Here is a 280,000-nt window from a genome sequence, read left to right on the forward strand (position 1 = left end):
ACATCAAGACAAAACAGACAGACTGTCCTGTCCCACCAATAGTACACACACACACACACACCGTGAGTAGCTGGTCAGGTGCTCCCTAACTGCTCAAACACACACACACACACATTCCACTGTGCCTCCCCTCCTCCCTTGAAAAATTAGTTAAGTCACTTGACTCAAAAGCCTCAAACACTCAACCTGTTACTTATGTCGGTGCTGGCGTGAACACTTTTGTATTGGTGTGGTGCAAACTTCCTGTTGTTTTTTTTTTGTGGTGGGGCTTATTTGCGACTGAAGGTAAGCGCCACTCTGTTTTGCGAAGGTGTCTCTCTTTTACCATCTGGTGTACTCCTCAGCTGATTGTTATGTTTACCCGTCCGTGTCTAGTGCCTCTCAGGAACGCTCTTCCAGGCCACAGAGCATCATTCGTGCACCTGCGTCTTGCCACTGCGATCCCTCTGCTGCTCCTTTTGATTCCATACACAGCATCTTCGGATGACGACGTTGTCTCAGCGACTCCGTGGCCTCGTGCTTTTAAAAAGCTGAATCTGATGCAGTGCGACGGAGGCTGCTCAGTGAGAAGTTCAGGGAGGTTGTGGCCCGTTTGCAGTAGGCTTCTATTTGAACCTGCAGTGTGCCATGGTGGCCCCACAGCCAAATTCCATATTGTCATCAATCTTTCTTCAAATTCAGGTGATGAAAAGCACACCTAAACATGTGTCTTCACCTACCACCCGTGAGAAGTGCTATTACCGGGCTGGCTGTTGAAAAAGGGTTTTTTTTTCTACGTGTGCCGGACACTTTGAGTCAGGAGATTTGCAGGTGACCTACCGCATGACAAATTCCACAGAATAGCTAGTCTCGATCAAAGGATTGCTGGTTTGACGTGTCAAAATGACTACCTTCGTCATTGTTTTCTCTTCTTTTTTTGCAGCAGCGACAAAAGTGCTACGTCTGTAAACATGTGTACTTGCTTGAGCTGCTTGGGAGCGGTTGAGCTAAGCTGTAATAAAGTCACGTTCTGTCTGCCAGCGCTGGTAACGTCTCACTATGCAGCTTCACCGCTGTGGAGCGAATGCTAAGGAAACGCTGATGGGTAAAGCTGAAAACAGCAGACTATGGTCCTCTTAAGGAACATAACATAGTGTTAGGGGTCCTCTAATGGTCCTTTTGGAATATTCGGTTTCATCCAAGCCACACTTTCAGGCGTGAAACATCTCCCCGCGGACCAAACGGCAACGATCAAGAGGTCGTCTTGATCCGAGTGAAATTGAACCAATGGTACGGTTTCACAGGAAGTTCAGGCTGGTTTAAGGAGAAGCGTATTTCCTTTTTAAAGTTCCAGTGAAACTGAAGTCAGAGCCTCTTTAGCTTCTGTACTGTGACGTATTTCAGAGTGAAACGGAATATTGCAGTGCAGTTCGTCACCAGAGGGATTTAAATCGAGTCCTTTCCATTTGATTGGGTCGCTGAAAAATGTGCGCGATACTGAGCTACAGAGGAGCGTTCATCTGCATGTGTCGCCCGCGCTGAAGTAACATGGAGCCGGTTAAAAATCTCCAAGTTGAATGGATGATTTATTTTTGTAAACGCTGAGTCATCTAACATTTGAATCTGCTTTACAGAAGACAAAGGAGAGGGGTTTCTACCAAAATGTGATTTATTTAGTTGTTTCTTTAGACACATTTGGCACATAACAATCGATGAATGTACAATTAACACAGAGACAGAAATCCACTGGGACTTTAGAGGAGCTGTTTTTGACCTTTTAAGGAAGTATGGGGAGAGATAGAGAGACAGTTGAAGGGCTGAAAGCAGATGGGCGTGTCTCGATCTCTGACATTACACATGAGGCATCCTTGGTATCGTGTCCGGCTTGATATACTGGATCTACATCATGTGGATGGCATGCGCCTCATTACAATGAAGCGTGTTCAGAGGTAGAAAATAACCCTGCTGTGAAGCAACAAAACCAACTGGATCAAATGCACACAAATGGAGGCTGACAAAACCACCACCCTTTGGTTCAGACGTTTAGGTGAGGCAAAAGACCTACGATTTCCCACTAACCATCGGCTTTGGGTTGGGTCCAGGTTTCAGTTATCGTCCGCCCTCTTTGCAAACTCTCCACTCTTGTCATGTTTGTATTTGTCCTCTGACTCACTTAGTGCAAGATTTGGTTGTACAGTTGGTTTTTCTGGCTCTCGCGGTATGCAGATCCACAATGACGCCTATATCTCTCTCTCACACGCCACAATTGGTCAACAAATATTGTAGATATGTTCATGGTTTATTTATTTGAATGCAGATCTACGGCCGAGCTCAGACTGCATTTAGTGAGAAGCACACAAAAATAAAGAAATCCACTTATTCATCTTTGACTTGTTTTGCAACAAAAGCCATTTGGTGCCATTTCTTGAATACCGGAGGAGATTTGTATCCCTCTTTCCTTTCCCGTCCCTCCAGACAGCGGCTTTATACTGAGATGGGAAGGATGTGTGCGGTCGCGTGAGAATCATATGAAACAGCTTAGGGGCCAAAGCTGTTTTTCTGAGGCGAGTTTCTGAAAGAAAAACAGGGCTCCTATTGTCATTAACAACCTGGAAAAGGACATGGGAAAATGCTTTTGCGGCATGAAGAAATCATGAAAAAGAAATAAATACGTTTTATGAAATCAGGTTTGGCAGCTGCCCAGCTTCCTTATTGCCACATTGTTTTGCCATAACACATTTCATGCCTGTGGTAGTTGTCGTCTGCAAAACTTAACTGGAGACATTCAGATCAGACAATAGTATTATTTTTATAGAGGATTTCTGTAAAAGTATACACTGCTTGACGTATCTTTATGTATTATTATGTACGTTAAGGTGTAGTCGTCACTTGCTTTTTATTAAAAAACAATTAAGTTGTTCTTTTACTACTCTAATTCATCTATAATGTTTTAGTTTGCTGCAGGGAACAACAGAGGTCATAGTCCAAGTTTATCTTTAACTATTTAACAGCTGGGTTTGTAATTTCTTTACAGCACTAATTCAGAATGAGATTTTATTCAATTCCTGTTCTTCCAATTCTGTCTCGTCGTCTGTGGAACTGTGAAGGCATTTTTAATGTGCCGGACACAGGGAGGGTTTTTTCTTCCCTGTTTTGCTGTGAGCCAATGAGAAGTAATTGTTACATTAATTTGTTATTTAATGCCCCTGTTCGCCCACATACTGGTTTTGATTTACTCCTCAACCTGTCTTGTAGTTCCCAGTGTGCCAGCCTCACAAGTCTCCCTGACATATTTCATATATTTTCAAAACGTTGTGGTTTTGTGGTCTTTTTTAGCAGCGGACATTTTGACTTGTCATAGTGGGAAAGGCCCAGCTGTTACTGTCAACATTAGCGATGGGTCTGTTCTTGTCAGTGTGAGCAACACCAGGACCCTGAGACTGAAGCAGCATCATGGAGTTCAGCCGTTATACATTTTTTGCTGTCTTTTTCTACTGTAACTTCTCAAACTGTGTTCAATGAAAACAGGGCCAGAGTTTCATTATATTGAGCCACACTGTTGCTCAAATCAACACAAAAATCCCCTCGTGATCAATTTCATTCTCACGTCAACTTTCATGGCCTAAACCTTTTCAAGATATGTGTCTGTTTTTTTCTGTCAGTATCGCAGCTTACGGACTTTTTTAAATGCCATACGGTGGGGCATCACCATAGACTGTATTTAAGAAGTGGACGTCTCCCATTGGTTTGTGGGCCACCGCTTGAAGCCTCGAGTTCGGCCTTCTGGTCGAAGCCATCTTGGCTTTTTGGCTGTCATCGTCTTTTTTTTTTGCGACACAAGAGGGCGGAGTTACACATCCAAACGATTCAAAGGAGACCAATTATTTACAAAAGCAAACAACCTAAAAATGTCCGTAAACCTGCCTTAAACACAAGCCTTTCTTATAACATTGCTAAAAGCTGCTCATAATCATTCTGAGTCATGGTTGTGTTCTACACGTCGAGTCCTCTCTTTTAAATGAGTGTTCAGGAGGAGCCCTTGAAGGCACACGAGGCTGGTCCCACTACAATGCTGCTGGTTGTAAAGAAGAAATGATGTATGAAGTGTAGGCCGCACTAATACATACATTACAGTTGCCACAGTTCCCTTGTGAGGGAGAACTTTTACAAGTGTATCCCGTAAGAAAGAGATTGTCACATTATTCACCTCTTGTGAATTTCTGCCGTGCGTAAATTGTACCGGTTCGAGGTAACGAATGTGTCTGGCTGATTCCCCAATTTCACCTGTCTGTCCTCTTTGATTTGTTTCCAGAGTGCACATTTTAGGACAAGTTGGAAAACCCCAACAGCAGCAGCATCAGGAGGGCCAAGTAAGAGGAGAAGTATTACGGTGAGTTACCGTGTTATACAACATATAAATGTTGTACAACGATGAGATTTCTTTTTTTTTACAGTTTAGAGAGTTCATACAGTCATGTAAAACGTGGAAAAGTCACGGAATTTTAAAATGGTTATTTCCAGGCCTGGAAAAGTCCCAAAACTTTTGGAAAAGTCATGTAAATGTGTTATATTCATGTGTTCATGACGTTCGTTTACGCTGAGTTTGAAATAATGAATATGCTTTTAAGAAGAAAGATGCTCAAAATATAAGCAGGCATACATACAGGCATCTATATAAATGTTTATTCTCTTAATCAAACTATTGTCTCTCATTCATTTGTGTCATTTAAGGTTTACTGTATGTTTTGGAATTCTCATTGTTAGTTTAAATACTACATTTACTCACTTTTTCATGTTTACACCGAGATTTCACAAAATGTTTGGTCATGGAAATTTGGTTTTAAGTCATGGAAAAGTCATGGAAATCTATTTGTCAAAATGTGTATGAACCCTGAGTTTAGGTAATGCGTAGTTTTCTGCATTAAGATCCATTTTAATAGAACAAACAAGTGGTACTGTGCTGCGTATTGCAATGCAGCTCACTCTGTATTTTCTTCTTCATTTATTAGAATATGAAGTTTTAAATGTTTACAGTAAAATAAGGTGATATTCAATCTCAATTTAGAGAAACAAACAAACATTTGCTGCAAAATGAATTTGTGTTGCGTACTAAAATAGGTTGTGGTCGCTGTAACACACGGTTGAACTCTTAGTCTAAATAGTCTTAGACTAAATAGTCATTCTCCTGTTCACTTCTAAACAACAAGCACAAACAAAGACTCCAATCAGGAACACACAGCCGGCTCTGTTGCTGCTCAGAGGGTGTGCTCTTAGAAAAAGGTCCTGGGTTTTGCCCCCCCCCACCATGTGCTGTAAAGGTTCATAGGTCACTGCTGCCTCATGTTTATAAACACTGTCTTGTAGACAACCGTGAAGGAGACTTGTAGCCACACTTATCTGTCTGCAGCCTTGAGTCAGAGCGGCGTCATTCACTCCGTGGCCAAACTTAATTTCACACGTTCAAGGGCACAGAGTGGTAAGTAGCCTCGCTAAATCTTTTATTCGCCGCGGTCTTTGATTCGTTTTGCGGCCTTTTTGGAAGTTTTTAATCATGTGGTTTGCACAGAAATGACAGTGACGGCTATAATCCTTGTCTCCATTTTGACATTGTGAAAACATTACCCATGATATGACATTACCTGAAGCGCCTACACACTTTAAAAATGCTGATAACCAAGACTGCTTTTGCACATTGATCTTGTTATAGAAGGAAGTCTGTGACGAGCGAATGGTCATTAGCTGATAAGGGGTTGACGTTGTCAACACCTTGATCAAGGCTCTAGAGAATTAACAGGGGCTTTGTTTGAGCCAAGCTGAGTCTGTGTGTGTGTTCTGTACATTTGTTTAGTGGGCTGAATACAAACACTGTATTGTTAGGGATTCAATTATTTCTTTCGGATTGAGCATTTTAAATCGATAGATTATTTACGCTTCACCCAAAAACAGCCAATCGTAAGTCGATCACGTTGTGTTTTTAACACAACGCTCTTGTGTAGTGTATTTTGTGTGTGTGTGTGTGTGTGTGTGTGTGTGTGTGTGGCCTCTGCTGTGCACCATTTTCCCATTTTCCTCCTCCCTCACCCCTCAACCCCCACAGGCTTCGCAAGAGACCTTATGAGGATCATTTGACTGGGATGATATTGCTGCTTCAGGCACTTTTTTTTTTTTTTTTAGACTCAGTGGGGGGAAAACAAGCTATTTGTTACACAATTCACAGTAGAGAGTCTCCTCCGGAGGGCTCCCTGATTCAGTTATTATAATCTGTTATGGTAAGCTAAAGGTAGCAGCTTTCGGGGGTTGTCGGCAGTATTTATGTGTGGTGTGCAGGCTTATTATCCTAAATCTTTTTATGTGTGTAATTTATGATTAAGTGGGAACTAACGTAGGCCCTGTTGCACTGTGCTATGGAAGCTCTTATGGGGCTTTTCTAAACTGGCATCATAAGGATTCATCTAAACAAACAGTAATATACTGTAACATTCAGCAGCGGTGCCTTTTTCTTCTTTCTTTTACAGTTTTGGCCGGTGTATATATTAATTTCAGGAAAATATGAATATTGTAATATTTCAGTATATTTAGGCAGGTCCAGGCAGCCGAGCATTTTGAGCAATGGGATGATAAAGACATTTGACCCGTCTCACTCGGCTGATAAACATGACAAACAGGAAAGAAAGTGACAGTGGCCGTTGTCATTAATCGGTCCAATTGATGGTCCTTTGCCACTGAGGTCTTGAAACTAAGCTAGGACATATGGAGCCAGATGCAGCTGCCCAGAATGTGGCTGTTACTCGAAAGACATACAAACAAATGCTCGATTTAAAAATAAAAAACTTTGAAAAACGTGCTTTCATTTAGGAAATAGTTTTGAAATTCTAGTTTAGTGGAGCACTGGGTACGAAACCCAGCAGTAAAATGATGAATACTGTTAGTTTCTGAAGCTGAAGTTTTTGTAATTATTTTAATATGTGTTCCGCTTCTGTTACTTTCCTGTTTCGGCAGGGGACCAGAAGTCAGAGGACCATGCGAGTACACGTGCACACCAGGTTTTGTGTCCTGTGCGTGCTCACCCTGCTCTTCCATCAGTGCAACCACTGCCATGGAGACGGGCACAACCACCAGCACGGCGGACATCCCCATGCCGACCACACCCACAGCGACCTGCAGATTTCCGAGGCCCCGTACGTGAGAGGATCCACTTTGTTCCCAGACTCCAAAAGTCCTCAAGGGCAGGGTCTAGAGGAGGAGCAGCGCTTCTACATCCAGCAGCTGTTCCAGCGCTACGGACAGAAAGACCGACTGGATTTCCAGGGATTTCAGAGCATGCTGGTCAGCTTGGGTCTGGGCGAAGTGAAGGTGTTGGATGGGGATCACGAGCAGCTGGGCCACGACCACGTGAGCCACCTCGACCTGGTGGATATGAAGGAGGGGCTTCACTCGCACTCCGCCAATGAAGAGCATAGCAAGGGTCACAAGCACGGCCACCCGCACCACAAGCCCGGCTCCCACCATCCACACATGGAGCAAGTTCCCTCAAGTTACCCCGAGCACACCAGTCCAGCCGCCGGCGCCGCAGCGGGGCTCGACCATAAACACGACGCAGAACACAATCATGATCTCGCCAAGGCAGAGGACAGTGACCAGAGACAATCTGACGGACATGTGCAGGACACACACGATCACGATCATGATCACGACCATGATCACGCACATGACAAAGAGCACAAACAGGAGCAGGAACCGGTGCACTCAAACCAAAAAGATCTCTCTTCTCCACCTCCCAGCGCTCACGATCACAGCGCTCACGATCACAACGATCACGATCACAGCGCTCACGATCACAGCGCTCACGATCACAGCGCTCACGATCACAGCGATCACGATCACAGCGCTCACGATCACAGCGCTCACGATCACAGCGATCACGATCACAGCGATCACGATCACAGCGCTCACGATCACAGCGCTCATGATCACGATCACAACGATCACGATCACAGCGCTCACGATCACAGCGCTCACGATCACAGCGCTCATGATCACGATCACAACGATCACAGCACTCACGATCACAGCGCTGATGATCACAGCGCTCATGATCACGATCACAACGATCATGATCACAGCGCTCACGATCATGATCACAGCACTCACGATCACAGCGCTCACGATCACAGCGCTCACGATCACAGCGCTCACGATCACGCCCACGGCAACCTCAACGACAGCGACCACGGCCACAGCGATCACCACAATAAGGTCCCCGAAGTGCAGACGGTCACAGACATTCCTGCCTCTCCCCAGTTGGAGCCGTCCCCAGTCCCTCAGGTGGCTCAGTCCTCTAACGCCACCACAGAAAGTCAGCCCAAGAAGCCGAGAAAGCCCGCCAGGGTCAGAGGGCAGCGAGGGCGAAACAGAACCCCTTCGCCTCTCGTACCGCAGTCCGATGACCACGACCATCAATCCGAACACGGTCACGATCACGATCACAGTCGCAGCCTCGTGTCTCATAAAGACAAGAGAGAAGCAACCGGAGGGCCTGCCAGCCACCCAACTTTGGCCGTCCCGGTCTTGTCTGGCCACCTAGGAGGATTGTCTCATCAGCATGAGGAGGTAGGACTTGGCTAGAGAAGGTTTCATTACTAGAAATGGCACAGTTAGTCTGATAGAGGAGAAAACATCTGCATATGAGTGTGGAACATTAACATAACATAGAAATTGTAGTGTTGAGTCTTTCTGTTCCTCCAAGTTCTTTTTTAATGCGTTTGATTTTATAGTCAATAACTTAGTTTAGTTTGTTCCAAACAGTCATTAGGTCACATTGCTTTTACAGCCACCTTTCAAGTTTACAGAGGTGAGTATTTATCGTATGCAAAGGATGCGTCTTGGGTGGACATTGTTATCGTTCGTCATTATTTCATGTGTTCATTGGCCAGTGGTTTCTCCCCCCCGTCTAATGTTAATACTGTTCTGTCTCCTCCTTCCAGTGTTTGAACCTGACTCAGCTCCTCGCCTACTACGGCCTGAATCCCAACTCGCTCATCTCCCCCAGCCAGTTCACCTACCTGTGTCCTGCCCTGCTCTACCAGATAGATAGTCGCGTCTGCATCCGCCATTACCACCAGGTCGATGTGCAGAAGGAAGTCTTGGAGGCCGTCAGTTCCGGTAATTGATCTCGTCCACTTTGACTGAAAAGACTTCTAAGAGCCCTGTCGAAAGCAAATGAGACCTCACTCAGGGTTTTCTTATGTTTTACTGTGAGAATATGAGGGGACATTTGAAGGTTTTTTGCATGTTTGGGCTTTGCAGTTGCAGTTCTTGACCTAAACATTGTTCTGCATGTAAATAAATTGCATGCCAGCATCAGTCCACACACATGTTTCCTGTGATGTGTGTCCAATATGTTCACGCTTTTTTTGACTGTAGCAAAAAAAGAATCTGTTGCTGAGCTGCCATACGTTTAAATTGCAAAGCACTGCTGAACGTTATCCTTTCAGCTATTTTTCTTCTTCTCTTCACATGGCTTATAAAGATCAATAGCCCTCTAAACAGCGAAGCAACACAATTGCAATGATTAGCTTTTCCCAGTGTTCAGTCTTGGAAGATGGTGTGATCTCCTCACCAAACGGAGTCACAATGAACTTTGTTTGCACAATGGATCAAGTAGCAGTTCCTTTAAACGCATCAATACGTAATCACATTTGGAACACAATCCACCCAGCATGTTTGTTCACTGTAGGTCATTGTTTCCTCGTCAGAAGCCAATAACACAGTGATATCATCATGACTGAGTTCCTCAGATAGTATCTCTAGCCAGAAGCAGGAAGAGTGAGATATTATTCAAACATATTATATTCAGTTCAAGTAAGGGTTTTGTTTACAGAACAACACGTGTGTGTATCACTATACAGGGGTTACGATACCATGTATTTCCATTTTTTTTTCATCTAGTTTTAGGAAATCTTATAGTATAAAGGACACACCAAGATATGCATTGAATCTGAGTGAAGTGAAGTGCAGTCCAAACATCACAGTCCCTCTAATGCCGTGTTCACACCAAAACAGTTGCGAATTTTCGCAACGCCACTTCGCCTATATCGCGCCGCAGGTGAAAAATTCGCTCTATGTGGTTAATCCGTTTTTTCGCAACCATCGCTGGGGAAAGGGGGCGGGGCTTATCTCTGTGTCTTGAAAACATTTACTATTTCCTTCATCCACCATGTAAATAACCTGTAGTTCTGCTTTATACTTGTTGAGGAAGTCCCACACACGTCGGAACATCAACCGCCCCGTGTCTGGGTTCATAACATTATCCGTAGTCACACACAGCTCCGACTCCTCCAGGACGAGTGTCTGAATGAAGCCGTTTCCAGCGCTCCTTCAGCGGACCAGCAGCAGTTTGATTCAGTAACGGCGGTGATGCCGGGCGGAGCTTCTCAACGCTGATTGGCTTTGAATTATTCGCTGGAGTTGAAATATTTGAACGCCGGCGAAAAAGCGGAAAAGCGGAGTTGCGAATATTCGCAACCCCGTTTCGCCTTTATCGCAAAAATCCGCTTTTTCGCAACCTAACGCGGCTGTGCATTGATTTAACATGTAATCTGGACGCGCGAATATTTCGCAACTGTTTTGGTGTGAACACGGCATAACACCCGACATCATTGCACTACTTTTTGTGCAATCTTCGCATCTTCGTTTGCCACAAATCTCCGCATGCAAACTATGAATTAAAAAGCGATATCCGCACAGTACCGCAAAAGGTTTCATCACGATACTCGAGCATAGTTTCTCACAGCCCTGTAGAGCAACTTCTCACAGCCCTGTAGAGCAACAATAACGGTCTTATCTGGTGACTATCGCAATAAATCGTTGGGTTTATAATGTGATGCTATCAGGATCTATGACCTGCAGCTAGTCTCAATGGGGAGGAGTGGCAGACCGGCATAATAGAACGTTTATTGAAATAATCAAGCCATATTTTATAGTGATAATAACTGAAGTGAAGCAGGTCTTGTAACCATAATCCCATGAGTATGTTTTTTCTTTTTTTCTTCTTCCTATTATCATAAGTGCATTGATAGAGCTTTTTCTCTCCCTTTCTGCCATCCAGAGCAGCAGTGAACACTCACCAGAGCGTAACATGCACACTGGTATTTTGTTCAAAGTACAAGCAAACAAGATATTGACAGTCAGTAAAAGCTTATTTAAGTCATGTGAGAGCGCAGTCGGCCGTCGAGCTTCTTGCATTTCTGCAACACCGACGCTTATTTGACTTTTATTTACAGATGAAGACAGCTCACTGTCTAATGACTTTTGGATGCGAGACAGCCGGATTAGCTCTCGAGCTTTGCAGTCGTGCAAAAAAATACTGGCACGGCCTCATCATGAAAAGAGGTATTTCCTCCTGTTTGCCGTTAGCCGTGCTCTTTGATCTCGATAGTGCGAGTCTGAAACCGCACATCTCGACTCAGTCGCCTTTGTTTAACATTTGTTTACACTCAGAAAGGTTTTCTCGAAAATTGTCAGGAAATCGTGTTTCTTGGCCACATTTGTACACAAACGGCTGGAGCAGTCTGTGACTAAATGGTTTACTCTTGGGCTCATAGATGCAGAGGGAGAACAGAGTCCCTCTTCACCCACTCATTTCTTAGGCTGGCACTCAAGCTGGTGGCCATTACGTGGAACACCCACATCTCTATTTTTTTTCCTGACCTGGTCAACTGCAATTAAATGCATCCAGATCCAGATGAAAACTATGAATGGCACTGGGGGGAAAAACCAGCAGCATCTCTCTCGGTTCTAACAACCAGGACCGTGGATGACCTTCTATGGCCTTCACCGTTTCTTTGTTGCTGGAAGTATTGTTACTGTATCAACCGTATAATGAGTGGAGTAAAGATGTTGGCTATATTTAGATGTGATTGCGGTTGCAGGAAGTATTTAGCATGATTATGAATTGATTGATTCTGTCGGTCACTCACAAGTCCCAGTGAGCGTAATGAATAGCTAATGGCCATCAGAGGGGGCTGATTGGCAAGTGGACGTATTACCGCAGCTGTGGAAAAGTCCACAAGCCATGTCACCTTGTCACCGTGGGCCATATTCACTGGGAATAAAGTTCACGTTCCAATGAATGGGCGGCCAATTTGCCATAACCTCAGGCTCTCAATAGAGCAGTCCACACTACGGGATTGACACTCTGAATCAGGATCATTCACTCAGCCAATTGGGGCTCTTGTCGATGACAACGTGTGCCCTTTGTCATTGGATAATTGCAGCAGCCATGGCAGCAAATGAGTGGCCCCATCATCTGCATGAAACTACAATAGGGACTTTTTTTTTTCTTCTCACTTCTGTGGAAAAAAAAAGAGACTTTCTCGCAGCGATCTCTTTTCTTTCAGTTTGTGTTCTGAATCCCTGAACTAATGCAGTTTAAAAAAGAAAACTCCGAAAGAGACTGAGAGACGCGCTGTAAAGAATGAAGGTCAGTGTGAAGCCCTGCTCTGGGACCTCAGTGTTAAAGCAGTTTATGAGGATGTAAAATATAAAATCGCGGTGTTTTTTTAAAGTGAATGAGTTACAGGTTGTGAAATACAGGTCATAGAGCCCTAAAAGCGGGCTGTAAATCGAACCAGGGCCAGTGATCTTGGTTTCTGCTTCTTGGTGTGTAGCAGCAGCAGATAACATGTGGCCACCTGGAAGGGATCTACACCGTGGATTGAGACAATGAATCTGACCATGCTGCATTTCCACCTGGCACATTTGTTCATCGTGTTCTGCCTGCAGTGTAATTGGGTTTTAGTTTTCCTTTACGTTATGCAAAGTAGGTAGGAAGTTTGTCACCATAAACAACATGGCAAGTTTGGGGTCATAAGATGTTCTGCACAACCTGATTTATTTTTAATTAGAGGTAGAAAGTGACATTTTAATGGCCAGAAAAAAATAATAAATATATGCGTGTAGCTGCAACAGTGTTTTTGTGAACACTTTAGGACTGAATTAAACTGTCAAAATAGCAGGTGCTTAAGTTCAACCGTGAGATTGGAGGAAATCCCAAACCATTCGCCCTCTTAAAGCTTTAATTATTAAACACACACTCCCCCCGAGACACCTGTATCACATGTGCCTCAGGCAGCAGTGTGGCCGCTGACAACAGTCATAAAAACGGTAATGACGAACGAGTGACGCAGCGCGAACGAGTCACAAGGGCAGGAACGGCTCCTCATTAGCGGCAAACTAGTGCCGCTCCATTGTCTTCAATTGCGCGCCATGAGTCAACCATCGGCATCGCCACACGCCGCGGAAGCTACCTCTCGTTTACCTCCCGCCGGCATCCACGGGGGTAGCTCGAAAAATTTGCAGCCGGGTTTCTCCTCCGGTCCCCACTCCCCTCTCTTCTTCTTTTTTTTGCGCTGTGCCAATTAGGAGAGCCTTAGCGACACCCTGGGCCTTTTTTTTCTGAGCCACGGCTCATAGGAGATGCGTAATTGGAGAGAAGACACAGACCAGTGGGTCTCCTTCTCTCCTTTCCTCTCTCTTCTCATCACGCCTTCCTTTGCCTACCTCCACGTCAACACACAGAACCAGGCCTGCGTGAGTGTAATGAGATAGAGAAGTAGATGAGCTGTGCGAGTGTGAAGGACCTGCGGGGTCCGGCTGATGTACAGTTTGCCTCTCAGGGTCCCGCGTCGTTCCGCTCGATTCGACAAATAAGAAAGCAGTCAACCGCGGCGCCTTTTACTTTTGTGAGGCGCGCCGAGAACGCTGGCCACAATAGAACGAGGAAGCGAGGGTCCTTAACGACATTTTCATCTGTGATGAGGAAATGGATTCAGCCGGTCCAGGTTGTCCCTTCTAACGATGCACACCCTGTACCGTGGGTAAACTGGTGCTCCATGCTTCAGCTGCTGCAGATGTCACATTATTGTTCACAATATGTGGTCTGAAATATTGAACCAGTTACAGTATATTAACTGTCTCTATGACTATAGAGACTATGCACTATGGGTCACTTTAACACGCTGAAACGTAGCGGGGACACATTTTACTCCGTGTTTCCAACGCCTATCAGGGGGTTTATCTGTATTAGATATAAATACGACGGACTTGTACTGAATGCAAAACAGTAATATAGCAGTAGTGCCCCAAATAAATGTACAAAACCTACATGGTGATTTATAAAGAAGAAGGTAAAGACCACAAATGCTTTTGCTTTAAAAATACAAAGATATCACCCAATATAGATAAATGTCATAAATACTGCAAATATAATCTACAAATTGCAAACCTAGCATGGCTATATATTTACTTGATATGATAAGTTTTTTGTTCATGTCAACAATACATTATTTATTCTGCATGTTGTCAAAACACACGCGTGTTGCATGCGTGTTACATTTACATGCGGTGCAGTGTTTGTTTTTTTCTCGCTCTTCTCCCAACTGGCTTCGGCAAGAGTTTGATTGACAGATTCCTCATCAAATCACCTGCCAAGTATTTTTTTGAAAGTGCCAGCCCTTTTCCAAACAGTTCCTAATGAAGGCTTCTCAGATGGTTCTGCGAAGCAAACCATCTGGCGAGTTCGGTTCATGAGTTCCCCAAGTACAAAAAAAAAGAGTTTAAGAAAGCTGTTGGCAATATACAAAATGTAAATATACCTTATGGTTTAAATTAAAAGAGCTCAAAGAGTCCTGAATGAGTATGGTGCACAGTTGTGGTTTACACACTGCATCGGCAATTTGGGCCTTAAAGGGACAGTTCACCCCCTCAAAAATACAAAAGAATCCTTGTATTCTTACCTGTAGTGCTATTTATCCATCTTGATTGTTTTTGTAGTTGAGTGTTGGCCATATCAGCCTTCTCTCCAATATAAATATGGAATATAATATATATATATATATATGTGTGTATATATATATATAGAACTTTATAGCCCTCGGCTTGTGGTGCACCCAAAATAAAATGCATTTGAATGCTGCCTTCCAGAAAACATGACTCAAGATAATCTGCAGACCTTGTAATGAGCAGAAACATAACTAATGTAGACGCTTCCGATCAGGACTGAAAGGTGTGAGGAGTGTGAGCTAGGCCTCCAGTCACCACATCGCCACCCAATTTAACACTCAAAACACCAAATGCTAGCAGATCTTCTGTCACGGCTTCAGAGGACATGCGTAAACCTGCAGTGAGGGTCAGGGTTTGAGTAGCAAGCTTCCTAGAAGCTAATGAGGAAGTGGCTATAATCAACACTCGAGCATCGGGACCTTCCTCTTCAGTTAAAATATTTCCCCTGGAGGAACTTCAGCCTCCTGTTTGGAGTGAGGAGACTGCTGCCATTTTTTTGCAATGTTTTTTAATCCTACAGCTGGGTAATGGGACAGTAACAGCTTGATTCAGTCTCTCTAAAGAGCACTCTGTCAGGCATAAGACATGTTTCAGATCATCTCTTCACAAGCGACACCACCTGGGGCCGATTAAATGAGAGGAAGTGTGTCTGCCAGTGTGATTTGACTGTTATGAGTCATTTCCCCCTCTGGCTAGATGGCAGCTTTGGCTCTTTTGTTTAGATTAATTAAGCAATATCAGGGCTCAATAGTTAATAGTTTAAAAGCCTTGAATAGTCAACTATTCGATAACTCCATGCAAGGAGCCTGATTGGCCCGTTACCCGTAACACATTCATTGTATCAATAACAACAACTTAGATTAAGGCTGCTGTTTCAAAATGAATGAATAAACATATTAATCAGAGCACTCACACGAGAACGTAGCACTATCTGAGCGCTAGTTATTTATTTAATTTAGGAACGATTCTCTCAAAGGAGGCGCGTAGAAACGATCGCTTCTCCAACACAACAACAAGCAGGCCGTCAGAAACAAACAGCAGGAATTTTATTTTGTTGTTTTAATTATTTTTTCTATAAATATATAAAACCTAAACAGAAGGCAATCCACCAGCAAGAAAAACGAAACCAAAAAAAACTTCAAGGATCGCAACAGGACTTGACCAATCGGATTCGACTATATTAATTCTTAGTCAGGGACACCCTTAGTGTGTACTGTGTTCATAAAATATATAAGGAATGGTTAAATATTTCCCAAGGTCAAACCCTTTGACCATAACAAACCGAGCAATTAAGTTTCATTGTTTCAATCCGAAATAACCAGCGGGTGTGGGTCGTAGCTTTCCTTCACCTTTTCACTTCTAAATGTAGTTTGTTGTGACTTTCCCCCTGAAAAGCCTCGCAGAAGTCACTCGTCTGTAAGATGTGCATTACATGCACACTGGGCTCCAGTCCGATAAACCGACGTCGGCCGCGAGGGACCCGGCGTCGCTTTAGCAAACGTGACGTGACATTGAATTTCATACGACATTAAACATTTCGTCCTCTGTGACCAAAGCATCGCGACGTTTTGTCTCACTCCGTCTCGCGCCGCTTTGAGACGCGTCCTCGGCTGACAGTTTAAATGATAGTGTACCTTTCTGGCTTTTTTTCTCTCTTCCTCGTCCGCTTCACGTCGGGCGGCCTTGAATGAATAACGAGGCCGAGCTCTGCTGGAATGTCACTTCACATTTCTTGCTTTAGGTATCGTGTGTCATCACAAGGACGCGAGGGTTTGAGAAAAACTCAGAAGGATAGTTTCCTTCACAAGGGAAGTGGATGGGAGACGATAGCTTCAGCCAGCAGGTCGTTTCTATGGACAGACACATCTCCAAAACAGTGGGTGTGGCTAATGAGCCTCGGGGGCTCCTGACCCCTCGCCGTGAAGGAAATGTGGAGTAACTTTGTCTTTGTCTGTCTCCTCCTCCTCTTTCTCCAGGGTGGGTGTGGCTGTGGGGCTTTGTGTCCATCACCATCATCAGCCTGCTGTCTCTGCTGGGCGTGGTGCTCGTGCCCATCCTCAAACAGTCCTGCTTCAAGTTCCTGCTCACCTTCCTGGTGGCGCTGGCAGTGGGCACGCTCAGCGGCGACGCCCTCCTTCATCTGCTGCCTCACGTGAGTACGCCACACCGAGCCAACACACATAAGGTATGCCAACAAAAATGAGTGTTGGTTTTTCATATAGTGCCAGAGAAATTGTCTTAAAATTATTATTTTTTAGAAAAAAAAGTAGGTAAAAAGGTTTATATAAATAGGCTAAAAGTGACTTTTAACAACGTCTTCGTCTGATTCTTCAGTGCTGACTGCAATCATCATCTCAGGCACTTAAATCAGCCGATAGCAGGGCCGCCTCACATCACTCGCCACAGCTTCATGATTAGCTGAATTGCTGTGTGCTGTGTTATTCATACAAATCTAACGAGGTTTTAAAGGGACAATATATTGCCCTATGAAGTGATCGCATGGAAATCAAACAGGGGTCGACCTAAAAACAACACTCGTCCGTCAAAGTTTATAAAATTCAGCTCTGTTTCCGTTTCATTGTCCGTTTCAACTTGCATTGTATTTGTAGCTCGACTAATATAATTATTGGATGTTTTTTACGACAAACGTGCCAACATTTAATTGAATCCCTGATGAACCCATCATGTCGTGAACTTTTTTACTCTATGGCTTGCGTGTGGGAAAGGCTTTATTAATCTTTTGTTAACTTACCGTCAGACATATCTCTCTTCCTCTCTTGATTTGTTAGCTGAGCTCTATCCTTGTCTGTCAGTGTCAGAGCAAAAAGATGTTATTAAACATCCTTCAGACATTTGTCCCACTTCATTTAGAAGTCATCTACTCCTCTGATGGGCAGTGGTGTTCTGGATATCTCCACTCTTTCCTCTGACCTTGTGCCGGTACATTTCTATCTCACCGATTCCACCTGTGTGCAGTCAGTCACGCGATATGTTTTTCACTGATCATCAACCATCCTTGTTCTATTCTCGTCCCGGTACGAGTCTTCAGGGACTGGATCCGCGTGACTCGAGGAAATGAAATCTACGTGCTGACAAATGTGTGATCCTCACTCCCATCCCTCTCTGTTCCTCTCCTTGTCCACAGTCTCAAGGGCCGCACGTGCACGGCGAGCATGGCGACCATGGCGAGCACGGGACTGAGGAAGTGGATCTGCTCACAAAATTTGACGGGGTGTGGAAGGGCCTGACGGCGCTGGCCGGCATCTACTTCCTCTTCATCATCGAACACTGCATCGGCATGTTCAAGCACTACAAAGACCACCGGGTAAGGGAAGCGGCGGCTGGGCGGTGGACTCGGCCCGAGCCTAATGTCTGATATGTGTAGAGTTCCCGTGGACAGAGCAGAGAATGACGTGTCTCTGCCGCTCACAGCGCATGAAGAAGGCGAAGGAGGAGGGCAAGATCGGCAGGAAGTTGTCCGACCACAAGCTGAACCGGCGCTCGGATGCGGAGTGGCTGCACCTGAAGCCGCTCAGCGAAGGTAAGAAAGCGCTCGACAACCTTTGCCAGCTTCTCCGCCGGTTTCTCCGCGGGGCCTTTTGTTATCCGTGACGCCTCTCCCTCCGCCCCTCCAGACCCCGACGGCACCGGCGTCTCCTGCGAGAACGGTCACAACGACACGCAGCTCTCGGAGCTGCGGCCGCCCGACTCTCCCACCACCAACAAGACGCCGCTGGCGCCGACGAACGGCCGGCAGTCGCCCACCAAGGAGAACGCGGGCAAGGCCAAGCATCACGGACACTCGCGCGGCCACGGACACTCCCACGGCGGGAACTGCCACTCCGACCAGGAGATGAAGGACGCCGGCATAGCCAGCATCGCCTGGATGGTCATCATGGGCGACGGCATGCATAACTTCAGTGACGGCCTGGCGATAGGTAAGAGGTTCTGGTTGGTTATTGGTTATTTTCACTTGTCGTGTCTTTATGCTAAGCTAGTTGGCGCTAGCTTCACAATTCTTATTTTCCTGACCTCGTTGTCTCCACAGGCGCGGCATTCAGTGCGAACCTGACGGGAGGCATCAGCACGTCGGTGGCTGTTTTCTGCCACGAATTACCTCACGAACTTGGTAAGAGGAGAGCGACAGCATGGAAGTGTCACACCCAACCAAACAAGCCGTTTTCTCATTCACCCAACAAGTAGCGCCAAGGCGTTTGGCGGAGGCGTCGCAACTTGGCTCACTCTTTCTTACTCGCGCAGAGAACTTTAATCCGAGGAAGTCTCGCACTCTCTCCGGTCCCTCGGAACTTGTTAAAAAAAAACGGCGATGTCAAGAACCATCACTCTTCTCCTTACTTTTTTTTACTTTTCCCTCCTGATTAATGTTTTTTTTTTTTTTTTTTCTGACTGCGGCGAAATGGCCTGTCAACGTGTCGGTCAGTGAGGATGATGTACCGAGCCTGGCACACGTTGTTCAATACAGCCGGGCTCTAAAGCGGTCGAATCTGAACCGGAGGACCCGTTTGACTCAGTTTGACTCGGCAGCGGTGAACATTTTAGTTTCGAGTAGTTTCTGTTGTTGTTGTTGTTTTTTCCCACTCTACAGTGCTTCTCATGTGTCCGGTCGTGGAGCCGCCTCCGTGCCTCGTTTGTGTGCTTGATGAATAGATGTCTGCCTCTGTTAACAGCATCTACGTGAGGAAGGGGAGAGTTTAACTAAAGCTGCAAACCGCCCGCTTAAAGTCAGTGATGTTTTTGCGTTTTGCTGTTTTTAACTGCCAAAGAGAAATCTGCAGTCGCTGTCTGTCAGGAGGCTGGTGAGGATCGCACAGAGGAGCTGTGTGAGCTTTAGTATTTTTTTTTTTGGTCTCCGTTTCGACTCAGTCGCACTTGAGTTTCCAGATGGTTGACTGCGCCCGTCTCAAGCGGCACGTGGAGATTTGAGATCACTCTCTCTCTCTCTCTCTCTCTCTCATTTTTCACAGTTCATGTTGATTCGGCGCACCGCCCTTCAGCAGCACCCTCCTGTAGGGGCCGACTCGTCACACAAACCCAGCAGTTTGACAAGTGCACATCTCGGCTCCTCCTCGACACAAAAAGCTCCCCTCCACCCCACTGAATGGCAAAGATGATGATTATGAGGGTTCTTTAACCACCTAGAGTGAAGCTAATTGGCAGTGATGGGTGCGTTAATTGCAGTAGATGAGGTGGCGGCAGGCGTGTCTGACTGTCGGACGGATTGGAACTGGGGAGGCAGGAAACGCCGGAGTAAAAAAAAGAAAAGAAAAAAAAAGTCCATTGAAGTGAGGCGGGTGTGTGGACTGTCTCTCTTTAATTCCCCCCCCCCTTCTGCCACCCTTCTTACTCTGGGTTTGATTGATGGATGAGAGCAGAGTGGTAATATATTCATTGAGGTAATTAGCCAGGAAAAGAGGCCGCTTGTTACACGGTGCAGGGAATGTAGGCCACCCCCTTCTCAGTATTCATATCTCTCTCTCTCTCTGTCTCTCTCTCTGTCTCTCTCTCTCTCTCTCCCTCCCTCTCTCTCTCTCTCTCTCTCTCTCTCCCTCTCCAAATCCAGGGCGTTTCCGCTGAGACTTGGGCCTCTTCCCGCATTTGGCCCCGGCAATGATTGAAGAGGGTAGCGAGGCTCCGGCATGCATGCGTAATCGTTAGCATATCAGAAGGGAGTTAAAGGACATATTTCCTCTTCTTCTTCTGGTCTGTTTTCCCACCTGCTCGACGACAGACATCGGAGGCTGACGCTTTAAGAGGCAGAATAGGCCGGGGGGGGGGTGAGGGAATATGATGAAAAAACAAACGCGGCGTGAGAAGCGCCGAGCTATTCACGCGCCGCAAAGTGACGCGCACTTTAAACAAGAATCGGACACACGGCTGTCACCCGCTTCACACTTCCTGTAGCTTTTAACCTTTTCATAAACAACTTGCGAGCAAACAGAATCACTCAAGACACAGAGGCTGGGTACCCGCATGTCAGAATAAGAGACGGGCACTTTAATGGTGTTTAAATGAGCGTGTGTGCGTGTGTGTGTGACAGGTGACTTTGCGGTGTTGCTGAAAGCCGGAATGTCAGTGAAGCAAGCCATCTTCTACAATCTGCTGTCCGCCCTCATGGCCTACGTCGGCATGGTGATTGGCACCGCCGTGGGCCAGTACACACACAATGTCACCAGCTGGATCTTCGCCATCACGGCTGGCATGTTCCTCTACGTGGCTCTGGTGGACATGGTAAGTTTGCCGCGCTCCAGCCGACGGCCCGAGAGGGATAATTGTGGTGTGTCGTCCTCGTCCCGCCGGTCTCTGATCCCGACTGGTCACTTTGTCTCTTTCACAGCTACCAGAAATGCTTCACGGGGACAGCGAGGAGCACAAGCGCTGCCAGCTGGGACACTTCGCCCTGCAGAACCTGGGCATGCTGACCGGGTTCGCCATCATGCTGCTCATCGCCATCTTCGAGGAACGCATCGTTATCAATTTTGGCTTTTAGTCGTGGAGAGCGGGGGAGGTGAAGGAGGGGAGAGCGGGACACATCACCAGCGGTCCTCCTTGGCCTTAACGCGCTTCATTCGCAGCATAGCGGCCCAGTCTTGCATGCGGTGTGGGTCTCGTTCACGGCTTGTGCCTCCATTCCAAACATGTGCGGCGGTAGCTTCTGCCTCTATCTCGTGACTCTGCCAGTGATGTTTTGCGCTCTGCCCCTCCAGCGCCTCGCCCTCCGACCCGAGAACGCCGCCTCCCCTGCTCTGAACCACGAAGCTTCATCTTATATAAAAGAAAGGAGAGAAAAAAAGAAAAAAAAAGTCTGTTTCCTGTCACAGCCCGGCAGCTCACCGCCTATGCATCATCATCATCATCATCATCATCATCATCATCACCTGTTGTTAGCGTGCTGTCGCCTATCCCTCCTGCTCATCTCGTACCCGTCATCCTGTGCCGTCTCCCGCCATCCATGACTCGTACATCTGCGGCGTGCGGCGCTCCATCCGTCATGGAGTCCCGGTGTCGTGCCGCTGTGAGTGAAACATCGTCTCTCTCTGTGCCAAGCCCCGGCCACTGGAGCAGCACCGGCGGAGCGCTCGCTTTAAGCTAGCTCCATCCGGAAGGAGCCATTTAGCTTCACATTCAAAATGTATCGACAGCTTTCGGTGTCAAAGCAGAAGTGTCCCCCCTTGACTTTTAAATGACTTTGTTCATTTTCTTTTTTTCATAGTGATGGCTCACACAGCTGCCAAAGCCTTTCATGTTTTTGTTTAGAAACTAGACGTCGCAGATGTCGGACCAACTTTTTTTTTCTTCAGGGTTTGACAATCCGTAGCCGTTCGATCTCGTGTCGTTAGGCCTTTACTTGTGTATCTTTTCTTTAGAATCAGCAGCTTCAAAATGTGATTTGAGAGAAAGTAGAGAAGTGTTGTAGTTTTCCTAGATTCATTTAGAGTGCCTAGTCCCAACGGGACCATCCTGCAGTGGACATTTCATTCACAAAGAGGTTGTGTTGTTGCACGAATGCAGATTTTTTTTTTTCTTCTATTATGACGAACTGTAAATACTCAAGGTCTTTATAGGTTCAGTAGTCGAGCAGCAAAAAAATCAGTTTGGTTACTGCTTCAAAAAAAATAGATTTGAAAGTACTTCTGTCAATGAATGACAATCTTGCGACGGCCCAAACGGAAGGCGGTTCTCTTGTATGGCGTCAGAACGGTTGTGCGACGGCATTCCCTGCACTTGTAACGGACGTCAACCCGAGCTGTTAAGCCAGAAGACCTAGTTCATTGTTATACGATGAGATAAGAAGGCGTCCACGATCGATACTCTGCCGACTGTGCCAAAAATCTGGCCCGAGTGTGGACTCTCAGTGGCTGCCGCTTGACCCCTCCCCCCTCCCTACATTCCATTGGCTGCCCTGTGGCTCACCTGCTAAGCTAGTTAGCCTAGTTTTCAGCTGCTCGAGCAAACAGATAATGTGTGTGGCTTCATTTATCCTGTCACTGTGTGACATCCATCATCTTACGTCTCAAATATGCGTTATTGATCCGTATTGTTCTCGCAGTCATGCATGAAGCATGAGGGAAAACGATGCGGACGTCGTGTTGAGTGTACATTTGATTTCATTCTTTGTACTGCAAAGTTAAACTATTAGCAGCCTTTGTTACTTTTTTGAAAAATGAACCACGTAAAGATCACGAGAATCCTTTGGGGCGCAGTGCAACTGAGCCTTTTTATTTTTATTTGTTGGTGACTCATCACTTTATTGAGCATTTGTATTATTTAATCTGACGTTCAAGAAGCTCTGAATGTACTTTCATTCTGTTCCGACACCAAGTAAAGTTCATAATTTGAAACTTTACTATTTGATATTTATCTGGTATTTTCCTACAATATTGTTTTGTATTTTTTAAGAGGGGTCCATTGTTTGTGAGTTTTTCTATGAGCTTCTGTATTTCTTGTGTCATTCAAATCAAACCGTACTGTCGAGCGAACGATTAGCTGGTGACGCTACGCCCCAAAGTTTCTTTGCTGTTTATCGGGAAAAATATTGTCTGTAAAATGAAGTTCGATGATTGTTTTCATTTTTGCTTTCTTGTATGTTTGTTAAGTCCTCTGGATATAAAAAGCAAAGTGTGACATTCTTGCTGTTTGCCTGACTGTGCATTCTCCCCATTACGGAAGGAAAATAAACTCTGAAAAGATCACCGTGGTTTCTGGCATGATGTTACACGAGTTACGCTGTTGCAGCCGCAGGCACACGCGCACGCCGTCTCCATCGGTAACATTTCCTCTGCATGTGCCTCCTGCTTCAGCTTCTGTCTCTGCCAAACAAATGGCAACAAAAGCTATTTTACTGGAATCGTACCTCTGAAGGTCTCTTTGACATAAAACAAACCTCTTATTGAATAATCTAAAAAGGGAAAATTCAAAATGTCCGTCATCCACCTTAAAGAGACAATAACTTTTTCATATTTGGAAAGGTTACAATCAGATGGGCAGTATCTCTGTTACTTGTGTTTTACATAGAATTACTTTTGAGCATTTTGTAATTGGCATTTGCCGGTAGTAAAAAAATACTACTTTCTCCATGATTTATAAAACCTAAAAAAATAATAGTAAATGCACATACATCTGTAAATGAAGGTCCCTCAAGGAAACATTTGATCTGAACTCTGGGCAGAATAAGACCAGACCACTGACGTGACCATAAGTTATTAACTACACTGTACATGATGGTCACCTAAAACATGAACAATGTCGGCTCACAGAAATAAAGCAAAATGACGTTTGTGTTGAGATTTTCAAAACATTTTTGTATCTCTTCAATACAAGTTTTATTTATTTCAAAACGGTACTCTGTTACCTAATTCTAAATATCCATCAGTTATATTCATGTAGATCTGTAGGTACTGTGTGAAAGAGAGGGTGTCTCTCATGACACGTCAGTGCTTGTGTGCGAGACATACAGCGACTAGAAGCTGAGCTGGCAGAGCAGCGCCACCCCTCTCCTGATCCAGTGTTCGTCGGGCACGTTGGAGTTGAGCGTCATGGCGATGACATAATTGGTGGAGTGGCCGCTGGTGGACAGGGTGCCCCGCCGCTCGCTGGTCTTGTAGACGGGCACCAGGTAGCACATCCTCTGTGGGACGTCCTGGCGCTTGAGAGGCTTCAGCCACATCTGGAAGGAGGGAGAGGCACAGTGAGGATTGTGAAGTTTAAACTGGCTCGCGTGCTCTACCTCCGTTAGCTACTTCAGCAAATAGTCGCTGTCATTTAGGGACTGCTTTCCATCCCAAACATTTGACTAGTGGAATAATTAAACTATCAAATTAACTTCTGTGTCCCTCTTCTACAAGTTGAACAGTCTTGATTATACAACAGAAGCAAACAGATCAGATTGTAATTTGGGTTCAAAAGTCAGGACATGAAACCCAGCGGAAACTAACCGGGGTCCAAACGTTAACTTACAAATGTGAAACTCCAGGGACTTAGACTTAGAACAATAATAGCATTCATGAGAAAGAGTCCCCTTGGGCTATTAAGAAGTCGTGGTTATGCAAAAGGGATAAACTGGGCCGCTCAAAAAAACATCTAAACCAAAACAAAACAAAAACAAAAACAGTTTGTTGAGTTGCAGCCAGAAAAGTACTCATCTGGTTCCATAAGCAGCGCTTCTGTGAAGATTTGCATTTCAAAGCCAGCCTGTGTTATGATCCCCCACACACACACATATATAATAAGCACATTTTTAATTAAGTTCAGCTCTTAAAAAAACTCAAAAACTGATTCTGTTAATAACTTGCCCTGAAATGTCTGAATATGAAGAAAAAAAAAAGAAGAAAAAAAACTCAGTCTTGTGCATTATTCCTAATCACTGAATGCATTGTGAAGAAGAGAGAATAGAGGAGAAGAAGAAAAAAACGTAAAACTTGATCAGTCCTCGCTCTCCGCCACCGGCGCTCTGTTCCATCACTCTGTCAGTCTGCTTTCATAAACAATATCAAGCTCTGTTAATTAACAAAAGGATGCGCAAAGGAGCGAGGCTTCCTGCAGGCGCAACGCATGAAAGAAAGTGCTGAAGCGGCTTCTCGGTATTGCAACCAGAGAACATCCTCCTGCAGCTACAGCAGCGTGGTTGTTGTTCACAACACTGGTCTCTGACTTTAAAAAAAGAAACAGTCGGCTCGTAGGAGTTTACGAGCTAAATAATGACGGGATCGGCCCCATTTTCATAATTTGATACGTAAACAGATATTATCTTTCCTCTTGTGAAGCCCGGAGAGATTCACGAAGCAGAATCAATAAACCCCCTTAAACTTTATGTAAGACTGTGTAATGCCACAAGATTTTATTTTCTCTGTCTTTTGTCTCGGTGCTTGTGGTGTTTTTCACAGGATGGAAACCTTCGTGTCTGAAAAGTGAAGCCAAGGCCTGAAGCATTTTTTCGAACAGCCATCAGGGGGCGGAACCTCTGGTTGTAAAAAGAAAAAAAGTCTATGAGAAAATGACTCTACTTTCTACTTTTAGTACATTGTTTGTTGCTTGTTTATAAACATGAGTTCATAGTCTCAATCTCTAGTTTCTTTAGCGCCATGTTTTTAGAACAATTGCAATGGCAAAGTGTTTAGATATCGCCATTTTTTCCCGCTTAACGGACACCCCGCCCCTCGGCCCAGTCAGTGTGTGAGCGGGCTCCTCACTCACCACCGGCAAGGGGTCATGCAGCACTTTGGGGTAGGACTCTGCAAGAAGTTTGGTCTTCCTGTCCCAGCGGGCGCCATCCAGAAACAGACCTCTAATGTACACACCTGGATGTCACACACAAACGAAGACAATTCAGAAGGACAAGAGGAGTGGTTAGTGTTGCTATGATATTAAAACTTTCCATAACCTCCAGTTATGGAGGAACCCTGTGACGATGATGCATGTCGGCTCTTCTGGCAACCGTAAAGCTCCGTGAACCGAGCTGCACTGACCTCTGTGCTGCAACACTGTCTTTCTAGAAAGCTTATGAGCTCTCCTCATAGGCGTGTGTGTGTGGGAACATTTAAAGATAACCGACTGTCGGCAACCTGTCAGTGTTACACGCCCAAATGCACAAACACACTGTCGGATTTGCAGCTCGGCAGCGTAGGCTGTGTTGGCGTGATGGGGCCCCAGCTGGGGCCTGATCGAGGGTGAGGCTTTATGTGACTTAGAATCTCACAGCAGAGCTGGAGGCACAGCGAGGGGCTGACGCAAGGCTGCATGTTTACGGGAGAGGCGTTGACTTACTTTTGCACTTTACACTCTGCCTCTTTATGTACAGTCAGGTTCCATCTGTTTGTGTCTTCTCTTTCATCCTCTTGTGTTCCTCGTACTTCACTCTCTGCTTTGAAACCTCACCTTTCATCCGCTTCCACCCTCTTTAAGCTCTTCTTTTTTTCGATCTTTCTGCCCTCTTTTCTCTACCTTCATTAAACTGTTAGATGGTGTGTTAATTGGAGGCATTTTATCCTATCAAAAGCCGTTCTAATATCATCCTTCCTTCTCTCATCTCATTAACCCCGTTAGTATCCTACCGTCCTCTGGAGGCCGCTTGTATTGCATCTCATCCAGGACCTCGAAGTCGAAGCCGAGCAAGTCAATAGGGACGGTGTGTTTCCTGGCATAGTTCTGCTGGCTGCCTGTGAGGAAGGCCTGGGTGAAGAAGAATCCTGATACCCAGAATACAGCAGGCATGCCGTGTTCATACCAGTCCTGAGAACACAGCAGGCCAGAGAAGAGAGGGACATTTACAAAGGAATCCAGCCAGAACACAGAAGCCCCTCAGGACGGGAGGAGATGCTTGACTTTCGGTTCGGTTTACATGACAATACTGGTTTTTCTTTCTTTTTCTTCACTTGATCACAACACATGTCTTAATCATTATTAATATCTGCTGCTCTTTATATCCCAAGAGGGTTTTTAAATGTTTTCGTGTTTAAGTGACTTGTGGGGACAACAATATTCGGAAATTGGGTTGAGTATTGAGGGAGAACCCTGCAGCCGCCGGGCTGCAACGGAAATTGCACGGCGTCAGTGGACTGTGGGTCTACTAAAAGTGCCTGTTTTAGTTTTTTTGCCACCGCCGGGTTCAGATTGTTATTATTAGTGTCTGAAAGCACCATGGAAAGAACAGGAGGACTGTGAGAGGGGACTTGTTTTGGGGAAGACAACAGCAGAAATGCGAGTAAGTTGGAGACAGGAGAAGTGAATGGTCGCCCTTATTTATTTGCGGCGGAGTATACAGATGAGAAGCGCAGCGAGTGAGGGGGAACAACTCCTCTCCTTCTCCGTGGGGTCCTTTCCATTATGTTGTCAGGCACCAATGACAACAATCTGAGCCTGTCAGTGGCAAAACCAAGCACTCTTTGAGGACCTGCAGTTAACGAAATGCTACATTCATTCATTCTGCGCAGTGGCCCTTGCAGCTCAACCAGACAATTTCCCAAATTGGTGGACGCATTAGTCAGACACAAAACGCGGGAAAGGAGAGTTCAGGTTGGAAAAATACCAAAGCTCCCCTATAAATCATCAGTCATTCTGCCTAAATGCATTTTCTTGGTCTTATTTATAAAGTATTCAACATGAGCACGATTTCCATAGCACATGCATGACACAAAGTTGTGATTTATCAAATAATATAATGGCTGGTTTACCTATTCAAGGTCATATTTTTTTTATGTACAGATTTGCTCTTCTCGCAAGAATGAGCCGTATCGTGTATTGGGCCGCGATGGTTTGTCTTTTTTTGTGTAAATGGATCACTAGAAAAACAGTTTGGGAAACAATGGATTAAAGCACCCACTTGCCCACAGCTATGCCTTTTTTTAAGTTTGGAGGGAGCAACGTAATGTTGATTATAGTTCACTTCAGTCTTCGTGCGACTGTAAGCTCGGCTACAATGTCTTGGAATCATCAGCTGATCCAACTGAGCGGAAACTGATGTCTTTCTGCTTCACTCCCTTAAAAACAGCAAACAATCATAATATTCCCTGAAATGTCAAGATATTCTCTTTCTGAAAGCATGCTGTCTCAAATGAGAATCCCGTGACTTTTCCAGTTCACCCTGTGGGGAGTCATGGGCGGACATCGCTGTTGGATAACATGGTACATTCTTTCCCCTCCACTGAGTCATGATGATCAGGAGGAAAACAGTATTTCTCCTGCGAAAATAGGGAAAACATGTGAACTCATTGTTGAGGAGGAGGAGAAGGAGGAGGAGGATGAAGAAGTTCACTTTGCGGACTCACATAGTTGGGTGCGTGCGTTTCCTGTGTGAAACTTGCCCATGAAGGAAAAGCATGACTAAATCCCCCTACCTCCTACTCTAAGTGTACACAAGTGGAATGAAGAGGTCTTGTGCAACTCAAGTGTGACACAGCTTAAAACGGCAGGGTTACGGTTCACTGTGGAGGCCGCAGTAAGGACTGGCATGGCTCTTCCATGTGGATCTGCAGGACTTGTGGTGGCCCAACACCTTACGACAATCTACATGTGTAGCTTTAACCTTTAACCACGTAGATAAAGTCTCACTACCCTAAACAAACCAAGCCTGACTGTGCAGTCGATTACGCAATAGCAATTAGTTCTTATGTCACCATGTACTGTATGTATGGATGCACTAAACTCATTAAGAGATTATGGTCTTTACTTTTTATGGTTAAATGAAAAAAAGTAATCTCATACACACATTTATTTGTTCTTTCATTCAGCCACGTTTAGATTCTTTCTAATTATTCATTTTATTCATTATTTTTCTTACACCTCATTGCCTCCTTCTTAGAGTATATTTTTTGCAATTTACTTTGTATTCATCATTAACCCCAAATATATCTTTCCTTTTGTCGACACCTGATTCTGAACACGGCAGCAGGTCAACTGTACCTGTAAGAACTTGAGTCGCTCCAGGAAGTCGGTGACGTAGCTTCCCAGCGGTTTGAGGCTGGGGTAGGACTTCTTCATCCACATGCCGGGGATACGACCCGTCAGGATGCTGCTGACCACCTCCTCCAGCTCCGCAGACATCACCACCAGTCCCTGCACACACACACACACACACACACACACACACACACACACGCACACGCAAAAAAACACATAATTAACTTCTGCACTACTTGAAAGATGTGAAGCTGCTCTGGCTCTTTTCTGACACAGAATCAAATACGAGAGAAACTCATACTTGTCACTTAAAAACCTCTCAGTGGAGATAGGTGACAGACAGCCACATAATGAGAACTCTTATTTGCTCCTTTGATACAAGGATGAAAGATGACATGCTCATTGGCTCAGTGGAACGAGCATAAAGAGTCCTGACTCGTTATGCTCTTTCCACTTCAATCCAATGAGACTGGTGCATCTCAGGAGGAGAGGAAATGTGTGTTTCTCAAATGATATAAAAAGACACGCGTTCGCTCAGGTGTGTTTTTTGTTTGTATTTATTTGAATGTGGTCTAATCAGGACACATTCATGCACATAAGTTCAGATGACGCATTGTCGTGGTCTTTAGTTCTCGACGCTATGAACTAAATAATTACGGTCCTCTTAGTCTAACGCGGCCCAATTAGAGGCTATGTCTTGGCATGTGCAACATCTCCAACCCTCTGGAAGTATCTAATGTCAGTCATTATTTTTGCCCGGGGATGTTAGGGCCTAAGTAGATACTTTCACTGCTTCAAGTGTGTCTCTCGGTGGCAATTTGAAGAAAAAAAAGAAGAAACCATGATTAAAATTATATTAGGAAAGATGATAGCTGTAAGATAGCTATATTTGGGAGTCCGCTAATTGTCTAATCGTCGAGAGTCTTAGCTCATCAACACAGCGGTGGTGTTACTGCCAACTACTCAGGCGCCCTCCCACGTGGTTTGTTTTTTTATGGTTCCAGTGAAAACTACAACACAACTATTCTATTCATGCTGCAGAGACGATGAATAGTCATAACCTTAGCGATCCCCTGACATTTCTATCGGCCTTAGCTGCACATTGTAGACACATTGTTGACGCCGACATTGTGAGCATGTTTGCGTTTAGCAGTACAGCCTTTGAGCTAGCTAGCAGTCAGGTAGAATGCACAGTCTGTGGCCTTGGCAAAAGGAAAACGGTATGAATACATAAAGGCGCTGCAGGAACGGAGATACTGCCGCTAGCGGGGCGGACTCATTTCCTCTTTATGCAACAGAGGATGAGAGTACTTTCTGAGAGAAGAGCACTAGTTGATGATTCTGAGATTTCGGCGGCTGCTTCATCCCTGTCATTCCCACGGAGTCAACAACATGTCCATCATGTATCCTTTTTCTCTTTTTGCATACTCCAACAATGGGGCTCGTGAGCTACGAAACAGAGCAACATACTGTACACATAGGTTTTCAAGAGGAGGCAGTTCTCCTGTACGGTGGTTCATTCCCACTAATTGCCCTGAACTTTCATTGTGCGAGTGTGTCCTCATCATGGAAAATGACGGTGTTAGATTAGCGGATCTGGAGTGTTGTGCCGACTGCCTACATTATCTGTTTTCCGAGGATGCATTACCAGAGCCTCCCCTGTAATCATTCAGCAGAGGTGTGCTTCCTCTGATGAAATATTGCTTTCACTGCACAAAAATGTGAAATCAATGATGATTCATCAGTTGGCCCCACTGTTATCTGAAACAAACACATTTATTGTAATTACAGTGCATTTGGCAATGCATCATCCTATAAGTATCCAAACAATATGGGGATCCCTGAGAATGAGACCAGGTTTGACAAGGAACAATTCCTGGCCTTTCCTGCTCGCGTGAATTTAAAAAGGGGATTCGGACTACGCACCTCACGTGCGGACAATAATCTACCGGCCCCTCCCGCGTACCTTTATGGCCTTCTGGATGTTGACGCAGGATTCCCGGATGGTGCAGAGCAGGTTGTTGAAGCGGCCCATCTCCTGCACCAGCACCGTGTTCATGCTCTGATTGTAGCTGGTGGGGAATCGCCTCAACACCGCCTCCAAGTCAAAGTCGGCAGGCAGCTTGCTCAGGATGTCAGCTGCCACATCAAAGACCATGTCATCTGAGGATTTGGCGTCTCCGCCTGAAGAGCGGGACTGATCACAGACACAGAGCGACAGAGGACGGATGAGAAGGGGAGGCAGGACTTGTGGCTCGGATTGGTTTGACAGTTCATCATTTTTCGGAGGACATTATCCTTTGCTGTCAAATTATGCATTCCCTTTTTTTTTAGGACTCTTTTGCATCCATGCTATTTCGATCCTGAAAAGATCCTGATGTTAAGAGGTTCCGACTTCTGACTTGGCCTTGCTTGTATTTCATCATCTTTCTGCTGAATTGATTTAGATTTATGCTTTCAAAAAGGACACAACCTGACACAGAATATCATAGTCATTTGATATATGACTCCTAATTTCACCTTCCCTTTCTTTATTTGGAGACATTTCTCCGGCTAGCTGACAGCTACCAATGTAACACCATTGATGATGAGATCCTAGGCATATATTCACTGGAGTCCCACTGTGAACGAACACACAGCTTCACCCACACACAAAAGAGCCTCAGAAGATGGAAGGCGTTGCTACATTTCTCCCAATTTCTCCCACACAGTCTTTTGACACAATCTTATCAACAATTCCAATGATTATTCATGCTGATAATTATTCACTCTAATCTGTGATTCTTCCGCTTTCCCTTCTCCAACTTGCATCATTTACCTATTCGATGCTCAGTCACTAGCCAGCGGTAATGGATAATCATTGGCTAATGGCATTGAGGTTACAGTAGGGGAATGACAAATAGCTGTTTCATTCCATTGGAAGCGTCTCCCCGTTTATTGGTCATTAAGACTGATGGGATCGTATTAGATGCTAATAAAGTCCACACGTGACTGAAGCCATTATTAATCTTGTTGAAAGGAGTCTATATGAATAAATGCCAGACTCCATTGAGCTCTAATTTTAACTTGAGGCGGAAATGCCCGTGGAAGTAATTTTCTATTTGTCTGTGGCAAGCCAGGTCTGCGTACCCATGCATATGTACACTGAATACTATTGTCTTAACGAGATTAAAAAGATTAAACCAGAGGGGTTGGAATGCATAGGATGCAAATAGAGTATGTGTTCACGTATGGCACTCTGTGCTTGTTGTATATGGAAATCACTCGCAGTTGTTTAATATCAAGTTTAATTCCCACAGGAATGTAGGCTCCTGCGCTAAGTGAGAGGCACTGCTCTGTGTCTTAAAATAAATAAATGGATACATGGAGGGCTAAATAAACATCCTTTGCAGGAGAAGCAGTGCTTCTGCCGTTTTTAAGTAGGTCTTTTTGCAAAATCTCTTCGATTTGATTTGCAGCAAACGTTGACTGGAGCCAGGAAGTGGTACGATATAATCCTGAATAAGCTAGCCTAGTCCAGGTTGGAAAAAACTCCACAGAGCTGAGATATAATGATGTGGGATCACACAGCTCCGCCAACACCACTGTGACTCATACTGTGTCAAAGGAAGACAAGGGATCTTTTTCTGGTTCTTTGACAAGCCTCTCTACAAACAACTGAAATATTTATTTAGATTTTTTCTCTTGAATTAAATCTGCATAGTACATTTTAATGTAGGGCGATGAAATATTTAATGCTGGCAAGGACACTTATAAAAGACGGTGGAAACTCAAGGGAAGCATATTGATGCCGTTTGTGTTCATGTGAGACTGTATTTCAGTGTGTAGGTACACGTGTTTTAATGGGTGTACTCTAGTCAGGTTGTTTTGTGTGCATGTGCGTGTGGTGCATTTGCTGGGTGAGAGTGTTTGGATGCTGTCGACAACTTGAAAATGCACCAGCTAAGCAGTGACATTCCAACTGAGCATCTGGGATGTTAGCCAAGAGGGGGCGCATCGGTTTCGGTAAGCGACCCAGAGCTGCTGGCGCTTGAAGATCAGTGCACTTCTCTTCTTTTTTTGTATTTCACCTGTACCCATGCCAGGCCACAGTGCTGTTTTTTTCTGGCCCAATTTTATAGTCACAATCCTCCAGGTCATTTAATGACATAATAATGAATTCAGCATCGCATTGCTGTGTGGAATTCTGGCCCTCCAGCTTTGTCATTCTAATAATAGCATTAAAAATAAATCTTTTTATGTTCAGATGTTGCAATGGCTCAAAGAAGCTGCTTTACAAGAGATAGTACACAATCTAGGAAGTAATACTCTTCTACTTTGTGTTGCACGTGTCCAGGTGGATTTACCTGTGTGAGCAAGATGCTGTTGAACAGTAGTTGCGTCTCCGCCTGATCCTTGGTGATATCTGCGTTGGCATTCATGCCAAAAATCTCCGGCGACGGGTTGAGTGGCAGCGACTTGGTGTATTCTATGTAGCTGTTGTACTGGAACCCGGGAAGCAGGAAGCAGAGGGAGAGGAGTGGAGTGAAGAGAGACGACCATTTTTAACACAACATCAGGAAACATCTCGAGTAATAACACTCATTGAAAAACAAGTCGGCTCCTTAGATCGCTGACATTTATTATAATGACTATGTAAATGTGACTTCATGAATAAAAGATGTAGTTGCGGGGGGGCTGCAGCACTGGAGAACAAAATGCCAAATAAAATGGAGCGCGCCAAAGATTGCACTTGTGTTAACAAATATATCAACCCTCACTGATGGTGGCTGCCTGCTGTGCCTTGTTACACACATTTTATCTCCTAATGACTTTTTAAAGGTAGCTCAACAAAAGCGCTAAGCAACTGAGTCCTGTAATATGCTTAGTTTAAAAACAAACACATTAAAGTGAGTTTAACTTTTCTGGAGTTTTTCCAAGAGAGATACACTAGGACTTTAGGGTGTTTAGTTAGGGTGCTGGTTCAGCTCTGCTCTTCTAACAGAGTGAAAGCCATGCTGTTGGAGTATATATATATACTCCAACAGCATGTTAAAAATATCTATTAAACAGTTAACAACCGCCCCTTGTGGTGAAGTGAGTGAGTGAGTGAGTGAGTGATTTAACAGTCAGTTTAGCAAGTTGCCCTCCATCTAAAATTTCCATCTTTGCCCAACTCTATGTGGAATATAGTACTGATTTCCCCTGGTAAAAAGGTATCGCATTACCTAATTACTGTAAATCTCATATGCAATTTTTGTGATTACAGCCAAATCCAAGCTGAAATTGTGTTTTATTTATATATATATATATATATATATATATATATATATATATATATATATATATATATATATATATATATAAACTTCTTGATGCTTTGCAATCAAACGTTATCTCAATTTTTTGTGATTTTCTGTTTCTTACATCTTCCTCAGCCGGTGCATAGTAGAGCCCACTGGGATCAAACTTGTAGTCGGGGTCCTTGATGACCTGTGAAGTGTAGAAGATGGAGAGGATAGTGCGCAGGGTCCGTCTGTCCCAGTCATCTGTTACGCGACCTCCGTAGTTACACTCCCCAGTCATGTAGCGGATGGCATCAAACGGCACTTCCTGCAGCAAACAAGAAATCACGCATTTTACACAGGAACCTAAGAATAACCATGCTTAGAGTTTCATGTTTTAAAAGAAGGTAAGCATTAAAAATCGGATGATATCAGTGCGTGCGTGCGTGTATTCTTAGTTTTGTTATAATAATAATAATAATAATAATGAATTTCATTTTTAAACGCACTTTTCTTTCAGAAGAAACTCAGAGTGCGATCTTCTAAAACAGAAAACCTGGCTGAAATTCACTTCACGACCTGGACTTGAAATAGAAACTGACGTAACAGGAGGTGCAAGGTGGGGTTGTGGCCGTGCATTCAGGAAGCGGCACTTGGCTGCAAGATGAAAATGTCACTCCATTGAAAAACAAGATACCCTCTAGCTTATTTCTGCCATCTTTTTTTTCTCACCTACAGGGGAGGGATTGGGAATGGTGGAGGGAGTGCTATCGGTTTGTGGAAAAATGTCAAGAGGGTTTTTGAACATGGCTGATGAAAGAGAAAACTTGAGTGAAGAGGGACCCACTAAGAGACAGAATCTTTATTATGGGCATAGATGTGGAAAATATACGTAGGAGTGGATGGTGTATGTGCATCTCCATGCGAGAGTCAGAGTTTTCCTTTGTGCCAAAGATATATAGTCCATTCATTGGAGTACATGTTAGACAGAGCAATACTGTGCTCGTACGCAGTGTGCGCTAGTCTGCATCCCACACTGTATGAAATATATCTTAAGAAAGATAAAAGTAATTTGTGAAGCAGAGACATAAAAAACAAACACCAACTACCTGGTACTGTTCAAGGAACATGTGTAGCTGCTGTACGGAGATCCGGAGGTCGGTCTCATTGAACTCATATGGAATGTTCCAGCCCAAAGGTCCAAACTTCCTCCTCTCCTGGGTCAGGGCGTGGAAGAAACACAAGCTGTACAGTAGTTTCTTGAAAACAACCTGAGAGGTGGAAAAGCACAAATGGAATGCCTTGTAATCGATCAATAAGTAGATGAATAGTGGTGGTCGTTTAGTATTTCCACAGCTAAAATAAACACACTCTGAAATACACAGCGGGGGTGGTAACAGACAAAATGGAGCACAGGACACCCACTGATGTCGGTATGATGGATATGCACAGCATGCCACCGAGACATACACAGAGACGTGCACGCACACACTGACCGGCTTGCCGCTGCTGCCAAAAAACTCCGGGTCAGAGATGGGGTCCATTAAGAAGCAGCGTGCAATGTTGGCGCGGAGGCCCTTCGGAGCCTCATTGGTCATCTTCACCCCATTCTGAAGCACAGCCACGGGGAAGGTGGGAGACGGGTAGCTGGTCAGCCAGAGCCTGAAGTCTGGGTGGGTCGTGTCTGGGTTCAGCTCCTGCTCACAGCCACAAAGACCATGTCAAGAAAAGTATGTATTGGAAGACGGGTGTAATGTACACTGTTCCCATCTGGTGTATAGAAAGTGTGTGCTTGTGTAGGTGTGTGTGTGTTCGGACCTCACAGACTCTCTCAAGCCTCGGCATCCACGATGTGGCCAAGTGGCAGTTCTGAAGAACCACCCAGGTGCCCTCTTTGATGCCCGTCTCAATTATACGCATAGCAATAGGACCCTGGCCTTGGCCCAGAGAGAGAGAAGTCAGCTTGTTACCGGTATAGCCCTGAGGGATGAGAACAGCAGTGCACACACACACACACACACACACACACACACACACACACATACACGCGCAAACACACACACACATACACACCCTTATGTAGCTGCTTTCTGTCCGGGAAGGAGCCACAATAATTTTCAGTGCTTTTAAGACCAGTCTTGGGAAGCCTGGGAAATCTAGAGGATTCAATTTCCTCTTTCATTTTGCGTTTGTACACACAGCAGGCTTCAAAGCTGCTGAATTTCCCAGGTGTCTCCGTACCTTTTCATCTCCAAACTTAAGCAAGGCAGCCATGGGGTCGGAGCCGGGGGAGAGGATGAAGATGAGCGGGGCACAGCAGTGGCTATCAACGAAGGCCTTACTCAGATTGAAGGGCGGCGCTTCGATGAAGGGACGACCCAAACTGTCGGAAACGAATTCCTGCACCATGGGAATAACCTGGGGGACACATGAATGGAATGAGTTTATCGGTACCGTTTACTGATGTATTTCCAGAGGAAATGTTGTAGATAAAAGCGACGTTTTGAGAAATCAAGTTAAAATTCAATTTCCAAATGACATCCGACTGTCTTTTGGAAAACAGCGTATGAACTGACCTTGTCTGGTCTGAGGCAACGGATAACCAGCATCCTCTGGAACTGGCTCAGCTTGTCCTGCCAGCCTTCAGGGAAGGGAGTCTGATGGGGGTCCTGCAGATATGCAAAACATATTGAATTCAGACTGTACATGAATATCTTACTTCAAAATCTTTGAGAGAAAAAGGTGTAATAATTCTGTTTGTCAACTTTTCTTGGAGAGTTATGCGGTTGCATTGTATTGCTGTTGTGATTGTAATTCAGACGGGCAATCTGTGATGTAAATGGGGAGGGGAGCAATGCGGGGAGATAAATGCATATGTTTGAAAAAGAAAAGAAAGAGGAAAAAGAGAGGTCAAAAGCAACAACAAAAAAGCCACTGGGTACTGGGTCACAGAAATATTTTTGATTAATTCCCGGAACAAGTGTGCCAGAGGATGTGAGCAATGGTAGCGGGAACTTTTGGAATTTTTTTCCCCAAGCTGCTTGTGGAGAGACTTCTGGCTATGTGTGTTGGCAGGTGCTTTGAGACAGATACACCTATTTAGAATCTCCTGGGGATGCTCTGTGTGTACAGGGGTGTGTAGGCCCGTGTGCTTGATTGAACAGCTGTTCTTGCATCAAGATTAAATAAATGTGAATTCTACAACTGGAACAAACTAGATTTAATTGGATAGAAGTGCTGTGCCTGATTCTGTTGATTATAAATCAAAAGATGGTGTGTGTGTCAGACAGCAAAGAGACAAGCATGTGTGGTGCACACATGTTTATGTGCACCGCACGTTGATTAAACAGCTGTTCTTGCGTCTAGATTGCATAGATGTGACTGGCACAACAGGAACAGAAAAGATTTAATTAGATAAAACTTCAATTTCAGATACTATATAATTGAAAGATGGAGCGAGAGTGTGAGTGTGTGCATCATCCACACCTGGCAAATTACTTTCCTCCTACATTCTCTCTTCCCTGTCCCTTTTGTCTGTACAACATTTAAACTAATACAACTCTGCTATTTGACCGGAAATTAAATAACTTGAAAGGGGATTTTTGTATCATCGAATTAGCGAATGGTTTAAGATGAAGTAAAGAGATATAGAATGTGCATTTAAGTAGGATTTTAACAACCATACCAAAGATTAGGACACCATGATACCACTGCAGAAAATAAACAATAAGACCTGTTTGACAGCTATCCTAGACATGTGCTATTTGAAGACGTGCAAAATGGAGGCAATAGCAGAAGCAGAACCTCTTGGGAAAGTGATAATGAAGGGGAAAAAAAGATAAGCAATAATGACATGTATGTCGTTGACATTATCGAACACAAAAGAGCCAACAGTATGTGAAATATGAACGTATAGAATGTGCAAAAAGGTGATGTATTCAGCCACAACCGTTAGTTGTGCAGAGCGGGGGGGGAGCTAGCATGCTGAGCTGCAAGGAAGGCGAGGTTGGCCTGTGGTTCATGTGACAAACCCACTGGAAGATAGCTTTGACCTCTTCCCTCTGCCCTTATTCCTGTTCTCATCCCATCCCACAGCTGCTCACACTGTTGAGCTGAGGGTTGCCTGTAAATTCCAGTCAAAAGACTTCTTTCCCTCCGTCTACTTAACTTCTTCTCTTCTCCACAGTCCATCACTGCCCCCTCTCTTTGATATTGATGAGAAGCTTGATTTTTGTTTGTTGTCTTTGCTTCCTGGAATCTGAGCCTGAACGGCAAGCAGTCACGACTAAGTTGCGGGCAAATAGCTCAGCTCAACACCAACACGTCATCATAGGATGTACCTGTTGTATTTAAAGTAATGCGGAAGAAGACAAAAACTAAACAATAAGCAGTTATATAAACCCAGAGATGTGTTCTCCATGTATAGACCTACTTGGTTGGCTGTAATCTGATCAGGCACACTTTGAAAGAACGACTGCAAATAGCGTTACATTATATATTTTTTACTTTGAGCCAAGTAAATCAAAGCCGTGCCCAATACGATGTTACTGATGCAAGGTTTGGTCACCGCTTACAGACTAACAAAAAGGAAGTTGTTGCCAAGCAGTTTTGCCGAAGAGTGTGTGTGTTAGACCTTTGTATCCACAGACACTGTCTGTTGGCAAAATGCTGATAACCCTACATATCTTTAACATGATTTTATACACGGTAGACCCCTTGTCAAGTGGCACCTTCAGAATATAAATGTTCAGGCGGTAGCTGCAGCTAGATGTGTCCTGATTGTGGTGCTGAATGTGACCCACTTTTAACAGCTAACCTCTGGAACTGCTAATCACGACCACGTCAACACTTTTACAGTTTCTACAACAAGACACCAGCAGTGCCTGCCATATTAATATGCATATGCCGACAACATTTGCATTTTGGGGGGGGATTTACAGATTGTCTCCTCCTAGTTCTCTCGGATATAGTTGATGTAATGGTGCCCTCAGCTCCTTTAAATCCACATTGAAGACTTTTCTGTTTGCTGTTGCCTTTAATTGAACCAGATTCAATTGCTGCATCTCACTACTGCAACTTGTATTACATTTTTATTTTGCTTTTTGACTGTTTTAATGTTTTCTTAAATGTTTTTAAGTCCTGTTTTCTCTGCATTATGTTTTGATGCTTTTAATGGTTTTAAGTAAAGCACTTTGAATCGCCCTGTTATTGAAATGTGCTATACAAATAAACTTGCCTTGCCTTTCTGCACATGCTGATTTTGTCTTTACCATCACAGAAACATATGTAACACCTTGAGGCAGAGCCCCTCCCAGACCGGCCAGGCAGCTTGATGACACTCACTGGGCTGTCGTAGACCGCCTTCCACTCTTTCCTCAGGCGAGCCATGTCTTGACGCAGACTTTTGAAATGCTCCATTTCATTTAAGCGGCAAATCTCGTCCCAAGACTTCTTTGGGAGCCAGGTGCAGGGATTCGAGTGAGGGTTGTCCAGACCCACGCCTCCCATCAGAAGGAAGCGCCACTCCCCCTCATCCACCTACGACATTCGTCGGTAAAAAATGGTAACACAGCGGGGGATTAACCGGAATTTGTGATTTAAAGTGATTTCGTGGGTTGACCATTTTGGGAATTATAGTTGGAAAAAAATAATATGCATGCAAATTAAAAATACAAGATACAGATAATCTACAGCAATCAGAGAGGGGTCTGATTGAGGAAAAACGTGGCTAATCAGCTCGTTTGATTAGCTAACCACTTAAAAACAAACTAATCAAACAACATCTATGGTTTTTAAGTGAAGTGTTATAGATCTGTACACGTGTGTAGTTCCTACCAGTTTGCTGTGCATGAGCAGATTGACACTGAGGCAGAAGGAAAAGAGCAGCTTGTCCTTCTCAAACAGTGAGCGACACACATTGACGTATAGCGTGTAGGTGAAGTAGTCTCTCAGGATCTGCAGTCTGAAGAAGACACAAGTGTATAACCAAACCAGAACTCACAAACTCACCCACATTCATGCACTATTAACGGTCTTCCATTCTTTTCTCTTTTTTTTAATCAGTTTACAAGTCAAATCTGATCTTTTGAGAGGATAAGAAGCTCCAGTATTTACTTAGAGTGGCTTGTGGCAAGAGCATTTGTCAGCCCTGCTTACCTCTGCGCCAAGTCGTCACTCGCGTCTGAGTTGTCGATGGAGCTGATGAAGAGGTTCATGAACCAGGTGAGGGAGTACTGGTACATGGGCTCAATGTTAGCCAGGTCAGCAATGGAGAAAAACAAGATGGCTGAGTGCATGGCAATCGGTGTGTAGCCCATGCGAGTCTCATCAATCTTCTGCTCCGTCACCTCAGCCACGGCCTGCTTTTCCGTGATCTCGTTGGCCAACACTTTGGAGCAGGAGAGGATCTTGACGGCCGTCTCGTCCTCCAGGATGTTGCCCTCGGAGGAGGAGAGCACCTCTAAGATTTTATCCTCAATCTCCTTCAGTTGTCTGACAAAAGTGCGAGAGCAATTTAACGTGTCTACCGTTTCCACTTTGAAGGGAGACATTCAATTTGATTAGTTGATTTAATTTGCCCCTTGACTGGTGTGTGCTATTTTCTGTACCGTTTGTTCTCTGCTCCCTGCAGAATGAGAGCCTGTTTCTCTTCCTCCAGGTCGGGCCTTTCTCGGGCCACCACAATACCCAGCAGTTGGTCCTGGATGCCCTCTGGGGTGATCATGAAGTTCAGAAGGGTCACCTACGGCACAGAGGAAGAACTACATGAACCTACTGTACAGTATACAGTATTGTGTGTGTGTGTGTGTGTGTGTGTGTGTGTGTGTGTGTGTGTGTGTGTGTGTGTGTGTGTGTGTGCGTGCGTGTGTGTGTGTGTTTAGGGGTGTCTTGCCCCACCCTTGCTCTTGGTACTTTGCAGTGCAGCTTTGATCATCTTGGCTTCAGTGCAGTTCTCCCAATGAACCTCCTATCCAATCAATTCCAATAACCACTGCAGCTTTGGCAAAGTGCAGGTAGGTTGCATTTACTTTTTTTCTTCTTTTCTGTGAAAAGTGTGGAAGTGTGTCTTTTACCACACAGCCTTAGTCATTCTGCTCCGCACTTACCCGGAGGTTAAAAGCCTATATCTGCTATCTACTCCCTGCCCTAATAAACGAGTGCACTTCTCCAGGGCCTAATTCCATTTCTATTGATGCTGCGGACCCACTCAGCTGGTGGTAAAGACTCGGAGCCCATATAAATCTCTCGTTTGTCCTTTTCACACATACCCCCTCCTTCTTTGCTTCCCTTCCTCCCTTGAGGTCTTTAAGGGCTGCTTTACTAGATACTTGCCTCTTGTATTTGAAAGTATGCATTTCAAATAGGGCGTTAAGGATATAATGGATGCCCTGTAGTATACTGTACTGTAGGCAAAAAAAAAAGATTTTGCCAGTTTTGAAAAATGACTTGAATCTATCTAATGGCTGCCCATAAAGAGCGGGGTCCTGCAAATAGATGGTTGAAATGTGATCTTCAGTAATGCTTTCCAAACCCTTGCCTCTCTGTAATGCAGTTTCCTTTAATGCTCCTTTTCTTTGACTTTTTTTTGGTGAGGGGGAGTGTGTGCTCCATTGGAAAGGTGTCATCAGTGAATGATGATTAATTTTGTTGCCGGGGTAAAAACGTGCTGCCATTTGAGTAGTATGATGCAATAGGTGGGAACCAACCAGGAAAAGTAGGGCTCATCTATCGGTAGAGGGAAATCAAAGGTTGAAACTAACTATTCAGTCCAACAAACAATATGTTGTTAAACTAAAATTAAAAAACACAAAACTAGGAGTCGACAGCCATGCTAGCAGCTTTGTTCAGAACAGAAGTTCTTTGAATTAAACCCTAAAAGCATTTTTGCTTACAAGCTCAATAGGAAAATGCTAACATGCTAATATTTTGAAGGTATAATGTTTATCATGTTAACCACCTTAGTTTAGCGTGGTAAGCATGCTAATCTTTGCTAATTAGCTACTATCACAATGCACAGCTGAGGCCAATGGGAATGTTTTTAGTTTTGCAGGAATTTGGTTATAAACCAAAGTTCTGGTGAAATATCGTATGAATTTGTGCAGTTTTTACTTGATGATGGCTCTGGATAAAAAGTCTATAAATCACCAATATTACTAGGAGTCATCCTCAGGGGAACCTGATTGTGTCGCAAATGTCATGGCAATCTATCTCATAGTTGAGACCAAAAAAATTCTGGGGTCACCAAAGCCGTAGGTATACATCGATTGGGAATCATGATGTCTTTACAATATTTTGTGCCAATCTGTCGAGTAGATATTGAGCTATTTCACTAAATAACTGAAAACGTTCAGCTGCTAATGGTAGTAAAAGAAGTCATAGGATCACCAAAGCCTTCACGAATTCATCCTCTGGAGACCATCAGTAAAAATATTTGATCAATCCATCAAATAGTTGACATAATTAAGTCTGCACCAAAGTGGTGGACCGACCAATTGTCCAGGCAATGTTGCTATCCATAGCGCGGCAAAAAACTCCTTCCACATTATAGAAAGCCCCACATTTTGAGAAGCCAGACTTGTCACATCAATTGACGTCTCCCTCACAAAAAAAATGAATGTTTCAGCTTGCAGAAAATACAGTGCCCCACATAGCAGTTACACTTCAGTGACAATGAACTGTATTATGGAAAGTCAGTTCTACCATTTGGCGTAATAAAAATCCCACGGGACAACAAAACAAACTAGGTTGACTATTGCTATTAGGTGTGATGAAAATAATACTTAAAAGGCAGAGGAATACAGATTCCTGTGACAACCTGTAGTCTAGTAACTCTTTCTATTATCTTCTGTTTTGGCAGCAGCTTTGTTGTGGGAGATACATCTACAGAGGGATTGACGGGTAGCAGCTCAATCTGCATGAAAAGGGTTGGTAGAGGGCGCATGGCGGATTGCAGGAAGCTCATTGCAACAACACTGACATCTGCTGCAAACATGCTATGGCGTGTGACTACTGCCAGGAAATGCTCTGATTACTGTTGTCATGAGTAAAGGAGTGTGTAAGCTCAAGTCTGTCTTTCTGGAGTATGTTTTGAGACTGTGTGTGAGACTATGGATGGAGGTTGCAGTGGCGGCGGTAACGGGACAATCCCTAACTCGCAAATACATATTGAGGACCAGGTCTGTCTGTGTGTCTCAACATGGTGGGATGAATACAACAACGTTTAACAACAGGGGCTGCAGCATTGATGTGTGTTTAGGTGTTAGAGTCACTGTCTTGTCCATGTTAATAATAAAATGAGTTTTTGCAATGTGGAACGATGGATACTAAAAGACATAACGGCGCCTGAGGCTGTTTCTCACTATACAGTACCTTGACGGAGGTCTCAGGCAGGTAGTGTGGGTTGCGTAGCTTGGTTGTGATGTAGAAGCGAAAGTCGGGAGCATATTCGATGGTGGAGTCTCCGAGGCGGATACACACGGCACCAGCCAGTTTAAAGGTCTGTCTCAGCAGCAGAGGCTCCAGGATAGGGTCCAGCTCTTCTCCGACATTCTCCAGCAGCACTGAAACAAAATGTGCAATCTCTTATTGGAGCTGTCATGTTCTAGTACGGTCTTCTGCTGTTGACCGAATCTACTGCCTTGCCAGTTGAACCGTTTCCCACATCACCAAAATCTATGCATCATGGAACTGGTTCCAGATCTCTTTTAGAAAACAGTTTATATGATATTATATTGTCTTGCAGAAAATGAAACGTCTCTACCCTGACATCACATCAAAGACTAATCTTTGAGCTGCTGTAGAGTCCAGGTTAATGACTATTTGCTGTGAAGGCTCCTATAGATCGATGGCAGCCTTCCGTTTCGCATCAAGTCAGAAAATAATCTCAGATAATAATTTTCTCAGGAAATAACATCATTATATTTTTTGTTTGGCTGATCTCTTTACAGGACCGACTTCACGTCATTGTGTGAGTCCTCCTGCCTGTGGGAAGCACTCAGCGGTGAACACTGCTAAACCTGTGCAGCACATGCGCAATACCCAAAACATCAGCGAGGTAAGTATTACATTATCAAGTGCCTTATTCCCATGGCATAATTATTCATGTGATTTCACATTAAGTATGATAATGCTGTTCTGATGTTAAAAACAGTAGCCCATCTATAATTGACGTGAGCCTGAGGTAATAACAAAAGTTGTACAGCATTCAGAGCCAGTGACAGCTGATGAACTTTCTCTCCCACAAACTTCTTCTCCAATTGCTTTGGAGTATTATTTTATCAGGGCACATCACATCAATATTGCTGATATTTCAACAGATTAAACAGTACTGTATGCATTTATTGTAAATCTCTTTGGATTAAAAACGTCAGCTAAATGAAATGTAATGTAATAATTTACTAAACATGAGTCCAGCCTTTTAAGACATTGGGCAAGGGCTTCTTTTTTTTCAACCATGCTAAAATAAAGAATACTAGCACATAATCGGGATTACCGTAAAACTGTGAAGTATGAGGGTGAAACTGTAGCCCCTGGGGACTATTTTGCACCCTGCAAGGACAGGCTACTCTCTTGCAATCTGCCAGTAAGCAAAGACCCAGTGGCTGGCTGAGTTGGGTCATTATTTAGATTGTAATGTCTATAGAGTTGTTTCTGTCTGTTTTAAGCTCTAATTATTCCCTTGCTGTTGCTCCCTTACTAAAACAAGAAGACGAAAGTATGAGCAAACACGCACTGCTAAAAAACAGCACAAAATAATCGTCACACGACGTCTGCCTACAATAGTGAATTTGATCCTGATACTCTGCAAGAACTTTTTTTCGTGCCGAAAACATGATTGATTTCTTCACCACATTTGTGTGATTTACAGTAGTTTATATACTGATGGTGCAGTCGGTCTGAATAAAGGTCCATTGGAACATCTCACTCAGAAATATTGCTAGTGAATGAATGCTTCCTCTGTAGAACAGAGAACAAAGGAGAAACACATTCTCTGCACAGCAATAATTAGTCCCTGTGGTAAAGAGAGACCTCAGCAGGCGGGAAGAGGAAATGCAACAATCTGGGTGAGGCAGGCACACACACACACACACACACACACATTGAGAGAAAGACTTCTGCTCACCTGGCGTGCCAAACTGGATGCAGTTCTCCAGAGTGCGTACAAAGTCAGCATCACTCAATTTAATGATATGCAGAGTATTGGCCTTCTCCATGTTTTTCACCCACTTGTTGGCCTGGCCCTGGGGATCAATCATCAGAGGCCACCGCCTGGCGTTCCTACAAGCACACACACACACACGCACACGCACACACACACACACACACACACACACACACACACACACACACACACAGGTGATCAATTGGTGCTGCCTCGTGTCGGAGTGAGAGATCCTGTCTCAACCGTGAGACATCACAACAGTAGGGGGGATGTTGGAGGACAAGAATTGAGATGTAGAGAGAAGCTTAGGGGTGAACATTCCCTTTGAGCACAGTTAGAAGGCTCACAGTTGGGTAGCACACCAGGGGCCATGGTATTGTGATTAAAAAGCAATGTTGCTGCTTCATTTACACAAACAAGCAGATGCTTCGTGTCTTTATTTCGCTGCACCTTAAGGTTGACTCAGACAATGTAACTTGAGCTTTCAGGAAAGGTTACAAAGTTCCGTTGAACAATGGTCTTTTAAAAAAATGTATTAGGTAGACTGATTTATAGTGAGCAATCTAATATTGATCCTTTAATGACTTGTAACCTTTTGTGCTGTCAAAAGCACACAACTGCACTCCGTTAAAACACTGGAACCTATTCCTTATGAACAGTGAGTGAGTAAGTGGCATGAAAAAATATATAGCAGCCAGAAGGTTCCATAAAGATATTCACGCTCAGAGCTACAGAGGCCCTTTGGGTTTAAAAAAAAGAGCAACAATTTACAGGCTCTAAAATGTTGCTTTCACTTTTTTTAAATAGCCAAACATTGATGCGTTTTTCCTCTCGAGAATTCCATGTAAAATCTGAAGATTGTCTTTATTACTCACGAGATTACGATACCGTTGTCTATGGAGAAGCTGTCTGATGGTAGGCCAGCGATGGTCCATGCACGAATCTTTACTGGATCGCCCAGAGAGTTCATCAGAGACATGTTGGGAGAGCACGGTATCTCTCTGCTCTTGCAAAGATTCATCCACTCCTCTGTCTGATCCTGGAGCGGAGTACATTTATTGTTTACGACTTTTCACTTCACGCTGAATAAATGAAAGACAATGCTGAGCTGCAAACAAACAAGAGCATACTAGCTAGTGAACATTTCAGCTGTGTACAGAAATGATAACTAATCCTCCTTTCTGTCCAGCATCACAATGGCCCTCTGGGTGACACAGTGTAAAAGATGACCTTTAAACACAGCAGGCTTACTCTTGGAGACATGTGAGACTCAGCAAAAGGAAAAAAGGAAAAATGCCTTGGTGTTCACTTTTCATCTCCATGCATTTGGATTGTATTAGTCGGAAAGTCCGAGTATGTTAAAGAGACCTACATTAACTATATTAACTATGTATTCAGTCATATTCACTAACGGTGATACCAAAATCAAAAACATAAAACAATCTATGTTCGGTGCAGGGTTTTAAGTAACGCAATTAATTAACTTCCAAGTATGCACCGCCTACTCCCTCTGCCTACCTGTCTGTAGCTGGAGGTGAAGGCTCCCAGGTAAGCCACTATGCCAGCTGAGATAAGGATGTCCCCAGTCAGGTTGTTGTAGATCTCTCCAAGATTGACGGCCATTTCGCTCCAGCGCGTCTTTTCTCCACCAAGGCCTCCAATGAGCTGCTCAGCTCGGTCCAGCTTCTTACTGCACAGATCCACCTGGAGGACAACAGAGGCATTCTCAAAGGCATCAAGCCAGATCGCGTGCCTGACCCGTCAGGGTCCGGTAAAAAATCCTTGTCGCACTGTGGCTGTTTCCCCAGGTCAAGGAGCAGAAGGAAGGTCATGCCAGCCAGAGCAAATTTGGGTAATTAAGTAAGTCATTGACTTGGGTTTGCTGTTTGGTCAACCGGTGGCTGCTTTAAGTCCCACAAACAGATATAAAAACCACAAACCTGGCTTTCCAGGTCAGCTTTCTTGTGTTTATTAGCTTCCAAAGTGTCCTGAAGCTTTGTTAATTTATCTTGGACTTCTTTGAGGGCAGCCTGCTTTATCTGGAGGCTCCCCATGGCCACCTTCAGCTCTCCCTCAGCCTGTGCCAGCTTCTCCTTCTTGGGAGCCACCACCTTGGCCACTCTGAAGGAGGATGTAATAAATTAGTACACGTTTACAAGATATGGAACTTCATAAGTAGTGCAGAATCATGAATGAGTTGGACGTGCTAAATATAATACTGGGATAGTCTCCAAAACAGTATCAAAACAGAAAACATAAATCTTTATATGAACTCAACTGTAAGCAGAAAAGGGAAATTGTGAGGATATATTGAGTATAAATGACAACCATTAGCTTCTATGAATATGGGTAACATTTAAGATTGTCAGAGCAATAATGATCAAGATTTCCCTTTAAATGATCTGCAGCTTGATTTGGCTTTTTATATTAATCACTTGGCATATGCAGGGTTATTATTCTTGTGAAGTTACAAACAACCAAGCTCCATGTTCCGCACATAGACGGATGAAAAGCTCTTTCAAGCTTTGTGAATATGCATCAATTTTCAGAACCGAGAACACAGCAAGAGGCGAACATTACTTACTTGTCATACTTTTCCATGGCGCAAACCCACTTACACATGCCTTCAGCTGCATTGGATGCAGTTCGAATCTTCTCTGGTTCAAAGTCTGGGTTGGTGATATACTTGTTGCGGATGATGGCGATTAAATTTGGTGGGATGTTGTCCTTGTCATAGTCATGGAGGCTTTGGAGAAACTTCATGTCGCCCAGAAGCTTTTTGGCCGGGCCCCAAAAGTCCTCCATTTTTTTACCGGATCCTGACGGGTCAGGCACGCGATCTGGCTTGATGCCTTTGAGAATGCAGATGGCCTCCATCACCAGCTTAACAGCTGTGGGTGGGCTTTTCATGGACTTCACCATTGTGATATCCTGTGTATAAAAATAACCACATCTTTAGGCCTGCCCTCTTTACTACTCTACTCCAGTATACCCGGCCTTTGAGTCAATAAAAGGGCACTATCCCACAACATATCTTTTACCTGAGTGGTCAGAGTATTCAAAGCAGCAAGGGCTGATGTCAGGATAGGCTGGGCTTCAGACAGGTCAGCATCACACTCATCCTTGATGGCCTTGGCAGCCATGGCTTGTTCGTTGGCCACGGCTTCGTCCACTTTCACCACCTTCTCTGTCTTGGCCACCTCCACAGATTCATGCTCAATTACCACCATCATCTCATCCACCTCCTTACTGGCCACACGCAGCTGTGGCTGTAGAGCCTCCAGCTGAACTTGCATAGTGGCCACCTGGTCTGCTGCTGACTTTAGCTTCTCGAGGCCCACCTCGTAACGATGTTTCAGCTTCACCACATTACTGGGCAGAAGATGGAGAGAGAGAGAGAGAGAGAGAGAGAGATAAGGAATATCTTTTTTTATTTCCTCATGGATACTGGAATTTGGCTTTTGTGTTAAGAATCGTGCATCTGAAGCAACAAAAACATCTCGAAATCACAATGTACACAGACAGTACATCTTAAATCTTACGCTCTTTTTGTCTTCAGAAGGGCCTTGAAGGTGGAAATGAGTTCCAAGTATGAGGTTGGGGTGACGTAGTTGTGGCGCTGCAACTCAGTCATAAAGCGAGATGATAGTTCTATGGTTGAGGTGTGGAAGCTCTTGCACATGTTGATGCATCCTTCTCGGGACTCATCCGTCATCTTAACGTCCTCCAGGAAGCGACAGGCTACTGCCTGTAGAGCATCCTCTGGCCAGGTCTGAGAAGAAAGGAAATATGCCGTACCGCCATTGAATGTTTTTAAAATATCTGAAGATGATTTTCTGGTAATATCATCAGTGACAACCAAAAGGGAGCCTGTGTAAAGACTTGGACTGAGATCCATCATCCAATTTGTTATGGGTCGAAGTAAAAAAACAAACACAATTGGTATATTCAACCACCTGTGATGATGCACTAACATTCACCTCCTGCACACTGCCTTTGTCTTTAGATTAACTACCTGAAGCATTTTTTGTTGCAACCAACAGCGCACTGGAACGCAACATATACACACACACACACCTGGAACCAGTTAATGGTGCAGCAGTTAATGAGGGCGGGGAAACGTCTCAAGCGGTTCCTAAAGGCATCTCCGATGGGACTCATGGCCAACACCACATGCAGCTGTGTGCGGCAGCGCTCTATGAACATGTTGAAGAGGGACAGCGGGCTGCCGTCCGTCTGCTTGTCGCGGTCACGTTGCCGGTCCAACAGACGCATTAGCTCGCATATTTCCTGCTTCTCGTCAACTGCAAACAGGTTAGGCACCTGGAAACAACCAAAAGATAACAGAATGGTCTGTGTTTGGATGCTGGCTTTGTAAAATAGAACACCCTATCTCTCTGTTTCCCCATTCTATCAATCCACATCTACTTGTATTAATCCATCCCTAAAACTATCCACAAATCTACTTTTCTGGTCTTCATCCAAACAGTCATTCACTGATCAATCAGTTAGTACATGTTATCTTTCCCTCAACTCATCCGCCAATCCACCTATGCCCCCTCCCATTCACTTTACCTCACCAGTGTTGAGCAGGTTGCCAACGTCCTCCAGGAATGACTCCATTTTGATTTGAGTGTCCGTGAAGAGGAAAATGCCGTGAGCATCCCCCTGTGTGGACTTCCTCATGATAAGCTTCAGGTCATCGTGCCATTCAGTGGTTCCGTAGGTCTTGGAGATCTCTACCTGGAAAAGTTCTGATTCCGCCATGTGGGCAGCCAACCGGGTGAGGGACTGTCGCCCGCTCCCGCCCACGCCGACCAGCAGGGCGTGGCCACTCGGCTGCTTGAGGATGCGGGAAATGCGGCACACGTGTTCGATGGCAAAACGGAAGAGCACCAGGTTCATTGGCGCTTTGCTGATGTTGTTGTACTCCTCCAGGTGCGACTCCACCACCTGTCGGAGAAGGTCGAGGTTGTGCACCTCGCGGTAGTTGCGGTCTTCACCCTTGGGGTCATGGAAGTCGCAGAACATGAGGCTGCGCAGGTCATCTTCAGTGACCTCCCCGTCGCAGTCCTGGTCCAGATGCTCGAAGAGCTGATGGAAGTTTTCCTTCATGTGACTCTGAGACACGGCTTGTAAATGTTTCACAAGCCAGGACCGATCTGTGTCGTGAACCAGTCGGTCATAGTATACCCTCAGAACCTGAGCATCAATAAGAAAAAGAAACAGTGAAAGTGAGAGACAGATAAAGAGAGAGCAAGCTATGGAGAGATGGCAACACGGGAAGGTCCAAAGGAATACTATGTTAAACACGTGGTGTATAGCTATATAGTGTACAGCTATTAACTATAGTAAAGAAGATAGATATCTTCAGGTATGCTGTGTACAACATTACCTCATGCATCCACAGCCGTTTGATGACAGTTGGTTCATCTGCAGTCTCTGGCCGCGACAGGCAGATGCCCTGGATGACTCGGGAGACATCGCGCAGATTGAACAAGTAATGGGACTTTGCGGGGGTGGGAAGCAGGTTCTTGGTGGCCTCTCGGTACACTGACATGGTACTATTAACGATCTGAGGGGTCAGAGCTGCAAACTGGTTGGTGAAAGAAAACCTGTAGATGGAATTGAAAATGGAAAAGAAATCAAGGGCCAAGGTAAAAACAATTGTTTCTTTGTGGCCATCCACTACACTGTGTTTTTAAAGGACTCAGAAGTTCATTCAGTGAGCGATTCAGGATGCCAAAGTGTTCTACTGAATGACTCAGAAGGTCGTTTGTACCAGATGCAGTTAGATTTTTTAATGTACACCTTAATTGTGGTTTTTAGATTTAGTATATTTTCTGATGTCGGTCACGTGTCTTGTTTCTTATGGCATTTTTCCATTTTTTCTTCTTTGTAATTTGTCTCTTGTCTGCTGTGCACTGTGAACTTTGTCTGTTGTTGTCTGTATGAGTCTGACTTTTGGTGACAAATGAGTTTCCCCACTGGGGATTAATCAAGTTTTTCTAATCTAATCTAATTGTTGTTTCATTGTTGAGATCCTGTTTAAATTATTTCCCATAGTTTATCGAGGAAAATGTGTAATTTATTGTATTAAAAACATATTTAGTTGTGTTCATGAAACACTTAAAAATGAAATATATATATATTCATTAGCATTAACAAAGTATTTCCAAAAAGCCCAACAAAGTTAAAGTAGGAAACCACTATCTTGTTCAAATGCAAGTGATACTTCTGTTTGCAGTGGTTGGGTAGATTTAAATGCTTTCAGACAGATTTGATCACTTTAGGATTTGAGGTCTCTAAGGTAAACACTACCTTCTGATCTTTGGTTTGTCATATTTTTTCAATTCATTTGGTTGCTAAAAGTGGCAGGACACCATCCCAGGACTTGAAAAGTAGTGGGTCAAATGCCCTCAAGGCGCTGGTGTAGCTACATGTCGAGGTCATATGTGTTCCTTCTTTGTCAATATTGGAAAAAGCACCTGACCAATTACACATGCTACGCACTTACCGGAGGGTGAAATGCCAGTCAGAGATCCTGGAGAAGATTGTGTACATGGTCTTCTCATCAAAATCGTTAATGGTAATCATGTTGAAGTGGCGCAGGTACCGAGGTGTGATGGGGTTCCTCCCTCCACCTAAACAAGTAAGACAAAAAAGGAAACACTATAACCTCCGATAAACAGTTCTGATAGTTATTCTACAACTGAGTGTTTCTACTACACTAACTCCCAATTTTTTACAATGCACAGTTACTATTGGTTTCAGACCATTTTCACACCCTGGTAAGATGGCCAAGCTCTTTCTATTCTACTTTGTCTCCCATAAAATTATAATTTCAGTGCATAAATATGCTAAAACAGTGCCTCACAACCATGGCATTTGTCAGAGATGATATACATTATGCCACAAAATTGCTCTCATACTTCCAGTTATGTAATATTATTTACATTCACCATTTGTGCATGTTTTCCTAGACCTACAGTGTGCATCTCCCTGATGACATAGCACACAGGGACAGAACAAAAAAACAGTTACATTATGTCTGAGGGTGTAATCAAGTTGCACAACTCATCATGGCTTGCAAGGCAATCTGGGTCAATTAGTGAAGTGCTTACAGTCAACAGCTACTACTCGCTCTATAGTTCAGTGATGTGTGTTACCAATTTTGACAACAGGACATAGATAGCACTGGAATCAATTTGAGACACAAGTTTCCATTGGCACATTTAGATTGCTAGCTTATTTGTGCCAATATCATAAAAAGGAACATTGTTTCCCTGGTGTGGGTCCAGTGTTTTGCCAGAGCCATACTGGGCTGAAGTTTAGAAAATGGAAACAACTGTCAGCACAGGTAGCAGGAGCAACGTTAGCTGTGAGTGTGCCCATCCTCTCTGTCTTGCAGCTGTCGCAGCCAGCTGCCTCAGTGAACAGCCGTGCTTTTGTGTTTACACTGGTAGTTGTAGTGGAGGTGGAAGTGGTCAACACTTGCTATTTGTAAGCACCTTAAGGCAGGTGCTCTGCTGAACAGCAGCTAGTGGTTTGTGAAATTAACTCAACAGCACTTTTTTTGCAGCAGTTAGGAGAGGGAGGAAAACCCATCTAGAACTTTGGTATCATTGCTGTAATGATACACTTTTTATACACTTTAGGCGACCACAGCTGCTACTCACCAGGTGGTCCCATAGCACATATGACCTGGATATCCACCAGGTTGATCATGGAGCAGTCCTTCAAGTCGTACCAGTTCCAGTGGTCCAGCCACTGGCGCAGCAGCTCCACGGGGGGCTGGGCGCCGTAAACCTCCCGGGCTGGCATGTTCACATCGTCCACAAATATCACCTAATGGGATGGGACATTTGTATTGTTGGATTAAATATCGATGATAACACAATGTATTTGTGTCACCGTTTTTTTGTTTGTTTAGGTGCACATTATTCACAGATGCATATCAAAATAAAATGTTATAAAAGGACTACACATCTTTACAGCTGCCAACATGTTTGTGATTCACTTCACAGACAAAAAGCACACAAGAAACTCACCCAAATAAAACATAATTTGAACATTTAAAGAAGCTGTACCATTTTCTTCCCCAATGGGGGGCCAAATACTCCTTTGCGCCGTTTGTCTAGCTTGGACATTATAATGTTTTGGGTCTGTGCAGCTGTGGTCTGGGCTGAAAAGTTGATAAATAATGGGCTGTAGTCATCCTTCTGCAGCTGATTCAACAGGAAGTCCTGGGCAAGAGAAAATGGAAATATGAACACAGATTATTGTCAAAACCCAAATAGTATGGAGGTTTATCATCACCATGAATATCTATATTTATCCAAATAATGCAAAATGGCAACAAACTGCACAAACAATAAGAGATAGTATCAGGAAAAGTGACACTTTGAAAAAAATGAATGTCATGGACTTGATTCAACAAATAAATGTAATCAAGGTAAAGATTGATAATTGCATACTTGAAAAAAAGGAAATGATCATTTGGTTGAAAAAGTTGTTAAGTATTTCAACTCTATTGTGAATTAGCATGCCAAAGAACCTGTGCAGGTAGAGTACACACAAAATGATCATTTCCAGTTTGAACCTGGCAAATGCTTGTGATAAGCTTTGTAATCTAATTAAATGTGCCATTTAGCGAGTATTTTATTAGATAATAACTGGATCACAGTTAATCCCTGAAAAGGACTTTGAAATGAAGTAGAGAATTAGTTGTCCTCTGAGGGCACAATGTACAATAATGTTCTGCAGGTCAAAAAAAGATAATAGATGATTTTTATGTTTTATATTTTGCGTGAGGGTTTACAAAAGGGCCTTTTACTAAAAACTTAAAAATACTTTTTGAAATTACCTTTTGAACAAAAGGCCTTCACTGTTCATATGAACAGAGAACACAGAACAGTGAACAGAGAACGTGGTTGTTGGAGATCTGATGTCTTTTACCATGATTTGATCTATTTTCATGTTACTTTTATGATGTACCATTTGTGCCCAGAGCACATGCTCCAACTTCCGCTGTGCACAAATGCGAGTGAAATCATGTGAGTAACGACCTGCGTAATTAAAGGGGACTGCTGATGTGAATGATCACAGAGTGCAGCCAAGGTGCATCGTCATCCTCTTGTCTACATGTAAATTATAAATCGGTGGCACGGCTTCTCTCAGTCTCACTCAAGAGCAGAATGGGGCAGGCGAAGGAGGCTTGTGCACAGCTGCCTGCCAGCACCGTGCTGGGCATATTCTTATGGTCTGAGTGCTGGAGCTTGATTATCACTCCAGGCGGATTTGGGATGCGGCCACGGTCTGCTGGTTGCGGCATGGGACAGAGCTGCTCCTCCATGCAGGCGGGCAGGAAGTGGAGAACAAGGCAGGCTCCCTGGTGAGATGATCTCTATTCACCCCAGAGTCTCAAATTTGAGCACACTAATGGATGAACTAATGACGTGTAGGGAAGGAGGGGGTGATTAGTCCTTGATATAAATAGCTGAAGGTCTGCTGAGAGATACTCAGTATTTCTCAAAGGTGGCCGTTTCACACCTAGTGTGCGTATAGCTGTGTTGCCTTCAAATTGTATGTTCAAAGCACTTAGTCCAGTTTCACAAGGCTGTGACTACGCTGCGTAGAAATGAATGGTCACTCATCCTTCAAAATGCTGTTATTGGTAGCATAGCCAGGTGTTTTTTTTTCTGCATGGGATTACAATCATTTGTGCTAAAAAAAAAAAAATGGCTTAAAGTCCAATCCCAAATTCCCTTGGAGAGCAGACGGAAATAGAAACAAGCAGAGCCAAAAAGAAAATTCACACAGTGTATGCACATAAATGCAGCTCAACAACGTGATCATGCTGAATCCCCATGTGTTGAATAAGGTAAAAATTTGTGTACTACTTTTTAAGACTTCTTTAGTGCCAATTTAACATACATTTAAGGTCATTTTTAAACTAGTCAGCTAGACTAAGAAGCCAGTGTACTACTTGTATTTCACTGTAAACAAAGTAAACTAAAGCAAACCAAATTTAGAACATACTTATTATATGTATCCTGTGGATTTTTGACAATATGTAGCACAATGGGGTAATGTCTTGACCAATAGGTCCCAGTTTTGTTTGTGCCTTGTGCACATACACAACGAGCGTGCAGGCAGGCCGATTCCCTTTCCTGCCGATGGTTTCCTGCTATTACACCGATGAACAGTTGGTGGCAGTAAAGGTTATAACAGCTAGCTTGCAAAAATATTATACATGTACACAAATAATAAATAAAAAAGTCATCTGAAGAAAGAAAATGCATTTTAGTGAGAAACACTGATCATGAACATCAGCAATTGTTATCCACTTGAGATAATAATGTCAAAGAACTGGTAAATCTAGTCTGACAATATTAAAACCTAACTCCTTAAATGGATTGAGCACATAACCAGGCAACAGCCAAGAGATGTATTTTTGTGTGGGTCGCTTCAAAAAATGAGTGTTAATTCAAATCTGCGTCCTTCTTACCCCACATCGCTCTCTGCTCAACGTATCGTACCGTAGTGCTTTCCAAGCGTTACGTTCATAAAGTAAGACATAGCAGACGACTCACTTTAATGTAGACAGTCTTGCCGGTACCAGTGGGGCCGATGAAAATAGTGGGCTTCCCGTGGGTGACGAGGAGCTCCATCAGTGCCATGTAGCGCACCGTGTTTTCAGTGGGCACAATTATCTCATTGAACTGCATGTCTTTGGCGATGGGGGGAGCGGCCTTCAGCTCATCCGTCCACAGCTCCCACCTGCCCGGGCCCTGGAGAGGAATTTGCAGAAGAAGGGAAAAAGGTTGATCGGTGTATTTGAGATATTAATCAGATATATCATAATAGTCATATTGATTTGTGTATATTACGTGATGTAAACCATACGGATGTTTGTACATACAAGGTCTCCAATCAGATGAAGCAAATATTTCCTTGTGTTCAGAAAGGAATCATAATCAATAGCCTACAAAATATTAATGAACAAATCCATAGCAGTCTCGTGTTGACAAACTTATTTGTTATTGTAAAACCATACCAACTCTTTTCCTCTAATCAAGCTGTAAAATTGGCAACTGCTTAACTATGTGCCAATATGACATTTTCATTTCATAACTATCTTTGCCAAAATGATCTTGTATGCAATATGACCATGATAACTACTAAAATATATTCTAAAACAATGACAGAAACGTGTCACAGTTCAGATGTAATATACATTGTTTTCCTCTTAAAACGTTTTACAGGAACAACTAGTTTTCTATCGAGATTTAAAAGAAGAATATCTTAAATCCATCTATATGAGTGAACTGGACTTCATGGGTTTGTTTTTTCTTTGCTGTGAAAACAGTGCTTTGTTGACCATCCTGAAGTGATAAAATAAGAATTCCCTGGGATTACGTTCAAGGCAGGTGGAGCCATGTGAAGAGTCTGAAGCGTGACACTTTATTAAGGTCACACAAAGACAAAGAAATGAGCATCCCTCTTCACCAACCGTCTGAGGAAAAGAGAAATTAAATACAGGTATGTCACTCTTCCAGTCCCCAAGTGCTTGATATAGAAGAAGGGCTCTCTCCTGTGTTTGATGTCAGTTATTGAAGTAATGATGACGCAAACAATACTACAGTATAATTTCCCCATTTGCATTCTTTATTGTGACGGAGAGATTTTTGTGTTATTTTTCACTCGTAATATGTCAATAAGAACGACAATTTCTCTCCGTATGTCACACATTTCCAGTATTTTTTAAACATCCCTCTCAGCTGCCTAATTGTCAGCCCTACCTCTTTAATGAAGCGGTACTGGTAGACGGTTCCGTCACAGGGCAGAGGCACTGTGAGCTGTTTAGGTGGAGCTTCGACGGTGGCCAGAATGCCATGGCAGGCGCGGGTCTCCTTACTTAAAGGACCGACCAGGATCTCCCTGACCACAGCATCAAATTTGACCCGGCCCGAATTGTCACAGCTGGCTCCCACTGACCACACCAGGCAGAACACAAAGATGCCCTGTATAAAAGGAAAGGACAACCGTCACTGCTGTTTTGATTTGTGTATGTATGTAATGTGTGTCAGTTTGTCCATGATGGATATGATGGTCCCTAAAGTTCCTCAATTCTGACAGTTAAAGTAGAATTTAAAAATGTTACTGAAGTAAATACTGGAACTCATTTTAGGTAGTGTAACAAGGACTTGAAAGAAAAAAGTACCTACCACACACTATTGTCAGATGAATGCAGTATAAAACCTTTTGTCCCTATTAAATGTAATAAAATGAATGTATACTTAAGCTACGTGTCATAAAATATTTAGTAAAGTGCCAGTCCTTTAAAATTGTATCTCAAAATCATCCATACCACCATACTGGAACAAAAGCCAAAAATACCTGTGCAAGGTTACGGTTAACAGTCAAAAATGACATTGCGCGTACATGTTTGTAATTATTATATTGATCAAAATATACAGTGGTCATGTTAATGCCTCAACCAATGTAAAGATTACTTGAAGAGACAAACACCAGACTCCAAAGAGGAGAGATGCCTTTGTTGGGAAAACAGCAGGAATACTGTAGGAATTAGAAATAGCTTAACAGCCTCATGATAACTCCTGCTGTTAAAAGGCTGATTAATTCAACACTTTGATAATGACTCGCTGAGAAACATGGGAGAGAGGGTTGAAAGGCATTCATCAGAGCAGCGTGCCACAGGGGGATAATAGCAGTGCTGTCAAAAGAGGGGATTCAGAGGTAAGGAAAGAAATCAACTGGAACTCGGGCAGGGGGCAGAGGAAAGTGCTCATCTGCTAAAACTTGCTTGTATGGAAGCAGTATGTTTAAAAGTAAAAAATGAATAAAAAAGGCAGACTCTTTGGTGTCTATCTGTGTTTGTGAAAATAAATAAATAAATAAATATATATATATATTTCTGATGTGTGTTTAAGGAGCAATGCAATGCCTACCTCAAGGCCAATGTCAAAGTTCATTGAAGAATTCAGTGGAAACTGACGGACGGTAAATGTAACTAAAACTAACACATACCAGCTACACAGAAAAGGGCTGTGCCCCATATTAGTATTTCAGACCATAGTTTGAAATTGTCGTTTTTTCCAATTTCATTTTACAGCTACAGAATGTTTTTTATCTCGCCATATGACAATATCATGAAATTTGAAACAGCATCTGGCTAGGGTATTATTCTTATTGCTATTGGCACGATTTGGGAACTGGTGAGTATGAAAAATAGAAGTTAGTACCCTTCCTAACATCTGTATTAGTGATCTATGGTTCATGCAGTGTAGTTTTAGTATCTGGTACCATTGGCTTGTCAGTCCCTATCACGATAAAGCTGTCTTATTTCCCTGGCTGCTTATTTTCTCTTGCTATGCGTCGTAGCATACCAGTGATTTTACTCAAATGCTGTTTGTGCAGAAGTGTGGAGCGGCACATCAGTTAGTCTTGGAGGTCTTGGATGTCAACTTGGTGTTTCACAGTTTTTTTGGTACTGTATCAAATCGACAATTTTTGCAATAGAGCAGAATGTTGCATCATGCAAGTAGACGTTTCACACTCAGATCTTATGAAAATGTATGTGTCGGACTGCTTCCAGGACGCTGGGCCGCACTGTGAAACCCTGTTGGCCCACAGTAACTTAATGATGCCGTCTATTAACCCACCATAGTCGTTTTATGATGCTGTAGACACTTTACATTTTCAATTAATATCAGATTATGAATTATTAATAATACTATAATAATAATAATTAGTAGCATACACAAACCTCCAACCAGGAGATAATATCGTTTTCATTCATGCTCTTCATCTTTGCCTCATCATGAAACTCATCCATCATACAGTCCATCAGATTCATCAGGGACTTGACTAGATTGGTGTCAGAGGTGGGTGACAGCTCCTGAAAGCAAAAAAGAAAGAACACAAATGAAAACTCAGACAGAAGCGATGTCTGAATATACTACTGCACTCAGATGAGAATATAAAGTTAGAATCTTTGAGCTTGGCAACCCAGAAGCATTGCTGTATGAAACTGATAAGTAAAAGTACTTGTATTTCAAAACCCCAAAGGTTTGCTTCTTAAACGAAGAAATACACATAAATCAAAGTAATATCTAAACATGTTGACTTTGTAGCTGTATAGATGAAGAGTGGAAAATTCCCCTCTGAGTAAAAAGCAGAAAATACATTTCCTGAAGATGGCACGGTACCTTGGTGGCCTTTTGAATGAGCTGTAGGCAGGCTGGTATCGTACGGTCAAAAAAGGCAGCAATGAGGTCTTTGTGCGCTGCGTTGACTGTGACGGGACTGATGTTGAGCCAGGACAGCATGAGGGGCCGCCAGCCAAGCATATGAGGCTCCATGTAGATCATACCACAGCGAGACACCTGCCACAAAAACATATCACATCTGAAAACACACATCTCAACCAAGGACAATCAATTCATGAGAATATTATCCTTAATGCAGAATATATCTTAATGAGCAATATTAAGACAAAGTATCTGACCGGTGCCCAGAATTAGGTGAGCATTCGAGAGGTGTTCCCAATTTCACCAAACATCGTTAGTTTACCCAAATAGTTACATCATATTATTTATACTGATCAATACTGAAAATTAGTGTGCGTTGCATATGGGATAGCGTGTCTAATTCACACCGGACGATGACCACATTACATCCTTTTTTTCTACAGAGGAACATTTTAAATGAGATCCCCTCAACTCAAGGAATAGCTTCAGGAAGGAGTGCGGGTAAAGTTAGAACAAAGAAGAAAGACGAGCAGAGATGGGTGAAGACATAATGTATGAGCTGCAGATATAAGAGGAGAGGGGAAAGAAAGGCGAAGAGTGAGGTTTTAAGGAAAAAAAACTTCCTTAGACAAAGAAAGAACGATATGAAAAATGAAGGGAAAGAGAGATCAACAGTGTGTGTGTGTGTGTGTGGGGCGGTGATGCCTCTGCATTCAGCATGAAAGAAACAGATGCCAGGCTATAGAGAATCCAAAATAGATGTCTGTTCAATAAAAAAATAGAGCCAGGGAGATGCAAAGGTATTCTCTCAAGGCATCTATGTATCACAATCAAGAGCCTTTGTTACTGCCTTACAAAGAAAGAACCATAACGACAGGCACAATTAGAAGAAAAAAACATTTGTATGTAGTGCCAGAGGTCTTTAGATGGATTGCAGTTTATTTCAAAAGGAGGCGTGTAACCCGTGGGATCTCTTTGTTAGCAAAGTTTGACAATTGACTGCATATATTATGGAGTCTATGTTGGATATCTCCTTTGAAACACCTGCAAAAAATGTCTGCACAACTGGAGGAGGGCGTTACATGTGTTATTTCCTCCTGGTGAATGAATCATTGGTGAGTAAAATTAAGTAGCTGCTGACACTACATGTTTATCACGTTGCACCCTTGAAGGGATGGTGTAAATTTAAGTGGGTTTGAGATACTTGTCACAGTTGGCAAGACCTCAGTTTCGAGAAACTGGAAGGAGTGCGGGCAAAGCTGTGAAAAGAAAGGCCCACCGAAAACAATCAATATCAGTTTAGGGGTACGCTATATTTAGAATGTTTAGAATCTCCGCTCAACCTTGCTGACAGACAGCCCTTTCTGATGGGGAACTGAAGCCGTTATCTATGTTTCCCTCAAAAGTCAATGGACACCTTTGACAAAAACAGTAGTTATACTTCGCAGAACACGGGAGTTGTTGGTCGACCGCCTCCTTGATTGTAGTTGGTGAATCCAAATTGAACCCTTTAAAACACCAAAATCACACAATAACACAAAATAACTGAGGGGTCGAGGTAGCAGTAGCGCAGCAAGGTGCTAGGAGCAAGGTAAAAATCTCGTGACTTTGAAGATTTGCATCGGTGTTTGCAACATACATTTCAACTGAAATAGATTTTTGAAGTTGGCTGAAATACATTTGGATGTGACCACAGTGCTTAGCTTCAGTGCCGGTACTGCTGCCTGCTTCTCCAAACGGGGCCTTCTGCAGACAACACACTGACTACGGATAAGTACCCAAACGATTCCTTTAATCAAAGTAAAGGTGGTGCTTCTCACCGTGGCTGGCGATGCCACCTCCAGGTCCATGGGCTCAAAGATGAGGCTCATTTGCGGTGACATCTGGATGATCTCGCCGCTCATCAGACAAAGCTTCTTGTTGTCGTCGAGTACTGTGTTCATATTCTCGATCCACACGGCATCCACTGGGCCGTCAAAGATAAGCCATTTTCTGTCAGGACTCTGAGAGAGGGAAGTAATAGGATTCCTTACACCTTGAGGGAACATTTTCATTTAAAGCACAATTACATGTGCATACATCGAAAGAAAGGTAATGTATGGTAATATGGACCACACTGTTGACCTGTTGGTTTGTCTTCCTTATTTATTGTAACTTATCGAAACATAAATACATAACCACATCATATAAATAAAACTAAAATAGCCATGTGAAATTATGTAATTCTTGATGTTGAGGTAGCTTGACAGATGGAGGGAGGGAAGCATGGATGGAAGCAGGCACAAACAGACAGACAGTCAGACAGATACATAAACACCTTTAAACCCTTGGGAGGCGTTTCACTTCAAGGAAAAGACAAGCTGCATTTACCAGAGCCGCTGCAGTGCTAAAGTATGCAGAATGTCTTAAGTATTCATGGAGCTTTAAGGTTTAGAAGTGCACAAAAAAACAACAACTGTTCTACCACCTGGTTTATAAAGATCGTCCCTTCCTATTGTAGTGTTTTTTAAGCTTGGTTTGTCACATTTAGACTCGCACATCTATGTAAGGTGAATTGTTTATGTGTAAATTACAATGCATAAAACATGATAATTAATAAGGGATATTATTATGAGGGATTTGTAATTGTATGCATATGAAGGTCACTTTATTACTGTGTAATGATGTTCATGTGTACATTGCAATGCTTAAGATAGATTATTGTTCATCAGGTCACAGAGTCAGTAGTTTGCTGAGGTCACATGAACTCTGTGCTGCAGAGTGCAGAGGTCATTTACACACAGACAGTGGTTGAGGGTTTTACAAAGGAGCATTTGGTCTTAAGGAACAAAGAGAATGGACCACCTGTGGTTCGTCCTGTGGTTTATGACACGAGATAAGGAACTGGAGGGGGATTCGAGCCAGCCGAGATGAAAGGTTTCTGGGGAAGGATGACTGTAGGCTGAAGTAAGATTCTCATAAATTGTAACGTATAGAACTGAATAACAATTCCTTCTAGGTCAAATATTGCGTTAGCAAACACAGGAGGGCAGAGTGAGGACTTCAGGTACCGGAAAACATGAATGTTATGGAGCCATTTTCAAAACCCGTGCCAAAGAGAGACTCCGCCCCTGTGGGACTTTTAGCCAATTGCATGCCGTAGATTTGAACCAATGAGGCGAATGAGCTGGGATGTTAAAACCAGATTGTAGATTCCTGTTCGAGGTCTTTTGAGCTGAAGCGAGACAGGAACGGTCTGTGGAGCGGAAGCTCGGAGACCCTCAGCTGAGTATATGTACACTGTATCACCATTTGAACTTTAATCAAACCGTTAATCATAACTCTTTGATTTTGATTGTATTTCTTCTCTGCCATGAGCACACGAGGTTCTACGAATACTTTTCACTATGCAAACACAAACAGACCTCCTTTTTTCAGAATCCTTCCAGAAAGGTCACAAACAAACCCCTGTGCATTATAATCTAAGCATATAATGGTTGTGCAATGAATTAAATTAACACCTACACACTGTCATAATGGAGGTTGACAACAAGCGTCAATTCTCCAGTTAAATGGGCTGGTAAGAGCTGTGCTTTAAATTGATTTGTTGTAATATAAACAAATGGAGGATGCCTGGGCTGGGGCCATCTGGTGCTTGTGAGGGAAGAGAGTTCTGTAATGTAATGATCTGACAGAGAGCGTTGGCACTTTAAAAAAAAAACAGTTGAAAATTGTATGCAGGGAGTTTAATACACTACACTGCTGCTGACTCCAGATTAGCACACACACACACACACACACACACACACACACACACGCACACACACACGCACACACCCAGACACACACACACACACAAAATGTGTTTAGTTAAATGTGATGCAGAAAAAAAGAGCAAAACAAAGACAGGCTTTTGCCCAGAGAGGAAAATGACTTTTTTGAAACTGAATTACAACCAGCCTTGTTCTCATTTTCTATTTCCATTGCATCAGTATGTACTGCCATGGCTGTCAGAACCACTCCTCGCACTCCTTATTCATTGACACGCAAAAAAATAACAATTTTGTAGAACGACAACTTTATATACCGAGCCAATTTTTTAAATGACAAGTTCATTTGGAAACAATTTGAGAACAGGGCGAACAAATGATTTCCCATTATGACATGGCCCCACTGCCATCTGTAAGTCGTCTGCCCATGTGTGTCTCGTGTGTGTACATGAATGGAAAAGCGTTATTAAAGATCTAAATTTAACAAGACAGCAGTATGTTTCTTTTTGTTTACCCTGACACCGCAGCTTGAAATGAACTATTAACTATTGCCTACTGTGCATTTATCCTTCCTAAACCCCTCCTTCTCATTGCACAGGTTTTAAACCACAGGAAGACGTTATGGAGCAATAGCTTCATTCTACATCTCTACTGTTGTCATCTTAACTGTGCATTACTGGTCATTAGCGTGGATGTCTATTTTGAGCAGACAGTCCCAGCCACTATGAAGCTGCCCAGAATAGGTGAGACAGAGAATAACTCAATTACAATTTGCTTTGACTGGTGGCACAAAGTTGCTTCAAATGCCTGTTTCCATAGAGACAGCAGCCTTTATAAAATCTGTCATCTACGCTGATGTTGTAAGACACCATTGCTTTGACATTCTTGGACTAATCACGGTTATTTTAGTGCAAGTTGCAAAGATTTGAGCAGGACGTAGGAATTGAGCATTGATGAGGTCGTAATGAGCAACTACTACCTCTGTACAAGTGATCACATGGTAACAAGTGAACTGAGCATTCAGAGCGACGCTGTTAGAAACAGAAACACACAGAGAAATGATGAAAAATAGAATAAAATCCCCCAACCCCCAGAAGTTGACACGTCAGCTCTTTTCATGACCCTAAAATCCCAGTGGAATAGTTAAAGAAAGGGTCAGATCAACCTAATTCAGTATCGAAGAATTTGCAGAAGAATTGTCTGAACAGTACTGCTTGTTTTGATAGTTGACACAATGGGCACATAACATGGCATGGTGTAAACAGTTGTGAAGACTCGGCTTGGTTGGTACTCGCTGTGACGACCCTTCCACTCTGCACCTGGGACCCTGGGTAAAGCTCGGCTTCCTGGTGGGAGGAGCTGGGACAGCCCGCCTGCGGGAGGGCTTAAAAGGCGGCACAAATGGGAGTGTCGTCCTCTCTTCTCTCTCTCTCACCCAGCAGGAGCTGCTGCACCAGCAGGTCGCGTTTTGGTTGAATGTTTTGTTTGCATTAAATGTTTGGACCGACAATGAAGTAGGGTTTTGTTTGGAGATCAAGTTGTGGTCTCCCTTTTTGTTACCAGCCTCGAGCCAGGCGGTAACATCGCATAGTAGACTCTTCAATAGTGTTGAACTCAGTAAAACCGAAACACAATTTTGGGGTAGGGCACTGGGTCTCTTGCGTTGTTTAGTCGCCGTTTTTTATTCCTAATCGACAAGAAATCCCGTTCCTTCCTTTGGAGCGGATTAAACAACTTCACAACAACCCTCCCAACAGCATTTGGGCACAAAGAGATGGTAGGATGGAAAGCTGTGGGGGCAACAGGGAGGTGTTACATCCTTTGTTAAATAGTGTCTATATCAGGGTTTGTGCAGCGTAAAATATTATATGATTATGTATATTTCACCACATTTTGCGATTACACTGCATTACAAGTGCTCTGTATCCAAATGGGGAACAGGTGGTGCGCGGCTAAGTACGCACAACTCCCGAGTGTGAGTATGTTCATCTGTACGAGGGCGTAAAGGGGCCATGCCGCTGGTTTGACGTGCTGCTTCACAAGTTTGACAATACTGTGGGTTTGTTTGATTTGTGCCTGAACCTAAATCGGTTTGAACAGACATACTCTGGGCCGTCTCCTTACCTGGGAGGAGGCGAAGGCTCTGTAGCTGACGGCGAGGATGCCATCGGACCACTCGTGAGAGACGGGGTCAAACTGGCCATACAGCTGTCCCATGGTGATGGATTTGGGATTGATAACTGTGATCAGCACTTTGTTCTCATCCATCAAACCCTGGAGTAACAACCACATGCATACGAACAAACAGGAGATAACAAAGCAATACACACATAAGAATTTTTACTTCACAGCTAAAGAAGTAGCAAAACAGAGCATGATTTCCCCAACTTATCTCAGCCAAGGCTCATAAATTGCTTGGAAGATCACTGTCTATATAACTGGATTTCTGCTCGCTGAAGAAGAGAAAAAGTGCAACAAACAGCTTTTCAGTCAATGTGTCACTCTGAGTTAAAAACAATGAGAAAAGGAGGCTGCTGGGAAAAAAAAGACTAACAAAAAAGGAGAACAAGGGGAGGTGGCGGGGGGGTTGGACATGATCAGTGGACGTGCAGCAACAAGGGTGACGATGATAAATGTGGCATTCCCAGGCGTTCCATCAGCAGGCCTTCATCTGTCTCCTTGGTGGGATGCCTCTCAGCTCTCTCAGCCATGTAAATACAACCAGCCAGCTCTGCTCTTCTCTGTGAGATCGATAACTGCTAAACAAAGACTACAGCTCTGACAAACTGGATGGATGTGTTTACTTGGGAAAAACATGTAGCTCAGATAAGCCTTGGATATTAAGTGTAACACATATTTTTTACTTGACGTGAACGTTTTTATGATTCGTTTTTTTACTGATTGAGCAAGTTCGTGTCTCAAGGACTCCGGAAAACCCTTCAAAATCTGTGATACAGTACAATTAAAGAATGCATGGCTAACCATCTGAATATAAGGGACTTTTTTCCAAAATGTCTGACAAATTGACCAGGTTAATACCTGACAAGAACATAATGAATAAATTGGACCTCAAGGACATTTTTGGGAAATGCAACCAGGAAAATGAAGTGGTTTGAAGTAGCTATTGATCAAGACTTAGTGCCACGTAAGGAATCATGTTATATAGCAAGCTGACACGCAACTTGCGGCCTAACGTACAACTTTCATCCACTTCTGTTACCATTACCATAATTCACAATTCCTTCCCAGTTTCTCCAATTATCACAGTAAGCATATCCATCTGTTATTTCCTTAACTCGTATTGTCAACAGATAAAGAGCACAACATCCACCAGAGATTCAAACAGGACATCATACCTTTTCAAAGACGTCATGAAGGGCTGCTGCCAGCACACGATAGGCGCTGGTTTTGCCTCCAAATGGTTCACCCACCAGCATGAAACCATGCCTCACAATCATCATCTCAAAGATCTGCAGGATTTTCTCAGTGAAGAATTCGGTGACTTGCAGGTTCATCCTCTGGCAGTTTTCCTCGATGGCCTCCAGTAGGATGCAGTAGTCTCGTTCTGGAAGCTTGACCCCCGGGAAGAGGTCAGAGGTGATACCCTGAGATGGAAGGGCAAAGTAGTTGGGGAACAGTGAGAGCAGTGGAATGAGGGAACACACATAATTAAAGCTACTACGAGGAACTATTATTTTGTGTTTCCGAGCACCAAATTCCCTTCAGAAAACCTCTCATTTTAGGGTCTGACCGTCTGCCCACACAGTTCTAGTTCCCTCTTCCCTCTAGCGGGCTCTGACAATACGGTCTGGGTCTCTAGCATCGTTGTGTTGTTGGTGGCTCCCAGCGGGGACCGGCGAAGCAGCGAAGCAAATCTGCTGCTGGCCAGAGGAGGAGACGCTGCTGACGGGTGCTGAGCTCTCCTCCTCCCATCAGAGCTCTGTCTGCAAGTTGAAGGTGACAGCTACTCCAAATCTGGGTCTGTCCGCAGTTGGTTGGTCCGAGTGGCCCCGCTCTAGTCTGAGCTGAAGGTTTCAGCTGAACCTTTGGGCCATAAGTTGCCTGATTTAACAAGGGAATTGGACACGATGGCATGAAGGCATTAAGAATAACTATATAGAAATAGCTAATATTCTCAATGATGGTTTCGTTCTCTTATGTAGGTCATATAGGCATCAGTGTTAAATTGAGCCTGTTTCATAACCAGTTAAAAGTTCCATGTAGTAACTTTAAACACAGTTTTAAACAACATGCAATGGAAAAGACACAAGCCTACACACACACACACACACACACACACACACACACACACACACACACACACACACACACACACACACACACACACGTTCACCTTGGGATGCGTTGGGTGAAGACAGTTGATGGACACAAACACACATACTCCAGTGAACTGTTCTGACTCAAACAGACTTAAATTGTCTTTGTGCATCACGGCTGTCAATGAACTGACTGGAATTAACATGGGCTGACATCACTTGATGTGTATCGCTCCATTAATCAAGACAGGAGGAGCCCCATTCTATCGCACCTCAAATAGCTTCAGATCATGGGACAGAAACTTGGGCAGATTGACATCAATAATGGATCTCAGCAGCAAGGTGTCTTCATTCTCCTCTGGAAAAGTGAGCTACAGTGCAGCAAAGCCAGAAGAGAGGTGGGGAGAGAAGAATGACACATAATCAAAAGCAGTTGTAAAGTCTCTCTGAGCAACATTGGAATCACAACCAAGTCAAAGAGCTTCATCAGTTCGCAGGTGTATGGGTCTACATGACACCTCTGTTTCCCAAAAGCTCAATTTAAAAAAAGGCAGCAGGTTAGGTGTCCCTGGTAAGTCTACATAGAACCCGATGAAAGAAATCATATGTATGCAGCATCAGGTCACCCCTGTGTGAATAAAAAATGCAGATGCCTGTTGATAACGGTCTGTTTGAAAGCCAAACTGACGGCTCTTTTCTTCCTCTCTCACACATCACTGCTCTCTGTTGTGTTTGGAAAATAAAGGAGGTTTGGGACAATTCTTTAGATTATTCAGTGTCTAAAAAATTACTGCTGCGTCAAGTAGATTTAAATTGTGCACGCAATCCAAATGGTATCACAGAACTACCAATGTTAAATCCAGCCCTACTTCAAATAAACTTGCTTCCTTTGCATAAAAACTGGAACTCAATTTATTTCTAAGATGAGGCAAGACATTACACACAGCAATGTGCATGTTTGCCTTTGAACTTGATCGGCACTACTTTTATCAACACAGACTGAGCAAGAGTTGGGTTATCGTTGCAGCCCAATTAGGCATTCGCTTTTTCTCTTCTTTTTTTTATTGTCTTTTAGTTAAACAATTAAAGATTGTTGTTGTTAATTAAAATGTGTTTCCTGAAAGGAAACAACCATTTAAATCTCTCAAGAGTATGAGGAATAAAAACAAAAAACAGACATGCTGGCAGTGGCACTGTGGGTGTGCGTAAGGGACACTGAAATATATTGTTGGAAAGTATTCAGGTAAATGAACAAAAAATTGCATCATATCAACAGGAATCTGGTGTTAAGATACCTTGAGGTTTCCAGCTGCAGTGAGCACAGACTTGACAGCCCTCATCCCATAGTCGTAGTGATGCTGAGAGGACAGCTGCTCTGAACAGAGCCGATAAGTGGCCACAATTTTCACAGACAGGGGCCGCGCAGTCACAAAGCCGCACGAGTAGAGCACAATCTCTGCAATCATTGCATAGTCCGGTACCATCATAGCCACAGTCCTGAACAGAGCCTGGTGAGAAGATACATTATTGCTGAATAGAAGGTTTGTAATTTAAGGGTCAGTAACATAACTTCATTCATTATTTCATAGGCCTGAAGTTTAGTTCTGTTTCCTTCGTCAAGTTTATAAACGGTCTACAGTTTTCAGATTCGCTGCCTAAATGTCCAACGATAGCTCCTGCAGTGACATTTCTGCACGCATGGGAACGTTATGATTACTGAAAGAAGTCTCACTAATTATTAAAGTTAAACACTCATAGTGTAGGCATACATCAATAGCCTACAATACATTATTTAAAGAGCATAAATAGACATGGACAGGACACAGGCATAAAATAAGCCTTTATTTTGAGCTACTTTTGTCAAGAAAAACTGAATGCAGATTTTTCCAAATGGGATTCAAACTCCTCAAGTTATGTGAACGTGAATATGCCTCAAACTTGAAACTAAACTGATGAAACTGATACTGTACCTTGAGATTGTCCGGTAGCTCAGAGCGTCCAGCGTAGCCGGGATTCATAGTAATGAACACGGCGCAGGAGGGGTCCAGTCTGAGCTCCGTTCCTTCAAACATCAGCAGCTCAGCATGGGAAGTGATTCCTGTATACGCACAGATGCAGTGAGATACACTTCAGTATTTACTTGTTCTTTGTGTCTTTTGACTCTGATAGAACAGTTGAAAAGAAGAGCGCTGTGTCAAAACATTTGCACTATAAAGTCTGCGAATAGATCAGCGTGCTTTGGTGTATGGTCTCTTTGAAATGAGCACACCCTGAGAAGCATATGCCTGGACACCATGTACGAGCCTGTGTACATCTCGAGGGACACTAAGACACAAATGCACACCTTTAACCTGTGTGGCCATAGGCTTGGATGCTTTAGAAATGTGTCTACACAAGTCTTACTACACAACCCGTACTACATCCTCTATCCACGGTTCAGATAAGGAAAACCTGCAGCTCTAAAAACTATTGTGAAAAATAGTTTCAGCAGCAGTTAAGCAACAGAGACCTATTTGCATTTTCAAACTTTACTTTTGAGCGAAGAAAGATCAGTCTACTCCATTGGTTCTTGAATCTTATGACACATAGAGCACACTGCTGTGAAGTTCTGCTGGCCAGCCTACACAAATTGCCTCAGCTCTGTGTTGATTCTCTTTATAGTCGAAAATCTGTTGTTTTTACTTTACCGGTGAGAATACGCCATACAATAAGCTTTTCTGGAATACTGCCAGCTTAATGTAAAAAAGTAAACAAACCTCTCTGTATGGTGAGAATCTGTTGAGCCACCACAGACAGCACCTCCAAGTCAATGCGGTTAAACTCATCAAAGCAGGCCCAAGCTCCGCAGGACAAAAGGCCCTGGTCTCACACAAACACACACACACACACACACACACACACACACACACACACACACACACACACACACACACACACACACACACACACACCATTAATACATATTTAAATAGTATGCACGAGCAAGTTTTGCCTGGGTATGTGAGAGCTATTTCAGTATGGCAAGTGGGAAGACATTTCAGCAGGGTGTAAGCAGTTTCAGTGTAAACAAAAATAATACATTTGCAATAATGTATTAGGGCTCTTGTGGTTTCCCACATTCATACTGATCTGCTGCAGCAGAATCAGGAGGGTGAGGGGAGGGTGGGTACACAACCTAGGAATATCTTCAGACTAACCATCACAACTTCTTTCACTAGTTTAGTGTGTTCAATTCATGGTGAGAGAGAATTGCACTCACTTTGAAGAACTTGCCCAACGCAATGTAGTCCAGTCCGTCAGAGCAGTTGAAGACCACGCACTGCTTGGCCACAGCTTTGGCCAAGTCTTTGGTTGTCTCCGTTTTTCCCGTGCCAGCCGGGCCCTCAGGGGCCCCTCCAAGATGGAGGCTGAGGGCGCCAAACAAAGTGCTGAAGAATGAGGACCAGACAGGAGAAAGTTAGCTTATGTAACACCTTCTGGCCTGTCAGTGATTCATGCGATCAAGTGATTCCTCACAGCACTCTGGATATATAAACACTGTATATATATTTTCATCGACAGACACACGTCAAAATAGGTCCGCTCCAGCCTGCTGACAAAACATTTAATAAAATATTGAAGCGCTTGAGAGCCTCTCTGCAGGTAAGCTGTATTGTGGAAGGTGGCAGCTTTTGAGTGCTCGGCTTTAAGACACACTGGAAAAAGCATTTTCCCAAATACTGTAGTGTTTGTTATTAGGTATTCACATAACCCGTCTTTATACATGTTCTCTCATGCTATTTGGACGACAGTCTTTCAGAGTAATCTATTGGTGCAATCAATGTGTTTTTATTACAGTACGCACTCTTATTTCTCTTCAAAATGTTATAATCAAAATGATTTAATATTAATCCAAAGCAAAGTACAACTGCCATTCACAGCCAAAGCAGATAAAGTTACCCCTGCCTCATAGAGACAGTAGTAGGCCAAGCTCTGGCAGTAATAACTAACTTGGGAGCATTGTGCACTAACAGAGAGGTTTGATGAAGATGAATTATTTTCAGAAACCCAGTAAGGAAGAACTCCCAGCAGCTCAGCGACAGTATGCTGTCTCTTTAAGATTAGACTAATTAGAGGATGGACAAGAAAAGAACTCTTGTTGACAGGCTAAGAGGTGATTGGTTATAATAGTGGAGCAGTAAATGTAGCTACCTACAACTTTGGTTTTGTGAACAAGACTTTTATCTACGAGAATCTCAAACACTTAAGCGCTAGAAAGAGACAAACAGTGAACGCTTGAGGAGGAGCTTTACCGGTAGCAGCGGTCGGTGAGTGGGGTAATGACCAGACGTGGAGTGTTGCCCAGGTATTCATAACCGTACGGCAAACCGGCATTGATCATCTTGGTCTGGAGGTTGTTCTCCTGCACAGAGTGTGAGTTCAGAGGTCAGACCCCAAGTATGTTTTATGGGTTGAAATTAATCCCAAAATTCTCGCTTTTACATACCACCCAGTAGTAGCGCAGTTGGCTAAGCCACTCAAAGTCATTCTCGTCACTTATCCCCTTCTGCACCAGCGTAGCGAGCACGTCCCTGCCGTGGACGTCCAGCACAACCAGGGCCCCGAGGGTCACTCGGTTCTGTTTGGACAGCTTGCCGCGTACAAGTGCCACAATGTCGTCAATCTGCCTGTTGTTCAGCTCCAGGTAGGCATCTAACGCCTGAGGGGAGAGAGGCGTGATTAAACAGAAAGTCAGAGCATGCTGGAGAGGACTTTATCAAGACCCCATCTATAGACAGAAAGGTCACAAGTTTTGATCTCTGCAACAACTCCAAAGCCCATCACTGTCAAGATAAAACAAACGCCACACTTTTCCCTCTTTTATCAGCGCGTCGCTGGCTGTGCGCGATACAAAAGGCTGTTTTCCAGTCAAACCTCACAAAACAGCATTAACCCGCAGACCTCTGATGGCTACATGTACAAAATAAAATGGGACAGCTTATCAGATATAGGTGCTCTTCATTTGATGTGACAGATTTAATACACTTCAGTCTCTGTTTAACCGCTGGACCGTTTTGAATTAGACGGTAGCTTGGAGCCACGAGGAAAGGTTCATTGAAAGGTAATCCGTTTGTAACACAACTTATCCAAGACTAATCACTATTGTTGATCTCATCCTGAGAACTTTGTACATATTTTTGTTATGCTATTGCTCATGCTTCATAGTGAATGTTCCCATGGTTACAGACATGGAACTTCAGAGCATATTGTGGATGATGTGTTCCAGGAAAACATGCTGGTTTGCTTGCTTTTTAACAGAATTTTGAATGTGGGTTAAGTAAAAAAAGAAAAGAAAAGAAGAAAGAATACTAAGATGAATCATGATTTGGATGACTTGAACCAAAATATTTAGAAAAAAATTCTAAAATAAATGCGTGCCATGAACAAATTATTTTCTATCCAGATGGTTCCAAGTCTCTTTGAGGATTCTTGAAATACCTTCCAAATTGCAGCACGTCTTTTTAAAGACATTTCAAAGGGATGTATCTTTTAGAAAAATCGATGTTCAGTTCTGGGACTTAATGTAACGACAACACTGTACATGAGAGGCACAAACTTGATCGAACTGGAAGTGAGCGTCTGAATGAAAGGCCCCTGACACTGCATACGAAAAACTGTAATTCAGAATACGTAAGCAGGTACAAAGAGAAATACAATAAACTGTCGATCACCTTCTGTCCTGAAATAATGGCTTCATGGATATCCTTCGTCCAGTAGACCTGTGAGACGCAGAGCACAGTCTGGCCTGGCCAAGCACGCACCCAATCGATCCTTAACTCATTGGGGTACGCCTTGATTGCCTCCCCAATTACCTGCAATAGACCACAAGGGGGACAGAGGTCTTAACTACCTGGTACCTGTATCATGGACCACATTAGAAATCATATGTGGAGAAGCCTTGAAGGTCCAACAGTCTAGTCTGGTGTGTTTAAATCTCGTTAGAACATTACAAGAAACAAAACATGTCTTGGTGTATATAAGTGAAGCTCAAACAGTGGCGTAATAACAGTCCACAACAACACCTTATGCAGGGAGGCGGCCATGCCATTCTGGAGTTCCAGGAGCCACTTCTCCACCTGGCCCCTGGCTTTGGACGTGGAAATGATGTCCAGCAGCTGCACCACTTCACACTCACTGCTCTTCATGTGGGTGATGTCCAGCACGTCAGTGAACACCACACTGTTGATGCCTTCAAAGCACTTCTTCAGATGGGGCTGCACTCTGGAGGAAAGTAAGGCCAGAATAGTGAATCACTTTCAATAGTTATAGGTAACCCCGAGTGAGGGGGGTTTAGTAGTCCACATTAATACAGAGTGCCCCTGCAGATGAAGATGTTAACAGTTGTTACATAAAACAGTATCGACGGACCCAATTTAACCAAAAGAAAATTACTGAAAGATTGTAGGCATGAAGTGTGTCTTAAAGCTACTACTTATTTTTTACTGTCCCTGATCCCGGTCTTATGTTATTGCAAATTAGTTTCCATGTTATAGGACAATTGCCCTTGAGCATGGCTGCATCTCCACCTAAACACCAACTGCTGACTGTCATCCACTAAAGGTCAAACATAGTCTGGTTTTGTAAGAGAACTACAGCACTGGCGTTGTTGTGCTCAGATGTTAATGATGGCTTCTTCTGCATTAGTTTACAACCAAAAGGAGGCCACAACAACAACAACAAAAGCTACAAAGAGTCTTAAGTCAAACTACTATTTCCAACAGTTACTCTTCGAAAGGTCAATGAACCAAATAGGGTTGCTAACTGAGTTTTTTAGATGATCTATATTACTTTTTGTAATATTTATGGACTTAAATTACTAGAATATGTGTCAGAATTGAATTGTGGAATTGTGATTCAATCCAGCTGCACCCCTAAAAAAAACTTCAGAAGATAACATTCATTCACCAATTTTTTCCATTCACATTCACACCATGTCCTGTGACCTTTGCTGTTGCGAAACCGGTTGTTGCCCTTGGTCACTGAAACTAAAAGTGCAATGTTTGCTGAAGTCCTACTTATTGTTAGTAACTTTTCTTGAATGTCACACAGTAAACAAAGAATGTCCTCGTTTCCATACTGCTGTATATCTTCTATGTTTCTGTTGCTTGTTCTCGCTGTGCAAAAAAATCATTCAGTGTTACAATGCCAGAGCATTCAAACTTTGGCATTTGGGTACCTCGCTTTCTCTACATCCCCGAAAATCAAAGCGAGCTCTTTTGTCAGTCCAGCACTGCATTTATGGGCCGATGACTGAAATTTCTCAGCAGATCTATCATGCGCTCTCCCAACATTACACTGCCCTGTCTTCCCTTCTTTACATAAGAGGTTGTGACTGCGCGCATCTCTACTGATGTTTTGACAATTCCCAGAAGCCAAAGAGAGAATAAAGAGGATGGTAGAGTGAAAAAGAAAAGAGAATATCGTCCATTTGGAATCGCATTCATTATTAACCAAACGCCCTGGGTGAAATTAGACACGGATAGGTTATCAGTAAGGACTGTGGGGGCTGAGTATGCATGGTAGTTAGCGGAATATTTTGTATCTCAAAGGCAACAACTATTTTACGGTGTTTTCTATTTCCTTTTTCTGGATTTGCTCCTTTCACATGCTGAATCTCATTTTTTGTTCAGCTGCGTTTATTGATACATAAACTGATTTGGCTTAAGTTTATTCATCATTTGACTAGGTAGGCTACTGATTGATACTAGCTGCTTATCACAGGGGTAGACCAACTTTACACAACCATTGTCTTAGTATAATGATAAATACCATTATGACTGGGTGCACAACGATGCCGACATGTTTGAACTTACTTAGAAGGGTCCTTTGTCTCAGAGAGGATTTCCAGCAGCTCATCATTAGACAGGAAGAAGAACCGCGGAAAATAGAGACGCTTCTTCTCCAGGTAGTTGTTAAGACCTTTGAGGATCATTTCCAGGAGCTCATTGGACGTTTTCAGCTTCTCCAGCATCTTGTCGATGGATGTCACTGCCAGCACGTGCTTGTCCTAACACAGGCAGGAGAGAATAGTTTAGTGGAAAGCAAACATTTCACGTATCCTCAATTTACTTACAATATAATTTCTGTGGTATTAATATGGGCATTTTACTTTGAGCACAACAGGTAGTCAGGTTTAACATGTATTCAAAACACATAAACAGATATGTTTTAGTCATTTCAGGTCCACTCAGACTCATTTCAAGCTCATAGTTTCACATAGGTGCTAATTAGGACTGTATAGCTTTTTCTAATGGATCCCTCACTAGAAAGCAGCAATTGTATCACATTCGGTCCCTAGACAGGTACTGTACACCCTCGACTATAGGACCATGACTATTGCCCCCTCTGCAAAGCGGCCGATAGCATTGGTGATGCACTGCATCGTTTTGTTCATCAAGGAAACACGTGAGAGAAAAGTGGTTTGTTGCGTTCATTAGTTTTTCAGCAGTGCAGTGTTGCCTTGAAGGTAACACTAAAACACTTCCTTATGCAAAACATCCAATCCATGTTCCACACTGAGGCCCACTTGTCACACAGCGACCTGAAAAAAATAAAAAAGTAAAAGGAGATTTCACCTGAGGCCTGTCTCGCACCTATTACATATTTCCGCTCTGACATCATCTCATGTGTACACTAACTCAACCGTGAAGGTTGGACAATGGATGCCTGGACCTGCTCACAGGAAAACGTCTGGGGGGATTCTGAAATAAGAGCTCCGATCATCCTCTGAATGGAGTCAAATAAAATACAGGAAGGAGCAAAATGAAGAGCTAAAGTGTGGAGCCAAATTGAAAAACATGGAGGAGCATGAGATGCCATCTCTGCTTTACCTTACTCTTCAACAGAAAACTATTTTATTCTGTTGCTCTGCAGTGTTTTAATCCCCATTAACCCACACTAACACCACGCTTCTGAACAACGTAATGGAAACAATATAAACTACAAGGGAAACAGCTGCTGGAGTTCATATAGCTAGCCTACAAAAAGGTGTGCTTTCATCTTTGTTTGATGTGTTCAATTTGCCTTGAGCCCGTTTTTGCAGGATGTGAGAGTTTTCACATCTCCTCGCAACATGCAGACAAAATCGTCTACAAATCAATAATATGTCTTAACAAAACACACGTGTGGCTGAAAAATTACATTGCAATGATGCTATGATGTTGCTATATGTACAACAGCTGTTATTTGGTGGCCAGTATGCGTAAGGCAAATCTTTTCGCAGGTACATGCGCTCTGGAAAAGAAGAGGGCGGACACCATTGCATTGCTTTGACGTGGCACAACCTTCTGGTTTGTATCAAGTAACGGTCACTGTCCATTAAAAAGAGGGGCAGCCACTGAAAGATGCTTTTAATCAAGTTCTGTTCCAGACCACAACCACAAAGAGTATCTCGAATGAGATATAAATTCCTTTTTGATCTCTCATTATTTGCTTTTGATTCCTCATGATGACTTAGTTAAGCGGAAGCAGCGGCTGTTCACTCATGCCAAAGTGACTTTTTCCCCTCTAGGCTCGCCATATGATACAAGTAATAAACAAATGGTACGAATGAGGGATCGAAACCATTTCTCTTTAGGCAATAGTCCGTAGAAAAGACTTAAGCTACAGTGACTGCAACTCACTTCAAAGGTTAAATCAAATGATCAAGCTTTGACTGTGTTTCAGTGGGATGTACAATTACACTGGCTAAGGGGGTCTGATTGATGAACAGTGATTCTAGCTTTTCATAGATTTCATCAGGAGAAAGTAATAACCGGGCTATTTTTATATTGAACCTGCCAGCGGGAAGCTATTCGTGAGCACAGTGAAGGGATAACAATGCACTAATGCATGTATTATGCGTGATAATGTGGGTTTTATGCACCAAACAGATGGCTTCAATGAGGGACAGCAACTGTACCCAGCTGATATGGCAGGTCTGCAATCTGTGTGGAAAAAAACATAATCTAAAGAGAGTATTTTGTCCTTGTTCCAATCTGACACACACAACACATCCAGTACAAAATAATGTCCTGTTCAAGGCACATCCTGCAGAGCATTCTATCTGCACGAGCATGATTATAACAGTAAGAGAGCTACTCTTTTGCAGACTACTGTGGTGTACTAGGTGAATAATAGTCTACTAGTAAACAATATGTCAGTCATCTTCTTCATGAGCTCAGATGGCCAACTGTTTCTCCGATCCTCAGCTCATTAGAAAGGGGGCAAAGGTTTGGTGTTCTGCAACGTTGAATGACAGCAGGTTCACAGAAATAAGTCTTTTAAATTGATTTTTTTGTTTTTTTTCTGCAAGTGTGTACGCAGTAGTAGATAAATGACACATTAAAGCAGGCAGCAGATAAAAAAGAAAGAAGTGGAAGCTGATCAGTGGATCTTGAGCAGCTCCTAGTGGTTGATCTGATGACAACAGCCTGGGCGAACACCCTCAAGAGATTTGTGGATATAGGAGAGCTGCACTCCAGCCTGCCTTTTTGCTCACACTGGTAGTATGGAGTTGAGATGATTCCAATTTCATGCGCTGCTGATCAATGCCATAGACGAGATGAAGGGATGTGTTCTTTGTCAAGATTTTGATGCAGTACACGCCTATGAGGAGGGATGTTTCTCCGAGAATGGTAGCATTCAGTGTGTATGGATTACAAAATCCAACTCCTGACACTTCCAGTTAAGAGTAGTCACTTGGACACATTTCCCACAAACGGGAAAAACAATTCTTGTAAACCTATTTTTTTATTTAGTGCTATCCCATTTACTGAGATAACCTAAAATGCATTATTATTGCACCCTTTCAAGAAAGAGATTGCCTCTCTTGTCCTGGGAGATGAGATGTCTTGTCTCACAACAAAGACAGAGAAAAAAAAAAATCTAATTAAAGTCTCATTTTTATCACTGAGGATTTGCAAATTGTCAGAAGGAAGTTAAGTAAGGTTGGTAGTGGCTTTTCCAAATGACCACTGAGGATATTTTGGGAGAATAGCAACCTTCTGTTGGTGAAAATAAAATAATATTGTGCTTTTACTTCAAGCGGTTCCTGGGTTCACTGATAAGTCAGATGGCAAAGACAAGGTAGATGAGCCGCACCGCTATGACTACGACGTGTTAATAGTGTCTCAGATATGTTTTATGGTCGTCTCAGGATGGTGGAAACAAGTTTGTTTTGAGTCTTCATTTTGATGATAGATTTTTTTATCAACAACAAACGTATTTTTCATGTTAATATGTCGTGCGACATATTGTGATCACATCTCTTACACAATCTAAGCAAAATTCAATCAAATGTGATGGATATACTAAAGCATAATGATATGTTTCCCGCTTGTCTCGCTCCATCCCCTCACTTTGCAAAAAACAAATAATTCTGTCACCCTGATGAATTTTACCCTTGCACACTGCCTTTACCTGTGGTTCTGATCAGTGGTCTAAAACAGTAGGCAATAGTTATATAATTTGGGGGAAAAAAGTTTGACAATCTCCAGTGCCCTGGCACTACACAATAATCTTACTAGGAAAGAAGATGCCAGCATCAGATAGCATATTTACTTCCTCATTAAATCACACAGCTGGTAACGGTGTAAAATCCTACCTGTGAGTCTAAACCCATTAAGCTAACGGAGCCATTGTGTGGATTCTCACCAGTTTACATCATACACATTAGGAAAACGTCTTGTGACAAAGCCACTTTTTAGCTGGAATGCTAAATCACATACAAGCACATCAATGTTAACTAAACTATATGTACTGTAAATGTGTTCTTAGTGCGTTTGTCCACCAAACACTTATATTACTTTGAATAAATAAAATAAGTATGATGCAATCAACCATTACATTATATAGTATAGTTGCTGTTTATCAGTAGATTTAAGTATCTTATCTAACATTGGCATAAATTACAAGAAGGATTTCCCAGTATCCATACAGTACTGACTGAGTTAATCACACTGACCTAAAAGGGACATAGATCAACGATATATATTTTTCCTCTAACCTATTCTGCCATTTATCAATCTAGATTGCTTCGGTGTGAGTTGCCTAGTTTCGGAGATATCGGTCGTGGAGACGTCTGCCTTCTCTCCAATATAATGGACTGTATGGCTCCTGGCTTGTTTCATGTGATCTACGGTTGAAGGAAAAGAGTTCCTCCACGAAAGGCAAAGTACACCAACACTCTAGTCTAGACTGATGAATAACACCACAGGTAGGAAGATAAATATGTATTTTGGATTTGAAGGCGAACTGTCTCTTTGAACTGATGAACTAAAGATAATAAAGGAAATATTTCCCGCAGCTGGATAAGTGCAAAAGCAAGTGTAAAACATGCTCCGTAACCTGTGTGTTCACAACTCCCAGTGGAACGGACCGTACGCATGCACATCTGCATGTGTAGGCTGCCTGTCCCCTGGTGACCCCATTTTCTTTGTGGCTCAGTGCGGCCTGCCCCCTCCAGACAAAATCCATAATTCCTATTTGATGGTGCAGTCAGGCTGGGCTTTCTAGAGGACACTGTCTGAAATTGATGTGTCTCATTTCAGGTCCACTGAGGACGCCAATTACCCTTTGGAAACTCTTTGAGGATGCTGGTGCAACACTCTCTATCCTCACTCTGTTGTTTGTGTCTTGCTCTCCATCCCTTTATATACCGATTCCCTCGCTCTCTCTGCACGGCCTTTCTCCTTTCTGCTTCTACTGCGTACTTCTGAGCCTCTCATTTTCCTCTGTATTTCATTCTCCCCCTCTGCTGTCGGAGCTGTGTTGATTTTGGTCTAGTTAATTGACCAGTAAACTTTCTGATCAGGTGTGCAGCATGTGACTATTTCCAACGATTCGTTCTTCTTTCTTCGCATGTGTGGCACAGTTACAGAGGATCATTATCATTCCAGTTGTGCAGAAATAATTCAAAAACAGCAACCCTTCTGAAGGGAATGGCTCTGTACCGTCAATACACCAATTTGATGGTTGAATGTGTTCCTATTCGACCACAATTTAATTATTATGCTTTTTCTTTTTCTTGGAAAGAATGTCATTGTGTGCTTGCTCCTCAAACTATCCATTCTGTTACTGTTGAAACCTTTCATTTTTAGATGGTGATGAAAATGTTTAAAAGATGGATGATATCCTAAATATTAAGATTTAGACCTTTTCGCTGGGGTTTATTTAATAAGGGTATTTATTTTCTTAACGGGTGACAAGCCCTCTCTATAATGGTAGGGACATGTCGATACAATCACACCGTATAGTACTGATGCATCGGCCATAGCAACAATCCTCAATATCATTTTTTTTGGGGACCATAACCGTTTAGTCAAACAACATTTTCCCTGTTAAAGGGCAGTTTTATGGTTCCAGCCACCGCCTATTGGATTATTTTTGGTGCAAAGGGATTTTACTACCTGTTGCATTTAGCAAGGTCAGCCAGTACGAGAGGACCAGCAGATGTCTGGCTACACAGAAAGTATGGGTTGAGTTTTTGTTTGTTGTTGAGTTTTGATGTGTTACTGGAAGGTGCCCATTTGTCAACCTTTTCCAAATGATGCACTAACATACTTTAATACAAACCTAAATCCATTCATGGTCATTTTTGACATTTCTGGTTAATATGCTGCAGTTCCCCTTTACAGTTATGATTGCGGTCCAGTGTTCTATAATAAGATGCAACGCTCTTATCTTGGAATTATCTGCCGTGGAAGATCCCCATGTGGATTCCACCTTTTTTTTAATGGTGATAGTCTTCTGATCCAACCTAACTATCATGCCCCTCCGCAAAAAGTCCCTCATGTTAAAACCAAATTTAAAAAACGTACCAGTAAAACTTGTTTCATGGTGTCCCTCCAGGATTTGTCAACAGTTGTGAAACGGCGTCCCTCCTCAGGCATCTGAGTCAAGATGTCCGGGGAGCTGAATATGGGCTCCAGGTAGAGCCAAGTGGACTGCACCTTCAGCCATTCATCAAGGATCTCTTGGAGGAGCAGCAATTTGGCCTCCCATTCCCTGCAGAAGAAGATGAGTAAATGCGAGTGGGAATATACTACTACAATAAATATCACTCAACTGGGAAAAACAAAATCACTCTCCTCTTTTTGTGGAAGGAGAAGAATGGAACAGTAATAACGATCGCAACACAACGTTTTTAAAGGAGGTTTGGGAATCCTGGATGTTTCTTTATATTATCTTGCATTTAATGCCAGATATCCTCTGTTCTGTGCTGAGTTCACTCAATGGAAAATTACTAACAGGATTGCATGGCTTTTGCAGCCGCTAGACCTGCACAAATAAGACAAAAATAAACCCTGCAAAAGGTGAAATGCACTCCTAACTTTGCTGCCAAGCAAATAGCTTCTCAGTGCTCTTGAGCTATTTGCAAATGTTTAAATTAATATTTGGTAATTAGCATACATTTGACACAAAATTTGCTCTTTTAAAGGCAAAACAGTCATATTCAGCGCTAATAGCCACATGCAGTTCCAGTGAAATTATTTGCAGAGAGTTGGTGGTAACTGAAGTGCAAACGTTCCAGTGATGATGGCAGCAGTGCTTGTAGCCAGGCAAAGGCATCGTCGTGCTTTGTAATGCAGCGACAGGATGCGATGACAGTTGTGTCACGAAAAATACATTAATATAGCTCCCTTTATTGGAATACATTCGAGAGAGAAAAACAATGAAAAATAAGGTTATTGTATGAACAAATTAGCAAATCATTTCCTTCCTCTCCCTGCACAAAGAAAAGGCAAATTGCATTCAGCTGCAAAACTTTATAGGAGAGTTTGCGCTGTAATATCATTAGCGCAATATCTTTTGTGAATCGGACCTTGAGAGGAGGCAGATAGCGGTTGCAAATGATGCGTAATTCATGATGCTATCAGCGGCCGCAATCTATACTTGGTGAATGTACCCCTCAGTATAAAATGTAGCTGGGATTGTCTCCCGGAGTAACTTGTGCAATCTACTGACAAACAGATTTTTTTATCCTCACTGTGGTATCATCCTCTCCCACCCACAAAGCTAGATAATGGCATTATAAAGGTCTCATGTGATATTACAAAAATAATTCATAAAAGAAACTTCAGTAGCTGCTTTAGCTTCCTGCCAAATATTGCACATTTCTAAAAGCTGCAGGGAATCCTGTGTCAAACTGTGCCTGGAAGCAACATAATATTGCAATAATAATATCCAAATGACAGAAGATGGGTAAATTACATCGTTGGCTGAACTCAGAGGCAGATACAAACTTGAATGAATTGCACAGTAAGCTCAATTGAAGCCGTTGTTTTTCAAGTTTTCACAACGAATATCGATAACTACAATCCTGAGACAGACAAACCATTATGGTCTTTAGCCCCAGATAGCTTGTCATGTGATATTTCAGTCTGTGTGTTCTGCCCTGTCAGGAGTGGTTCACCAAACACAGCAAACTCAGCCAGCGCAAACAGAAGATAGCATAACTGCCAGGGTGAAAACATAATGCTGGGGCAATATTAGTCAATTGCACCACTTTACAACCAAAGTAAAAGCTGTTGATTATAAACAGTACAACTTGAAGTAACCTGTGTTGTACTTTCAACGAGGCCTAACCATGTGTACTGCTTTTTCAAACAAGCAAAATCATTCTCAAGAAAATCTTCTCGTCTCTTACCGTATCTCCACCTCAAATGGCTTAATGAAGGGTGAGCCCCTCATGGTTTGTGTCTTCACAATGTGATCGTCCAACAGCATCTGCACTTCATCCACAGATGACAGGATGGAGGTGCCCGTCTCTCTGTAGGCCAGGAGGCTGAACTCCATGTTGCCCCACTCACTGGACATTTTTTCCATGGCCTTCTCTAGGGAGTACTCCTTGCTGGCCGCCTCACTGATGCCCTCAAAGCTGCTCAGATGCTGCTCCAGGTGCATGGACAGGAACTGAGACACGCAGGCCTGGTCATCGGCTGGCTGCAGGGAGATGCCAGCCACCTCCGACATGGTATCCCAGTGGCGCTCACGCAAGCCTGGGTTGCACAGTATCTGTGAAGGAGGAGGAGTAAAAAAAAAAAGACTTAAACTTGTAGAAGACACAAGTCATTGAGATCAAAGTTATTTTTGACTTCGACAGATATTAAATGTTTCTGTTTGGGTCGTACCTGCACTAAAGGAATGTGTTTCTTGAAGTCTTCCACCTTAGTCTTCATAGTGGTGGCGATGCTCAGAGCTTTGGGTACATCACTTAAGCCTTTCTCCAGCTTGTACAGTGTGCGCCAGTAGTTGCCAACGTCCATCTCTAACTAAAAGGGTGGGGTTACAAAGACACCAGAAAAAAATAGAAACGACTACGAATAAATAATTGCCAACTGAATTAATAGAATAAAACATTACATTGTACCATAACATTATACATATAAAGTTTAAGTTAAGTCCTATCACACTATGGTCAATGAAGTCCTGAATGCACTTACATGCTTCAGTGATTCAGAGGGGTTGCTAGAGTGAGACGTAAAGGCATTAAGAAGCAGCAGCACTGTTAGTGGCAGCGGTCACTGAGGTAACGCTGACAGTTATAGCTGAGTAATAAGAGCTGGGTATGAAGTTGATGAAGGAAGTGCTTTGGCTTTAATGCAGCTAACACCGTCAGCAAAAGGGCATTGAGGAGGGGACCTCTCCTCTCCCTCCAGTGGGCTTGTGTCCAATTAGTCAAGTGAAAACACCTGTGTGTTTGTGCTATAGCAGTTTTGTATAGGCTGCAGTCTGTGGGAGAATGAGCATCAACAAAAAGGGGAGGGGCCGTAGGTTAGGCAAAGATGAGTACTAAGACTAGAATGAGTACCAAATTTTTTATATATATATATATATATGTATATGTATATATATATCTTGTCGTAATGGCCCTTTATGTCTAGTATACAGTTCTTTGAATTGCCTTGTTGTTGAAAGATGCTATCCAAAAAAAGTTGCTTTGCCTAGTGCTTGCTATACCAAGAGCCAATTAGAGGCATGCTTTACAACACTAGTACAGACAGAAAAACAGAGATGTCAATCAAACAGTGACAGGACATTGGGGCAAATGAGTGTGTTGGTGAACTTTTATTCCCACCCGCACGTCTCCGTCTCTAACAGGCTATATCACATCAATCATATGTAGACACAGCCAATCAAAGAAAAACAACTGATGTGCCACATGATTGATTAATGACATACAGTATGTTTGAAGACTGAAATCCATAGATGCCTGTGTAGGTGTGTGTGTGTGTGTGTGTGTGTGTGTGTGTGTGTGTGTGTGTGTGTGTGTGTGTGTGTGTGTGTGTGTGTGTGTGTGTGTGTGTGTGTGTAATAGTCTGCAAGAGAGGCAGCTTTTTAAATCATGTTATTGTGAATGAAACCTGAAAAGTTGGATAGGTTTAAAGGAAAACAGAGAGAGAGAGCATTTCAAACAAAGCGTTATACTCAGATCCATCTGTTAGTGGTGGCAATCACAATTTGACGTTTTTATAGTGTGACACAAATACATTCTGCAACATCCCAGTTTTAAAGCATCTTAAGCAGCAGCTGAAGCTGTAATGATGATAAAAGATGTCTCTCTTCATTGCAAAGTGCTTAATAAAAAGTGCTTAAACAAACTTAATAACAAACTCTAGTACCTTGTCTGGGTTCACACCCGAGAGCGGTCCATGGAGCCACTGCTTGTCCTGGTTTAGGAAAGCTGTGGCTGTCTCATAGAGGCGCAGGAAGGGTGTGAGCTTGTCCTGGATCTTCTTACGCTCTGGGTACTGGGACACAGGCCAGCCGTAGGCCTCTTCCTCTAGATTGAAATCATTCATCTTTCCAGAGTGGCAGAAAGGTTGAAAGAGAAGTACGGATGGAAGCATAGAAGGAAGGAAGAAACAAACAAAGACAGAAAAAGAAAAGACAGAAGGATAATTAGATGAGTGTCAATGTATGGATGACAAAACCCCTCACAAAGCCGCTTACAAGAGTTCTTTTTTTACAGCGAATGCTGCCCTCTGCAGGTCATATATTTGAAAGCACTTACTGCATTTGAACTTCAAATCAATGCAATAATCCACTGTGCAAATGAATGTGTATTTTTCAATCAGAAGCATGTCTTAATTTTAATTTGTTGAGTGAAGTACTTCAAAAATCAAAGATTATACTCAGTCTTAAATCAAAACGCAAGCAGACTGGATCTTATGCACAAGCGTAGGGTGGCTTGTACTGACACTAAATGGTTTATTAATGTTTGGGTACCAGTACAACTAAACTCTTTTTGTATAATTTACAACAATATTGGCCTAATGTCAGTCTCCATAGCTTTCATTTGACACCGATGCCGTAAATAATCATTTTTCCAGTAGAGAAATCCCTTGTTTACCTTTTCTATGGCTAACTCCAGTTTAGCATTGAGGGCCTGGGATTTCTTCAAGTACTTGCTAAGATCCGTCAGCTCACCAAAGGTGGAATACTCCTCCACCTGTATGCTGTAGCTCTCCAGTTCTTCCTCAAAGCGGTCGCGGCACAACTGGAATTCACAAACAGAAATGCCCTCTTTGTTTTCTAGCAATAACATTTTCCGTTCACATTAACAATGTAGTTGTTCTGATGCAGTTCTGATGCAAAAACATCCATATTCCAGTCAGCAAATCAATGGTTGGACAGATAGTGTAGGAACACAGACCTTAAGGCCACTCTGATATTGCTCTGTCTTTTCAGCAATGATCTGCTGGTGGTCCTTAAAGATTGATGGCATGCGCTTGAGCCACAGGAAGGACTGTGCGTTGAGCTCTATCTCCAGTGGTGAGAGGGTGACGAAGTCCATCAGGAAACACAACTGTGTGGTGGAGTCTGCCAAGCGTCGCTCCAACAGAGGCATCTCTGTGGTCTCCACCTTACGAATGTAGTCCTGGATGGGAGTACAGGGCAATAACGCACACTGGTATAGTACTTCACCTATATGTCTGCCATTGCCACAGTCCAGTTAGTCGGTGTGAACAAAAACATGCCAAGTTGTCATTGTTTATTACTGACTGCGGGATGTCATGCCTGACGGGATGTCTTGCCTGACTGCTTTGTGGACAGAATTGCGAGAGACATTTGTTTCTACTGTACACACTGCACTAAGCTTGTGTCTGAGACAATCGTTTGGGTTAGGTACCTGAAGCTCCATCAGTGTCTGCGTGTTAGTTGGTGTGCTCAGTGCCTTCTCTGCAATCTTCTCAAATTCCTCACAGAGCCTGTGGGAGGAACAGCATTAACTCGGTGGCATATACAAAATAATTCACAGACTTACAATCTCATTATGGCCTGGAGCCAAAGGGCACCATTGGGATGGAGGCCAAAACAGCAGCTAACACAGGGACTAAAACCAATAAGGGTGCTACTGTACATTCCCTTTGACCGGCCCAATGTTTATTTAGCGGTCAAACAGAAATGTATTGTTAAACTTTATTTGCATTTTAAATTTCTGCGTGTTTGTTGAGAGGAAAAGTGAAAACAGCGAACCAACGGACTTCTTGTTGATTTCCTGATGGTCGTGCAGCATCCGAGAAACCAGTTTCTGCTGTAGCTCCAGAGCCCGCTTGACGAGAGCGTGGATGAGCTTATGGGACTGAACCTCAAACATGCCAAGACGTACCACCTGAAGCCCAAATTGATCAGTCACACAATCAACGTCAATTAAGAGATGACTTTCATATAAGGGTAGACGGGCGTAATCACGGAAAACCTCAAGAATGAAAGACTGGTGCTTTGGAGGTTTTTAAAATGTTTAGGTATCAGGATTTATTAGATAGTGTTCCATGCAGAGTGATAGTTATTTATGATTTTAGAAAGTAAAGAAACATTGGCAATCTAATTTCAGTCACTCAAAATAATAATTTTAGGTTTCTTTAGACATCACCAACAGCTGATGGTCTCAAATATCAAAGTAATACACAACGTTTACAGCCATCACATTGTCATTTTGAGAGACTTCCACCTTGCTGACCAAGTACCTGGCATGATGTGTACTGGATCTGGTCAGCAAGCTGCTGGTAGTGTACCACCTCCGCCATGAATTCCTGGAAGGAGTGCTGTTTACTGAGGAACTGCTCCACATCCTCCTCTCTCTGCCTGGATACCAGCGTGGCATATTTATCGTACTCATGGACATACTTCTTGGGCTTGACACTTTCAGCCCAGAACACTCTGCGCACCTCCATCTGCTGGGCCTGAAGAATCTCGGGCAGGATAATGGGCTTTAGGGTGCTTCCGGTTTGGGAGCTTGACTAGGAAGACACGGAGAAGGGTATATACATAATAACTAATAATCGCAATGCAATGATGAGCTATTGCGATTTTAAGATACAGAATAGGGCATCCGAACAACAAGACAGCAGGAAAAAAAACAGTGCTTAGATCATTCTCAATGTTCTACACAATCACTGAGGCACATGTGATACTGAGTTTTTATTGTTTTAGAGGTGTTGATTCAACTTGGTGCATACTACTACAGACAAACACACTTTCCCGCTTACCTCTTCCAGGTACAGTTTGATTTCAAAGCGAGGTACCATGCTGACAGAGCTGAGCATCAGCTCATAGACGTGAAGGAGGGCCTCCTCGTACAATTTGAGTTCAGGCTCAAACTTGATCTCCCTGTCCTCCAGTATCAGATGCAGCACAAAGCCCGGGTGCTCATAGGCTCGTTCTGACTGCTACGGTGGTGGAGAGCAAACCCCCCCAAAAAGGCAGAGAAAGAATACAACTGTTAGTGTCCACCTGTTCATGTTGGTCAAAATGTAAACATTTATTTTATGATAATTATATGATAATTTCCTCCAGTCGAGGAGGTTCGACTCTTCTGAAATATATTATTATATCACGTTTTTAAGCATTCTCCTACCGGGTCTTGGGATAATAGGTGTGTGTAGTCCCTCATTGAGTTTAATGCAAGGCTCTGAAGCTGGGAGGTCATGAGTGCAGCAGCACAGTTGGTTAAAGACAGCAGTTTGGCTTTGTGTTTTGAGGCAGGCCACAGCTCGCACCTCCACCCCTGGTTGTAAATGGTGTGCACTTTGGGGACCCACCTGGTGCAGAAAACAGCACATGAAAGATTATATTCAGAGAATGGTCAAATAATGAAATCGTCACTTGGAACTTTAATGATACCAATGGGGAAAACGGAGCAAAGGAGACCACTGTGATAAATGGTCTGTTGGTTCGGAGGTGGAATAAGAAGCGCTACGCCGTCTCTTTGCACAAATCCTGATCTGTCCTCTTTTACCTTAACGAAAGCAGAGTCAGCCCACACTGTCCCAGGCCCCCTGAACTACCCACAGTGCAATATGCACTGTATTATGCTAAAACCATAGTGAACTTTTAAAAGGTGAAGGGAGCTTCGATTCATTTACGAATGGCAAATTAAAGATGTATTTAACTGAGCACAAGTATCTTGGCGTTAAGTTATGTGGACTCACTCTTTGAGGAGGATTCCTTTGGCATTCTCAACATGTCTGGTGACGATTTGCTGAAACACAGAGAGCTCCACGGACTCTTTTCTGCTGTGGAACTCCTCCACCTCTATCAGACGGAGATCTCTGCAAACAGATCAGCCAGGAGGGTGAGATGATGGGCAAACATAGATCAACCACAGCAGTCATATTGACATGGGTGTGTGACATGGGATAATAGAGGTGTTTTTGGAAAAGCACAGAAACATTTTAGATGGTCCATCTAAGACCATTTTCTATTATTCAACACTTTGTCATGGTTCTTTAAAAAAGGTGATTGTGTCCATGCCGTTAAAGCAGCCGCACTTTTGTGCAAAATCTTGTAAATACTGTAGATGGAAATTGTAAAAACCAGAAACACAATTTCTCATGAAAACAAGAAATTATTTATACAAGGTTTTAACTTATTTTTTCATTTACATTTTAAACGTAGAAGTATAATTTAGAATCGTGCACATCTGTTTGATTAGCTGCTATACATTTTCAGCTGGAAATGGTGCTTCCAACTGCCATATGTTACACATTAGCATGATAATAATTTAGAATAACCTTCAATAATGCATAACTGCCTGCTGACAAGTACTGTACAGTACTGTGTCACGTATGTTTAATTAAGTACTTTAATGAAAGATCTAAAAATTATTGAACACAGTTTGTTGTTTTCCCTTTTATATTAATTAATGAAATACATTTTTAAATACTAATTTGACTAAAATTCATCAAACTCACTCAACACCTACATTTAGATTTCAGTGTAATTCTAAATAGTTCATACAATGAACCCAGAAAGATATAATTGCATACTTACTTGAAAGAGACATGCCACATCTGCAGCACCTGCAGCATCGAGGGGTCAATAGAGTGAAGCTTATCTCTCATCCTATTTCGTGCATGGACAAAGGCTTTGTTCCACGGTTTTGGAAAAATATCCATTCTGACAGTGACAGATAACAGAGGGACAGTGAAGAACAGCCTTTTCATTTCCTCCAGTAAAATATATGATTCACAATGCTCATGGCTTCCAGTCACTGCTGAGAAAAGACAGAATCTCAACGTAGCTCCACGGCATGTATAAAGTAGAGACACTTTCTACTTCTCCCAACACTTACTCAAGCCTGTGAGGCAGCTTTTTCAGTTCGTCCTCGTCTTTTTCTGAATCTCTGAATGTATATTTCACTGCAATCACAAACAAAAGGTATTAAAAACAAACAATATTTTATTCCCACAGTCTTGTGTATTACAAGATATCCACTCATCACGTTAATACAATATTACTAGTTCATAAGGGTTTAAATGTAATTAAATACAGATTGCTGCCTTGACGCTGAGCAGGTAGTCCTCCTTAGTCGCATCAACCAGTCCCTCAAATGATGTTCTCAGGCTCCTCAGGTGGCAGGGTATCAGTTCCTGAATGTTCTCCAGCCAAGAGTCCTCCAGAGGAGCCACATGCTCCAGGTCTATCCCTTTCTGGATGTAGTAGTTATATCTCTGACAAGATAAAATATTATTAACCATTCTCAGTTGCGACATTTTGATCAAACAATGCCTTGAACATTATATCCACATTTGATGGGCTCATTGAGAGAAAGCTTCAATTGTTGTGAAGCATATGATAAATATTAAGTGTTCAACAATCAGGTGTGCAGTAAATATTCATTTTCCACTGGCCAATGTCGACTTCTTTTTTAATGTTGTGTTTGCTTATTTATGTGTAAACTAGATCACTTCACATAAAAATGCTAAAATAAGAGCCTGAGCCTGAGTACAAGCAATAATAGAATTCCAACTATACCGAAAATGTTGTTTCTTATACAAAACAAAGACTGCACTAAAAAGTATCACACATAGCAATAAGGTAATAGCAATATAATATATGGTATCAAGTGTGTTTTGCTTTTCACCATTTCACGATTATTCTTTGCCGTAAAGTTAGAAGCGCCGCATGCTGGAGAGTCCCCGTCGTGCTGATCCTCCTCCTCCTCCTGGTGGCTAAAATGAATGGAGTCACAACAATTGCCTCTAAATTATATACAGTGGTTGGATAGTTTACAGTACAAAGTTGCCTTCAAAAAGGTTTTGCCTTGATACTTCATCATACCAAACTAAATTCAACATTTAAAGAGGACAAACTAACATAGAGATGGATAAATACATAAAAGGAAATGTCAGGAAAGACGGATAGTCAAGCTTTATTAAAGAAAATACACCAACTCACCATATGAATTTAACCATAGTTTCACGGAGATTCTTGCGCTTTTTACCGATTTGTGAGAGGCTGCTGCTGCTGCCACGCTTGGACGTCCTGTGGATCTGCACTGCATTTCTGCTCAGGAGCAGGTTCTGGCCTCTGCCATAACTTTGAGTTGGTCTACTGTCCGCCCCCTCAATCAGGGCATCTCCTACGGCACACACATGTAGAACAGCTCAACAGAAAATAACATTGTCCTTAAAACAATAGCAGTAGCTAGAATTGCCTCATGTCATCATAACTTTGATGCTCAAATATCTTTGATCTGACTGAAAGGTATCACCAACTTCAAAACTTGTAACATTACACTCACTATTCACAGTTGCTTGGGCTCCCTCAGGTCTTTGCTGGAGAGGGGGACACAGCGAAAATGAAGGTTTTGCATCCATCCACGGCTGCTTCTTGGGGACCTGGGCAATGAAATAAAGACTAGGTTTGTGTTTGACACAAACAATTTGAGACAACAAAAAAAGTGTTCCGAACAACTTGGACAAAGTAAAAGCAATATTCGAGAAATAACTTCTTCTTTTTTTTACTATTATTATTATATTGTCAAGTGTCTACATTTGACTAACAGCTATACAATAGGTTTACTGTTATAACATGTTAGCTCAGTGTTATAGTCAGTTAACTAACCTAAGTTAGCTAAGTTAGCTCAGTAGCAGGTGAAGTTTATTCAGCGTTAAAAGACTGATTTAACTTACAACCTAACGTTAGGTCACACACGTAATGTTCTCTCAACTCAACTTACTGGTGGTGGAAAGAATGCGAAACTATCAGTTATATTTGTTTTCTTCCTTGCTGAACTCATGTTGGTACTTGTGCAAAGTTATCATAAGCTAACGATAGCTCTATACTAACACTAACTAACTAAACCTGTCTGCCGTTGCGAGGGCCGTGCACTCGCGTGAAACTTAAAGCACCGGATACACCCACCGGGACACACACCTATAACACATTTATATATATACATATATATATATATACATATATATATATATATATATATATGTATATATATATATATATATATATATATATATATATATATATATATACGTATATATACGTATATATACATTATATACGTATATATATATATATATATATATATATATATATATATATACACGTATATATATATATATATATACGTGTATATATATATATATATAAAAAAAAAAAAAATATATATATATATATATATATTTTTTTTTTTTTTTAATATATATTATATTATACGAATAGTTAATCTGTGCTGGTTTATCAATTGTAGCGCAACGAAAACATTTAAACAACTTTAACAGTGATTAAATAGTTATTTAGTAACGTTACCGTTTACGTTACCAGTTAGGTTATCAGCTACTAATACTGACCTAAACCGACTTGAGTTTAGCTCGTTTACTCTACTTCTCCTCGTGTGTTTCGTCCTATAAGCCCTCTGTGATGGCTCAGCTTCAGTAACGGGTCTTGAAGACGTGTAGAATACCTCAATTTAGTCTCAATTTAGAAGTTTCAGCACCCCAAGAAACAGGAGCCGCGTACAGCGAACCTAGTGATGGAAGAGTCCATTCATGTGCCGTGTGGAGGGGTGGGGGGCTGAGGAGAATCATCATAATAATAAAATAAGCGAAGGGAATTTTGTAAAATATGTTAGAAATAAAAACACGTTTATCTGATTATTCTACAAAATTGTAGCCGGTTTGGCTTGTAGGCCCACGTAACCCGTTATAGACCTGGGTGAAGTTGAACCGTGCCTACTCTCGGGATAGAACCACCCTTTCATATACAGGTACATGCAGGTAACCCATATAGTGTGTACTGGTATGTAATGAGGCAGCTTGTCACAATCACATTCACACTTATGGAGAGCTGCTGGAATGAGCCCTAAAACCTGTAAATGAGTAACCATTTTAAGTTAGGAAAAAAAGAAAAGAAAAAAAAACACAAAAAAGTTTCTTGTAGATGTTTATTTATCATCAAAATGCTGGCTAAAAACAAATGGCACAGTCACAGTGTCAATTCAAAAACACCAGACCCTGAACACTTTCCATAAACTCTCCAGCTACTGAATAATTTAAAATGGACAACAGATAATAAGCAGCTCACCACTCCGAGACCAAATTCTTGGTTCAATTTTGTGCAATTAGCAGTCAACAAAATGTATAGCATAGATGACTACCGCAAATATGACAAATCTAGATATAGGCCTACACAATATATTGTGTTGGTAGTTGTAACTGATTCAGGTGAAATTTGACCGTCTTAATGAATTGGCAGTGTAACAGTACTTTTAAATATGTTGAAGAACACTAAAATACCAGGTGGTATTATCTTTGGGTTAGGTGTAAAATACATACTCCATCAGTAACGATGGGCATGGTGCCCTCGAGCAAAGAACTTTCTTTCTCATGTGCCTTGCTTGGAGGCCATTTCCCTTCTAATGAACCGACTGCTTCAGTAGCACTGCGAAGCTGTCTCACGTTGTATTTGGCTTCTTCCAGCTGTGATGTACAGTATATGCAAAGCCTGTAACCCTTCCTCAATATGCAACGACTCTCCAGAATTGCTGCAGCAAAACACACTTGTTTTTTCATTTGATTCCCCTACTATAAAATATTGCATAAAACAATCAATACAGGTATTTACACTAAAACACAAAAGGATAACTTTGGCTCAGATCGAAAAAAAAACAACCCTCTCGCACAAAAAAAGAACAAGATTAAAGAAATTATCTTGTTTCTTGATAAGAGTATAAATAGCAACATGTTCAGGTGAATTACATAATATATACAATGAAAAGGAAATGTTTAATAACAAATAGCCTCATTATTCAGGACCATTGGTTTCTCCTCGTCAACCCAAATAAGCTACTAAACTGGTGGAAAATTGGAACCCTGCTAATGCTCAAATTATATGGGATACCAAAGCATGTTTAAAAGTCTTGCATGCAGTTCTAAGCCTGCTCTGTTCCAGATCATTCAGAACAGAGCAGACGTAGAACTGCATGCAATTGTTTTATTTATTTTTATATCATAGTGGATATCTGGAAGTTCCACTCTGGGTGGACATATGGCAGGCCTACTTTTGGCCTTGCAGTGGCGGAGGAGCTGCTATTAGAACTGCAAACAGGAGTTGTACGGCTCTACCCGCTAGATGGATTTCTTCAGGCCAGGCAGTGTGAGCTCATACCTGAAAAAGAAAGAGAAATTAAATATGCATGTACATTTTAGTTGAATCAAAGAAGCCATTTGTTTCCCCACATGCAATTCTATAAATTATTACTATTGACGGTAGGAAGATTTGGTGCTTCAATTCAGAATATTAAAATAGGCCCCGTACCATTCTGTGATGCCTTTGACGATATCCAACTGTGAAAGATCGACCATCACCTGTGGAAAGAAGCACAACATGAAAAGTTAGCAAAAGTGTGACAAGTAGCAAATACATCGTTTTTGCAATACACTGTACGTATCAAATAAAAAAAATATAAAACACAAGAGAAAAAAAAATAAATAAATAAATAAAATCGATGATCTATTTTCTCAGTCTGATCTAAATTGTTTTCCCGCTGTGTTTGTTATTCAACCACACGTTTCTTTTTTTTTAATTTGTGAAAACAGGTGAGAAAAAGTTTTGGCAGGTATTTTTGATTATACTAAAGATAATGTTCTAGTGTATTTGTTGTAATACTCATTTTGGCCACAGGAGGCTCAAGTGCACCACGAACAATGTATGAATAATGTTGCACTTCAGCTTTTTGTGGCCCAAAAAGTAAATTAGAAAAAAATGATCTGCAAAAATGTTTCCCCAGATTTAATAATAAATTAGAAATATATACAACACTTATAAAAGGTGATCTTGTCTAAACCTTTATTTCCAAATATTCTTAAGTCATAAATACAAGAGAGAAAACTATTTAGATCAGGTTTCTTTACCATACCCTTTGAAAGGAATAAAAAGATGTGGTCTATCACAAGTAGCACTACCCACCATGCCAATGTCCTTTCTATCCCGCGAATGGAACATTTTTCCATTTTTCACCGACACATCCAACTTCCTGGTTTGTGCTTCTTGAAGTGACACATCAAATTCAAACCTGTGACAAAAGATGGTTTGGCAGTAAGAAACAAGTTCCAGACACCGTCTCAAACTCTGAGCCTTGAACATACAATAACTACTTCACCTTGTTAAAAAATAAAGAAAATGCTTGTAGGAAGAATGCAGTCGGCTTACTTGTGATCGAAGACAGGGTTGATCGTCCTCTTCTTGACAGGTGTCCTCTTGCGATGTATCCAGGATTGTTCAGGGAGAAAATACAGGCGGACATAAGAGTCTGTGCCATTGTCGCTGAAGCGGAATATGTTCCTGCAGGCAATAAGTACACACAACGGGTTACCACAGCTGGTTAGCCACACTCATTAGAAGAGAACGCTATTTGTTTGTTCAATTTCAGCAATTAAGTCTTTTGCTAGTTGGATTCAGTCACAGCATTGTGGTTGATGCGCCACTGAGGACTGAAATAGAAATGATTCATTTTAAAGTTGTTTTTGTACGTTATCACACAGAAACTAAAATGTGATCAGAGCTGAGCAAATGGGTAGACACTCCTGATGAGTAGTGGTGCTGCTGGGTTACACTAGTGAGGCTGGATTATTTTTATTTTTTGACTGTACCTGCAGGAGTTAACCAGGACGATGAGTTTTTTCCTCAGGGTGGCATAGCGTACAGTCAGCTGGATCTCCCCAAAGGAACCCTGATGTTTCCTAATGATCCTGTGGGGATAGAAAATATTTGCATCATCACTTGTATGACTTCACTCTTGCTTAATACCATGTGGATTAGTTCATCACTCCTGTAGAAATGTTAGAGGTGAGCGCCCTAAACATCTAAAAAAAGACAAAAGAACAAAGCTATAGACCCACTCTGGAAACGAGGCTCCGTCTGAAAGGTCGAAGCGGGACGACGCGATGGAGTTCTCCGACAGCAGGCTCTGGGAGTCATACCGACGCATAGGTGACAGGGAGGAAGGAGACTGCCAGTTTTCGTAGGGGCCATTCTGGTTATCGGTAAGCCACGGCGCGGACGCGGCGCGGGCCCCGGGGCCGGCGGAAGGCGCTGGAGAGGAGGCCGTGTTGGCGGAGGCATTGGATGCAGGGGCGTGGCCTCCTTGGTTAGTCTGCAGTCCTTGTTGTTTGTCTTCTGGAGGAGGTTTGAGGATAATCTTGGGTGGAGGTTTTTCAAGAGAGAGAACCTTGTGTGGGATTGAGGACATGGCTAATGTCAGTGAAATAATATTGAAACATCAGTGTGTGTGTGTGTCTGTCTGTGTGTGTCTGTGTGTGTGTGTCTCCTTGCCAACGTTGTGTACCCACCCGGAGAGTGGCTTTCAGCTTGATCTGGCTGTTCACTCCGGAGCGCTCCAGCTGGAAGCGCTGGTCGATGGTCATGTCGGAGGTGTTGAGGAGGCGACTCAGGGGTATGTTGAGAACACCGAGCTGAGTCTTCTTCTCGTTCACTTTGACCTGGACCAAGGGAACACAAATAGAAACTATTATCCAAGCAGCCAATGGAAAAAGTTTCAGACCTCCAGAATTTAATCAACTGAAAAAGGTCTAGTTTAACAACATCATCAGCATCTGATGTCCCGGTTTGAGGGGGAAAACCCTGTGTGTGTGTGTGTGTGTGTGCACCATTAAATGACACACCTGAACCAGGAGCTGCTGCGTTTTGACATTATGCACAAAGAAGGTGAAGCCCTGCTCCCACACCGGGTCTTTGGATGCAAAGGCAACCTGCGGCAAGAGAAGACAGTGAATGGCTTCATTGCAAATGGCGGACAAGGCAATTAGGAATGAAACTTTTTCTAAACGGTTAAGTGTCCGCCTTCTTGTACAATACATCAAGACATGTCATTGGAGATTTTTGGACCGAAAGAGAAAACGGTGCGTTCCTGTGATGAAGAACAAGCCGTACCTTGCTTTTCTGAACATCTTTATCAACGGCAAACTCCACAAAGCAGTCTGGGCAGGCAGTTCTCCTTTTAGTGAGCTGAAAACAAAGTAAATCAGTGATACATCGCATAAGTTATATTTTTTGGGACAAAATATTTTCATACACGGTGCGGCCATAACACAGACATAGAAACCCGTGAGGATAAATTGTTAGCGATGGGCTTGGTGACCATTATCAACATTTTATTTGCGACCACTTGATACTCGATATCTGGAATGCTTTTAGTGATTGTTTCCCATATTTGTCGTCATTCACTCATTACAATAGGCCACCAGCAACAAGCTGACATTGGGAGTCTGTCTACAAGCAGCCTGTTGCATTCCAGGTTCGGTATGTTATGCATTCCACTCCCTAATTAACATTGCAGACATACCATACCACCTTGGACATGTACCACTGATGTCTACACTGGCAAACAACAGAGAAGTAAACTATGATGATCACTGGGGAAGACTGTGAATGCTACCGGTGGCAGTGTGAGCATGACTGACAACATTCCAAGGGAGAATAAAAATGGAGGGTGATGCAGACACATGTGAGGCTCCAACAATAACCTTCAATAAACTCAACATATTGGAGGAGATTGTCTACTTTAAAAGAAATGCATTTGCTGAGTAGATTTTACAACCACGACAGGTGGAATGATTTGAGGGGAGAAAAGAAACACACTTCACTTCCCTGTATTTCCCCACAATGACCAGCAGAGGGCGTTCAGAGGCAATTGCTGCTCATGACAGTTCAAGTTAAGAAAGCCTGTATTAACATGTCCTTAAATAATCCTTACAGTTTCATTATGATTGCCTTGGTTACCAGACAGGGATGGAATATAACATGGGCACAAGTTTGAGAGGTTTAAAAGTCTGTCTCAGAAACTGTGAAGTAATCTCAATGGAATATATTGATTTTTCCAACATGGAAATATTAAAATCCTTAAAAAAATAAAAATAAAATCATCCTATAAATGCATTACAAAGAGGGCAAATGATCAACAAAATTCTCTGCTCAAAAAAATAAAAGTTTCACTTTTATGCTGGGAAACTCACCCTGAACAGGCCTTGCTCGCGTTAAAGGAAGCAATCAAAGCAACAGGAACACCAGCTGGTAATAACGCACCCACATGAAATGGAAGGCATGCGCCAGACAAACGTGAAATACCAGCTACGCACAGGGCCAAGTACACGGAGGCCTTTGTCTGACACTAAGATACAAGGACAATCAAACTGTAAGGCAGTAAGGTGAATGAGAAGCTAGATTACTACATGATTACTGCATTATGTAACCGTTAAAGAATAAAGATTGGCTTTTTATATAAACAAGCCAAAAGAAAACCTTTCTTCCCACTTGTCGGGATATTTATCATCAATTTAGTTTTGGAGATATCAGCCGAAGTAACCTCTGCCTAATAGGACTGTATGGCTCTCGGCTCGGTTAAAAGAAAATAACCCCTGACATAGAAGGCTTCAAGCATTGCCATTCAGTATATTAAATAGCTGTGAGATCAGAAAAAAAGAAGAAGAAGAAGAAAAGGTTTAACTGAAGAAGGTGTGTGCTGGAGATGGAATTACAAGTGCCTCTCTTTCCCATCCTATGGGGAATGTGCAGCGATAAAACCTTTTGTAAGAACAGGTTCTGTTTCATGAGGGGTCGGGCCTCTGCATACCAAACACCCCTGGATTAATATCCATATGCCAAATCAAGTACGCAAGTACAAGCTAATGATTTAAGACAGCATGGGTCTCCTGGCTATGATATAGCTGGTGTTCGAGAAGTAATAAATTAAAAATCAACACCCTCTAAAAACTGATTCACCAGTAATGCCATTGTGAGCAGTCGTAGACTGGTAAGAAAGTTATATGTGCATTCATAATGATTATGCATATGTAACTATTCTTACATTCTTATGACGGAGAGGAGATAAATAAGATTTAAGATGAAGTTTTAAGTATGATGTGTATTTTTATTTCTTTGGTACAGTTGTAACAGCATTTAACCTCCTTCTCAAGGGCAAAAATGACCTACTTTACTGAAAAGATTAAAATAAATCAAACTCGAACAGAGCCCCTAAGGCCAGCCTGGATCAGCTTACCCGAGCTTCCTTTGAGGCCTTCCCGTGTTTCTGATGCTCGGCGATCTCGCTGTGGTCTTTCTGGAGACAGATCACAAGAACACACATCAGCACATCTGTCTGTCCGTGTTGCATCATCGGTTCAGCAACAACAACAACAACAACAACAACAACCCCCATTAGAAGCTACTTACTGGTAGGTTTGAGGCATTGTCCAGATAGACTGCAAGCATAGCACAAGCAAGGCCGTCGGTAGACTGGAAAAGAGCAATACACGATTTACACAGAGAAATATCTATTTTTTATTTTGAGGGGGTGGGGGGGGGGACTGTCCCTTTAAGTAGAACAACAACAAATAGAATACAAATGTATATTCAAATGTGGATGGGAGAAACAGAAGCAACAATGATAAGCAACAATGATATGATGCTACCTCTCTCAGCAGGCTGGGGTCGGTCTTGAGGGAAAACCACTGGAGCTTGAAATGGACCTCTCCATTCTGGACTCCTTCCAGAGGAAACCACTACAGCAGCAACGGAGATTCATTAATCAACATGTCATGTATATGAACGCCTGCATTTAAACAGAGAAAAATGCCCATGCTTAGAAAGGCATTAGTTTAAACATTTCTTTACACTCTTGAAAATGCTGCTTCAGCAGATTCAAGATATTATTTTATAAATTTTGTTTACCTATTGCAAAGAAAAGAAATGTACCCGTTAGGCACAGACTACAGTATTCCGTGTATCCACAATATTAATTCAAAGCTCACCTGATCCATTTCAACTTCCCTCTTCACTTCTCCCAAATCAAGGTTGTACCTAAAATGATACAAAATAAAAAATAAACACGTTTGTGCGACTACATTGTACAATTTCAACCAAACGACCATATGTAGTGTTGAGTGCCGTGTCTGGCAGGATTAAAAGTCCCTTATAAGTTTCCATATTCGAGCAGCTCTGTGTACAGAATGAATGAAACGCATGCGACTCAAACTGCACTAATTAGAACGTTTCTTACGTTCCGAGTAAGTCGTCTTTATCCGTGTCCTCGTCGTAGACTTCCACCTCCAACTCTTGCCCCGGGGCTTCATGGACCACGAACTGCACACGGATGAAAGATGGACGTGGAAAGTCAGCGCTTGGATCCGCTTATTAGATTTCTACTACAGTGACAGAAAGGCTTGCAGCCGACCACGCAGAGAGACGGGGCATAAGGCGACACACCTGGACGCGCAAACGTTTGTACTGAAAGAAAATAATAATTGAATAAAAAAAATAATAATTGGAGGAAATCACATGCTGGAAGACTTCCAAACAATGGACCTCATGCGAGAACATTTTAGTTTTCTCATCTCAACTGTCTCTTTTTTTCTTGGTAAAGTGTCCCACGTCAGGATGGTTACCAGCGATGAGAGCAGGTCAAATCATTTAAGATGTTCATATTAATATTGTAGTGTTAAACATTAGCATCAATAGCCAATTTTAATCAATGGCGATATTGTTGTGTTATTGTCAGTGTCAAACAGGATAATGTCAACATAAAACTATACTATTTTCAAACTTAAAAAAAAAAAGTGTCAAATTTATTATAATATGCAATCCAGTTGTAAAAACCTAAAGCTTAGAGAACAGCAGACTCATTGCACACGACTCCAACGACCCGTCTAGGCCACTCCTAAATAGTTTTCGTACCCAAGAGGAAATTCCTAAGAAAATGTTGGTGAATGTGTAAAGTTCTCCTTAATCACAAGCCACTTAAGAAGAAACATCTGTTGCATGAGGCCCAACGAGTTGCCAACAGTGATTTGAGTATCTCTTTCGATGTTTGCTCATTTTGCATACCAGGATGCGCGCAGGATTACAGGGCGAGAAAAGACCCATGCATTCTTTTAAGCTTATTCAGGTTCCCGTTACTCTACCTCATACACTTCGTTCCACTTGGGGTGCAAGTTCTCTTTGACGACCTTGCTTTTGAAATGTCGGTTGCCCACTCGCAGTGTTGCATAGGGGTCCGATTTGCCCTTCACTAAACCCAGCATGAACGTGTCCTTCGCCAACAGGTCTCTGGCCTCCAGCAGGTGGACCCTCACCACACCCTGAGGAGCAGACAAGGAGGGATTCAAACCAGCAACACTGTCTCACATGAGGGGAAAAAAAAAACACACAAAATGTAGGAAGGGTGACTTTTATCTTGAAATGTGCAATGGTTAAGTATACAAAAAGTGACTGCAGGTGATCAGATGAAGATCAACCTGTAAATAAAGTACTATCTTACATACTCGAGGTAGTGGGAATCTCATCTGGTCCACTTTGACCTGGTCTATGAGGGGCACACACATGCGGTTGGGCAACACCATGAGCGAGGCAATGATGTCCATGATGGTCCCCTCAGACAGCGAGCTGGATGAGGGGGTGAAAAGAGAGCGCTTACTAAACTAAACAGCAAAATGTCGGTGTCACCGTTAGAACTCCAACAAGAAAAAGACGCGCATCATAAGTCGGGAGGTGGTCTTACCTGAAGGCAGGGCTGTCCAAGAGGTTGGTCATGCCAGTCCAGTTGATCTCTAGGGTCTGGGAAATAATAATAATAATAATTTAAGAGTTTTAAACTTGTCTAAATCACACTTGGCTCAGTTGATGACATCATTAAAAACGTCACTCACAGGGCGGCGGATGAAAAAGAAGGTCACTCCTCCCACTAGTGGTGCTTGACCAATAAGAGGCTCCAGAATGACCCGTATCATCCCCTTGAGCTGGGAGGGTCGAGAGAGAGAGAGAGAGAGAGAGAGAGAGAGTTTACACAAGACTAGTAAACACACGCGATGATGGTGACGACGATACGAAGTCATGCAGAGGATACACAATAATAAGACTGTCACCTGAAGTCCCTTGACGCCAGCTGTGATTGGCGGCTTCACATCAGCGTCGATGTCCACGTCACCTTCGTAACTGCAAGAGTGAACAAGTGTTGGGGAGGCGTAAATGACTGCGAGGTTGGGGAATAAAACACGCCCACTAGCCCAAGAGGCTACTTTAGGCTTGGTACAGAGGGGGCAGAAGAAGAAAAAAAAACACACATTCAACAGCAAATGATAAGCTCTGACGGGACCAACCATATGTTCAGGTCCAGAACCACCTCCCTGTGATCCACTTCATGCGTGTATGCTTTCATCCCGGTGATCCGGAGAGGCTGGAATTAAGGGGAGCACGTTAGAAGGAACCTGCGCTTCGCTTTTAGAAAACACGTCGCCGTTATCAGATTTATTTACTGATTGGGGGCAAACTCACTATGTGCCCGAAGTGGACCTTGGTGAAAGTGAACATCTTGAGCGCGGGGCTGGAGAGCCTGATGGCCGGCTGGATGTTTTCCTTGAGGAGCTTCTCCATGTACATCCCAAAGAAAGGCCAGGCCTGCTCCAACACCTGCACATGCACAGCCAAATCACATCCCTCACCTCAACTGAACTGCACAGACAAGTTCACTCAAAGCGTGGCGACGAGGGGTTCCACACACCAACGTGATTTGGCAGGTAAAAGATAACTTGATTTTGACACTGTACCTTGTTAACCCAGTCAACTTTCTCAACATCAGGAAAGTGGACCTTTGGGAGAAAAACAAAATGACAGTGAAGTTAGAAGTGGGTTTGTAAGTATTACTTTCAACTGGTGCAATATAAATACATGTAAATACTTGTTATACTTTTATTCCGTCTGTATATATAATATTGCTATTGTGGATTAATTTTTATTTACTATGAGTCTCTTGTGTGCACTGCTGCTGTAATCCTGCAATTTCCCCACTGCGGGACAAATAAAGGATCATCTTATCTTATGATGTGATGGAAGGCATAATCGTGTCAGTAATTATTAATTATCCATCATGCCAAGATGGGTTGAGAGGAAAAATGTGTCGACATTAAATCCTTCAAACAAAAGATAAGATGAGATAAATGGCCCAGAAACATTCAGCACATTGTTCCCCACCCATTTCTGAAAATTGGCAGCATTCCTTAGTTAAAAAAGAAAAGAAAGAAAAAGTGGACATGGGCCAGCACAGTTGCATTTTGTTATTTTACGGCTTACAGACACTCGTGACTCCTCACACCTGTGGACTGTAAAAACAGCGGTTGGGAATAGTCATGCTCTAGTATAGAGCGTCTGAGCATCCAAAAAGTTACATCAGCGAGTGCTACCCAAGATGCTACTGGGGAAAGAGTACCCAAGACTCCAAGTACCAAACACCCCCCGCCCTAAGACCAAAGAAAAGGGCATGAAATAAGATGCTTTTATGTCACAGTTCTACATTGGTTTTACACACGGACATCTTCATGTTTAAAGATTAAATACAAGTGAACTGATGTAGTGCGCATGTCACATTTCTCTGACATTAGAAGAACCCCTCTCCCTTCAGTTCCCATGAGTCACTGTTTAGTAGTGGGTGTGGCGTAACCAAACCTCCCAGCGCGCGCACGCACACGCACACGCGCGCACACACACACAGCTGGTTTCACCCAATTCTGAGGATCCAGTATCCAGCCCCAAGCCGGGCATGTCATGCAAATAAAGTGCAGTGTTGTCAAAGCAACGGAGCGCGTCCTACAGTGTGGGGCTCGCTTCAGGGCGTTTCGCAGGACAACAAAATGAATGAATAAATAAAAAAGCAGGGACTCTGGAAACACAGGTTTGACCTCTCTCCAGGCACTGTAAAGTTGCCCACGAGCAAGGCAGCTCACCCACCCCAAACATCTGCGAGTACCGGCCCATACATACCCACGTTGCCATTTGCAGGGCGCTCTGCAGCTCCTGGTTCACCACGCGGGTCTCGTTGTCCACGAAGTCGATGGCGGTCCCGATGCTGGCGTCTTTCCTCTGGCGGTTCTTCTTCCACCAGGTGGCCATCACCATGCAGAGCAGCACCCAGCTGACGCTGAGGCCCAGGTAGCCGGTCAGGTACACCGGGTAGAGGACGAAGATGGCCCTGCCGAAGTACGCCAGGAACTCCATCAGGATGCGGTTGACGGCGGAGGAGTTGAGCTTCTCCGTGCTGTCGTGCAGCGACAGGCTCTCCCCGAGCCCGAGCCCGGCTCCCATCCGCGGGTACGTCGGCCCGTCGGCGGTCGCCATCAGAGGGGGGTCGGTCGGTTCCCCGAGGTTCCTGAACCCAGTCCGGGTGTATTCGCGCGTGTTTCTTGGGCTCACTTTGGCACAGCTCTCTGGGGGGACGCGAAACGGACCGCGCAGTCCATAGGGGCAGTGGCCGAGCGAGTTGTGACGCTCCTGAAAAACTTCCGCGTTTGAAACTTCTAAAAAGCAGGTAGACACACCTGCGCTTATGGGTGGGGAACGCGCGCGCCAACAACAAAATAAAATTCCACCCCAAAAATTAAAAGCCACCTTATATTATAGCAGCGTATTTATTATTATAATAATATTATTAGAATTATTAGTATTTTACTTCTAGAGCTTTATTTTATTTGTATAAGGTAAATGTACTCTTCATAATTATTCTTTTTATTTTATTTTGTGTTTTTTAATATATTTGTGTTACAGTAAATGTTTTTGTGCCAGTTTACAAAATAAAAGTCACATTTCCAGTGTTCTGTTTCTGTTTAAGTATGTAAAGCACCTCCCGAAGTCTCGGCATCAGGAGAAAATAAATCCTAGTCAGGGGGAAATGTATCTGCACTGAGGAAGTCCCACCTGCAGAGGGAGCCAGAGAGCGCAGCAGAGGAGCTCAAACAGGTCTGTGATTGTCCAAGACCTAATTCTTACGGAGTAATAATGTGCTCGCACTTGAAGGCAAGGACTTAAAAAAAAAAAGGTCACGACTTTGATAGGTGACCACATCAGATTTTTTTTGTATATTCCGTTTTCATTTTAAATAGACCTTCTGACCTTTATTTTTTTTAGAGCAAACTGGTTCATAGCTATGTTCATTACAAGGAAAAGGTACTGATTGCAAGGAAAGGTACTTATTGCACTGGATTTGGAAAAACAAGTGATGAATCAAACATTGGTGTCGGTGTTATGTTATTGTATTATGTTTGGAATAAATAACATTGAGAGGTAAACTGAAGGGTTTATGAGGGCATGTGGAAACTGTAAATCCTTATTTAACATTGAGTGACATCGGAAATCTTCTCCAAATGAATAACCGAGTCCTGTTTGTGTATCAATGTAAGTAACCGTGCGTCAGGCAAGACGTGACATATTCTGCCTTCTTCTGTTTGTTAGAGGAAAACCAAACAAAAAGTCTGAAAACTAATCATTTCACTTTGTTTAATAGGCAAAAGCTGGATACAAATATTGAAGTGGAACAATTCACTTTGCATTAAACACACAAAGAGCAATCGACACATCAGTATGCTTGTATTAACTTGTATTTGTGCAGGCCGGTTTACTGGAACAGTAGTTAACTTTTACTTTTCCTTTCAAAACCAAAAGTGATCGGCGACCTGATAGTGCCTAGACGAGCTGACGCCATCCCATAATTTTCTGGAGCCGCTCCAGGGGCTTTCCGTTCTCCTCCCACAGGCCACAAATGGTGAAATCACAAAGCAACAACACATTGGCAAACATATGTGAACCCTCTCATTTTATTTCCATTCTTTTTGCATAATTATTCCTTGGCACGATAAGTGATTATTTTAAAGGCACCACATGGATCTGAGTTTTAACACCTCCATAACTGACCCTTAGTGATTATACAGGTTGCTTGTAAACCAGGAAAATACTATTGTATTATTGCACTAATCGGAAGTTTAAACCAAATATCTCAAGAAAAACATGAATCAGCTTGTGATTCATGGCAAACAGTGATTTAATGTTAATGTTTAATGTAAGGCAGTGTCAAGCCGAAGGCATTGTTTTTTGGGGGGTGGGTAGGTGGGGGGCTGCATGGCTGTGTCACTTGAATGTAATCAAATATTCGGGATACGCCTGGCTGTCGTGGAAGATGACGAACATGTTGGGTTTGGCCATGTTGTCCACGACGCTGTCGTACAGCTGAATGGAGGCGGAGCCCTTGGCCGGCGGCGCGATCATGCCCCTCTTCCCGGTTGTGAAATCGCCCGTCAGCACCCGACAGAGGTACATGCACTTCTCCCCGTTTGCCGTGGGCTTGGAGTAGGTGTCCTGGGCCGAATAATTGGCGTTGACGGCAAAGTATGTGCCGTTGCCGTAACACGCAGCTGAAAAGCGCAGAAAGATATTGAGTTAATCTGCAATGGCACTTTGCTCTACTTGTGTTTTTTTTGCATTTTCAAAAGTAGATATTCAGAAATAACTGCAGACAAGAAAGCTACAACTGTAGCGTCTAAAACGTCTACTGGAATTACACCGAGGTACAGTAAACCGATTATTAAAAAAACATACGCAGGATGTAAAAACTAGTCATCGGCATCAAAGCATTCTCATTGTCTTTGTGTTTTCAGTAAGGTTCGAGGGAAGCCTCTGACGAGACGACGTCCCATATCTTTAAAATCTCCTCACCGTTCTTTCCCGCGTAGCTCCTGTTGAAGCCGTACTCGTTGATGTGGGCCACCGTGTCGGGACAGGTGCCGTGGAAGAGGCGTTTCTCGTTGTCGCTGCGACTGTTTCTCTGCTCCATGTCGCTCTTCTTGACCTGTAAGCTCCTACATAGTACAGGGTTCTGGATCCTCTCAATCTTAAAAAGGAGGAAGGGAGAAAAGTGCATTGTTTGAGGGTTTCAGTCTTCTTTTCCTGATAATGCATTTTCAATAAATGTGATGTGATTAATCAAAAAAGCGGATATGCGATTGGTGTATTATGTCACCTGATAACAAGAGTGAATAGGAGTGCACGCTAGATGCAGTCTACCTTAAGAACGGTTTGTTTGCACGTGGCCTGGAAGAGATTGAGGACTTCGGTGTGCTCGGCTGTCCCAGCCTTGAGGAGGACGACATGACTCGAGTTGTTGGCTGGCATCGCATCCCAGTGTTCAGGCGTGTCTACGTCTAGCGGCGTAATAAACAATTTACATTTGTGTTATTCCTGGGGTCAACAATGCATTGATAACTTTTATTCTTTGCAATTTTGGCACAACAAAACAAAAAGCTGTGACCATGAGCAGATAACATATATTAGACAACGTTGAGAAAGTTGCCCAAAAAAAGAAAAAGAAGCATGCTAACACCTGAGAGTTACAGCTGAAGTGGCAACAGCTACCATGTTTCTACTGATCAGAGGACTCGGGTCAGATACCTTTCAGTTTGTCAATGCGCTTTATCTGGAGGATGCGTCCCTGGTTGTCAGTGGCAGGTCCCTTTGGCATGGTGACAGTGTAGTCTTGACCCTGGACTCGAACCGTTACCCTTGCTTGCTTGTTTTTCAAAGCTTGCTCAAGCTGGAAGTTGGCCATTAAATCAAACTTCTGGAACTGAAACCCCTGCTGCTGGTAGTGCCAGTCTACTTTCTTCTGCAGCTCCTCCTTTTCTCTCGCCGACTTCAGCATCTCATAGATCTCGTTGTTGGCTTTGAGCACGTCGTTGCTGAGCCCGTCGATGGTCAATGAGGCTTGGAAATTCTTGCTCTCGATCCTGATCGTCAAGTCAAGTCCCTTCTGGAGGTCTACAATGCGCCGGTGGTCCGCATCGGAGAAACCGAGGATGGAGTTGTCCTTGATGCAGTGGCTGTTATGTTCTTTGCTCATCATGTCGCTGAGCCGCTGTTTGGCGGTGTCCGCTCGGGCCTGCGACTCGCCGCAGATGTGGAAGGCAGCGGGGTCCACTTTCAGAGCCTCGATGACAAAATCCCCTTGCCTCTGTGGCGTGCCACCACTCTGTGTCGTGTCACCACTCGTAAACAACGCTGAAAGGACAAATTCAGAGATCTGCGTTAGGATTGAACATTTAAAAAGTGATCATGGATGAAAGAATACGAAAAAGTATTCTCCTGCACGTACATTTGATTTTGGAGCTGATGTTTGCCCAGGACCAACCCTTGTCTTTGGGGTCGGTGACTTCCCTTTGGTGCATACTGTTGTAGAAGTCTTTCAGCATGGGCGGCTGGAAAATAACTATCCGAACTGTCTGCAGGGAGCCGGCAGGGTTCTGGCTCAACACATCGATCACGGCATCCAACATGGCGTCCGCCACCGGCTTCGCCTGTGCCTTGCCTTCACCTAAAGTGGTATACCATAGATTGCAGAATTTTTACTACGAAGTGTGCAGCGGGAGAAGCTGTAGTGTCAAGAGATTCATACATGTACACAAACACCTCAACCGGGATGAGTCCTGCTCATGAATCTCACCTGTGCCAATGGCAGGAAATGAGACCGACGTGTATGATTTGGTCACACACATTTGCAGTGCTTCTTTCACAACCTTCTGGATTTTTACAGGGTCCGTCTGTCCAAGTATGTGGAGGATGTTCTTGCACTTGAGGTTGCCTGGCTGGGTTATTATCATGCCTGGGTTGGCCTGGGCACCTATAAGGTGTTGACATTGGACTTGAATGACAACCATGCAATCAAAGCAATGATTCCTTTCAGAGCAATCTTAAGATATGAATAGATAATTGGCTTAATGATTGACTCTTTTATCCATGTCATTACAGTACCAAGCAAGATAAATGTGGCACTGTGCTTGGAGTCAAATCTTTGTGTAAATGTTTCCTTACTAAGGTCTGCGCATTCTGTTTCCACAGCCTGACCCGCTGCATCCAGAATGGCCTTGGATACTCCTAGAGGAATATTAGAACAAACATTATGTACAAAATCAATATATATACATACATAGGAGGATTTGACTGTATGGGATTCACATGTCAAACAGGTTGCCTTGTAGTTAAAAGTAGCGTCCACCACATGTAAATTAAATCTAATTTACACTTATTTTGCGTTGTTGAAACATTCCTGTTCTATTCCTGTTCTGGCTATCATTTACCTGTCTTAAGAGAAAATTTTTCATTGGAGGAGTTGACAATGACGTCCGAGGTCTCCTTGGTTATGTCTCCCGTGAGCACCTGCACGGTCACGCTTCCCATTTTGCTCTCATGTATTCCTGAGCCCGAGACGACTTTAGAGAAGTGACCTTGAGGCACGGAACAGAAATAAAGAATCAACAGCGCTGAAAAAGCCCCCAAAAGTAGTAAAGCTCTTTGTTAAAATGAAGGAGAAAAAAAAATTGCTTCACAATTAGATCGTCAACTAATTTAATTATAATTTGATCAATACTAAACCATTTAAGTAATTTACATCTAATACATTATTTTTCTGTTTCACCTTTACATATGTCGTTACAAAAAAAAATAGTTGGGTGTATAAATAACTTTTTAAGTGCTTCACCTTAAAATTACGTTTGTTGAGAGAGCTGTTATTTTAATCCTTACACATTACTGTATTTTTTGCCTACCTTGACTTTGTGGGGAACTCATGGCCACTGAGACGTTTGGGAACTTCTTTGTGAATACATCACTGAAACTCTGGAGACCAATCACAAAGATACCAGATATCACAATAAAACAGAAGAAATACACACTAAACAGAACCCCTCTTTGTTGAGCCGTGCTGTGGTAGTGAGTTGTTACAGGTCAATATTGCTGATTTGTCATGAAAATTATAATTATTAGGATTCATCAAACATCAAACTATAACTATGTATGGGTTTTTCAATGATTTTAGGCAAATTATTTTCATGATTAGTGGTGGGGTCTGTCATTCCCACCCGGGGTTCACAGGAAATGATGCATGCTTGTCATCCAGTGTTGCTGTTTTTAGACACGACTTTCTCACTGTTCAATTTGAGTTTAGCACATAGGGGAAGGGAAGTACTGAAGCTTGTTTTTCTTACCTGGATAGTCTGTGCATCTTTTGGGTAAAGGATGATCACGACCGTCTTCAAGTGCTTAGGTTGTTTGGTACTGCTAAACGCCAAGATTTCATCCAACATCAGCGATGCTACAAGATCTTTAGGGAAACCCAGGTTTCCAGTGCCGATGGCGGGGAAGCACATGGAGGTCAGACCGCTATCCTCTGCCTTGGCCAAGCAGTTCTTTAAAATGCCACTCAATAGCTGGAAGGCAAAGCATGCAAACCATCAATATCGAGGTGCAAGATCAGCAGAAATCTACCACATAATGGTTTACATGACATGCAGGGAAATTTAAGAGGAAATATAAAGTGTATATTCCTCAGTACTCAGACCTTTCGCCATGTTACACTTCACCTTTTCAGCTGTGCCTTGTCCATTGTCCCATTGAGGCGTAATTGCATGAAATACGCGTTTGCTGTTCAGACTGCAGCCGTCGGTAACAATGACGTCGCCGGTCTTCGCGCTAGTTTGATCTGCAGTTACCAACTGCTGGAGTTTGGATCCAGCCCTACTCAAGATGGCGACTGAAACTGCCCCTCTGTCCAGTGCAAGATCTTCAGACACGGTATTGACGATCACGTCCGTCTGAAAGTGTTATAGACAGTCGAGGATCAGTGGTGTAAGAATCGGTCAAGCCCTATGGGACCACAATCAATCATAAGGATACTCTAGAGCGACAGGTAGGCTTTCTAGTTACTGCTACATACTCTAGGATAGTGTGTTAAAAAATTCAATGAAATTACCGTTGCATTCTCGATATTTCCTTTAGTGAGAGTGATGGCCAAGCCCTCTTTGGTGTTCACTTGACCCAAGCAGTTCGGGTCAGAAGCAGCAGGTGTCACAAGGGTAGGCTTGATGGCACCGGTAAGGAGAGTTGGTGGTGAAAGACTGACGCCACCATTTCCAAACTCCTGTCTGACCGCCGCCTCCATCGCCTGAACAGCACCGTCGTCGTTGTTCACCAAATGGATACTCCTCAGGGTGTTGCCGCCGTTCATGTCATCGCAGTGTTCCTTCACTGCCTCGACCATGGTGTCGGCACACAAATTTAGAGGGAAGCCTTGGTTTCTGCTGACGGCGGGCAGAGCCACAGAGTCGCAGCCGTTCTTTTCAGCAAGCTCCAAGCTTCCTTTAAGTGCTTGTTTCAACTGCGCCAGAGACTTCTGGGGATTGGCTGAATCAAACCGGGGCCCCACTGCATGGATGACCTTTTCGCAGCAAAGCTGACCCCCCGCGCCAGTTATGACACAGTCCCCGGGCTTGAGCTGCCCTTTTAAGGCAATTAGTTGGTCACACTCAACCTGAAACTGGGGTCCGGCAGCATTTAGAAGTGCTCCTGCAAGACCTCCAGAATGTTTCAAGATCGAATTAGCGGCATTAACAACTGCATCCACTGGGTAGCTGCACATGTCCGCCTTGCAAACAGCTATTTCCACTCCATTGCGTGTCTGAAGCCGATACACAGGCTTTGGCGCTCGAGACACAGGCCCTGGCACTTGAGACACAGGCTGTGGCGCTTGAGACACAGGCTGTGGCGAAAACGCCTGTCCACCACTAGTCCCATCAACCAGCTGGACCAGGCAGCCGGTTTCATTCCAGAGTGAGGAAACATACAGATCTGCATTATTTTTGAATAACTTCTTCGCTCCAGGCATGGAGATTTTTAAAATGTCAAAGACCACAGAAGAGACCTGGTCGTCAACCAAGTCCTTGCACTCTGCGACATCCCCTCTGGAGCCACTGAGACAGATGGCATCCTTTCTGTAAGACACCTCCACCCTGTCTTTCACCGCCTCCAACCAAGATGAGTCAAGCTTTTCAATGTATTCCACTATGGTGTTGGACTTGACCACAACAGTTTCTTCAACTTGAGCATTCTGAGTTAAGAAGTCATCAAGTTTAACGCTAACTGTTTTGACACCGTCCTTGTGACCACACACCACGACTTGTTGGCCAGTGGTGTGGATTTGAATTCTCCTGCATGACTTATTGTCGGCATTCTCAAACTGTCTGACCAGGTCCTGCCACTCTGGCTTCGCCAGTACATTGCTGTCTTCAACATCAATGTTTTGAGATATTAGCACCCTCTTCAGGTGGTCTTCAGCATCATTCAGCGCTCCTTCGGAAGCAGCGACGAGCTGCACCCTGTGAGCATTGATCTCAAATGCTGCATTTATTCCTTCGGATGTGAGGAGAGCGTTTGTCAGCTCCTCTTGTTGATCACCCTTCAACCAGCCAAGCACGTACTTATTCATTTCTAAATTCTGCCGTTTTAGTGAAAGCATGGCACCATATATGAAGCTGATTGCTGCAGAATTCTCATGCATGAAGCCAGTTACTTTCAGATCCCCTATATCTTTCCTAAACAATATTTTGAGATCTGGGCACACCTGCAGCAGCTTGTCATGAAGACCGTCTTGACTTAGGATGTGGTAAATTGATGGCAACACTTTGATCTCTTGGGTCACGCTCGATTTCTTCCTCAGCACACTTTTGGCAATCTTGTTAATGACTTCGTAAAGCGTTGGCTCTAGTCTGTTGACGTCGGCCTCGAGACCGGCCACTGATAAGACACCGCTGGCTTTTTCGGGCACTACAACCACATCCTCAGTCAGTAGCATCTCTCTGATCTTCTCCTCAGACTCCTCCCATGCCTCGGACTCAGGCTGAAGCTTCAGGGACTTGATATTGGACAGAGCTTGTGCAAAGGCCAACTTCACAGTATCTCTCCATTTTTTTATGATGACTTTGGCCTCTTTCTGCTGTAGTAGTGAAGATAGCGGGCTCAAGCGCACGGAGGATTGCTCGAGGTTTAAGCTGCAGAAGTCTTTTGCCATTTGGCTTTGAATGGTCTCTGCAGCCGACTGATTGTGATTTAGGTATCTCCAGACAGCGTCGTCAATGGACTCAGAGACAGCTGCTGGGAGTTTTAGCGGGGGCGCATCTTTGCCGTAGAGGGCTGTTCCCAAAGATTTATAAAAAGGATAAACTCTGATCTCTTCATCCTTGAAGCGATGAGTCTTCTTCAGGATTTTATCAACAGCTACGGGTAAATAAAAACATATAAAATATTCAGTTGTCACACTGTATGGAATTCTTTTAAAAAAGGTGTCCCTCTGTGATGACAGTAACATGTCATGAGTAGTGTAGATGCACTACCTTTATGGTCTTCAAAGGTGATGATGGCAGACTGTTCCGCTTCATTCAGCACTACATTTTCCACTTCCCCTCCTGCATTCTCAAAATAAAGGCGGAGGAGCTCGTCACTAAAATGTCGTAAGTCTTCAACGACAACTTGCTCTGTGACTTCAAGAGGCCGGACTGATAGTCCCATCTTTGTGAACGTCCTGTTTTGGGGGCATCTCGTCACGAAATCAGTGTTTTCTGTGAGATGGTGATAAAAAGTGACGGTAGTTAGGAAAAAACACAAACAAGAAACACTTTCTCTCTGCGAAACCCCACTGGAAATGAGACGTAAACTGAGTGGACAGCGGCTCGCTCACCTGCCTTAACCAGGCTTAACCTTTATTGAACCATAAAAGTTATCATGTAGGCTCCAAAGGAGGAAACCAACAGTGTTTACAGGCCCATGTATTGATCCATTGATTTTAATTCCCTGCCCGCCAAAACTGTTTGGGCAAGCACCCATGGTCCTCCACAAGCCAAAGAATAGCTTTATGAAGAATTACTGCTTTTCCTAATCCAACAAATGAACAACGGCATGGCAGAAGAAGATTGACAGTCTATTGAGTGTATGCCAGAAAATATGTCCCAATGCATAGTATGTTAAATGCAGTCTGCCAAAGATACCAGGATGTCAGACTGCATCAGGTCGCATTTTGCAGTCTGCAAGCTAGCAGGCTTTTCTGGCTAATTTGACCCGCAACCCGCTGAGCAACGGACATATGAGCCAGAGGGTCAAAGTTTAAATGTGTAATGTATGAAAAAGTAATATGTCCCAATTGAAGGCATACTGCATGCAACAGTACCTACGTTGTAAAGGCAGCTGCAGTTTGTACTAAAAGTGAAAATAAAAAGTATGCAATTTGGAAAGCAGCTTTTGAATTATTCAAAAAAATTGGGTTTGCTAATGTTTTAAGGAGGAAGGACATATAATATATGCGTTTCATGGCTTTGAGGTTTCACACATTACATTTTGGTGAAAAGCTCTAAATTTAAACTTAACCTTGTTTCAAAGAAAATCCATAACCTTTAATGGCCAGCGGTAATTCAATAATCGATTTGTCGGGTTCTATAGTCAATGCAATACTGATCAATAAGTGTGTATTCGGTCATCTGGCGCGTGGTGATCTACTGTCATCGGCTGTCTATTGATGTTTGTCTTAAATGTTTTCTCAAACAACTTACAACTTTTTCTTTTTGTAGTAACAGGTTTGTGTTATTTCTAAACGCTTACACGCACGCGCACACACACACACACACACACACACACACACACACACACACACACACACACACACACACACACACACACACACACACACTACCTTTTACAGTCTGGAAAGTCACCACAGCAGAGAAGACGTCAGGAATGAGTTCCAGAGTGAAGTTTTGGGTGGCAGAAGGAGAGGCAGCATTCTTTAGAACGTTCTCCACCAGCATCTCCAAGAACTCCTGCTTTGTGGTCTCTGTAACATTTTCTAAAACGGCAGAAGTGGAGCACGACTCTCCGTCTGCGGTCTCATCTGCTCTGCCTGTCTCCGTTGTTTGAACCTTGAAGTCACCGGCACTCGGTTGCTTGTCGATCACGGCGACGCCCGCTGTTAGTGAGACAATTTCAGTCTAGTGAGATCATTTCACACTAAATAACAGCCAACCACAGAAGAGATCTCTATTTCAGTTTATTCCAAGTGTTTCTCTGCATTTGATTTATTTAGGTGGCTAGCCAAACAGATTTCTCACACCTTTAATTTATCGTTTTTTTATTTTTATTAAATGTTTAAGCGATGCTTAAGTTAGAGCCCGATTCATCGTTGTTGTTTTTTAAGCTTACCACAACATTGTGATCACCTGATTCAGATATTATTGCAGATATCTGCTGCTGTGCGCCTAAGGCAAGCCTTTTGCTAAATATTATTATATTTGCTCATTAGATGTGTGCGTTGCTTCTCAGCGTTTTTTGTAAACAACTTCTGGCGGCACATTTCTCTATTTGCAGCGCTTAAAAAAAATTCAAAAACTTTTCTGCGTTGTCAAACTGGTGAAGATGGTGAAGTCTTCATTTGCTTGTGGTTGCACCTTATTTGTATGTGCTTTTCTTTTGTGTATTTAGCTCTCGGGCTAGTTTGGGTTGAATGATGGGTTGGGAAGCTTAAGAAAATTGTTTCCCCTAGGTTTACAGCTTTAGGGGGGGAGGGGACAACATACATCGTAATACCTCACAGTACTACTAGTGACTCCATCTGTGCTTTTAGAAATAATAGAATAAAGATCATTGCAATCACTTTCAAGTAAACCAGATTGCTCCATTAGACAACAAAAAAAAAGTGTTATCACTGTGTTAAAAAAATTAAAATAAAGTTATATCCGTGCAAAAAGTAAGTAGTTACTACTAAATAGCTCATTGTGGAAAACAACAAGCTATTTTTTTGCAAAACAAAACAGAATGAGTGCAGATATGTGGGCATCACGTTGTATCAGTATTAGTGGCTGCAGTGAGCTGCTTTCCTCTACACATCTTTTTTTTTTAAAGAAATAGAAAACTGCCGACCGCATATACAAAATGTTGTTATTAGTAGACTGTATTGACAAAAAATGTATATATTGACAAAAAAATTTAAACATATTGATGGTATATGGTGTATTGCGACCATAAGTTCCCTTCATCACATACACATACAGTGCTACATGACATAATTATCAAGAGATATGACACAAAAATGTGTTTAGTAATGTCACAGAGACCTTGACCTTTAAACCAACACATTCTAATCAGTTCATCTTTGAGCCCAAGTGGATGTTAATGCAACATTTGAAGCATGTTTGCTTTGATGAGTACTTACATATCGTGTTGAGTTCATCAGTTGGAGATTCCTACAGAGAATGGAGAAAATAAATAAATAAATATAAATATAAAAATACATTGTAATCACTTTTTAATAAGAAAATGTATTATTCATCACTTTGCCATCCCATTTAACCAGTTTAACATGGCACAATGCCCAACATGTCAGCTGTTATGAAAATAAATCAGTCAGACAAAATGATCAGAGTTGGTTTCATTGTTAGGGGGAAGTCTCTTTCACAAACAGCGACACTTCCAACTTGTTTTTGTACTTTGGACCTCTTTGATAAGACAATGAGTCACATAACGCAGAACGGCCTCCGGCAGTTTATTATTATTATTTAGTCACGTGACTTACCGGTGAGGCCTGCAGGCCACACAGCGAGCCTTTTATCTTATTTGTTCGTCTCACACACCGGTAGAGACTCAGAAAGGGTTCATGCTATTTCATGTGAAATGTGAATTTGCTCCTTGACCCAGTAAACACTTAACCCTTTACAACTGGAAGACAATTAAGTACCGAGACGGGGGGCCAAAAAAAGCTCACCTGCGCTGCTGTGACGTCTGTCGTCAAGTGAACGGTCATCTTCAACACGCCTTTCTCCACAATGATCTGGTGCGTCTTCATCCTCAAGACATTTTGTTGGTCTTTGATGAGAGAGAGAGAGACAGAGAGAGAGAGAAAGAAAAACACATTCAACCACTTTCCGTATAGAAGTCGCTCGATTAAAATGAGTACGAGTGACAAAGTAAGGAAAGTCGGGGTCTAGTTTCTCGGGCCGGGCTTACCCTCCTCTCGGCGGAAGCGCAGCACCGCTGTCCGGCTGCCGGCATCGTGCTCCACCTCGCAGTCGCCTCCGTTAGACTTATTGCTCTGGAAATATTTCACCAACTTGTATTTGAGTTTCTGTTTGCTGTTTTGTTCGATTTCGACGCGCAGAGCATACGAGTACGCGTCCGCCATGGTCGCTGTCACAACACCCTCTGCTCTGCTCGAGCGTTTACTTTCACTTTTGTTTCTCAGGAAATGAAATGGAGATTGTGTGTTGGGTGTGTCTGTCGAGTGTAGCCATGAAGAAGTGTGTGTGTGCAGAAGTGTGTGCTGCAGACTAAAAGACAGGACGCAGCTTGGCTACTGTCCAGTGGTTATGTGAAACGAGCTTCACGGACAGCGCGCGACGGCGTTTGGACGTTTCTCTTTCGGCTTTACTCGGTGCTTTCCGGTGGGTGAGTAGGCATAATATCTCGACACGGTACATTTTCCCCTCTTCACTCGTTTACAGTAGCTGAATTTAAAACAGGCGTCGGAAGACGTGGTAGTTAAACTAACGGAGGACTTCAAACTCGCACGGATGCGTGTCGCTGTCGCGAGGACACCGTGCGTCAGGCAGCTCGCGCCGATGGCCGTTTCACTGTTGGACCAACCGAAAGACATGAAAAATGGCGGCGTAATTTACGTAATTAAACTTTTTTTTTTGACAAGTCAAAAAGACGTGATGGCAATCTAAAGGTGTCCACGAAGAAGCTGTCAAAATTAAGTCGACTTAATTTCTCTTTTGTGCAGTTCAAATGTTTTTCATTTTACAATGACGTCAGGGATAACGTTTCGTTTGTGCAATTAACGTACCAAGAAGTATACAAAGCATATCTGCACATAGTCTGTGTACTTTATGTACTTCATAGGGACGGGGACACGTTCAGCTCGTGTCCTTTTGAGACGGGATCGGTTGTTTGGATTGGACACGGCTCTATCGCCCTCTACTGGCGCGAAAGGAGAACCGCACGTACAGGCTAGTTTCCCACCTGATAACACTGCCAACAGTATGGAATTAAGTTGTGTATTAAATGTTAGAAAGTGTTATAAGTCTATTCAAATATGAGCTACAGACTTGGTGTACGGGAGGTCGTTTTTATGAATGGAATTGTATAATAATAATAGTCGTTTTTATTATTTTCTATAAACTCTAAATCATTCCCCTCCTGCCATAAGCCACAGTCATATGTCTTACATATTCAGCTCAACATATGTATTGAGCATGTAACGACATCAATTACATTGTGCTTCTTGTCTTGATTCACTTTGAAAAAATATGTTTTCCACACTGGTGTCACTGTACGATTTACTCACACAAGTTTATTTTCCCCCTTTTTTTCTCTCCCTTAGCTCTGTTGAGGAACCATGGCAGGTAAATTAGATATTCCTCTTCATGGGACTTCGGTTAACATCGTGAGACGATGTCGCTCTCCTCTGAGTGCCGTCCTTGAAAGCAAGTTTGGCTGCATGGCCACCATCGACGGTGTGGATTTTGAAAGCGATCCGCGTGGGGCACAGCAGAGGAGGACAACCGTCCTGGAGGAAAGGTTTACTACTACTCTGCGGGGAGGCGTTCGTGTGTCCGTGTGCAGGGCCGATCTCACCAATTTCAAGGCAGATGCTGTTGTGAATGCCGCTAACCAACGTCTTCAGCACTACGGCGGCCTTGCTAAAGCTCTGTCCATCGCCGGTGGTCCCCAAATCCAGAGAGAGAGTGACGATTACGTTGTGAAGAACGGCGACTTGAAAACCGGAGATGCGCTTGTCCTTGACGCCGGGTCCCTACCCTACGAGAAGATTATTCATGCCGTGGGCCCATACCTGTACAGAAATTCCACGGTGTCTGAATTGTGTGAGGCTGAACGGCTGTTGGAGAAGGTCATCAAGAGCATTCTTGACCAAGTTAAGGCAAGCCGCCTGCAGTCTGTTGCCATTCCTGCCATAAGCTCTGGTCTGTTCAACTACCCCCTGCCAGAGTGTGCAAAAACCATAGTGTCGAGTGTGAGACGCTACTATGAAGACGCTTCATCTACAGGACATCTCCCCAAAGAGATCTTCCTTGTGAACAACGACGAGCCCACGGTAGCAGAAATGGAGAAGGCCTGCCGTCAAATATTTGCCAGCGGAAAAGGCAGCGGTGATGCCAAAACCTCAGCGACTCCCGTCCAGCTTGGAAAAGTCCGCCTGACACTGAAGAGCGGTAAAATTGAGGAACAGCAGGTACTAATCTGTAATGTTTCTTCGAGAGTTGATTATTTACCTACTCTTTACATTCAATGTGACTCGCTGCTTGTATACAAAACAAATTATTGGATGTATTCTTCACAATTTCATAAATATTTACCAATAAGCTTTTACTACCCGTATATTCACAAACATGCAATTAGCCTGGTCCATAGTGGGCTTCACATGAAAAATCAACATTAATGGCATGTGGACTGTGAGCTTCTGTAATATTGAAGGGTAAAAATGAAAGTCAGTGTGAATGTAGTACTTGTCACAAACAGCATATTTGCATTTTAATGCACCAGCTATGTTTTCTCTCAGACAGATGTCATCGTAAACACCACATCAACGTCACGGGACTTGAAGGCTGGTCAAATCTCCAATGCTTTATTGTCGAAAGCCGGTCCCAAAATGCAACAAGAAATCTATGATGCTCCTGCTCAGTCATTCATCCTCGTCACAAAAGGCTACAAGCTGGATTGTAAAATGGTGTTTCATACCTTGTGCACTATAAAGGGACAATACGCAGCGCAGCAGGTACGTTTAAGTGAAAGGTTGATCTATTGTATGTTCGTATCTTGATTAATCCAAAACTAAGTATATGTTAAATGGCGACTAAATATGTCACATCTCCAAAATATGGGAGAGTGTTTGGGTTGCACTGTAACGGGAGCTTGAACTCTTATTTGTCTGTCCACTGACTCATTCATTACAGATTCTTTACGACTCGGTATCGGGTTGCTTGCGGATGGCAGCTGCAAAAAAGCACAATTCGATCTCCTTTCCTGCCATCGGCACCGGAATGCTCAAGTTCGATAAAAAGGAATCGGCCCAGATCATGTCACAGGCGGTGGCCGACTTCGCCAGGAATTTCCAACACAAGATGGACGTTTATTTTGTCATATTTCCTTTCGACCACGACACATTTAAGGTTGTATTGCAAAAATGCTGCCGCGATATTAGGATAACATTGCTCTATTAGCTGCATGTGTCCAGAGCTGGTGGCTAAATTAAAAGGTTGAGAGCAAAGTACTATCTGTTAGGTGGAGTGAGACGCTACACCCGCTGAGAGTTGTTGTGTGGGTTTGTCCGGTCACACAAGTTCTGTCGCCAATGCTCTGGTTCAACAACTCAAGGAAATGTCTTTTGATGTACATGTGCTTTAATGGCCTTCTCTTTTTAGGCTTTTGAGGAACAAATGACATCTCTCAAGAAAGAGGCATTTCTTCCCAGCGTCGCACAAGGTAAATACAGTATTTAACTCATCAGTTCATGTCCTCAAAGGGGACAATTACACACTAGTTGTGATTTAAGAAACGACTACGTGTGCACGTCCACGTGAAGAAACCGGTAACGCTAATGTAGGACAAGTAACGTGTTTAAAAGTATCAACAGCGATACTAAATTGCAGCCGTGGACTTAATGTCTCCCCCAGCAACTGAGCACGGAGACGACCCGCGTGTCGGCGGCGGCGGCAGCAGCAGCAAAGCTCTCACGCCACAGATCAGCCTGAACAGCCTCTCTAATGAAACGACGCGCGAGGCCGAACGGTGGCTCACCGGCCTTCTCTTCAGAACCTACGGCTCCGTCGTTATCCGCAACAACTTCATCCAGCACTTCGGCGAGCGGGAACATCTGCAGCTGTCCAGTCTTCTCAAAACGGGCCTGTCCATCGAGGAGGTCTTCGAGAGCGGTCGCGCAAGCCTGATCGTAAGCGGGGAGTCGGTCGAGGACGTCGTGGTTGCGGGGTTGCGGGTGGAGGCCATGCTCTGCAACGTCCAGAAGGAGTTTGCCACGAAGGAAGAGTGCAGCATGCGTATTAATGCCGTGTTGACGGAGAATCTGTCCTTTGAAAGGAAGACGGTTGATAACACAAGCCCAGAGTTCTTGGACACATTGACGCGCTTAAAACAACACAGGCTGCACTTATTGAAGGTACAGTATGTGTAAATGAATGCTTTGTCATTTCGGTGGATGTCACTACTGTCACCTTGTTTGCACATTACTTCCTCAAATGGAGTGTTTGTACTTTCTAAATACTGTTCATCAATTAGCTGCGAGTGTCTTGTTTTGAACCGCTGCTTGACCAGTTTTTATTATTTAAAATGTTTAGATGGACAAAGTGGAGAACCCCACACTGGAGCTTCTCTTCAACCTCAAGAAAAACCAGCTAAACTGCACCACTCCACCCCGAAGAATGATTCAACGCATACCTGCACACTTCTGTGAGATGGTCAGCCATATTGGATTCCATGCCGAGTACGCGCCACCCGATGGTACGATAACGCTGCTCCAAACAGCGCTTGCTGACGTGCAAACAAATAATTTTCACCTGGTCCTCATGTCTAGGTTCTGAGAACGGCAGACAAAGAAACTAAGCAGCAGTTTGTTGTTTTGTGTGTTCCTCTGTACAGAGCCAGCATTTGGAGAGGGCATCTACTTTGCTGGCCAAATGAAGACGGTCTTTGAAGTGTGGAAGGTGCCGAAGGAGCAAAAGGAGGAGTATCTGTACTTCGTGCAGGCCGAGGTGCTGACGGGAAACTCCGCCCCCGGTAAGCGAGGTCTGATTCTGCCCCCTGCTGTGGGGACAGATCCACTCGTCATGCACGACAGTGTGAGCGGAGGACCGGATGTCTCCGTCATATTTAGTGGTTACCAAGCTCTGCCCAAGTGCGTTATCACCTGTAAGATGATCTGAAGAGTGGTGATGCCTTCAGTGTCTTCATGGCTTCTTTTGTGGGGAACCAATACAAATGTAAGAGTGGGAACAGGAAGTTTGATTCTTCTGGAACACACCAAAGTGCATTATTGATTCATGCGTTTGCTGTTAGTAAAAAAAAGTTTGTCGTACTTCTCGATCACATAGGTAATAGAGACAATAACTACAATATCAGCTTATATTTAGCCTAAAGACATGCATTTGCTTTGAGTTTCCTATTTTTTTTCCAATACAAGTTGCTTATGAGTGATTAACATATTGTATATATTGGCACAATTATTTCTATATTAAAGATTATACTTAAAAAATGCCCCAATTTCACAGTTAACATTGGCTGAGGGGCTTTGTTGAGATATATATTTGCATAAATATCATGATTTATGCAAATATCATGAGCAACCAATTGTACCAGTGATTGCATTTAGATTGGCGTAAGTTTATATCTCTTCATGCAACCGGGCAAAGCTTTGGCTACAATGATTGTACACTAATCTAGTTCGATTGCTGACATTTAATTAAACAATGTACAAAAAAAAATTTGATTCGTTCCATTGTGTTTTCTGTTTGTAGAATTACTACATTTACTACTTTTACGTCACAACACCACTTCAGAAGATACGGCAACACAACCCATGGCTTCTAATTTATTCTTGAAGACCCTTTTATGAAGCTCAATGACAAAACCAGATCAGCTACATGGGTTTAATAAAATTAAATACATATTACAATTGTGTGACAGTGGACATAATAAAATAAACGCTTTGAAACCGGCCATAAGACGGACATTAGGGAAGTCCCTCATATACCTAATGACACATTAACATCTGTTCTGAGTATTGAAGTCCTTGACCAGCTAGGAAACAACTTAACTTTAGTAGCTTGTTCACTGTCATCAGAAGATGACTTTTGAGTGTCTACTTTTTCTATTGCTCATAACTGTATTTTTTTTTACCAGTGCTCCATAAAAAGTAAACATCTCTCTTTTCAGAATGTAAACAAGCTTTTGGAAAAACACTGGAAAAAACATTCAATCATTAATCTGTGACCTTGATTTCAAGTTTTAAATCTTTATAACATCTGGCCTCAATATAAAAACGAAAAAAAACAGAGACATAATTTGACAGCACAGTGACTGAGTATGTTCAGATATTGGCGTGTGATTCATCTCAGCTGTGTATGATTTATTACCAGCGATAACGCCACTTCTGAATGATTGTCTACGAAACTGCTGCAGCCATTCGATGGGACACAATGTAGCCTAGCGGTCTGCTGAAAGCTAAATACACACTACTGTATCATCACCTAGCTGAACCAGTCGCACAAAGACCATGTAACACGTCAACGTGGGACTACACAACGACCACTCCTGAGCGACAGTTAAGAAATAACCCTTGTTTCCTCGTATCTAATCCTCCCGCTGCGCAATATTGGAAAATACAATAAAAGCGAGCCTGGAGAGCGTCTGTTTACTGATCATCTGGAGGTGTGTGGTTGTCTTTCTACAGTACAACAACAACAACAAAAGACAACAGGCGCAGGACGTCCCTTGAGAGAATACCAGCTGCTCACGTTGACAACCACGGGGCAAGGCCAGCCCGGCCGAGACGGAGAAATATGGCACATCTGGCCTCTAATGCTGATACTATTACTGAAACTATTACATCAATCTAAAGTCACAGTTTGTAGTTTAATTTAGAGACAGCAAATTCATTTTTTGTGTGGCTGAAATCTATGGCTGCACCTTCTTTTCTGAAACTGTCCAGCCCGCAGGTCCTGCTTCAACTCGTCCTACATCGATGACAGAACGACCCTTAAAGTGCTAATAACGCGGTCACTCCGTGCACTCGGCTATCTCGGTGCCGTCCACGAGCAGCGCGTGAATGATGCCGTCTCGCCTCTTCCCGCTGCTCACGGCCTTCACGCAGCAGTTGTGGTCCCCGAGAGTGAAGTGCGTTTCGGTGCCGTCGTCCACGAACTCGCCCTGCGGGTGGAAATCAGACAGACGAGTCGACAAAAGACAACCCATCGCAATTTGAATAGAGGACTTCCTGAGTTCAGCGGCGTCGGTTCCACGTTGTACTTACGGCGGTCTCGATGTTTTGTCCGTTGCACCAAACATCCATTGTGTCTTTCTCTGAAAGAAAAGCAAACAGACACAGAATCATGCCAACCGAAAGTGGTAAATGCATAAACACACATGAATACATTTTATTGGGGTTTTCAAAAGAACTGAAATTAATTTGGAGACATCTCGTTGTAGACACTGGTCAATGTAAAATCAGTGTATTTACACACTGCTGCTCGCGTAAATCTGTGAATACATTCTGGTTTATGGCGTTTCAGTCAACGTTTGACACAAACCATATTTTGATTGAGGAACCCGAACTGAAACTAAATCAAAATGAATATTTACTGTATTTCGAATCGTCTGAAATCACTAAAGCACTGAAACGAATCACAAAAAAGAAGAAAATGTGTGCCTACAAAATCCTAGATTCATCATATTTTCTGTTTGTAACACTAGTCGTTTATGAATGTATGAATACAGTAATATTGTAAACAACTACTCATGACGAAGGGTGATAAATGATCTCAAAAGTGCGAACGTCGTGGACAGTCCTCCCCGTTTGTGATGTGATAACTCACCGCTACAAAATCTGTGGCAGTTGCAATTATTCGTACATAGGAATAAAAAGATATCCCTTATAAGAAACGCACAGCTCTCTCACAGCCAAATGCATTTCCAATGAACTATCCTCCAGCATCCAAAGTTCAAATGTGACTTTCATATATGGCTGAGAGGTTGGGAGATCCTCTTGAGGACGCTTAATCCTTGAAAAAAAATAAAAACTACCAGATAGTTTGAGTTACAGGCTTGTGAAAACTTTAACACCTGAAAAGGCACGGCTTTAATCCACATTAACTGATGCCACCGAGACTTCTGAGATACTGCTGCCACATGTGGCACATGCTTCAGGTGGCATGCCGCCTGATCGACTGGAAGCAGTGTAATGAAAGAAGGATTAACCTGCCCTGGCTGAAGATGGCGTGGGGCTTAGAGCTCTCGGAGAGCTTAGCCTCGTCTCCGGCATCATATTAGTGGGTCGTTCTGCCGGGGAGAACGACACCCTGTGACCACAATTGTGATCCAATTGCACAACCTGGTTGAGTATGTGTGCGAAACACATAAACCCAGGCAGGACACACTACTGAGGTGATGAGGGAAGTGGGTGGGCGAGCGCGCGCACACACTCACACACACACAAAGAGGGAGAAGCTCACCCAGGACCACCCTGCAGTCGGTGCCGTCCAAGTTGAGGACCCAGGTGCTGGTGACCTTTGACCTGTTCTCCATGTACTTCTTCAGGCTCTTCCCGTTGATCTCCAGGGTGTACTCGTAGGCAAAGCCACTGACCGCATCGATGTTGATGGTCGCTTTGGTCTCGGACTTGCCCACGTTGAAGGTCTCCTTCCCCACGAGTTTGAACATCCAGTCCCGCCTCAGAAGCTCCTACAATGTGACGTAAAAATGAGAAATGAAAAGCTGCTGTCACTCATTAAAAAAAATATTACAAATAAAACATGGGGTCAGGTCTTCTACCTTTCCATCGACGTAGATGACCCTCTTCCCGGTGGTCGTGCCGTGTTCAAACTCTATCCGGTGGACCCCGTCGCTCAGCGCCACCTCCCACACGCCGGCGAGATCATTGGACATCCTGCCTGGTTCGGACCGGAGACGGACAGAGAACCAGCTACACCGCTAAATGTCGAGACACCGCCATGACTAACGTCACCGTTACCTAACTAGCTAACTAGCGTTTAACGAACGGGGCTGACTGACGTTAGTTGACTCAGAACAACAACAACAACAACAACCAAATACTGTCCAGTGCAGGTGTGAATGTATCTCCGCCTGTAGACTCTCCTTCCTACGCGACGTTACAGTAATTAAAGCACATGCTGTAAAAACAACAAAACGTTACCACCAGTATTCTCGCAGTAGAAACATGGCTGAAGAAGAGGTGGGAAGTTGTCTCTATTTGTTGCATTACGACTTCCGGTGGTGTGTTTTTTTCTTTTCAAAGTAACAGTAGGCCAAATTAATTACGTTTTGAGCTACGGGTTAGAGTTCAGTTTGGTTTCTACCGTAAGGCCCACTTAATGACAACAACAAAAAAGCACTAACCTTAGCAAACCATACATAATGATGTGGAAATGGATGTAAAGATTTTCACATCAATATGTGTAATTTACAACGTTGCAGTAGTTTTTTTACACACGACTTACAGACTAAGTGGGCACCACTATACAACTTATTTTAATGTAAAATCCCGGTTTCAACAATACCACGAGGCATTTTTGCAAGACTTGTGTGACATTTACAGATGGTCCCTAAAACAATAGTTTCGAAAACCTCATACATATGTGTGTGTGTGTGTGTGTGTGTGTGTGTGTGTGTGTGTGTGTGTGTGTGTGTGTGTGTGTGTGAATATAGATATAAGGCGGGTACTTGTTTTCTGCTCGGTATCAAACAAAAGTAGCTGGCGGAAAAAAGCGGAAGCATTAAAGCGTGAGTCAAGTAAATCTTTCTAGCTCTTGAGCGAACACTAACGTTACCTTATTTGCTATAAGAGGATAAACTGAGCCATTAGCGCGGGAATATAACCCTTCAGTGTGCATCTGGATTACCTTAATGCTCCTGAAGTAAAAGCTCTAGCTCCGTGGTTAACAGATGACCAGCGGGCCACTTTAGCGAAGTTTATTCTCAGCTAGTTTAGCTACCACAGACGAGCTGCGACTATGCTGTTACTATGGAAACATGATATCCGCTTACGTAGATGCGTGACCACGCCCACTAAGGGAGCAGGTCGCGGTCCAATCCCAACACGGCCCTCCTAAATCCTTAAACCTTGAACCCTCAGGGACTTACTGACGTCACCTGGTATATGTTTGAGTGTGAAAGGCTGTGAGGGCTTGAGCTGTTGTAAATGTGAATGGAACAGCACTTTGCTGCAACATATCACGTGAACATTACTACATACAAAAATATTGTGTAAAATTGTGGGTATTTATTTTATACTTTTATTCCCTGATTTGAACGTCTTCCAGGCTCCTTCCTCACGAGATGAGACGCCATTTCAAATAATCTATTTACTCATTTTAGTCAAAAAACGCTTCGATAACAAAACGAAGTGTTTGATGAATAAATCTGTGTAAAAAATAATTTCATGTGTTTTTATGTTCCATCTTTAATTCTTAATGTTGTTGTGTAAATGTAATTTCGGGCTGAACACCCACGTGCCTCTTTGTTTAGCGTTTTGTTATGCCTCCATTATTCCATTGGTTTAACTTCACATTGCAAGGAATTGTGGGTAATACCCTTAGGCAAAGTCGGCATCTAATGCTGACTTACGGAAAGGGTTCATAAAGGGCTCAAAATGTCTACCAAGGAGCCCTCGAACACTCGACGATGTGACAGTGGGAACTAAACCCTCACGGAGTTTGCCGGAGCGCGCCTCAAAGTCTGTGAGTTGGTAAGGGTGGCGACTGGGATTGGGCTCGTATCTCCTGCGGGAAGTTAACATTGAGTATTGTGTGCAACTCATAAAATATAAACCAAGCAGGGTTACCAACTTTCAAAAACAGCTCGAGTGAGATTCTCAGTGGAGGTGCAATATTGCAGATGGAGGCAATCGAATAGCGGCTCCATCTTCCTACACTTAACACTTAACATATCATACCTACACCTAACACTTAACATATCATATTATATACAAATATACGATTTATATACATTATATACATTTATTGCATTTTTGCACTCTTCTATTGTTTGTTGTTGTTATTTTTATTTTATTTTTATTATATTTGCATTTACACCTTAATATGCACATACATACTTGCACTCTTGCACCTCTACTGTTTAAGGTTAATTTAATTTAATTCCTAAATTAATACTCTGTTATTCTTTCTTTCATACAGCTATTTTATTGTTGTTGTTATTTTTTATCCTTATTCTATCAGTATTATTCTTGCATATATCTTTCATCCCTGTTGTTTTTGTATCTTATCTTATTTTCTGTGTAAATGGCTGCTACGCGACACTAAATTTCCCCTTGGGGATTAATAAAGTATATATTCATTAATTCATTCATTCATCTTCTGGTAGAGGGGCCTGACTTCACCTCACAATAATGTACTTTGAGGGTTAAGAGTTAAGTGATGTCAAACTTTACCACTGTTACACAGGGCTGATTATAGTATCAAACCACTGAAACCACCATGTGTGTGTTTGTGTGTGTGTTGAAATTAACCTGGTTTTGTTGTCAGAAGAACCTTCTTGACATTTTTAGTAATAATGAAAATGGAACATCTTGATAGACAGAGCACAACATAAAAAGGTGCACATTAAATAGGAGAACTGAAAATGAATTGTCATACTATACTAAAAAAAATGGCCCCCAAATCATCAAACTTGTCTTCCTCTATTTATTTCTTCTTTTTTTATCAGATATAAAGCAAACCTTGTAAGGTTATCTCTTTTCACTTTTCTTTGTATACAAAGAAAAGTGAAAAGAGATGACCTAGCCTAACGCTTAGAATATAATACCTTCCAACAATAATGCGATGAAACAGACATGTGTTGCATGGTCACAACTGGGTTCACCTGGCCCGTCTCTTAGAGTGCATCTGCTGGATCAGCCATCAAGTATTCTCAGTTAATTCCATCATAAAACAGCTATTCAACACATTATTCATTCATCCACTCACAGTCACTGTGTGTGTTTTTGTTTGTTTGTTGCTTTCTTGTTAAATAGAGAAATTAGATTATCTGGTTCTTTGGCCTTTTTTGTGTTTTTTTGTGTTTTGCTTTTCATCTCTGCGTGTGTGTGTGTTTGTGTGTGTCACGGAGCATATGACTACAAACTGCATTTGCTTACGCAATCCTGCGTTGTACAACAACAACAAACTGACCTTGTAACCTTGTATTTGCCGTGTCTTGGGAGCCAGGTTGCGACACGGTAAATATATGTGGTGAAAATTAAACTTTGACAGTCACTGTGGAAATCAGCAGAACATCAGACCACAAAGTAACAAGAAACGGGTTTAAAACCAAATAACTGTACAATTGCTGTCCAAAACCAAGTGTGCCAGTGTTTGACTTATAGCTTTTTACTTAATTCAAGAATTAAACTATTTAAGTGTCACACAACTCGACTGAGGAAAGACCACACATGGTTTGGGTTTAAGGATTTATTAGTTTCCAAAAGTTACATTTCATCTGCTTTCACAGCCAGTGCTCTTTTTTGTTGCTGCGCTATGCTATTTAAAAAGAAAGCTACTGTATATGAGACAAATGGCAATAAGGTACCCTACATGTTATACATCTTAGAAATTGCGTTTCAGAGAGACATTTAAAATGATTCTGGACACTATAAACTATTAGAACAAAGAGCATATGTGAGTTTTGCAGAAAAAGATTAGAAAAATAAGATAATATCATAATAGTTGATATGCAATGTGAGAACATCCAGTCCATTTAATTTGTTTTGAAATAATGGCAGCCGCACAATTTCTCATGAAGACACTCTCCCACTTCTTGATCTTTATATCGTTGTATTAGCTGCAGGGGCCACCCTCTCAGATATAGATATGCACATGCACCCATGCACATGTACTACCTGCACATGCACAAACATGCATGTGATCAAGGTACATTATTGAGATAATGCAAAAAAAGTAGTAAAATACAGTATTTTAAGATTACAGCACTGACTATAAAAGAATAACATAGCATTTCCTGCATCAGCAGTTTGCACAGGTGTGCCCAAATAAAAAGCATCATCAAAGAGATAGACGGTACCTTGTTTTTGCTGATGTCACCACCTCTTCCTGTTTGAAAGATCAATATCAGATTCCGGGAAATATATATATGTATATATATGTGTGTGTGTGTGTGTGTGTGTGTGTGTGTGTGTGTGTGTGTGTGTGTGTGTGTGTGTGTGTGTGTGTGTGTGTGTGTGTGTGTGTGTGTTTGGGGTGTAAGGACAACAAAATGTAGAATGTTCAAATTAAAAGATGGTAAAATGAGAAGGCTCTCCAGCCATGTCCACAATGTCTCCAAATCAAACACACAAGCAAATTACATTGTTAGAGGATTTGAAGGGCTTTCTTTTGATGAAAAACATACATAAACAACAATACATTATCAATGAATGCACTAGTTCTCAAAGTTTAAAAAGTACATCCCACAATCTTTAGTTTCAGCTTTCTCATTAATTACCTAGATGCCTGTGACAACTGATTTATTCTTTTGAGGTTGTTGTACACTTTAACAAGGTTACATTACTCAGCATCAACAGACATCAAGGCAAGAAAAAAAAGTATATATATATATATAATGTATTTTTTATTGCATTTATTTATTTAAATTTGTTTTGTTTTCTCAAGCTAAAGGATACCTTTGTATTGAGACAAGATACTAAAGCGAACATCCAGCTGAAGCTTTGGAGTAACTTTCCAATTTTAAAGGTGCAATATTCCGGATTTAGAGCATTGTTATCGCAGGAAAGAGCTCTTTGCTGTGTAAATGTATGGGGGAGTAATGTCTCCCTGAGCAGAGAATGAAGTCACTCTCCCTCTGTGTGCTTTGCTTTGGTGACATAGCCGTGCCGGCTATGCATGCTTTCAGTGCCCTACCGGTTAGCTCATGGCCGCCGCCATGCACTGCTCTCATACGGCGGTTACATCTGACAACAACGGCATTGTTGCAGAAGTCCACACTCCGGATCCCCCTCAGGCTAACGCTGTTAGCTCTGTTAGCGCCGTTAGCTGCGAGCATGTTTTTGCCATGTGGACAGTATATAGAGGTAATAGAAATACTCCCAATCTTGTATATAGCACGTTCAACTTGAGTACGAGGCATGTGTTCCACTAATGGTATAAATTGTCAGGGTAATTCACATTTGGGGATGACGTTTGACATTTTAGGAAAAAAACTTGTTTTTTGAGAAAACGCCACTCTCTGTTAATTCAGGAAGGGTAGCTTGGCTTAGCAAAGACTGAAGGAAGGGGGAAACAGCTAGCCTGGCTCGGTCTAATGGGAACAAAGTCTACCAGCTCCTCTAAAGTCAAAGGATGTTACTGCTCCCGGCCTACTTTGGTACAAAAAACCCTGTAAGTCGCCAACTTAATTTCGTTGTATGTTTTACAATGACAATAAACTCCCCTTACCTTACCTTACCTTACCTTAAAACAGCAAATTGGCAATTTTTAAACGTTGCTTTTTGTAAGCAAACAAGATATAATGTGTATTGACCTTCAGAGGTGTGGGCAGGTGGATTTTGTCTTCTTTGGACAGGCTAACTGTTCCTCCCTTTTATTTACATGGTCGAGGTGTTTCTAGATCTGAAGCTCGCTGCACTGCTGGCTGAGCCCCTCCAGTAAGCCACATGGAGCCGCTTGCTGATGAGCCTGTGTCTGTAAAGAGCCGAGAGCAGCTGGTTACGGAACTTCTCTCCAATGAAGGCGTACAGCACCGGGTTCACCGCACAGTGCATGAAGGCCAACACTTGGGTCACATCCAGCATCACTTCCACTATGTAGTGCGTTTCGCACGTCTCCATCACGAGGGATTCGCCTTGTATGAGCGTGTCAATCAGTACGGTGATGTTGTAAGGCAGCCAGCACAGAACGAACGCCAACACCACCGCCAGAATGACGCGTATGGCCTTATGCTTTTGCTGATTGCGCGCTCGACACAGCGTCGCCAAGATCCAGCCGTAGCAGACGGCCATCACCGCCAGAGGCAGGAAAAAGCCCACCGTATGGCGGAGAACGCGCATGCCGACACGCCAGCGGGTGATGCTTTCGCCAGTTAGGTTTTCATAGCAAATGTTCCGGCCCAGGTCTTCGGCACTAATGCTCTCCTTCTGAATAGCCACGGGTAAGGACAGCACAATGGCCACCAGCCACACCACAACGCACACCCCTTTAACCAACAGGTGGTGGGAGGGCCGGGCGCGCATCGCTCTCACGATGGCGAAGTGGCGGTCCACGCTGATGCATGCCAGCAGGAAGACACCACTGTACACCGACGCCTCCTGGAAGCCCGACAGGAGTTTGCACAGGAAGTTGCCGAAGATCCAACCGGAATGAGCGTTGACGGCCCAGAACGGGAGGGTGAGGCAGAAGAGAAGGTCCGCCATCGCCAGGTGCATCAGGTAGATATCTGTGCTGCCTCTACCTTTCTTCATGGAGCAAACCACATAGACGACCACGCCGTTGCCGACCACGCTGAGGACGAACACGGCGATGTAGGTGACCGTCAGGCCCAGGCTGTTAAATCCAGGCACCGTCACACTGCAAGGAGGAGACGGTTCGTCGTCATACGTGAAATTGTAAGAGTAGTTGTAGGAATCTTCCGGGGCCAATCCCTCTATTGTCAGCAGCTGAATGAAAACAAAGTCATACAGTTTAAAAGCAGCAGTAGACGACATGGCAGTGGACAGTTGCCATCGGGGCAATAAAGAATAGAAAAATACTGTTAAAACTGCACATATCTTATAAGCGTTGGAGTTGGGTTGCTACCAAAAAAAGTGTGACATGTGCCATCCAACAGAATTTACTTGCCCAAATTATCATGACTATTTTCATTGATAGTCTCATCTTATCTTGATTTCAGTGGGAAACTGAATCAGCACTGCGTACTGTATATATGTGTGTACAATTTCCTGGTTGACTGATGGATGGAATTGCTTATTGCACCTGTATTAGTTGACAAAACTCAGTTGGGAAAAAAGTGAATAATGCCTCCTAAACCAGTTAAACCTCAAAAACAACTTGAATTTGCTTCACATAATCATGTTAGACAACAGAATTACACATCCCTGTATCATAATAGCATAACTTTACCGTGCAATTATACTGAAAGGCAAAGATAAATCTTTCTCAAGTATTTTGTCATTTGTGGTTTGCAAATTAAAACAAATGATTGGAATTTGCTTGACAGTTCAACACACTAACTACGAATAACACACATTGAGAAAGCCCCATTGTTTACCTGTTTTCCCTCTTCTTCTTGATTGGTTCGAACCAAATGCCCCAAAACAGTCAGGATCAATAGCTGTAGCTTCATCCCTGCGGTCTTGTTTCACACAGGTTAACAAGAATAAAGTTATTTGGCAAGGAGCGTTATCTACTTTGTTGACGTGGTAGAGGTCCCTGTGTCCTTTGTGTGCTGCTGGTGGTATCGTTGATGCTCTATTAGGAAATGGCATCGCTTTAAGGAAGTCGCTTTCTATCATAGATTTTATCTGTCAGACGTTTCTTTCAAAACATCGATGTTGGATCTCACAGTTCGATGTGACAGGATGTTTATAAGATGATAATGTGACAGCAAATGCCTTGGTGTGACTGGTACAAGTGGCCGTTTTAACATGTAATATAGACTGAATCTTTATAGTGCTCTAAATTCAAAAGGTACTCTATGGCACTTTACATGGCAAAAACAGAAACCTTAAAAGCAATACCAATAAAAACCAAGCAAAATATTGACATTATTGACTGTAAAAAGACAATTACATTGCATCAACAATGAATCACAGGTTAAAAGTATTTTTATAGGTATGGGCATAGAACTTAATGTTTACAACATGTATGACACATTGAACAAAACTAACTTGTGTGTTACCGTACTTTATATTATTGGTTCTGCGACCATATATATAATGTGACTTTCTTAAATGTGACTTCTAATTGTTGTTGTTTTTCAATTCTAATGATGAAAACTGAATCTAATGTGGATTTATTTGGACACCTCACTATAGTTTATAGTTATTGCTCTCAATGGATTGTTCTCAGTATATTTTGCCATCAGTACATTTCTCATGGGTCTTCTCCGAGGCTCAGTTTTGGCCGCAATTTAAATCCAAGTTCAAAGTTGCAATTTTAATTCAAGTACAAAGTTCAAATGCGTTTCTGCAATCAGACAGTATGAAGGTATAGTATTTCACCTTTTAGGGAACACACTTTAACACCTTTGAGATGCTTTTTGCATTCTGTGCTCCGTCGATGTTTGGAAGCCACCTAAGGCCTCAACCAGACACCTCCAGAGCCCATCTTGAATTTAAACATATTTTTGGTCAAAGGGAAGAGGATTAACACTTTCTTAAATGTGCAAAAGGCATTAAAAATGATTGATTTTAATCACATCTTTTTCACTTTCAGCAGTTTGATAATTACAGGGCGTGATTCTTGGAACAGACTCTGACAGTACATTGGATTGTGCTTGCCTAATCTATGGAGATGATATATGTTTCTATTCTTACATACTCTGCCCTTATTATTATGATCTGTTTAAATCCTGCTGTTTTGGGCTGGGTTTGTCCAGTGGAGGGCAGCAGCAGTCTTGATCTTTGTGTTCACTGCTTCACCTCTGAACATACTGGACGAAGAAACAAAAGAAAATAGTTCCGTAGTAAATGTTCCGATAAAACAGTTTTCACGACTTTTCAAATGATCAGGATAAACAACCTACTGACTTGGAACAACCAACTACTTTTTGCTGAGTATTTTAAACAGTTATTCATTGGAGAACCACAATTCTTACTAAGTACTTTCCTTAAAAGTAAGTAAGTTGTGATCATTTAAGTTTCATATAATGGCCAAATTCTGTCTGCGTGTCTGCATTCGGCCAGCCGTCCATAGAAATAAGACTAAGAGCTCCAGCTGGAGAGCAGGGACGTCGTCAGGGTTATCAAGTGCGTTCCTCCCACCACAGATGTTCAACTGAGTTTGGCTGACATCACGGCCACAAGGCTCCCTCACTGGTCAATCCTGGTGACCCCACACCCCTCTACCAGCTCTCAACGCTAACTGAAAGGGAAAAGTTTCCGAAAATAACCCAGCCGCGTCCATTTAAAGTCTTTTTTTCCATCTGTCGGACCGCAGGCTACTCTAATCAGCACGCTGTAGCCTGGAGGATTGGGCAGAGGTCAAATGTCATTCCTTGTCCCTGAGGCATTGCATGTGCTCTAATTAACCAACACACATAGGTTGTGAAACGTTTTCAAACGAGAGAGCCAAGAAATCAAAACAAAGTATATCTGTGAACAGTAAAACTTTAGGGAAATGAATTACTTCCGCAAGACCTTAACACAATGCCTCTCTTTTCCTTCTACTCAGTTCATGTTTCCAGGGCATTCCTCGTCTCTGCTTGGGCCTTCAGTTTATTTTGAATACATCCTGCCATTTACTCCTCTCACGCATGCACACTCAGAATTTCCAAGAGGGCGGGATTATCTCTCTGCTGCAAAGGTCGGACGCCCAACAATTACAAATCATCCCGAGGAGTCTGAGAGCCAGACTTTATTATCACATATTATCTGTTATAATAAACATTTTTTTCCTGTACTTCATGTACTTGTCTCTCGCCGATTGAACTCACCAGTTCGGAACCAACAGACCGCACTTTACTTAGATTATCAGGTGACATTTCAATTCTGAATGACTTAAAATAGGTTCATCAGGGGAAGGAGTTTAATTAACCAAGACAGTCACTGTTTCAAAATAAAGACGTGCCCCAAATATATTGAATACATACAGTTTAAAACTGAAGAAATAAGTGCAGAATAACAAAGATATCATGACATCTCTTTGCTAATGTGTGAGTCATGTAAGTCATGTTAATACATTCAGGATTTAAGGAATATTCTCACGTCACGATAAAATATCATATATTATTTTGATGGTGAAGTGAAACTCATTATGTCCCTGCAGCTGCTGCCGATTCTAAAGTTGAGCAGGTGCATGTTGTTTGTTGTACATAAATATCAGGTGTCAACCTGAAAGCTCGAATAGTCTGGCAGCTCCGACAAAATCCTTTATTTTAAACTTTCCTGCCTTTATTAACGCCTCAATACATACAGTCGCATTACTAAAGAAAATCCAGCAGCCTATTTGCCCTTATGAGCTGAAATGGGACCACCCAGACAACCCCGCCTGCTCTGTTTGCTTTGTTATTATCTGGTTCATGGCTGGGGATTAGGTTGAGAACACACCACTGAGAGGTCCTGTATTGGGAAGGGTGTTGAGTTGGATGAGGAAACAGTAGCCAGTGCACACACTTGTCAGCAAAGCTCACTATTTTTGTGCATGTCACCTGGAGTTTCTGTCATATTCATGTAATGCGCTGTAACTCTGTTACGTTGTTCATTCTGTACACATGATATCTATTGCTTCTGTCCATTTTAGGAGTTTTTCCTGATCCGATGGGAGGTCCTGGGACAGGGATTTCGTATGTGTACAGACTGTAAAGCCCACGGAGGCAAATTTGTAATTTGTTATTTTGGGCCATACAAAATAAATTAAATTTAATTTAATTTAATTTCTGATGTTGAGGAATGCAGTACTGCAATCAAACCTTGTGTCTTTTTCCTTCACTTGTGCATATTTTCTATCTGATGTTGAAGGGCAAGGAATGAGTTGTTAAATAATGCGTTTTATAGTTTATAAAGCATTCTTGACATTTTGTCACACAGCACAATTTTTTTTAGGGCAATACCAAGGACAAATCCATTCTTAAAAGTCACCACGGGATCCTTTAAAAACTCTGACTCAGCTCTTTCATTAATGTCCCTGCTGTGCAAAAGAGTAAGTCACATCCCTCTCTTCTTTTTTTATTGAACATTAACTTGTGATAGACTGCCTTTACCAGAAGCCCCGTCTGCCTCGAGTGCAGTGCAGTGGATGTATGTTTTTATCTTTTCATGGAAATATAACCATTGAAGTTAGTTGAACAATTTCACCAAGGACAGTCCATTGCCTGCTTAAAGGCCCATGACTCGCATTTTCACATTTATTGGAATTCATATACTTTAAAAATGGTATTTCAACAGACCCTGGCCAGTTTTATGACAGTTTATGTGTTTATGTATGTTAGGATGGCTCTGCTCCAGCATTGGTCTCTCCGAAAAACAACAAATCCAACTATGAGGGTCAAGCTGAGTACCGAGTTCAAACTGTACTGGAGATGAACAAAGTTCACACAGGAAAGGCGCCAGAGAGGCCGTCAACACACACAAGATACACAATGAAGCTTTAAAGTTTGTGAGGCATGAAACAGTATGTAAAACAAAAAAAGGACAATAAAATGTACTGCTTTAAATGTTTATATGTTTAAGTACACACTGTGTTCCAGTTAATTGACCAAATACGCCGACGCAGGAGTTTGACTCACTGCAGATTTAAGAGGCAGACTCACAGTGAATCAGCATTTGGGTTTCAGAAAACAGACGATTCTGTTGGCGATGCCTCTATGTCTTCTCAGTTTAGTGTCTGTTAAAATTCTTGCCTCAACAATATCTATTTGTTATCGGTTGTTGTTGTTTTCAGATACATGTAGTCATGAGTTGGGGCAGCATGGGACAGAGAGTTGTTGAGAGTTGTTGACTGTTTGAGAACGGCTTGTCCACATGACCTTTTTCATTCTTTTCTCTGTGTCCTATTGTTACTTACGCACCAGACTTGTGTCAGTTTTGGGAGAGCACGAGAACAAACAGCGTGGCCTCAGGATCTGGTTGTATGTAATGATGTCAGGTGGTCTTATTTTAGAATCCAAACGCTTTTTCCTTCAATGGGAGGCGTGTCTAATGGCCTTCTCATAAGGAGCCAGAGGCTTTGGGTTGGATTTCCAGGTTTATATTACACTCAGCCGGATTCACAGCGACCCAAACCGCAGCATATAGTTTCCAAAACCGAATCTTAATCAAGGGGCAACCGCTGTGCCATTTGGGATATTTTCGAGCATTCAAGTCGAGCTTAAAATAACAGGCCTGTTCTCTCACAGAGCAGAGAGGAGCCATGGAAATGTTATGCCAACCCACACACTGGTGGTCTGTGTGTTTAAATGGCTGAGAAAAGGTTTCAGCTATCTGGGGTTCTCAGACAAAACAAGCCTTTTGCCAACATCTACACTCCTTCAGATTCTGCCTGCATTTCCCCTTAAAAGCAAACTTTTAAACTACACCAGTTCAGGTGACGCTACGTGTTTCAAACATAAAAGAACAGTCACCATTTTTATTATTTTTCTCTACTGGTAAAATGGGTTTCCCTTCATACTTCAGCAGTTGTCTAAAAGGTATACCAGAAGTGTCAGGTGACATAAACACCGCTGAACCTCCCAGGAGCCCCAAGGCAAACTAATCAACAACAAACAGGTTGGGAGGAGTGTCCGTGTTTGAAAAAGGTTTGGTCTGAAAGCTACTCAGGATGAGGAGGTTGAGTTTGCGAAATGTGTATTGACCCTGTGGACCACAATCAAGGCTTTGCACTCAGTGCTCATGAACCTGACAGGTCACAGGAAATATTTGTATTCTTAATAAGCTGTGGCCAAGTGTTTTGAAGTATCATTGTGATGTTGACACAGCACCAAAGTCAGCCTTGCGGTTGGCTTCTTCTTTTGATTCCCATGGGAATAAATCATGTTTAACAAATTCACAGCAAATAAATCCCAGAAGGCAACAGTCCAATGTGCCAGAGGGCACGGAGAAAGAAAAGGCCCATCTGTCAAAGACCAGGATTCATTCAGTGACCTGGCAACTTTATTCTTCTTCATCCTGTGGAACCAGTTCAACCCCCTCTCTCCTCGTAAAAAACTAATATTGACCTTCTATAACATGAATGAGCACCGCATCATACCAGGCATAACAAATGTGCAGGACTTACAGTGACACACTATTTACACAGAGACAAATAAAGGGATAGACTGGCCACACATCAAATATGTATTCACCATTGGACTATTATAGGCTCTCAGTGAATGTTCAGTATTTGTTCTCAACGTCCATATGATCCATGACTTTGCATAGAATACTTGTTTAACAAGCGTCTGTGGATGAGACATGTGTCTTCAGTTTATAGTCACCTCTTCATTGTGAGGGTTGTAGCAGCATATAACAGTGATGTCTTTGTCCCTCGACAAAAAGCTTTACTTGCACATTGATACAAAACAGGAGGCGTAACCCTGCCTTTACCTCTCTGACACACGCTCACATAGACTCATTGCTCAGCACAGACACACACAACAAATGCTTGTTTTCCAGCAGCCTCTGGCTCTTCTTGACTTCCTGTTTTCCTGTGACATTACTTACGCCGTCCAGTCTTTAGTTATAGCGTCGGCTAAGTGCTCACCGATAGACGACAACATCGTTGTGAGAACAGCCAGAAGGGCCGAGAGCTGAACGTAAGAGGTTGCTTTTGTGTCCTCGGCCGCACAAATGGGCAAAGGAATGGGTGGAACATCTAATATGGCAGGAAGAAAACCTCCCTGTTAGCTTAGAGTACATCATTGGCTATTAGCATTGTTTCACACAGACACTGGTGAGAGAGAAACACTTGTTTGAAGATGACGCCGGTTCCCACAGTTACCGTGTGTTTATGGCTCTTTAATGGATATTTTAAACCTTGGTCAGGAAATGAACTAAGTGCCTATTTGACTCCAAACCATCATCTTTCCCCAGCCCTAAAAAAAGTGGTGTTTGCGCCTAAACCTAGCCTAACCTTTACCATAGAAAAGGGTTGTGAGATCATCAATGCCGACATAGGAATCAGATTAGAAAACCCATCTTTCTCTTGTCACATTTTAATAAAGAGGGCTTGTTGTTTGTTGGGCATCCAGCAAAGATGCCCAAAAACAACAAACAGATGCCAAAGAGCCGTCACTAACCATGCTAGCTAAGAGTGCCTGAAGCAGTTGAGATGGTTAATGTGTCACTCTTTCTCTGGTTGACTCCAGTACATGCTAACGTTACTCATATAATGCGGACAATGAGGGTTTTGTCCTCTGAAAATTTCTCAGCAAACACAAGTAATCATTCATCTTTTGACAGAAACTGAAGTGTTTGGGTGCAGTTGACAGTTTAGGGTTGTTTAGGGTAAAAGCATTGGAAATAGTAATATTGAATGTATAATCTAGTTTTACATTTACATTTATTAAACTTCTTGTAGTATATATATATATATATATGAATCTCAAGTCCCCCCTGCAATATTCCACGGTTCCCCTAGGGGTACTAGTACCACCAATTGAGAAATCTTTATTGCCAGAGCTAGTTTATTACTGCTAATAGCTGCTGTTTCTCACAGAAGTCAAATTTGTCGTGAAGATGATCTGAAGCAGTGGATCGTTATTGTGGTTCTTGGCAAGAATAGAATAATTACCCTTTAAAAAAATCTTTTGGAGGAGGACACTGTTACCACCATGTTGTTATGAACAAACATCCTCACTCCCTTTTTGTCAGGGAAAGCAGCCACACAGAAGAAGGATGTATTCATTTAAAAAGCACTGATTGAATGTGTTACTCCCTTGGTGAGACATGGTTTGCTCATGTTGCTCAGACAGTCTGAACTTTTTGTCGTCTTTCATGCTTTTAGTTCTTAAAGCCAAACCACAAGAGTCTCCATTATTTTGGTGACCAGAAGTGACGTTGCATTTTAGAATTGTTCGGGTGTGGTTGTAGTTCAGCCCATTCATTGAATTAGTTAATTACAATACTCATCTGCACTGAATAGCTGTTATTTTGTATTGTTGGTGAGAGAGAAGAGGTCACTCAGACAAAGAAACATTTTAGAGGGTCGACTATGAGGCGATGACAAATCATATTTGACCAATATATTATTCAATATTCTCCCTGATAATGAAACATAGCTCCAAGTAAAAAAATGTATATGTATGTATATGTATATGTATATGTATATATATATATATATATATATATATATATATATATATATATATATATATATACATTTATATGTGTTTTTTGACATTTTAATGTTGCTCCATGTCCTTTTTTTCTATAAAAAAGATCTCATTTTGAAAACTGAACACCCTGATGTTTTTTTCTCCCCCATAGCTGATAATGCCGCTCCGACCGACTGCGTCAGTGTTAAGCCGATGGTGAACTTTGTCGGCACTGTTACTGCTGCTTGTGCTGTTCATACTGTTAGCAACCGTAGTTGCGAGCAACACAACACTGACTCGTTGCACAGTGTGGTACAGTATTCTGAGGGCGGGTGAATCACAGATTCAATGAAATCTTGACATGGAAAGTCCACTGTGCTGACGATCAACTTACAGTGTAATACATGTAATAATAGAAACATAATGCCGAAGACATTACATTTTTGTTGAGCATTGCTGCCTCACCATTATTATTTGTATGGTGGAATCTGAAGACAGCATTAGCCTGACACAATTTGCTTTTTAGTTTTACAAAACTTCCTGTAGTCTTTTCACTTCGGTCTTTAATGCTCTGTCTCCCAGGTGACTTCATTAGGGCGACACCATCATCAAAACCTGAAATGATCCCTTCAAATTATAAGTGAAAGCCAAATAGAAACAGATTTGAAATGTTCTATAGATACCAACAGACATGTTAATTAAATCATTTCATTTCTGTATGAACTTGTTGATCCTAAACTTTGGGGTTCTTAGTTTCACTGTAGTGACCAAAACTGTTTTGGACAGCTCTGTCCCAAGTAAACCGAATCTACTGACAAATGCATTGAAGGACCGAAAACAGAAACAACAGTTTGCTGAGCAGACCTGTGAAAAGCAAAACGTTCCTATTCAATGGAACATCACTAGTTGGAGTATCGTGTTTTTCTCACTGCCCACTGGATGTCCTGAAGTTCATATCGCAAACTAAAAGGAGGCAGTTCTCCAATTCAAGCATGGGAATTGTGTCATAAGGTTGCTGTGCAACACATGGATAGTTGTGTTTACGGGCAGTTTCTTCCAGTCAGGGCATAAAATGTCTGCAAAGTGAGTTTAAAAGAGCAAAGTCGGGAGCGATTTTTTACACCACCCAAACACAATGGGCTCACAACAGGCCATCGACGCTGTAAAGAAACCCCGACCCCATAAACACGTCCTGTCCCCGTCTACAAGTCAATGTCACAGTGACCTTGCTTGGATGGTCGTAAAGATCGAAGAAGTAAGAACTTGGTTTTGTTTATCTCACCTGCAGAGTATTTCTGCTCCACAAAATAATCTTAACTCGTGCTCTACTCAAGGTTTTTCTCGATCTTTCAATCACATCCATTACTCCTGAGCTCAACTTTCATGCTTGTTTTTCTGTTTGGTTCTGCATTTTGAATTCAAGAAGAAACTCAAAAAAGAATCGTTAACTCAGAAAGTGGAGTTAATGACTACTCATTTACATACTTCAGTATCTGGATGTTAATGAAAGGAGGATATTTGCTCTCTGATTTACATGTTTAAAAGATCAACAGGGTGATAATGGGGAGCTACCCGACCCGTTACTCTATTTGTGTGAAATGTAGCGGCCCTTTACTATTCAAATTTGAGGAATTCCTATGTTGAAACCTTTTGTTATGCTGCCAAAGTGAATCGGCTGGTGGATTCAGATCTACAGACAGAGATCCGGTCACCACTCATATCCTCCAATGGTTGGCAATACTGTTTCCAGAAAAATGATACACTTTGTTTAAATGTGTCACCTCCCTATTACTCCCTAACAAGCGTCATGGCAAAACTGCGTCTCGTAGATGTAGTCATGGTTTTCTAGCAGGGAGAAGCAGTTTTCACCACGAGGAGCGTATATGTAATAAGGCCCATTCAGCCCCAGAGACTGACTTGGACCGATGTAACAAGAAGCTATGAGAACCGAAAAACCTCTCCTTTCATGACATCACCACTGAGATATGAGAAGGCAGGGCCTGATGGAATAAACACATGTGCAAGAGAAGAACAAGGTCCAAGCTGTGCGAGGACATACAATCCAAACGCACGTTTTGAAACCGAACACCTCTTTGTCAGTCCACCAGTTACTTGAGCATTTGAAAAAGAACGATAAAAAAAGAAAAAAATCATGCGCTGTGTGAGTTGATTGATGGATAAAAAGATTCACAACATAACCTGGTATATCAACTAAAAAAAAAGTTCACTAAATATGGATTTAAAGTCAAATTAATCCATCTTAAGTGATGCTGAAGCTCAACCTTCACGCTGTATTCCCTTGAAACACACAAATCATGTTTTCCTCTGCAGTCTCTGTCACTTTGATAGAGTATCTCATTTTCCTGTCATCCAGTGGAGGAGGAGCTGCTTCCCTGAATCAATGGTGATCTTCACAGTTTTACTCAGCCCATTCTTCCTCCCTGTCCAACTTCATTCCAAGACTTGGCAATACAGCTGCCAAGTCTTTTACGCATTTATGGCAGTTTGGCACGCAGTCATGCTGACATCACCAGAGTAGCGGGGGGAGGTTGATAGTCTGAATTAAAGGCGATTACTTTTTATAGTTCGCTATTTGTTTGATGCATGGTCCTTCAATAAGATGGCACTTCAGAGAGGACACTCCGCATAGAGATGAAACTAAAAGTTTGAGTTTTTCTGACACGTTTTTCTGACACGTTGGATGTCATTGGTAGTGGAAAGAGGAAGACGAGCTTTGGAGGGTTCAAAGTTACACAATATCCAAACCAGATGCGGGCAGCTGGAAAGTTGAGTTACACAAGGAGTCTGTTAGAGGAACGTATCCACATGCACACAAATATATGAGTGTGTGAGCGTCTTTACTCCCATACAGTTGTTTTCACTTGTAATGGTAGTTTCCCATGATGTACTTATTAAGTCCATAATCATTTCTTATGTTAGGATTTAAACATCTCTCAGCAAGCAGCAACAGTTTCTCTTGAACTGAACAACACAGCTGCTGCTCTGGGAGTTGCCGGTATGAAGCTGAAAACCAAACATGCACAAAGTGTTTTGGTGCTACTTAATTCAATCCATGCATCTTTTTTTTTAGTAAGCAAAACATGTCCGTGAAGATTTATGGGTGCGTAGACTGCAGGAGCAAAGAAGAGTGTGCAGTCCAGAGATATGTTGTAAGCAGCTGGGGCAGCGGGGCACAGAGGCCGTCCTCAATAACCACATTTCCTGTCCCTTGAAGTGGTTCTTTTTCTCCCTCTCTTTAAAGGACTGCCTTTGCTCTTCAGCCTCAAGCACATTAGCCTCCGAGGCAACAAAGATTGCTCCTTGATAACCAGTGTGAAACTCTGTTGTGAAACTGTTTTGATGTAACACTATAATTTAAGAGAGCTGGATACTCAGTCGTCCCCGTGAGAACCTGGACTTAAAGGACAGGATCGGGGTTAAGACGTTGGTCCTTCAGCATGATTCTGCGATGAAAATGACTTGAGGACAGTAGCTCCCTGGCCAACATTCAAAGTGCGCATTAAGCCAAATGGCTGACTTGATTTTCCCTTTTCAAACATTACTGGAACAGGGCTGGCACAGGGCTGGCATAGGGCTGGCTGAGACAGAGTTAGAGCTAAAACAACACAGAGTAGCGTTGGTGGGGAGGTTTTGCCCTCAGATATTGTCCGAATCCAGGAAGTCCTCTTCCGGGAGTGTTAAAGCTTATCAGAAGGCAACATACTCAATGGCGGTTTATAACATTCAGAGATAGGAGTAAGAAGGATCATGGTTGCAATTTTATTTTGTTTGGTGGTGAAAGGATGACTTGTAATATAACGTTCACGTTACAAAGCAATCCAGTAAGAGGACCGGACACTGCAGCGCCGCCAGAGGATGTCGTGTTGAAAATTCAAGTCTTTGTGTCATTATCCCTCAAATTGAACAGATGGTGAACACTGTCTGGGGAAACATCAAGAGCAAATTATGTCTTAAAAATCTTAAAAATACCCAACCAACACTAGTGGTTTATCTCGTTGTGCCAGATTTAACAGATTTCGTTGGTGGAAATACAGTGGAAAATTTGGTAAAACTGGTGCTACCGGTCAATCTGAGTGTTAAATTCGAACAAAGACTAAATCCAAGACTTTAATCAAGCTACAACTCAATTAAAATGCAATTAGACAAGTGGTTGCAAATCTGCAAAGGCTTTTAATTTGACCTGAGCAATAACTTCTCTTTTCCTGTAACCCAGAACAAAGCCTGCCTCTTGCATTAATGCCCAACATCAACCCAAGCCACCTGTTTATTTAAGAAGAAGCTGTTGTTTCAGGACAGAAACCCGGAGACAGATAATCATCTCTGGGTCCCGCCATCGCGACACCCAGCCCCCGATACCCGCACCGCCATCTGCTACGGGGGTAGGGCCGTCGGTTTCCATGGGAACTCTGTACCCCTCCTCCCTATAAACGCTGAGGTTTCTTTTGTGTGTCCCGCGCACATGTACCCCGTCATATACTGAGGGGTGCTCACAATGGGTTCTATAACAGTATAATGTGCAGTCATATGTTTCCACTATCATACAGTGAAACAAAGGAATTACATTGCAGAATATTGGGGATTTGGGGGAATCACAGCACAGGAAAGACGATGCAGACAAAAAAAAAGGAATATCACTGCTGAGGTTGTTAGTCCCCCTCCCCCATGAAAACAAGGTGAGCTTGCAAATTAAGCCCCCCCCCCTTTACCCCATGCCTAGTCACCCTGTCCCTGCAGACCGTCCCAGGCAGGATTAGGCAGGAAGAGCAAGCCGTAAACCAGCAAGGAGGGAGCAGTAAGTCCTGGAATTCAGAGACTGCTCTGAGGGAAGATTGTATGCACTCACTGAAAGGGATTAAACCTGAAAGTATTTCAGCTGTAATGCAGAACGCCTATCTACAAGTGGTCCATTGTGGTAGCGCTCATTAAATCTAATGTTACATTATTCATCTTATCTTGCTTTGAATAAAATAAACAAAGTGTAAACATTCTCTGGTACATTATGTGTATGGTATACACAGAGGACTGATGAAACACACTTCTGCATAACGAAGTGAGTAAGCCTCATACTTTCTGTTGCAAACGTGTGCAAAACACAGACTTCCAAAATCAAATTTCTTTTTTTTCTCTCATGCCAAGACCCACATGTGACCGCAGTAATTATATTGACTTCCCTTGGCATGCATGCCACCAACACCTCTGGTTATTGCTGTTATATACAGTATATGGGTCTTAAGGCGTGATATAGAGCACCTCAGAATACAGAATGCTCAACCCTTCAGCCCTGTATAGATCGTCGGTACGGTTTAATTCTGACCTTCTGGAGATCACGTTGTCCATAACTCATCTCTAACAAGCCCACTCCTTCTGTATCTGTTATATTGTGGGTTTAAGTTAAACTGAGTCATTCTGATCTGAGGCCGAACCTTATTAGGCACTATTTGGGATACACAGACTCCTAAACAGTACACAGATGGAAAGCATTAGTCTCGCTTGGCAGGGAACTCGACTTCCCTGTTGTACTGTGAATTAAACAATGTGGGCTGGTTTTTACGGCTGAACTTAATTATTGATAGCGAATAATTGCCAGAAGCCTTACAGGTGCAGGTAGATTTGTGACCCAAGTACGGATGATTGAATAAATAAATCGCAAAGAATTAATAAACAGCGTTGAGGAGTGGACAAGTTAATAATAAAAACGGTTTCACAACTGCCAGCTGCAAGAGAAGGCAAAGACACGGCTGGTAGTTTTTCTTTTTTTCAAAGTCACCTTGGATGCTCGCCAGCATAAAATTGTGCTAATGCCATTTAATGAAATGAGTGCATTTTCTCGGGGCGTGTTGGCAGGGAGACCGCCTCAAGAATGCGAGTTAAAAGATTAAAAACCAGCTGACATTTCTGCTAACTCAAACATCCTAAAGTGACTGTTGGCTGGCCGTTTGTGGGCCTGTGCGGTTCATCTGCTCAGTGAAGACGGTGTTAATACGGAGAGAAAAGGGAATCCCTTTGCAGTGTGTTTGTATGCATACACACATCCATACCCACCATGTGATCCAAACACACACACACACACACACACACACACACTGTCCAACCCCTCTAAAGCATTTCAGATCCTTCTGCTGGCAAATGAGCTGAGGACAACTGTCTTAAGAGGGACATTGTGGCTTTTCTAGAACTTGCACAAGCATTCAAGCACAACAACAGATGTAAGCTGACTCTTCCATGAAAAGTGTGTGTGTGTGTGTGTGTGTGTGTGTGTGTGTGTGTGTGTGTGTGTGTTGGCAGGAAAGCAAACAAGGGGATGATTCAGGTTCTGAAGCACACAAGAGGGCAAGTCTTGAGCAAAGCCCTTTCACCTCGTAGGAAATGTTCTGTTGCAACATCATAATAACGGAGCTGTCACCACAAACAGAAAACCGTCAGTGGGCAGCAGTCGTAAGGAACAGCCAGTACAGACTCTTTTTTTTGGGGTGGTAAAACAGAGACAATAGTAGTATCGAGTTAAAGCAAGCAGTCGCAATCAAACAGGGTTGGACCATATCTACACCAATGTGGGTGAATCATAAAACGGTATTTATGAGGCCCGCACTGGAACGCCACAACAATGGGAGAACGTTTAAATCTCCTCTGTTGGGCAATCACAGGCCCCTGGAGCCCAGTGTGGGTGCGTGTGTGTGCGTGTGTGTCCCACGTCAGCGTTTACGCAAGCAACAGTTTGACGATGAGTTACTTTGCAGGGTGTTTTTGAAAAGAACGCGGGCAATGTGGCTTCATTCGAACCCATCCAACCCTCTGGGGTTGCAAACTGCGATGATGCGGATTCGTCTTAAAATGCACAACGTAAACGGCACCACTCTCTTTCACAATGTGGCACGCCTGAGTAGCTCACCCTGCTCTGAAAATGACACCGTGAGTCAATACACCCTGCCTCAAATAAAGGAAGTGAAAAACAACCCCGGCCTCAAGGATCCACGGCTGTTCACTCACAATAAGAACAGCATTGTTCTGTATCTTCACGGACCAACCAACTGTGTTTGAAGAGAGGGTTTGTGTCCATCCTGACATCTGGATTCTAAGATATAAGAATTCCAACCAGCGTTTACGTCAATGTCAACATAAAAATATTCTGTTAGCAACATAAAAAGGCTAAATTGAGATCCCGGTCTGAGGGAACCACGAGGGCCGGGCTGGGCAGTCTTCAGATTATCTTCCTCTGTCATTAGGACTGTGGTTTTCCAGGGCACCCCACACTGCACCCTATGAATAAAAGCATGCTTGTGGTTCACAATAGAGCTCCGCTGCTCCCTGAGAAGGGGGGAAGGGCATTGCATTCCTCTACTGACTCCCCGTTTGCAGCAGATATTAAACAATATCTCGCTGCTTGTAGGGAGCTCTCACCAGCTAGCCGCTGACAGATCTTTTGCTGCCCATTCGCAACACGCTACGTGTAAAATACAGAGTACAATGGGCTTTGTCTGCCTTTTCTGTGTGCTTGTGGAGGGCCGGTAAGCAATGAAGACTGGCCTCTCAGGAGATCCGAGCAGAACAATGTGATCATTCAATTCCTTGAGCGACTATACCTCGGGAGACCGATGCTGACTGGATGCCTGCAATATCTGGGCAACTGCACATATCTCAGTTGAGTCACACCGTTGGCAGAAAGTGCAGCGTAAGCCGACTGGAATTTCTCCTGCTAAAAGGAAATCTCCCCTTTGATTTAGTGTAAGGCTAATACCATACTGCAGGTGGTTGCTTTTGTCTTCTTCTTTGAATAGCAAGTCCACACAGTGCTGGGTTAAGACACCGAACCATTCACTTTGTGATTCACGACAGACCCCTTCGAGTCCATATGGGGGACATACATCCTGACTTAACATATAGCACCAACGCTCTTTTGTCCTCTATTAATGAGCATTAGTAAAAGCGTAGAATGTGTCATCATACAGGTGCCGAGGGGGAGCCGAGGAAAGACACGTGCCAAAATAAGTGTGACACGGAGGAAGGGGCCCGATGGCAGCAACTACTTCCGAACATCTGCATCGGCAGGAAAGAGGGGGCCGCTCGGCGGCTTATCGGTTGGGTTGCGTACGTTGTCACACATCCCGAAGAGCATCATGTGTACTGATGCTATCTTCACCTGCTGCTCCAAAAAGCACTGTGTGGCAGATCGCCCAGATAACACATTCTTCAGCTGAGGTTAAGCACCCTGAGAGGACTCGGATGCTCCTTCTGTTTGGTGGCAATCCAAATGCTTTGCGTTGTCTGAGGGTCGTGCATTTTCAACTGTCTTGGAATTTCCAAGAACTTAATATTGTGTTGTTCATTAAATATGTGGCATTCATTCTTTTTATTTTTTTTAATGTGTTGCTGTCTGAGCCCTTTCTGGAGCCAGAGGTTATTCTCAGAGTCCAGGGTAAAGTTGTAGCAGAAAGACCAAGCGAGGATTGCATCAGGAATGCTGGCAGTTGATCGTTTTCCTCCACTCTGGCGCAGACAAGGGGGTGGGGTGCTGCTGAAACGGGGAGGAGGAAAAGGAGAGGAGGAGGGGGGGATTTGGGAATATTCTTTGTCCTCACCCCGCAGTACAGCACACAACTGGAGAAGGACACGGGCTCCTCGCGGAAAAGAGAGAGAGAAAACTGGATGGCTTGATATTAGAGCGGGAGGGCTTTATTTTAATAAAGAGAAAGCGGAGGAAAAGCTCTCATTATATGCGAGAACCCCGAGGAGCCGCCGCGCCAAAGCAGAGGGACCCAAAATCACGACTGAAGGTACGATAACGCGCACACACACAAACAAATCGCGATAACGCAAACGCGGCAACCTCTCCACGTCGCTCTTTAGCTCGCCGCTAACAACAACGGGGCTTCGACCGGAGTTATATCTTTAACTTTGCCGCCGGCGAGTATCTTTTTTTTTAAATTTATTTAAGGTTGCTAGCTTAATTCCGGCTTTTGGTTCACCCGCATTCACAGACCCAGGGTCCGGGGAAACGTATCGTTTAAACGCCGACGTTAACTTAAGTTCATGCGCAAGGGGCTGCCAGGACGCGGCGGGGAATTGGACCACGTCGTGTGAGATTATCAGCAAGTTACGGCTGTTGCCAGAAGGCAGCACGAGCCGTGTAACGCCGGTACGCAGAGGGAATGGGGCTCATTTATTTTATCTGCTTTTTTCTGACTGGGTCGACTGGGGTTTGGTAATGGAGCAACGCGCAGGAATCCTCCTCCCCCTTCACACACACACTCGTCTTCAATATCCTGATATTCTGGAGAATAGTGCCTATTAAACTACTTCCTGTGCAGCTGTGCAATGTTACGCCGTTATCTTAATTAACCCTCAATTCGCGGCTGTGGGCGCTCGTGGAGTCCGCGCCGTGACTATGTCCCGTTAGCCACGCGGAGGCTTTTTTTTTTTTTTGCGCTCGTGTTGTCCATGTACATTGGAGTAATTTAGTTCTCCATTAGACATTATAGCGTCTGAATAATTGAAGCGGCTTCACCAGAGCGTGACCTACAGCTTATTTTCTGACCTAGCACAGTTTCTACAGCTTTTATGGTATTATTGCGCGTGGCCATACGGAGGGCGAATTACCCCTCCCTCCCCCCACAAGTTTTACCAGCACAGTCCAGTCGGTCACTCCCCAGTCTAACCCATTCAGGTCATTTTTTCCCCTTGTCTTTTCCTCCCTGAGCCCAGGGCCTCTTGGCTGTACTGCTGTGGGATAAGGGAGGGATGACCATAACTAGCCTCCCAGATGTGAGAGCCACAAAAGCCCCTCTGTTCTGCAGCGCTCATCAGTGTTGAGACACTGCTGCTTTTACTTTGCTTCCATTGCCTACTTTAGGAAATATGATGTTGAAGGGCCACAGACGGACGATCCGAATTGATTGACACGTGTTAACAGATTTGTTTTTGTGTATTTTATGCTCTCCAGACAGGGACTGGCTTCTTATTTGGGAACGCTGGAGCGGCATTATAGAAGCCATCTGGACTTTAGGTTCATATTGTGTTTTTTAGATGATAGTTCATGGTGTCAGACTGATGTCATATTGACTTATTTGAACATATCGGCATATATATTGGGTCAGTGAGTGACAAGCCAAAACTTTTGATGTAGTGCGTAAGACGATACTCATTTAAATATGTTGACAGTGCCAGTTGGTTGGGAAAAATGATCAAACTAGTATCAATATTGGTAATGACCTTTAAATAAAAGTTCCACATGTTTTTGCACAGCAGCAGAAACACACCAGGCCTTAAAATCACACGACTGTGTACGAATCAATATTTTAGAAAAGAGTTCCAGACTCAGAGCTTTAAGTCAGATTTCCTCCCCCTGTTTGTATTTTACAGCCAACGTGACACACATTCCTTCACAGATGTGAGCCTGTGGATGTCGGTTCTGACAGTTGCTCGGGGCAACTCATAACCGTTAACCTAGATTACACGCGGCGAAGTGTGCCGTAGACTTTGTCGCCGGCTGCGAGCCTGACAGAAGAGCGCCGTAGTTCATGCTTTAGGTCATCTGATGATGCCGCCAGAATGAAGCTTTGCAGTCACTCGCAACCTTTTGATTTCGCCATGTGTCACATTTATTTGGTGCGGAACGATCCTCCGCTGAATGGAGCCCTTTGTCGGTTATCTTGATGTGGAAACCCGACGCCGCAGCCGTCCTGCGTTCAGGTGTAACCGCAGGGTGCAGAAAGCCACAGAGGAAGGCGACGACAACGGCAGTCTTTGTGAGCAGTTAGGTGGGAGAACCCCATAAAAGCAGCGAGTAAACCACTATGCACGGGGAAACGAGCCGGTGTCCGCTTCGCTGCTCGTTGACATTGCCGGGGGAAGGCAGTGCGACCTTGCATGCAATCCATAGATAAGTACCCTCTCTGCATCTCTATCATGTCAACGCACAGATTACAACGCGGTATGCAAACTCCTAATCGCCAGACGTGCACAATAAGAAATCAATGATCCCTTCAGAGAGTCTGGCGGAGCCACCGTGTCTATCGCAAAAGTGAGTTAACTTGAAGTGGACCATGCATCATGTTAATCTTAGTGTCCACACAATGGAAACTTTATTCTAAGTCGTTGTTTTTCCAAGGACGGTTTCCTCCCTAGCTTCACACAGCACTCCCATTCACACCTGGGAGTCGTCGATACAAAGAGCTCTTTGGATCTCTACTGGAGCGCTTGGAGGTGATGTATCTGTGGAGGCGTTTCAGTGATGATATACTTAATTTTTTGTGGGTTTCTTGAACAAAGTTCATGGTTTCTTTGCCTTTTTTTTGTATTTTTGATTGACAACTTGAAAGTGAATTGCAGATTTGGGAGCGTACAGTCTGATCAGTTCTTCGTTCACATTCATTTGGATGAGGAATTAAGCGGAGAAGTGTAGAGCGATAAGGAATTGTTGGTCTGAATTATACTGAACGGGGATACTGTAGATCTTACGCTGTTGCTCTGGAAGTGAGAGACGAGGGTTGCTAGTCATGTTGATGCGTTGAGGTTTGAAAATAAGTTTCTGTAACTTCATGAAGGTGTCCGTCATATTTACACAGACTGTATTTGTTTGTTCTTTAGATTAACTTTGTCGCATTTAGCAACCTTGATGAAGTAGCTGGGCTTGAAACAGGAAAGACAAGAACGGGTCATAGTGTAGTTGCTGATGGAGGTGAGGACATGTTCTTGAACCGTTTATTGGAATCAATTAGTACTTTTAGGTGATCAAATCTATTATCCCATCAGCGTGTCTTATTTAGATTCAGCTAATTTTGTTTCTGTACAAACCGTGTAAATTATTCATATTCTGGCTTGCAATACAATCTCAAGAATTATGTTTCATCATTCTTGAGATTTGACAGTCCGTGTCATCACATAGCTTCCCCATAGCCCTTAAGCGTTGTGTGTCTGTGGAGTCTATTTGGATCATAGCCAAGAGATAAAGCATTGCTACTTTAGGTTTGGAATTCCCAAATTTGCCATTGGCTACTTCGTACCGGCTTTATCTTGTGGTAATCTGAGTTTGGCCACTGCAGAGTTTCAATGGAGCGACGATGCAGATTCCAAGATGTGATTTCACCCACTTCTGATAACCTTTTAACCCCGCTTCAGAGTAGCCAACAAGGTCCTTCTAAGCAGGCCTGAAGGGAGATAGTTTGGTGGTCTGTGGCGCCGTGTAGCTCTAAAAGACAACTCGAGTTGTGAAATGGGGCAGAAGCCTAGAGGTGAGACATGAAGGGTTATAATGGTCTGAATCACAAACACTCTGGCGAAGAGGAGTCTGGCAGTTTACGGCAGCGGTTAATTACTCAGAAGAAGTTGTTTATGAGGTTGGTCATAGATGGTGTGAAACCAAACCACAGGAACTCCTCATGGGCTCTTTCTTGTTTTTTTACCGTCAGCTCATTACGCTATTTTGGCAATCTTTTAGTCTCACCATGACGAGCCACTTCACACGTGTAGTTAAACTTCAGGGCTTTTGTCTCTGAACACCAGAGCTCATATACTTTTTCATTTTAGTTCTCCAGTGGGATAACGCCCCCAAACACCGCGTCTACATGACCTCACTAGAGTCTTCTTACACAGCCGTCTGGGATGTTTGCCCCTTAGCTTGTGATGGCTCAACTTTGTAGTGGCACAACAGCGCTCCCTTGTGGGATCTGTTGCAAACACATGGAGTCGATGGGTCCCGTTCACACCTGGCATTGGAATGTCTTGAGTAACCACTTGTGATTGGATCAGGTCAGCAGAAGGCGTGAAGCTGTTGACAAAGTGGAAATGAGTGTGATTTATTTTATAGTATTCATAAAGTATAGGTTCAACGTAACTCTTGGCTACACAAGCTGTTTTCTATTTCTTTTGCGAGACACACACACACACACACACACACACACACATACAATGTGGGCCAGGTCACATTGCTAAAAGAATGTGGCCACATGCGGCTCAAACCACTTCCTGAGTGGGCCGAGGGACCGGACCTCTGTGTCTCGGGTGCGTTCACACCGGCATGGGATATGAACCAAGACTACGGAGTTCATGGGGCTGAATCTGAGCCAAAATTAGCACATTGATCAAATATAATAATACAAAAAATTATCAAATAAACTGATTAGTTTTCTTCTTTTATAAAAACTAGTATGTCAATGGCTGTATAATTTTGATTCGCGTTATCTTTGAGTTGCTGTCCTTCATGCGACTCGGGCAGATTGATTTGTTTTCCCGTCAAATATTTTCAAGTAAATATTACCTTTCACATGCTCTCTTACCGCCAGTTGCCAGTTTATTTTCTTTTTCATTTCATCTGATTTTAATTTCCTTATATCTTTTCTGCACAGGTCTGAGAGGTTCGCTACCGTTCAAGAGGCAAAATGAGCTGGAGCTTCCTCACTCGTCTGCTGGACGAGATTTCCAACCACTCCACCTTCGTGGGCAAAATCTGGCTCACCCTCCTCATCGTCTTCCGCATCGTGCTGACCGCCGTCGGGGGCGAGTCCATCTACTACGATGAACAGAGCAAATTTGTGTGTAACACGCAGCAGCCCGGTTGTGAGAACGTGTGCTACGACGCGTTCGCGCCGCTATCGCACATCCGCTTCTGGGTCTTCCAGGTGATTATGATCACCACCCCCACCATCATGTACCTCGGCTTCGCCATGCACAAGATCGCCCGCATGGATGACGGCGACTACCAGCCCCGGAAGCGGATGCCGATAGTGAGCCGCGGCACCAACCGGGACTACGAGGAGGCGGAGGATAACGGGGAGGAGGACCCTATGATCTTGGAGGAGATCGAGCCGGAGAAGGAAAAGGAAGTGGTGGAGAAGCCGAGCAAAAAGCACGACGGGCGGCGGCGCATCAAGCGCGACGGCCTGATGAAGGTCTACGTGTTTCAGCTGCTGTCGCGCGCCATTTTCGAGGGCTCGTTCCTGTTCGGACAGTACGTCCTTTACGGGCTGGAGGTGGTGCCGTCGTACGTGTGCACGCGCTCGCCCTGCCCGCACACGGTGGACTGCTTTGTCTCCCGCCCCACGGAGAAAACCATCTTCCTGCTCATCATGTACGGCGTCAGCGCCCTCTGCCTGCTCTTCACCTTGCTGGAGATCCTTCACCTCGGCGTCAGCGGCATCCGGGACTGCTTCTGCGTGCCGCGGGCTCGGCCTCCCACCCCCCGGCACACGGCCCCGTCCAGCCAGAGGTCCTCCATCTGCCGGCAGCCGTCGGCACCTCCGGGCTACCACACGGCTCTGAAGAAGGACCCGTCGGGGAAAATGGGCTTCCGGGACAACCTGGCCGACTCGGGCCGCGAGTCGTTTGGCGACGAGGCGTCGTCGCGGGAGCTGGAGAGGCTGCGGAGACACCTGAAACTGGCCCAGCAGCATCTGGACATGGCTTATCAGAACGAGGAGAGCAGCCCGTCGCGCAGCAGCAGCCCCGAGTCCAACGGCACCGCGGTTGAGCAGAACAGACTGAACTTTGCCCAGGAGAAGCAGAGCAGTACATGTGAGAAAGGTGAGGCTTCTGAGTTTTTAATAAGTTCGTACTTTTGATTTTTCTCTCTTTTCACTTTGTGGATCAATGCAACATGCTTTACTGACCCCGTCTCTCTGTACACAGGTCTCCGTGCATAGGTTCTCACGAGCCCAGCTGACACTGTAGACTTGAATTCACATCGGGATCAGCGAGAGGACGTAAGGGAATCAATGTGCGTGTGACACTACATTTGCTTGAGGCGGATGAAGTCAGCCCAAGCCTTCCAGTGTTACGACCAGCCGCGGTCGGGCAGCGAGTCAGAAGAGGAGGGGAGCGGCCGCCTCGGACCCAGCAATACTTGAGACGCTTGTCTGAAGATCCAAAGTGCTTACAAACTACCGTCGTGCAGCGAGAAACGGTTTCCGGTGAACATGTACTTCTCCCTCAGGGCAGCTATTTGTTTATATATTTTTATTATGAGACTTTAGAGCTATTAGTTTTCTTTTTCTTTTAAGCGTTTGTCCTCAGTTGGAAGTCCACAGTGAATGCATCTCAAGTTTGCCTTTGACTTAAACTGGAACTCGTTTTATGGCATTTTGTTATGGTATGGCCAAGCCAGTTGTAGTGCAAAAAAAAATGTTTAAACTGTAGTCCTCGGAAGTGAAACAGTGAGTGAGATGCTAAAACAAACAAAAACAAAAGGTGAGCGGACAAGGCACCACTCGTGACAGAAAGGTACTGGAACAATTGTCATGCTGATGAAGACATTTTGAAGAGGTAATATTCATACAAAGGTTTCTCTCAAGTGTGTATCAAATATATATATTTTTCCAATTGTTTTGACAATGTTGGAACCGCACCAGTCGACATTCCCAAGCCTGGCGCTTCGATGGTAACTGGAACACACGTGGAGGGGGGGGGGAGGGAGGGCTCTGTCCAAAGGAACAAACAAACCTGGGTAATGCTTGAAAAAACATGTAATTCTTGATATTGTCTCGTTTCGTTTAAACATGTATTTGATACTGTTCTTTTTATTTTTGTATTAGTGAGTATTGTGGTACCGACAAGAGGTTCTTGTCACTGTGGCAGAGATGAAAACTTTTAAAACGAAGGACATTCACTGCTGTCTTAGTTCCCTCAAACCCGTCTGCAGACCGGTGGGCGCGTTCTGAAAATGGTTGACTGCAAGAGTTTCTTTTTCCAAAAGAAAGATCGATAACCTGCAGCTTATTATTATTTACACATCGTCTCTGTCCAGCAAACATTCCCTTTTCCGAACAGACGTGGATTTAATTGTATTTGAAGTTAAAGAAGGGAAAAATACTGTTGTGTTCATGTTTTTCTTTTTGGGACGAGAGTCATCGCTGTTCCAAAGTCTCAATGAAGGTTGTAATCATCTCAATGTGAATTCAATGCCTTGAACGCGCTATAAGATGCCATCTTTTTGTATTCTGAATCGTACCCACAGTGCCAATTAGTGCCAACTCATATACTGTCATCTCAAGTAATTTTTGAACAATGATTTTTGTACTTTTTTTACACGTTTTGTATCGATAGTACTTTGTGGTTAGTTTTTCAAATAAATTTTTCCAACAAAACAGTTGTAGTGTGGTCGTAATGTTTCAGTCTGCTATTGTTAACTTGAAATAGTTTAAATTGCTAAAAAGATGACGTCAGGCGAGTGTCGCTTTAAGTCTGGACAAACACACAAAGTGTGTAAATAATTATCCTTTTAAAAACCAACCTATGTTTAGGCCTCCGCTCGAATTGCATACCCAAACTAAAAAGGGTGCATCTCTGCAACCACTAGGGTTATTTTAATAATTTTGGTGTTATAATAAAAGGTACACGTGAGATTTTCAGATGTGTAAATATCAGTATATATGTTACTGGTTATTGGTTTTGGATAAACTACAATCCCAGTGGAATTCCAGTCAACATATGTAGTGTATACTTCATCACAGTCCAAGTTTACCATTTATCTGTAGGGATCTACTGAGGCACAGAAATACTTATGCAAACCCATTATAAAGCAGAATACAAATACATAAACATCATCGCAAGCAGCAGTTCAGAAGGCAGGTGTGGGTTTCGCGCATCACAAAGCTGAGCAAATGTCTCGTCATCATCTCAACGCCTGCAGACGGTCATGTTACTTGACATTTTGGGGACAAGTTTCAACCGGTTAATTAAAAAAGTTCCAGCTAGTCTGCTGATGTTTGAACATAAACTCATTGGTTTTTGGTCAAATTAGCAACAGGCCTGTGCACATGTGTGGCCATAAACATGTGTAACCATAAACCAATGAGTTTATGTCCCAACTATTGAGCCACTTCAAAATAGTTTTGCAATGATTGCACAAACTTTCTGATTCATGGTCTGCTCTGTGCATTTTTTTTTAAATTTCTATTCATCATCACCGTTAGTGGTCGATTTAAAAGAACTCTCAGGGTATGTTTCAGGGTACTCTTGTGGACATATCCTGCAGGTTTGGTGATGATACTGTTAAGATTTTACCATATTTCATGCATGTGGCACTGTTGAGTCAAAATTAAACCACTGTGGTAATCAAGACAATTAAATATCCCTTTAATGACAGTGGTGCTCGCCACATTTTTAACAGCAAATTACCCAAAAGAATGTGCATGTCTCAGATTCACTGGTATTTATATAATTTGTATTAATCTAGTTGGTGTTTTCTGTTGACTTTGGTACATTTCTCCATCAATGGTTACTTTATATGCACAGTCTGACATTTTAGTAATAGAGCACCAATAGTCCCAATAGAATATAATGTATATATATATAGTATACTTTATTCAGGTGAAACACGCTGCTGTATGTAAACATGTCACTAAACCTGAAGGATTTTGTGGGACTCAGATCGGTTAAACATCGGTGTGTAGGAGGGTACAAAGTCTTGCTGTATTTGATCACCTGAAGACGGCTGAGGGCCTTTTACATGCAGGAGGAAGCATTGGGCATCCTAACTTATTCTGAAATATACCTCCTTTCTCTTTGCACACAATGTAATCACATTTGAAATGTTGGCACCTTTTAAAGGTTAACCTTTGGGTTTCTTAACATTTGTGTTCCTCTGGTGCCACCTTCAGGCCAAACCGCATCACTACTTTATATATTTCTTTAAATAGCAATGTTTTTTTATCAAGTGCTTCGTATTCTTCCAATGTTTTTTCACAATATGATACCTTCACCACCAGCATGGCTGTAGTTTTACTACATTTGATGTTTATCTTTCAAACTCAAAGCAATGCTGAATAAAATTCATTGATTCACTGGTTTGCATAGCATGGTAGCAGGCTATGCCTTTGAAATGAATTGAAATGAATCCGTGTTGACATGTGGTGTGTGAATGTGTTGAAGGCCTCAGTGCGCTCCTCTCTCCTCTCTGAAGCGTTTACAACCTGTCCACTGTGTTCATCTTCTTAGAACTCATGAATATGTGGGAACGCTTCAAACCAGGATTGACTTATATATAAAATATACGTCACATATAGCGCTACAATAAATCACTAATTTGACTGCAGCATCAATGTCAAATATAATAGCCAACATTAAAAATGCAGTGGGATTTAGACAATACATCGTTTTTATGATTTTAGTTTGGTTTCGTTGTCTGTGACCTGTGACTAAATTGAACCCTCCAGTTTGCCGGATAATCAGCAACCCTCATCGTGGCATCAAACATGAACTGTAGCATTTATAAGTGCAATGACACAATATTACTTTAGTTGGACAATATAATAGCGTTTTCCTCATTGGGGGGTTAGAGATTGAGAGGATCTGAATCTCCTCAGAAACCAAGCAGGATGAATGTACACCTGCATTCTATCTAGTGGCATCAGCAGACCTCCACAGTTTCTAACTACATCTTCTGGGGACTCAACAAGACCATCGGATTTTGTTTGCTGCTCCCAAATGTTTAGTCCAAAGTTGACTTTTTCTCAATCAAATGATTTATTATGCTTTATTGAGGAACAGAACAGATGTCTGACTTCTGCGAATCACAATCATGTATTTCATGCATGTTGCGATATCTTCTTTCACAATGCAGGTGCAATCAATACCTATCATGTACTTGATCCAAGTAGAGGGCTGTCTCGTTGGTCCGAGCGTGGACCTGCTGCTGTCAATGACTTCTTAGAGTTTTTGCTTTTTTTGGTATGAGTGCTGCCTCAAGCGAAGGGCAGATCTTGCGTGATTCAGTGTGGTTCACATTCCATAGTACGTCTACTAGTTCTAGCAGTAAAAAACATGGATCATGAGCAACTTGTTTATTCTTTTAACCATAATCTCAAACATGAGACCAGCATAAACATATTGAAGATATAACTGAATGAATGAGAAATAAAAATCTGTTGAATCAGGCGCTAGGGGAGAAGAATAAAGATTTGCAATGGCTTAAAAAAATGTACTCTACAACTTCATTAGCATGCATGCCATTTTATGAAATGGTGCTCACAACAATATACAGACAGGTTACGGCATTTCAACTCTTTTTGCAATCAGAATTTCCGTACCATTTTCATAGATTCCATATAATTGTTTTCCTTGGAATGTTTTTTTGCCTTCAATAAAAATAAAGATGTACAAACAGCTCCAAACGCCGCAACGATCAGCAGAGCAAATGTGGTGGTAAATCCGGTCTCAGCGTCATTGGTGGAGAGCTTCATCCCCAGGAAGCTCACAGTGTCGCTAGAGGGAGTGGGCCTGATGGGCGCGCTCGTTGCTGTAGAAAAGACACACATATATATTAATATTGACTGTAAAGGAAGTTGATACTTGAAGTTGAGACTAAGAAACAGTCCAGCACATAACACTCATACAACCACAACCTCTTGCATTCTTTTACTTGTGTTTTTGCACAAATTACATTTGAATTGAACTTTAAAGGTACTGGTTGCATAAATGCATCAATTTACCTTCGGGCACGGTGTTCAAGCACTCATGGGGTCCCAAGGCGGGATCTGGGAATCCGTTGCAGTTGATGATGGTGGAGTAGAGTTTAGCAGAAGTCTTGGCCACTCGAGGCAATTTAGGGTCAGAGTGGTTGACGTAGAAATGGCCAAATCGTTCGGAAAAGCCAGTGGCCCACTCTAGGTTGTCCATCAGGGACCACGATGTGTAACCCCGGATATCCACGTTATCTAGCAAGTAAGCTAAGAGGAGAAAATGAACACCGTCAGGATTGCAAATACACTCAAGATTCTTATTCAGTATCTTGGTTTGAACATGAAAATATTCTGTGAAACAGTAAGATTGCTATGATCCATTGCACTTAAATCATTTCACAGAGATACTTTACATATTATATATTGTCAATATTAAAATATATGATGCGAGATGTGGTTTGATACCTTTCAGCAACTGGTTGATGTACTTTTCATAGTAGTAGCTCCTATGAATATCGTTTAGGTCAATCGGCCCTCGCTCTGATATGCCATTTTCTGTGATGATAATAGGTGGATTTCCATACTCCTCCTTAATGAAGTTCAATATCCTGCGGAATCCAAACGGTGAGATCTTCAGCCAAGATGAGCCTGAATCCAGCCAGGTACGATCAGCAATCGTTCCTGCACCTCTGAGAAGATCAAATCAGTGAAATGGTTTAATTTTACAAAAATGAAGGTATACATCTTCAGCAGGTGTGACTTGCTGCTCCCACTTGGTTCCTGTAGGTATGTTTGTACTTGCTTACCTATCGGCATCATAGTGCTGAAGGTTTCCGTATTTCACAGGGAACGCCAGGACAGTGGTGTAATGGTTGAACCCAAAATAATCATAGGTTCCCTTAATCCTCTTAATCTCCTCAGGAGTGAACTCAGGCAGCCTGGTGAGATTGAATAAAATTAATTAAATTTACCTGGAAAATGTAAAACAAATTTCCATTAGTTCTCTTTCTTGCTTTAATGTTGTTTTTATATACCGAGATTTTAGCAGACCAGCAGCTAGGCTTCGCCCTCGAATGATTGTCTTCATCACGTTGCTGTAGTCTCCGTTAAATACAGGATGGGCAAACCAGCCAATGTAGAACTGCACAAGGAGACACACAACAGACCTGAACTGCAGCTTACAAGTCTATTGCAAAATGTGAACGGAATGAGTATGCTAAAGAAGAATCTGCAAACGGCAACAACAGTAAGTATTTCCTTTTTTGTTCTTTTAAGTACCTGCACCACACGTCTTGCAGCGTCAATGTCCTCCTGCTTATAGGGATTTCTGGGCTCTGACCAGTCAGAGTTGATGGTGATGGAGATAATTCCTTTCTGTTGGGCCCGGTACGTGTCATTGTAGAGATGCCAGGCCTCAGCGTGTGCTTTAAGCAGGTTGTGACCCACAATGTAAGGCAGAGTGCCTGGTCGGAAACTGATCCCTGGACAGATACACAAGGAGCAACAGACATATTTTCTAGTTTCTTAAGCTATATGCTTCTTGTCATTGTGGTTTAGAATCGTCAAAACAAAAAATTGCTTTCAAGAAAAAACAGTTATAAAACAATCCATGACCATGCAATACTGTTTTAATAAATTCTCATTTTTTAACCTGTATTTCATACCAATCAAAGTGAGCATACAGTGATATGAGTTTGTGTGAGATAAAGAGCATTACGTAAAAAGCATACCTGGGGCAGCCGCCCCATAGCCATGGCCCACATTGGCTATATTGTATGGCTCATTAATGGTGATCCAAAATTTCACTTTGTGGCCAAGACGGCTAAAGATGAGGTCAGCGTAATCCTTGAATTTGACAATAATAGTCTCATTCTCCCAGCCCCCAATGTCCTGCAGAACTTGTGGAAGGTCCCAGTGGTAGAGAGTAATCTGACAACAAAGGGAAAGCAATGTTTACCAAATTAACCAACTTTCCATTGCAAGTGCGTAATTTCCTGAGAAGAAAGCATTACACATACATGAGGTTGAATGTTTGCAGCGAGCAGTGCATCCACCAGTCTGTGGTAATAGTTTAGCCCAGCCTCATTGATGTGCTTTGTGGTACCATCAGGAAGCACCCGCGGCCAGGATATGGAGAAACGATAATGGGTCACCTTAAGTTGCTTCAATATAGCCACATCCTCATCTACTTTGTTGTAACTGTTGCAGGCTATATCGCCATTGTCATCATTGAACACTCGGAGAGGAGTGTGAGCAAACTTGTCCCAGATGCTGAGGCCTTTTCCATCCGCTCTCCATCCCCCTTCAATCTGGAGAAAAGAAATGCAAAACAGAGATTTCATTAGGAAAGAACAGCGTAAGGAATAAATGTGCAAATCTCTGATCCAGCATTAATGATTGATTCATCAAAAAGTTACCTGATATGATGCCGTTGCAGTACTCCAAATAAAATCTTTGCGGAAATGTCCATGAATAAGCTTCTCATCATCTGGTGTAGGGAAACCATTGTCCTTTATAACTTGGTAGTAGAAATGGGCTGAGTACTTAGGTGTCCTCGGCCGGTTCGGGTTAGTGAAGTCCACATGGTGAAGCCCAAATCCTACTTTGTAGCCATTGAGCCACTCAAAAGAATCCATGACCGATGTTGCTATGTATCCTTTCACCTTCACACCATCAAAGTCATAGGCTGTTATTAAAACATACACACAAAAAGAAATCATCAAGACTAAAAATCTAAACATTATAATCATTATAATCATATAATGTTGTTATTTATCTTTACAAATATATTTATATCAGTGTACCTTTCAGAGCCTCATCAATGTATGTCTTGTAATAAAATACTCTGGCAGAGTCATCCCAGGTTGTCTTTGATTCTGTAGCGACTCCATTCTCAGTAATGTAAATCTCCGGATCTCCGTACTCCTCTTTGATCCAGTTGAGGAGTCTTCTCAAGCCCCATGCTACAGCTCTCTGGTTACTGATGGCAGTAGTTGGAGAATCAACTTCGTCTTCTTCTGACAAGTCCCGGTCATATTCATAGGATTGAGGGGAAAGCCTCACAGTAGCATGGCTTACTATCTTTGTAGTGTAATGATTTACACAGAACATGTCAGCAGTTCCTTTGATGAAGCTCTTCTCTTCTTCAGTGAAGGAAGGTAGTCTTGTCTCTGAAAGACCTTGGAGTTCACTTTTGTTTCCAACTTGCCACTTCATTGCATCTGGATAGTCGCCATTCTTGAAGATGGGGTGTGCAAACCAACCTAGTTGGAACTGCAGGGCGCGGTCAGCGGCCACCACTTCACGGGGAACATTGACATCTTTGGGTTCAATCCAATCAGCATTGAGGGCTATGGATACGAGACCACTTTGGGATTTGCGATACTTATCGTCATATGTGTGGTAAGCCGTGGCGTGTGCCTTTATGAGGTTGTGTGCAACTCTGTAAGGGGCAATTCCTGGATTCTTAACATTTGGTGGAATCTGTCCGAGTCCATATCCTGACCACGCAATTGTGTGAGGCTGATTGAAAGTCATCCAAAATTTTACTCTGTCTCCAAAGGTGGAAAAGCAGAAGTCACAAAAGTCATTAAAAATGTTAATCATCTCTACATTTTCCCAGCCACTAAGGTTTTGCAAAGCTTGAGGAAGGTCCCAGTGATAGAGAGTCACCATGGGAGTGATATTATTTGCTATTAGGCCATCAATTAGTCTATTGTAGTAGTCAACACCTTTCTGGTTCAGGGAGGTAAGGCGACCATCAGGAAAGATCCTGGACCAGGACAAAGAGAATCTGTATGACTTCACCCTGAGAGCTCGCAGCATGTAGAAGTCTTCTTCAAGTCTGTGGTAGCTGTCACAGGCCACATCTCCATTGGCATTTGCAGGAATACTGTTAGGTTTTTGGGTGAATGTATCCCAGATGCTGGGCCCTTTCCCATCAGCATTCCAGCCGCCTTCAATCTGGTAAGCTGAAGATGATACTCCCCAACTGAAGCCTTGTGGGAACGTGCCATAGTGGTAGATTTTTCTCTGAAAATTTGACTGGTTTGAAAATTTCTCCCAGACAACCTTGGATTTAGACGGAACATCAGAGGGTGTTAAAGCTGCTGGAAGGCGGATGTTTTGCATCTCTGATCCTTTAAAAGTATGCCCTTTATGTAATCCAAATCCATTGTGCTTGATAAGCTGAGAGTAGAAATATGCAGATTGCTTTGGGGATCTTGGTCTGCCTGCATCTTCAAAGTTGACATAGTGAAGACCAAATCTTTGGCTGTAGCCTTGTTTTCCCTCAAATCCATCCATGAGGGCCTGCACTGTGAATTGCTGCACATCCACTCCATCTATGTATATTGCTAGAAAATGGATACACACAACAGCACATTAAAGCTGACAATATTTCAACACTTTATAAAATGAGGTTTCCTATCAGAGAAATCCCAGACACTTACCTTTCAGGGCCTCATTGATGTAACTCTTCATATACTTTATTCTACTAATGTCATTGAGAGTCTCCCCACTGTACTCAGTAGGCATACCATTCCCTGTTATGTGGATAGGCACTTTGGTAATGTTCAAGTATTCTGTGGAAATGTAGTTGAGAAGCCTTCTGAGACCCCAAGGTGTAGAATAGATCCAGTCAGAAGCTGTAGAAGACCATGACGGGTCCACATGGGCCTGGAAGTCTCCCACCCCCTGAGGACCGGGGGTGCAGCCACCAACACTGTTGTTGACCAGCCGAGAAGTATAGTGGTTTAAGCCCAAGAAGTCAGCTGTTCCACTTATCCTCTGGCTCTCTTCAGCAGTGAAAACTGGAAGTCTTGCAGGCTCAGAGAGAGGACACTCATTTATTTTCTGTTCAATCTGAGTCTTGAGTGTTGGAGGATAATCTCCATTTACAAATATAGGATGTGCAAACCAGCCCAGCATGAACTGCAGGTAGCGATCTGCAGCTTCTATGTCTTCAGGTCTGGAGGGATCCATTGGCTCAGCCCAATCAGAGTTTAATGCAATGCCCACTTTCCCTCCTTGTGCCTTCCTGTACTTGTCACTGTAGACATGCCAGGCCTCAGCATGAGACTTGAGCATATTGTGAGTGGCCTGCATAGGCAAATTAAATAGTGATGTAAATGTAAAAGAATGACAATGAAACTGAATATTTACATTATCGTTAGACCATTGCCCTCACCTGATAAGAGGCAACCACGTAGTCTTTTACTCCAGGGGGATGCTCACCAGTGCCATACCCAGCATGGCTCACCACCCAGGGGCTACTGAATGTGTTCCAGGTCTTGACCCTGTCTCCAAACCTGGAGAAGCAGAAGTCTGCATAGTCCTTGAAGGCTTCAACAATGGAAGCATTGGTCCATCCACCATAGTCCTGAAGTGTCTGGGGTAGATCCCAGTGGTAGAGAGTGACAACAGGTTGTATGCCAGACTCAATGAGAGCGTTGATCAGCTTGTCATAGTAGAGAGGCCCTTTCTCTGACTGGCTTCTTCGGTGGCCTGAGGGGAAAATACGGGCCCAGGAAATGGAAAACTGGTAGGTGTTGACATGAAGACCTCGCAGGAGGTAGACATCATAATCCACCTTGTGGTAACTGTCACAAGCTAGATCAGCTGTCTGATTCGCAAAGGCTAGGCCGTCATGACCAAAACGGTCCCAAATGGTCTCTCCCTTCCCACCTTCTAACCAGCCTCCCTCAACCTTGAAGGACTCACTGGAGGTAGCCCATTGGAAGCTTGAGGGGAAGGATTCATTGAGGAAAAGGTCTCGTTCTGTTGTGGTCTGGGTCTCAAACTTATTCCATACATTCTGATAACTGTTTTTAAATGTTTTCATACTTTTGTAGTCTGAAATACCATGATTGCTGGAAACAAGAAAGAAATAAAGCAGTGTAAACATACAAGAAACAAACTTTGTCAGTACAGTAGAAAAACTGTTACCTGGTTGGGATGTCCTCCATGTCCAGCTTACCCAACATATCCATCATGTCACATCCCACAATATTCAGGTTATTGTTTTTCAATAAGGCTGTGATGAATGAAAGACAACGTTACTAATAGTTATATGCAATATACGTATAGAATAAAGTTACTATTATAATCAACAGTAATAAAATATGCAGAATTAAAAAGATACATTCCTTTTGGCTATATTACAGCTAATTAGCTAAACTCAAAGTACAGTTGAGGCTGCGGGGAATGTCTTGTGTCATAGTAGAGAATATCTGCCAATGTGCTTGGCAGGTATTTGGTCTGAAACCTAAGTATTGGACAAAGTGATATTTCCACTTGAAGCTAAAACGTTAAAGAATCACTAAAGTTGGTGATTTTATCCTGAGGGGGCCATGATACCAAATGTAATGTAGGCATCTGCTTTAAACTCCACATTCTTCATTTCACCAATAAAATGTTCCAGTAGAAATGAATGTTCAAACAACATGTTTTGCCTAAACACACTGTGTTGTGTTTCATGCATTAACTTATAAATATCAAAGCAAGTCCTACAGCTGTGCTCCACCACGCATGTGATTGTCCTTGTAAAAGTTTACTGGACCATAACAATAATAATTTACACGTATCACTCCCATATGATAACACTCCGAATAACACTCCAGTGATTATTGTATTATAAAGGTTTATTATATTGCAATTTACAACAGACTAGTCTTGATCTGTTTGGTCAGTAAAAACAGAGGATTAGTTCAGATTATGTTTCAACAGAACAGAATATTGATTCATATTTGAACAGCGCTGCCTAGTTTGATTGGAATTCACAAGCTACGTAAATTATATGAACAATACTGGATTAAGTAAGCTATAATGACATTTACCTTGTAGGAAATTGCCAAGAAGCTGGTATTGACTGTCAGGACAACCACGAACAGCCACCTCATATATCAGGATAGGCAGGTCCCCACTGGACACCTACAACATAACATGCATGTGGCAGCAGTGTGATCCAAAATATGAAATGCAATGTGAAAAGAAGAACCTTTTATTGTTTTCTTACCTGTAAGATGCTCAGCTCCTTTGCAAAGTTTGATGCAGAGGCACAGTTGTATTCAATGTGCACTGACAAGAAATCTATCTGTTCAAAATAGGAGACACAGCACTGTTATCCCACGTATGTATGTTAATGAATACATTGCATAAAACACAAACTGGCCAATTGGTAAAATAGGTGTATACCAAAGGTTTTGTTGTTTTGCAATGAATATTTGTGGAGAGTGCAGATACAGGTGTGGGAAACAAGTTGCTGACACATCATCTTTGGGCACTAATTGTCAAGGAGTTAAGATAAGAAGATAACAAGCTGAAAGGCTTACTATACACATTGGAATATGATGAAACAAATTCAGAAAATTAAGCACAAACAGGACCTTGTGAAGATAAGACCGTAACTTCTAGATGGAGGAAGCGTGATAGGAAAGCTACAAGGAGGTCGAAAGTCTTTTGGTGTAGTCCGTCCCCTTTATACATGCAACAACTAATATAATAGGTTTGCAGGGAGATGTGACAATATGTAGGCTTCAAATTCAGCAAATTATACATAATATTAAGGTGAACATCGCTAACCAGTTTTTATGATATTGATCTACTTTTCTTAAATGGTTTTCATTTGGAGCATAGAAGCAATAGCACCTAAAGTTAATTATGTAAAGAAAGAAGATGTTTATAAGTGAACAGAAGATTAATCTTACTGGAGAGGAACCTTTGATCTGTGGAAGAATTGCAGCGTCACCAGCTCTCAGTCCGATTGAAAGACGTCTCCCTGTGAACATGGAAGCACAAAGGCACTATGAACACAATGTATTCCAAAAACACCAGGCCCTTTTTCACTGAGGATATTTCAACAAAGCACAAACACACAGCTGTATAGTGAAATGCATGCTTCGATTATTTTATTGATCTCGCCTGGATTGACTGTTGAGATAGTCATGGTAATCTACACATGTAATCTCTATCATAAATAACCGGGTAAAGGGTTAAGGTTATCAGTTGGTCGTAAAGTAATTATTTTTACATGTTATTTCTCAAAACAAATTAAAAAGACAATACAACACATAATATATTAGTGAATACATCTTATCTGAAATGGTTAAGGGGGACAAAAAACTATTATTGTTCTTGTTTCATATCAACACATAGTAACAAATGACGAACAATGCAAAAAGGAGCTAAATCAATCAATCAAAATGTATATTCTCTTCTCCATCTCTATTACCTTTGTCAGGAAACCGTTGATGGTAGATCTGGTAAATGTTCTTGTTGAGCTGGAGGATATTTTGCAGAGGACCGGGAGCACCCGCAGGCTGCCCTTCATGCCAAACATCATCCAAGTCACTCAGTGTCACCCATGAGTGTGCCAGTGCTCCAAACTCCTCAAAGGCAAACTCTGCATAGCGCTGAAACATCTCTAGCAGCTCCTGGCTCTCCCAGCCTCCATACCTGGATCTCAGAGTGTCTGGCACTGTGGATCCATGAAGCACGACCAGAGGCTGCAGGCCCACCTCCAGCAGCTGCCTCAGCAAGGTCTGGTAACAGGTAACCACAGCCTGCTGCGGTTGGCTTGGGAGGCCTGTAGGTAGAAGTTGAGCCCATGACAGCGGCACTTTGAAGTGGGTCACCCCTCTGTTCTTGAGGTACTCAAAGTTCTGTTTAAAGCCTGGAGATAAGGGATGACTGCAGTCAAATGCATCATTCACCGTATTGCCTGAGCTTCCCGCCGGCTGCTTTGCCAGAGGGCCTGCAACAAGCATGAAGTCTTCTGATCCAGTCAGCTCACTGCTTTGGCAACCGTACAGGCAAAAAACGGACAGAAATCCAACCCACAATAGGTACTTCATTCTGGCTTGAAAAAGATGGACTGTTCTTATCCACTGATGGCCAAGCTATATAAAGCAATTCTGTTCGCATTATTACACATCCAAGAGATGGATATCACATCCAAGTGGTGCAGGTTACAGTGTTTTATTGCAGCACTGTGATACGGTCAGGAAGACTCTGGACTCGCACATGTGAAGTGATAAATGCATCCCTCTCTTGTACTCATGTTTGAGGACCGTGCAATATGTTGAACAACATGCTTTGTGAAAATGTAAGTTTCTATAACAGCATTCAGATTGAGTCTGAGAGAGAACGTAATCCACACAAGTACAGTAAATGCAAGGGAATCTTTCACACCGGCTATATTTATCTTAGTTTTAGACTCAAGCATGTGACAGTGATCACAGTATCCATCATAAACTCTTATCAGCAATGTTGTTTTTGAATTATCCAACGGAAAAAGTGTTTGAAGTTTTGCTTCAACAAATAATCTAAAAACATGTCCTAGACTCCATGTCATTTTCATTGAATAACACAAATGCACAGAAGGTGATATGCTCATGCCGTTATGCTGCTTGTGCAGAGATCACTGTGGTCGACCGAAAGGGGAACAATCAATCTACTTTGATGTAATTCTGCAATATGATATTGATTACATTGTGTACATGTGTTTTCACTGATGTCCCCTTTCTTTTCTGAAAAAGACTAAACTAATTAATTGGATGTTGCAAATGATGCACTGATGTTTTTGAGGCTGTTGTGAAGCACTTTGTAGCATTGTTAAGAAAAGTGATATAGAAATAAACAAGCAATAAATATATATTTTCACTGGAACTCTGAGATACGGTCAAAACAACACTGCTATCTCATGTGCATCATATCACGTATGTGCTTCACGTGTGGCGTCGGCCTATAGTTTACATCAGCCATCTGTGAGTTTACTCCCCCCGGGTTCTGGGTTTGCACTGGCTCCATTCAAGCTTGAATCTTTTTCTGGAATTTCATCCTTGATCTTTCTACACATTTTCTCCTTTTTTTATTTTGACCTTTTATCAAGGCCTCTCGTTTGACCCTTTAGTGTTTTATCAGGATCATTCAAGGCTGTGACCCCTCTCACTTAAACACATCATAAAGTTTAACAGCAGTTTGGACCCCTGCATACGGTAGTGTCAATGATGATACTCTGGTCTGACTGAAAGTTCAAGCTCGTAAACAGCGCTCCTATAAACGATTACCCATTCGATGGCTCATTCAGTCCTCTGCGCTTGGACATTATGTTGTCACTGGGGAAACTTCTCTCCCTGTTTGTGATCACTGTGCATGGCTGCATGTGCCAGAAACATGATCATCAACAGCAGGCCGCGTTTCTTGCAGGTCCCATGACCAACGAACAGGTGAGGGGCCTTTATGGAGAACCCTCAGCGTTGGACACATTTGACTGCAGTCATCCCATACCTTCAGGGTCAAAACAGAACTTTGAGTACCTCAAGAAAAGAGGGGTGACCCACTTCAAAGTGCCGCTGTCATGGGCTCAACTTCTACCTACAGGCCTCCCCAGCCAACCGCAGCAGGCTGTGGTTACCTGTTACCAGACCCTGCTGAGGCAGCTGCTGGAGGTGGGCCTGCAGCCTCTGGTCGTGCTTCATGGATCTGTTTCCTGGGAGAGGTAGGAGATCAATTTTATTGCATAATGTATCGAGTCTGGATAATCTAAGTGGAGTGCTGAAGACTCTTGTGGAGGGTATTAACAGTGAGTACGTATTTAGAAAAATAGAGAAATATCTGGTCAATCATTTTGCAAGTATGCTTTTTTATTATACTCTTATTATTACATTGTTTTCATTCAATTTCCTAATGAAGTAGCCTGAAATAAGAAAAAAAATCCACTCTGTATGATGTGCGTGTTTGCTCAATCAAACTATTGAAGCTTTACAAATGCTGCATCAGAAGATCAAATAGAGATGTCTTGCACAATATATTATACACATTCCCCCAAATATGTATTTCTTTAAAATATGGACACCAATAATGTCCTGTCAGTCTCCTTTATGTAATTTATTACAGTACGTACCATATAATCACCATGTCCAAGTGGCATATTATTCATCATCATATTTTGGAAGTGTTTTATCTTATCCTCTGTTGTAGATGTCTAGCTTTATTAGATTCACAGTAAATGTGGCAGAGCTGAATGAGATAAGGGTTTCCATATCTGATGACCACACCAAAGGTCATGGTGAGGAAATGGAGTAAAGCAGGGGAAGGGAGAATATGGTTTCTCGGTCTAACAAATAGGAATAGTGCAGATTAATAACTCATGTGTTTCAGATGGAGGAGTATCAGTTGGGGTTGAGGCCAGTGAAGTCCAAATCATCAGTGACACTCAACGACTGGTGAGATCATATAGTCAAACAGAACATAGGCACATTATTTATAATATAAATGCAATGCAATATGTTAGTATGATTATGAAATAACTTCTATAGTTACATCAAACTGTGTGACAACATTCATTTCATTGAGGCCACGGAAAAGTAATATGCTTTTTACATCCAGCCACACTTACGCATTTATCGCTATGTCAGAAATATTCAGATTTCCTTTCAATCAAAATTCAATATGACTGCACTGCTGGACAAAACCTGGCTGAGGAACTGAAACGTGTTTTGGTATGTACAGTCTTTAACTGTATTGATAACAAATTGACAACTCGTATATTCTGGGAATTCTGTTACATGCACTTGTATTGAACATCAAAGTTTTCTTGCAGGAAAAGTTTAGCGACAAACCCATTGTCTTTTATGAGGTGAACCTTGTTGGCTGTTCTCATCAGTTCCTGTCCCAAATCTTAAAAAAGAGAAGGGAGATACTTTTGTCTTCCAGTCAAAAATACTTCTGATTAATTGTGACCATACTAATGATAAGTTGTCATATTCTGTCCTTTATATACATGCTTTATACGATACATGACATTTATGATACATTGTTTTACCTTTACAGTGATGAACCATGGAGAGCAAAATATTCTTGGATTTGACATGGTGGATTTGTTAGGTCCAGCTGAGAGCATTCCAAAAAGGTATAGTGCATATAGAAAAATATGTATTTAATATGCAATACATATTTTGTGTGTATTTGTATTTGTGAAACACAACACAATAAGTATTGGGGACATTTCAGCTAAAATGTGTCTTCAGGGGACATTTCAGTTTTTAAAACACCCACATTGGTGGAAAGTAAACCACTGTACTTATACAGAAAGTGTGAAAACTCAATTGGAGTTGCAGCTTCTTTCCACCTGTAAACAGTTTGCACTAATCCTAATAATGCCAAAAAACTATTGGTTTGATTTCTCCTCAAGTGTTACCAATTTATTTTCAACATCTTGTTCCTTTCATCTTCAGTCATTTACTTCAAAGGGACGGACGCCATCTTCAAACATCGTTATGTTCCGTGACTTACTGCAAAACCTGGAGTAATTTTGCCGCCATGACCTTAACTGAGCGAGATGCCTTTCTTAATGAGTCCTTTCCCGATGACTTCCAATGGGCTACCTCCAGTGAGTCCTTCAAGGTTGAGGGAGGCTGGTTAGAAGGTGGGAAGGGAGAGACCATTTGGGACCGTTTTGGTCATGATGGCCTAGCCTTTGCGAATCAGACAGCTGATCTAGCTTGTGACAGTTACCACAAGGTGGATTATGATGTCTACCTCCTGCGAGGTCTTCATGTCAACACCTACCAGTTTTCCATTTCCTGGGCCCGTATTTTCCCCTCAGGCCACCGAAGAAGCCAGTCAGAGAAAGGGCCTCTCTACTATGACAAGCTGATCAACGCTCTCATTGAGTCTGGCATACAACCTGTTGTCACTCTCTACCACTGGGATCTACCCCAGACACTTCAGGACTATGGTGGATGGACCAATGCTTCCATTGTTGAAGCCTTCAAGGACTATGCAGACTTCTGCTTCTCCAGGTTTGGAGACAGGGTCAAGACCTGGAACACATTCAGTAGCCCCTGGGTGGTGAGCCATGCTGGGTATGGCACTGGTGAGCATCCCCCTGGAGTAAAAGACTACGTGGTTGCCTCTTATCAGGTGAGGGCAATGGTCTAACGATAATGTAAATATTCAGTTTCATTGTCATTCTTTTACATTTACATCACTATTTAATTTGCCTATGCAGGCCACTCACAATATGCTCAAGTCTCATGCTGAGGCCTGGCATGTCTACAATGACAAGTACAGGAAGGCACAAGGAGGGAAAGTGGGTATTGCATTAAACTCTGATTGGGCTGAGCCAATGGATCCCTCCAGACCTGAAGACATAGAAGCTGCAGATCGCTACCTGCAGTTCATGCTGGGCTGGTTTGCACATCCTATATTTGTAAATGGAGATTATCCTCCAACACTCAAGACTCAGATTGAACAGAAAATAAATGAGTGTCCTCTCTCTGAGCCTGCAAGACTTCCAGTTTTCACTGCAGAAGAGAGCCAGAGGATAAGTGGAACAGCTGACTTCTTGGGCTTAAACCACTATACTTCTCGGCTGGTCAACAACAGTGTTGGTGGCTGCACCCCCGGTCCTCAGGGGGTGGGAGACTTCCAGGCCCATGTGGACCCGTCATGGTCTTCTACAGCTTCTGACTGGATCTATTCTACACCTTGGAGTCTCAGAAGGCTTCTCAACTACATTTCCACAGAATACTTGAACATTACCAAAGTGCCTATCCACATAACAGGGAATGGTATGCCTACTGAGTACAGTGGGGAGACTCTCAATGACATTAGTAGAATAAAGTACATGAAGAGTTACATCAATGAGGCCCTGAAAGGTAAGATGTTGAAAATAGTTGCCTATGTAAACACATTTGTAATTTAATATACCTGTATTTTTATTTTGCCCCAAACATTGCTAATATACAGTAAGCCATCATTTGCACACTTGTTTATGTTGAAATTGTTTATACATTGTAAATACTAGGTATTTCCAGTTTTAATTTTTTCAGAACTTGTCATCAAAGTCTTAAATGCTAAATGCCATTATTCTCTTAACAGCTATACATTTGGATGGAGTAAATGTGCAGCAATTTACAGTCCAGTCACTCATGGATGGCTTTGAAGGTCCACAAGGGCCCAGCGTCTGGGATACATTCACCCACAAACCTGACAGTACTCCTGCAAATGCCAGTGGAGATGTGGCCTGTGACAGCTACCACAGACTTGAAGAAGACTTCTACATGCTGCGAGCTCTCAGGGTGAAGTCATACAGATTCTCTTTGTCCTGATCCAGGATCTTTCCTGATGGTCGCCTTACCTCCCTGAACCAGAAAGGTGTTGACTACTACAATAGACTAATTGATGGCCTAATAGCAAATAATATCACTCCCATGGTGACTCTCTATCACTGGGACCTTCCTCAAGCTTTGCAAAACCTTAGTGGCTGGGAAAATGTAGAGATGATTAACATTTTTAATGACTTTTGTGACTTCTGCTTTTCCACCTTTGGAGACAGAGTAAAATTTTGGATGACTTTCAACCAGCCTCACACAATTGCGTGGTCAGGATATGGACTCGGACAGATGCCACCAAATGTTAAGAATCCAGGAATTGCCCCATACAGAGTTGCACACAACCTCATAAAGGCACACGCCACGGCTTACCACACATATGACGATAAGTATCGCAAATCCCAAAGTGGTCTCGTATCCATAGCCCTCAATGCTGATTGGATTGAACCCAAAGATGTCAATGTTCCCCGTGAGGAGGTGGCCGCTGACCGCGCCCTGCAGTTCCAACTAGGTTGGTTTGCACACTCCATCTTCAAGAATGGCGACTATCCAGATGCAATGAAGTGGCAAGTTGGAAACAAAAGTGAACTCCAAGGTCTTTCAGAGACAAGACTACCTTCCTTCACTGAAGAAGAGAAGAGCTTCATCAAAGGAACTGCTGACATGTTCTGTGTAAATCATTACACTACAAAGATAGTAAGCCATGCTACTGTGAGGCTTTCCCCTCAATCCTATGAATATGACCGGGACTTGTCAGAAGAAGACGAAGTTGATTCTCCAACTACTGCCATCAGTAACCAGAGAGCTGTAGCATGGGGCTTGAGAAGACTCCTCAACTGGATCAAAGAGGAGTACGGAGATCCGGAGATTTACATTACTGAGAATGGAGTCGCTACAGACATTAAGACCACAACTGATAACACTGATAGAGTATTTTACGACAAAACCTACGTTGATGAGGCTTTAAAGGGTAAGTGCACACATCAGTTGATAAAGTTTTAGAATATACGTTTTTTTTAGGTCCTTCAATCTTGCATGCTGAAGCTAAAATCTTGTGGTTATGTTCCACCTAGCCACTTATATAAACGTTTAATTGCTAATTATATTTTCTCTATTCTTAATACATTTACACAGCCCATAATCTTGATGGTGTGAAGGTGAAAGGATACATAGCTACATCTCTCATGGATTCTTTTGAGTGGCTTAATGGCTACAAAGTAGGATTTGGTTTGCACCATGTGGACTTCACTAGCCTGAACCGGCCGAGGACACCCAAACGCTCCGCTCACTATTATTACCAAGTCATGAAGGACAATGGCTTCCCCTTACCAGATGAGGAAAAGATGCTTTATGGACAGTTTCCCAAAACCTTTAATTGGAGTACTGCGAGTGCCTCTTACCAGGTGAGCAACAATGGCAGAGTTGCTTGTGGTACACCGGCATGGTGCAGTGTCAGTTGTATATTTTAAGGATATATTCATCAATACATAGGGATGAAGCACAGCAGAGGTGTTAATCATGGCTGGTACTGTCCTGGATTTACCTTTCATTACAGATTGAAGGGAGCTGGAGGGCCCATGGGAAAGGACTGAGTATCTGGGACGAGTTTGCCCATACTCCTTTGAGAGTGGCCAACAGTGACAATGGGGATACTGCTTGTGATAGTTACAACAAGATTGACGAGGATGTGGAGGTGCTGAAGATGTTAAAGGTGACCCATTATCGCCTCTCTGTATCCTGGCCCAGAGTGCTTCCTGATGGCACCAACGACCACATCAATGAAGCGGGACTGAACTATTATATAAGATTACTGGATGCCTTGGAGGCCGCTAATATTCAGCCCCAGGTAGGAAGTGCTGTTGTTTATAACAGCTAATGGTTCCTATTTAGTGCCGTATTTGGATATTTTGAACATTGATAGTATAAAGAAAAATCACCTGTAGGATAAATATTTTGAAAAAAAAATCCCCCGGTTTCTCAGGTGACCCTGTACCACTGGGACCTCCCCTTAGCTCTACAGAAAGTAGGGGGCTGGGAGAATGAAACCATTGTCCAGAGATTCAGAGGTTATGCCGATGTTTTATTCAGCCGACTTGGAAGCAGGGTGAAGTTCTGGATCACTCTAAATGAACCCTACATTGTAGCCAACCTCGGCTATGGATATGGTACCTTTGCTCCAGGTAATCAAACACATTTCTCGTGAGATTCTTCTAATATTTTGATCTCCCTGTGGGGAAAACTTTATTTTTGTATGAATTTGCACTGCTGATATATTTTTAAATATAAAGAAATTACCTTTTACTTTCTTTTGAGCACAGAAACATTTCTGAGTCGTATCCTTTTGTAACTCATCATGGTATGCGAGAAACATTAACTGAGAATCAAAGTTAACAAAACAAAAACACTGGTTACTAATGGTTTTAAATGTCCTTTATTGGAAATCTGTACGCTTTTATGACGATGAATGAACTCAAATGAACTTGATTCTTAATAAAGTCACAAATGTTTCAGGCATTGTGGGTAAGCAGTATATTGCAGCTCACAACCTGATCAAAGCCCATGCGGAAGCCTGGCACCTCTACAATGACAAGTACCGCTCAACACAGGGGGGCGTCATCTCCATCACCGTCAATTCTGATTGGGTCGATCCAAAAAACCCGTATAAGCAGGAGGATGTGGATGCAGCCGAGCGCTACTGGCAGGTGGACGAACAAATGTTGACACCAGAACTGGGTTGTCCACTTTGTACAGGTTTTGCCTCCTTGATTCACATCACTAATCATGTATAATTTCTGCTCTTTAATGTCTGCAGTTCTTCATTGGCTGGTTCGCCCATCCCATCTTCAACGGCGATTATCCTGACTTAATGAAAGCGATCGTTAAAAAAAGAAGCATTGCTGCAGGTCTCCCTGAATCATGGTGAATGAAATATAGAACATAAATGTGGTTTGATTTAAAATATTATTACGGCATTGACTACATAACTTACTTGGGGTTGAAGCCTCCAGCAATAAATGCATTCTATCATACTCTATCTCCACTCACGCCACCGTTTTCTTTATTTGGTTCAGGATACTTAAAGCAATTGCTTAAAAAAGTATGCACTCTACGTAGATGGATATTAGAGTAAATATTGAATGTTGATGGAGAAATCCTGGATTGGGTTTTTAAATTCTAGTTTCAAATAAAGGCTTCCTGAGTTCACGCGTGAGGAAATCAAGAGGATCAAGGGGACCCACGATTACTTTGGCCTCAACCACTACACCACCGTGCTCTCATACCCAGTTGATATGGGAAATCAACAGGATTATGAAGGTGACAGGTGGGTTGGAATTAAATATGACTTTTGACAATTCCACGCTCAGTTCAGCTGCTTGTTTTCATGAGTACGCAAAGTAGTAATGTCCATTATATTGTCCAGGGGTACGGGAACCAGCCATGACCGCACCTGGATTGAGTCTGGCTCCTTCTGGCTAAAGATCACTCCATTTGGATTTAGGAAATTACTCAAGTTTATCAAAGATGAGTATGGAAACCCACCTGTCTATGTCACAGAGAATGGAATCTCAGAACGAGGAGAAGTGAACTTGAATGACATCCACAGAAAGCACTACTATGAAAACTACATTAACCAGGCCCTGAAAGGTACCATTTATTTGACAAATGTATGAGGATTTCATTGTTTAACCTATTTTGCATACCTTACGTTCAAATAGTATATGTTTAAAGTCTATAAGAGATCTTATTAAGCCAATTGTTTTTAAGCGTAGCCATTACTGTTGATCTTTCAGCCCATGTTCTGGATGGAGTTGATCTGAGAGGCTATACAGCCTGGTTGTTAATGGACAACTTTGAGTGGGCCGCTGGCTATACCGAGTGGTTTGGGCTTTTCTACGTGAACCGCTCCGACCCCACTTTTCCTCGCGTCCCTAAAAACTCAGCTTCTCGCTACGCCTTCATCATCACTTGCAACGGCTTCCCAGACCCGGCCCTCGGGCCCCACGAATGTCTGAACCCTGAACCCGAAGGTAACGTGTCATCGCAATTCCGATTCAATACCTCTGTTTTGATAGTATTTAACATCTTATTGAGACACTTTTATAGTATAAAAACATGTTTGAGATGTAAATCAATATACCTAAAAATATTTTAGGTTGGTGAAATGAAAATAATTTAAATGCTGTGGATATTTAATATGTAAAATCAGCAGGTCTATGCCTCTACTTATTGCTGTACTGAATGTGTGAATATTGGGTTCAGGGGTGTGTCACCTAGTTTTTTAATGTAATGTCATAATCTTTACTGCTTTAGTGTTTCCAAAATGTATCACTATAAATAAAGACTATATCGGCTTAAACTCTGAGGTTTTCAGACGCTTGCGTCACAGTCAATGTGTGACCACTAGATGGCGCCAGTAAATCATTTTCTATGTGCACACTTGACATGACGCTGCTGTTGCTAGTTTCATATTTGTTTCATATTGATATTTAACTGATACTAAGCCTAAATAAGGGTATTAATTGAAGAAGGTAAATTAGGAAAACTAATTAGAGATCATGCTATTTAGCAGTGTGTACATTCACTATGAGCAACACAGTCTGTTGTATTTTGCATTCAGACATTTTGCTCTTTTCTCTGGATCAAAGTACTGTCTTTAAGATCCTGATAAAGGACACATATAATGGGAGGGTTTATTGAGCTCTGACACTACAACCTGTCTGATGCAATGCTGACACAACTTCCCAATGGGACTAATAAAGCACTTAATTTCTCTATTTTATAGCTTGCGTGTACATCCTCGTAAACTGCTGTGCAGTCAGCCGCTCCAAGTGCCTTGCTCGAGGGCACCTCAATGAGAGTTCTTAAAGAGGAGGTATTTTATTTTTGTTTACCTAAACTTTCCCCAGTTGTGCCATAGATCATCTGGGGATTTGAGCCACCAACTCTCTGAACACAAGCCCATACCTCTGGGATTTTGGTTTCCACTGTGCCACCAATAACCTCTGGTTAGAAAACTATCACAACCGTAAAGACAGACAGGCATGCCCCTGCATGTCTCTCCCACTCAATAACATGATCCACACAAACAATTCTTCCCTGACAAGAGGCTCGCAGGCTAAATACGCATCTTCCCTGCCCTCCTGCTAGGATGCCTACGTCTGGTCTCCAGGGCGACCCGTCTTCTCAACAGGATGTACGCATTAGAGCCCGGTGGGTGTCTGTTCTGCATGCTCTCCCCTGCTTGCGCCTCAACGGCTCTGATCAACAAGGAGTCTGTTCAATATCTGAAACCCCAGAGTCTGTAAGGATGTGGGGGATGAGTCAGACTGGAGGAAAACATATTCACTCTCAGTTTCATGAAATGTTTTTTAGGTCAAGTTGATTAACTTGCATAAAAGTTTGATGACTTGCACATGCATGCTGATCTGTGGGTTATACGCACTCGTATAAGATACTGCAAAGTCACTAAGAGCGACTGTAATAGTAAATATACATAATTGCATCCAGAATGTGCAGTAAATAAAACACGACTGCATGCAGAGAATCAGCTCCAACTTGATAATAAAATAAATAAATCATTAAAAGAACATCAGGAGAGGCATTACATAACATTTTGTGAGTGTGTCTATGTGTGCTTGTGACAATACATGACAATACACTCTTGACAATAGTCAGACAATACAGGCTATTCTTGAATCTTTATCACAGTAGTGCGTTGCGACAAAATTGAAGCATGGCAAAAAAACTACGAGAGAGGTGCACTCACTCAGTAGAGTGCAGATCTCTGCCAGGTGTGTGCAGCCAATCGGCTTCAAGTCGTAGAAGACGTTTTATATTACAATCTTGCCAAAAACAAAATCACTGGCCTCAGAGTAAAGGCTCGGGGCCGGCAATGCACTCAGCTGTGTTATCAGGAAAGCGGCCCCCAGCGGCCGGGAGCCAGTTAGGCGTAGTGAGAGAAAAAAAGGCAATAAAAGTGTCTTGAGAAAGTGTGAGTCATTACAACCAAGAGAGGTCCTGGAGCCGGCAGCCATTACTGCCCACCGAAAACTGAATGAGAGATCTGCTGTGGACAGACTCAGAGGTGCACACTCACTCACGGACGCACACACACACACACACACACACACACACACACACACACACACACACACACACAAGCGACCGATTGCATATTCCTCCCGGCGGAAATAATAAGGAACATCAGTCCTATGCTATCAACCATGGTGTGTGGAAAATAACTAAGAGCTGAACACCTCCAGAGTCAAGCCAGTGAGCTACTCATAAATCTGAGATAAGACTTCAGTTTAACAATACTTTATCAAATGCATCAATGATACGTGGAGAGAAAGCTCATTATTATTGTGTTTATGTGAGTGATATCCATATTTAAGTGTAGCTTGTCCTCAGGATCCGATTTTTTTCGTGACACTCCGAGCCTCCCTCTGAAAACAACTCATTTTCATCACTTATATCACATTGGAAGGGACATTTTGCCTTTTGGCCCCTCAAGACACTTGTTCCTCATCTGTGTCCATGACAACCTCGTACTGCACAAACACACATCAGCAGTATTCTACACATCTGCTGCCTCTCGGCGCGCGGCACTGGCACAGAGATAAGACTTGATGTTCTGTTGTTGTTTTAATCAAATGCTTGCTGCGTGGAAGTCTCCCCTTTGTGCCGTGGAGGCAGAGTGATGGTGATTGCAAACTGCTGCGTGCCATCGCTGCTCCCTAGTAGGCCCTGATGGAACAGTTATTCTAGTCGAGTTTTTCAAATGGCAAAGTGAGAACTTTGCTCTAAAGCGCCTATGTTATTGCAATACATTATGGCTGTACATGACATTCAATTTAACATTTAGATTTTGAGTTTTTCTTTTTCAGATTTTCTAATCCAGTCTGACAAACACTGCTTAAATTACCCTTTACCAAAGCGATAGGCGTTTCTTTCTTTTTTACAAAGAGGGAATGTTTTCCACTCTTGCTCTCTTTCCAGGAAAGAGGCTGAAATCTTCCGTGTTGAAATACTAGACCAGGAAAACATTATTGTTAAAGAATGGTGTGGGATGGGACGATGAATTGGAGCCTACCAAAATGGAGGGGCACTATTTTCATTCCAGTAATAGCAATGTGATACTTTAAGAATGTTTCCAGCTGAGCCAAGGCGGTTGGAGCCAGCACAGCAGATCATAAGGGTATACTGTACCAGATGTCAATCTGTTCAAGTACAATTACAGTAAAATACAGCAATATAAAATGATCCAAAACGTTCAACTACTGTACATCACACAAAAAGCCTCTGTTCTTTCTACCTGCAGTTCTCTGGATCAAAACGCAGCCTGGCCGATGCGCAGAATCTCCTGCTTCCTGTACCGAGGTGTCACCGCGACTATGAGTCCAATCACTGCTTTGCATGGGAACACTTCAGTTGTGACAAACAGTCAAAGCATCTGTTAGGAATTAGAGTTATAAATGGGTGTTGGGTGTTGTTATGTCTGCTTCCCGTGGCAACCTTAGATGTGGAAATCCAGGTTGGTGAACATGTTGCTGTGTGTAACATTTATGAGTCTAATTAGTGAAGCACATGCTCTCTCTCTCTCTCTCTCTCTCTCTCTCTCTCTCTCTCTCTCAATAGTAAAAGAAGTGGCGGCCTTGTGTGTTGTTGTTTTTTCATCACTAAATCGGCCAGTTTATGGTCGCTGATATCAGCTTATCACAAAAATGTTATATTTCAACCTGCATTAACACATTTTTTGTCCAGTTAGGTGCAGTGGAAACACATTTCTTTACAGAGGATCATTATAATTATTTGGATTTGTGTTTCTGGCCACCTGATGAATGTATGTCCAATATTTAATCTCCTTTTAGCTCTGTTTTTGGTCTCCACCAACTGAAAGAAAGAAATATCCTGAAGTCTGGCTCCGTAGCCGCTAAACGCTCCATCATGTCCACCAGCTAGACGCTAACTGTGTCTGTCTGCTGTTTGGTGCGGAGCAGGTAGTGAACGGTGGGATTATCAGAGCCGTTTCTCAGGAAACAGCTGCCGTCTAACGGAGGAAAACGCCGACATGTTAGTTTGAGAGACAGCCTCGCTGACAGTACAAACACAAATCATCAATCAAATCAGATCCAGCCGAAGAAAACGAGATACAGTCATTTTAAGATGCAAATACATCTTCCACCCACATGATAATTGTCTGGCTGCTAAATCAAACTACTAAATAAGTAATCCATTCAACACTACTTCAAGCAGACCTGATGTCAAACTATAAAAGACAAGCTTTGAGTTTGGATAAGGAAATAAAATACACATCAGGTAACACACTGGTATTAAGTTCAAAGCTTGTTTTAAAACCAGTTAGAGACCACTGCTGTGTTAGGAGTAAGACCTCCTGAGGGAATCCTGCTCACCCTGTTTGAAATCGTCCTATGTTTTTATTGAGATCATTATCACAAATATTGCCTCTGACAGAATCAATTTCCGCGTTTTGTGCTCTGTGGTGCCGTATCGGCTAAATGTCGCATTCTTCCTTTTCGCGATTCCCACTTCACAGGTCCCCGCACGAAATAAAGCAGGACTGGAAACTGGAGCAGGAAATTGAAAAGAGGGGTCCTGTTGTGTTGTGGAGACCGCTGTGCCTACTGCTATTTCCTCTGAACATGCCAGTCTCGTACCCTCACCAGATGCACGTGTGCCCTGTCGAATAATCCTCGCAGGCCTTCAGGGGGAAATTCTACCCGCTGTTTCAAAGATAGATCAATTTCTATTGCTGGGGCCCTGACATGGCGGTAGTGTGCTATCTGGCATCATCGGCCCGCCTTGGCTCGTTCCTCATGCAGCCTGGTTTGTTGTGGCACTTCAAAGGACGTGCGGCGGGATGGCACACAACAGCTGGCGTACAGCTTGGTGCGTCCCTGCGGTTTACAGGCTGCTCACCAACGTTTACTGGCCGCCAACGCCAGTTTAGAGTCCCTGCAGATTATGACACTTCATTTTCAGAGGTGAAAAGAGAAATCGGGGAAACCGCAAGTCGGATTGGAATACTACAGTCCTCTTCTCGACATGCAGAGGCTGACAGACATAATGTGAGAACAGACCAGACTAGACCCTAACAAGCAAACACATTCTCGCTACCAACTCCGACGAAACCGACACTTATGAACCCGAGCTTTGAGTCGTGGCGCTCTAGATACCTCTCTGCTGGCAGTTTTGTAATTGCGTGTTTGTTGCCTGCATGATTCGATTTGGTGGCAAATGAATTTCCCTACTGGGGATTAATAAAGCTTTTTAATCTAAACAGATCTAATCAGTTTATCACTGGTTACATGCATGGTGTCTTTTCAAAATAAATGTCTGTCTACACAGGAAGTTAGTTTTAGGCAACAAAACCACTTATTTGGGTTTAAGAAAAGGTTGTGTTTGACGTTAAGTAAGGCTGACTAATGACTCACGTCACTCTCGTCATCCATCCATCCATCCATTATCAGCCGATTATCCGGGGTCGGGTCGCGGTGGCAGCAGGCCCAGCAGGTCGACCCAGGCTTCCCTCTCACCCGCAACATCTCCCAGCTGGGGGATCCCGAGGCGTTCCCAAGCCAGCTGGGAGATATAATCCCTCCAGTCATGTGACTAGCAATCTCAACTATTACTTTTAGTTTCGCACGAGAAACGAAAAGACCCTCCCACCCGCCCCGTGTTTGGACTACCTTACACTTTCTAGCGCATCACTTCCTCTGAGCGTCTGATGATGATGCGAAAAGGTTTACGGTTGAGGAAGTTGAAAAGCAGGGCGTGTATAAGATGTCGAGTTGCACTTTGACCAACATGAAAAATATCATCTAGATATGTTTTTTTGAAGTTCTTTATGTCTCATCTAAAGCTCAAAAACGTCTCATTAACCATCTCATTTCTTTCAACAGCACATGCTTGTTATTGAAACACAAGACAACCTTCACTGCGAGGCCGTTATGTAACAGCGTGTGACATTTACACACGCTTGACTGTACAGTTCTGACAAGATCATTGCAAAGTCATCGCGTGCTTCCGCTCACAGAATGGCTTCGAACAACCTCGTCTGGCAGGTTGGATTGTTTGAAGCCTCTAATGAGGACTGGCTGTCTGGCGTGCCACCGGTCTGCGGGAAACAATTAGCAACAGCCCCACCGTCACAGGATGGAGTCCGCCATTCCTCTGGTGGGTTCACTCACCCTGCTGCGTAGAACCAACCCACGCCACTGACTCCTCACTGGAAAACAAACAAACAAACAAACAGTGAGGAACTCTTCAGGATCATCAGCTGGAGAAGCGATTTAATTCATTCAATTAGAGCGCTGCTGTAAAGGCATATATGCTGTTGCAAATCCTCTGTGTTTATTTGATCATATAATGAAACTTGGAAAACACTGGTTTGGTCAAATCAACTTTTATCTGAATATTATTTCCTTCTATCCTTTTTATTTGTTGAAATGTGACCCCTTAAAGTAGTTATCTCTCAGAAAATAAATAAAAAGATCACCCTTTCTCAAAAAAGAAAGACAGAAAGTAAATAAAACGGTAACAATCAGTAAATTTGAGATATAATGTATGAATGACAATTATATTTGTAAAAGTGCATTTACAATTGGACAGTTTTCTCATCATTTCGAGCAAACGGTCCTACGGGAGTAACCAGAATGACTTGACAGAGAAGGTTCTGCTCTTTGCTCTCTGCCGGGGAAACTAATCCCCCATAATAAACAAATACTACAAGAACATCTTAGCAGAGTTAATGAAAGCTCAACACAACAAAGGGAGGTTGGGAGGGAACTGCAGCACCACACGGCGTTGATATGGCGATATGAGCAGGTGTCTGGTATTAAGGCTTTGTGCACCTCTTTAAACATGATTTGGACGTTACAAGTCAGCTGCTTTCCAAACAGCTTATGAATAATGCCAAATGATATTAAAAAATTAAAAATCCACTATATGTGATTGTACAGTGCCAAATGAAACAATATAAACATTGTCTCATCAGCACTTATTTCTGGTTCTTCTGCATTGACCTTTGTCACATGCTCTCTCTCTCTCTCTCTCTCTCTCTCTGCATTTTTCCTTTACTCTTTCACTAAAAATGTGAAACAATCAAGTGAAACAACCTGCCTGTTGAATCCAAACGAGTCACTTACTGTGTGACTCTTATGACACAGCCTCCACCTCTGCACCTGAGTGAGACAGAGTCAAATGTAGTTAAACTGATTTAATGCCGGATTGAAACACAAGGCAGGACGGGTTTACTTTTTCACTATTGAAAACAAAACTTCACCTCAGGTGGTGCGTAGCCGAAACGTAACCACATGCGGGACACTGGTCTTGCGGGGTCAAAGACACGTGCTTGAATGAATTCAATAACTTTGCACCAGGATGTACTCACACCAACTACAGGTCTTATTCGTTCTTTCGCTTAGCGGCTATACAACAAAAAATGCCGCTGGATCAAACATACCCGGAGAGATAATGTGGAACACAGCCAAGCTACTTAGCTAGCCTGCAGGCCGAGGCCACGGCCATGTTTTTGTCGGAGGCAATACACTGGCTGAGTTCACTGAGCGCTTTCACAAACTGCGACTTCCCTGGCTTGCAAAATTAGAACATCGGGGAGTTCGCCCCCCAAGCTGTGCATCGCAGTGCCTGAGTGCAATCTCGCAGAGTTGCTACCACGGCTGCAGACCCGTCGTGGTGTTTTTTTTACGGTGAGCAATAGGAAACATGGGGATGCCGCATGTTACCGCGAGCAGCAGGGGTGACAGTGAACTAGCCCCTCAGCTGTGGTAATGATAACACAGAGCTAACTAGATCAGCAGCATCAGAACTTCCTGTTGCAGCGTGGGGTTCGACCCCGCTGTCAATACCAGTTCTCCACTTAATTGCTAGTCTTGATTTGAAAACACAGTCAAAATGTTTCAAGGCGCTCGCCATTGAAAGTGTTATCAGGGAACAAAAGGAATAAATGAGTTTAGCTTTCACTGGGAACATAGCAATTAGGAGTGAGAGGCACGCTGTTGACTGGAATGCTCGTTAAGATTCTCTGTAGGTGTTAGATGCTCGGATCCTTCTGTATGCTGACGTGAGGTTTGCATATAGATTCATCAGTCCTATATGAATACATCTGTAAGTGTTGCCATGGGTATTTTATTCAATACCTTTAATTAAACGTCGACTTCATTAAATTCATAGCATCTCGGTATCCGATTGGAGTGTTCCACACGTGCTTTGTCAACATAGTGGCACTTGTATTGAGCTTGTGTAACTGTAATGATGTCTCTTTTGTGTGTGTGTGTGTGTGTGTGTGTGTGTGTGTGTGTGTGTGTGTGTGTGTGTGTAGGGGAGCATAAATACCTGCACTTTATGTGTGTTAAACGTGTGCCCAGGTTTACGTGTGGGCCTCTTACATGATTAGCTGTGGAGGTGAATCATGTAGGCCGTATAGCTTTTAATTACACGAGTGGCTCTTATAGGCGCAGGTCAACCTCTGAGACAATCAGACACTAATTTACAGTAAAAGGGTGGCGGGTGTTGCCGTTTTTTGCTTTTATGGAACTGTTTTGGCTACATGATTAATGACATGATGCAATCAGAGCTGTATTGGATATTTCTAAATAATTATCAGGATAAAATGAAATAAGCCTTTATTAATCTAAGGCGGCAACCGGAATTCTCTCTAATGGCCAGTGACTCCTCTGGAGTCAAGTCTGATTTTATGGAAGTCTATGAGGAAATTACTCTTCTCCTCACTTGATTTATTGCCTGAGTAAACATTGTAAACATGAGTTTATGTCTCAATCTCTAGTTTCAAGTCTTCTTCAATACAGCATGATGTTCATTTTGCAAACTATGGTCCCATTTAGAGTCAAATAGACCATAAAGCAGGGGATGCTTTAGGGCGGGCTTACTGTGATTGACAGGTCGCTGCCGCTACGAGTCTCTACATCCACGTCTCTACGTCACTTGTCCAGATTCTAAATATAGTTACTTCCTTTCACCGGTTGCAAAAGGTCAAGATGGCAACGCTCAAATTGTCAAACTTGAGGTGGCGACTACGTCCACTTCTTATACACCGTCTATCAATCTACAGAAGGGGGATTCGGCACAAAGACCGAAACAAGTAAAGATAAGTAGAGAAGTAAAGAACAGTTAAAGACAAAGTTACGAGGTAAAGTAAAGAAATGAAGCATTGCAGTTGAAATAAAAACAAGTGTATTCACTAACGTCTTTGTTTAAATGATCAATCAGTGAACTAATGAAACGCAATCTGTGCTGCCTACACACCAGCAGCCAAACCAGCACAAGGTGCCTCTTCATCTGGTTTTAAGTGCTCACAACTGGCGTTACGATTGCACTGTGGTGAAAGTCAGGACCAAAGCGCCTTCTCCACCTTGCTCTCCTTCCTCAAGAAGAAAGAGTCGGCAACTGATTGGCTTAGAGCTGCACGTTCATCACACTGACACCGGACTTTGACTCCGCTGGAAGTGTTCTCCACACCTCGAAGTCCCCTTCCGGCATTATTGTGCATGAAGTCTGGAACGTACTCTGTGCGACTGCATCGCTTGTTTCAGGTCCCGCGTAGGTTTCCAGAACCCGCTGCGGCAAGACAAGGGATTTCTTTGACTCCCAAAAAGAGTAATCCACTGAAATAACACATTTCATCTTCTCTCGTTGAAATCTTAAGCCAGTTCTAATGAAAAACACAAGATAAAGAACCGAGTGAAAAGGGAGAAGCTAACTGTTCCGGCTTTTGCTGTAAATCTAAGAAGGATTATTTTTGCTACATGGACGCGCTATGAATAGAGCATCTGTGTGGCCGGCAAAGCAGGATGGAAGTAAAAGTCCAGTGAGTGATGTATCATTATCACAAGGGGTGGCAGCAGCAGCATTAGTGGTCTGGAAGAGGGATAAGGTATGACTTGGGATTGTTGGATGGACTGGTTTGCGAAGCTTGCACCACATGACTAAAGGCTGAAGCGATTTTATTTGGCTGAAATGAATCAAGTCCATCTTAATCAGTCCCCAGATGCATCAAGACACTTTAAATGCACGTCCAAAGAAAAACGGAAAAAAGTCATGAGAAAAAAGAAAGAGCGAAAATATGTACGTGTCCGTGGTCCTGCCAATATAGTCTCGTCGACTTCACTGAAATAAATTGAGACAGAGAGATAAGACAAAGTCAAGAGAGAGAGAGAGAAACACACGGGGGAACATGCAATGAGGAGTTGGAGCATATACGCACAGGCAGGGGCGATAACAGTCATCTGAGGGATCGACGGTGTCTGGAGACCCACGAGGGATCACTGAAGCCATACACATCTGAAGCCACCGTGCCTGCTTGGCTTAACAGGATTGGCTGCTGTGTTGTGGCTTGGATACCATTAATCCCTCTTATCCACTTGCTGCACCTTAAACTGTGGAGGAAGGATAGCATGCTGTTGCTATCTCCAGTTGGTTATCCCCTCTTTACACCTGCGGCACAGGAACACCTTCATACTCCTATGTGTGGTCTTACAGGGTTTGGAATTACATGCCACATGCTTTGTCATTTAGTTTTTTTTTTGCATTGCATTCTATTCGGTTTTAATCCTGCATTGTAACAATGACGTATGATATGACACAGTATGGAAATGAAAATGTCTCTCAAAGGGAATTGGATGAGAAAGGTAGCCAAAATCATTCCAGTCAAGAAAATTAAATCACCATTGATGACACCATTGGTGTAGCCAGTAGTTTACTTCCGCTGTGAAAATCATCCAAGCTGGCTATGTGTCTCTGGAGTGGATGCTGTGAGTGTATCATGGATCATGTGTTTAGTTCCTTGATGCAGGAATTCCTCGATGAGAGGTGTAGGATTTTTTTTTGGCAGAAATGTAGTAACTTATTCACAACGATGTTTTAATTAGTGTTTAATCACATAACCGTATGTCTCCCCATATGTCTCATGTCGACATGCTTGGAAAAGGAGAGGTGAGCAGACGGGAGTTCCGTTGAATGCAGTCTGCAACCTCACCACTAGGTGGCACTAAATCCTAGACACTGCTTCTTTAATATGCTTACCGTGTTTTGATCTGAGAGCAGAAATGCCCGAAGAACACATTGCAGCCTGCAGGTCTGTGTGTAATATAGAATATATACAATTCAGTTTAAGAACTTCTACTTATATTATTGAATATTTATGAAATAACTATTTTTAAAGGAATTTAATTGAATTGATGCTAATTTTAAATATATATATTTTAAATCTCAATGACTTCCTGGGGTGCCTTCAAGTACCTCCAGGGGTACTAGTACCCCCATTCGAGAACCACTACCCTACAGTATCAGTCAACCTATTGCAACCAGTCTTCTCACCATCTTGGATAAAAAAATAAAAACACTTGGGTCTGAACGTTGTCTTTGTGCTAGACCACTTGGCCAAATCAATGAGCTGAGAATTCACGACAGAAAGGACTAAAACCCCGCGCCTTAATTGCGTTAGCTGGATGCACCAACACACGCCCTGTTGGCCTTTTCCCTTCTTCTGTGGGTGGCTAAAATCTTGAAATTAAATAAGATAATGGAAAAGAGGAACATTATTAGATTACTTCAAAAGGGTTACAAGAAAAGCTCTGTTCCTCCTGCAGCAGTTCATCACATAACCAGCAACTTCCCCAGTTTATCGTTCAGCATTTGCATCCACCCTCCGCTCCACTTTGAATTGCATTAACCTGCAGCGGCGTGCGAATGTGCCAACGTTAGCTTATCTCCTAAAAGATAACGCTCTCTGGAGAACGCTCAGCTATCGTGGGTTTGGAAGAATTGATCTCCCCGTCATAACGTGCAGGAAATCCATCCACTGCTGTCAAAGCAATATTACAATAAAGGCGTGCAGTGTGTATTTCTTGCAGATCTTGGATGACTCGGGAGCTCAGATATAATTACCAGTCGTGTTTGGAAGAAAAGCAGCTAGATTTGATGAAGCAGTTGTTTTTAAAAGGCCTGCATTGGCAATTTTGGAAGGGTTGTTTTGGTGTCCAAGCTGCTTCGGTTAGTAGAGAGGAATTAGTCGTGGCTTATTATAATATCAGGGAAATGAAGACAAAATGCAGATTGTTTTTGCTGACAAAACTAGAATAAAACCCTTGGCTTTTATTGTATTTAAAAAAACATGATATTCTGGTCCATCTGGCACAGATTTAAATGAAATCTCTGTGTGGATTACAGTTGCTATTCTATGTTTCTCAGAGAATGGTTGTACCCCAAAAAGTGTTCAGGCTCCCCTGAGTAACTCCACAGGTAGAGTGCAGCAGAAACACTGACTGGCTATGGGCTTTAAAACCGTGACACCATAGGAGCTAATAAAACACCAGATCATGATCTCATTTTAAATATACCGCACAAAACAAGTCCTATGACACTTTGCTGTGACTCATTCACCGCGGCATACAGTAATAGGTACATTCAGCAAGGAGGCCTTTGTCTGGGACTTCTGCCGTTTGTCATGAGTTGAGGTCATGTTGCTGTGATCTGAGCTGCGTTGCAGCTGTTGTTTGCAAAATCCTCGCTGACCTCTTTGAGTCTCATCTAAAGTGAAGAGTCATTTCTCTGAAGCCGTCTTATTTTCTTGGGTGGTGTATATACAACAAACAATATGTAGAAGTAATGCTTACATTGTGAGTTAACAATCTGGAATATTTTTTTCCCTCCCACCCCTGAAAAGGTTTTTATTAGCCTTTATGTTCTGGGTGAATTTGACTTCAATCTGCAAATTGTCCCACATTAGCAAGTGTGCGTTCTCTGAAATCTTAATATTTAATGTTGAGCAGTATTCATGAACAGCCTAAAATGCTAACAATCCTTGTTTTAATGACGATAGTGTTAACCATTTGTAACAAAATTCTGAAAGCAAAAGCCCAAAAAATATACATGACAGAGTAAGTCATTACATTTAACCCAACTCAAGCTATTTTCGGAGACATTCTCCTCTCACTATAAGCCATCCAGACACACATTGAGCTGACAGGTGTCTGACAACTTGGAGCGAATCCGTCCCGCTCCAGAGTTTATCACAATTTGCTGAGACATGCGAGACACAAAATTTGCATCGGAAGTACTGTGACTCATTGAGGTTGATGTCGACATCACTTTGCTGAATTAAAACGAAATGTCAAATTATACAGCACAGCCGCGGGGTCTCTCCCAACGACGGCATTCAGGTTTGTCAGAGTACTTATGTTTCTCTTTTGTCTCCAATTCCAGGGAGCTAAACTTTCCAATAAAAAGCCTCTATTTTCTGTCGCTCTTTTTCACACTCAAGCCCAGACGGGTGTCACCGATTCCGACAAGGCTGACAAGACAAGTGTCAACACAGGTGACAAAAAGTTTCTCTTGCCACATTTTCTTGTCATTCAACCTCTTTCTGTCACTTTTCTATGCCATTCTACCACTTTATAAAATACTTGGTTAAAAACTTCCGCAAAGGCGTTGAGGTTTCTTATCCGCGAATCTGTGAGACTGTGTTTGGATCTGAATGGTCACATCTGCGTGCTAAGATGCCCCCATTGACAACGGAACGTTTTGCCATGTTAGCATGTTAGCATTAAAGACACAAGGCAGCTGAGACTGAAATTAAACTTTCCTGAAAGAGGACATCAATGCTTGTGATTCGTTCCAAGAGAGGTCAGGAGGTCAGATGTATTACAATTCATCCCCTGTGGATCATGGCTATCTGCGCCACATTTTACGGCAATCAAACAAATAGTTAAAATAGGCCACAAATGTGCTACCATTGTGTTGCACAGATCCCTCTTTCCCCCTTTGCAGCCATGTAAATCATCTCTTATTCCCTCACAATTTTCCCAGGACTCTTGCGTAACGATATTCCTCCTAAGTGTTTACTGCTGAAGCCCTGCATTGTCATTATATTAGTGGTACCTGTTTAATTTAAAGGACAGATTAGTTCTAAATTCAAAGCATACGTGTTGTCAAATGCAATAATTACATCCCTTATCTTATATGTTTTATTATTATTTTTGGCTTTTTGCCTTCATGGGATGGACAGGTTTTAGACAGGAAAGGGTGAGATTGGGGACGACGTGCAGCAAAGGGCAGTATAGGTTGGATTCGAACCAGAGCCGCTGCAGTAAGGACTCAGTCTTGGTACATGGAGCATTAGGGTAGTAGGTATTACAGTACTCCAAATGTTTTAAATCTAAGTCTTTTGTTTTCAATAGACTTCCTATATCTTCTAAATATAGTTACAAGCACACATTATTTTCCATACACTTGTTTAACTCACTGCTTGTGTAAATGAATACAATCTGAATTAAGTGCGAATGAAAAAGTGGAACTCTTCATCGAATATGTTGCTTCTATCACTGAAGGATCCTTCTTTTGTGGCGGCGCAACTCTCCAACACAAGCAGCACTGCGATGGTATTTTCTTGACCAGGAAAAATGTGCGTTGCCCTCCGTGTGGTACTCTGGTTCCCAGCTTAGAGCTGGGTGGGCGATGAGTGGGAGGTTCATTCAAATGAGGAACATGAACAGCGAAATCGATGGTGTTTTGGTAGGAAATGGTCTCAGAAGAGAGAAACAGAATGTCTCAGAAGGACATCTGTGTCTGGTGCAAAAGTCACTTTGCTGCGGCAAATAAACAAAGTAGTGAAGTAACACCTAAATGTGTATTATGGATGTTTTCTTTCCACTAGTCTGAAACAAGACTTGTTTTGGAAGCAAAATGTGAGAGAAATCTTTTTTTCGCCTGGAGTGTCTCCCATTAATACTTATTTATTTTTATGCACATCCAATTATTGATTCCTTCTATTTCCACCCTCCTCAACTGTCTCTTTGATAGCTCTGCTAAAATATGTTTTCATGGATGGCAGACAAAGAAGCGCACCAAGAATTTCATTGGGTAGTGAAACATTTAAAATCCTTTTATGAAACACATTAGCAGTAGCATTAGATGTACGTATACGTAGTGTGCTGCAGTGGGAACGGTTGCTGGACAAGAAGATGGCCTTAATAACATCTTCTGTAGTTGATGGTATATCATATTGCATGGTGTGGCATGGTGTGGGAGCCATATCTGCCTCCATTATAGCAGATAAACTCTGGATGCATCCCATTTCGCATTGCCACGCACGAGTTTCACAGAACACTTATTATGTTGTCAGTGGTCTCCTTTTAGATGCGAGCGCGGGGCCGGGTTGACTCGTCCCATCTACGTTCAAATCGGCTTGCTTTGCTCGCTGCCGCGGACAGGCCCGCTTGAGTGGCTACTTATTATGCTGTCAGTGTTTTCTTTGGAGAGCGGCTCCGCTGGGTTGAGTTGTTCCGCACTGCTTTTCAGTTGAGCCCCCACTCTTAAAGATAGGGTGCCAGTGTTTACTGCATTTGTGGCCAGCATCAGGTGTCCTTTCAAGCCTGGCATTAATATAGCCCACTGTTATTGCGGTATTGCATCAGTGCTTTGGATCACTGTGAGCACATGCTGCACACTGCTGGGTGTTTAAGGACGCGGTTACCACACAACTGCAATTCATCCCATTTCTTTGTCACCCTGTGGATTTTAGTCCCCATCTTGTCTTCCTTCTGCTCTCACTCTCTTGTCGTTACATCTTTTATAAGGAAGATGGCTTCACAGGTTCTGCTTTGATCGTGGGGGGAGGGGAGGGAGCGTTCCTCATCTCCTGTCCAGTGCCCACAATCATCTCCAGAAAGTGTGTAGATGAGAACGTGTTTCAAACGGATGAAGGGAAGAGTTTCACAATTCTGTTTTTCTATTTTCATCCACCTAATTAAAACAGTTTTCCCAGAGAGCGCTGTTTCTTTTTCTTCTTCTGATATTGTGTCATTTTTTTCTCTTTTTTTCAAGGCAATGCCTGTCAGTGATTGTCTACTGCAAGATATGTGTTGCCCCTACGCAGGCAGCAGTGTATTAAAGTTGGGGGAAGACGTGACTTGACAGTGCGGTTAAAAAATAAATAAAGTTATACAAAGTTATTCCTCCTCTTATTGAGAAAACACATAATGGTATTTATTATTCAGGACAAGGTGGATGAATCATAATGTATTGATATAAAATGTCTTCAAGTCAGGTTTTGATACATACAGTGAACTCTATATTGGTGCCAAGACCCATGATTATGCTCACAATATAGGCGATTTCTGCGCTACCTCTATCTTCCAACTCAAACTGTTGAATATTCAACATAGAAACAAGGACATGGCAATGTGTGTGTACTTTCCCTTCAGCATCACATAATGAGCTCGAGCCAACTATTGTGCAATGTGACTGTTGGGAAGGCTTGCCCACATCAAAGACCTGCTCCAGTTTGGTGGAGGAAGCTCAGACTTAAAGTTTATCTTCTTTTTAAGAATTCAAAAAAAAAAGTTTTACGTTTGGGTGATTTGCAGTGTGCTAAAAACCTGACACAAATATATTCCTCTCCAGAGGAAATGTGTGGTAGCAGAAGCAAAAATAATGGTAATCAAAAGCAGCAGTCAAGGCTTCGGTGAAACAAGACAGTTTGAGCTGTTTACGAGAAGCCGGTGGCGATAAATCCTGCATTTCCGTGTGCTGTCACCATTCTCGTACAAAATCTATTTTAAAAATCTTTCAGGTATTTTAATTCTATCAGGTTTTAGGGGCGTGCTCTTTTCCAGGAAGCAAATTGCTATTACTTGAAACCAGAGTGACGCAAAACCAGCAAACTTGTTGTGTCTCACTTCTCTTAACTGGAAATTCTACGGTTGGTCTGTGTCTCCCTGCACCTAAGTATTAAACCAACTGCTGAAAGCGACAAGTTGACACATGCACGCTCACTGCCGTTCTCAAAACGGCTGCCTGGAAATCACCAAGTGAAATAGAAGAAGGTGAGGCAGGCTGAGGCTACACAAGGAGGAAAATAACAATATTCACTTGCAAAGAGTGCATTGAGCTTTGAAGATTTGTGATGAAAAAAGCTCTATGAGGATGGTGTGTATTATATACTGGTTGGGTGTGTGGAGCTGTGAGTCTGCCTTGGTCTTTGTGGCTTGCATGACATTTTAAAAAGGACCTTTGATTTTATGAAATGTATGTAACCATACATCTATCAATTAAAGGCTCTTAAAACATATTTCCTCCTTGGGGGCTCCTTGGGGTTATAGTATGATAAGCCACTTTGTTTTTTTGCCAAGGTTACAAAAGTTTTGGTTGTTTAAAGGTGCTAAATTCATCGAAATTCAGAGCATCGATTGCCTCCACACGACTCAACATGGCGACATCTGAGCCGGCTTCTCGCAACCAATGGTGCAAACATTTCTTACAGCGCCAACGAAGGAAAACGAGAGGGTGACAGTGCTGACAGCTGTAGTGTTTACTACATGATGGAAGACCATTAGTAGGGACGACTGTATCAGCTGTAACTGTTAATAAATAATAGTTAAGGGTATATTTATCTGAACTTTGTTTTTTACTTGAGGAAATTATGACATAATGATAAAAAAAATAATTCTACATTAAGTCATTTGTGATCATTTTATTTTGCTCGGTCCTCCTTCCACACAGAATTAAAATAAACATATGGTAAAAATTAGAATTTAAAAAAAGAATTAAGAAAAACATTGCTATATGCTAATATAAGAACATCAAATAAGGCACAAAATTATGAAAACAGTATTGCACAATCAGTGTATAAAGTGCACTATGCATTGCTACAAATATATCAAGTATGGTACTTGTGACATGACGTCACAAAGTGTGCTGCTCAGTGTGGCTTCATGATACACACCTGTGTGGCCCACTGTCTGCCTCGACAAGCTTCATTCACGCTGTCATAACTCCTCTGCTATCTGTCGGTCATCCTGCCCTGCGGACCCCGCCTCCTACGGAAGCGCAGGAGGTTGTCCGACACGTGATTCATTCAGCATGGCGGAGCTGTTGGCCGAGTGATTTTTTACAGTACCGACGGGTCCTAAAACCCTGCACCGTGGATGCTCCTGGATACCAGCCATTTGCGCTCTCAATTCAGGTAGTGTTTCTTGTCCTTTTTTAAATTAATATTTAATTATTTTGAACACGAGTCCTCAGTCCTCTCTTTGGTTTGAACGTTTAGAGAGAACCGTGACTCCAAAAAAAGTACGTATTTATGCTGTAGGCTGACATTAGTGGGTCTACTTTTCCTCCTCGGAGTCAAGCGGAGTTTGCTGTTATTCCGCTACACTTGACTCATGTGTTGTGTGTCTGTTTGTATCGTCTCTCCTAGTCAACACAAGGAAAGTGAAAGTGTTGCGCAACACAGTGACCAATTCGGAGCGGACTTAAAAAACTGTCGACTAACTAAACGTGTTGTGCAACGTTGTTACTCCGCCGCCGTCACGATTCAAGTGATACTTCTCATGCCACTTTCAAGCAAGCCGCACTGCTTCAAACTCGTCTAAAAATACAATAAAAACAGACTGTCATGTCGGAGAAGTGACTTTTTATGGGCAGCGGACGACTAACACTGACACGCTTTCCAACTTCTGTTCCTTGCGTGTAAGTTTTGTGTTGTTCATCTCTGCGTCCCCTCCTCACCAAGCGCGAGGAATGTGAAGAGTTCACAGATGTAGCGGAGACTTTTGTCACCTTGTAGCAATTGTTTGTTTATCAGCACTAACCTACGTCACGCGTTAACAGGAACTGTCCCCGTGCAGTAAAACGTAGTTGTGTCTCATCTCTCGCTGCTCAAAACTATCCTCTGCATACATTTCTATAAATATCTGTGTGTGCGTGTGAGGTGGAGGTTTCTCTTGAGGTTGAACTGCCACAGCTTCGGGTGTAAACTTGTGTCTTCATGAAGTGTAAACACAAGAGAGCAGCAGCACGAAGCAGACGACGCTGAAGTTGGTTTCCAGCTCGAGGTGTCCGATGTGTCGGCAGTTTAGGGAAAGTTCATATTGAGCGACTTTTTAAATGTTTTTATAATGTTTTTTTTTATATTGATTATTGTCGTGAACGGTTCCAAGGCACCCGAAGCCTTACAGCTGTTTAAATCCTACTTTCAAGCACTTAAAAAAATATATTATTCTTAAAAGCTCAAATAAAAAAGTTATTTCACTGCAGTCTGTCCATCCAGGAAACAATGGATGAAAAACAAAAGTACACTTGCCAAACCTGGACTAGTAACAAGCAGATTACAGTAACTGTTAAAAACATGGTGTGAGAAGAAATCTTTATTTTATCCTAGATTTGACAAGTCTACGTAAATACACGTTTACTCTAGAAAATAAACAGTGGAATTGCCTTTTTTCCCTTCTGTTTTCCCCAATGGAATAAAGGTTTCACAAATGTGAAACAGTTACTGAAGTCTACTTGTTTACAAAGCCCAGGCGTGAAGAGTGTAAATGTATTTTAAGCTTAACTTTCCCCATAACATTCACAAATCGGAAACTGACTTCGACGTCCTGACAGCGGTGGCTGTGCCTCTGAGCTGCTGAGACTCCTTGAAGCCTTCCCTATAGTGGAAAGCATTCCCTCTGCGTTACAAGCTGCGGAGGACTGCTGCTGCACGCTCGTAAACTCCAAACCCCACAGGAACAAGGTCACTGCAGCCTTTCTAAAAAACCTTTGGCTCGGCGTGCTCCTCTTAAAAGATGAGAGCTGCTGATTGGAGCAGAAGTAAATCAGGATCTTTGTCGACGTTGTGTCTGTTATCCCTTTTTCATGTCAGCTAATGGTCTCTTTGAGCAAATGGAAGTCTATAAATTGAAGACGTTTATGATTTAGCCTTTTTTTTTAACTGATGATATCCCAAGTTATTGAGTGATTCAGTGCAATATTAAAAATGTCACATCCCAAGTACTAAGGGGTGAAAGTATTATACAATTTAAATTCTACAGTGATGCGAATTATACTTCAAGAGCAGTAAGAGGTTCAGTATGAAACAGACAATTTCAGATTTGTATGTAACTTGAATGTTCCTTTATTTTGCGGTAAATAATCACAGCAATCCTCCATAATATTATCTAACATTGTTCACCTGTTAATCTAATAGCGGAACAAACCGCTGGCAGCTCAGTGGCAGTCCGAGTCCTCCTACACAAACAGGAAGTGTTCACAGCACTGTGTGGTTTATTCATTCCAGGAGTTGTTTTGTTATTAATATGTTGTAAATCGCCTTTCTGTTGTCCGGCTGGTGATCATGCTATTTGTAGAATGTGCAATATGTCTTACTGCATCTGGTCATTTATAGGCTACTGATGTTGGAAAGATAAATCCTTCTACCTCTTTTCAACGATTTTGTTTTCGCGTAATTGTTGAATATTTGTGCAAAATCAAGTCTAGAAAATAAGCTCTTCCACTTGCGAGGAGCTGACAGTAAACACCTGGCGTTTAAATTTCACATTTTAAACAGTTGGGGAAAATGTCACTCACTCAAACTGCACACACCTTATTTGTGCTAAAATGACGCTGTTAAACAACAAGATGGATTCGGGGATCAAAGGTACACTGAGAGAATTTCTAATCACCGTTAATGCATTTTCAGTGAGTGGGTGTCTTTTTCTAAGAAACCCTCTTTGTGAATGAAACACCTGCAGTAAATGTAAGTCACTGCCTCACATTTGAAGTTTCTTTGTGTGTCTGTGTGTGCTCATTTGTGGAGCTAACGTGTCTCCTAATTATACATTGTGAGATTTTGATGCACAAACATAAAGGCATGCAGTCAATGGATGACTGCAGTGTCTAAAGCCAGTTTCACGCGGCCATGTAGAAAGTTTGTCGGAGTAAATGTAATAACCAGATTCGTTTCAGTCTCAGGAGGCTAACTGGGATAGAACGTTTCCCTTCAATGCTTCACAGCGTTAAAGTGTATGTCACACTCCGTTAAATCAGTGCCGTCACCTCTTCACTTCATTATGTCTCTCAATTAAAATTCTCCTCTTGTCACACCTTGTTTTACTTTTGCTTCTCCAGCCTCCATCTCTCCTCGTGACACAGGCTCATTTAGCCGGAGATTCATTTTGCAGTTAACAGTGTTTTCAAAGCAAAAATCCACAGCCTTTTAATGTCAAACCATAACTTTGGATGGCTTAGGCTCGGTCGGACTTTGACGCTGGCGCTAGCCAGAAATGACGAGTCTACTCAAAGTAATGAGACTGAAAAGCACAGCATAGGTGGCATGTCCAACCATGGTTCATGTGTCGGCCTTAATATGTCCACCATGCACATGACAAAAATACATTGCAATTAGAGGCACATGAAATGCCTCTGCTAAGAGCATCAAGGCAGACTTTTAAAATGATATTTCAAAGAGTATTGTGCTGGCACAAGAAAACAGCCCGAGAATTTGTTTAAAACAAAGGCCCCAGGTGATCTTTGTTCACGTAGCCATGCCAACAGTGGATGCGTGCCTTTTTAAGTGCACGTAAGTCTCTCTGTTGTGCCCCTCTGGCTCGCTAATTGCCGGCCTGACCCACGGTGCCATCGTGGAAGCGTAGCGCCCACCCTCCGTCCGGCTAACACTACTGGCTCTGTCGGCACCGTCGTCCTCGTTTGCACCGCTCATGCTGTTTGCACCGTTAGCTGCTCGGCCGCCGCTGTAGAAAACCTTTTAGCATTTGGAAATCTTTAGTAAAACCACTTGCATATTGTTTTTGATATTGTGATTTTTTTTTTTTTTTTGCTACATCTTCACTTATGCGATATATGATATTCCTTTGGTTAAAAAAAAACTTGATTAATAAGGTCTAGATTTTGTTATCAATTGTATGCATTCTAAATCAAATCCAGCCCATCACTGATGGGCCAACTTTCACATCATTCCCCTCCTAAAGTTTTGGGGCACTTCATTCTTGTTATTCACTCGCCCCTACGGTTCCTTCTGGTTCTCTCATTAATAAGCTCATTTAGCTCAGTACCATTGTGCTTTGTCAGGACCCAGACCTGGCTTTCCAACTTCCTCCCATCATTTAGCTGGCACTGGAGAAGCTTTTTTGTTTGTGGACATTTTGTGGATGTTGTCACGCTGATGGATACTAATGGGATCTATTAATGCCACTGTTGTTCTAGGGGACAAATAAGGTGACCGGACCCTGTAATGCCGGACCCACTGCTTGGCAGGGTCCTCCCTGTCAGCCCAACTGCCATTCAGCATATTATTGTGTCTTTGTCCTCAGTCGTTGTGCATTTGTTAGACTGTCTCTCCATTACATGCATTGTTTGAGATGCCACTAATAAAACTCGAGAGAATCCGTTGTTCATCACAGTCTTTAAGCAAATGCTTTTTTTTTCACTGCCATTCATTTACACCAACCGTTTCCAGTTTGAATTTGTTTTCTTCTTCTTTTTTTTTGAGTAAACAGAAAAACACCAAGGTCAATGAAATCAATCATTACACAGTTACTTCATCTTTTCTCATTAGGCTTGGCTTACTGTTGCGCAACTTAATAAAAGAAAGGAAGTTGGATATCGGCCAGAGAAGCAGTAAAAGTAGACCAGAGGAAGATTCAAAGCAGTAAAAGGGACACTGAGCGTTTAATAGGCAGCTATACAGAAGCTCTCAGCCTCAACTGATGTGATTTGAGGGTTGATAAATCCTTGTGGTTACCCAATGAGTTCATGGCTGCAAAACATTCTCCCAGATTCAGTCCCTTATACCCTGTTGTGCCTCACAATTCCAATAATAAACCCGTTTTAGCCCCTTTGTGCTCTGCCGGGACTTTGTCCTGACTTTGAACCCATCCTAGCTCAGTTCACAAGTGTTGGAAGGGTTGGCAGTTGGGAAAGGCATCCTTGTTTGTGGACATGTTGTGGATGTCACGCTAATGGTTACTAATTGAGTCTATTAATGGCATTGTGGTGTTGGATACGAGCTTGGTGACGGGATCCTGTGGTGCACAGGCACACTCGACCAGCAGGACTGTGCAAACTGTCCCACCACCCGGCCCCCTCCTTGCATAATCATTCTACCCAGTCAGGGGCCTCAATCATCCGCTGCCATGTTGCAACACAATACTGAATATAAAATTAGCCATAGGTTGACCTTTATTATCTTTATTTTTGTCTTTCACAGATTGAAAACAGATTTTTAACGGTTTCTTTTGGCCCGTGTACGTAAGGCGTGCTAAAGGAGCTTAAACACGACAAAAGTCGAGCACGTTTTCAACACCTGGTCAGCCGGTGAGTCCAAATGAGAGGAGCTAAACGTCCCGAGTCAAAGTTCAAAGAGTTTGAACTTTGGCTCAGTGTTTATTCTTGAGCAGTTTAGTGTGAAGCGGTACAGTGGCTTCAGTGCTCCCCAAGTAAATGAATATAAGAAAGATTTACTCGGTTGTCTGATCATGTGAAAGCAGCTTCACACATTGGCTCACACTGTGGCCATACAAAACTATGTTACATATATTAAAAAAAAAGAGTGCAGCAACTGCCTGCTGTCATTTAGAGAAAACTAAAGGTTATCACTATCACCTATCACTAAAGGTTGAGGTGGATAATTAATAACGGAGATGCTGAGAGAAAGTTAAGTACATGAGTTAAAGAGGGAGAGTGACATTGAAAGAATACTAGTAATAAAGAAAGGGAAGTTGAGTGGGCTTTTGCCATTCACAGTACTTGGCAAGCTGCAAGGAAAGATGCTACTTCCTGCTTTTTTATTGGACTCAGAATAGTTGGCCTTTTGTTGCCAGGGTAACAATGCATGGGTGTTTGGTTTTCCATTAACAACAGACGTGTGTGTGTGTGTGTGTGTGTTACCACTGTGTCCTTGTTATTGCCGTAGGGTAGTTGACAGTATGTAAAATGTAGAAAAATGCCGTGCCCTGTAAAACCAGTTTTCACGTTTGTCTGTTCGCCATGACTACAGTTGTAAATTAAGCATTTGAAAGTTTAAGATTTCCCGGCTCACATGTATGTAACCTCAGACGGGTCTGGTCCACGTGCTTCATCGTGATGTTGTATTTATATTTAATGCCGACAATTTAAAAACCCAACATGTCTCTCCAGGTTTCACTGGATCTCTCTCTCTCTCTCTCTCTCTCTCTCTCTCTCTCTCGTGTACACACACACACAGGGAAAACATGGCACACTCCAGCATTTTTCCCCCAAACCTAAAACTTTAAACATGCCTATAGAGTTTCAGGCCGTCTGGGTTCGAGACGGCCAACCTCAGGGAAGTTCACGTGACTCCACGTTGTCTCTTGACGTCCTCTCTGCCCTCTAGTTAGTTGTTTCTCGTCCGTAGGTGAGATCAGCAAAGGCTGCAGACACTAGCTTTTCAATAAAGGCTGCATCATGTTATTGATGTGAGGGGAGGTTTACGAGCCGGGGGTTAGCATCAGCTACGATGCACACGAGGAAGAAGCAGCACATGTTGTTTTGATAAGATATCAATTTTGTTTTCATAATAACATTTCAAGGAGCACTCTTGCCTTTTTTTTTTGCAAATGAACTCTTCATACATTTCAGCTCGTCTTCTGCCAGTAACGTCTACAGATGATGCAGAGAAAGTTTCAGGCATATTGCCGGTGTACAATACACGTAATCCACTGTGTATTTTTGCAAAGCTTCACTGACATTTAACTGAATTTCAGTGTTGCAAAATATAGCAAAATATAAAAAAAACAAAACAGACATGAAACAGACAACCACCCTATTCAGCTTTGAATGTTGCCTGATGGTTTGCCCCAAAGCTTTATAATGTAAAAGAAGCATTGGGCAGATCCCTTTGTTACAAATGTGTTTTAAAGGGACTTTATTCGGATCATTTAATTTGTGATGTTTTTGACCTTACAATCATTTCTGCACAACTCAAGTGACAAGTCATTTGCATGACATACTGTAGTACGTTTCTGCAAACCAAAGTGATACCTTTTTATTCAGGAAGGATTTTTTTACCTTGTGTTGATTCATTGTCAGCTATTATTTTTATTATGGGTTGCTTTAACTATGTTTTTATTTGTTTTGCTATATTGGCTCAAGTTTTTGTAAACATGTTTCATACTGGCATGCAGAAGCATACAACGACACGTGGTTAACAATCTGAAATGATTGGCGAGGTTTAGTCAACAAAACTACTCTGTTAAGGTAATAATAGTCATGTAACGACATAACTCGTGTAACTAGATAACAGCTCTTTGTCGACTTCCCTATGTCATATTATATAACAAGGTTAATGTAACAAGGGTTTAATCACTGTTTAACGTTTGGCTTCAGAAGGGACTCGAACAGCAGCCTCCTGCGTGAAAGTCTTCTGGCTTCGACTCATCCTCAATAAGTCCCATCAGCCCTCAGTGGACTTTCTCGCTTTTCACACTCGGTATTGTGCCCACGTAACAGTCGCTCGATACAGTTCGTCTTGTTTGCAGAAACGGACTCCCATACTCTATCCTGCTTTTCAAGGAACACAATCCCCTCGTGCCACTGGATGCCGGCGCGCCCCGTCTTGTCCCCGTTAAGCCAACAGCTGATTGATGTGATGTCCTGCGGTCGCCGCTGGCCTAGTTCACTCTCCAACGAGAACAAGCGGCAGACCGTGTCGCGTTACTTCTCGTTCTGTCACGCCTGATGGGGTGTCGCGTTGTCTCTTCAAACGTGACTCTCTTCTTCCGCCACGCTCCCATGTCACCTCGAACCTCGAAGGCTTCTGTTTGACATGCCCTCGACTGAGCCGCTGATTGTTTGGAGACGTCAAAATGGCCTGTCTGCAGTGATGTGCAATGTTTTTCAATTTTTATATATATATGTATATATATAGACTACACTTTAACTATTTTTGCCGACAACAAAGAAAAATCAGGAACATGTCAATCAATAGCATACTGGCGGCGCTGCTAATCTCACTCGCCAGCTGAATTATTCATAGTCAATTAGGGCTGAGAGGCTGTAGCTGTCTTCATGGCTCAAGTGCATTTTCAATGATTCATTTCATGAGCTACGTAAGGGGTCTCTTAATTGTTGTTTACTGCTCACTACCCGACCACATGTTATTTTTATGCCGTCGTGATTACTCCCGGCAGCGATCAGAGTGCTTGGGAAATGAAGTCCATTACGTGGGTCCTGGGAGCTGTTTTCCTGTCAAGTGCCGTGGAACGTTTCCAGGTCCAAACTTTGCTGCAAGAAAGCTCATCCCATCTTCTAAGCATCAGTCGGTGGAAAAAAAAATGGGACCCGCCAAGAGATGCAGGTGGTGTATTTTATGGTTCTACAGTGCAGTAAAAGTACCTGCAGCGTTATACACCGGGTTTTATTTTTAATAGGATCCCCGAAGAACAGTGGAAATTACAGAAAAAGTGAAATCATATGGAAGGAACATTTAAAAGAAAAACGCACAGCTGACCAGTCCCACAAGCTGCAGTTTGATGTCGTCAGAAAAGGCGCAGGTTTGCTGGCACTATTTAAAAGATGTTGCATTATTTGTTTGTGTGTGGTAAACAGGTATTTAGTTCTCTCACATTCTCTGAGGTCTTTGCTGACATAGCATGACAAGCTGTAAACGTCTGAATTCTTCTGTGGCAGACGGATCTTTGACAAAAAGAAAGAAGAAAAAGGCGTCTGCCCTCCAGTTGACACCTCGTACCTGAGCAAATCTATCCTCTTTTGACCAAGTATTGTCCAAATACACAAATATCTCAACCTTCCCTCTGGCCATTTTGGCCCTGGCCTGAAGGATGAGGTGCTTTTTATTTATTCACATTTTTAAAGGTGCAGTGTGTCCCAAACTTACTTTCTGGAGACTCACTTTTTAAAAATGACAAACCATTCACAATAGGCCTTATCTAAGAACATGAATAAACAAATTGATATAATCTTGAACAGGTAAACAAGCCTTCGTTTTATGCATATTATTGAAAACATACGCATGTTCAATACATTTTAAATGAGGCCAGATATAACAGGCCATCTTATTGTTTTAATTTACTCTATTCTGTTAAACAAACACAGTCTACACCCGCTTGATGAATAAAAGGCTATAGTACTAGAAATTCAGCAAATGAATTTGGCGACCCTAATAAAATCTTGTGCGACCCACCTACGGGTCCCCAACCCAGTGCTTGGGGAAAGGCTGGTAATAGAGGCCCGTCAAAGCTAATGAGCGAGCTGGGCCTCCGTTTAATGTTGTCGTTCTATTTAAAGGACTGTTTTTCTTCCACGATAATTCCTGACGAGTGAAGTAAGACCCTGGAGACTCCTGGCAGTAACGTCGTTTCCATGAGATTTTATTTGGTCCGCGCAAACGCTTGCACCTTCTTTCCACCCAACTAATTTGTTTGACAGTAATTCAGTTCAACAGCTTTTGAGTTACAGCAACTCTGTGTGTGTGTGTGTGTGTGTGTGTGTGTGTGTGTGTGTGTCTGTGTCTCTCTGCATTTGAGAGAGAGAGACAGGGACGGAGCACGTACACACTTTATCGTGGCCTCTGTATTAGTATTGACCGATTGACGCTCCCATCACCACTTGTTTGTGTTCTGCTCTGTTGACACCTGTCAGATGTGACGGAGGTGAGCGTTAACTTCTCGTGTTACCCAAACACACACACACACACACACACACACACACACACACACACACACACACACACACACACACACACACACACACACACACACACACACACACACACACACACACACACCAGACAGTATGAGATACATTTTCGTTCTCTTTCGCTATTGACTCCTGAGGTAAGTCTCGGTCCTCATGTTTGCATTTAATTCAGAGGGAAGAGCCTTTTTATCAGGACACCGGCTCCCACAGCTGACCACGCAAGCTGAAGATATAGCCACGTCACGTTTTATTAATTATGTTGATGGCTGTGCCAGAATGAGGCCGTTTCCCAAGAACATTAGTGTGCGTCTGAAGCGTTTTCATTTCGCCGTTGGAACACATTCGAAAGCTTCGCCCCGCCGGGTGTGGTGACAGCACTGACAGCAACTTGCTGTTACGATTATGTCAACATGCTATTATTTCAGTAGATCCAGATGGTCCAAGTGAAACCATATTTATTTACAAAAAAAAAAAAATCTCACTTGGCGGAAGCTGACAGCCGTTTTACGTCACTCCTTCTTTTGTTTTCTCCACAATAACCTCAAGTTATTTTGTTTAACATTAACACCAAAGTTAGAATATTTGTAATGGGTTTTCAACAGATACTTCCACTTGGTCTCCAGCGTCAAACAATCGGCAAACGTTTTCTTTCACGACGAGGAGTTTTAATTCCATTTCTCTTTTTTTATAGCAACAATTTCACTGCAATTCAATTTGTTCAGTTGTTGTCGTTGGCTGTGACTTCTCTGCGGCTGGTAGTCTCACTTTGGCAGCCACACTGCAGCTCACCGCTGACCATGCATATAAAACACTTCACACTTCCCACAGCAAGTGACATATATGGCACAACTTCCTGAACGTCATTGGGGGAATAAAAGCCTAGTTAGGGGCTATATTATGCGCGTGCGTTGAGGGCCACTGATGGAGGCAAACTGATCACGAAACACAAGGGGCCATCCGTTTCTTCTGAAGGTTAGTGACCTGCAGGTCTTTGTTCTCCTCTGGCCTGTAAGAGTACCACACGTGACCTCCGGTAAACACACAGGAACTTTTGGCTCAATAACTGCGTGAAGGAATAGAAAAAGTCGACAGGACACAAGCCCTGATTTAGAATATGTTTGTTTTAAATTGGTGTGCGACCTTCTATCTGGAAATCCCCATGCATATTAAAGCACTTTTCTTTTTTTTTCTGCATCCACCTCTCAGAGCCCAACTGGAAGGAATCCTGCCACGACACACCGCTGAGGTCTCCACCTGTGGCTCCGGCGTGATGAAGCCTTGAGAAACAACCGCTCTCTGTCCCTGCTCGGCCAGGCGCCTCCACCTGGCTGGCACCACCAACTTGGCCGGGAAAACACATGGTGGTCAGCACGGCCTCCACGGAGGTGCACTGACACCGCTCACCCACTCCTCCTCCCTGTCAAGTCTGCCTGGCAACGATGAGCTCTCACAGTCGCTCAGGTAAGATGTGGAAAAAGATTGTTGAAGGATTGTACAATAGGCGCTCTTGTCCTTCTCTTTGGTGGCTTTGACGCTTTTGTGGCTTTTTAATTATCATTAACTACTTAATTGTAGCCCTTCTCCATTTTGATGAAGTTGTTGATGATTTGATTACACCTTGGCGAACAAATCAAGACACACGGTTTTTGATTTAGCGTTTTCTACAAGGGCCCTTCAGTTCCTTTTTGAGTGATTTGTATAGTGGACTCCCTCGCTCACGCACAGCATGTTGCATTGTTTTATATCGCATTTACACAGCGGTGTCTCGTAGAGGGCGCATGTTTGTCCGGGAACTTATTTTTGTGGTCGGCCTAATTGATTTGCCCTCATGCTCACCCAAGAAAACGAATGGATGCAGAAAAATAGTAAAATAGGAGTAAAGCTGTAACTCAGTTAAATGTCATTTTTAATTAAATAATATTTTACCTTGAAATTCTATATATATATATATTTTTTTTTCCAAGCGCTGTTCATTTGTGTTGCAACCCATTTTGTCTGTCAGTTTATATGACAGCAGCAGTCGACCAGTTAGGTAAAACAAGATGGCGTCCACTTTTTATTTACAGTTTACATTGTTGCTTTTTGGTTTGCAAGCATTTTCTGACATGACAATGAGTCCAACAACATTGTTGTGTCTCACTAGTTGACCGGCATGGAGATTTTTTCTCCAGGCCTCTGCTCGCCCAACGTTAGCGCAGCTCCTCTGCGGCGTCCTTCGGTATGTTTTACTGGTCAAGGTTTATATTTCACTGGACGTCTCTCTTTGCGTGCCCAAAAAATGGATTCCCTGGTCTGCTTGACCAATGAGGTCTACTAACCCCCCGCCCCCTTCATTTTTTTCTTAAATCACAGCCATGGTGTAGATCTGTCTCTTCCTCTTTCTCAACTGCGGACAAAAGTGGACAAAAGGCCGATTGTGTGTCCTTCCTTTACCCATCATGCTTTGGCTGTCTATGTCGTATTCAACTTCATGATGTCACAGCCATTGAGTGATTGTGCTGGTGCTCCTGTGTGGCACAATGTGGGCTGTTGGCATCGGCTTCGTTTCTCTTTTTACTGCGAGTCGCGTTGTTGTCCCAGCCAGAGCGGTGTGCGTCAGAATGGATGTTTCAGGCCATCCGGAAAGCTGTGAACTCTGGCACAGGGCAAAAAGATATGTGGGATTTTCTTTTTCTTAAATACATCGTGTTATGTAAGAGGAACCTTGAAGTTGGACATTATTATTATAATTTTTTATTATTTTCCTCCTACTCGGATCATTTCCCCGCTCTGTCAATTCTCAGGCCTCACAAGTTATTTTCCTTCAAGTCTTTTGAAAGTTTCTAAAATAACTTACAACTGTGGTCAGTTTTGTTAAATGCGTGTTCATTTCCTTGTTGTTTCATCGTCTGACCTGCTTGTGCTTCTGCGGCTAATAATCCACTTTTGAAACAATTATGAAAAAAAGAAAAGGTCCTTACCTAAGTCCACAGTGTAATCACAATTCTTCATCTCATCTGGACTATTTCAATAAGGAAGGGACCCTTCTTTTTTGTTATGCATTCACAATATGTCAATTGATGGACAAACATAATCCCATGTTTTAAAAAAAACAATTAACAAATGAACAATAAACAAAAACAGCCGAGGTGAAGTCCTGCTGAAATGTTGTACCTGCCCCACCCCGAGGAGCTCCCGGTATTGAGAATGGACGTCTCACTCCTCGATCTCACCAACTGTTAGCAGTTCATTTTCCCCTTGTCGCCCTCCTGTCTGTGCGTAGTGTTGCTAAGCCCTTTTCCATGTATGACAGATCATCATTTCCCGTTCTGAAAACCGCCATTTTTAGAGCACTGAAGGCCCTTTTGTCCGACTTAAGCTTGGGTGGCAAAAGGCTGGCATGTTGACATGCTACTTGGCATTTTGAAGCTAGGTTTATGGCCTTGGAGCCGGAGCTAGAACACACACACACACAGACAAGCTCTCTCATCCCAACGAGACCCTCCCCTCTGCTCTCCAGCGGCAGTAATCGGTGGCAGGTCCTGGGTGGAGGGGTTGGGGGGGGATCTTGCGTCAATACTTCGTCACGCAGCGCGTCTCCCCTGCCTGGAACACAAACAAGAGACCGGGGCCCGTCTGCTGCAGGAGGCCCCGTGTAGCTTGTTAAAACCCCCTCTGAGGCCTGTACAGTCTGACCAAAAAGAAGACTCATGCTGGGTTTAGTAGTGTTGAGTATTGTTTACCAGTCTTACTTGGCATTTTAACTTCCTGGAGGGATTCCAAGCTCTTCACGACGATGCTGGCTGCTAGTGCTGCTTAGGAAGCCTGTGGGGAATCTGCCATGTTCTTTTTTTCCCTTTACAGAATGAGACCAAGAATCCACACCTTTTTTTTTACTCCTTTCGCCGTCGTGCACGCAACAGAACTAAATGAGCAGTAAGAGTGTGGGCGAAAGGAAACGCATTACCTTAACTCCCAGGTTTTTTTTTTTTTTTTTTGGATCAGCAGGTCTGCAGTGTGGGGAGAGGAGGCAGAGCGGCCGTCCTCTCTCTCTCTCTCTCTCTCTCTCTCTCTCTCTCTCTCTCTCTCTCTCTCTCTCTCTCTCTCTCTCTCTGCTGCGGTGCAGTGCTGAGGTACGGGGTGGGGGCCGCTGCGAGGAGTTGGGTTTTTAAAATAAACACAAGAGTCGCACCTCCTCACTTTTCAGAGTCTTATTCACACCACTGAGCCACGGCAGATGGTTGTGAATTATTCATGTCAAGTTTTTATTTTAGGGAGGGGGGGCGGACGAGCACAGCCATGTGTAGATGTTTATCCCAGAGATTATTCAGTATCGCAGAGGAGGGGAGGGGAGGAGTGGTTGAGAGGGCTGACAGCACAATGGGCGCCTTACAAAAGATGATGGAGTGTAAACAGCTAATGCCAGATAAGACTCTCTCCCCCTACTCCATTGTGATCGCTGCGACGTCATTAAGTAAGATTAAACAACAATTTTTTCAGCTGTAACAGTCAAAATTGTGCAGACATGTCTTGCTGTAGCATCTAGCTCAGGGCTGTCAAACTCATTTTAGTGAAGGGGCCACATGCTGCCCATTTTGATCTTTTTGAAGAAGTAAAATCATCGGATACATAACAACAATATTTCTCTATGTTTAAATCATTGGTGAAGGTTTTTGGATGATTAAACCTATTTCAAGGTCTTTCTACAATAAACTTGAAACATAAAGACCAAAAATCCAGACATCAGCCCACTGTTTACCTGCCTGGGCTCTCCTCTGCAGATTCCCTCGTATTGAGCAATATCTTTAGTAATGTCAGTCCGAATCCGGCCCGCGGGCCGTATGTTTGACACCCCTGATCTAGCTATTAGGTGTTTTTGAAGAACCAGAGATGTGATTTTTAAGCTTTTCCGGTGACACTTTTTCCTGTCTTGGGTCTGGTTTTCCCTTTTTTAGACCAGATTTCAAACATATTAGTTGGACCCGAGCTCGAGCAGCATAAAAGTGCATATTGAGTAACCATATTCAACCTCAAGCATTACATTTGGAGGTAATCAAAGTCGGCTGCGACATGGGAGCAGTTTTTAATTCTCTCACTTGCCCTTCCTTCTCCGCTGTCACTCTAATTTCCTATCTGTCCCCCTTCCTTCTCCCTCTGTCTCTCAGTTTTAATCAGTCACTGTAATAAGGACTCGCAGTGGGAGCTATCAAAAGCCTGCAGTAGTGGATTAGAAGAGAGTGGCTAGTGTCTGGGCCGGGCCACTGGAAAGTGAAGCGTAATCTTCAAAAAGGGAGATTAACCCCTGCTGGCCCAACGCTGACGATTCTCATTTGCAGGGGCCATCGTCGCAGGGGAAAGGCTCGGATGGGGTGGTAATTGATATGTTTTAGTCCGAACGTGAAGAAAGTTGCTTTAAAGACGACTGGAGTCATTCAAAGCAGGAGGCAAAGTTAAGTAGGGCTTATTGGGAGGAAGTTCTTTTTAAGAAGTTTCTTTTAGGGAGAGTGGTGCTGCTCGGCTCTGAATTTCCCGCAGCCGCTTTCATAGCCACCACTGCTGTCTAGTGATTGTCCAAAAGAGCCAGCGGGACACAATGGCGCTCCCCTCCTATCTGCGTTTGATGCATTTGAGTGCTGCAGAACTGTTATTGTTCTCATTTATCCTTGTGCTGCGAAATTCTTCTTTTTTTTTTCCTCAATGGAAAGACGGATGGGACTGAGAGTTGAACCAGACTAAACAGAGCCCCCCCATTCCTCCCAACAGAACAATGGAAGCTGCTGTGGAGAAATAAGATTACTGCCTCATTATTGTCTTTCTCCACAGTTTTCCAGAATATTCCATTTGAGTAATCTCATTGCCAGATGAAACAAGTGTGCAATTTAGCCTTCGGAAGAATTTATTAAGCGCTCAAAGCTCTGCTTCTGCCGGAAGAGAGGCTCGGAATTAAATTATGGTTTTGTGCCCAAACTGCTGTGCGCTGTTCTTTCAAATAAACAAAGATCTTCCTTTTTGTTCATTCACTAATGATTATTCAACAATGTCATGGCTGATTTGGTTGCTAAATTGGGCATTGAATGCTCACATTTCTTAAATTAAGGAAATATTAACTTACCTTTTGTGTAAAGTTTCTCTAGCTGGCTTTTTAGCAGGATTGTTTGTGAAGTGAGTTCCTTTAAAGCTGCTTCACAGGAAAGACATGGAATTACAACTGAGTGGAGTTTTACAGCAGACGCAAAAGTGTGATTAGAACTGAGGCCTGAGACATACAGTACAAGCATTTGTGTTTGAGCTGACAGCAGACACAGACACAGCTATCGACTTCTGACGGGCTAAAGCCCAGATGTCCAATCCGTGATAGATAAAGAGATTAAGAACATGCAAGACCTTGACGATTAACCCATAAGGATCCACATCTGCTGCTACAGTACGGGTTGAAATGCAAGAGGTCACGTTCCCTCCGAGCGCCTCCGAGCGCCAAAACCCGCTCCGGCACGGTGAGACGTAGATCCCGCACCGCTTTGTTTCCCATCTGGCTGGGAGGTGCCGCCCGCCGTGCGGGTTCAACGGGGGACAGCCAAGAAGAGGGAGGCGGGTCAGGTGGGTCTCCGAGGACGTAATCCTCCTGCTTCTATGAACAAAACAAAATCAAAAGTTCCCAGCAGTTACACAATCCCTGTTAGGAAGGGCTCAGTGCACCCTGGGTCTCCCAGGGCAGAATGAACTTTTCCAGGCACTAATCCGAGGATAAGCCCCGAAACGGAGGCCTACGAACTCCGCCGTGTGCTGGAAGTGCACGTTGTGTTCACTACTATTGGCGTCCCCCTCGGATCTGTACTGACGGCGCTCATGTGGAGACATAAAGGTTCGGGTCGTGCTCTTCAGGAAAGTTGTTTTAAAAACAGGGGAAAGTTCTCTTTCAGCTTTAATATTCTAAAAAAAACGGTTGCACGACCTTTCAACCTTTCCCATCGGGTTGGGGGATCATTTCTATTTTCATATAATCTTATTGTGGTTATTTATAATATTCAAACATGAATTTTAAAAGTCTGGGTGTCTATGCCTGGTGCGGCTATATCACAACATCGGGGTCCTTTTTTAACATCATCACCTTATCTTCAATATCACAATCCAATAGCCATAACAGCAACTACTCTTATGGAGCGCAGAGCAGCATTTTGATTATTTTTTTTTTATTTTTTATTTTTTTTGTGATTAAGAATTCATGTGGATTAACGGGGCTCAGTGGTCAGACATGCCGCTCAGCTAGCGACATCTCTAAATGCACAGCAGCACGCAGAGTCCAGACATCTTTCTTTTTTTTTTTCATATCTTGGCTCTGATATTGGTTCAAATCGCATTAATATTGGCGTAGGAAATAAAAACCCATCGATCATCCCTTGAAACTACATTATGCGACCTGATCCAGACTCCCCGAGCTCGGTTCTCTGCAGGTCGGTGGAAACACAGCTGCATTCTCAAGTCTCTGACAACAAGAGACGAACTTGTGAGAGCGGTCTCCCAGGAATGGATCGGATGCGGTAGGAAGCACGTCCAGTGGATCGGCCAATGAGCATCCTCGTTATTAAATTAATGTTCGCACAAGGAAATGTTTTTTTTGTTGTTGATGTAATTAGCTGTCACAAACTTCTCTTTCTTCATGGCTATCTGCAGCGGATGTAAATGAGCTCATTGAACGCTGTAAGACATAATATCAAAGTATTTACATATTTTTCACGACTGAGCTGAGAGAGTGCTATTTATTTCTTTATTTAATACAATATTTCAAGAAATGTAGAAGCAAAATAATTAAATTAGCAGAGGGATCATACAGAGTGATTAAAAACAGTGTTTCTAACACTAACTGCTTTCACTTCCTCTGAACCCTAAAAGTAAATAACCACAGTACTGGTATTGTACTGGTACCAATAGCTCTGATTGTTGTTTGACTACCATTAACGAGAAAATTGCCGACCGTCACTTGTTGTAAACATCATTAAGTGAAACTGCTGGCTGCTGTTCATTGGTTTGCTTTGTAGTTTATTCTCATGTGTGCCAAGTGGGAAAAACACAATTGTTTTAATTCAGTGCAATTCAGTGTTTTTCTCAGCAGATTTATTGGATAAAAGATCAAATACCGACTGGTCAAAGGATTGATCCAGCAGGTCAGCTAGAGACATCCAGTCAATATAGTGACTTCAATTGTCCCCCAAAGGGCAATTGAATAGTTCCCTGGCGCGTGTGTGAAAGAGAATATCTGATGTCCGTATCGTAGTGGCATTAATGGGTTTATCCGTTTTCCGTTTTCCCGGCCGTAGTGGTCGGTCTTGGCCGGCCGGCTCACTTCTTTGCTTTTCCTTCTCGTCGTACATTCGGAACTCATGGCGGCTCCTAACATGGGCCCCTAAAAACCACGTGACCTTGGAGTCAACCTCCAATACTTTGAGCTCAAGTAGAGTTTTACTTGACTTCAGGGTGGCCGTCTGCAGCATCGAGTGACCGTCGACTCGTTCGAGACTCGGACCTCCTCCCGTCCCGCGCTGTCAGGCGTGCACAGCACCATCAGGCTGCAGTAGGGTGCTGTGGGCCGACCCGGCCACGGTAATGACTCTGCTGTAGAACGGGCCTCTGCCTTGTTCACTCAAAAGATCACGACTGGACACCTACCGAAATTCAGTCCGTAGCAAGAGACTCGTCTTAATACGCCCCGAGTGGCGCATGACTGGTTTGCCTTGAGGTGGAGGAAGAGGATTTATAACTTTATAACTCCGATTCAGCCGGGGAAATCAGAGGCTGTTGAAGTGAATGTATTATGTCCAGAGCCTTCGCCTCAGCGAGGCTTTTGAACTCCTCCTGCTCCTCTGGAGCTGCTCCGCTGACTCCTGCGGTTGCACTTGGCAGCTTGCATGTGTGAACGTGTGTAATTTGAAGGTCTTTTTATTTATTTTAATTTTTTTTTGTAAATGCATGCCTGCTTAATAAACATCCCTTAGATAAATAGCAGTTACAGCCCCTTCTCACAGACTTTCTACCTTTTTTTTATGGCAATACGAAACGGCTGCGATCCTCAAAAGTTGTAAAACTATCAGGGGAAAGAAATTAAAGTTTTGGCCGGACATTACTCCTCTCCTGTTGTTGTTGGTGCAGGTTTATGGGATAGACACACATCTACATGTTAGCTATGACCTACAGTTCACTGCGCCACACCGCCAGGACATGATCACAATGTTTTGGCTAAACATGCTTGCTATTTTCCATGTGGAGTAACGGATGACTTGATGATTTGCAAAATGTCAAGTTTATGTTTCAGGGTTACATTTAGCCTCACAGAGTGACCTACAAAAACAAAGTCAAATGAGAACCGGAAAAAACTCCTCAGGCACGCCAGGAGATAGACATTTACACTCGTATCTTTTCTGAAGACCCTGCCTCCGAGAGAGGGGACGACGGAGCGGAGGGAGCACGGAGGATAAAAAGCTCCAATGGAGTGTGAGCTTAGCGCTGTACATTTCAGAGCAGGAGATAACGCTTCTCGGCTCTCTGGGGCCACAGTGGTTCCTTGAAATTAGAACAAAATTAAAGCCATCCAGTTTTCTCATTTTGGATTGGCCACTTTTTCTTTTTTAGATTTTTTTTTTTTTCCCCCACAAAAATAAATTGACATTTTATCATCTGTCGATAATTAAGTTTTAATTCCCTAAGTTGTTCCACAGGACAGAATGATGATACTCAAACAAGCTGAAAGAAATAAGACTCACTCATGTTTTGGTACTTTTTGGTAGTTCAGAAAGACCAAACATAGTGGTGGATGTTTCTAAGGGTGTTTTTAAAAACGAGCTGATTTAGTGACGGTAGTCTGCAGCTAATGACGGACAGCTGGTGGATAACGAGCAGCGCTTCTCTTCTCTCTCCATCGCTGAAGTCTTCGAACTTGTATCACATTGATATTTTAGATAACACCGCCGCCCGCCTGTGAATCGAGCGTTGGTTCAAGCGCCTCCAGTCCACTGCACCTGTCATCAGCCGTATCATTTCCGGCTCGTCGGTCTGATTATTATTAGATTCAACATCGGCGGATGTGACCTGCTGATGATCCGTTGCTGTTGCAACACATAATAAGCCAATCATCAATAGATACGGTGCCACTTACGAACCTATTAGTGCGAGATGTTCAGCATAGCATTAGTGTCAAATAGTTTAAACTTTCTATTGATTACGTTGGCTCTCTTTTGGTGGCTTTCCAAGTGTGTTCAAAATCTATTCACCGTATAAATAAATATGGTCTTCACTGAAGACCATATTTATTTATACAACCTCAGAGGTGAACGCTTTAGATTAGAAACTCTCACCAATATGGAATGACCCCATTAATATACATTGCGCATTATAATCCATGTAGCTGTGTGCCTAAAGGAAGTGTTACTGTACCACCATCTCTGCATGAAGAATCTACAGGGGCGCGCCCAGAGAAACCCCCGCTGTAGAAAATCTATGCGAGATCACCGAGTTCAGCGGCGCTCGTCATCAGTCAAATGGCACGAAACCGAGGTTTGTCGTCCTCCCACATTTGTAATTTACCCCCCCCCACACCATTAGCACAACATAGCAAGCTCATTACTTCAGCTTTCAGGAGCAGTGGCCTATTAGATGAATGGGACAGCGAGGGTATGCTGTAGATTTACCGTTGGCTAGATAAATGAGCTGGTGGCAACACGCTAGTCGAATAAATGTATCGCTCGCCGTGACCTCTGGTGTTAGCTCGTCGCCAAAGTTAGTCGTCAAAAAACATTCGCGCCTTGATGGCTCTTTGTTCATTTCTCTCTCTGCTCGTTGGTTTTGGTACTGCAGAACAGAGCTTGTGTGGAACTGGGCAAAGTTTTTGTAAGAAGGTGCATTTTTATATTCTTTTTGATTGCGTTAATGTGTATGAAAACGCCCCCCTTGTTTCCCTTGCTGTCCTCCTCATGCATCTCTCTGAAATCTCAGCGGTGGTTATCTGACATCTGAAGCCATCTCCCCTTTGTCGCCCTGACTCTGATTTTGTCTTTGTGGCCGCGTCTATCTCTGTCACTGTCATTTGCACACGATTGCACTGGGAGCTAACACCCTAATGAGCATCCGTGCAATGACGGGCCACAAGGCAAGCGTTTCACTCGCATGGAAATTCAGCGGGAGATGCTGACACAACATGTAGCACACGCAAACGCCGGTCCGTCCGTGGGAATCTTTATTTGGCCTGAGGATGCTCTCTCATAGAGGGGTGTGGGGCAATTATAGCAACACTTTCTTTTAATGGAGGTTATCTAATCACATGAACCAAATGGCCCGTGTTTCTCACATCCCATGCAACGAGTCTTCTTTTTCTTCTTCTTGTGTTCAAATGATTTCACCGCAAAGCCTTTTCTTTTCTTTTGGTACTGTTTTTGTTCAACAGTCAGTAACTGGCGTGTGAACACGTTAGGACTGATTTAAACAGTAAAAACCTTTTTGTAGTGTGAATCAAAGTTAGCAAATGATGTAGTGAAGAAAACACTAATTAAATGATTTTTTTAATGTGCAAATGTAATCATGGCTTCTTTGGTTTGTATCCGATGAGAAATGTTTGTCAAAAAAATCCCCTTTTGATTATTTTTTGTTGTCTTTCTCCATTTCATCTCAATTGTAGGGTTTGAGTAAATACAAACATATTTATTTATGTCAGCTCTTGATATCCACACCTGTCTGTCGAGGTATGTTATAAACATTTTTTTTGCAGAAATACTGCAACGTTATAAAAGTTTCCTTCGTCATTAATGTTGTTCACCTCGTCGTTTGCTGAACACAAACTCCATTTGAGAGCCATGTGTAGCAGTGTGACGGTCAAAATGAGAAGTAAACCGCAATAATTTTCTACATTTTCATATTTGGAATTTCAGACACTATTGCTCTTCTTCTGTAGTGCCAAATTAGCACCGTTTCCACAAAAGCCAGCACTAGTAAAGGAATCTATTTGGTAGGCGATGCCGCGTACGTTAAGGGTTATTAGTGAATGGACAGAGAGAAGGGAAAGATAGTTAGGCTTTTTTGATCTATTTATAGACACTATTAATAGACACAAGTTGTCCACCCGCCTCCCCCAAGTGTTTTCCTCTCTCACAAATGTATTCACACATTCATTTCGAGAACAGAGGACATTTTGTTGCAAGCACGGATCTAATGGGGCCCCTATCCCTCTTTTGTCTTCACCAGACACACAGCAGCCGCATGCCAAAACACAAACAAACCGCATCAGAGGGCAAACTCACCGAGAGCTTGCACAATGGTTTTCTAGGTTTTTAATGGAATTATACTTGCTAGCGGATTTTCAAGTAATTTCATGCCTCAAATGAAAAGCACCAGCACTCCAGGAGGCTTTTGACCGCTGCATAGATTCCCAAGATATAATTTATGACGATTATAGAGGATGCTTTTCTTTTCTTTTTACAAACCTGGACTATTTCTTTAAGCTCCCCATGGACGGTGAGTTTCATCATAGGTTTGCCCAGTGATGTTATGACCTGGGGTTTACGTCCAGAGGATCAAGGCAGCCTGTTACATGACCCAATGGAGCAAAGACCCTGTAATACGATTGACAGCGCTCTAAAGGAAGTCCTAGATCACATTGCCTAGGGGGCGTAATCCCCTAGACCTCAGTGGCCTATTTAATGTCACTTAATGTGCCCTTGGCACTGTTGCTGTTTTTGATGCTGGGCTTTTTCACTCCGTGGAATTTAACCGTCGGCAAGTAAACAGCGAGAGTTAAAGCATCACATTATTATTTTGTTATCAGTGCAAGTGATATTAGAAGAAGCTGGTCCCAAGCTGTGATATCTCACAGTAAATTGACTGCGGAGGTTCGGAGTGCTGCGATTGTCATCAGATAAGTCGGCACCCCTTGACGTCCACACTTATTGGACATTTCGCCCATGGGGCTTTTCAAGGTACGATAAACACGCTCGGAAAATAGTTTCACAGCATCACGGTGCGATGACGACGACGATGAGCATTGTTGTTATTAATGTAATTTACAATCATCCTTCAAGGATTGAAATCAGAACATCTTGTATAACTGAAGCATGTTTACGTGATTGCACATACGGCGGTAAACTGCGATACCAGTGTAGCGTACCGACCTCCGTAGCCATGTGACAGTCACACAGCATCAGGCATCCCACAGAGCCCACAACGCTGACGCTCTCAGCATGGTCTGTGCAAAGCCGTCTGTGACACTGACTGTATTTTGCAATTGCTTCCTTTTTTAATTATTATTTTTTTGAACGTTGGTGAAGTGATTCCTTGGAGGCAGAAGAGGTAATGATTGGCTGAGGGGTCACGGGCCGAGGAGCAGGGAGTTGGTGCGGCCACTGGCCACAATGTTTTTAAATGTAAAAAAAAAAATGCATTGGATTAAAATATCCAATATGTTGGATTTAAAACCTGTGCAGACATTTATATTGCCCCGAGAATCAATACTGACTTTTGTTGATGCTTGGCCTTTCAACTACTGCCATCAGCAGGTTGACATCACTGTCGCCTACAGGGAGAGCTACTCCCAACACGTAACTCATTCCACTGGTAAAATAGGCCTACATGTACACTTAATGGTGTGTGAGTGCATGTTAATGCCAGGTCTGAACAGGGCCTTAGTCTCGTTTCCATGTAAGGTTAAAAATAAACGGCTGAGTCAGAGCGAAATGTAAAATACACACCTATTTGCTTCACGAAACTTCAAGCAAAGTACATGGAAACCATAACGGTTTACAGCCAAGGCATTTCTATTAGCAGGGATGTGTGCACATGTAAATACATTGGTGGGAATGATTTGAAGGACATCCAGAGTCGGTTGGGGACACTTTATAGAAGAGGCTAGTGGGGGGCAGGGATGAGTTGGCCATCGTGTCAACAAGGTTGCTTTGTTTTAACGTTAAAGTACCTTTTCGTGGATATTGTCAAGAACCAATTTTAGTGCCGAGTCAGTTTGACATGACATGTCGAGGTGGTCCGCAGTGTGCATCCGTGGAATAGGCTTGTTCCGGGCCAGCAGAGAGCACTTCATGTTCTGGGGTTTGAACCAAGAACCTTTTAGCTCCTAGATGGCATGTGGAGCCAATCCGCTAATATTCTGGCCCGGAGAAAGAGACGAGCCTCTATCTCCACTGGCAGAGATCAGGCCGGACATAGGTCCCCCTGTTATTGAAGGCCCTTTTGTCAACACCACCACAATAAACAAGCGAGCCATTCTCAGCTCTGCTATGCTGCATGAAAACAAGCGTGACTTTTTTTAATTGTAATTAGAGGGAGAAAATTGGTGTAGGGACTGAGCCAATCATAGCGAGCGAATGACTGTGTGTGTGTGTGTGTGTGTGTGTGTGTGTGTGTGTGTGTGTGTGTGTGTGTGTGTGTGTGTGTGTGTGTGTGTGTGTGTGTGTGTGTGTGTGTGTGCGCGCGCGTCTGTTAGTGGACGCAGTTATGGTCCTTTTATAGTTGTCCGGGGCAAGCACCGTCACAGGCCCTTATTCCTTTCTCCCTTTCGTGTGAATGGCAGAGCTGCCACGGCTGCCACTTCATGAAATGGCACTTTTAAAATCCAGCAGTCAAAGGCTGTAATTGTAGCGCGTTTAGTCATACTGTTAATACATCAGTTAGTGGGAGAGCGTTCCAGAGGGGTTCATTCTACCTTTATTCAGCCGATGCTTCATTAGTATGACTCACATCCTGACATTTCATTGCCGGTGTGTCATCCCACTGTCATCTCACTCAGCCACTTAAAAAGCTCGGCTGCTCAGCGAGGCCTTCAGCAGTGTTCGCGGCGATGTTTCACAAGGCCAATGTGTGAAAACTTTAGGAAGCACTATACTCAGCAAATTAGATTGCTCCTATTACTATGTTGTTTCCCCCCCCCCCCCCCCCCGAAAGAAGTAATCCTGTTAAGTGGTCTGTATTGGTAAAAATGTCAGTGATAGCAGTGAGTAAGATCAGACTGGATGTATTTGGGAAAAAGTATTTGTGCAGTACTCAAATGGATCACAGGAAGTGGACAGCAATCAACAGTGAAAGCCTCTGCAGGTCAACCAGCACAGTTGACACTGTAAGCCGTGTTATGGAAAGGCCGCCGACGAGACTGAGAGTCTACGGCCACGCTGGAAGCGCTGTGAAGCCGTACAAAATGTCAATGTCAGCATGCTTCCAATGACGACACGAGGATGTTTATCCGGTTTATTGTTTCACGTGTTCACAGTTTTTAGCTTGGCTTGTTAGTATGCCGACATGTGAGAATGAGCAGTAAACACAAAGCACAGCTGCTGTCCTGTAGGTATTTGGTCAAAAATCAAAGTGTTCTGAGGATCTGAAGATGACGATAAATGAAAGGTTAAGGGGTGAAGTTGTTATAGGTCGTCCTCACGGAGACGTGAAAGTGTGTGTGCCAAATGTCATTACAGTCCATCCGGTGGTTGTCAAAACGTTTCACCGCAAACTACAAATGTCAACGTCCTGATGGCGTTTGAGGGAAAGTCAGAGGATCAACAAAGTGCTGAGGATTCATCCCTTTGGGCTCTGTGTGTATCTGTACAACAACTTAATGGCAACCCACCCTGTGGTTACGATATTATAGTCTGGACCAAAGTAGTGGATCCACCAGCCGGCGTTGCGATGAAAACATAGGTGCAGAAATGGCAACAGACAGTCCAAGTGTGACGCAAGCTGTTTTGGAGCCACAGCACAGAAACACTATCCATGCTGGGGATGTGTTTCAGTTCAATGTCAAGACACTTTATAGATGTAAAACAGTACTATGATATGATTATGTTTTTAAATGGTAATATTGAATTATCTCACAGTCCGAAGTACATCGATAAAGAGTATATTGTTACCGCCAGTATTCAAATTGCACCATGGTATGAATATCAGGCCACACTGCCTCAATCGAAGGGAGGAAGGTATAACGGGTAGAGAAAGAACAGGTATTGTTTTGCCTTGTGGTATGAAATGGCCAACAAACTGGTAGATTTTAGTGAGAAACTTGAATTATATATATATATATATATATATATATATATATATATATATATATATATATATATATATATATATATATATATATATATATATATATATATATATATATCTCAATTTAAAATAGACATCAGAGAGTGAATTATGACCGGTTTAACTTCACAACACCGGCTCTAAGTAGCTTATAATGCATTATTTAAACTACTCATGCCAAGTATTTTTTATATTTTAAATAATAGACAATATTTGTATTCACTATTGATTTTAATTGCAGTTTTTATGTGCAAATAATCACATGCATCATACCAATAACAAAGATAACATTTAGAGGGTTTACATTGTCTTTTGTGATGGTTGAACATATGATATTTGAGAAAAAAACTAAATATACCATGCTGTTACCATCCATGCTTTAAAATTATACAGTGATCTAAATTTGAGGCCAAACGGCCCCACCCCTCAATAAAAGATCTGGCGTTAAGACCTGGAAAGCTTGCAGCTTGTGTTTGCGAGGGATGAGACGTTCTCCCCTTACCACAGACAAAGTCTGATCTTACACTCAACCCCACCTCCCCTCCCCCACATCCCTACATTTGCTTCAGTCAAACGATTTATGTCTAATTACCGGTTCTAAGCTCTGCACTTCCTCTGACAGGCTCCATATTAGAAACCAAATCTTATAATTAACCCACCCTCTCACATGAAAGTAATGGCAGTGCTCTGCCTTGTCAGAGGCCCATGTTGACAGTTCTGTCATCTCAGCCCAGCCCTCCCCACCACTGCCTCCCCAAGTATCCCGGTGGTTTAAGGAAAGATGAGCTGGCTAATGGACTGCTTACTAGCGGAGAGGAGTGAAGAGATTGACCTTGAGCGGTTTCTGGTTAAGTTGTCTGAACAGAGGAAGCATCCACAGCGCGGGATCGAGTGTGAACACAATGTCCCTCCATGTACAACGGAGTCCCTGAGCTGTGTTTGTGAAGTCAAGTAGATCACACATTCAGAAGTTAAAATGTTCTCGTGTGAATGCTGTTGTGATATCATTTAATTAATAGTGTCAATCGGAAGAGATCCATTTTATAACTAAGGGAGCATCAACGTCACTTTTTTAATTTCAATCAATTTCTAGTGACGGTGTCAGGACTACATTTACATCCTCAAATATCACAGTTTTGCCAAAAGTGTTCAAATGTTTATCTTGCCGCCATGAATACAAGTATAGGCCAAAATAGGCCTTAAAGCCATTACTCATCCCTCGACTGCTTTGCATTGCTCTCTTTATGCTCGTCGATGATTTGACACATATTACCTTTAACGTTTTTTTTGCTCCATTCAGTTTTGTTTCCGTTTAAAAAAAGAAATCCATAAAATGTGACGGGTCAGATGGTAACATTGTTTTATGAGGTGATTTTCTTTCTTTCTTTTTTTTTTTTGCTTTAAACACCACTTTGTGTGAAACTTGGCTCCCCTTCAAATCGCTGCCACTGCTGACTGATCTGGGGGAGTTTCTGGAGTGGATTAGTGTTGCTGAAGGAGCTTGTTGACATCAGATGGCATGGGAACTATGAATCCACACACAGGGCTCAACGAAGGAGCTCAAGCAAACTTGCAGCGGGCACGCAGAGAGGGGGAAAAACAAATAAACTAAGCCCAAAGCAAGTATCCCCACAGTTGGCATGTTCCCATGGACATTTGGGAGAGCGAGAGCGAGGATGGATACAAGAACATTCTGCTTCTCAGGGGAAAAAAAGGACATATTGGAGTTTTCTCGCAGTCCTCGGTAACGGTCGAAAATATTCGACACGTGTAACTGTGAATGGATTTGTTTCACGAGCCATTAAGCCATTTTGTGGGTCCGAGTTTGAACGCGATTGCAAACAATTTGAATAGAGTTGTGGTCTGTGTGATGCTGCATGGCAGCGGCACTCTGTTCAAGTGGATTATGCACAAATGATCCCGCGTCTTGTCCTCGTTTCAGGTACAAAACGCTATGTGTGTTTCCAGCCGTGTGATCCTATTTCCGTGTCCGTTTTGGATGCTTGTGCAAACGGGACACTTGGTCGAAGAAACCAGCAGTGGAAATCACAGAGCCCACTATGATGGATGATGATGATGATGATGATAATAATAATCATGATAATAATCATAATCACAATGACGGCACAATCCACTCGGCATCAGATTGTTCGTTAATCCCACTGTAAACTCTCGCTAAATCCTGAGTGAGTCAGTATTATTACAGATAATCCCCCTGGTCTGGTTTATGTGACGTGCTGGTGAACGCAGGCCTAAACCACACAGGCACGCACACACACATGCACACACATGCACACACACCAAACTGATTGCCTTTCAGCTCTCAGTTTCAGCAGCCGCACGGATCACAGCACAAAGCAGATGGTTGCTGCGTATAATGTCGCTAAGAGAGTTTTATCTCATTGATGCAGAGTTCCGACTGAGTGCTGACAAAAGAACCGCCATCAGCTCAATGTATGGCCCAGTGTTTGCTGGTTTTCTGCAGGACATCAGGTCATTATTATTGTCATTATCACACATCTGGTGTGAATGGCATGCAGTGTAAAAGCGAGTACAAGTCAATTTCCCATTGACTTTGCCTTCTAGAGACGGGGTAAGGGAGCTCAGCCATCCAGAGGGAAGTCAGAGAAGAGCTGCTGCTCCTTCACGACAGAAGGGGCCGGCTGATGTGGTTCACAGATGATGTGGTTCCAGACACATTCAACTGGTAAGAGGCCCCAGGGTAGACCCAGAACACAGTGAATGGATTTGTATATCTCGTCTGGCCTAGTAACGCCCCGGGGTCCCCCAAGGAAGAGCTGGAAAACGTTGCTGGGGAGAGGGATGTCTATACTACTACCCGCGCAACCCGGCTCCGGATAAGTGGGAGCCTGAGGTATGGATGGGTGGATAAGACGCTGACATGCTTAGCTGAGCTGAAGAACACAGTCAAAACGAAGCACGTGCTAAACTTGCTACAAGCATGGCTAGTGTTGCATGGCAATTCATCGATTTGGGATTGGATTTGTTTCCCTTCTGCATCCCGATAGCAATAGTTTCCTCAGGACCTGACAGAATCGTTTTCGGAATTCCCCAGAGCTTTCATCAAAAGCAATGGGAATTTAACATGAACCAAGTCAGATTATTGCTGTATCACGCAGCACTCATTGACCCAGTTACTGTTGTAAGGAGCTGTACCTCGGACCTGCCTCGTTCATGGAATGAGCAGATATTCACAGAGAAACATGAACATGGGATTTTTACAGAAACGTGACTTTCTTTTGGTTTTCCTAATTTAACTGTGGCGAAGCGTTTCACGTCAAGTATGGTTAGTAGTCAAACACCTGAAAGCTTGCTACTGAGCATGCACGATTTCCCCCGAAGTCTCCGCACACGGCCAAAGGGTCGCTGCAGATGACTTTGTTAGCTGATCGCCAACGCTGCGGTCCATTCCACACTGTTGAGGTGTCGCCGAAGCACTTTGATGTCCATGTCTCAAACGTTTCAACCCTCTCAAGCTCTGCTGATGCGGCATTCGCTAACATACATACATACACACACATACAGACACACACACACACAGAGTGCGGAATCGCGGCGGAGCGAAAAGAAACTTGAACTGAGCGTTGCCATGTTCATCCCCGCCTGCTCTTTAAACAAGCAGAGAAACCCCACCCTCCCAAACCCCCCCTAGCACCCGAGTCCAGGAGCGTTGCCAAAGCGGCCTAACGCTAAACACTCACAGCGCTGGAAGAGAAAGCAAGCTCTGGGAAGGTACAGGATTGACGTCAGAGAGAGCCACATGTAAGACATTCCTTCCTAATTACGGGGGAATGCGCTGGCTGTATTGTATTAAAAAAAATGCTCTGGTTCATATTTATATTTTTAAAAGGTGTGTGTTTGTTTTATAGATCGTGCTACCTTCCAGTATTAATTCTCTCTGATCTTCCACTTCAACCCACTTTATTTCTCCTTCCTCCCTTCCTCTTCCACCCCAATTTAAGAAACTGCTTTGTGGTAGATAATTAAAGAATCGCCAACTGACGCCTATATGCCCAGTTCTGCAGGATTTATTTCTTGTGTTCAGTAGGGCTGATGTGTTTGGATTATTTCTGCTGACCAGCTGCCGTGCTGTTATTCCTCCTTCCAGGAATGTACGAGCAGTTCCTGACTGGTACACATAGCCTTGTTTTCACGACACTTTAAAACTGGAGTCAACTAATTGGGCTTACTCTTTATCGCCGTGGCTCAACTTTCCCTGAAACAATATTTGTGTAATGTATTTACTTTTTTTTAAGTGACATAGTGTTTGAGGTGTTGAGGCTTTCTGTTGATACAAGATCTTAAGGAATCATAGAATCACGGGTTTGACTAACAGAAGACAAGAACGTTTGTCATTAACAATTATATTAGGTTGAAGGGGAAGTGATCTTTTGAAATATCAATGGTTGTTCTATCAGTCCAGAATCTATGAAAAAGTAAATATTTCGGACTTTTAACTTCTGCACACAAGATGCCTCCAACAGTAATTCTTTGAAAAGTCCATTCTCAGTGTATGTACAGGACGTTTCAAGTTATTACCCTAATAAACATTGTAATCATGAGTTTACGGTCCCGCTGAAGCAGGTTGTGCCATAGGGCGGGGCTACCTTGTGATTGACAGGTTACTATCATGACGTTGCACTGTCTGGAAGTTGTCTGTGTTTTCGCCTTTAGAACTTTTACCATGAAAGTTTTTTGTGACATTTTGTGACGTTTGAAGTCACAGACTGCGTCCACTACCTGTACGAAGTCTGTGCATGAGCACATTGAGACATTCCCACGTCATGTTGAATATGCAAACGACTCTTTTGTGTCAAACCAGTCTGCACATGCATCATTCTGCACGGTGAACCTCAGAGATCATAGTGAAAAACACCGGTTTGAGTGGAGGGGCACTTTAAATAAGCTCCGGACAACATGGAGATTTGTATGCTTGGATAATACACGTGTGATAAATACCACCTATTATCCGCGAGCCGAGTCATTGGGATGCTGAGATACAGGTGCCGTCTCTTATAGCATCCACGGTTGTCAGTTCTGAAATTCCCACGTTGGTATGATTTTGATTCGCTGCCAATGTGACAGATTGTGGAATGTGAGGCAAAAATAAAACTTTTTATATTAGAAACTGAATTCTATTAAGATGGAATTCTGTGTAGAAACACAAGTCCTGAAAGTGGATGGTACTGTGGGTTTGGAAATCTTAACCTTTTATCTAAACCATTGTCTTCCATTAAGGTCCTAAAACTTTTGAAGGTCAGTCCAGTCTGCTAGAAATTTGGGAAAAAAATTGGAAAATGACAACGGCAAGTGAAGCTAAAAATGGAACCGGGTGTCTCTAAAGACATTTTTTTTTTCGAGATATGGCGCTTTAGTGGAAGGGCGAAAGGATTGGCTGAAAGCAAGTTTATTTAGCAGTAAGGAGTGTGATGGTGAGGTTTGAGGGGGTTGCACACACACATGCACACACACATGCACACGCGCACGCACAAGCACACAGGGAGTATTTGTGCTGAAAATGGAGACAGGAGGGCACCTGGGGATTTGCAGAGGCTCCCATATCAACTGGAGGAATGCCTTTGAAGCCTTTTCTTCCTCCCTCTGGATGCATTTTATTAGTGCGGGGCCGGCTACTGATCGGACACATCCTGGCTGATGGAAAGAGAGATGTTGGCACACGAGAAGATGGAGGCCATCAACTGGTGAACAAAAAATGATATACAACACCTGTCGAACACCAAACCTTAGCATGACCAAAATACTCAGACCTGGTCCTTTAGCTTATTTGGCGGTCCTTCCGCCTCCTAGTGGCCACAAAATGGATCTTTGCAGCTTTAAATAACGTAATAAAAATGATGTAATGCTCTGTTACAGCATAACTCCAAAGAAGCGTTGATGTGCTCAAGCTTTTGTCTTTGCTGTTCACCCACGCACGTGCACTCCCAAAGAGAGGGAGACAAACTAATCACAGGCCTCGAAACGTGCCGCGCTCCTCGAGGCTGGTGGCTGCAGCACACACTTAACAGGACCCAGCATGACCGGACACGTCGGGGAATCGCACCCATTTTCCAGGCCCCGACACACACGGTGAACACGCCGCTTGTGAGAACCGACTTTAAAGACACAAAAGGCGCAATTAACTTCAGCGGTTTACGGCCTGGCGATGTAACTAGCTCGTCCCGTCCAGTCCGTATATAAAGTTTGCCAGTTGCTCTTCTTGAAGCTCCACCCAAGCAGGATTGGTCACGCTTTCTGAACACACCCCCCTTTCCGCAAGCCCGAATGCGAAGGGAGATGGCTATCGCATCAGACGTTTGGATTGGCACGTTCATTGCCAACTTTGGTTTGTTGCTGAAATTCAGTGGAACAGCCGTGACGCCAGTGGCACGGGCATTCTGGGTTAAATCTGAGGGAGACGGCTACTTTGCAGATGTGCTCGGATCCCAAAGAAGTAGCGCCTTCTTTACTGTGGAGAGCACACACACACACACACACACACACACACACACACACACACACACACACACACACACACACACACACACACACACACACACACACACACACACTGTACTACGCCCTGATTAACGTTAAGGTGGTGTAGACTTGCATATGTATAATATTACAATATTTGTGACCTATTGCGTAACCAGTAAGTGGAATCTTCCATGTGATGTCCACATGTGTAACGCTCTTACTACCAGAAAGGTCCTTCTCTCTATTCAGTGACCCCTCCACTCATCCACAGATGTCTGTTGCTTTTAGCACACACACACACACACACACTCAGCACTCGTCTTTGGTATCACAGGGATCTCCTGTCTCCCTCCGGACTTAGCTCTTGGTGCCTGCCTGCTGCCAGACCACATGGCCTCTCTTTCTGAAAAGTTACTGTTTGGTGATGCTCAGTGAGTGATGGATTGAAGGGCCGGACCACATGACCTACAAGTTTAACAATGTCTTCTTCTTTTTTTTACGTTTGTATGTACATCACAAAAGGTTATGATTTACGGTTTATTTTTCTCATTGGCTTCTAAAATGACACTAATTTATTACAGTAATATGAGTGGCTTGGTTAGATGTCACGTAGCTAATCTTAGTTGAATTAAAATGAATTCAGACAGTTAATTTTTTGAATGATTGAAATGTAAGAGTACTTTTTTTTCCCACCCCAAATGATGGTGTGTGTGTGTGTGTGTGTGTGTGTGTGTGTGTGTACCCACACTAAACACATGCATGATAAACTGCACAAATGTAAACCACAAACACCTCCATTTGTCTTTGTCCTCCTCATACATTCTGACTCATACACACATGTACATGAGCAGACGCACACGCAGGGGCGCACACATCCAAATGGTTGAGCAGTAAAAATAAAGTCAAAGGCTGTGGTTCGTCTTGTAGGTTAAAAATGCCCAGAGGAAGTGCTGAGTAGTTGGTAAACATGGCCGCAACACCAACAAGTGGTTTTCAGCAGGGCGGTGGTGACTTCAAACCTGCACACAGTCTCAGACAAATTGAATTCTAAGCAAAAGGAAAAAGTTAGAAAACCATCATATTTGCTGCTGTATTTCATACTACTTGTATACATACTTACTTTGTTCACTATTTATTTGCTTTACTTCAGGATGACATAATGTGTAGTGTATTGTGTGAACGATTCATCGACCGCCAGTTTGTAGCCGCTACCAAGGGAAGGGGGGACATATTTTACAGTGGTGTTAGGAAGGTCAAGGTCACACAGAAAGAACTCCTCTTCTTGAATTGTATTGAGTTATTATTTTTATATATATATATATATATATATGTATATGTATGTATGTGTATATGTATGTATGTGTATGTATGTATGTATATATATATATATATATATATATATATATATATATATATATATATATATATATATATATATATATATATATATATATATATATATATATATATATATATATGTGTATATGTGTGTATGTATATGTGTGTATATGTTGCTTCTGAACAGCAATCATCATGTAGTTCAATTATTTCAAAAGGCCCACTGAGATGAAAATTAAGTCTCCACGAGGAATCTGCCAGGTTGAAAGAAATAATCCCATTTTTGATAATACGGTAATGAACTTGCATATAGAGTAAGAACAAATATTGTTAATATAGTTTTACAATCAACCATTTTGGAACGATTCCCCTCATATGTCGGCCTCGCAGCAGGTTGTCTTGCGGTGCAGAGTGGCGGTGACAGGTTGGCGCGGCTGGCACGCTCTCAGACTGGCTCAGAGGTTTGGTTGTAGCAGAAGGGCAATTTTGGTGGAGCCTCGGCAGACAGGATGGCATAGTTGGCAGAGTGGAGGGTGGCAGAGCTGTGAGGCCGGTATCGAGGGCTCAGAATACACCAGACTGTAGTTGTAGTGGACTGGACAGGTGGACGAGGCTGGCAAACTCTCGTGGTGAACTGGAAGTCAAGACGGCGGTGAAGGTGCCATTAGGAGCTGTGTGTGTGTGTGTGTGTGTGTGTTTACATTCAACAGCACCATGTGCACCAATGCAGGTTTTTTTTTTCATGACTTCATGCTCCGTATTTTTTTTTATTTCTGTATTTTTATTTTGTATTTCTTCTTGCATCACGGAGGGATTCTCCTCACCATTGTGCACCGGGTGTGTATCCACTCAAGCAGGCACGCCTGCTTCCTGCGAGCCTCCGAGCCAACTTGTCCTCTTGCCAGACGTCGGTAACTTGGCACTCCGTCTCTTCCTTTTCCATGTGGCGATCACGTATGTCTGTCCACACATCTAGACCTTTTAAAAATCACATCCTTACCTGGGCTTGGAGGCATGCGTGTACTTTTTCTCGGCGGATATGTATTTTTACTCGCCACTTGTGCGTATTATCCTACAGAGATGGGGAGATGGAGTAAGCGTAACTGTTGCTGAGGGGCATGCATATGGCACGGGTCACGGAGGTCAACACATTAAAGTATCCATCAGTGTCAACATGACTCTCATAGTAACAGTGTCCAGCATTGCGCTGCGCGATACACTCCTCCACACTTTCAATAACACCCTGCAGGTCATTGCTTTATTACGTAATATACATATCTCAGCATGCGGCGTTGCACAACAAATCTGTTCTAAATAGTGTCAAAAAATACCCTATAACATTATTAAGCTCCTGTCGTGGTTTGCTTTGCCGCTAAAAGTGCATGCCATTTCACGCCTCTCTCCATCTAACCGGCCTGCAACAGTACGAGTGGAGCTAAAGGTCGCAGCACAGAACGAGCGGTCTCATCTCACTTGAACTTTATCCGTCGCTGTCATTGCAACAGCAGATAATGGTGGTGCTGCAGAGAGGACGGCTCTTCAAGCAAACCCTGAGACGACGGTGACGCGGTTTAGACGGGTTGGATAAGTACCTTGTTTAGACCGGACATACGAGTGATTCACAGGCAAATGTGAGGCTACACGCACACAGTGTCTGCTCCGGAGAGGACGGTGCTTGCAGGCACCCTCATCCATTATGACTGGCCTGGGAAGACAGTGAATCAGGAGCGAGGCGGGGAAACCAGACCAGTGGTCGCACGTACCATCACCAAGGTATTAACCAATGAGCCAACAAGGACTTTTATCCATGGTAGAGGCTTCTCACCAATAAAATAACTGGAAATGTTAAGGTGCCAGATTAAGCTACAGAATTACTTGTAATTCAGTGAATATAATAATATTAAGTTTTAGATGAATTGATAAATTATTAAGTCTATGAAATGGCGTAACAATTGTAATGGTGAAAAATACTCTTTTCAGTTTCTCAGACAAAAAAAAACAAAAACTTCCTCACATCTGAAATTCCATATCTGGGATGAACTATGAACTGTTACCTGTACTCGAAGCTCTTGAAGCATTGCTATGAATGCCACTCGTCCACAAGACCATCAACTAGCCCGCTGGAGTTGTTCATTCAGCATTCAAGCACAAGTATATGGACAAAGCTGTGGACATGGGGGCTCTTAAGGTGTCACACTGGTATTCATAATAGCAACACAATATATAAAAGGACACTGCTCCTTGCCCGTAAAAGTCTCTTTATCGCTCTCTCTCTGCATATTTGTTTGTTGTGGTTTCCATGGAGGTTTTCCCTCATCACCGCGTGTCCAGGCAGAGCGGTCTTGACCTCTCTTCCTCCCCAGGCGTCGGAGGTCAGCGTCTGCTCAGTCATGGGTGGACAACCTATAAACCTGCCTGCTTTCCATGAGACACGTTTCCTGTACACATGCAGATAAACACACACATTCATCACACACATATACACACATCTACAACTTAGTTTATTCTCTCATTCCTTTTCTCTCTTTGTCTATTGTTCTCCGCTATTATCGTAACGCAAGCCCTTGCGAATGGTTTTAGTGAATGGAATGATACGGGTGGCAGCCATTATTAAGTGCAACGAAGGGAAGATGCAAAACACTCACTCCCACTTTCAACTCTCCCTTCGCTTGGCCTGTCTCTCGCCTATCGAGCTCTGGTGTCGTCTTTCTGCCATCTGCCACTGCCACCCTACACACACACACACACACACACACACACACACACACACACACACACATACACACATACACAGTGAGCCTTCATGTAATACTCAGTCATCACAAAACCTCTTCTCTTCCTTTCTTTTAGAGATCAGTTTGCGCCCCCCTCCCTTTCACCATCCATCAGATACAAATCTGTTTCGTAGTTTGGCGTCTACTGTTTATTAATAGTTGATTGGATGGAAACAACAGAGAGCGGGCTCTGCCCAGAACGTGAAACTCCAGAATGTGCGTTTTGTGTGTAAGATATGAATATTTAATTCGGCCCCCTCCCTCCGTCATGTATTAATCATGGAGCCGTCTGCTTGGGCTGAAAATAGCGCCTAGCAACCCAGAAAAACAAAAATCCACGGTGTTGTGGGTATGTCATGTGCTGCTGCTCGTTCATGTGTGACACAGCACATGGTCTGCTCTCACATTTTCCTTTCTGCCACGCTAACTTTTCTCCCCCACCCAAAACTCAACCTCCACTGGTTGGCGATGGCGGTTTTTCTCACGTTTGCACAAAGACACTCGCAGTCGTGCTTATTTTGTTTTCATTTTGAAACTGTGGACGTCGTTTTGAGAGTAGTTTGTCTGCTTTAGACTCAATATTTGCATGTTTAGCGCACACTCTTAACTGAACTCCGAATGCAGCAGTTTGAAACTGCTGCAATCTGGGGGGAAACTGGGGGGCAACTGGGGGGAAACTGCTGCCCCCCCCCCCCCCCCCCCCCCCCCCATCCCCCCACCCCCAAAAAAAGCCTGCTTCGTGAAAGCGGCGATAATTGCGGGATTACTGACCCGGCCATCCGTACCAGCTGCCAATCTTCAGGATGAACTGATGTTTTTTTCCAGCCGGTTAGAGCAGCAGCGGGGAAATGGGATTCTCCCGGCAAAAAGGCCCGCCTCGGAGACCGTGGGGCACGAGACCGGTGGTTGATGAAACCCAAGCCAAAGACTGTCTGCCGCCTGGCAGCGTCGCACAAAAGCCACAATTTGCTACATGATGGTATCCTGGGAAACGCTCTGAGATTCATGTTAGCGGGCTGCTTGCAATTCAGACCGGCAGGCTAATAATAGTCTGCTCTGTGTGTACAGTGGAGTCGGAGAGTATGAGGACATTGATATGTTTTATTGTGTTGGCTGCACTCATCACTTTGGATTTTAAATAAAAAAGGACTCTGACTGGCTTTCAGCTTTGAGTTTTAAAGGTGTTAACTCAGTAAATTGGGAGATCGGCCCTTCATCGCCCAATTTGATTAGATTTCTTGATAATTCAGTTTTATTAGATAAATACCAATGTTGCATAAAGCGCCGCTCAGAATTTATCCTGGGAACTTAATTTTCTACATCCAACAAGCGAAAGTAAATTGTGTACGCAGCAAAATCAAAGGTGTCGGATTTTCAGTGTAAGGGTTGAGTGTTAAAATATATTTCAGCTCAGGTTTAGTGTTAATCAACTAAAAGAGAGTTATTCTTCAAAAAGAGTTGGTGTTAATACAGGGAGTCAAATTTCATATTCTGCAAATAACTCTACAGTGTTGACTTTTACGGAAGCGCATTGTATTCACTGGATGAAAAAAAAATGGACCCCTTTTCTCGTAATTATGACATCCTGATCTCGTAATTACGAGATCTTTTCTCGTAACTACGAGATCTTTTCTCTGGGAATTAAGTTCCCAGGATAAATTCTGAGCGGCGCTTTATGCAACATTGGTATTTATCTAATAAAACTGAATCATCAAGAAATCATCACGAGATCTTTTCTCGTAATTATGAGATCTTTTCTCGTAATTACGAGATCCTGATCTCGTAATTACGAGATCTTTTCTCGTAATTACGACATCCTCACCTGATTACGAAAGGTGCCATACTGGCCACTGTATGCATGTATGTGTACAGGCGTCTGTATGCATGTATGTGTACAGGCGTCTGCATGCATGTATGTGTACAGGCGTCTGTATGCATGTATGTGTACAGGCGTCTGTATGCATGTATGTGTACAGGCGTCTGCATGCATGTATGTGTACAGGCGTCTGTATGCATGTATGTGTACAGGCGTCTGCATGCATGTATGTGTACAGGCGTCTGTATGCATGTATGTGTACAGGCGTCTGTATGCATGTATGTGTACAGGCGTCGTCTTAGACGGTTCCGTTGCCTTAGCTACTCCTTGGGGATCTAGGATTTTGCCGCACAGTTCTTTGAGTCACTGTAGCATCCCCGGCAGAATTATAGTCTGGAGTCTTTAAGTGATGGTTCGTAAAGGTTTATTGAACTCGCCGTAAGTACTGTGAAGAAAAACGGAAATAGCAGTTGGTTAGCTTAAGCTCTGACACAGACAAAAAACGTAACAATCTAAAACAATATTTTCTCAAAAAATGAACTTGAACAGGTGCAAACCTTGTGCCCATATCAGCCAGGTGCTGAACTAATACATCCGTAACCTTTTTATCACTGTTTTCCGTTGTTATGGCAACTTTTCCTTTCTACCCGTTTCTTACTAACAACTTCCGTTTTTTGTACCTTCAAAATAAGAGCGCAACCGGAAATGCACCGACTGCAGTAACAAAACGGACTAAAATAAAGGACAAAAAAAAGGAACAAACTATTACAATACTTTAAACTCTCAGAGGTTCGTTACAGTCACTACCAAACCAGATTGGATGCATTTCAAATGCATGAATTTGTATCCATGAAGCATCCCGTGTTGGTTCAACTGCTCCTGCAGAAACAGAGCGACATCCAGCACGTCAGACTGGGCTTTCCGCCTGAACAATCCTAACGCCTTGAGATGCCTGCGCAGTGTTGATATACTCAATTTAATACCATCCTCATTTTTTAGAAACATCAGTATTTCCCAGTGTCTCAAACCAAGAAGGTAATAATAGCAGATTAACTGCCATAGCGCCATCATTGCCACTGAGAGAATTTACAGACGTTTCCTTTTTCTTTATCTTTTCTCGTAATTACGAGATCAGGATGTCGTAATTACGAGAAAAGGGGTCTATTTATTTATTTTTTATCCAGTGAATGCAATGCGCTTTCGTAGGCTTTACACTACCGCTAGTGTTACCCATTCCCCCAGAAGTCTGCATGTTTGAAAGAGGCGGGAGATTGTTTGACACAGCCAGACAGACCGAGGCTCTTTTCTGTGGACTGGACATGTTCGGACATCATTCAAGCTGTGACTAGGAAGATTTGTGTGTAAGTATGTCTAAGCATATGCCTATTCATTACATTTTTCTACCCTAGTGTGTATTTCTACAGGTAACATTAACTTTGGTAAAGGTATATCCTTGTTGGTTAGCTAACATTAGCTAGCTATCCAGCTCACTATGTTTAGCTAACAGAATAACATAAAATAATGTTTAGCCAAAGACTGTGGTGTTAGCCAAGTAGGATGAATAGTGATATTTTTCTCATTAAGAAATTAGAATAATCAACACACGTTGCAATCACGTTATATTATGAACAGTGATATTTTCATGTATACATCTGCTTCTTAGTAAAGACCTGCGTCGAGGTCTGTGGGTACGGCTGCCATGTGGCTAATGTTCTAAGCTAGCATGTACAGTCAAGAACGTTTGCTAGCGTTTGTGTGTGTCGATTTAATGCGTGACCATGTCAAATGTCAGGAGTAGAGCATTAAAAAATGCTGTAGACAAAAATGTCTGCACAGTGGCGACGTGAAGAGATTTGCAAGCTTGCTGTTCTGGCCGACACGTAACGTTAGCTATAGACGGTCAGGCTCTTTTAAGTGAACGGTGGGAGAGCCGGGCGCTCCATGCAATCGTCGCAGAAGTCAAGGCGCTGCCACTCTCCCAAATTATAGAGCCACGGATAACCTTCAATTCGGCTGGAGGAAGTTTTCAATAGCGGGTCCGTAAACCGCTTTACCCGACGAACGTGTCACGAGGTCGGCCGCTAAACCGCCAGGTTACCCGCCAGTTATGGATGATTTTTTAGCGATTTTCAATCCGCCCAAAATGGTCGAAATTCGGACCCCAGACATGGGCAAACCACGGCGAATTATGGAGCCACGAATAACCTTCAATTCGGCTGGAGGAAGTTTTCCTTAAGCGGGTCCGTAAACCACTTAACCCGACGAAAGCGAGCCACGCATTCTCCAGGTCAGAAATCTGGACATTTTCGCAGTATGAAAGAGGCTTAAGTGACTCAAAATAGTTGGTCACACAAGCATGATGCACACTAATTTGATTTAGTCGTACACTGTCGGCGCCAGGTGGCATAGTAAAGGCAAGGGGAAAACAAAACATGATTTTAAAAAAAAAGTTGTAGACTTTTCATGAATGTACGTTGTTTTCTTTGTAGGACAATATGTTGGTCAAGGTGAGAAGTATGTTAAGGTGGCAGAAACCAAAGAAGGCTATGAAGACTACAATGCATTTATTGAGAAAGGTTGGTATTACTTGTTTATTACACAGTCGTATCTGTTTGGAGTAAACTAATTATTTGCTTGAATGTTATGTCTTTTTTTATATTAATTTAAGTAATCTTTGCCTCACCTATCAATTGGTGTTTTATTATGTTGACCAATTGTAATCATGTCTTGTGAGCAAGTCAAAATGGACAATTGGTGTATGATGGGGAATTTATATCACATATTCTGCACACTTTTGTAAATGAATGGCTTATACTACAATTTATGCAGGGAGGTTATTCTGAATTTGCCTTGTTTTGCTGTGACCCATCAGTTATGTTTAGTTTTGTTCTTTCTTCTCGAATTTTATAGGAGCACTTCTATGATGCTGACAGTGGATCTGGTTATTTGGCCCGGAGGATAAAGAAAGTCCAGCGCAACACTGCGGTTCCAATCCCCGAGATGCTCAACCACCAGTACCTATCAAGATGGTCCAAAGAGCAAGAGGGATTTTCTAATTATTTTTAAAGTGAACAATGTACATTTAAGGACTACACTTTCAGCACGGTTGCAGCGACTTACGGAGTTTCTTCTGTAGATTGACCAAGACTTTACCATGATGTTTGGAGAGGAGGTTTCTGGCAAATTCTTGGCAAAATGGCCCACTTTCTTCAAACCCAGGATCCTTGCAGACTGCAAGAATTCTAATGAGAATGTTGAAGACCTCTTGTCTGGGCATCAATCCTCAGATGCGTCTGGTAAGCATCGCTCATTATCTTTTTAAAACATTCATTTACTTGCCTGATTCAAAAATCTTGTATGAGCATAATGTGGATATATTTATTTTCACATGTAAGTCTTTCTTAAATCTTCTACTTTCTTCTGGTTTCCCCCTAGGCTGGGACAGTGACCTGTCAAGCATCCTACTGCTGGTTCACCTACTTCCCCCTACTGCAAAAAGACCCAATTAGAGTCCCAAGATTACCTCACATCAAGCAGTAAAACATGTTGTGAGATATTTGAGGGTATGCAATGTTTTAATATGCTTTTTAATTTAGTTATTTCCAATGCCTCTTTTTGTGAAGAGGCACATACGTTTTAACTAATGTAGTGGGCCATTAAAACTGTTCCTCGTGCTTCTGTTTTTTTTTTCAGATTGGCGCCAGTGTTGCGACCTTCCTTGAGAGTTTGGAACCAGGACAGCCCATCCTCCTGTGTGTTGGTGAACAGAAGAACAACCTCCAAAGATTCTATGTCATTCTTGACCACAAGGCCATCCCTTGCAAGGCTCAGACGTCCCTGGCAGCTTTGGATGAACTCTTCAAGGCCCACTTCATCTTCAGTGTTAACTACCACGAATCCCTTAACATCTTCTACACATTCATCCAAACCACTGTGTTCAACATTGATGTGGGAAGTACCAAGGAAAGTCCTCGTGTGAAGGAGCTCAGAGCAAGACTGCTGAACACAAGTATCGGAGGTGACACACATCCTTGGATGCAAATATGTTGATTTGTTTTATCTGCAAGTTACACCACAGAAGTTCTATGTTGCTTTGTCAGCATTTGAAATTTTACCATGGTTTATATCCAGGAAAGACATTATGTTTGAAATGTGGACCTATGATAAACAGTTTTCTAATGAGATGGATGAAAAAATATACGTTGTGCCACATTGCCATGTTGTGTGACACGTGCTATTGTTTTGTGTGACCTGTGCTATTGAGGCTGCCAATTAAGAAATGTTATTGTAATGCAAATGCTATGTGTACGGTGGGCTTGAAAATACAAATTTTATTTGAACAAACTTTTGTATTGATGATTTTCTTCTTTGTAATTAAGTACTAGGAGTATACTGAATTCAAAAGTAAAATTGTATCATGTATAGCATTAGGAATTATAACTCCCTACAGTGTTTAAACAATATATATATAAATCAACTCTACAAGAGTAAAATACAGAGTTTCATTTTAAATCCTCTATAGTGTTACATATCTCAGCAACTCTAGTCGGTGTTAAAACAGAATATACAGATAGTGTTAAATTCTGACACTGCACACTATTGTTGTGTAAATTCAACACTGGCCTGTGTTGACTGGTGTTAAATGTCAACTCTTGAGAGAGTTGCTTCAACTCTATCACAGTGTTGACATTTAACACTTTTAAAAGTGCAGTTTTAACTCAAAATAGGGCGGACCAATATAGACACTTTCAAAGTGTTGAATGTAACTATCGGTGTTGAATTAACACTGCTGATTTTGCTGTGTAAAGTGCACATTTATCACTTCATCTGTTCATGAAACTGTGGGCGAAGGATTTATTTTCTTTAATAAATACATCAGGACTAATATGACACACTATTATTATTATTTAGCAACAGTTGTAATAATAGAAGTTGTAATAATAGACGAGCAACAGGCGAGGGCATCATCATTAAGCATATTAGAAATGCTATGCATGGACCATCGGTTCCAGATGCTTCAACCACAACAATGATCACTTTGAACACAGACGGGCTCAAAGTCTGTTTACTAATTAATCTGCACGGTTTGTGTCAGAAGTGCCCAAACAACAATATTTTGCACAGATTGCGCAGGTTTCCTGGCACAAATACAAAGATGGCTTTTATTAATTGCAATTCATCACATAATCTATTTTTTACGTCCAGCCCCTGTCATGAACTCGCAGAACAAAGCGCCGCAATGAACAAGGAAACGGCGCTCTTTCATGGCCGAGCAGCGGGTTGTCACAGATGTCGGTCCAGCGGATCATGTGATTCACTCGATAAGGACGAGTCTGAAGGCTGCAGGAACAGAGAGTCCACCGATTAATCTCAGCGTAGTCATTAACCCTACGACACAAGCTCCCAACACTATCTGACTGTTGTGGATATAAACACCCTCTTGATTAGGTCTTTTTATTATTTCTGTTCAAAATCCAATGTGCATGAGTACAGAACACACACACTGCAACTGTCCTTATATCTTTACGACCACACCAATCCCAGAATAGACCCAGCCATAAATACAGTATATCATTTCATAATAATTTGCGTAGAGGAGTGGAGATGGATAAGGAGAGCAGATTAGTCTGAGTGTGTTTCCTACCAGGGCATTCATAGACGAGTCCTTGAAAGAATAATATCACAGGGTCTCTTTTTGTCACTGGCTCTCTCGTCATCGGCACCATGTAGCTGCACTTGTTGACAACTATCTCTCTAAGATGGCTTTTCATCGCTGAAGCCTGTGAAATCCACAGTAAATCACTGTTTGTGTACATGGAGCACTGTAAACCATTTCACAGTGAGATACTGTGTATTCAATTGAACATCGTCGCTACTGTATCACATGACCGTATCCAACAGTCTGGCCTGCAATCTGATATGATGATCCCTGTAAAGACTCAACTCTGTGTTTTTACCTCCGATTATGGGGATTTCGTAATCCGTTGCTATTTCTAATTTCATTAGCAAATACTCTCGCTAATGTAGATTAGAAAAGATGGTTGAAATTCATTGAATCCAATATTGTCAAGACATAAGTGAGAGTTTTTTTTGTTATAGATGTATTTCAGTAAGCTGCTTTTCACGGTTAAAATTATCTTAGTTGTGTGTGGTCGGAGTTGACGGCTCGTAATATGTGAGCACTTTGTCTGCTCCACCTCTCTCTCTCTCTCTCTCTCTCTCTCTCTCTCGGACCACGTTAAAGAGATATCACATTACTGTACACATCTGCCTCGTTCCTGTCACTTTCCATTTGCTTGTTTCCCCCTCGTCCTCTTAGCTTCTCCACATCCCCACACAGTCGTCTTTACCCTCTCTTTCCTACTCTCTTACAGGTGGCTTGACCAGCAACGAGCATCCAGTGGAACTTCTCAAACCAGCTGCACTCAACCATTATGGTAGGGTGTGTGTGTGTGACTCTGTGTGTACAAACTTCATTTGGACCGTGATAAAGCAGAAAGAAGTGACTTCTCACTTGGTGACAGATTGGATCAGCTGTCCTGGTTTCTGTCTGGTATTTTGTACCAGGACCAGCTTCTTCCTCTTCAGAAATACGCTCACTGAGAGCCGAGTGATGGATGCAGTCATGTCTTTTGGTTTGCTGTTGTGCGACGCACCACATGTGATTATAGAACATCAATGCTCAACTGGGGATCTGATGATCTCGTGGTCGCCTCAGCTGGCTAATGCATGGCTCAAGAATACACTCCGTCAGTGTCTCTTTCTGAGGAAACTTATCATTTACTCCAGAGCACGTAATCCTTTCCTCCGGCTGACGTCGCACATTGTTTTTAGAACATGGCGATGTATTATTCAGTGGCCGACTCCTTTTTCAGAATGCCGGGCGAGCACGAGCACGAGTACGAGGAAGTGCTTTGCGAAACGGGACATTTAGTTGGAACTTCACGCTCTTGTTGACAGGAACGCGGGGTGATGGCGCCACTTCAGCATGCCGTCAACCCACAAGCGGTATGTTTGTCCCATGTGGCGGTATGGAAACGCTGATGCAGCAGTGATGTCACTGATATGGTTGCCAAGCCCCGGAGCCCTTAGCCTGGTAATGGCATGTTTCGTTGCTTGCAGTAGTGACACGTGCAAGTGCATCAGTACCACGCACACACACACATGCAAACATAAGCATAGTGTGTAATGGGCTTTGACGTATGTGGACTCTGATTTGTTTAATTCAGTGGGATTTTCTTCAAATTTGGTTCAAACTATTTCGCACCAATGAAATTAGAACTAAACGAGGAAATGATGACATTTTGGACAGAAATGGATGTAACCTGCAACTTGAGTGGTTGGCGGGGGCAAACAACCACATTCATTTTTTTTATGAAGATAAAAAAACTTTTGAACAACATTTCGAATTTGTGATGTTTTAACTGACTTCAGATCCAATTAAATATTGTTTGGGACAGACTGAGCCGCGTATACCAGCTACTATAATCAAACAACAAAGGGATCTGTATCTGCCAATACGGATCATCAAAGATCCACAATTAGTATGGGCGGCAAAAAAAACCTAACTATTTGCGCCCTTTTTTCTTTCGTGTTGATCCGATCCGTGACTCTGATCCGTGATGCGATCCAAACCGTGACCTTTATGATCCGTTGCACCACTATTCATTAAAACATGGTCACTGTGTGCATCCACAGTCAAATCATCGGACTGAACTGCTGAATCAAATTAGACTTAAAAAAAACATCTGAGTTTGGCACAGCCCTAATAATAACTAAATGTGTAAATGCCTGCCAAAAAAAGGACAACAGCATTTTATTGGAATAAGAACAGTACAATGCTCCATTAACACGTTGACGAGACGTGTGAGAATTAATTAACTGGGTGCCAAGAACAACAGTACTGTGTGTGTGTGTGTGTGTGTGTGTCTCTTGTGTTTGTCCTATGCTGTGAAGTCCATTTCAACACAGTACCTAGTGAGACGGCAACAGCGGCAGTCGGCTCTAGTAACCTGAAAAGAATATTTCACCCCCAAGATAACCATTTGTATGTAATACGTTGGTAAATTGATCAAATGGAGGCCACGTATAACAACAGCAAACCTAAATGGAAACGCACGTTTACAAACTCTCTCACAATGTCCAGGCCTGAGCCAGCTACTGTCCAGGTGCATGCATCTTCACCAAAACCTCACGATTGAAACGCGTGCTCCACATGGAGGGAAGTGTTCATCGCGGCGAGAAAAAAACATGTTTTCTCCAAGAATTCAAGGTAACAAGGGTGACGTAGTTCAGTCTGATGGGTCTGGGATCAAAAGTAAGAACTAGCTGGTCAATCGGAGTCAATGACTCATTTAAAATAGCTGATGATGGAGACAGCTTTGGGTGCATATTAAGCAGGATGAGTACATTGTGCACAGGAAGGATGTACTGCAAGAGGAACAGAAGGCAGCACCTTTCAGAGTCACATCCACACTTCGACATGAATGTGGGTTTGAGCATCTGTTTGTATCTGCGAATGCGCATGTGACATTGGGAGAGGGGGAGGAAATCAAGGACGTGTATTGATTTGTATTTTTTAAGTGTGTGCATGCGCGGGCGTGTTTGCGTGCCGCGTCTGTCTGTCCAACCCATGCACAAAGCCTAAACTAGGCTCTTTTCTTCCCAAAGCCAAAACAGCTTTCTCCCACTCTGCACAAATTAGCAGCAGCCCACGCTCCACTCACACATAACTGTCAGAGCACAGACACTGCAGGGAGTGAGGAGGAGGAGGGAGGGAGGGGGGGGGAAGGTGAGAGAAGCGACGAGGAAGGAAAGGGGGGGGGACAAATTGGGAGAAGAGGATGGGAAAATAGAGGGGAGCAGAAGTGACAGATAATGTAGACCAGAAGTGGTTTTGTAGCTCACAGAAGGGCTTCGTTATGGCTCCTTTCATTGGGGGTCTGGTGTGCACCGTTGGTAATCATCAAGAAACATGACAGTTGTCTCTTTTTATTTATTTTTTAGCCTTTAATGCTTTGCGCACATGTCCACTTTCTGTCTGCACAACGCTGATATTATGGCTTAGCAGAATGTGAGGCGGCGAGAAAGTGGAGTAGGAAGGACAAAGAGCTGTTCGCACAGGAAGTGGCAGACCTGTTGGCCGGCTTCTGTTTTCTGACTGAACAGCGTATCTTTATGCAATGAATGGCTGGTGTTGGGAGGGGGGGGGGAAGGGGTGAAGACGTGAGAGAGATAGACAGACATGGGAGCAGAACAGCAATTTGAGGAGAAGAGAGCCCGGCTGTGCAGAAGCAGAGGGATGAGGAACGGCACATTATGCAAATACCAGCAGACTCATTACCATTTCAAAACTCTGGAAAGGAAGTCACAAAAAGTGGAGAGAAACATATTTTTGACGACGCCAAATTAATTCTCACTCCCCATGCATCTCCATTTCTCTCTCTCTCTCTCTCACTCTCTCTCTCGCACATTGCCAACCCTCTCTTTCGCTCTCAACTCTAGTCTCTAGTTTTTCTGCATGCGATTTCTATTTCTGTGCTCACTTGGCCTCTGATTTTCCACGTTTCAGGCTGAATCTTAAGCTGGGCTGTACAATCAGTGGCCACTTTATTAGACACACCTTTTTAGTACAGGGTAGGGTTGCAATGTGCCTCCAGAACAGTTTAGAATTCTTTTGTTTTGAAAGCATTTAGCAAGGTGCCGGAAATGGGGATTCTGGTCCATTCTGGTCATGATGAGCCTCGAGATTCATGTTGGGTTTCTCCCCTGCTACTATTTCCCAAAGGTGCATTGAGAGCTGGTGACTGTGGAGGCCACCGAAATCCTTGTGGAACCTCTTTGATGGAGACTTTGTGCCACGGCGTGTTGTCCTGCCGGAGAACCGGAACCAGGACTACGTGAAGCAAACCGTTAGACCCTGTTTCCGTAAAATTAGAGATTTTCTAAAGGGACTCTGGAGCTCGGAAACACGACCGCTTTTGTCCTCAAGGACTGCCGCCAAGATTAACACAAAATACAACATCTTTGTTGTAGCCTTCAATTAAGGAGCAGGTGTACCAGTATTGACCCAGAGTCAAAGCAAAGGAGTTGAACCTGCACCTTACCCTACGTCTTTGCTGCTGATCTGCTTGGTTGGTACTTTAGGCTCCCAAGCAACAAAGGAAGCAGCGTATGTGGTGGCGTATTTGTATCATGACTCCGAGATCTTGGAATTGTAAAAGAAAGAGTTTTAAAAGTCAACACCTTTGTGAGAAGACAGAACTGTGATGTCTCTCTCTGATTTATATCACTTCCATTTTCTATTTTCTTCTGAATGCCCCTCTGTTTTGATTTGGTGAATGAGATGCATGCATGTGGAGAGAACAGGTGGAACACGAGAAGAAGAAGAAAGGGGACATGATCAGTAATGAGAGGCCAGAGATGGAGGTGTGTTCCAGGGGACACCCCGTCTGTAGGTCACCATGACCGCGCCGAGATACTTGTCTGCCAGCCAGACCCCTGCTGCCCCCCTCCCCGCTCACTGGGACGTGGGGTTTTGCAGGCCGGTGTGTTTGTGTGTGTGTGTCACTGAATGCTTGACCTTAATCCTGTAAATCTGTGTGCTTGCTCAGTTAATGTAAAGGAACATGCCCTACACAAAGAGTTGGGACCCTTTGATCTGTGACAGCCTCCCATTCACCTGCTTGTCATCCGCTTCTCTTCACTTCCTCTTATTCTGTACCCATTCTCAACACTGCTAATGTTGCTTCTGCTGCAGCCCAAAATGATTCCCCACTAATCACAGTTCATTAAAAAAACAACTTATAACAATCACTTTTTCAGCTTTAAAGTGTTCATATTCACAGGTGAAAAGAAACATTAATACCTTATCATCCACCCCAACAGCAACAGACACGATCAGCACCTGCTCGACTTGCCACCTCTCCTAATGGAAGACAACCTGTTTTGTACACACATGCTCACCAGGGAGCCCACACGGCCCTCAGGCCCTGGTGCCAGTTCCCCAGATGGGCCCCCATGCCCCCCCCCCCACCCCTTCACAGACACACACACGCACTCCCTGACCTGGCATGGATTCCCCTTCCCGGTGCCAGTTCGGTGCAGGCAGGAGTCGGTGGGCAGCTGCTTCTTTTCTGCGCGGCCACTCGTGCTCGTGCGCTAACAACCATGTCAAGTCAGTTTCCAAATGGCTTCCTTGAACTTCTGATGAACTGAAATATAATCTGCCGCATTTAGCTTGGTCTCATCTCCCCGTCTTTTTAGTTCAACCAACAGTTTCAGAATAATTTCCCTCCGTTTCATGAATTAATGATGGAAGCCGAAAATCACCACCGCGTGCAACGTTCCGGCACTGTGGTTTTAAGGCAACGCGCTAAAGCAAACCTCAAGCTTTCAGAGAGGTGAGATCAGGTTGGAGTTGGTTGAAGCGCCTAATTATATCTACAGACGTAGCCTGAGGTTGTGGCCTTCATGTCAACCCGGTTAAAGAGAGAGACACGCACACGCACACACACACATACACACACACATACACACACATACAGACGCGCACACACACTCATCACATTCGCATCTAAGAAAGTATGGCAGAGCGCTCAGAGCCAGACTTGTTTTTGTCTTCCAGCAGAACAGGCAATGCCTTAACCTACTTTGTCTGCATCAGTGCCATTATCCTGACAGCTATAGGGTGTGTGTGTGTGTGAGTGAGAGAGAGAGAGAGAGAGTTTGTGTTTCTGTGGATGTTGGAGAGGGAAAAGATTTTACCATGCTACCATGTCATGAATTTTGCATTCGGCCGGGTGTGTTTTGCTTTTGTTGACTGGCGGGCTTGTCTTACCGAGACCTAGATGTCTGGAGAGTGAGCTTGCGTTTGAATAAGTCAGCTGAAAAGGATTGTCATTTTGTTGTTGTTGTTGTTCACAAACGAGACAGATGGAGAGACAAAGAATGGAGACAAATAAGGAATATTTTACAAACAATGTTGTCATTAGTCTGAATTAGTCTGTTTATCCATCTATCACGCTTTAGCCTTTGTTGTCACTCTAAGTAATCAATACGGGTTAAATGTTAGCAATTGTCAGCTGCAAAGCCTAGTGGAAAGCAACCCCGAAAATACTAAGGAGGATTTAAATATAACACCAAATAGTCCAAGGAGTATGCAGTACCTCCCTATATGCCTGGTCACACATTTATTCTCTTGTCCTCATGAAAAATGGGTGGGGCTCAAAGCTTGTTAACACACTGACCCCCTTGCGCCCTCGGCGGCTAACCAAATCACAACATAACACGGTTAATTCAAATGGATGCATTTACGCTAACCACTCCGAGAGCCAATTGGACGGTGCGACGCAGTAGACATGACAGCTTCCTCCATTTTGGACTCTCTGCGTCTCGGCTCCCTCGAAGGTCACCACTGTTCAGGCGCTTTGCAATTAGTCAGGGCACTTTTGCAAAAGTTGAAACAGGAAAGCTCTGCACAGGTGTACTTCACTTTAGCAAGTGAATCAACTGATTGGAAGGGATCTTCATTTCTGTTGAAACTTCCATCTGAAATGTCCAAACATCTACGTTCATCGTACGGGAGGATGGATTGCTGTAACCAACAGGCGTATTTCTTTGAAGCTAGGTATCCCTAAGTTGTACAATTTGTTAATGTCCAGTGTGTCTGCTTCTGTGCCGATGTAAAGATAGGACTGATGGATATTATGTTCATTTGAACTTTCACTTCCTCTTAAACTCGCTTGTTAATGCAGAGGTCTGTTTTGTAAAGGCTTTTAAAAGCCCGAGGACCAAATGAATCCAAAGGAGTCCTCTGGAAGCTATCTATTATGGATGGGCACTTCAGGGTCCAGGCCCTTTTGCGTTGCGCTCGAAAGAAAGAGGGTTCGCTAGCTTCTGACCAACACCACCGTGACCAGAGGTTGGCCCTTCCCTGTCCGGGAAAGAGGGGAGTTCATTACAGCCAAGCCCGCGGCCTAATGGCTACAACATGGCCGTCAGCGACAGACTGCATTTGACCACAAGCTCTTTGAAGAGAAGAAATAGACCGTGGCTCTGTTGTCTGCAATCGTTTGCTAAGTGGGGTGTTCGTGCGAGAAAAGAAGACTTTGAGATGAGACGCAGGTATTTGCATACATGGACAAATAAGGTCAAGAATATAATTGTCTCCTCTTTGAACCCAATAAACACGCCCCCACAGGTAGATAGGTCCTCAAACGCAGACTATTTTCTAATAAAAGAAATTGAACCTGAATCTTTTTCATGAACTCCACTGAGCTCATCTTTCTTTCTGATGCGGACCTCCATTTACATCGGTGACAGACTGCTTAACTAGCTGCATGCTGTAATCTGCGCCTGACTCAAAGAGTCTGTGGGTCTAGCTTTAGTGCACCGGGGCATTCCTGTGACCCATGTGATTTAAAGTGCACGGGCAGCAGGGCGGGTAGCCGACAGCTCTCATAAGTTCGGCTTAGCACGGCCGACAGCTAATGGCTCTCTGTCTGCTGCAAACGCGGCGCAGACTGAGAAGGCATTACCATTGAGACGGAAGGAGAGGCCCTAAAATATGAATGAACGGAGCTCCCTTTCTTGCCGTGTCTGGGTTTTGAGCAGCTGTTTTGATGCTCTGATGTTTTGAGGTCTTCCTCAGAGCAGCTCGGTGCTCCTTCTTGTTCTCAGTGTTATTGTAGCCCTTGTCACCTCAACTAGATTGGCAGCGTGAGGTAAACTTGAATCTGAGGCTTGTTTGAAGTCTTTTGCGTGTGCGTGTGTGTGTGTGTGTGTGTGTGTGTGTGTGTGTGTGTGCGCACATGTAGGTTTGTACAGCAAAATTTGGCACCACATCATTTTAGGCAGGTTTCAATTGAAAGAAGTGTGTGTGTGTGTGTGTATATATGCTGCATAAGCTCGCGCTTTGGCTTCGTTATGCCGAATATGCATAAGCACGATAAAGGAAGGATGGCGTTTGTTTGTTCTGATATGAATCAGTACACGAGTTGGTAAACGTGTCCTGTCTTCCAAGAAAATGCATCACCAAAGGTCAAGTGAGACCGTTTACTCTGCTCGTTGGTTAGATGTGCATGAGGTGGGAGTGAGAAAGTGAACTGAAAAGATTATTTTCCCAGATAACATGAAGGCAACAAGCTTTGTTAAGTCCAGGTCTTTCTATAATCATGTCATTAAAACATATCAGGACTGGCAGATCGTCTGACTGTGTATATGATCATATCTGACAACTGTACTTCTGAACAAAGAGTCTACAGCCCAGTGGGATGCCAGTTATGTATTGTAACTCCAGATTCCTTGAGTATAGGTGACGCCCTGTAAGAGCTATAATAACTATTGGGTTCATCCGGTCATGCACAGACGTTTTTCAGACCTGTGTTTTCAAAGCGGGTGCATATGTTTTGCTATTAAGATCTGGTGCTACCAGTCACCTTCACACTGTCACATAATAAAGATAATAACAACAACACCTGCAAAGAGGGGACCAATACTCACGGCAGGCAAGGAGGGCATCAATCAGAGACCAAAGATAACCCTGATTGTCAGGGGAGATGGGATCTGTCCATAAGACCACTTTAGGCTGCACACTCTACAGAGCAGGGTGTTATGGAAGAGTGGGCAGACGGAAAGAAAATACATTTCTTCAAGAAAAAAGAATAATAACACATGTTTGCAGTTAACAACATGCCTTTTAGCGAATGCCAGAAGTTTTTATTCCGTATTTTTCTGATTTGGGGGTTTGCTTAGTAACTTTTGGTCTCATACAAATATATATATATATATATATATATATATATATATATATATATATATATATATATATCATATGTATAATGTGTGTATATAATATATACAACTTATTTAATTGCTGTTTTAGGTGACTAGAGAATTTTAGAAGTTCTTTATTACCTATTTATTTATTCGTCTATTCTGCCTATACTTCTTCTTTTTTTTCTTTTCTTTTTTTTTTTTTACAGTTGACATTTAAAGGATTATAAAGCATTGGTTAGCGACACGAGAACAGACGAATGACAGCTGAAAGCACTGACCGGTAACACGGCTGAAAGCCCAGGACGCTCTACTTGTGCTGATCCGTTAGGCTTTTTAAAATATTTGTTCACAACCTCAAGTCTGTTGCCATGCGCTGGCTAACTAAGAGACATGGCAGAATCTGCGAGGGAGAGAGTGAGAGCATGGTTCTGGCACACGATGCTGTAATAGTTCCTTTACACTTCCGCTGTGTTTTATAGCAGTACTATACATGAAGACATAAATGAAGCGGTGGGCTCTCGCACACTGCGTCAAACTCAGCATGTCCTGATTGTCTTTAGAAATCCGCTGCGTTCCTAAAGTCTGTTTTTTTTTTATTTGACTATAAAAAAGGTATTGGAAAAGGATTATTTTAGCAAGAGTAATGAGTTATGACTAATATAGATTTCAGATTTAGCGTCTGTATTTTGAGAATCAGGGAGGGGGAGAGAGGGGAGAGAGAGAGGGGGGGAGAGAGAGAATTATAAATAACCTAAATCAATAATAAACGACACGGTATCTCACATATTTGGAGTCGGGTCGAGGGTTCTCAGGGGAGGCGGATGAAAAAAAGCAACCCCCCAGTCACTGTGGAGATGCGGAGGGGGTAGATAAGAGGATACAAAATAAGAGTTTCTATTTTTTTTTCTCTGTCTCCGGAGTGTGAACCAGCTCGTGGCTATGGTTTGTGTGTGTGTGTGTGTGTGTGAGTGCACATGTGTGTACATTACGAGGCGGACGCTTGGCCATTACTTATTCATCAGGCCTGTCTGCCTGGCTGCCACACTGTGTATTTCAGCATGCCTTGCAATCATTATGCCACATGCATTATTTAACGCGCACGCCCGACTCTGATGCAGATACAGCTACACAATCTATTTATCACGGATATGCTCACTTATCGCCTTGTCTGGTTCCCTCACAGGCCGTAGCAAATAACTGCACGAGCCCACATCGGTCCACATAGACATCCATTGCCTCCTACGTGTTTCTCGCAGCTCTCCAGCGAGCAAGGTTTCGTACACGTGCGTTCATTCATACATGATGTTTCCCCTTTCCTTTGCGCACACGCGCCCTGCTCATTAAGGCCCTCGCACACTCCAAGTGCCGGCACAAGGTTGTTGTAGATGCATTTGCCGTTTGTAAAGTCATGTGCTGGTTGTCGCGTGGTGGACGTGGACAGGCGACAAAGTCCATCACAGTTCCGCCGACGCAGATATGATTCGGGCTTTGATTTGACTCATCACGGCTGCAGGAAAGCAGCTTCCGATCGGCCGTTCTGGTTGGAAGAATATATCGGTTTTTGTTGGGTTAATACAGTATGCATACATGGACGTTTTGTGAGTAAAGCCTTGGATGATAGTCTCTGCCGCCCGAGTAGCGCCACACAACCGCTACAGAGTACATTATCTTTTGTGTATTCAAGGGTTGTTTTCATGTTTTTTTTTGTTGTTGTCTTGAAACCATTATATTTGTTGGAAATGTACACTGCGCTGGATCACATTCACGCATCGTGCGGCCCACTGTACTTAAATGCAGAAATATGCAGTTCATGTGATCAGGCTCCTCTGCCGATATCTGCTGGCAGTCTTCAACAAGTTTTGTGGATTGGTTTTCGTTCTTTTGTGCTGCCCACATGTGTCTTACTGTTTTTCTTTTGCCGGGCTGCCAGCTCACCGCCACTGATCTTTGTCCACGTTGCCCTCCATCTGACCCAATGTCCATTTATTGATTTTTACCACAAAGTTCATGCGGTGCTCTTCTGCTCAGTTTCAGTCTAGTCACTGCCCTCCCCGATTGGTAACTCTACCAGTTAGATGAAAAATGAAATGATGTGTGTGTGTGTGTGTGTGTGTGTGTGTGTGTGTGTGTGTGTGTGTGCCGTTGTGGTTCGGTAGCGTTTGCTGTTCTCAGTGTCATGATTCTTAGCTCAGCCTTTGACGTCAACGCCATACGGCAAGCAGATAACGCACAACGCAATCTCAACCGCGTGTGTGTGTGTGTGTGCGCAAACAAACCCTGGCCTCCTGGGTTCCATGTTGAACTTCCAAAATAGCTTCTGCAAACATACCTCCACACACAAATTAGATAAGATGTGGGCAAAAATCAATGTGTTTACATGAACTTGGATCATGTGGACATTGCTGGGCTTCTGAAGTTACTTATTTCCGTGAAGGGAAGCCTATCTATTTCCTCCTCATGGCTCTCAGCGTGGAGATGACTGAGTCAGCGGCTAGCAACGGTGCTGACGGAGCTAACGGTGTTTACCGGGATTGGCCATCGCAGTGTGATTGGGTTGCGTTTGTCTAAATGTTGATTATTTTTGTTGCAGGCTGCTGTTTTTTTTTTCTTCTTTTCTTTTTATTTCAGCATCCCTTGTGTTCCCCACTGCCAAAGGCACTACCCACATTCAAATGAAGTGGAGGACTGGCGTTTTATCACCGCAACGCCTGATTTGGTGTGAATGCAGCATCATTTACATACTCCAATCAGACCGGCTGGGTTTATTCTGACACGAGCTCGATAAAGTTTTATAGTGGAGAATCAGATCATTTAAAGTCTTAATTTTTTTTTTAGAGCCTCTAGCATAGTCGAGAGGAGTAGAAAGCAACTTTCAAGCGCTATTGGTTGTCACTCCTGCGTTGGAGAGGACATTTGGATAAAATGTAACCGTCACCGCCAAGTTCCATTCACAACTGGTGTTCCGTCACTTCTGCAGCCTTTTGGGTCTGTGGGAATAAACCGTTTCCATTCGCTCCTATTGGCGGAGTATCAGACTGCCCATTGATATGACATCAAGACAATATGTCTTGGTGGTCAATATATCAGATGTCGCTCCCAAAAGGAGCGTTAGTCAACAGCGGCCTCCGATACCACTCGATGGGCAAAGTACTAATTGCTCATCATCATTATCATTCGCTCCAAACCCGTCACTCGTCTGCAACACATGCTCTGATTCATGTTTTTTTCTAATTTTTCTATTTTGCTTTGATATGTTTGCTTTTATGTTTGATTTAACTGCTTCAATGCAGTGCTATATATATATATATATATATATATATATATATATATATATATATATATATATATATATATATATATATATATACACTCACCTAAAGGATTATTAGGAACACCATACTAATACTGTGTTTGACCCCCTTTCGCCTTCAGAACTGCCTTAATTCTACGTGGCATTGATTCAACAAGGTGCTGAAAGCATTCTTTAGAAATGTTGGCCCATATTGACAGGATAGCATCTTGCAGTTGATGGAGATTTGTGGGATGCAGGGCACGAAGCTCCCGTTCCACCACATCCCAAAGATGCTCTATTGGGTTGAGATCTGTGACTGTGGGGGCCATTTTAGTACAGTGAACTCATTGTCATGTTCAAGAAACCAATTAGAAATGATTCAAGCTTTGTGACATGGTGCATTATCCTGCTGGAAGTAGCCATCAGAGGATGGGTACATGGTGGCCATAAAGGGATGGACATGGTCCCCCACACCATTTCACCACCACCACCAGCCTGCACAGTGGTAACAAGGCATGATGGATCCATGTTCTCATTCTGTTTACGCCAAATTCTGACTCTACCATCTGAATGTCTCAACAGAAATAGAGACTCATCAGACCAGGCAACATTTTTCCAGTCTTCAACTGTCCAATTTTGGTGAGCTCTTGCAAATTGTAGCCTCTTTTTCCTATTTGTAGTGGAGATGAGTGGTACCCGGTGGGGTCTTCTGTTGTTGTAGCCCATCCGCCTCAAGTTGTGCGTGTTGTGGCTTCACAAATGCTTTGCTGCATACCTCGGTTGTAACGAGTGGTTATTTCAGTCAAAGTTGCTCTTCTATCAGCTTGAATCAGTCGGCCCATTCTCCTCTGACCTCTAGCATCAACAAGGCATTTTCGCCCACAGGACTGCCGCATACTGGATGTTTTTCCCTTTTCACACCATTCTTTGTAAACCCTAGAAATGGTTGTGCGTGAAAATCCCAGTAACTGAGCAGATTGTGAAATACTCAGACCGGCCCGTCTGGCACCAACAACCATGCCACGCTCAAAATTGCTTAAATCACCTTTCTTTCCTATTCTGACATTCAATTTGGAGTTGAGGAGATTGTCTTGACCAGGACCACACCCCTACATGCATTGAAGCAACTGCCATGTGATTGGTTGATTAGATAATTGCATTAATGAGAAATATAACAGGTGTTCCTAATAATCCTTTAGGTGAGTGTATATATGTGTGTTGTAGGGTGCTGAGCTGTAGCTGTGAGCAGGGTCTACTATGTGTGCAGTGGACCCGTGTCCTCAGTTCCAGTTTCAAGCAGCAGCAGCTATTATCATCAAGTCAACCTCGCAACAACTGTCTGTTCTGCCGTGCTGCCGGTGTGTAGGAGGGCTTTACATGGAGACGATCCAGAAATGTGTGCGAATGTGAGCAACAAGTGACACACACATCCAGAAATGTGAGCAACAACAACACTGAGCTTCTGTTCTGTTCAGTTTTTTTGTGTTAAGTGCAGAGGTGATTCATAAAAGCACAGAGTTTGTCTAGTCAAATGAGATTGTGATCACAATCCTGACACCCTCTGCCTCTCCGCTGGTCTGTCAGTTTGGCAGATTGAGAGAGAGAGACTCCCATAACATGCTCAACATGCCTGAGACTGCCCTCTGATGTCACTGGGAGAGCTAGAGGGAGAGCTAGAGGGAGAGAGAGAGAGTGGGAGGGGACCAGAGGAGCCGAGGGTGGGAGGGAGGGAGAGTGGCAGCCGGAGGGCAGAGCGAAGAACATCAGTGAGAGCAAACGCAGAGAAGCGAGAGTGGGAGACGCGGAGGGTGTGAAAAGACGGGGAAGGGAGAGAGAGAGAAAGAGAGGTCCGTTCTCACTACCAAAATTCCAGGTTGGTCTGCGGTGTTCTCTCGCTGTACAGTGGACTTTACAGCTCCGTTCAGAGAAGCCCCTTTGGCTACAAACGCACACTTTCTCTCTCTCTCAAAATACTGTACGCCACACACACACACTCGCACAAACCCACAACAATCCGGACAGCACGGCACAACTGATGGGTAAGAGAGAGCTCTTCTTGTTCTGCATGGGTCACTGTTTGTTTAGGGTAGAGTGTGTGGATGTGTGGAATTCTCATTCAGTTTAATGAGGTTTGTAATTCATTGTTTTTTTTTTTTCTTTTTCTTTGGTGTGTTTACTTGGTGCTCATGTGCGTGCTGATTAATCGTGCATTTGCAATTGTTCTATTATGTTTAGTTGCCGAGACGTCCAATGTGTTTATATAAACTAACTGTGTGTGTGTGTGTGTGTGTGTGTGTGTGTGTGTGTGTGTGTGTGTGTGTGTGTGTGTGTGTGTGTGTGTGTGCGCTCACTTGAGGAGAAGAGCGTATGTCTGTGCGTTCGCTTGCTGCGTGGGCGTGCAGCTTTGAGTAGTGGCAGTGTTTATTGAATGGTAGTGATGTATGGAGAGTCCTGCTCAGCACCACTCAGGCAGCCTTTAAGTGAATGGAGCAGATGGCGTTGGCTGCGTCCGTTCCTCCCCACAGCCCATTGTGCACATGCATGTGTTTGTGTTCTCTCTCTGTGTGTGAACGAAAGTTTGTGGGTTGTGGGTTTTTTGCAGAACATGTTTCATTTGGTCTACTGCTCAGCTCTCGGAGGCATGCAAATGACTGAAAGTTATGTACAACGGTTGTATCTTCTGATTAGATTTCTGTGCTAGATTTGCATTTTACTTTCTCGCATCGTTTGCTAACAAGAGTCTTGTTGGCAGTTTTGGTTGGCGGCCATGTGGCTCCACAGCTCTCTGTCCTGGTTCATATGCGTCTGTGAGAGTCACAGTGATGCTCGGTGCCAGAGCTCGTGCACAGGCTAGTTGATGAAGGCCAGTCAAGGTGTTGTTCATCCCTCCATCTCTTTCTTTTCAATGACTTTGCCTAGTTGCTTGCAAGTCGGTCCATGAGTCACCGTCCTTGGAGAAAGAGGGACGGAGAAAAACATGAACGCGCCACGACTTCCACCGACACTCGTCCTGGCCTCGACGGTGAAGCGCCGAGCTGCACATGCAGACCGTGCGTTGAATAATTTGCCCCCACGCCAATTGGTCCTCCTTCCATCTCCCGCCCCACCCCTCGTCCCCCTGTCCAACCAACCGCCGGCCACAATCCCACCAGTCGCCATGGCGTTTGCCTCTCCTCCACCCCTCCCTGCTTGCACCTGTGTGTGTGTGCGGGGCTCAGACCGGGCAACACTACATCAGCAATTTGCTATTTGTTCTTAATCTGCAAGCATTACGCTGCTGTCACTAGTGTGTATTTTTTTGCATTTGTGTTGTTTTTTTAATCACACGCACTGTCTTGACTGCTTTTTAATTTGACATGAGTGCGTGTACTCGGTTCCTCACAACCTGAACGAAACATGCGTGTTTGTTTTTTTTTGTCAGAGTGCACAGATGCCCGGTGGGGTGAGGAGCTCCCTTGGGAATCCTGCTCTATAAATAACTCCTCTGTGTGATCCGTGATCTTAGCCTGATCGCGGAGGGAGGGAAGGAAGGAAGGAGGGAGGGAGGGAGGGGGAGAATCAGAGAGAGACGGGGACAAAGAGTGACGGATGAACAGTTTAGGGGACAGTGAAGAGGAGGCACATGCTGACATTTTACCAGCAGTGTTTGGGGCGTTTTTCTTCCTTTTTTTTCAGCCAGATTTCACATCCTCATGCCGACGGCAGCGGGGAAACCTCACAGCTCCATGGGACTTCACAGAGTAAACACAGTTTCCCGTCTGGAAATCAACAGAGTTTATCTCACTTCCGCCCCTCATCTTTAATGGTCCCTCATAGCGTCCATGGCCCTTTTTTTCCCCCCTGCAACACATTTCCAACACATTGAGGTCCTTAAAAATCCCCTTTGTGGGAGAAAAATGTGATTCCTATTTACAGAAAGTGAAGACGTTTACCCTTTCTGGAAAGCAACTACACGTATTGTATTCATTGACTTCCCTTTAAAAAATTGTGACCCATGCCTGCGGCGGTAAATGTTTGCAAAATCAGGCCGAGTCTGCCTGTGCCTCCTCCTCCTCCTCCTCCTCCCGTTGGCTCGGCACCATTACCTCACGCCACAATCACAGAGTGCCATCCTTGTAAGCCGGGCTAATTACTTCACAGGTGCCCGCATCCTGCTGGGTGCTGTGTGTCGCCCCGTTTGTCCGCCCCCATTCACGGAGCTCCGCTTATTGTAAGCGGCGCCTCCGAGGATCGGTGTCCGGCGAGCTGCTGTTGTTTCTGTCGCGCTGCCATAGTGCCGTGATCTCGTGAGCCGTGATGCGTTTCCTGTGTGCCATCAAACCTTTTGACAGCACTTTAAAACCACCTTTTTAAATGACCCACAACTGAATTGCGTGACATATCAGTTCAGTAGAAAACACAGTTACAGAAAAAAACAATACTTGATCAGATCAGGTTTTTGATGACTGTTGGCAGAATCCTATACCTCTGCGTCTCAGCTCATGCGCTAGTTTTGCAGTCTGAAACAACTCCACAAGCCTTTGAGCCAATGGTTTCCCAGTTTTGCACCACAATGTCATAGAAATGTAGACAAAAAGACAAAACTATAGAACTTAAAGCATTCACTCTGGGCATTGAAAAGAAGTGTGGTTCAGGTAGTGTTGACATATAAATACACAAAGGTTATCAAAAGGTTTCAGGGCGATGTGTGTGTTTTGTGGCTGACATCACACCGCGGCGGCTGATCGGATGAGTGATTCCACCGCCGCCCTGTCCCGCTCCATCTCTTTCCCCTCTGTGCTGATGTGACCAGCCCTGTTAGCAGGACGAAACAGAGACCTCATTCTGCACATGGAAACACAATGTGGCACAACGCAAAAGCAAACAAAAACTAACAATTTCTGTGAACGCAGTTCCATTCCTCTCAGTCAAACTCAGTCAAAACTTGCTTGCATGTAGGTGAGGCGTAATGGAGCAGCTTAGCTTGTTCATTCAAATCGGGTGGCACCGTTTTGGTAACCTTAGTGCACCTCGTGTCACAGACGGTGCACAGCTTTCCCTCAAACCCGTCTCATGAATCATGATTCTACACATCGCCCTCTTTGTAAATGTTCATCATTTCATTAGCGAGTAGTAAAACCCATCAGACGTCATAGATTCACTTGACGTCTGATTGACAGTTATATCCCCAAAATAGGAACTGCTTGGATCCTGTTGCGTGTGAAGGCGTAAAAGCCGAACGTATACATGTGGTACTTTGCAGTTTGAGGCGGTGGGAGCCCCATTTGTGAAAGCCTGGGGGCACACATAGCAAGGGGTCAAGGGCGAGTGTGCGAGGCAAAGTCCAGGGGCCGCCTCGGAGCAGATCTGTCGGTCCGACGCTCCCCCGGCGCAAGTCCGCATGGGAAAATATACAGCAGAAAAGGCGTTAATTGAGGCGATGCTCCATGCATGTTTGGCATCGCGGCGCCGGGTTAGCTGGCGCCGGGTTCCCTTCTGAATGGGCCCGCAGAGTGGCACCCCGTTTGAAGTGCACTGACCCAACACAAGGTTTTGTTTGTTTGGCCTGGATATGTAGCGCTTATTTATGTGACTAAACAGCTGACAGGCATGCTTGTGTAACATGTATGCGTGGACGGAGAATGGGAGAGGTGGTGTGCTTGAGCGTTCAGCACTGGGAGGGGGGGTGTGGAGGCTTTTGTCCGGGCAACACGGGTGATTGGCACCGGCCGTTGAGGGCCGGAGTGGCGAACAGTGGCATCTTCTAATGAGTCACTCTTTCTATACGCTTGTTTATCTGGAAGTGACAAACAACATTAGCGGGTCAGATTTCAGGCATCATTTTAACACACGCATGTAAACACACTTTACATTTGAATGTTTTTAGTTTTTATTTGTATTTTCAAAGAAATGGATAAAAGTGCATAATAAGTGTTGATAAAAAAGGAGCTGACTGATTATCAACTCATGAGTCCAAACAAAAAGTAGTTTCCTTCTAATGTCCAGCTTTCAAAGAAGTCCTCACAAGTATAGCGACACAATTACACACACACACACACACACATGCATCAGTGTAGCACCAGCATGTCTGGCCCGGGCCACACCCTTCCCTCTCTCTCCTGCTGTCCCGTTGGGCGGTGTTAAATTTCCTCCCGCACGCAAAACCTGCCCGGTACCAAAGATGTCATTGGCTATCTTGGCAAGTAACTGCCACTCCATCGCCACCTCATTGGTCACTGGGGAGGCCAGGACATCCGTGATAGGCCGGAGACGCTCTCCACTGGTTTGGGGGGGGGGGGGGGGGGGGGGGGTATTGATGGCGGAGCGCTCGGGGTGGTGCAAGGTGGTTTCTCCATACGGGAGCATGCTTCGAGAAAAGAGAGCGGCACACTGCAGATTTTTTATCTTTAGGTCAGATATTAAGCACAAATTGACAATTTATTTTTGGTTCCCCTTGTTTAGTTTTACCCCATTTATAAAATAAATATAAAAACTAAAGAGAACTGCTTTACCTTACTTTAGCGTGTTTATCTTTCTGAAGCCTACACATATAAAACGCATGCGAGTTGGAGACAGACAATTAAGCCTGCCCCCCATACTCCAGTTACATATCACATGAAGGAAAACATTTTGTTTGCGCTTTTCTCGTTTCCCTCATGTCACGTTGTCGGGTTTACTACCGTTTGTATGTAAGCTGCTATGTTGTTGTTGTTGTTGTTTGGAGAAATAATCAGATTGCACTAATGCCCTCGTTTTCACGTGACAACCACGCCGAAGCAGGGATTTAAATGTTCCCGCGCTCGCTCCCCAGTGTCCGTGTTTCACTTCACGAGATTATTCAGATAACGCAGGATCCATGTTGCAGATTTGATGCTACATAAGCGCTGCAACGCCAACAGTTTATGTGTCTGTATCCGCCACGTGTTGCCATGTCAAAACTATCAGTGAAAGCCCTCTCCTGCACATTTTGCAGGGCTCCTGCCTGTGACCTTTTTGTTTGTGCGATGTCTCTATTGATTGTGACAAATACTACAGAGCGCGGCGTTGTCTTCATCCTCTCAGATGTGTGATGGCGCTGGCTATCCGTCTTCTTCAGCATCTCACACAATTTAAACCGTCTCTGTGCAGCACACTGTCAACAGTGCACTTACAGTAGGCAAAATGTAGCGTCACCGCGCGCATGCACACAAACACACACACACACAGTCCAAGTGGAGACACACACAAATACACACGGTAAGTCTGCATGCGTGTCAGCAAATCCCTGCGGCAAAACTCATGTTGCAGGGGGATTGTTTTTGCTCTCTGCTGCCATGTTTCATCATTCTACCCGCGTGTGTGCTACTTTGTCATCTGTGAGGAGGATGTGTGTATGGCTGTGTAGGGAGTATTCGGTGGAGGCTTCCTATACACTTTGCTCCCACCACAGCTCAAGTCTGACACTGTGGTTGGAATCACAGACGCAGTTTGTGTGTGTGTGTTTTTTGTGTTTTGCTAATGCTCTTACAACTCAACTTAAGTCCCCAGTTTGCCAACAACCAATATGAAGTGTAATTCCGAGTGCAACAGTCGAGGCTGCGGTGCCCAGACAGCTGATCCAACACGTGCTCATGAGTCTTATTTGGACCAGAGAGGACATGGGGATTTGGCTGCTATAAAATGTTTTGGACCTTGGATTCATTTTGTCCCATCAACCGATATTCTGAGAAGAAAATTGCAGGAATTTATAATAATGTGCTTGTTTCCTCCTCTCCTACATATCCTCTCTCCACCCACTCCACCTCTGGCCTCCTCCTCCTCCAACAGTGGACGTGAGCTCGGCAGCGCTGCCCATGCAGGTGCCCCCCACCGCCACAGCCATCCTTCCAATGGACCTGCGCATCGTGGACCACCCCCACCACCATCACCACCACCTCCACCAACACCAGCCCCCCTTCGGCCTGGGTCCCCAACACCACCCTACGGCGCCAGTCTCTGCCACTTGCCCCGCGTCCTCCGAGGCAGGCCGCGGGTCAGTCCTTAGTAAGTGGGCCTCATCTCTGGTTGTCATGTTAAAAGTTGTACCCTGGTTAGATAGTCAGCTCTGACGGTTAAGTAGGTGTGGACCCCATAATAAACGGGTACAGCCTCAGCTCAGCGGAGGTAAACATGAACGCAGCTCTGCATCCAGGGGCTCTAACGTCTCGGAAAATCTCCCACAGATCAGCCGGAGCAGCAGCTGCAGCAGGAGCTGGTGACCCTCAAACACAAGCAGCAGCTCCAGCGGCAGATCCTGATCGCCGAGTTCCAGAGGCAGCACGAGCAGCTGTCGCGGCAACATGAAGTCCAGCTGCAGGAGCATGTCAAGGTGAGTGGCCCGAGGAGTCCCTCCTCCTTGGACACAGCCACCGTAGGACTGCACTCAGCAAAAATGCGCCCCGGTGAAGGACGGGAGGAAGCACGCGTACACTCAAGCGATGCGAGTGTAATCTGATCTGGTGGCAGTATTTTACTGCTTAGTCATCCCCATGGCCCAAGTAAACCTGGTAGTGTATGTGTGTGTGTGTGTGTGTGTGTGTGTGTGTGTGCGTGTGTGTGCATTTTGGATGTGGATTCAATGGCAATGCCATGACCACAAGGTCAACCAATGGGGACAATCAATCGGGTACAGAAAATTAACTGCCGTGTATTCTCCAGTCGGCTCAGTCTCCTGGTTAGCATTTTTGATTCTGCGTGGTGATGCAGAATCGCTAGTGTTTCAAAGCGTTGGTTCTAAACCTTGTCAAAAAACAATGTCTTCTCAGTTTGCTCATCCTGTGTAGTGTCCTTTACCCACTCTTCTCTGTCTCCTTTTACTTTCTTCCTCCTTTAGTCTTGTGTCTCTCTCCACCAGCACCAACAGGATTTACTGGCGCTCAAGCACCAACAGGAGCTGTTGGAGCACCAGAGGAAGATGGAGCAGCAGCGTCTGGAGCAGGAGATGGAGAAGCAGCAGCGGGAACACAAACTCCTGCAGCTCAAAAACAAGGAGAGGGGGCAGCAGAGTGAGTACTTTAATCCCAGAATGCCTTTGTCACGCAAGGAGTCTGAACGTTGTTGAAAACATTATTGAACGTGATGAAAATGAGAAGTGACCTGAAGGAGATCAGTTATGAGTGTTAGCGGATTGGCATCCCTGGGGTTCAATCGTGTCACGAACAAGCGTTTAATAAAGCTGTCATGTTTGGTCATGTATTCCCTTTCCATCTCCCGAATGCGGTTGCAGCGTCTGTTGTAACTGTGCCGAAGCACTATGTCATATTATCACGCCAGGTGTCGGAGAGACTCGGCCCCTCTGTCACAGCACCTGTCCCTGTTGCCCCGCGGTCAGAACAGCCTGACCTTGCACATTCACCAAAGAGGGATTTCAGAATAAGAGCGCCAAGACGAGAGGAGCAAGGCATTGAAGTGGCACACATGCCCTCGTTTATTTTATTTTATTTCTTACATTTGTTCCCTTTCCCTAGAGTCATATTGTTTGAGGAACCAAATAACAGCAACAAAGCTAAACCAGTACATTTGCTGTGCCCTGGCGTCAACCCTATTATTTGTAGTATTCATATTAAAGGACAATTTGGCCTTTTTGTTGCCTTGGCCACCATCGCATCCTTCGTGGTAACATTGTACTCTCCAAACTGCCCGCTGAGATCTTGGGACGAGGACATCTGATTAGACCGGTTGTCAACAAGCCAACAGAGAGATTATCTAAACCTTTTTGTTCAGCCATTAAATCAAATGCGTGACATTAATGTTGGTAATAATCCCTCATTGCATCGGGAAACTGTGTATGCGCAACTATTGCAAATAGGGGAAGGTCAGAGAAGGATTAGGGAGATCTGAAAATGGGGATGGATGTTTACGATGGACAGAGGGGTAATAATTCTACAGTTCCTGCTATGGGGGCTTTTTATCAAATATATCAGATCATCAGACTGCTTGATTTGAACATTTTTTATTCTTCAATATTGCCAAAATTCCCAGATCTCAACAATTAATAAAAGCTATTGGGAGCACTAATGTCCAAAAACCAGCCATACTTTGATATTCATCATTAGGATTTGAGAGCACCGATGGTGCCATTACTGTCAGGAGTGACGCTGGCCCTGCTGCAAAGTGGCACATAAAGCTGTCCTAGCCTACTCAAATGAGCTTCGACACAATTGCATTTTTTTTTCTGGCAGGAGGCTGTTCTTTGAGCTAATTGCTTTTATTGTTCCTGTAATTGTTTTATACTGCATACACAGAAGGCAAAATTAAAGACCCTTTGAATTGCCTCGTATTTGAGGGGGGCAAACGATTTAGACTTGCCCTACTACATACTCAGTGTTCGTATCCACTTAAAACAGGACTTGAAGGAATCGAAACATGCGGTAAAGGTGCCTTTTAAATTGGAAATGACTGCTAATGAGGGGGAAATGGCTCACTTAAACTCTTTATCCAATGCTTCGAGCTACAAAGATCCCAATAGAATGAGACATGCAAGTGTGACGACAGAGATTTATCATCGTTAATTCATGTAGTAAAGTTAATTACTTTAGTTTTTTTGTTATGATCATTGTCAGTATAACTGTAAAATGCTTTGAAAGTGTGTTCCGTTCCGGGGTTTTTTATGGACAGGCTACGATGTGGTATTTCAGCAAACATTTCAGCGCAAATCAATTCCAATATAATTAACGTCGGACCCATGTGTAGAAGCATGATCGTCTGTCAGTGAAGTGTATTTCCCCAACCATTCTCTGCTGGGCAATAGCCTCCACTTTGACGTCTGTGGAAAGAGCATTGGGTTCGTAAACAGAGGAAGCTTTGTTAAGTACTGCAATAAATCGCGTGGAAGGCAGTCTCATAAAAGCCAATTTCCTTCAGTGGCAAAGCGGACATATTGGGATGTCAGCACTTCCAGCTGCACCGTGATTTAGTGAGCATATATTAGCCGTTGTCACGTTCACGTACTGTGTTTACCACTTTCGCTCTCGAGCTCGACACATCACCTGTTATCACTCCCACGGTCACAGTCTTAGAAAAACACACCTTTTCCGCTTTTCCTGTATTCTCAAAACACCTTATTGCTCTCCTCACTTCGTTCCTCGCTTCTTCTTCTTCTTCTTCTTTTTTTCTCGGTCTCTCTCTCGCTCCCTCACTCACTCGTCTACCTCTCCTTGGACAGTTTGTTTTCCGCTGTGAAACGAGGGTGGTAATTGAGGAGAGACCAAATGAAACGTACATGAGTTACAGAGCACTACTATCGCCTCTGGAGTTCCAGGAAAACTGATGCAAGGCTGCGCGCTCTGCATGCGGTTACGAACCCATTATCTGTCGAAACACGGATGGATGTTGTGGTAACCTTCATGTCGGCTTCACAGATAGGACGGGAGGCGCAGTGCAGCCGAGGCACTGAGGCGCGCGACTCAAGAAATGCAGCTCTGAAGGAAGCAGCGACAAATACGAGAAAAGGTGTACATTCCCTTTTGGTTGCTGAGTTTCACACGTCTCTCTCCGTCTCCTCCAGGTGCAGTCGCCAGCACGGAGGTTAAGATGCGACTTCAGGAGTTTGTCCTGAACAAGAAGAAAGCGCTGGCTCAGCGAAGCCTTAACCACTGTCTGCCCAGCGACCCACGCTTTTGGTATGGGTGAGTGTCACAGCCCGCCGCTACAGAAGCACTCATGGCTTGGGATGTGACTGATTGTGAATGGAGAATCTATGCCATGTTGGGTCAAAAATCAACTTTATTTCAGTTGAGAATTCTGTTTAACGTACAGATTTCTTGTAGTCTAAAAGCAACTCATTACGTCACCTATCTGCCCAGAACAAATGTGCATCCTTCCTTTCCATAGCAGGCAACATTGTCAAATTTTTAAAATGCAAAAACAAACCATGAGCTTGTAAAGTTAGTTCATATCTTTAAAATACTTGCACTTAAAATAATAAAGGAAAGCTGCATTTTAAAGCAAAGAATCCACAAGATCCTTCAAACTTTACGTTGTTTAAGAAACATTCCACACACATGAAAACTTTGGATTCTTGTAATTTTATAAGCCTTTTTCTTATCTCCCCCCCCCCCCTCCGACGACCACACTTGGAAAACAAATCAAACATAAAAGCCGCAACAATGAGCGACATAAAAGTGGCTTTTGCAATCATGGCAGACCTTCTGGTGTTGTGTGGGTATCCTTGCATGTGTAAGAAGTTGCCAGCGTCAACATTAGCATCTCTCAGAGTCCTCTGCAGTTGTCTTGACAGCGCAGAAGAAGCGTTGCTTTTATTTTTTCATTTCCTGGCGATGTTTGTCGTCGGTGATTGACAGCTGGCTCTCTTTGAGGTGTGTGCGTGTGTTTGAAGTGGGCTGAGAGAAAAGACAATGGCACCTCTCACGCGCTTTAAATATTTGAAGAGGCTTTAAGCAGTCAAACATTTCTGCCGAGGCACGAGATGACAGAACGATCCAAAGAGTGTGTGAGGAAAAGGGTTTGCTTTCACTGTCGCCGCCGTCACCGTTTCTCCCATTTCTTTTCTCCTCTACCTGTTGGCTTCCTCCTCAGTTCTTCCCTCTTTGAGCCTCACCTCTCCTCTCATCCCGCATTTCTAACCCGTCTCCATCCCTGTCTATGTGCATTTTTCACCCACCTCTCAGAAGGAAGCTAGGCCTCGGCCTCTTTGCTGTCTTGTGGTGAAAAAGACGTGAAGAGGATGCTTTCAGCTCACAGTCTCGGTCCCCTCTCTCTACTCTTTGTCTCTTTCTCCGTTCCACCCATATTGTTGTCTCCTCTGCTGCGTGTGTGTTGACCTTGGGGAGGTCTGTGGAAAAAGTAAGGTACAACGGGAACAGCGAGATTGGCAAACAAATACATAAATACTGATGTATTAAATATATCTATTTTTCCTTTTTGTTATAGAAAAACCCAGCACAGCTCTTTGGACCAGAGCTCTCCTCCCCAAACAGCGTTGTCAGCGTACACCCACCCGATGCTGGGCACGTACGACTCAAAAGACGACTTCCCTCTCCGCAAAACAGGTACAGAATGGTGCCGGGGTTTTGCTGAGGTATTGCTGCTTCCTGACGTCCATGTTCCTCCGTCTCTTAAAACCAGCCACCCACCGCATGTCGTGAGGGGAGCCCTAATCTTCCTTTTCCTTTTGCATAAGCAATTGAAATGGCTTATTGGGTTTCAAAGTCAGGCACATGAACCAGGAGTCAGCCACTGGAGGATTAAAAGGAGCCCCTAAAATAGTCTCCAGAAGTTATTTAATGAGGTCTTTTCAACCATTCTTATGTAAATGAGGGCAGGTGGTTGGAGAGTGGAGCTCTAAATTGGAACTTTAGAACAGAAGAGTTGGGTGGAATATGTAGCCGGAGGCAGCAGCCGCTTAGCTTAGCTTAGCATAAAGACTGGAAGCAGCAAGTAGCATCTTGCCTGGCTCTGCTCAAAGCTAAATCAGCCGCCCAGCACCTCTAAAGCTCATTGATACATCAACGACAATAAGACAATTATTATATATAATAATTATATCATTATTTTTCTTGGATTTAAGGTCTTACGGTGAGTCAATGTGGACATATTCAAGGATTTGAGTCTGAAAATGACTTTCTTATTTCTATTCAGCCTTGCTCTCCATCATCAGGTCTAGATTTTAAAAAGCCAGTCGACTCATTCAGACACACTCCTCCACAGACGTCAAAGCTCCTACTGTTTGAATAAGCAACCATCACCACTCTTATTGTCATACGAAGTGCCTAAAAAACCATCAGTTCCTGCCTTTTGGATGCGTCACTGTTGATCCTCCGTCTCCCTGTCCAAGTCAAGTATGGCCAAGCTGTGATTGTCCACTGAGCGCCGGCAGCTGCCTTGGCTGGATCGCTGCTCTCACAGCTGGAGGCCAGGCCTTGTGTACTCTTCACGCCTACCCACCTGCTGTGAGCGGGAGGCGGGGAAGGATTTGTCCTGGCGCACAACTTCAAGACAGCAAGTTTCAACTTTCAGGGACAGTCCGATGTAACTTGGGAGTTTTCCTGGGATTCCAGCGGCGCTCAGGAATATTCCCAACTACTGGAGCACCAACACATCCCCGTGCATGGATCGAGAAACATTTCGGGAGAGGATTTGAAGGCATTGTTCTTTGTTGTGCGGAGAACCCGAGAGGGAAATACTGAGTGTGCCCACTCGGGCTACCGCACAGCTGTTTGAGGAACTGTTGTGTCAACAGTGAGCAGACACGCTGTAGATCAAATTAGATCAGCAGACAGAGACGAACTGTGTTCGGAAAGGAAGGGAGTGACAGTGGTCACCCCAGTTGTGCGCCCTGCTGACGACTGGCGCTGTCACACATGACGTTTTTCGCCTCGCGGCGATGACCCGTTTGTTCGGACATATGCGTGTAAATCCTAAATGTACGTTAGGAAGGCGGGGCCAGGCGTGAAGGTCCAACAGGGCTTCATTGTCTCGAGTCTGAGAGCCTCTGTGATAATGGAGAACACAGAGGGCCACTTTGAATGCAGTGGCAGGAAGTCTGCAAGGCCTTCATGACAGATGCAGACTTGTCATGCTGACCCCCTTTTGTCCCTCGCTCTTTCACACACTTTCTCTCTCACACACACACACACATATTCCCATACCACACTGTGCACTGAACATTTAAACCCTGCAGCAAGTCCGCATACAGATTGCACTTTCATACAAGATATATTCCTCCTCCAACCCTCAATCCTCGCCTTCCACTTTAATCCCCACTTATTGTTGGACCTGATGGAATTCAGAGCTTGTCTCCACGTGGCTCTCAACATGGTGACTGCTGAGCCGACGGCTTCCAGCTAACGGTGCTTGCAGCGCCAACAATGCCAACAACAACTTTATCTCGACATTGCAAAGAGTTGTTTGCTGCTATAGTGATGCTCTGAAATAAAAAAACAAATCCGTTGTTAAATACCTGGTATTTTTTGCATCTAATCTCAAACTCATTACTTTGAACTTCACACTTTTTTGTTGACACTTCAAAGACACAACAACCAATGAGAAGGCGCCATTCGTTGTAACTATCAGTGGGAAAATGCCAGCGAGCTCTTTGGTGTCACGATGCTTATGTTCACTTCATATGCCAACAGGAGAGATGGTTATGAATGTATGTATATATGTATAAACATAGCTAATGTTATTTGTAGATAAATGTATTTTGTAAAAAGATAAGCTTAATGTTTGATCAATCAGTTGGGTCGTAAAGAGATTCACAAGCAGACCTGTCTATCTATTTGTTTACCTACGGTCCTCAGACCTAATGTATCATCAATAGATATTTCTGGGAAGCAACACTGATGAGTTACAGCAAACTACTCTATTGATTTCCATAAATCTCCCTCCGCTCTCTGCCCTTCCTTGAAGGAGCAGCACGGCTTCCCCCAGCACGAAGCCCGGGACTCCCGTCCGTCAAAACAGACGAGCAACTGATCAATATGTTTTGTATCAGGGAACCAGCAGTTTCCTCCTGCACTCCTCCTGCATTGCAATACTGAGCACCACTTACAGAGACTTTTAATCTGGTATTGATAACGATGTGTCATCAGATGGGTAGAGATAGGGACTTTACTTTAGAGCGTTAATGGCTATCTGGAAGTGTGAGAGGGCATCAGAGAGAAGCATTGAAAGCTGTAGTTTGTCTTGAGCAGCGCTGCGTAATAGGAGATAACCCGTAGAGGCAACGCACGCTTGGAAAAATCCCGATACGGCAATTTATCTTCTGGAACGAGACATTTGAGGCCACGTGTCATATATAATTTTGAGCATACACAGCATATAAAGTGAATATGCAATTCTACCTTGGATTCGGGAAGTCGTGTGTGTCATTACACTTCCTTGCCTAAAAAGCCAATTTGGCCACCCATGGCTAGTGTGGAAATCGCTTTTTTTAAATTGTACCTTTTTATAATGCCAGGACTGTGGATTAAAGCGACCCAGGTCATTTTCTACCTCAGCAGCAATAAGTGTCCCCAAAGACGAAGACACGCTGTTGCCTGACAATAGAGGATGTAAAGTTACAATAGTCAGGAAGTGGCAGGATGGCTGAATAACTGAATAAGAAAATGCTGTTTTGGCAGTTTAGGAATGCTGTTTTTTGGGCCGTCAACAGCAGAAAATAGGACGGAGAAGTGCGCTGTAACGAAGCAGCGCGTACATCTATGCCAACGGTTGCTTCTGATGTGCACGGAGAAAAAAGACCTAGCGAGAGTGGCTCAACAACGAAGGAGAGAGGGAGCTATGCCAGGGGAAAGAGAGAAGTGGGGATTTAGATTCAGAGGGAGAGAGAGGGGAGGGGATGGATGGAAGAAAGGGCTACAGTAAAGTGCCAGCATCAGCAGTAAAACCAGTCTGGGCGCTCTGCAGCGAGTGTGTTCGCACGCGTGCACACTGGTGTGCTTTTGCCCAGTCGGCATTAACACCCTTCAAAGTCACTGCGTCCTGAGGTGAACGCCCCGTGGCGACCGGTGCCCGGCAAACACACACCAAACACACACCAAACACACACCCCTACTTCACCCTCCTTCTCTTTCTCCTTCACTGTCCCCCCTAACCTCCCTCTAACCTTCCATTCATCTCTCTCTCTCTCTCTCTCTCCACTCTGCCTTTTATCTGTCGATTTCTTAATGACTCAGGACGCACAAACACAACCATGACCCCCCTCATCCCCTCCTCTACTCCATCATGTTAGTTTAGTTTGCCTTGTCCTTCCTCCCCTGGCACCAGATAGACCACAGTTTCTGTCACCGTTGCAGGCAGTTTGCGGTCACACCCGTGTACTATTATTTATTTTTTAAACATGACTCTTTTTATTATTTAGCATAGCAAGAGATGATTGTGGCACTGTCAGACTACTACAATCCCCTGTGCAATAGACTCAAATTGAACCTACATGCACAACGCTCCTTCTCACACAGTCTTTCCTTCTGCTACCGTCAGTTCAGCTAATGCATAGCATTTTATCCCGACCCACTCCATCGCTCTTAACGAAGACTTCGGAAGAGTGCCCTCCACTTAGAAGAAGCTCTTTTTTAAATAATTGAGTTTCATAAGTTCAGGCGCGGGTTCCCCTTAAAATTGAAAGTGCATTTGAAAAAGCGCTTAGACATTATAAATGCACAATTGGTCATCTTATCCCCACCGACCCGGCGGTATATTGAGTGCTTGTACCTCTTTGAAGTACATTAAAACACTGCGTAGCTTCATCCTATCTCATTCAAGGCCACAGGAAGTGAGGGGCCAAAGGGTTTGCAGTGACCCTGAATACGTCTTCTGACAATAAACCACTACACTACATAAAGAGCAATCAATTGCTTCCACTTGGCTGTAGCGAAAAGTTCCAGCTCCTTCTCTGAGGCTAACGAACTTAGCGAGGTCTGTTTGATACAAGGTTGTGGAAAGAGCAAAGGGTCAACCGTTGGTCAACCCGCCCAGCTTCAACTAATTGAACGGAAGGAAGCCAGTGGAGGAGGGAATAAAGATGCCCGTGTCTGGGGTTGTCTGGCAGAGATTGTCCAGAAGAGGTCAGGTCCTGGCCCTGGCCTGACAAGATTCCCACAATAAACTGAATGCTTGCCTCATCATCATCCGTCCTGCCCCCGCGCGGCACTCTGCAGTATGTTTTTTTTCGAGAGCCAGCCGCGCAGACACACGTGACGACAGACAGTGGCTGTGTTTTTGTGATTGAAAGTGTCTGGAAACGAGCAGCGCTCGCTGGCAGAGCGCGGAGGCAGCATCATTAAGCGCGGGGTCAAGAAAGCTGCCAGTTGGCTGCCTCCTTTCTTGTTGCAGCGCTTCCCACTGTCGCATGACGGCGGCGAAACTCAACCCCGGGATCTGTCGGGCCAACACATACAGTGTGGTCCTATAGGGACCGGCTCATTAGCCCCTGGACAGGCCCCTGCTTGTGCGGCCCCGGCAATCTACCACGAAAGCTAATTGCCGGAGCGACACTTCACAGGGAATCTGTAATTTTGGGGTGCAACGCTTTGATATTTTTAGACTGGGTGGCCCAGTTTGAAGTGAAACACTTAACCTTGCCATTGCTTTATTTCCACCACATATTTGGTAAATGGAATGGGGATAAGCTTTAATTACTTTTGAGTTATGTCCCAATACAGACCGAAACTCCTCCACCTTTTGAGTAAATCCCCCGTCACGTCCCTGTTTCCTCTCTCTGTCTCGCCAGCCTCGGAGCCCAACCTGAAGCTCCGCTCCCGGCTAAAGCAGAAGGTGACAGAGCGCCGCAGCAGCCCTCTTCTCCGCAGGAAAGATGGCCCCATCACTACCGCCAAGAAGCGCTCCCTAGATGTGGCTGGTGAGCACTCTTGTTGCTGTATTTCCTCTGTTGGTTCACAAGAAAGAATCTGATTACCCCAGTACTTTATAGATGGATTTAACTTATGAATACACCCCAGCAGGACTATCACGAAACAAAACATTTCATCTTAGACAGCTGAGCATCTCGGAAAAATCGAATGTCTTTGTTGTGTGTTACAGAGTCCGCGTGCAACAGCGCGCCGGGCTCAGGTCCCAGCTCCCCCAACAACAGCTCCAGTAACATCCCCAGTGAGAACGGGGTCACCATCTCCAGCAGCCCAGGAGAGGTAACCGACATCACTGCCAGCGTGCGTGTGTGTGTTGTATTGTGTGTGTTTTTGTGTGTGTGTGTGAGGGGGCAGACGGGTGACCAGACGACTCTGGGAGGAGGTTGGCATAGTCTGTCTTTTTTAATGGAGAGCTCAAGCTCTGAGTGTGTTTGCCCGTGTTGTGTATGTGTGTGTGTGAAATAGAGGCGAAGTAATGCACTGCACATAACACTATGTGTACTTTGTGACTGTACTCTGAGTATATACTGTAATGGTGTGTGTGTGTGTGTTCAGGTCTCCCTGCTTCAGAGGTTGGCTGCCAGGGAGGGTTCAGTCAGCCAGCTGTCTCTCTACACCTCCCCTTCACTGCCCAACATCACCCTGGGACTGCCAGCCACAGGGCCGGCCAGCGCTGTGAGTACAGTCAATTCTCAGTATTCTAAATCTTTAATGCAGCATTACTCATTACACCAAAGAATATTTAGTTTGCAAAACCGCTCTTATCCATCGTTTTGGGCATGACGGAGCCTTACATGTGTGCCTTTCTTTCTCCATCTCACTCTCATTCTGTCTCATTTGACCCTGCTTTGTCTCTGTCCATCTGCCTCCATCCTTATGTCTCAATATCTTTCTCTCTCTCTCTCTCTCTCTCTGTAGATGGTGTCAGGACACCAAGATGGTGAGAGTCGTCTGGCGTTACAGCAGGGGATTCCTCTGACCCCTCCGTTCCTGCCCACGGCCCACCTGCCCTCCTACTTGGCGTCTTCGGCTCTGGACAGGGACGGGGCCGGAGGGGGCAACCCCCTCCTCCAACACATGGTGCTGCTGGAGCAGAGCCACAACCCAATGGGTCAGTGTTCAGTGAATCTTATTATAAAGCTTACGGTATGGCTTTGCATCATTGGCTCTTTGTTTAATATGACTGTAAAAAATGTCAAACAGTAACACGTGTACATATTGTAGATACGTATTTCCTACTAGTTGTTTTTTTAGATAAACAGCTCTACTTTTGGTTGTGGGCCTTGTCTACATCTTCTCTTAAAGTGGTGTAGTTTATTTGAATGTGACCTAGGACTCATTTTTGCAAAGCCATTTGCATTTCACTCAACAGCTTGAATTGCTGATGCATCACAGTCATGATGCATCAGACAAGTTTTATGCCTCCGCGCCGGTGACATCCGTGGCCTCGTGAACCTCGTGATACCTCAAACGCCTTCAGGAAATGTCTCCAAATTTGGCACAAACGTCCTCTTGGACTCAAGGATGAGCGGATTAGAATTTGGGGGTCAAAGCTCACTGTGACCTCACAAAAGATAATATATTTGGCTATAGCTCAACAAATCATATGCCAACTATGCCAATTCAGTGTGAAAGCTGGATGGAATGATGAAGTGATTACATTTTGGACAGACGTTTTGGTAAACTGCAACTTGCCTGGTTGGTGGAGTTCTTTTAAAAAAAAGTTGCCCCTGTGTATCCCATCGTAAAGCCCCCAGTTGGGTCATTGACTTCCTACTGTATATATCTGTGGCGCATGAAGTATATTCAAAAGCAAACTGAATGATGGTCAAACTACAGAATCAAGCTTGTTAAAAACCGCCAATGACATCCTCCTGTGTTCACCACAGTTGGTCTAGCTGGCCTCCAGCTGCCATCACCCTCCGTCTCCAAACTTGCTCGCGGCCACCGCCCCCTTGGGAGAACCCAGTCGGCCCCTCTGCCCCAGCAGCAATGTGGACAGGCTCAGGCTCTGCAGCAGCTGGTGGTCCAGCAGCAACACCAGCAGTTCCTGGAGAAACACAAACAACAGTTCCAACAGCAGCAGCACATCATCAACAAGGTAGTTCTGTGTGTGTGTGTGTGTGTGTGTGTGTGTGTGTGTGTGTGTGTGTGTGTGTGTGTGTGGGTGTGTGTGTGTACGTATGCACGTGTTGGTCGCCATCCATGCATGTGTGCATGTGTTAAAAATGGTATCTGAGGCAACATTTGAACAGCTGTGGTGGATCAGCCAGCTGTGTGTGTGTGTGTGTGTGTGTGTGTGTGTGTGTGTGTGTGTGTGTGTGTGTCCATCTACACAACTTTGATTTGTTTAATGTCTGTGAATCCTTCTCTGCTCCAAGAGCAGGATGAATCAGCCTGCAATCAGCAAGTCTTCTAGCAAGTCTTTCTTGTCCGTGTTCATGTATCCCTACTTCTTCCTGTCACCCTGGCAACTGTGCTCGAGAGGAAGCTGCCTCCATATATGGTCACCCAGGAAGTGTAGCTCAGTGCATCATTGTGTGTGTGTGTGTGTGTGTGTGTGTGTGTGCATGTGCACAAGGTAATTTGCAGCACTATATGGTCATTGCAGAGAGGGAGATGGTTGTTTGTGTGTGCAGATATTCCCGTAGGATTTAGTCCCATTATCTTGTGTCAATGGGGTTGTTAGGGACTCTCGTTGAAAATGCCCGGCTGTTGTGACTCCTGCTAATTAAGTCCAGCTTATGTGTAAAACCAGGTTATTTTCATGTCACATCAATTTGTGTTAACACTCTTTTCCAGACGACTTAAAAAAGAGAATTGTGCCTAATTGCTATTCAAAATAGAGAAAAATAAATATATATTTCTCAATTTGACATTCATAAAGGGGTAGTTAATTATTATGGGCATGTTCTGGCCTCATGCTTTAAATTAATCGTGCATGTGTGAAACGGGATTCCCCCCTAATTCCCTAAATGTACTAACACACAGGCCACTCACTGCAGACCCGTGTTATTTAAGATGTTTTCGGCGTTTACATTTGAATAATAGGCACTCTGCCAGTGCATTGCAGAAATCTACAGTAATTAATGAAACACTGCGTTTAAGTGTGTCCATATTTTTGGTTGAGTTGAATTCAACATTATTAAAGAAAAGCTGGCTGGCATGGTGGCACGTTGGGAAGCCCATTAGCCTCACAGCAATCAGCTACCAGGTTTTCTGAGGCTTCTCTGTGTAGAGTTTGCACTATTGCAACTATTTAAAGTATGGAGATCACACTCTGAATGTTACCTGGAGTACATAAGGAACTTATTTAAGTGATGGCAACAAACAAAAAGTGTGCATCAAGAAAATACCTTGACATGTGATACTCTACTTCTATTCAGTGCTTTGCCAGCGTTAATCCAAACCTTTGCATTCTTTTATGAAATGTAGAAATTGGGGATTAAGCTACCTTGTGATTGACAGCTCGCTACCACGGCATTGTCCGGTCTGGGCGTTGTCTTTGCTGAACCCTTTCACCGTGTCTTTTCAGTATATGAACGTCAATTGTAACCGTTTTGGGGTCGCCATTGGTCGGTTGTACTTTGCTCCACCCTGTCGTGTCACTTCTGGTTGCAAAAAAACAAGATAGTGAGTGCACAAACTAATGGGTGACGTCACGGTGACTACGTACACTTCTTATATACAATATATACAATATATGGCTGCTCTGGCTGAGATGTTACGTTTTATTTAAATCTTTTTTAAATGCATTGTTTTTCTCCTTACTAAAATGTTACAGTTCCAAAGCCATTTGCGCTCTATACCCAGTAGTCTCTTTCATACCTAATGTAAATAAATAACGTCCCCAGCTAGTCATTGACTCTGTTTTGTCTCTCTACTGCCTCTCAAATACCATGGCACAATGGAAAATGTAGAAGTACTCCCAAGATATATGATTGCTTACTGTATAATAAAGCCAGGTATTAAAAAAGAATACACTTTCCATTTAATGCGAGGAAGTGCGGTACAGCATGTCTCCGCAGAGTGATTTTATTAGCTTTTTGTTTTAAATTCTACAGATAAGGACCATCGTGGCTGCCATTAAATTTGATACTCACCATATGCATGAGTTCAGTGTCAGAAACTATCCTTGCAAATGTCCCAGTGGTATGCTGTGTTTAAGTTTCATTGATCACCATTGGACATCCACCACTTTGTAAGACATGAATCTTCCTTTCCTCGATCTCTTTTATTTATTTTCGTCAAGTCAGCAAGGAAAAGGATTCCTTCCTGCTCCCTCAAATGTTCGCTTTAACTGTCGGACACGTTGGCAGCAAAGAAAGGAATGAATGAATCTTGAAATGGTTCCAGCCAGAGCCGGCTGCTTCCACGTCAATTACCCGAGACAGCTAAGGCGATACTGGGGTGTAAAAGTGCATGTGTGAGGAAGGCCGACAGGCTGGGACAACTAGTATCGAGTGTTTGTGCATACAGTCTCTCTCTCTCTCTTTCTATATCTCTATCTCTATCTCTCTCTGTCTCTGCGCATGTGTGTGTGTGTGTGTGTGTGTGTGTGTGTGTGTGTCCTCGAACTGATTCAACAGGCTTATGTAGTGCCTGTCCCCCTCATGGTTCATATCCCAGCAACTATTCCCTCTGTTTAAAAAGAGGGCTGGGTAGAGAGAGAGAGAGAGAGAGAGAGAGAGAGAGAGAGCGAGAGCGAGAGGAAGAGCGAGAATCAGAGCAGCAGGAGTGAATGAGTGTTTTGAGTTTGTTTGGAGAAGAGGGACCGGGATGAGGCAAGAGCTTGCTCTCTGACGTCAATGGACTGTTCCCTGGGCAATATGCCAGCCTTGTGTGTGTGTGTGTGTGTGTGTGTGTGTGTGTGTGTGTGTGTGTGTGTGTGTGTGTGTGTGTGTGTGTGTGTGTGTGTGTGTGTGTGTGTGTGTGTGTGTGTGTGTGTGTGTCTCTGTATGTGTGTGTTCGTTCCATGCAGTGGTCCACTCCAATCATGACCTACGCATCAAGGTTGAGGTCTTTGACGACAGGGACGGGGACAGCTGCCACAACAAGATTCCTCCAACGGCCCCCTCTACAATTCTTCCCTCTCTTTCTCCCTCGTTTTCCTCTCCTGTGTGTGTGTGTGTGTGTGTGTGTGTGTGTGTGTGTGTGTGTGTGTGTGTGTGTGTGTGTGTGTGTGCATTTCTGATAGAAGTTATTGAGATCTCTAAGTAAATTAATTAATAATAAGAGGTCAGAGTACAGGTCTGTGTTATCTCGGTGTGTACAAAAAGTACAAGTGCCTGGCTAATGTTAGCGTTTGTTTGGATAACCTTAAGGTCTTTTACGTTTGTTGTTTTGTACTCGAGCCGAGCCGTCAGCTATTTTTGGAGTGAAAAACACCCGTACTTGTTGGAGTGGTGCAGGCTGTAAGGCACGGCCGTCCCTGGTGTTCTCTCGGGCATGAAGTCTTTTAGTCCTGATGACGTCTCTAAAAGATGATGTCTAAACAAGGATTAATTTAATTGAGTTAATTCATTTCAAATAAGCAGATCTCTGTTGAAGATTTAAAAGCAAATCCTTGTTTAGTTTTTCGAATAGTGTTCTAGTTTAATCAATGTGGAGATGCTTGTTCTAAAAGAGGGGGGCAGTTAAGTTTCAGCTGCTTTGTAGTCCTTTACAAAAAAATCCATTGTTTGCTAGTTAGTGAGATAAAAAGTCTGTTGGTTTCTCGTGATGGCTCGACAGAAAAGCTCTAATTTCTCCTCCTTTTGAGAACAACTTGAAGGCCAACTTAATGGAGCAATATAGTCAAATAATAGATATAAAAATACATACAGTAATGTAAGGGAAACAGCTGGTCCAATCTTCCTGTTCAGCTACTTAACAGTTTCCTTGCTGAACTGGTATCTTGAGAGAATTTCAGCAGCAGCATCATAGAACTCACCTGGGTTTAAACTGTCCCTTAATTAAACCTGTGATGTAATCACAACCCAGCCTGGGTTCTTGTGAAACCTCTCACCTGGACTTTCTCTCTCCTCTCCCTCTAGATCATGTCCAAGCCCGGGGATCAGGTCTCGTCCGTGGGCTCCAGCGCCTCGGGGCCGGCCAGGCAGCACCAGAGTCACCCGGAGGAGACGGAGGAGGAACTCAGGGAGCACCAGGGGCTCTCCCTGTCATGCTCGTCGTTGTCTGCGCAGGAGGCGGGGCCTCTGCGCGGGCTGGTCATCAAGCAGGAGCCCCCAGACCCCCAGGAGCTAGTCGAGCAGGACTTCCTGTTCCGACAGGTGAGGAAGGACGCGGGAAGAGGAGGGCAGGTGGGAGTGGGAGGAGAAGACGATGCAAAGCAGGAAACAGCGGGAAGATGATAAAACGATACACGGATAAAAGTCTGGTTGAAAATGAAAGGGATGAGGAGAGTGAGACAAAGAATGAATGAGATAAATTGTTGAATTAGTCAGTTAAAATGCAGATTATACAAGTTCAATCTGCTTTTCAGACTTTCCGGTGTCAAAATAAAAAGAGGGAAGATGAAACGGATTTTAATATTGGCGTTCAAATCCCTTCTCGGAAACATTATCTCATCATGTGTGTGTATTACCATAATAATGACTTATTTGCCACTGGTTGCCTAAATGCTCTTACAGCAGTGACAGATGGAGCTAGTGTCTAACTGAAACTATTATTAGTAGTATTATACTCTACATTCAATCCTCTTGACTGTTTGTCCACATTCTGAGTTTTAGTAGAACGCAGGTTGTACACACACATGTTCTGCTTATGCAGAGTAGTGGGTTTTTAGTTTTATTTTTCATGCATAGCTTATGGCTCGTGAGCCTCCTCCACGCTGCTCCCTAGCACGACTCCACATGGACAATCACATCCACATGCTTTCACAATTCATAATGTTCTCCACACGGAAACCCTCACTCAATTTTGACACACACACACACACACACACACACACGCGCGCAGACATACCCAGTCAGGACACCGTGTCCTCATCGGTCTAGCCCATCCCTGCTGTCCTCTCAGCCAAATTCAATCAGGCACTCCCCGCACTGTCGCCATGGCGCCCAATGTAAGCAGACACGCCCATCCGAATTGAACAACGGGATTGCTTGCTGTCAGACATGTAACCCAGGTGCACACGGCGCACACTTGGGTGAAGTTTCCATGTTCTAACACAAGACACTTTTCAAATGAAATCCTCAATAAGCGTGTGCCTCTCACTTTGCTGTGTTTTGAAGTTTGATGGCTCATTATTTATCTACCGCTGTTAGTCTTTTTCAGCCGATTGCTCACATGAACAGTATTGTTAGACCTCGAAGTTAACAGCCTGTCAAACTTGCCAGATTGCATTGCTGCCATATTTGTGTGGTTGTCATGCGATACACTGTACAGAAGAGAAGAAACCCTGTATGCCACTGTGTGTAACACAAGTTCAACTCTTATGCCTGCAGCATGTATTGTCTAGCACAGCAGCTTGGTATTTGCAAGAATCTAGTGCCACCTTCTGGAAGGAGGAAGACATTGCAGTCCCGCAGTCAAACAGTACATGTCACTCTGTGTGTGAGCAGCAGGCTCTGCTGTTAGAGCAGCAGCGGATCCACCAGCTGAGGAACTACCAAGCCTCCATGGAAGCAGCCGGGTTGTCGGTCAGCTTCGCCGGACACCGTCCCCTCTCCAGGGCTCAGTCGTCTCCGGCCTCTGCCTCCTTCCCTATGGTAGTCCAGGAGCCGCCCGCCAAGCCTCGATTCACAACAGGTGTGTAGAAGAAATACTAATGATATGGGTCTAACGCACACACACACACACACACACACACACACACACACACACACACACACTGCAGCATGTATTGCGCTTTTCATCGCCGTGCGTCGCTCTCACACAGAGGTTCGTCGTGGAGCGGCAAACAGCAATCTAGCAACACACTCTAATCCTGCTGATTGCAGGTTAGAGGAAAGCCACACAGCATGATGAGCCAACACGCAGCGGCTGTTTGTACGCTCAAAGCTGTTGCTAGGTATTCTCAGCCTCGTGACGACGCGCGCCACAACAAGTGTCATTCGCTCCACAGAGTCACCTCATCTCTCTGGGCCCTCTCGGCGTGACCTTTTTTGTTTATGGTGAAAACAGGTGCAACGTGTAATCACACCATGGGACTTCAGCTGTGTGATTATAGGGATTTTGTTGCAACAACTGTTCCCGCCCTCGTTGTCAAAGATATATACAAATTAATGTGTGTGTGTGTGTGTGTGTGTGTGTGTGTGTTTCTCCAGGTCTGGTGTATGACTCTTTGATGCAGAAGCACCAGTGCATGTGCGGAAACACCACCAGCCATCCAGAGCACGCTGGCCGCATCCAGAGTATCTGGTCCCGACTACAGGAAACGGGCCTCAGGGCTCACTGCGAGGTAAGGCCACAGCTACGCAGGACCTCAATACATGTGACTCTCAAAGAGCATGGTCTCGACCTGGTCCATGTGAAAGGAGTCCTGCGATAACATATGTTGTTTGTGGTGCTTTAGAGATCAAATTGACATTATGAAACTTAGAGGTGCATGGATTCAATATTTCTAAAACAATAGACTTGAATTGTCCTGTCCTGGAGCCACAGTGTATAAAAAAATAAATAAAAAGTTGTCCTCCCCGTCATCTGAATTACTGAGTACTTATTTCGGAGTTAGCACGTGAGGTAGCTGTCGTGGTTTTTATACATTTGCAACATTACAAATGCTTCCACTGCACGAAAACACATGTTCTTAACATGTTGGTGTTTTTTTGTCCTCTTCCTCTCGGTGTAATAATAATAATAATAATAATGCATTTCATTTTTATCGCACTCTTCCTTCAAAAGAATCTCAGAGTGCCACACATATAATAAAAACAAATAAAACCGATTAAAACATAGTTAAAGCAAACGGGTGTAAGCCTGTTGTGATCTTAAAAAAATAAATGCCTTTCAGATTTA

At 43.3% G+C, this 280,000-nt stretch overlaps 11 protein-coding genes and 1 long non-coding RNA gene across 13 annotated transcripts in view; 6 read left to right on the forward strand and 6 right to left on the reverse strand.

The window, feature by feature from the left end:
* Nucleotides 1–6,984: 6,984 nt before the first annotated feature.
* Nucleotides 6,985–21,332, forward strand: slc39a10 (solute carrier family 39 member 10). Its single transcript, XM_079231157.1, has 10 exons — nucleotides 6,985–7,887; nucleotides 8,251–8,589; nucleotides 8,964–9,141; nucleotides 16,797–16,972; nucleotides 17,966–18,145; nucleotides 18,253–18,361; nucleotides 18,456–18,758; nucleotides 18,869–18,949; nucleotides 20,879–21,069; nucleotides 21,176–21,332. Exons 1-10 carry the CDS (start codon nucleotides 7,000–7,002, stop codon nucleotides 21,326–21,328), a joined length of 2,598 nt encoding a protein of 865 aa, XP_079087283.1. The 5' UTR covers nucleotides 6,985–6,999; the 3' UTR covers nucleotides 21,329–21,332.
* A 2,966-nt stretch (nucleotides 21,333–24,298) lies between these two features.
* dnah7 (dynein, axonemal, heavy chain 7) lies at nucleotides 24,299–90,962 on the reverse strand (the record flags this gene model as incomplete). The annotated part of the gene is made up of 62 exons (XM_079230946.1): nucleotides 24,299–24,505; nucleotides 26,032–26,135; nucleotides 26,889–27,066; nucleotides 29,236–29,388; nucleotides 31,199–31,429; nucleotides 33,579–33,716; nucleotides 34,639–34,824; nucleotides 35,606–35,767; nucleotides 35,993–36,193; nucleotides 36,315–36,476; nucleotides 36,738–36,914; nucleotides 37,073–37,165; nucleotides 39,840–40,034; nucleotides 40,332–40,458; nucleotides 40,653–40,988; nucleotides 41,105–41,238; nucleotides 43,866–44,056; nucleotides 45,619–45,773; nucleotides 46,533–46,696; nucleotides 47,176–47,361; nucleotides 47,598–47,778; nucleotides 48,242–48,588; nucleotides 48,699–49,029; nucleotides 49,200–49,429; nucleotides 49,735–49,980; nucleotides 50,233–50,859; nucleotides 51,053–51,272; nucleotides 52,175–52,301; nucleotides 53,337–53,505; nucleotides 53,748–53,903; nucleotides 56,253–56,450; nucleotides 57,462–57,683; nucleotides 59,450–59,581; nucleotides 59,892–60,068; nucleotides 61,754–61,936; nucleotides 65,807–65,956; nucleotides 67,039–67,287; nucleotides 68,232–68,330; nucleotides 69,255–69,467; nucleotides 69,930–70,057; nucleotides 70,716–70,818; nucleotides 71,219–71,387; nucleotides 72,252–72,361; nucleotides 72,446–72,658; nucleotides 73,671–73,811; nucleotides 74,022–74,220; nucleotides 75,813–76,006; nucleotides 81,798–81,984; nucleotides 83,627–83,994; nucleotides 84,111–84,251; nucleotides 85,602–85,781; nucleotides 86,333–86,479; nucleotides 86,636–86,860; nucleotides 87,113–87,191; nucleotides 87,468–87,595; nucleotides 87,951–88,223; nucleotides 88,473–88,652; nucleotides 88,841–89,024; nucleotides 89,415–89,534; nucleotides 90,256–90,381; nucleotides 90,557–90,623; nucleotides 90,755–90,962. 62 exons carry the CDS (start codon nucleotides 90,960–90,962, stop codon nucleotides 24,299–24,301), a joined length of 11,607 nt encoding a protein of 3,868 aa, XP_079087072.1.
* A 2,698-nt stretch (nucleotides 90,963–93,660) lies between these two features.
* On the reverse strand, nucleotides 93,661–106,261 carry esyt3 (extended synaptotagmin-like protein 3; the record flags this gene model as incomplete). The annotated part of the gene is made up of 24 exons (XM_079230947.1): nucleotides 93,661–94,887; nucleotides 95,038–95,087; nucleotides 95,689–95,794; nucleotides 95,932–96,063; nucleotides 96,372–96,470; nucleotides 96,621–96,949; nucleotides 97,071–97,220; nucleotides 97,404–97,490; nucleotides 97,672–97,746; nucleotides 99,797–99,856; nucleotides 99,970–100,032; nucleotides 100,209–100,298; nucleotides 100,548–100,596; nucleotides 100,796–100,878; nucleotides 101,697–101,873; nucleotides 102,057–102,177; nucleotides 102,293–102,348; nucleotides 102,441–102,530; nucleotides 102,657–102,726; nucleotides 102,891–102,967; nucleotides 103,066–103,200; nucleotides 103,338–103,379; nucleotides 104,548–104,990; nucleotides 106,201–106,261. 24 exons carry the CDS (start codon nucleotides 106,259–106,261, stop codon nucleotides 94,848–94,850), a joined length of 2,685 nt encoding a protein of 894 aa, XP_079087073.1. The 3' UTR covers nucleotides 93,661–94,847.
* Nucleotides 106,043–117,598, reverse strand: parp14rs1 (poly(ADP-ribose) polymerase family member 14-related sequence 1; the record flags this gene model as incomplete). The annotated part of the gene is made up of 15 exons (XM_079230948.1): nucleotides 106,043–106,967; nucleotides 107,269–107,443; nucleotides 107,617–107,753; nucleotides 108,001–108,606; nucleotides 108,701–108,919; nucleotides 109,049–109,225; nucleotides 109,417–109,479; nucleotides 109,683–109,865; nucleotides 110,151–110,220; nucleotides 110,589–110,810; nucleotides 110,964–111,194; nucleotides 111,353–113,652; nucleotides 113,769–113,993; nucleotides 115,118–115,390; nucleotides 117,424–117,598. The coding sequence occupies 15 exons, from the start codon at nucleotides 117,596–117,598 to the stop codon at nucleotides 106,684–106,686; spliced, it is 5,340 nt and encodes a 1,779-aa protein (XP_079087074.1). The 3' UTR covers nucleotides 106,043–106,683.
* Nucleotides 117,599–117,722: 124 nt separating this feature from the next.
* Nucleotides 117,723–122,918, forward strand: parp9 (poly(ADP-ribose) polymerase family member 9). Of its 2 annotated transcripts, none has more exons than XM_079230557.1 (8): nucleotides 117,723–117,861; nucleotides 118,799–119,668; nucleotides 119,996–120,211; nucleotides 120,390–120,605; nucleotides 120,858–120,918; nucleotides 121,110–121,609; nucleotides 121,788–121,950; nucleotides 122,089–122,918. In XM_079230557.1, exons 2-8 carry the CDS (start codon nucleotides 118,814–118,816, stop codon nucleotides 122,370–122,372), a joined length of 2,295 nt encoding a protein of 764 aa, XP_079086683.1. In that variant the 5' UTR covers nucleotides 117,723–117,861; nucleotides 118,799–118,813; the 3' UTR covers nucleotides 122,373–122,918. The 2 variants fall into 2 exon arrangements, with proteins under 2 accessions (XP_079086683.1, XP_079086684.1); XM_079230558.1 differs by having other exon boundaries at nucleotides 117,785–117,857.
* A 163-nt stretch (nucleotides 122,919–123,081) lies between these two features.
* On the reverse strand, nucleotides 123,082–126,157 carry faima (Fas apoptotic inhibitory molecule a). The gene is made up of 4 exons (XM_079231319.1): nucleotides 125,995–126,157; nucleotides 125,676–125,904; nucleotides 124,478–124,527; nucleotides 123,082–124,374 (listed from the first exon to the last, which is right to left on the reverse strand). Exons 1-4 carry the CDS (start codon nucleotides 126,106–126,108, stop codon nucleotides 124,225–124,227), a joined length of 543 nt encoding a protein of 180 aa, XP_079087445.1. The 5' UTR covers nucleotides 126,109–126,157; the 3' UTR covers nucleotides 123,082–124,224.
* Nucleotides 126,158–131,776: 5,619 nt separating this feature from the next.
* Nucleotides 131,777–133,530, reverse strand: cxcr2 (chemokine (C-X-C motif) receptor 2; the record flags this gene model as incomplete). Its single annotated transcript, XM_079230949.1, has 2 exons — nucleotides 131,777–132,844; nucleotides 133,456–133,530. The coding sequence occupies 2 exons, from the start codon at nucleotides 133,528–133,530 to the stop codon at nucleotides 131,777–131,779; spliced, it is 1,143 nt and encodes a 380-aa protein (XP_079087075.1).
* Nucleotides 133,531–154,529: 20,999 nt separating this feature from the next.
* Nucleotides 154,530–157,223, forward strand: gjc4b (gap junction protein gamma 4b; the record flags this gene model as incomplete). Its single annotated transcript, XM_079230699.1, has 2 exons — nucleotides 154,530–155,670; nucleotides 155,776–157,223. The coding sequence occupies 2 exons, from the start codon at nucleotides 154,530–154,532 to the stop codon at nucleotides 155,787–155,789; spliced, it is 1,155 nt and encodes a 384-aa protein (XP_079086825.1). The 3' UTR covers nucleotides 155,790–157,223.
* A 2,934-nt stretch (nucleotides 157,224–160,157) lies between these two features.
* On the reverse strand, nucleotides 160,158–169,396 carry LOC306747850 (lactase/phlorizin hydrolase-like; the record flags this gene model as incomplete). The annotated part of the gene is made up of 17 exons (XM_079230950.1): nucleotides 160,158–160,381; nucleotides 160,575–160,811; nucleotides 161,010–161,233; nucleotides 161,351–161,482; nucleotides 161,579–161,685; nucleotides 161,823–162,025; nucleotides 162,275–162,473; nucleotides 162,563–162,853; nucleotides 162,962–163,230; nucleotides 163,349–164,899; nucleotides 164,996–165,644; nucleotides 165,733–166,414; nucleotides 166,491–166,578; nucleotides 167,381–167,474; nucleotides 167,560–167,637; nucleotides 168,251–168,321; nucleotides 168,775–169,396. 17 exons carry the CDS (start codon nucleotides 169,394–169,396, stop codon nucleotides 160,158–160,160), a joined length of 5,721 nt encoding a protein of 1,906 aa, XP_079087076.1.
* A 1,308-nt stretch (nucleotides 169,397–170,704) lies between these two features.
* On the forward strand, nucleotides 170,705–179,967 carry LOC306747852 (lactase/phlorizin hydrolase-like; the record flags this gene model as incomplete). Its single annotated transcript, XM_079230952.1, is given in 16 exon segments — nucleotides 170,705–171,028; nucleotides 171,962–172,037; nucleotides 172,377–172,455; nucleotides 172,796–173,468; nucleotides 173,557–174,205; nucleotides 174,429–174,655; nucleotides 174,659–175,631; nucleotides 175,796–176,064; nucleotides 176,217–176,507; nucleotides 176,643–176,841; nucleotides 177,173–177,363; nucleotides 177,474–177,580; nucleotides 177,852–177,983; nucleotides 178,083–178,306; nucleotides 178,453–178,689; nucleotides 179,810–179,967. Coding segments are annotated over 16 exon segments (4,809 nt in total).
* Nucleotides 179,968–237,559: 57,592 nt separating this feature from the next.
* LOC306748203 lies at nucleotides 237,560–238,907 on the forward strand. Its single transcript, XR_013771151.1, has 3 exons — nucleotides 237,560–237,939; nucleotides 238,079–238,206; nucleotides 238,337–238,907. It is a non-coding gene; the product is annotated as an uncharacterized lncRNA (long non-coding RNA).
* Nucleotides 238,908–240,457: 1,550 nt separating this feature from the next.
* hdac4 (histone deacetylase 4) overlaps nucleotides 240,458–280,000 on the forward strand; it is a gene marked incomplete at its 5' end in the record, with an annotated part of 63,701 nt that continues 24,158 nt past the window's right edge. Inside the window, 15 exons of the mRNA XM_079230953.1 lie at nucleotides 240,458–240,467; nucleotides 241,018–241,080; nucleotides 260,499–260,714; nucleotides 260,894–261,039; nucleotides 261,565–261,715; nucleotides 264,217–264,337; nucleotides 265,602–265,720; nucleotides 270,901–271,029; nucleotides 271,212–271,318; nucleotides 271,595–271,714; nucleotides 271,958–272,150; nucleotides 272,929–273,140; nucleotides 277,075–277,311; nucleotides 278,605–278,791; nucleotides 279,310–279,443. Coding sequence (XP_079087079.1) covers nucleotides 240,458–240,467; nucleotides 241,018–241,080; nucleotides 260,499–260,714; nucleotides 260,894–261,039; nucleotides 261,565–261,715; nucleotides 264,217–264,337; nucleotides 265,602–265,720; nucleotides 270,901–271,029; nucleotides 271,212–271,318; nucleotides 271,595–271,714; nucleotides 271,958–272,150; nucleotides 272,929–273,140; nucleotides 277,075–277,311; nucleotides 278,605–278,791; nucleotides 279,310–279,443 — 2,145 coding nt within the window. The remainder of the gene's footprint in view (nucleotides 240,468–241,017; nucleotides 241,081–260,498; nucleotides 260,715–260,893; nucleotides 261,040–261,564; nucleotides 261,716–264,216; nucleotides 264,338–265,601; nucleotides 265,721–270,900; nucleotides 271,030–271,211; nucleotides 271,319–271,594; nucleotides 271,715–271,957; nucleotides 272,151–272,928; nucleotides 273,141–277,074; nucleotides 277,312–278,604; nucleotides 278,792–279,309; nucleotides 279,444–280,000) is intronic.

Source organism: Taurulus bubalis, assembly GCF_910589615.1.
Source record: "Taurulus bubalis genome assembly, chromosome: 15".
Classification (NCBI taxonomy): domain Eukaryota; kingdom Metazoa; phylum Chordata; class Actinopteri; order Perciformes; family Cottidae; genus Taurulus; species Taurulus bubalis.

Bases quoted from the DNA above. Each gene is read 5' to 3' on its own strand.
- slc39a10 (XM_079231157.1), top strand. From the start codon at position 7,000: ATGCGAGTACACGTGCACACCAGGTTTTGTGTCCTGTGCGTGCTCACC. The intron at 9,142-16,796 runs GTAATTGATCTC...CTCTTTCTCCAG, and splicing joins CTTGGAGGCCGTCAGTTCCG to GGTGGGTGTGGCTGTGGGGC. The intron at 21,070-21,175 runs GTAAGTTTGCCG...TCTCTTTCACAG, and splicing joins ACGTGGCTCTGGTGGACATG to CTACCAGAAATGCTTCACGG.
- parp9 (XM_079230557.1), top strand. From the start codon at position 118,814: ATGGCAGGTAAATTAGATATTCCTCTTCATGGGACTTCGGTTAACATC. The intron at 120,212-120,389 runs GTACGTTTAAGT...CATTCATTACAG, and splicing joins GACAATACGCAGCGCAGCAG to ATTCTTTACGACTCGGTATC. The intron at 121,951-122,088 runs GTACGATAACGC...TCCTCTGTACAG, and splicing joins CGAGTACGCGCCACCCGATG to AGCCAGCATTTGGAGAGGGC.
- faima (XM_079231319.1), bottom strand. From the start codon at position 126,108: ATGTCCAATGATCTCGCCGGCGTGTGGGAGGTGGCGCTGAGCGACGGG. The intron at 125,905-125,994 runs GTAGAAGACCTG...GTCACATTGTAG, and splicing joins TCATCTACGTCGATGGAAAG to GAGCTTCTGAGGCGGGACTG. The intron at 124,528-125,675 runs GTGAGCTTCTCC...CTTTTCTTTCAG, and splicing joins CGACTGCAGGGTGGTCCTGG to AGAAAGACACAATGGATGTT.